The 288358-nt window shown below is 47.4% G+C and overlaps 1 protein-coding gene and 1 long non-coding RNA gene across 6 annotated transcripts; both read right to left on the bottom strand.

Annotated features, from left to right (window-relative positions):
• Positions 1 to 5775: 5775 nt before the first annotated feature.
• On the bottom strand, positions 5776 to 228983 carry LOC149992035 (uncharacterized). Of its 4 annotated transcripts, none has more exons than XR_016508447.1 (8): positions 228843 to 228983; positions 150758 to 150943; positions 150007 to 150082; positions 120599 to 120685; positions 111028 to 111123; positions 53647 to 53691; positions 39545 to 39619; positions 5776 to 5936 (listed from the first exon to the last, which is right to left on the bottom strand). It is a non-coding gene; the product is annotated as an uncharacterized LOC149992035 (long non-coding RNA). The 4 variants fall into 4 exon arrangements; XR_016508446.1 differs by having other exon boundaries at positions 150758 to 150949; XR_016508449.1 differs by lacking the exon at positions 5776 to 5936 and adding an exon at positions 37762 to 38078 and having other exon boundaries at positions 150758 to 150949.
• Positions 228984 to 244098: 15115 nt separating this feature from the next.
• NR2F2 (nuclear receptor subfamily 2 group F member 2) lies at positions 244099 to 257178 on the bottom strand. 2 transcript variants are annotated; one of them, XM_090263600.1, is made up of 3 exons: positions 250707 to 251189; positions 248561 to 249088; positions 244099 to 245885 (listed from the first exon to the last, which is right to left on the bottom strand). In XM_090263600.1, the coding sequence occupies exons 1-3, from the start codon at positions 251137 to 251139 to the stop codon at positions 245611 to 245613; spliced, it is 1236 nt and encodes a 411-aa protein (XP_090119726.1). In that variant the 5' UTR covers positions 251140 to 251189; the 3' UTR covers positions 244099 to 245610. The 2 variants fall into 2 exon arrangements, with proteins under 2 accessions (XP_090119726.1, XP_090119727.1); XM_090263601.1 differs by lacking the exon at positions 250707 to 251189 and adding an exon at positions 256867 to 257178 and having other exon boundaries at positions 244724 to 245885.
• Between the last annotated feature and the right edge of the window lie 31180 nt (positions 257179 to 288358).

Genomic DNA, 288358 nt, shown 5'->3' on the forward strand with positions numbered 1-288358 from the left:
CAAGCCATGAGTCTGCTGCTAGTGCCGGACCTGGGGCTCACTGGGGCCAGCTGTTGCCTGTTTGAGAGGATTAGGACGTTGGGAAGGAGGAGCCCAGACCAGCCAGTCATTGGGAAAAGCAGCGTGGGCGGGCCCAGAAGCTGGTGGGGCGGGGCCTGGGGCTCACTGGGGCCAGCTGTTGCCTGTTTGAGAGGATTAGGACGTTGGGAAGGAGGAGCCCAGACCAGCCAGTCATTGGGAAAAGCAGCGTGGGCCGGCCCGGAAGCTGGTGGGGCGGGGCCTGGGGATCTTTAAGGCAGATCAGTCAGTGCTAGCCAGGTGGATGGAATCTCAGACACTGAAGACGTTATGTGGCCAACGCCTTCATGCAATTTCTCTTCTGCTGCTGCTTACTTTCTTTTAAGCATACAGTCTTCCTTGCACCGGAGAGAGTCTACCAAGCTTCTCTTCTTGCCGTGGCCACTAGGAAGCTCACAGCAAAGTGTTGTGCTCAGTGGCTGCCATTTTCCTCAACGTTGATAAAATTTTCTCTTTTTCTCCCCCTTGGACTTAACTTCTTTCCCCTGATTTGTTGTTTATCGTTTATTGCTCTCCTATTACATTCCCTGTGGTCACTTCAAATCCTTTTGGGGAGTATTGAAAAATAAAAATATAAACCAAAGAGAAGTATGTGTGAACTAGTTGGGAAGGAAGAACGGCTTTGCTTTCTGGGGAAAGTGGAGTCACTTTGTAAAAGACGTCAGCCAAACATGCACTCCCGCCTGGCACGCTGGGCCGTACTGCGGGGTGGAGACATGTCCCCGTGATCGTGGCCACAGACAAAGCAGTGTGTGGGTCCAGATGCCTCGTGGAAGGTGCATCCCGTTCTGTGTTTGTACGTGACCCAAGTCTGGCCTCTCGGATGATCCCACATGACCCCTGCAGGGCAGGCCGAGAGGCAGGGGTGAGGGTTCTGTCCCCTGGGGACAGGGAAGCCACTGCTGCTGTGAAGGTCAGTGAGGAATTCCCTGCTGCCCACCCAGGTAGCCCAGGGGCACGGGTTTGCTGCGTCCTGGGATGTTTGGATAAACTCGGAGGGGAGGAGCAGAGTGGAGCCGGGCAGGGCGGGGGGCGGCGTTCATAACCTCAGGAGCCATCGCTGAGCTCTGTGCCAATGCCCCTCACTTGGAGCTACCCCCTTCTCACATCTGCGAAACCCGGGCCAGAGGGCCAGCAGCTAGAGCTGTACATAACCTGGCCTCCATGATGGTCCTGAGTGGAAACTCTGTGCCATGGAAGGTCATGGAAAACCTTCACCAGATGCTCCCCCCGGAAAACAACAGCACTCCGCAGTAGAGAGATCCTGAAATAGACGGAGGAGCCTCAGCTGCTCTCCCTTTCCATCCCTGCCTCTCACTGCCCTTAAAGGTCCGCAGATGAGCTACCCTGTGCTCAGCTCTTCGGGGTCATTAACTACGGTAGTGTCAGGTGTCTCCTGAAGAAAGCACAGGCACATGGGGGGGAAACGGTGGCTAAAAGTAACCACAGTAAATACATGTATGTACCAATACCAGTACGTACATGTGTGTATGTGTGATGTTCAACTCCTTAGCAAACAACCAGGTAGCTGCCGGATAGAACTTCTGATGTCTCCCAAGTACTTCCATTACATGGCTAGGACTGGAGGCCTGCATGGTGGCAGTGACTGGCTTTCCTTCTCAAAACACTACTTTTACGTAACAGAAGTTTTAGGGGTTCTAAAGACTCTCTTGGTTGGCTGCAAAGTACTCCCAAGTGGCCAGTAAGCCCCAGGGCCTATGAGGCAAGAAGCAGCCCCCTTATGTACCCTCAGGCTCCGTGAGAGCTGGCTGTGGTATCCGGGGTCCCCGTTAACCCATGATGACAGTTATCAGTGTATGTCACCCTGTAGGCGGTGCTTGCAACAACCAGGTGGAGGAAAATGTCAAGAATTTGCGTGAAATGCAGAGTCTCCAAAATATGTGGCAGAGAATGTTATCCCGTCTGCTTTGGTGGTTTTGATATGAGGCAGAGAGAGCAGCCACTGTTAAGCAAAGAGCCTGGATCACATTATCGTGAATAATTGTACAGTTTCTGTAAGGCTTTGAAAGTATGAATAATACAGCTTAAAAAAATTGTCTTTCCTGTTTGTATTTTGCACTGTCGAAGGGTCAGAGGCACGCAGGCCGAGCACCAGGAACCGATGCGGAGTTCTTCGTTATGATGTGCACCCTGTGCTGAGGGGAGTGACATCGACCGGAGGTTTTCGAAGGGACGATGCTGGCGGAGCGTGGTCAGGCACCGCGGTGACAGTGCAGCTCTAACGTGGCCTTCTGTTGTCAGGCTTGGCTGAGCCTCAGATCAAAAGAGCCATCCATCTTCCCCAGATCTATACAGATCTGTCCTGGGTCAGAAGAATAATCAATAAGCCTTAGTTCTCCCTTCACCCAAACAAAGGAGCCGTTGGTTTGTTTACCTCTCAGGCTGTGTCTTGATTAGGGGTCCTTAGTGGCCGCTGCAAAACAGAACTGTGTGTGTGCTGCTAACTCAGTCGGGTGTGCCGTTCAGGGCGGTGCACCGCGTTTGGAGAGAGCCAGGGGCCCTCGTGCCAGGGCCCAGAGGGCGGGGCACTATGGAAACACTGTGGAGGGAGAGAGATGAAGGGACATTATGTGTTTTACAGATAAAGAACTGGAGGCCTAGCAAGAGCGTCCATCTGCTAAAAGTCACTTACCTGGATAAAGTTATTATGAGTCAGAGATGATACAGCTGCTGTCTGCATATCCATCCATGCATCCATCCATCATCTATGTATCTGTCTATTTATCTATATATCTCTTGCCTGCTACAGACCTTAGTTAGGGTTGATTTCTCTGTGTTGGAGTTTTGTATCTCCCTGGTCATTTGCTTTGGAGTCAGACAGGCTGGAGTTCAAGCTGCGTAACTTTTCATGGTTACTTGCAAGAGCCCACTTCCTTGTTGTTATTCTGGAGATAATATACCTTCATCATAAGGTACATATACATATTTATAAATTATACATATATAAAAATTAGAAGTTTAAAGTTGTTGAGCGTGATATGTGGCACATAGCAGTGTTTGGCCAGCACTTGCTTCCCGCCCTCTCTTTCCCTCCCCCCACCCCTTTCCCTTCGCCCGGCTGCAGCACAAATTGGCACCAGCTCTTTGAAAAGAACTCGTCTCTGTATTCAGCCGGTACCCCTGAGATGGGGAGCACAGGAGATCTGTGTGGACTTCTGTGTAGATGACACATAGGTAGGAAGACAGATGTGCATATGTGTAGCATGGAATTGCTAGTGTCTGTATGTTATGTTTAATCAGCATATACACCTCCCACCTCCGACGGTGTCCCCAGGCTGTGCGCCCTCCCGCGGCCTCGCTCACCCACTGGAACCTGCTTGTCTGGGTCTCTTTCCCACCAAGTCCCAGCAGATTTGCAGGTCTCTGGCTGACCGCTGATCTGGACAGTCACCGTAGCTTTGATTTCATGTTCTCCCTAAAACACTGCCTTGGTACGGCCGTGGCCCGCAGCCCCAGAATGCCTCCCTTCCGTTTCCAGGCCAGGCCCAGGACACGCTGGGCAGAAACCGTCTCTCACTGAGTGTGCACCTAGAAGTGTGGAGACATGTGTATCTGTCACCCGTCCACCGTCCCTCCCTCACCAGGCAGCACTGTTCCCCACGTGCTAAATGTGAAGGTGAACATCGTCTTTCCAGCTGAGAGCACATGTGTGCTCTGTGTTTGCTGTTATTGCTGACACACCCGGAAGGTAAAGCGTGTCATGGTTCAGAAGGGATGGGGACGAGAATGTAGCCCTAGCCCAGCGGTTCTCAACCTGGGGGTCGAACAACCCTTTCACAGGGGAGCCTGAGACCATCAGAAAACACATATAGAATGACCTATTGTTTTTGGGATTCATCACTGTGCTTTAGTTATGGTTGGGGGTCACCACAGCATGAGGGACTGTGTTAAAGGGTTGCGGCATTGGGAAGGTTGAGAACCACTGTCCTAAAGGATGAGAAGCACGGGAGCTGGAAGAATGGCCCTCATGCATTCATGTCCTGCCACCCAATGTCACGGCAGAGCAGATGTCATCTGTCCCATGCAGACAGGCAGCACCATGCTCAGAAAGTGTGTGTCGCACAGCTAGGAAGTGGTGGGAGCGAGATTCGAACCCTGTTCTGACTGGCTGCAAGGCCTGGACCATCACCCCTCCACTCTCCAGGCTGTGTGGCCAACAGCAGCTACGTCTGCAGATCAAGTCTGCAGCCCCGGGGGAGGGGAAGCCAGGCCTGGCAGTTGTGCGTGGTGGCGGGCTGTAATCGGGGCAGTCCGAGGCGTCGGGAAGCCCGGGAGAGCGGCTTAGGGAAGAGAGGACGGAAGGGGCAAGGCCAAGAATAATGGCTGACGCGCTTTCATCTGCGTGTCTTGGGGATTCTGTCAGCCAGGTTCTCCGTGACAAGGACAGAATGAGGTGAAAGGGTGACAGAGGTCCAAAGCACGTAAGAATTCCAGGGGAGCTTTCTAACAAGTCCAGCTGTGCGGAGGGTTGCCCAGAGGAGCCAGCAAGCTCCTTGTCATGACATGTATTTTTTTTTTTTTATCCTCACCTGAGGACAAGTTTTTTGCATTGCTTTGAGAGGTGGGGGGAGGGGAGGAAAAGAGAAAATGGTAATATGAGATGGAAGACTGGTGGCCTTCCAGTATAGCATGTGCCCTCCCGGGGATCAAATCTACAGCCTGGGTAGGTGCCCTGCCTGGGAATGGAACGCGCGACCCTTAGGTCTACCGGACAGCAGTGCAGCCGAGTGAGGGACACTGGCCAGGGCATGAAACATATTGGAAGCCGAGGCTCTGAAAGTCATGTTGACACTATTAGAACACAAGCAGACAGCAAAATGCTAACGTAACGGGGTCCCCACTGTGTGCGCGGTCTTCTCCTGGAGACTTCCCACATAGTATCTCAGTTAGTCCTCCCAACGACACCCCAAGCTGGGGACCGCCCATTCTAAAGATGAGAAAATGAAGGGAGAGACTTGAGATTGCCCCCCTACCTTGGAGATTATAGAGAAACCTCGCCTTTCAAGGTGGGAAGTGAGAACGACCCCACCTCCCCGCACTCACACATACTGCCCACGTCTGTTCAGCCTGTGGCACCACGGTCTCCGTTCTTTACTGTGCCCACGCGTAGCATGTTGAAATGAACAATAACGGAGAACAATGGCGAGTGTCTGTTACGAGAGAACACATTAAAGGCAGGCGGCACATCGTTCCCAACAGCTCAGTAACGCATGTGACAGGTGTCGGCTACTTAAGGACATATTCAAAGAAGATGGCACTTTGAACTCTATAAATTTATGTGCACGGAAGTGGTGAGGCATCCTGTGACCCTGCGTCTGTCTCACAGGAGAACCCGGAGCCCGGCGGTGACAGCGAGTTCTCACAATAAAAAGGTTTTCAGTGTGAGGGAAAACAGCGTTCCAATCAGCGCCTGATCAGGGTTACGCTTTTCAAATTAGATCGTGCCTGCCTTCACCTGGTGCCTATTATCTGCAATAAAAACAGAAGTGCTCCCGAAAATCCTTGATCCGTGTCACAGCTATTTTGAATATTAAGATGTCAGGCCAGTGGCCATACGGGTGTTAGGGAAGTGACGGAATTCTCCCCCAGCTGGACACGTGTGTCGAGAAGGCAAGTCTGGGAGGCAAAGGTCACACGTGTGCAGATGGGACTGAGGCTGGTGTGGGCGCAGGTCACTATCCGCCCCGGTCGCGGCTCTGATGGCTCGCTCCGGTCTCTGCTATCTCTGTGGCAGCTGGTCCCCCGGCGTCGCGTGCAGTTTGGGCGGTCTGTCTCCCCGTTTTTTTTCTGCCCTTGACTCTGAGATCATTATCTGTGTCCAGATGTCAATGGGCTCTCTTGAAAAAGAAGAATAGGAGAGAAAAAGGCAGGGAGGAGGGGGAAAAGCATTTCATGAGTTCAGTTGGAGGAAACAGAAATGACAGCTCCCCCTGCCCTCTGTCCCTTCCTTCCCTCCCGCCCGAAATGTGGAGTAGCCACCTTATTTGGGGAGTGAGGAACGCTGCTCTCAAAAGGAAGGGCTGAGGCTTCATCGACTCAAGATTGTGACTGGCCGATGCACACGTCCTTACTGATCCGCTCAGCTGTAAAATGTGGCCGCATTCATTGGCCATTTCCCACCTACCCCTCGTTGCCTGCCATGTGATGGGCATACCAGCTGCCCGCCCTGCCCATACGGTGGGGTGGTACCTGCAGTCTGTGCCAGTCTGTTTCCCGAGTGACCTGCTTATTTATGACCCCTGAGGGAACGCAGAGTGTGGCTTTCAGTGGGGGTGGGGCCACGAGGGCCGCTGTCCTGAGAAACCAGTGAGCTGCAAAGTTCTTTAGGAAGGAGATAAGTTTGTGTAATCGCGCGGGTAACCTTTTTCAAGAATCTTACCTCACTATTTTTAAAACAAAGCCTTCTTTACGATAGAAATAGTCATTTGCATATGAAAAAGCCTTATTTACCGATGCTTTTGACGGGTATCCATTGTTTTTCATTTCAGAATTCTCTTTTCAACCCTTCGAATGTCTCCCTGTGAGCTCGAAGCCACGGCCCCCTAAAATATGTTCATGTCTGTTTGCGCGTATACAGTAGCCATTCGTGGGAAAGCTTTTGATCGGTGGTTTCTTTTAACAGTGTCTGGGCTGAAAATGTGGAACGCTTTGTGGGTCTGTAGCCCCTTGTAAGAAGTAACGACCCTGTCTCTTCTGTGTCTCCTTCATAAGCACAGACCTAAACTTGTTTTCTCCCGGGGGAGGAGAACTATTTGTGTGTAACTGCGACGAGGTGCAGCTAGATGTCTCAGGTGCTGACGACGGCAAGGGTAGGGAACCCGCGTCATTCCCAATGCAGTGGGTAAGTAGCCTGAGTCATTTTGGTAAGAAACACATTTGGGGAGAGGAGGATCCCCTCTGTAGCAGTTGGTCAGAGAGGTGCCCGTGAACATTTGCTCACGGAGACGAAGAGGACAGGGTGTCAGTGCAAGGGTTCTGAAGCGTCCTGGAGCACGTCTGGCCCCTCTGCAGGCTCTGGGGGTGGCGAGCCCGTCAGTGAGGAAGGAGTCACTGGGAGGAAGCATCACAGAGGTTTCCCACAGGTTTCAAGGGTACATTTCTATGATGCATGACCCATATATTGCACTGTGTCCACTGCCCAAATTCAAATCATGTTCTGTCACACATGTACTTAATGTTTTAATTAATAGTTCTATTAATAAAGAGATAAAAAGAGAAAGGAATCCCTCTTCCCTCCGCAGTGTTCCCTTGCTCAAGCCTCCAGTCATTTCCATGTCACTTCTGAGCGTGTCATTGGATTGGCAACTCGGGACCTGCTGGTGAAGCGTAATGAAAGGAAGTGAGCAGGTGGAGACTGTTCTTCCCAGAGGTCTGTTAAAACGTCTCAGAAAACGTATCGATGGTCACAGGCTTTTGAGTGCGCCCTCTAGGGACAGCCCCATGCGTTCTTTTTTTTAACGAAAGCACATGGTTGGCATGTGTCTTATGCATGAAGACCCACAGCCCGCAGACGAGTGCACTGTTGGCCAGGTCATTCAGAAGCAGACACATCCATAGAAACTTCTTTCCCCGGGTTGTGTGTGAGGACCTCAGCGCCAGGAGAGGAGGCCTGTGTGCGGCCAAAGGATGTGTCCACAATAAGATGAAGGTTTGGTATGTCCTCGGCTTTTGGGTCAAGGCATCCGTGATGTTTCATGAGAGGGAAGACGTTTAAGGAGCGAAATGTCTTCTATCGACCCAGACCCCCAAATAGTCAAAACGGAGACGTGTCCTGTGTGATGAGCTGTGGGTGAGGAAAACGCATTTGCAGAACTCAGGTGCACGTCCCTTGGTGTGCGATGTAGTCCTCCGGAGTGTGGACGTGGGCTGAGTGCCAGACGCAGTGCTAAGTGGAGGGCGGCTCAGGTGTCCGTGTCAGGGAGCTAGAGAAGGAGCTGGCATCTGCTCCGTGGAACGTACTGCAGTATCAGAGGAGCATTCGTGGCAGAGGGAGAAGGCAGTCGAATGGCCTCAACGGAGTCCTTGCTGGGGTTGTGAAGCAGTTGGCACAGTGGTCAGGAGAAAGGTTCTGAAGTCGGAGGGCGCGAGTTCAAAGCCTGGCTCTGCCTGTAGCCACCTGAGTGAGTTCTGTTTCAGTTTGTTGGGCTATGAAATGGAGATGCCAGTGGCCCTGCCTCGCCCCCTGTAGCCATTGAGTAGTGAGCGTTCATGAGAGTCGGGGGAGGGGCAGGGGGGAGGGCCTGAAGGTGGGGAGCTGGGGAGACCTGGCACGCCCTTCGAGGCTCTCAGTGTTCGCTCTGCCCATGCCAGGTATGCCCACGTTGAAGCCGAAACAACAGAACGTATATTTCATCCTGTGCTGAAGAAACCAGTGCCGGTGCTCATCCCCCGGGGAGAACAATGTCAGTGAGAGGTGCCGACTCGGAAGTGGGAGGACCCGTCTCGTTTAGAGTTGTCAGCGCTGCAGTGCCGGGGGCGCGGGCTCGCTCTGCGGCAGGGGGAGGTGTGCGTCATTCCCCACCCCACCCCCACCCCGGCCCGAGGCAGAGCCGGAGGCGGTGAAAGGTCTCTAAGGAAGTAAGTCAGTGATGGGTCCTAAACATCACGCATTTGTGAAGCACCGGGCTAAGCCATAGTGAGACCCTAAGTGTCTGGTTTCAGGTAATTTTTAAATGTATGTCATTGTATTTGGATTCCTAACGAGGAGTCGTAACAGTGTACCAGAGAGAAATGAAGACAAGTAAATAATCTGTTTTGTGAAAAACATGTTTCTCTTAATAATGGCATAAACCTTTGGTGTTTTTCTGTTTTGAGCACTCATGCCTGTGATTGTAGATTTGAGGACACTGTGTCCCGGGAGGTGTTGTGTTTACAAACTAGTGATGTGAGTGGAACAGCTCAGGAAAGCACAGCAGACTCGGCTGTTTCTTGGTTGCTGTTGTTTTTAATGTGTAAGGATCTCGAGTCCTTTTCAACGGAGCGCCCCTCCTTCCTTCCGTCGAAGCACGAAGCGTCTCTCGGCCCCCGTCACTGAGTGTATTTTCGTCTAATTGTGTCTACGACCCCTGGTACCTCCAGAAAACAGCAGCGCAGTTTGCATGGCTGTCACTGGTAAATGTGAGGTGCTGGAAAATCCGTCTGAGGCTCGGTCTCTGTCAGTGAGGGAACGCATGTCACGGCACTGTCGTCCACGTATGTGCAAAGACCAGGAGCCCTCGTGTGCGGGGTGACGGTTCACAAGCGCTCCGGTCCCCCCAGGTCACCTCGATTCCCCTGCAGACGGGCGGTCACAGGCTGTGCCGTGCGTACCCCCAGCTCTGCCTTTAGGTCGTTACTCTGGCTGCGCTTATTCGCAAGGAAGCGAGGTCTTTGACCACACGGCCAAAGCTCCGTGAGGGAGAGGTGAGGCCGGGGAGAGTGAGAAGAGAGGGGTCGTCGCACTCGCGGGGGGCGGAGGTGAGACCTGATCTTCCCGGGTCTGGACTGGTCGAACACGAAGGTCAGCCAGGAGTGATCCCGGCCGGAAGGAGGAGGAGATGGCAAGGATACATTGCCCCCGCCATCCCCCTGAGGCCCGTGAAGGCTGTGAACACTGGGAGCCGAGGCCACAGGCAGGAAGGAAAGGGCCCAGGGACATGGGTTTTATCCCCAAAGTGGTGCTTTGTACGGTCTAGTTTGCTGTCCGTATCACAGCCTCTGCCATCCTTTCTGGTGCAAGGGAGTGATGAAGGAAATAGCGTCTATCACGTGACAGGCAGAGCCATCCATGGGATTCAGGGTCTCGGGACACCCTTGACGAAGTCCCTCACATGTTCCAAAGAACCTATGTACATAGAATCTGAAGGAGAGAAACTCTGCCGTGTCTGGGGTTTCGCATGTCTAACTCGTGAGACCACGGGGCCTGGTCCCAGAGAGGCACATAGTCTCATAAAGAAAAGAAAGGGCAGGTATCTTAAATAAGAAAAGCAAATGCAGGAGCAGGATAGTCACTCACTGTCTCCTACCGTCACGTGCGACAACCCAGCCAGCCAAGCCACACGGGGAGTGGTGACGGAATTCTTTTTTTTTTTTTTTTTTGGTGGTGATAAAAAGGGCCGATGAGAAGGACAGATGTCCAGTCAGTAACCTGCGAAGGGGCCGTCACCCGTGTGGCCATGGCGGCGGGAGAGGTGATGGAATGAGGATGCTGGCGTGTTGACGGGAGCCAGCAGAGCGTAGTGTGTGTCCCTGCAGCTGACAGGAGCGGCATCCCCCCTTCTCTAAGGGACACCGTAATGACGTCAGCAGCACCAGCACTGCTGTGGCACGGCACCCCTCCGACAGCATTGCTTCGACCATGTCGGGGGCCCCAGGGTTCCACACCCTTCTCCAGCTGCACGGGTGGTGGCAGTGACCTCCCAGGCCCGAGTGCATGGGCAGGGTTTCCTTTCTCTTCCTCTCGTCATGACATCTTGTTTGCAGGGGACCTGGCGATGGAATGACAGACTTCCTTTTTTGCCTCGTAGGATTCCCAAAGCTGCTCTGGAGACCCAAGGTGGAGACATGTCTATCACGCAGGACACCCCCTGGCAAGCCCAGGTTTTTCAAGCATGAGACAGGCGGCACTCACGGAGAGATGTCCCTCTTCATGGGACCCACAGCTTGTTCGTGGGGTGCAGGTGAGCGAGTGTCCAGGGCGGTGTTCAAGCGTGACACTGTAAGAGTTGAGACGTCCTCTTGTGTGTACTGGGCTTCTGAAACACGGAATGGAGTGACCAGGCCACGGAGCAGGGAACCACTTCTCCCTGTGGGAACGACCCGGAGAGAAAGGCGAGGCACTGTCGCCTCGGCCTTGGGCCACGATGGAGTCCTGATGACGGTCAAGGTCAAATAGGTGAGCTGTACATCAGTGAATGGCAAAGCCACCCTGTCGATCCAAGTGCCTATTCACCAGACCCTCAGGTGGTCTCTGTATTTGGGTTCTTCTGCCTGTTTCTGTGTCCCGTGAATGTGACTCAGTAGTGAGCTAGTGATCTGTCTGAGTCCTAGCCCTGGTCCTGTGTGAGGAAATGGCCGCCCAAGCAGTACTTGTGGCCCTCAAGTCACGTGTACGGTGGTCCCGAAGGCCAGAGGCAGGCAGGGAGGTGTCCTCCTGGAGGTGAGAGCTTGGCCATGGGACAGCTTGCCGTTCCTGTCATTCAGGGAGACATGCCGTTTGCTGTCATTTCTGGTAGGACTCTTCCGGCCGGTCTCCCCGCAGAAATAGAGGCATGGAGAGATCAAGTCCCTCAGGGACAGCGACTCCTCTGTGGAAGCATCCGGCCAAGGGTGCCCCATGAAACCACACGGATGTGTGCGAGACCTGGCCCAGAGCCAAAAAGGTTCAGGGGACCATCCCCCCGCCCACTGTCAGCTCCAGTGACAAAGCAAGGTGGGGGGAGAAGAGCATCCCAGAGTATCGGATGAGGACGATGTGTGTGAACCCATGTGGTGCGGAGAGTCCGCGGGCCTTCCTGTCCCACCCTGAAATGTCAGGACTGGGAGCCCCAGACGTTGCAGATGTCACCCGTGTGCTGGGAGGTGCAGGAGCAGAGCCTTGTAAGAGAGGCCTCAGCGGGCACAGTCGCTCGTGTGTGTGTGTGTGTCCGTGGATGTGCGCGTCTCCTCATCCCAGGCGCGGCACGCACGGACCGCCGGGGTGCCCTGTGTCCTGAGAGGCGCGCAGGAAGCGATGGCCTCTCACAGAGCACGATCCGGGAGTCGCGGCCCGCGTGTCCCTGTAGGAGGGACACACCGTTGCAGCGCATTCCACCAGGTAATAGAATGACTTTGTCCCCAGTGCACGTCTCGCGTCGCCTTGCCACCCACACACACCACGGCGGTCGCCTCCCTGTGCACGGCAGCGGCTTGCATTCCCGTGCGCGCCTTCGCCGGCGTCCCTTTTGTGCCCGAGGCTGACACACGGCGTTCTGTGTCTCGGTCGCTGGCCCTCTGTCCATGGAGACGAGTCCCCATCCGCAGTCCATACACATGAACTCCAAGGAGGGCGCCTTCCCGTCGCCAACCGTGACATGGCAGCCGAGCGAGGCAGGCCCGGGTCAGAGCGTCCTCTCCGTTCCTGTGGAGGAACAGTAATGGTGCCGGCCACCAAGGAAGCTGGGGAGGTGGGGACTGTCTAGGCAGAGTTTGTCCTCAATAAGATGGCGCAGCTGCCTCTCTGTCCACGTGGCGTACTGCTGGGAGTGTGTGTGTGTCGACGACACAGCAGCCCAGGGGGTGTGCCTGCAGCGCGTCCCTGGAGGCAGATGGGGCACAGCAGTGAGACCCAGCCATGGAGGTGGGGGATCGTCGGAGCTGTGCATCCCCTTCCATGGGGGGCAGAGACGGTCTCGGGGGCTCCCAGGACCCAGAACGTGGCTCAGTGTCCCACTCCGCCTCCCCTTGCACACTGGACCGCATGCCACAGTCCCCGAGAGAGCGCTGGCAGAGGAAGGGCACTTCGAGGACACTGTCCTCCGGAGAGGAGTGCAGGGAGTCCTGGGGAGGCATTCTGGAAGCCAGGCAGGGCCTCTCGGCGGCGTAGGCAAGTGCAGTGGCACACGGGTCCCAGGCTGTGAGCCTCTCCGTCCCCATGGGAGGGAGAGAGGAGGCCTGCGGTCAGCAGAGATGCAGCAGCAAGCCCTCGGGGAGCAGATTGATGACTTGGAGGGCGGGGTGGGGGGGACAGTGCTTGGGCAGAGAACACCGAATAGGCCACGTTCGGGGGGCATGGGGGCCACTCCGAGCTCCAGGGAGCCAGTGGGAAAGCAGGCCCCTGCGCTAGAGCTCGCGTCTGTCCCAGCACAGTATGTATGACTAGTCACAGTTGGGGCTAAAAACACAGCTTCAGCCCCTGGTACTTACTTACAGAGGTCACCCACACGTCAGTGTTCCGTCTGTGGGCCTGGTACAGCTCCCCCAGTGTGAACATGATGGGGACCCCATCAGGGCTCCTCTGCTAAGGCAACTCTGAGTGTCCCGGGAACCGAGGATTGAGGCAAAGAATGGAAGTCACCTCTGCCTGTCCTGTGGGCCGAGCAGGCCTTGGTCGCTGGCCACCTGCCTCGCATCTGTGAGCGTCCCGAGGAGGATTGATGGCCAGGAGGGCAGGCGGGTAGACCCTGAGTGGGGAGCAACGGCACCGCTCCTGGTCTGCTCGGCCCACAGGCCTCCTGGCTGGGACCCGCCTACACAGGGCCGTGATTCCCAGAGTCAAGGCCAGGGCAGCGCCAGACCTTGCAGGCTGCGACTTGAGGGGCACTTTGCTGCAGGGAAGGGGGCGCCGGCTGGAGGCGGACCAGGGCCTTAATGCGATGGCTACACAGGGTCCCCGAAGACTGGGACCACCTCTGCCCTGAAAGAGAGAACAGTAAGGGGCACAGGCAGGTGGACAGGCAGCAGCAGCACACAGAGACCAGCCCAGACGGGTTGCAACAGCTCGGAGATGACAGACATGATGCGGCCCCTCATCAGCCAGACCCAGGGCGCACGCACAGGTGAGTCCCATCGCCGGCCATCCACAGGCCCTATGAGAGGCCAGCACGTGGAATCCACAGTCCCTCCCCGGATACCAGTGTTTCCATGACACTGACCAATGGGAGCCACTTCCGCTGCTGCCCTATATATTGCGGTGGGGTGACGAATGGCTGAGTTTATCTGCCGAGCGGTCAATCAAGAGCGCGTAGCGCTCGCTTTGACGACGCGGGCGGGTGCCGGAGGGCCAGCGCAGCTCAGGCCGGAGTCTCTAGGGGCCTTTCGGGCGCGGCGAGGCTCGGCAGCGGGCCCGGGCCGAGGGCGAGGGGTGCCGGAGGGCCAGCGCAGCTCAGGCCGGAGTCTAGGGGCCTTTCGGGCGCGGCGAGGCTCGGCAGCGGGCCCGGGCCGAGGGCGAGGGGTGCCGGAGGGCCAGCGCAGCTCAGGCCGGAGTCTAGGGGCCTTTCGGGCGCGGCGAGGCTCGGCAGCGGGCCCGGGCCGAGGGCGAGGGGTGCCGGAGGGCCAGCGCAGCTCAGGCCGGAGTCTAGGGGCCTTTCGGGCGCGGCGAGGCTCGGCAGCGGGCCCGGGCCGAGGGCGAGGGGTGCCGGAGGGCCAGCGCAGCTCAGGCCGGAGTCTAGGGGCCTTTCGGGCGCGGCGAGGCTCGGCAGCGGGCCCGGGCCGAGGGCGAGGGGTGCCGGAGGGCCAGCGCAGCTCAGGCCGGAGTCTAGGGGCCTTTCGGGCGCGGCGAGGCTCGGCAGCGGGCCCGGGCCGAGGGCGAGGGGTGCCGGAGGGCCAGCGCAGCTCAGGCCGGAGTCTAGGGGCCTTTCGGGCGCGGCGAGGCTCGGCAGCGGGCCCGGGCCGAGGGCGAGGGGTGCCGGAGGGCCAGCGCAGCTCAGGCCGGAGTCTAGGGGCCTTTCGGGCGCGGCGAGGCTCGGCAGCGGGCCCGGGCCGAGGGCGAGGGGTGCCGGAGGGCCAGCGCAGCTCAGGCCGGAGTCTAGGGGCCTTTCGGGCGCGGCGAGGCTCGGCAGCGGGCCCGGGCCGAGGGCGAGGGGTGCCGGAGGGCCAGCGCAGCTCAGGCCGGAGTCTAGGGGCCTTTCGGGCGCGGCGAGGCTCGGCAGCGGGCCCGGGCCGAGGGCGAGGGGTGCCGGAGGGCCAGCGCAGCTCAGGCCGGAGTCTAGGGGCCTTTCGGGCGCGGCGAGGCTCGGCAGCGGGCCCGGGCCGAGGGCGAGGGGTGCCGGAGGGCCAGCGCAGCTCAGGCCGGAGTCTAGGGGCCTTTCGGGCGCGGCGAGGCTCGGCAGCGGGCCCGGGCCGAGGGCGAGGGGTGCCGGAGGGCCAGCGCAGCTCAGGCCGGAGTCTAGGGGCCTTTCGGGCGCGGCGAGGCTCGGCAGCGGGCCCGGGCCGAGGGCGAGGGGTGCCGGAGGGCCAGCGCAGCTCAGGCCGGAGTCTAGGGGCCTTTCGGGCGCGGCGAGGCTCGGCAGCGGGCCCGGGCCGAGGGCGAGGGGTGCCGGAGGGCCAGCGCAGCTCAGGCCGGAGTCTAGGGGCCTTTCGGGCGCGGCGAGGCTCGGCAGCGGGCCCGGGCCGAGGGCGAGGGGTGCCGGAGGGCCAGCGCAGCTCAGGCCGGAGTCTAGGGGCCTTTCGGGCGCGGCGAGGCTCGGCAGCGGGCCCGGGCCGAGGGCGAGGGGTGCCGGAGGGCCAGCGCAGCTCAGGCCGGAGTCTAGGGGCCTTTCGGGCGCGGCGAGGCTCGGCAGCGGGCCCGGGCCGAGGGCGAGGGGTGCCGGAGGGCCAGCGCAGCTCAGGCCGGAGTCTAGGGGCCTTTCGGGCGCGGCGAGGCTCGGCAGCGGGCCCGGGCCGAGGGCGAGGGGTGCCGGAGGGCCAGCGCAGCTCAGGCCGGAGTCTAGGGGCCTTTCGGGCGCGGCGAGGCTCGGCAGCGGGCCCGGGCCGAGGGCGAGGGGTGCCGGAGGGCCAGCGCAGCTCAGGCCGGAGTCTAGGGGCCTTTCGGGCGCGGCGAGGCTCGGCAGCGGGCCCGGGCCGAGGGCGAGGGGTGCCGGAGGGCCAGCGCAGCTCAGGCCGGAGTCTAGGGGCCTTTCGGGCGCGGCGAGGCTCGGCAGCGGGCCCGGGCCGAGGGCGAGGGGTGCCGGAGGGCCAGCGCAGCTCAGGCCGGAGTCTAGGGGCCTTTCGGGCGCGGCGAGGCTCGGCAGCGGGCCCGGGCCGAGGGCGAGGGGTGCCGGAGGGCCAGCGCAGCTCAGGCCGGAGTCTAGGGGCCTTTCGGGCGCGGCGAGGCTCGGCAGCGGGCCCGGGCCGAGGGCGAGGGGTGCCGGAGGGCCAGCGCAGCTCAGGCCGGAGTCTAGGGGCCTTTCGGGCGCGGCGAGGCTCGGCAGCGGGCCCGGGCCGAGGGCGAGGGGTGCCGGAGGGCCAGCGCAGCTCAGGCCGGAGTCTAGGGGCCTTTCGGGCGCGGCGAGGCTCGGCAGCGGGCCCGGGCCGAGGGCGAGGGGTGCCGGAGGGCCAGCGCAGCTCAGGCCGGAGTCTAGGGGCCTTTCGGGCGCGGCGAGGCTCGGCAGCGGGCCCGGGCCGAGGGCGAGGGGTGCCGGAGGGCCAGCGCAGCTCAGGCCGGAGTCTAGGGGCCTTTCGGGCGCGGCGAGGCTCGGCAGCGGGCCCGGGCCGAGGGCGAGGGGTGCCGGAGGGCCAGCGCAGCTCAGGCCGGAGTCTAGGGGCCTTTCGGGCGCGGCGAGGCTCGGCAGCGGGCCCGGGCCGAGGGCGAGGGGTGCCGGAGGGCCAGCGCAGCTCAGGCCGGAGTCTAGGGGCCTTTCGGGCGCGGCGAGGCTCGGCAGCGGGCCCGGGCCGAGGGCGAGGGGTGCCGGAGGGCCAGCGCAGCTCAGGCCGGAGTCTAGGGGCCTTTCGGGCGCGGCGAGGCTCGGCAGCGGGCCCGGGCCGAGGGCGAGGGGTGCCGGAGGGCCAGCGCAGCTCAGGCCGGAGTCTAGGGGCCTTTCGGGCGCGGCGAGGCTCGGCAGCGGGCCCGGGCCGAGGGCGAGGGGTGCCGGAGGGCCAGCGCAGCTCAGGCCGGAGTCTAGGGGCCTTTCGGGCGCGGCGAGGCTCGGCAGCGGGCCCGGGCCGAGGGCGAGGGGTGCCGGAGGGCCAGCGCAGCTCAGGCCGGAGTCTAGGGGCCTTTCGGGCGCGGCGAGGCTCGGCAGCGGGCCCGGGCCGAGGGCGAGGGGTGCCGGAGGGCCAGCGCAGCTCAGGCCGGAGTCTAGGGGCCTTTCGGGCGCGGCGAGGCTCGGCAGCGGGCCCGGGCCGAGGGCGAGGGGTGCCGGAGGGCCAGCGCAGCTCAGGCCGGAGTCTAGGGGCCTTTCGGGCGCGGCGAGGCTCGGCAGCGGGCCCGGGCCGAGGGCGAGGGGTGCCGGAGGGCCAGCGCAGCTCAGGCCGGAGTCTAGGGGCCTTTCGGGCGCGGCGAGGCTCGGCAGCGGGCCCGGGCCGAGGGCGAGGGGTGCCGGAGGGCCAGCGCAGCTCAGGCCGGAGTCTAGGGGCCTTTCGGGCGCGGCGAGGCTCGGCAGCGGGCCCGGGCCGAGGGCGAGGGGTGCCGGAGGGCCAGCGCAGCTCAGGCCGGAGTCTAGGGGCCTTTCGGGCGCGGCGAGGCTCGGCAGCGGGCCCGGGCCGAGGGCGAGGGGTGCCGGAGGGCCAGCGCAGCTCAGGCCGGAGTCTAGGGGCCTTTCGGGCGCGGCGAGGCTCGGCAGCGGGCCCGGGCCGAGGGCGAGGGGTGCCGGAGGGCCAGCGCAGCTCAGGCCGGAGTCTAGGGGCCTTTCGGGCGCGGCGAGGCTCGGCAGCGGGCCCGGGCCGAGGGCGAGGGGTGCCGGAGGGCCAGCGCAGCTCAGGCCGGAGTCTAGGGGCCTTTCGGGCGCGGCGAGGCTCGGCAGCGGGCCCGGGCCGAGGGCGAGGGGTGCCGGAGGGCCAGCGCAGCTCAGGCCGGAGTCTAGGGGCCTTTCGGGCGCGGCGAGGCTCGGCAGCGGGCCCGGGCCGAGGGCGAGGGGTGCCGGAGGGCCAGCGCAGCTCAGGCCGGAGTCTAGGGGCCTTTCGGGCGCGGCGAGGCTCGGCAGCGGGCCCGGGCCGAGGGCGAGGGGTGCCGGAGGGCCAGCGCAGCTCAGGCCGGAGTCTAGGGGCCTTTCGGGCGCGGCGAGGCTCGGCAGCGGGCCCGGGCCGAGGGCGAGGGGTGCCGGAGGGCCAGCGCAGCTCAGGCCGGAGTCTAGGGGCCTTTCGGGCGCGGCGAGGCTCGGCAGCGGGCCCGGGCCGAGGGCGAGGGGTGCCGGAGGGCCAGCGCAGCTCAGGCCGGAGTCTAGGGGCCTTTCGGGCGCGGCGAGGCTCGGCAGCGGGCCCGGGCCGAGGGCGAGGGGTGCCGGAGGGCCAGCGCAGCTCAGGCCGGAGTCTAGGGGCCTTTCGGGCGCGGCGAGGCTCGGCAGCGGGCCCGGGCCGAGGGCGAGGGGTGCCGGAGGGCCAGCGCAGCTCAGGCCGGAGTCTAGGGGCCTTTCGGGCGCGGCGAGGCTCGGCAGCGGGCCCGGGCCGAGGGCGAGGGGTGCCGGAGGGCCAGCGCAGCTCAGGCCGGAGTCTAGGGGCCTTTCGGGCGCGGCGAGGCTCGGCAGCGGGCCCGGGCCGAGGGCGAGGGGTGCCGGAGGGCCAGCGCAGCTCAGGCCGGAGTCTAGGGGCCTTTCGGGCGCGGCGAGGCTCGGCAGCGGGCCCGGGCCGAGGGCGAGGGGTGCCGGAGGGCCAGCGCAGCTCAGGCCGGAGTCTAGGGGCCTTTCGGGCGCGGCGAGGCTCGGCAGCGGGCCCGGGCCGAGGGCGAGGGGTGCCGGAGGGCCAGCGCAGCTCAGGCCGGAGTCTAGGGGCCTTTCGGGCGCGGCGAGGCTCGGCAGCGGGCCCGGGCCGAGGGCGAGGGGTGCCGGAGGGCCAGCGCAGCTCAGGCCGGAGTCTAGGGGCCTTTCGGGCGCGGCGAGGCTCGGCAGCGGGCCCGGGCCGAGGGCGAGGGGTGCCGGAGGGCCAGCGCAGCTCAGGCCGGAGTCTAGGGGCCTTTCGGGCGCGGCGAGGCTCGGCAGCGGGCCCGGGCCGAGGGCGAGGGGTGCCGGAGGGCCAGCGCAGCTCAGGCCGGAGTCTAGGGGCCTTTCGGGCGCGGCGAGGCTCGGCAGCGGGCCCGGGCCGAGGGCGAGGGGTGCCGGAGGGCCAGCGCAGCTCAGGCCGGAGTCTAGGGGCCTTTCGGGCGCGGCGAGGCTCGGCAGCGGGCCCGGGCCGAGGGCGAGGGGTGCCGGAGGGCCAGCGCAGCTCAGGCCGGAGTCTAGGGGCCTTTCGGGCGCGGCGAGGCTCGGCAGCGGGCCCGGGCCGAGGGCGAGGGGTGCCGGAGGGCCAGCGCAGCTCAGGCCTCATACTTAGCAACAAACTTACTTTTGTTCTCTTTCTTTCTTTGCCACAGAACAACAAACTTACTTTTGTTCTCTTTCTTTCTTTGCCACAGAACTCGTTTCTCGGGACTTCCAGAGGTGCCTTAGGAGACATGCCCTGATGTTGTCACTCGTATTCACACTGGGGGGGTCTTGCCACGCACACCGAAGTGAGGATGAGCTCCGAGCTCCGTAAGTAACATCAGGGGGCCACACCTGTCTTTTTAGCCCCTACTCTCACAACTCATACATACTGTGCTGGGACACGTAGGAGCTGGAGCGACGTGTCCTGCTTTGTCCAGGAACCCCACAATCCCCCGGACCCACAACGCCCTACATGGCCCCGAAAAGCTATCCCAAAGGCAGCGGTGTTCATCCCTCCCGACATACCTCCCCCCACCTGCCTTGGCTCTGGGTGGAAGAAGTCTACTTACCTCCATAACACTCTAGTTTCATCTACCCTAGCCTAGTCTATCTTAGCCTAGCATAGTCTATCCTATCCTATACAGGAGCGACAGAGAAGAGAGCAGAGGAGGGACAGACGAAGGTAGAGAGACAGAGGACAGCAGAACAGACACAGAAATAGAGAAGGGACAGAGGAAGGAAGAGAGCAGAGAAAGGACAGCAGAACAGAAATAGAGGAGGGACAGAGGAAGGAAGAGAGTCAGGAGAGACAGGGGACAGGAGAGAGCAGGGACAGACGAAGGTAGAGAGACAGGGGACAGGAGAGGAGGGACAGAGAGGAGAGGAGGGACAGACGAAGGTAGAGAGACAGGAGAGCAGAGAAAGGACAGCAGAACAGAAATAGAGGAGGGACAGACGAAGGAAGAGAGTCAGGAGAGACAGGGGACAGGAGAGAGCAGGGACAGACGAAGGTAGAGAGACAGGAGAGCAGAGACAGGACAGCAGAACAGAAATAGAGGAGGGACAGAGGAAGGAAGAGAGACAGGAGAGGAGGGACAGAGGAAGGAAGAGAGACGGGACAGGAGAGACAGAGAGGAGAGGAGTGACAGACGAAGGTAGAGAGACAGGAGAGCAGAGAAAGGACAGCAGAACAGAAATAGAGGAGGGACAGAGGAAGGAAGAGAGTCAGGAGAGACAGGGGACAGGAGAGAGCAGGGACAGACGAAGGTAGAGAGACAGGGGACAGGAGAGGAAAGGAGGGACAGAGGAAGGAAGAGAGACAGGAGAGCATAGACAGGAGCGACAGAGAAGAGAGCAGAGGAGGGACAGAGGAAGGAAGGCGCGCCCGGGAATGCAAGCCGCTGCCGTGCACAGGGAGGCGACCGCCGTGGTGTGTGTGGGTGGCAAGGCGACGCCAGACGTGCACTGGGGACAAAGTCGTTCTATTACCTGGTGGAATGCGCTGCAACGGTGTGTCCCTCCTACAGGGACACGCGGGCCGTGACTCCCGGATCGTGCTCTGTGAGAGGCCATCGCTTCCTGCGCGCCTCTCGGGACACACACAAGCGACTGTGCCCGCTGAGGCCTCTCTTACAAGGCTCCGCTTCTGCACCTCCCAGCACACGGCTGACATCTGCGACGTCTGGGGTTCCCAGTCCTGAGATTCCAGGGTGGGACAGGAAGGCCCGCGGACTCTCCGCACCACATGGGTTCACACACATCGTCCTCATCCGATACTCTGGGATGCTCTTCTCCCCCCACCTTGCGTAATGACAAAATTCACATGCATATTTCAAAAAGGCTCACAGGGTGTGTGATCCTCCGTGTCTTGGTTTGGCTCCCCACCATCTTCCTTGCATCTAATCTGACACTTTTTCATCTATTTTCAGGCACTGTTGTGGAAACCATTCCAACGAAGGAGCCGTGATTCCTTTGCTCAGAAACAAAGGTGTTCTTACTGGGCTCCTTTCCTCCTGTACTGACTCTTCGGATTCCTGGGGTTCAGTCCTTCCCATTTCAGAGTACATATAACTCTCATCATCCGCTTCCATCTTGAACACACTTGCCAAGTATTTCACGTGTGTCCTTTCCTGTCACCAGTGGATGGGCCTTGGTATGTGGAGTTCGGCAAGAGCCAAACCTACCTAACATTATCACCATGTGAATGATCCAATAAAGAGCCAAAAAAACCCATCTGTTGTTTTTTGTTTTTTTTTTTGGAACAAATTCCTAAAAATGACAGTACTGGACTGGGACACAAAAGTGCTGCGCGTGACTTGTCACAAATACCCGCCGGGCAGAAGGCCACCCTCACCTGTTCGTTGTCCCACTGGCTGTAGCCTCTGGGGCCTCTGGGTGACACGGGGGTACTTGGCATCCACAGGAAACACTGCACACTTGCCACCTCAGCAGAGCGTGCAGGACAGAAAGGGTGCCTGTTAAGAGGACGGCTTGTCTAGGACGGCCTCTGGTTTCATCGTAGAGGCAGACCAAGTGTCCTCCCGTGGGGGACTGTGGTTTCAAGTCAGCCACGTCCTTGTCATCGCGGACGTGCTCGGAGGCACACCGAGCCACGTCTGTGGTGAGAAGAGGTCCCTGTACCACAGCGCTGTGACAGGGCCCATGGGCCAGGAGACTCACGTCTGCAGACTCTGTCAGGCCACATCGCCTCCGGCACGAGGTGAGTTCTTACACACCCGTTCTGACCATGACACGTGACCGTTCTGTTTCGGTGCGTTTTAAAACTGGTCTCGTATTTTCCTTTCTGTTCTGGGAGCTAAAGCTAAAAACACTTGTGTGTTTTTTTAAGGGAATTTCTCACCAAAATGCTCTTTCACAAAATCTGGGGGCTTCTCTGCTCTTCTAGTGGGAACTTACATTAAGAGAAAGATCCCACATGACGGAAGGCCTTGCCCAAAATGGCTTCCTTATCTAAGTAACGACCTCACCTGTGACAGTCCTGGTTTAATATTGCTACGTAAAGCATTGGGTAGAAACCGAAATGCCCCACTGAGATGAAATGCCCCATAGCCACACAAACTGTCAAGATGTCAGTAACACACAGTACTACTGCCTGGAAGAAAAGGGTAACAACTTACACATGACACCATCTTCACCCCACACACACACACACACACACACACACACTGTATAGACCACCCCTGAGTCTTCTGCAAACCCACGGGTCCTCCCGGGCCGGAGTCCCCAAATGGGATATAGCTTCAGCGTCCATGTGCCGAGCACTACACCCCACTTCCAGTTCCATAAGGTCTTGCGAGATTTTAAATGGGATTCAGAAATAGGCTTCTGTGTCTCTCAGAGGTGCCTTTCCCCATATGAACCCTTTTAACAAAGGTATTACACCAGGTACAAAAGCTGTCCCGTCTCTTCCAACCTTTGGATTCTGTCTAAAACGCAGTCATTTTGTTCGACACTGAAAATGTCTTGATTTCGTTGTCCTGCTATTTTGGGCCCGTCCGGCCCCCTGCGGTGGTAATGAGGAGGGGGTCCCCGCTGGGCCCAAAGAATACCATCTGACGGCCGCCGCGGCGCCGGCGTCTTTTATTTACGGAGCCGGGAAAATGAATGGGCATTAGTGTCCAAACACCTCACTGCACTCCCGCGGCCGCGCACAAAAGGGGCTGATTGGCAGCAAATTTCCATTTATTTTCCAAAACTATTTACCTTCCTGAGGCTTGGCTGATTGCTATAATGGCATAGCTGAGGGGGAAAGAAAGGGCCATTTCACACCCCGATATATATATATATATATCCCAACCATCCAAAGGCTCTGCTTCTTCTGAATAAAGATAATACCTTTGGCTGCCTGGCTTTTCTGGAGATGTGCGGACCTCTGAGGTGCCGGGGCCTGTATTTCCTACTGTTGTCTTAAACAAGAAAAGACCCCCACCCCGCAGAGCCCAAAGGAAGATACTTCACATCAGTAGATACAGACGACATATAAGAGAACACTCCCCGAGGGCCCGAGGCCACCTTTGGACCCTCCCAGAGAGCAAGGCCAGCACTTTCACGTCTGGAGTTCAGTCCAGCAATTGAGCATGTTCTTCAGAATGTTGACTGTTTGACCTCACGCTCCTTCATAGGCAGGCAATTCGGAGATGCTGTAAAATCACTGTATCTTTTCGCATTGTGTCATTCACTCACGATGTCAACAAATATTACCTGAGCACCTACTATGTGCCACAGATTTTGAGCCAACCACCTAGGAGACCGCTGCACTTCTCCACCCGTTCTCCAAGCTCTGTCTCTGAGCAGGGATGCTCTTTATTCTCTGAATATCATACGTTCTCCTCACCTCTGGACCTTGGTTCACTCTGCTTAGTACCCAGGGGATCTCTTTTGCTCCAGATCTACAAATCCGAGTTCCCACTCTTCACAAACTCTTCCAACGTGTTGCCCCAAACTCCAGGGAGTAGGCTGCGCTGAGCGGGGAAGGCACACAGTACCACTTTAAAAGGCAGCCACAGGGACGTTTGAATAGTGCGGTCAGAGCTCCTACTTTATTAACCTCACAAAAATCACAGCGTTCAAGCCCTTCCTCGTCTCTCATATAGATGAGGCCACCAACACACATCATGGCCCAGGGCTCCTGGGGGAGGGAACAGACTCGTGGAGGAGCTCAGGGCAGGAGGGCGACAATACCCAAGGAAAACACCCGCAGCCCAGATACACCAGCAACATCTTAGGGACGCGGTGGTCCTCGGAAGGCAGAGAGGCACACACCCAGCCACAGATGACACAAAGGCACTGACAGAGCGTGCCGGGGAAACCGGGGCACGCCGCTTCCTCTGACTCCTTTGAGACGACACCCCTAGGTCTATGTCTGCCGTCACCAGCAAGCCTCTGATTCCGCATGCAGGGAGCCCCAGAGCAGGCCTTCACGACTGAAGGCGTCTGTTCTTACCTGTCAGCGACTCGGGGCCCCTGGAAAGGGTTAGCCTGTCTGTCTGGACTCCAGGGACTGGCCCTTGGCCTCTCTGGACCAGAAGCAGCCAAGCTACCTTATTTAATTAAACCTGCTGCTTTCTGGACCGCACACCTCCCATGTGCCGCGAGCTAATGCTCTCATTTAGAAGCATTGCTACGGCTTCCTTCTAACGCACTAACAGTGACTGAGCCTCTTGCTGGTAACGCCCCAGCAACTGTAAGACCTGGGGGACACTCAGTCCTGAAGACGTGTCAGCAGTGATGCCAAACCAGAAGGCCCTGGCACGGAAGTGGTGCATCTACAGTAGGGACATCACCGCTCCAGGACAACCGCGTTTCCTCACAGAGGACACCCACCACGCATGGGTGGGCTTCTCGTGCAGAGGCAACCCTACGAACCCTAGCCGGACAGTGCAGCTGCTACGGGGCCCCTAGAATCACAGAGAGCGACCAAGGATCACACCTTATTCCTCGTCACGTACGAAGTTCGCACCGAGATCAGACATTCCACGGAACTTGCACGTGGCTTGTCACCCAACAGCTCGGGGAACACAGAAAGGTTTAACGGGCTGACAGAGAACTGAGGACGATCGAGAAGAAAACCACACTGTGAGAAACCCTACATGGGGCAGCATTCGATTTAAACCCAGGGGATAGGCCAGGAAGACCAGCGCCGCATGAGGGTTGGACAGAACCCCTGCTCAAGTTAGTTACAGGAAGAGCAGAGAAAGACCGCATCCCCGGTAAAGGAGCAGGTGGGGGTCGTACAGGAAACCTGTCTCCACAGGAAATGGCTGCCGGGTTCCTGGAGGGCCACTCCACCTACACGGCACGGCCCATGCCTCGCCCCGATGAGGAACTCCCCAGGATAGGCCCCACTGCCGTCTGCACTCCTGCTCGTAGCAACAACACGCTTGTGCTTAGGAATACTGTGTCTGCCAGTCCAGGCAGCCCTCCTGACGGCATCGGCAGCAGTGACAGCGTGCCCCGCAGGGGCGGCCACATCATACGCCCTGCCACAACGATGTGACCACGGAAGGAGACTTGAACCCATTCACATCTCCCGGGTTCCTTCGTGGGAAGCCCCTCTACAGGACATGAGGGAACACATGGTTCAATCTCAGGCCGACCAAAGGACCTACGGATTGTAGCTGTGAATGCCGCATGGTGCTCACCCGGATAGCAGACGGCCACAACCAAGAGCATTTACTTTGGGGCAACTTTGCAAGGACGTCGGGCTTGATAGAGCACATTTTATATTGCCCAATGCCAGGTTGTCTGAAACGACGTTGTAAGGGCAACACTCAGACTGTACGGACTGAATACAAGCTAGGAGTTGTGGTTCAACCAGGTCCGTACTGCTTAAAGGGGACTATGACGTGAAGTCCCTATGCTGGGCAGAACTGTTCACCCCTTCTGAACACTTAAACTCACGGTGTAAACACAGGGGAGAAACAGGCAACGTGCAGAGGCCCAAGAAGGGCAGGCCTTCCAAGGCAGGAATTGCTGACGTCCCAGAATACGAAAGGGGGGTCAGACAACCCAGGGAAGGGCTGCCTGCGCATCTACTCCAGGTGGAGGAACGGAGAGGAGGACTGATGGGGAGAACCAGACAAAGGAGAACGGAAACGGTCAGGAGACGCACTAACAGCTTCCCGGGAGAAGACATTGCACACACGGGATGAGCTCCATCGCGACCTCCCAGACACAGAACCGTGACCACCAAGGGTCACCACCACGCCTCTTTTGATCATCCTCTGCTGACTCTGTGTCTCTGCTGGAATTTTCTCAGCTGGACCTTATACTGTTTGTGAAAACCGAGGGTGCAACAGTCACAGCGCCGAAGCTGAACGTCACCTTGTCCCCAGTGACGCCCTTTGCCTGTTGGAACCTCTCCCTTCCCAAGGCAGAACCCAGTAGAGCCAGTGCAGTGCACCCCCAGACCTGACCTCGTGAGCACTGCATTACTCCCGAGTCCACACGCCGCATTTCCACACTACGTGACGGAACTCAGGCCCTCGCGGCATGAAGAGTTTCACACAGACTTTAGCCGGCTCTTAGCATGTGTACCTTTGTATGCACATAGACTAATGACAAAGGGACCTTATTTGAGGGAGGAAGGCATACCGCTAGCACCGTACGAACTGCCAATCCCCGACCCTGCAGCTCAGCAGCTACTGGCAGAGCTGGGCAACTCAGATGACATTACAGATGTACACTACTTGGACGTCCCTTTGGCACTCTGGTGTGTCGGCCGGAGAGTGTACGAGAACAGCCAGGCACGTACCGTCTGCATACCTAGAACCAGAGAGCCCACCAGACCACCAACACAAAATTTTACAAAACCACAAGTCCTGGGACTGTGGGGTAAAGACCTGCTTGGCAGAGTTACAATCATATAATGTGACAGATTCTGTGTTTAGAAATGCTACAGATGTGTGGAGAGAATTACGCAGATAGAGACCTTACTGTTCTTTAACTACCTGTCCCAAAACTTGTAGACAAGTCATTGAAACCAGATGGCAAACAGCCTAGGGGTGAAAACCATTTGCTGGGACACTGTGTACTAGCGTGACTGACGTGACGGGTTGCTGTGACACTTTGCTATGTCCACGGAATGAGGATCTCCAGATTATAGGAGGACAGTGGTCAGCCTACGTCCCAGCCTTCAGTAGAGGAGAGCAGGTTATACCGGCAATGCCGACGCGAAATGCAGCCTGACCTGAGCCCTGTACGGCACCAGAAAGCACGGCCCGCCCAGAGGCAGCCGTGCCGTCACAGAGGAGCTCCACAGAAGTCTGGTATGAGCCCGGGTATAATCCAGGGGAGGAGGGACCAGACGCTGGTGACTGTAATGAAGACAGTGACTAAGTATGACAAGAACCCTACTAGTGTGACCAACGGTACTAACACAACGATAAAACCACCCATCATGACATTTTGGGGTAAGCCCTTTTATTTTAGTCCATGACTTTCAGGCCCAAACATGCCTTGGGGATACCCAGGAAAATAAATTGTCATACCAAAGGAAAATAATATAACCTATTACACATACAGCTGGACAGGGTTTCCACACGTTCCTCACTTGGGTAATTTTGGCATCCTAAGCTGCCATAGGGACAAAGGAATTGACATAGACGATCTCACAAAACCTGTGTCTAAACATGACGGTACACACGTCGGCAGAAACAAATGCGCGGGATTAGGAAAGGGAACCAACACCACACTTAAACCGATACAAACGGACTGTATGATGGGTTGGCAAACAGGGGAACACGATGGCCAGGGCGAGGACATGAATGTAACTAACAGGACCCCATTCTGTATCAGTGACGCTGGAAGTGCCTACGGGTAAACTGTCAGAGACCCTAACGCCACTGCAGGGCGCAGTGTGCCCGTAACGTGTCCGCAGGGAGACGCCTGGGTGGCACAGAGTAACAAACGTGGGCACAGGACAATCGAGTAACTCGGGCACCACTATCGAATACAAATTTAGCAATCTACGCTTCACGCCATAATTTCACTACGTGCACAAACAGATGGCAGAAGTCCCCAAATAGCTTTCCAAAGGAGGAGCGGATTAAAGCTCCATTTGCTAAAAATCTCCATTTGCAGTGCTGAGCACCAGGCTAGAGACAGACTGGGCCTAACACACGGATGCCCATAGGCCTCATCGGGAAGGTCACGCCGCAGTCCGCATGTCCCCCTCGGTCAGTGGGCCACGGGCACCCCAAACCTCACAACTTAACATGTCAGATATATCCCACCGGCCCACAATTAAGTTACATTATGACGCTGACGGTGACACACCTAGAAGACACCCTAAGGACACATATAGTATGACAGGACACACACAGATCACAAACCGGACATCAGCAGCAATCACATACGAACGCTTAGGATGAACGTTCGCATTCTGCCCTCGGGAAGACGAGGGTGATGTGTTTTTGTCCTTCGAAAATGCGCCGCAAGCATCACAGCACAGAGAACGCCCACTGGTGGGTGGCAGACCCCAGGAGAAGACGCACGGGACTTCCATCAGGTAGACGTGTGACTAGAACCACACCGCCTTCCAATGCTACAGCCGCAGCGGGAGGTTGGGCCACGCTGGACTGAGGAGCACGACCCCCAGTGAGGGACCTCTCTGTAGCACCCACCTGTCCTTGCTCAGCCACCCTCCTTCCGCTCTTGCTATGCTCCCGATCACAGCCCGGGGCCATGCAGAATACACAGAGGGTGCCATGTCAGCCCCACACGTCCTAAAACAGAACACTGGCAGCCAGCTTGGCCCGGACGGCTCCTGAGACCAAAACCTGAAGTCTCTAAACTAGAAATGGTCTTTCATAAGGAACAATTTACGGCTACTAATCTCATACCACAACGTACGGCGATACAAGAACTGCAGTATCGGATCTCTCTGTTACGTGGAATACTGAATTTGAGCCAACCAGGAAGGAAGCTGTCGCAGCTAGGACTCGCACTAGGCCTACAGCAAGCTTTATCTGGCCAGGAATACAGCAAGAAGTAGCAGTATGAAGGTCACAACTGGTCTCAGCAGAAAAGAAAATGATCAACATTTTAGAGAAACTCAGGACAGAATAGGGATGCCATTGCCTGCAATGAGAGGCATCAGAAAAACGTGAGATCGCTTCCGGGACCCCCATAAAGTAATGAAACCAACGGTAGAAGGATTACTAAACAAAACTGGCATATTACCCACCAATCTCTTAACCTTAAGGGCAGAAGTACTGAACAATAAAATCCATTTACAGTGTGAAAGTTTACACTCGTCACCACAGTTGCTAGTAGAAGGCTTAAGAGAATCGATCACTTTTGGCAAATCACCAAATACACACAACAAAGGCCACGCTTATGTGATCCCAGACAGATCAGAGCCGCCGGGACGCCCTCCAGAAGGTGACCGCACACTACACGTGCTGAGCGTAGAAGACACTGGTTCATTAAGAGCTCGCCCAGTAATGCCAACACTGACAGCTACTGGAAATAAATTTTACACAATTTTAGGAGACATTCTATATCTAAATACATACATTAATGAAAAGCACCTTCCACAAATATCAGAAAACGTGTATTGCACATTCACACCAATCGAGCTTCTGGTTTTTTATTTAGATCTGGTAGAAACATGCAGACGCACTATTATACACAACAGTGGTGAAGGCGAATGGACCATCGGCTTAGACAACCATACACTAACTTATCTTCACAAAAACATGATGAACTTTGACATACTCAACTTCGGATGCTGTTTCCTACAAAATATTATTAATATTAGCCTAACTCATCCATCCTATCACAGGAGGAGCTGGAATGAAGTTACAGAGCTTTACCTCCAACGGTGAAAGACCACAGAGATACTATTACTGGCAGAGGGTCCTCCTCCATTACTCACGCCTCACATCCAAATGTGCACGTACTAGAAAGAAAAGGTACTGACATTCCCAAGCAGAGAGAGTCTCTAAAAACCCATGAAAAAACTTTAGACAGGGCTGTATCCACAGTCAATAAGGGACCGTCTCCACAAGGAACTGCCACAGCACGTAATAAAAAACACTCACCGGGGGACTCGTTAAGAGAGCCCTGCACTTAGAAGCGTGCTCAGGCTCAGGGGCTGGTTTTAATTCTTTTGCAGTAGTTGCAAACTCAATCTCCCACCTCTTAACCGATTTACAGAGTAGTACAGGGAAGTTATATTAAATATCTTAGTGTTTATAATAGCAATTATGTGTATTTACTATTTTCTAAAATGGCTCTGTACTGCTAAATGTAAAAGTGGAAAACAATGTTTTCCTGTGGATTGCAATTTACAAAATGTTGTGAAACTTATATTAAAACCTGTGACAAAAACCATTATTCAGCTTAAAATTTTTTGATTACACAATTATAAATGCACAAGGCTCCACGGTGTACTCACTGAGGCACAACTGTTGTACCTTTGGCGGGATTTGAATGTTAAAAGAAAAAATGTGTTACAAGATTGACCCAATGTGTTAGCAGTGCCTTCACAAGCACCTTGGGATGCCTTCTGCATAATCTAATCTTACTACAATCCCTCTATTAGTCTCCATCCTGTAACACATAGAACTTTAGCAATATCATATACACAAGAAATGTAAACACGTTATTATGTATTGATATTTGGTCTTAAAAACTGTGACCTACGATTAGTTTAAAACATGATAGCATCACAATTATTTTTCAGTGATTGCCACAACCCTTTTTCTCCCTTATCATTGTGGGAATCAAGGGGTGGAATGGGGAGAGCAGGACCAATAAAAGGACATTACTCCGATCAATGTCAGATAAAGTCTATAAAACAAAGTGGAGTCACTCATGTCAACTAAGATGGCTGTCAGCCAGCCATGACACTTTGGTTCAAGAGGAAAACTGCTGAAGTCACTCTAACACACATCTTAGACATATCTACCCACGTGGTCAGAACACACATGTCTGAAAAGGAGACACACCTGAGATACCTGCCATGCGATCAGAACGGCCATGGACCACCCAATGGCAGCTGGGAAAACTCCAGTCTTGGCATCAGGGGAGCCGAGACATTTATCGAAAGGACCCAGAAGGGTGGAGCACACCGCTTTCCAGGCGTAACTGAGGCAGGTCCTGACCACTGCTGAGACAGCCGAGCCCCGCCCACCAGAGCGCTGCTCCCCGCCACACTGACCGCCTTGGCGTGGGCCGCCGGAGGCTCCGCCCTGCTGGGCTGAGGACTTGGCCTGCCCTGCCGCCCACCGTGCTGCCTCCCGGACCTGCACACTGGGACTCAGGTTCGTTAAACCCCAGGGACTGCTGTGCGTGTGTGTTACAGTTCTCTTAGACTGTTAGAGCGTGAGTAGGATATTAATGCGTGTTGATGTCCTACTACGAGTGAACCTGCATCAATAGCAGCTGAGTGAACAGCACAGTCACTGTGTGTGACTCTTGTCTGGTCCTCGGTGCCGGGCTCTCAGGAGGCAGCGAGCTGAGCACCTGCCCGGCTGACTAACAGGAGAGACTGTATCACATACACACGCTCAGGACAGTGATTCTGTAACTATATATACGTATCGTTTGAATCTAGTACAGCAATAAAATAGGAGGAACTTCCTGGAAAAATTAGTCGTCTTCATTTAGAAAGCCACCGAAGTCCCATCAGTCCGTTCCCGTGAATTAAATGGACTTTTAAAGTGAAGAGCTTTCCTTTGTATTCTTTCTAAATAGTATATTAAGATTTGGCCAATGATTAAAAAATAACAGTCCAACCTGCTCCAGATTCCTTTTTCAATCCTCAGAAGTGAATCACATGTACACCTTACTGTCAGAAGGGTTTGATCTTGTCACATCAGCACAAAGGAAATTCTGCTTTTCCTTTAGGTTAGCAATTACTTTTTCTTACGTGGCAGTGGCCGCACATATGGTAAATTACAGTGCAGACAGGTGGGGTTACATTGCTTGACCACGGTGTCTAACCTGGCCAGACCCTGTTTAATGAACAGCTTTTCATTTCGGACTACAGAGCCTTTCAAATAAAAAATAAATAAAAAGCAGTCTCTTCCTCAGCCTATGGAGGAGGCCACCACCTCCCACTTGGCACTAGAGCTGCCTCAGACCCCTCGTGAAACCCAAGATTGTCAAAAAAGGGGACCAAGAAGTTCCTCTGGCCCCAGTCAGACCGACATGCCAAAATGAAGCAGAACTGGCGGAAACCCAGAGGCACTGGGTGCGCAGAAGATTCAAGGGCCAGAGCTGGACACCCAGCGTTGTTGTGGGAGCCACATGCTGCCCAGGGGCCTCCGGAAGTCCCCGGTCTGCGACACCCAGGAGCGGCAAGCGCTGCTGATGTGCAGCGAACCTCACTGTGCTGAGCGCTCCCAGCGCCTCCTCCCACGCCCGCAAAGCCACTGCGGACAGAGCTCAGGTGGCCCGGGGCCACCAACCCCAATGCCAGGCTGTGCAGCGAAGAAAATGAATGGACAGATTGTGTACACGTTGCATTTGTGTTCACAGAACCATACAATTCGGCCAAAAAGAAAAAGTAAAAATAAAATTTGTGTTCAGGGAGATCGAAAGACAGAGAAACTCAGTACAAAAAGATTTTGCTATTTATGACTTCATTCTGACTTCTTTGCCAAATATTTGCAGGACCTATACCCGATGCAAAGCGGCCACTTTGAAGCACCAACTCCAAATATCACACCCTCCTCCCAAGTGGGCGGAAAACTGTCATCAATCCTGAATGGGTCAGGTGACCGACGGACTGCCCATATGACCAAAGCCACCTTTGCAGAGTCATTTACCTACAACTAAGGATAAGGAGAGATGCTGAATTACCTGTTTACTCATGAAGTAATGCCTGGGGTTGTAATGTGTGCCCGGCAGGACAGCACACGTGGGGGACACAGGGATGTCGTGGGGGGGACCGCAGATGAGGGGGAACCCCAGACGGGGGAGGTGGTGAGACGGCATGGCTCACACCCCCGGAGAGGAGAACCCAGGAGCCCGGGGAAGCAGGCAGCTGAGCAGCGTCAGGGGAAACGCAGCAGGAGGGCTACGGGACTCCTGCTTCTCTCGGTGTGAACTCTTTCTTCCTCCCTTCCCTGTCCCGCGCACTTCCTGCTCCTGTGTCATCCGTGTACAACTGCGCGCTGGAACCTGCACAGCTTCTGATTATTACTTTCGAACTCAAGATTAAAAAAAGCAGAAGATGACCCATCCAAGCAACCACTGCTGAAAGACCTGGACTTCCTCTCCAACGCGTTGCCCATGTTGCTGATAATTGGATGCCGTTTTCTATCAGGTCCAGGACACGGAAGCTTGCTTTAATTACAGTTTTTCTCCACTCGTCTCATGACACCCTCCCTCCTCATCATCTCTGAACACATCCACGTCTTTGTTTATGAATGTCAACTTTTCTGGGAGATCTTCTCACTGCTACAGCGGTCCCTCTCTATATCGCGGTTCACTTATCGCAGCCTCCCTGTAGCGCGGGATTTTTAAAAATATTATATTTAATTACTGATCGCGGATTTTTCCCTATTATCGTGGGATTCTGCGATACTGTACACGTATGTTGTTAAAGTGACATAGGTTTAAGAGTGTAGAATATGTTTAAGAACATCAGAAGTGTTTATAAAAGTGTGGGAAAGGTTAATAAGGGACTGGGAACGGTTTATAAGTGTGCGGGAGGGTTTATACATGTGTGGGAAGGGTTTATAAAGCCTTAAAATATATACAAATACTAAAATAAACGTCAGGGTCCTACTTCACAGGTTTTCACCTGTCGCGGGGCGTCTGGAACGTAATACTCGCGATAAGGGAGGGAAGACTGTATACCCTTTTTCCTCATTTTAACTTCCCACAACGAAGGACAAAAGCGTTCTATCAGGGAGAACAGGCGAGCTACCTGCATGGAACCCTAACGCTGCCGCTCGCTGGAGGTGTGACCGTCAGCTCGCAGTTTCCCTGCGTTTCCGACGCCGCACCGAGCACAGAATGAGGAACAATACACGTGAACGACCGCAACAGTAGCGACGGCTGAGATAAAACGGTTCCACGCAGCAGGGCCGGCCGCAGCCCCTGCGGACACCTGTAAGTGCAGCGTCCTCGCGCAGGAGACAGTCCGCTGTCCTCACTCTTAATTCTGAGTTCTTTCTACCGCACTTAACGCCTACGCTGCTTTCCTCCTTGGCATAAAAAAAAAAAAAGATTGCTTGCCTGAGCCAACGGAATATTTCCTCTGGTGATAAAAAAGTGTGTAATACACAATACCTTTATATTTCAAAGAAGTACATATATGGTGGTAAAGAGTTAAACAGAGAAAGCATGAATTACGGAAAAAAAAAAAAATCCCGCCCACCCGTATAGGGCCCTCCCCTCGCTATAATGATATCAGCGGCAACAAGCCGAAGGCCCGACCTCATTACAAGGGTTTAATTGCATTGTTACACACCCTCACTTCCCCTCTCTGGCCTCTCTCTCTTTATGACAGCTTCAGAAAGGCATTTCAGCTCAAGGTCGAAGGAAATTAATTACTGCTTTCTTAATCTGGGCTCATCTACATTTAGAAAACTTTGGGCTTTCCACCAACATAGTCTTGTCTCCGATTCCTAGAGACCCCCAACTTATAAAAGTCACATCTCAGACCTTTGTAAAATAAAATTGCACAAAAGCCCTCGAACAGCACGTGTTTAGTGTGGATCAGATTCCAAGGAAGCACCGAGGGTAGAGAGAATTCCCTGCCATTTAGCAAAGGCGGCTATGCCTTCTTCAGCAGCGTGGACGAGGCAAGTTCCTTATCTACAAAACGGGTGTAATGATAGTGTTTACTTCATAGGGCAGGCATGAAGAGTCAATGAATGAATGGCTGGAAAGTGCTGGAAAGAGAGTGGGGGCACATAGTAGGGGCTGGAGAAGTGTGAGCTCATTATTATTGATCTCAACCATTCCATCCTTAAAGAACTGAAGAGGGCCAGGCATCTGGAAGGAGAGCAGGCAAGGAACAAGGGTGTTCCAGAGACAGAAAGGGGGAGCACCGGGTTCTCAGGAGAGGATCACAATCGAATAGTCATCAGTTTTCAAGGTGTGTCCTTTCAGGGTGGCGGTCTCTGCTGATTGGTCAGTGCCAGGGGGTCACTAGTCAGTGCAACTGGTCCTGACGACCGTCACGGCGTCTCCCGGCCAGGCCTTGCCACGTCCCTGGGCCTGGAGCTGAAACACAGCTCAGCCTAGGTGGGAGCCCTGGGCGTGAATGCCTACGGGTGCAGTCATGCCAGGGCCCGAGTGGGAGTCACAGGAGGCTCTTCTCCAGCCTCCCTGCTCCTCCCCTGAGAGGCTCCACCACAGGACTGGGGACAGGCCAGGGGCGAAGAGGTCAGGGGAGCATGCAAACAGGACCAGGGATACGTGAGGGGAGGAAAGGTCACCCGAGGGGCGAGCTCCCACCTTGCAACTGTCCCTTGCTACCTGCCCAGGACTTCCTGCCCAGCAGGCAAGTGTTCAGTCCCACACCACCTCGGTGTTACAACTGCCACTGTCCCACTGTCGCTGGGACCTGAACTTCAGACCTCAGAGCGAGCCCCAAAGCAGAAAGCGCTGGACCTCACATGGCCCAACTAAAGGGAGTGAGGAGGGCCTGCCTTGGATCCTGTGTCTCATCCCAGATTTTTGCACATTTAAGAGATCAAAAGTCAAGGAAATCTTGCTTCATCTAAGGCCAGGCCAGGGTTCTCCTCGCAGGCTGGCTATGAAGACTGAGTCTTGTCCCCATTCAAGACAACAGATTGCAAACATGAGAGTCATCGGCGATAGAGGGATCGCAGCTACAATGGACCCGAAAAAATTAAACAAAGCCTCCCAACAGCTTACTTTAGGTGCAGACAAAAACTCTCATCGCGAGGAAAAAAGTCTGCTTGCATGTCTTGACAGTTGCTAGTAAGAGAAGGAAATAAATGTGAGGTCGGGAGACTCCCTAATCCTGATACAACGGGGTCCTGTCTCTGCTCACACCCCGACGACAGAACAGCTCCCACCTCGGGGAAGAACACTGATCCACCTGCTATTACTCTACATTCCTGGGAGGAGACAGATGAGGGTGGGGTCTCCTCTCCTCTCCTTATTTAAGGGAAACACAAGGTACCACCCCCCCAGGCTGGCATTTATTATTTAATCCTTGCCGTCTGTCGCAGGTTTCTTTTACGTTGCAAACGCTTCTGGTGCCGCTTAGGCCTCTCCAGTTGACCCCGCGCCTTAAAACAAGGGATCGAGACTGAACACCCCGATTAGTATTCCGGGTGGCAGTGAATGGCACTGCAATGGAAATGGACAATAATTAACCACCCTAATAATTATTTCTGTAAAATAATTAACCAGCCTAACAATTATTTCTAGGACTCTCCTTGATTGATTGAGAAAGGGCAAAGAGAAGCTGAGAATTGTCTTTCAGATCCACATCCAAGGAGCAGCGCCCCCAAACAAGGTCGCCCCTTAAGTAGAAATGGCAATGATTCTATTTTTGATGCTGGGAGGTTAGTGACGTGCATTTATTCGCCCTGTGAGTCCCCCCACCCCCACTGGCAAAAAATCACAGCAATGAAGGCCAACGCAGGGCCTGTCTACTTCCAAGTTGTCATCTCAGGAGCCACTGTAACTGGATTTATTGTCAAGCCCCCCGGAGTCCTTGCACCCCTCCTGGGACCGCCCCTGCACACACAAAGTAAAGGATTTGGAGGCCGTGGGAAGAGGATGTTTTTAAAAATTAACGGAAGGTTTCTACACCTTCACATCTCGGTGGCCGAACAAAAGCAAAACGACACTGTGGACGTGGTGTTTCCCTGGGCCCAGACCGAGCATGTCCCAACTGTTTTTCCTCTGTCGTCTGTACTAAGTTTCTTTCCCTTTTGATTTCTTTAACAAACCAGAACCAATTTTTAGGAAATTAGAAGCATCCCTACAATTATGGAAGTAGTACAGTCGGTGTGGAGAAGTCAGTAACTGTGTTCAAATGTGTTATGAAACCTTTCATAATAGGACAGATTACTAAGGCCCTGGCCGGGTCGCTCAGCTGGTTAGAGCATCATCCCAGCACACCAAGGTTGTGGGTTCCCGTCCCCGGTCAGGGCACAGACAAGAAGCAACCAACGGATGCGTAAGAATTGCAACAACAAGCCGATACCCTCTCTCTCTCATAAAACAATAATTTTTTAAACAATTACTAATTGTTATCATCTCTCTCCTCGCCTGCTTTTCATCTGGGACCAGGCGGCCCACTCAGGGCTTGCACTTAAATGGTGGCTTTCTGAACACTTTCTAGCACCATGGCAACTGACACATTCTCCAAATGCCTCTCTCGTAGCCCCGCGTCGGCTGGCCACGAAGCCCTCCTTCTGAACCCCAAATGCTCTGCGTCCTGCTACTGCCACCGCTTCCGGACGCCCCCTTAGCCGGATCCTAGGCATTACATCACACCATGGCCCGCATTTCCTGTGCATCCACCGGGGCCAAAAAAGGCAGCAGGAATGAAGGAGAAAACAAAGAACCAGCCTGACGTGCTCTGTGTTCTCAAGAAGCTTATAATCTACTGGGGAAGCCGACCAAAAAAATAAAATAAACGAACACATCAAATAATTACCAACCAGCTCCAGCTGGTGTATGCTGCAGCGTGCTGGCCGATACCAACGGTAACTAACACGATATTAATGAACAAGCCCCTTTCTCCTTATACACAGTATGGAATGAACCCAGTGGTCAGATGCTGAAGACCTAGCTGCTGACAAGCTCTCAGCATTTCTGGGTTGTGCTATGTACCCCTGCCCGCGGGTTTCGGGGGTCTCAGCCTGTGTCCGGCTGGGAGCGGCTCTCCTAATGGAAGAGGGGCCTCTGACACAGCAGGGTGAGGGAACCCCCTCAGAAGGAGAGCCGTCGCCGTGTTACCTGATGGGTTTAACTCTTGCCCCCAATTCCTCGCTGTGCACCGTGCTGGAATCCATGCTCCTCGCGTCTCACTCGTCTGCATAGATGTCCCCGTGTTCATTTATTCGGATCCAGGACTTTCCATTTCATGTGCCATGGGTGTTTCCCTCCCCTTCCCACTGCCCACTGTTTTCCTTTATTCTTTTCAATATTCTCTATCCATCTAGGAATTTCATTTCCACCTCAGAATCTTTTTGACCTCGACTCTTAACGCTTCTTAGCGTTTCACCTCAGGTCCTTGTGCAAACGTTCTCTCATATAATTCAGGGATTTTTACATGGCATCTCAAAACTTCTCAGACTCCAAGTTCATAAGTGTTTGCGATGTATAATAGTCTCCAGTGAAGAAAATTAACTCATCGATGCATACAATAATACTGCATTGCATTAGGTATAAAATATACTTCCTCAATGTTACCCGAAGTTCAGTTTTAGAAGAGTAAGTGAGTGTTCTCACATGCATATAATTCATGTAAAGAGTCACCGGGGTGGTGTCCTGTCTGAGTTACTGTCAGCGTTTAGGTGTTACCGTAACTGGCTTCTCCTCGTCGTTCGAGCTTTGCATTCACTGTCTGGACAGTGATTCTCAGCTCGGGCCGCATAGTAGCGCCTCCTCATTTAAACCACAGCCCTTCTTCCCGGCTCCAGAGAAACCAAATATGAAGATCTATGCACGGCTCTCTGGCAGCGGGGTTTTATGAAGGTTTCCCAGGTGATCTCAATGTGCAAGCAGGGACGAACACTACAAAACACAACAAACTAACAAATAAAAAACCATGCACAGCTAACCTTGGAGAAGCACAGAAAAGTGCCAACGGTCTTGGGAAGCCAGGACCTGCCATCGGGGGGACTCAAAAGCTGCTACAAACCTTATAAAGTCTCCTTTTACATCACAGCCCCTCATTCCTCTCCCTGAAGATCACCCCAGAAATGTTTTCTCTGAAAGGGCAGGTCTCTTCTGCTCTTAAGGGACGTTAGGGGAACTCCAGAATTTTTACATTTCTTTACCACATCCGTTCCTGACACCAGGAGGCCAGCTTCATCGCCAGAGGCCAGCTCAAAGCAGTATTTGTCCCTTGGCGCCCGGCCTCTCCCAGTAACTGACTCTCCCAAGTCCTTGGCTATGAGCACTGTCACAGAATGTCACTTTGGCGACAGGCTCCGGGCTTACCCAGACAGGGTTTCAAAGCCACATCTCACATTCATGACCTCTGGGACCTTGCGCGATCCCTTAAAAATGGAAGGTCTCACTTTCCTCCTCTGTAAAATTAAAATAAAGTCTGTGCCCTATTGTGTTTTTTGAGGGGAAATGAAAGATTATAGGCAAAGGGCCAAGTTTTCTTCCTGACTGAGTGTTGACTGTGATTGATTATGGTTACGATCATTATAACTCAATGGTAACTGGTTTTTCATAGTAACCAAGTGAGCTTGCAATCCAGACAAATTTCACACAAAGGGTATCTAAGGGAACAGCAACTTTTAACTTTTTAAATGAGGTTCATTTCATTAAAAACATTTACAAAATTCTTAATAATCATATCATATTGCAGGTACCATAGAACCAAGGGAATCAACTAGACACTGCAAAGCAGGGATGCGCGCTAGACCTTACCTTCACTCCAGAGCCCATTATTTGGAGAAAAACAAGTTTTTTCCAATTGGGCAAATAATTCAATGAATTTCAGCAGTTTACTAAAATGAGAAATAAATTCAATATATAGAAATTTCCAAGATATTCCATCAGGACAAGGCAGAGAGCATTTGTGGAAAATGGACTCTAGGAACTGTAATCTCAAGTCAGATAAAGACACAAGGAAGGGCTGATGTGGAGGAGAGGGCGGCCGGGCCTGACTGGGCAGTCCTACCGCGTCACCAATACAGGGGACACGTGGTCCCTGTAGTATGTGTTCAAACCCGAAACACAATTAGAAACACCAGCCTTTCCCCCACTGATTACTTAAGGAAAATATATTTCTCACTCTGCAGCTCCATTAGAGCACTCTCTCCAATTTAACATTTTCATCAAAATTTTTGGATGTCCTTGTCTAATCTTAGGTTTCAGTCAATAGGCAAAGAGAAAAGATCTTAGGCAGGAAACTCTGTCACTCATTCTCCTGTCATTCTCTAAGTGATAGGCAGAGAAGGCATGGGGATTAGAAGAAACGATGGATTTTTTTTTTTTATTGCTTGCAATATTTTTCTGCTCACCTTTTTACACTCTCGGTTTTCAAAGTTATATCCTTCAGAAAGCAACATCAGACTGGACTGGCCCAAGCCGAGCACCTAGGTAACAATGAAATGACAGCTGTCACTCAAATGCTTTGCAAGTTACCATCAGTACAGACGTTAAATAATATATCAAAGGATGCTCTTTCTATGACTACAAAAACAGGAAAAAGTGACCCTCTCCGGATTCACAATATCGTGCATAAAAGCAACGCAGCTGTGCCATCCCAGCACACCCAGCCCTGCCCCCACCCCAACTTTTATTTTCTCCCATTTCCAATTCTACAGCGGTGTGCGGACACTTTGTAATTGGTGTTGGGGTTTTCTGTTTCCCTCCCCAACGTTTTCTTGCCAAGGATATCATTATGAGATTCTGCAGTAACAAGCATTCTTCTGTTCAAATTTATATCAATTAGTTTAGGACAGTAATTCAATTGGATGGCCCACTGGATTTTGAAAGACTCGCGACCATGTCAAAGCGACGACCTTTTTCCCTCTCTTTCAGCCAAAAGCAATTTTTTAACAAGGAGCCCTGGAAAGAATTGCTGCTTTAATAATTAGTTATTGATCACGGCCAATGCCATCATGAGACCCTTGGATCAGTCAGAGACCAGCACATCCAGACATGGGAGTTTCCTTTGTCAAGATTATGGGGTGGGGGGGAGAGAAGGAGGGGAGAACGCAAAGCATTGACAGAATAAAAGATCAAAAATAGCTTAATTAGGTATGTTTTCATCTTTGATAGGGATTCTTTTCATTTGCAGAAGTAGACATTGATCTGGAACCTGCCTAGATCTGACGTCAAATTATCTACAACCACTGAATTAATATAAAGCAACTTAATAGTACAGCTGCATTTAAAAACGCCACATAAGATCAGATATGAGTTAAGGAGACTCAGAGACCATGACCACTGCTTGTGAAACAACACCGCATAAACTTATTTTGATAAATTAACCCTACTCTAGCCAGCATTCTACCTCACTAAAGATACCATTAACCCTCGTGCCCTGGAATGCCCATTAGAAACCATTTGAACACACACATGGGGAGACCATAACAATTATAGACACTGGCTTTAAAAGTATAATTGACTTTTCTGAGTGCTAATTTAGGCATCACTTTAGGGCTGCATAAAATCTGCACATATAAGCCACTTAATGGAAGAAGAAACTTCAAAGAATGATTTTATTGTACTTTGGAGGGGGGAGGAGATGTTTCCATTAGTTGTACAATTTCTCTCTAGAATGAAGAAAAAATTAAAGTGCACAGAAAAGTGACAAGGAAGTCACAACTTCTGAAGTTTGAAGGTGGGTATGCCCAATCCTATGGCTGACAAAGACAGGGGTCCCCGATATGCTTTATATTTAGTAACAAATGTTTAAGTTGAGAGAGGATCCGGCCAAGATGGCAGCAGAGGCAGACCTGGCTCGCCTCCGCGCACAACCACATCAAAATTACAACTAAAATACAGAACAACCATCAGCCAGAACCATCAGAAATAAGAGCTGCACAGAAATCTGACAACTACGAAATTACAGAAACCACATCCAGAGAGACGATATGAGCGGCACAGACACAGAACGGGCTGGTCGCTCACCCACGAGTGGGGAGATAAAAATTGGGAGGGACGTTTTAGGAGTTTCAGCCCCACACCAGACCCCCACAGCCCAGAGTTCCAGCGCCAGGAAGATAAATCCCCTCAGCTTCTGGCTACATAACCAGCAGGATTGAGTCGGTGGAAGAAACTGCCGGAGCCCCAAGCAGTTCCCCTTAGAGAACCCGCACACAGACTCACCTGCTCAGATTCGCTCCCTCTGGGCTTCGGCACCAGGGTAGCAACTTGAAAGGCACCACTGGCGTACAGGGAGGAACTGAAGTGTCTGGTGTCAAGATGAGCAGAAGCCATTGTCCCTTTTCTAAAACCTCCCCCAGAGAGCCGGCAAGCTGGTGCCATACCTGAGACCCCACCAACCTGGCTAACACTGATTGGCATGCCCTAGAGATCCCCAGGCCCCGCCCCACCAACTTCCAGGCCGGCCCACGCTGCTTTTCCCAATGACTGGCTGGTCTCTGCTCCTCCTTCCCAACGTCCTAATCCTCTCAAACAGGCAACAGCTGGGCTCAGTGAGCCCCAGGCCCCGCCCCACCAGCTTCTGGGCCCCGCCCCACCAACTTCTGCGCCCGCCCACGCTGCTTTTCCCAATGACTGGCTGGTCTCGGCTCCTCCTTCCCAACTTCCTAATCCTCTCAAACAGGCAACAGCTGGGCTCGGTGAGCCCCAGGCCCCGCCCCACCAGCTTCTGGGCCCGCCCACGCTGCTTTTCCCAATGACTGGCTGGTCTGGGCTCCTCCTTCCCAACGTCCTAATCCTCTCAAACAGGCAACAGCTGGGCTCAGTGAGCCCCAGGCCCCGCCCCACCAACTTCCAGGCCGGCCCACGCTGCTTTTCCCAATGACTGGCTGGTCTGGGCTCCTCCTTCCCAACGTCCTAATCCTCTCAAACAGGCAACAGCTGGCCCCAGTGAGCCCCAGGCCCGGCACTAGCAGCATGCTCACGGCTTGGCTTCACCTGGGAATCTCCAAGCCCGGCACATGTAGCAGCCATCTCAGGTTGCTTCATAGCTCAGGCAGGGCGCCCCCAGGCAAAATACAGGTGGGGCTGACCTTGGCCTGCACCACCCCGGAAACCCCAGGGCCAGCGCACCCAGTGGACAGCTACAGGCCACGTCAGAGCACCACCACCCTGCCCCTGCAGGGCTGATCATCCACGGAGGGCAGACGGTGGTGGTCAGTGGTCACAGCCAGTCCCTCCCATCGATCTGCCGACAGCAATCAAGTTTCAACTACAAGAGGAGGGTGTGCTCACCCCACACAAAGGGCGCACCTCGGGCACCCAGCTTGGGTGATGGGGGGGGCGGCTGTGCCACTGGACCCGACAGGACACTTACGACACTCGGCCACACCACCAACACACAGAGTCAGAGCAGCTCCACCCTGTGCACAGAAACACACACAGGGAGGCTGCTAATTTGAGGAGGCAAAGAAATGTGGCCCAAGTGAAAGAACAGAACAAAACCCCAGGGAAAGTACTAAACGAAATGGAGACAGCCAACCTATCGGATGCAGAGTTCAAAACACTGGTGATCAGGATGCTCGGAGAAATGGTTGAGAACGGCCACAAAATAAAGGAAGAAGTGAAGGTTATACAAAGTGAAATACAGAAAAACATAGAGGAACCAACGGTGATGGGAAGGAAGCTGGGGTTCAAATCAATGATCTGGAACACACGAAATAAACATTTGCCTGGAACAGAAAGAAGAAACAAAAACTGAAAAAAACAAAACAAAACAAAACAAACAACAACAAAAAAAAAAAAAACAAGGAGAGGATTAGGAACTTCTGGGACAAATTTAAATGTACCAATATCTGAATCCCAGGGATGCCAGAAGGAGAAGAGGAAGAGCAAGACACTGAACACTTGTTTGACAAAATAATGTAAGAAAACTTTCCGAATTTGGCAAAGGAAATAGACACACACGTCCAGGAAGCACAGAGAATCACTGCCCTGACTCAGAATATCTCCTGGCTCCTGGCTGCTTTCTAGTTCTCTGACACAAGAACTCTCCATCCTACAATTATGACAGTCCCCTGGACTTCTTAGATGAAGCTGCCACAATGCTCAAATTTACCACCTCCTTTTTTTTTTAATGGGTGTTTTTTTTTTTTTTTAAGGTTTTATTTATTTTTAGACAGAGGGGAAGGGAGGGAGAAAGAAAGAGAAACATCAGTGTGTGGTTGCCTCTCGCACGCCCCCAGCTGGGGACATGGCGCGCAACCCAGGAATGTGCCCTGACTGGGAATCGAACCTGCAACCCTTTGGTTTGCAGGCTGGTGCTCAATTCACCGAGCCATACCAGCCAGGGTTCTTTTTTTTCATTTTATTTATATTTTTTATGTCAACCTGAGCTTAGAGGTTGAAAAGAAATTGGTGACCACTGAAAGACTGATATATATATATAATATAAAATTTTTATATATATAAATTATATGTTAAGAAAAACAGCTCAACACTTTCTGTTCATGTGTAAGAGATTAAAAAATAAACAAAAATAGCAATATATGAAAAGCCAAGAGCTTCAAATAAAAGTGAGCATTCTAGCCCTGTTTGGCCTTGACTGAGCAGCTACCCTTGGTCATGGTCTTCTCTCTCCTCCCCAGAATGAGCCCGGGGCCTCAGGCCTCGCTATGCACAGCGCGGCCGCACACCAGCAGCCCGGGCATCGCCTGAGAGCTTGTTAGAAACACAGAACCGGAGACCCCGCTTCAGGCCTACGCACTGAGGGTCTGCATTTTAACAAGATCCCCAGAGGGGACAGTGTGGTCTAAAGGACCTTTGCGATCCCTTCCAACCCTGTTCTGGGGGGCAAATGGGGGGAAAAAAACGCTTTCATTTACAAGGACAGCCCAAAACGTCTGCAGTGCGCGCGCGCGCGCGTGTGTGTGTACACTTCCAAATGTTTAGCTCCTGTGTGCCACACCAGTGGGCTCCACCTGAACCTGTAGGACCCACGCTTAGCTTCAAAGGCCCTGAGGGGCAGCAGAATGAGACGGGGCCCCTGGTCTCACTGAGAAGTCCCCTGGGTCAGGCTGCAAACCTCTTTGCCACTAGAGCGCATGGAAACTCACATCCAAATTACGGAAGTGCAAGAAAGAAATCATCTTATCTGCCTTCTTTTTCCCAGCATCACCTGACCTGTCAAGCCTGTCTTTAGTAGCCCTCTGCCCAGCTGACAGCTCCCCCTGATATCTGGATCGGCGGGGACACACGCCCCGCCCCCCGGAAGACTCGCTCGCAGGAACTGCCGACGTGCACACGGGGCAGGAACAATAGGAGGCTGTCAAGCCCGACAGTCAGCCTGGGATGTATGAGCGCCGAGATGACAGCCAAGGGCCTCGGAGGGTAAACTGCTTTGCTGGAACTAATTAAACAGATGAAATTATTACATGAATATGCAGATGTTGTTTACATTTTACCATATGGTATTATTTCAGGTAATAACTCGCAGGAGAATCCCTTCCTCTCATCAGGAGGAAATGGGTGGAAACGCAGGCCCCACGCGTCACCTCTCCGTTGCTAGGCAGACACGGGTAACACAGTGTTGCTCTGGGAGGCGTGGGGCGCGCTCAGCCGGGGTCCCTGGGGCACACACAGCAGGGTAACGCGCAGGCTCCTCTTGGGAAGCCATGGGAGGTGTGGGGGGCGAGGGGGCTGCTTTAGCGGAGCTGAAACGGGTGTGGCTGCTATAAAACCCACCCTGACATTGAGCCATGCACATGCCTGCTGTTGCAAGATGCACGAGGGAGCCCGCACCCGGGGCATCGCGCCGTGGCTGGTATCTCCTCCTAGACTCGGGAGCATGGCTTTAGAGCCCGCCAGCCCGTCTGTAAACTCACAAATCAGAGCCGAACCTTCCAAGTGAGTATCAAGTCCTCCGAAAACGCCACTTGCAGCGGACGCACTGAGGCCAAGGAGGCTGCGCATTTCCTGGGGAAACATTTGGAGAACTGGTTCTGCGCGCCCAAGCCCAAGTCCTTCTCCGCCTTGACCCTTGCGCGCCCCAGGTGACGCGGTAACATCGAGCCACGTGGCCAACGTAACTTCAGCTTCTTCTGGTCCCTCGTACCCATGTGCCACCCGGGCCTCCACTGCCAGAGCGTTTCTACCATTCACACCTGAGCGGGCCTCTCTCTGGCTCCGAAGCAGGCAACCTCGCATCAGTGGTTTAGTCCCAAACCAAATGCACGGAGCTGCTCCGTGTCTACAATTGTTCCATTCCAAACGCATCCCAGCGCGCTCTGGGCTGTCCTCTGACCTGGAACCACGCCCCGCTGTCTCTTCTTAGCTAACAGTCCCTCATTCTTTTATGTTTGAACTGTCAGTCATCGGGACGACTGCAGTTACTTTTAAAGGAAACGTACCCATATCATCTGCATCATGTACCCCCGGGAGGCAGTCGAGCCGAAGAGCCTTCTCTGAATTCATACACTCCGTTCTCCGTGTCCACATCCCACGCACACAGACCTATATGTACTCATAGGAAGTCCTTTTCTACAGACCTGGGATCCCGTTATTCATGCCACTCTGCAACTATGATAGTTCTTGTCCCTTACCAATGCCATGGGCATTGTCCAGATCGAAAGACAGAAAACGAACACACTCTCTTCCACGCTACTCATTACGTGATCATTGACTACCCGATTTTGCTATGACCAAATATTCAGGATTTTTTTTCTGTCTTGAGTTTCTTGTATTTGTCTTTCTTTACAAGTGAAAATAATGCAATTTCAGAGCTTCTTGTGTGCAGAAGTCCTTACACACCGATGCCTTTCTTTCCCAAGCATGAATTCCCTACAGCAAAACTGCGGGGTCTAAGGAACAACAGGCTTTTGAATTTAAAACAATTCCCACACTGTTCCCCTAAAAAAGGTGATACTGCGTACTCCCACCAACAACCTATAAGACTACCGTTTGCCCACATCCTTCATAATGTTCTACTTAAGTGCTTTTTATATTAATTTCGTTGGTGATTTCATTTTGCCAACGAGAAGGCTGAGGATGTCTTACTCTCGTTGGCAGTTTTTTCACTGTGAGCATCGCTTATTAAGATTATTATCTGGCGGGGTTTCCTCTTCCTTAAACTCAATGCTGCTATCTATTTCCTATTTTTCTACAAAGCTGTCTGTCTTTCTTATAAATGTGTAGGACTTTGTAGATTAAGACTCTGTTTCTCATACCTAATGTCAGTATCTCTTCCCAGGCTCTATCTGTTTTCCTTGAGAGCGTCTTCCTTTCTGCAATCTCTTCAAAAGGCCTTTCCCACGCTAAGGCTCTTCAAATAGCCGTTGAATGTTTAATTAGTTTATTTTTAAACTTCCTTCTTTCAGAAAATTTTCTTGGCTACTCTCAATATTTATTTTTTCCATGTGAACTTTAAATTTCTTCTGTCACGTTCCTTACCCTCTAAAACACTGATGGGCGTTCTACTTACAATTATATCAGATCAATACATTAACAATGTTATCAGATTAATAAATTAACTTGAAAACATTTGACATTCTATAATCTGGTACAATAAAAGTATTACTCTTTTTTCTAACTTGGTACATGTTTTTGACCTTCAGTAAGACTTTGAAATTTTCTTCCATTAAGTCCTATGACTTCTTGTTAAATATTTTTTCTTGGAATTTTACTTTCTATTGTATTATTGTGCAGCCATTTTTTTTCTATCCTTGCACTTTTCATTGAGAAGCTATAAAGATCCACATTACCTCATTAATTCTAATTATCTTATTCATTCTAATAGATATTTGTGGCTTCCTTAGGTTTACCAAGTATGCAATCATGTCTTCTGCCAATAAAGATTCTTTTAGCTCTTCTTTTTCAATAAGTAATGAAACTTATTTCATTTTCTTATTTTATTGCAAGGGCCTACGCATGCACATTCCCCAGGCCTCATTCCAGAGAGTCCATTTGATACATTTAAGGAATCTCTTAAAAGCACCCCAGATGCAATGAACTGAGGAGGAACCAAACACTGCCCTACGAGAAGAGAAGTAATGCATTACGGGAACAATTCAGGGACTCCCTTCTACACTGGTGACCCTACTTCAATAGTAAGAAATAACACTTGGCGGTTTATCTATAATAACAGTCACAAAACAACTTAGAGAGACCTAGTCGTCTTCTCTTCCGTGAGAAGTCGGGGTTGGACTTCCATGACAATTGCATTCCACGCCTTCAGTTCACTCTTCAACAAAATCTCAACATTTGCATAAAATGTCGGGATGGGAACATTTGCCCTGTGAGAGCCAGCTATCCATGGTGTTTATCCTGGGTGGTTATGCCAGGAAAGTCGCACACTGTTGCTTATCTGTCTTCACACACCGAAATTCATTTTCCGGAGAGCTGAAAACACTCACCAGGCCTTAAAGTAAAAATAAGGATGCAGCGTTTAAGCAGGATTTGAATTTAATCCCAAGTCTTCAGAGATGAGTGATTAAAATACATACTGTCGTCTATTTGCTACTTAAGATAAACAAGACACACCTACCAGGGGTCCGGGTGTTAGTGCACATGCAGAAGCCAGGCACCTGCCTCCGAGGGACTGTCACGTGGCCGGCAGTTACACACAGTGCTGTCTGCAACACCGCTAGGCAAACTGTCTCTCTACAATCTCCGAAACCCTCTGCTGTGCCTCCTGCCAGCGCCCCACCTTCACTGGCTTATGTGGGAGCTTATGGAATTAAAGGCCCCGAAGTCCTGCTAAAACGAGAGGTTTGGCTTCCTTGTGGAAACAGAAGTGTTGCAGGCGACTCCGCTGGGCAATCCACTGTATCTGGAGGGTGCTGTTTTCACCACGCTCTTGCACATGCTTAGACCCTGCAGGCTCGGAGCAGTCATCTGCGATAACGGGCCCTTTTCCAGTCCTCGTCGGCAGTGACTGGTACGTAAAAAGTGCCATTTTAAGTCATGGACATTGGCGGATAAGAGGAAGATGCCTTGCCCGTGTTTTCTGTTCTTGTAGAGAGCCCCGACCTAAGGCAAACTGGAATAACCTAGAGTGCTTCTGAAAAATGTTATTTGTTTCAGCTCCACCCCAGACCATAAAAACACATCCCCTGGGGAGGGCCAGATCACGTGATCATCCCCAGGGCAGCCATGGCTGTGAGCCACCAGCCAGCTGAGACATCCAAGGTCAGGCCGACAGGCTGTCTCAAAGGTGAGGCCGCACACAGGTTACTGATCCGCGCTACTTGGGCACCTGGGCAAGGCTCTCAGGAAACGCTGGCAGGCGCCCTTTCCCTCCCACGCAGGTAAGAGTTAAGATTTAAAGAAGACGATGATGGAAATAAAACAAGAAACTAAAATGCTACCTAGGAGGCTGCCTTGCCGTATTTATGAACCTTCTGGAGAACTAAGGCTACAAATACAAATAAACCGACTACTTGTATTCCAAGTCAGAACCGCCACGGGTTTCTGGTAGAATCCTGGTCTGAACAAGGGGTTCCTCTGACTTCATTATTTTCTCCCCCTGATTTGAATGTTCTTGAAATCATTCACTTTGCCTCAATGTCACCTGGACAGCATCAACTGTAAATTATCTGACCACCTCCAGGTGTTTGCAAACTAAAAGTCAAAGCAATGGTCAAAGCTTTTGTGGTTTTCCAGATCCCCAGCTAATTTTCTCAAAGTGGGTAGTCCGGCCAAGTGTGGGACCCTGGAGGGAGGCAGTTTTCCGTTGCAGCAAGGGTGGGCATCCTCGATTAGAGTCAACAATACTCTATTGTATACTTCAAAATTGCGAAGAGACTAGATCGTACATATTCCCATCACAACAAAGAAAGGAATGATAATTATGTGGCTTGGTACAGGCATTAGCTAAAGCTACAGTGACAATCATATCACAATAGCTGACTGTATCAACATACTGTACACCTTAAACACTTACCATTTTATTGGCCACGTCGATAGACGAGGTGAGGTTTTACACACGCCCATGAGGTAACAACATGAGTAAACAGGGAAACTGTCATGCATACACTTTGTGAATTGAGAAGTATGTAGTCTTGGGGAGACAGGGATAGTGTGTGCTGGACGCAGGTAGAGACAGGATTGTAAAGGACCTTGTATTTCATATTATGGAATTGCTGGGCAGTAGGTAGCCATGAATGTCTTTAAGCACAGCTCAGGGTTGGGGACATGACTGTCTCTCTCGTACCACTGTCTGAATTTTGAATTATCTTCAAAGGAAAGAACGGCGATATGCTTCTCTCTTGTGAGGGGTGCAGTTAGTTTCTATTCTATGACAAGGCTCCTAAAATAAAGTGGAGGGGAGGTCGTTATATTCTGTGGGTCACGGACATCTTTGCAAATGGAATAAAAGTTGAGACCAAAGCACATGATTTTGTTGGACTCTCTGAAAAGGAGTCCACGGTCACTGATAAAGCACCCTAGTCTTGAAATCAGAGGTTCTGTACATCATGGATCATGGGAGCAAACACAAGTCTTTTTTTTTTTTTTTTTTTTAATTTGGAGAAAGTATTTGGCAAGAAGAGAAAATCTTGTATCTCCAATCCCTCATAATGACTCAGATTTAATTAATGGCTGTATTTTTGAATTTTGAAAATAAATATATATATTTTTTAATGGGTACAGTTGTAATTATTTTAGGCTACTGATGAATATGAAATTTAGTTTTCAGGTCCCAAGTATTTTACTGCTTCCATGGTCCTGCACCAGCTTTGCTATGCAAATTAACACGCCAGTTGGCAGACAGGTGAAGATCTCCACAGTTTTTAAAACATACTTTATTTATTTATTTTAAAAAGAAGGGCGAGGAGGGAGAAGTAGAGAGATCGGAGGTCCCCAACCTGGGACTTGGCCCACAACCCAGGCATGTGCCCTGACTGGGAATTGAACCTGTGACCTTTCAATTCACAGGCCTGCACTCAATCCACTGAGCCACACCAGCCTGGGCTAAAGATCTCCATAGTTTACACAAGTTCATTGCCATTCTTGTCTCTCCTTGGGTCAGGTATACATTTTGGGGGAGTTACCCAAGTTAGTTTCAAGCATTTCCAGCTTCCTATGGTGAGTCCTCTGTTTGCTGGATTTCTAGCAACTAGATTCTGTTTTGATGGCTTAATCCTTTCGATTTTACAGTCCAGTGTTTTCTGGCGGGAGTCCCAAATCTCATTCTGAAAGTGATTTAACTTTACATTCAAAGGAAAGAGTTCAGAACTGCTCTGTTTCTGATATACCCAAGGTTCACTGAATGTGGGGAAGCCAGACCCCTAGAACCTAACCTTGTTCCAAATTACACAATGATGTCCCTGAGAGCAGAAGCGAGAAACTCGAGCCAGACCTGACCTCGCCCGGCAGAACTGCATGCTGGGAGCTCCAGCTGAGAAAGAGTCACGTCAGCTTTTCTGGCTTCTCAACAATCAGTCTCCCTATTAATACACTGCCTGTTTTAATATGCATGGAAAACAGATGCTACAATTTGCATTCCTGGCTTTTCGATGAGAAAAGGATCCAGTGAACTTTTTCTTCAACTGGAAACTTACTATTATTTTTTTTACAATACAGATTGAGCTCCTCCTGAAAGGGAACTCTATGTTACATGCATAAAATATGTAGTTCATGTCTGGAGTGAACAGGGGACTGTGCTATATCTTAAAAACTTCTCGTGTCTGTATTTCCATTGTAGCTGGGTCATGCTGCTGTGCTAGCAAATAAGGTACTTTCCCAGCTTCTGCAGCAGGAGGGTGTTTTTCATCGGGAAATGGTTCCTGTCACTTGGCACATGTTTACTACACACTCAAGCACCGATATGCAGAGGCCAACAGTTTACCTGGAAAGACAGACACCGGGAAGATGTAAAAACAGTATGGGACAATGAGTGTCATGCTTGGAAGGCATTTCTCACAGCAGGTATCTCCCTGCTGCACTCTCTCTCCAGCAAAGAGAAAACTTGAGCCCTGGCCAGTGTGCCTTGGTTGGGCTTCATCCTGTAAACCGAAAAGTCTCAGGTTCGATTCCCAGTCACAGCACATGCCTCAGTTACAGGTTCAGTCCCCAGTCTGGGAGCGTGCTGGAGGCAACCAATCGATGTGTCTCTCTCACATGAATGTTTCTCACCCTCTGTCTCTCCCTCTCCCTTCCCCTCTTTCTAAAATCAATAAGTATGCCCTCGGGTGAGGATAAAGAAAAAAAAGGAGGCTTGAGACAGCTCTACTATTTGTTTGGATTTTGTGTATCCAGACCCATCCTTGAGCGATTTAGACATAGGAGATAATATGGCACTCAAACGCTGGGTTCAAATCCTGGCTCTGCCACTTTCCTGCTGTGTGACTTTAGTTAAGTTACTTCACTTCTCTGTGACTCCATTTCTACACCTATAAAATGGCCTCATACAAGTACCTATGTCACAAGGGTGGTTGTAGGAATTAAGACATGTAAGGGGTCAAAAAGGGCACCAAGCACACACTACATGCTGTATTAGATAATGTTTCTACTCCATAAACGTCTGGTCAATGAATGAACAACTGCATCGGTGTCTAGTTCTTTCTTGTGATCCAAGTAGGGTGAGCTGTTATGAGTAATGTTTTATAAAGAGAGAGATGAGTCCAGGAGCTCTTTAGCGGGATCACTACTGATTTCCTTTCTTTTTTGAAGGTTAGAAATTATGACGTTTATTCCTCCTATACATGGAGACAGAAGCTGGGGTCCCTACTAGATACCATGCATGACTTCACTTATAAAATCCACCCCTGAGGAAGGAATTATGATCTCCGTTTTATGGGTTTATAGACGGGGAAACTGAGCCTGCAAGAGGCAGAGGCACTTACATGACGTCACAGAGCTAGTGAGCTGTGGAGCCCAGTTCCAGCTCAGGTCTCTCGCTCCACCCCGCCCCCAACCCCCACCCCACCCCACCCCCCGCAAAAGAAGACCTTGTTGCTTCTGTAGGGAAGGCCAGAGACATCAATCGGAGGCGCAGCCAGAACACAAAGCTCTGCAGTAACAGTAAGGTCGCAGCTTTGCGCTTTTACTCAGGCCAAGCACGACATTTTCCTACCCTAACTTCCCTCCTCTCCTTGTCGGCAGCTGTTTGCTGATCAAGCCGTCCTTTCTCTAGATGACTGAGCCGAAAGGACTTGGAATCGCTCATGAACTTGATTCACTTCTGGAAGTATACGGACACGAATACAGGACAGTCTCTCTAAGCCTCATGCATGCCTACCAGGCATGGCTTTTCAAAACAGGGGACATGATAGCTTTAAAATAATGCCTCGTGGTGGGCAGAAAATACGTAAATGCCTCCACTGTGGCTCTGAGGAAATATTTCTTAACATAATTCACGATGGAACCAGAACTACTACTACTACTACTTCTTTTTTCGGGGGGGGGGGTGCAGAAACTGCTGATATCTAAAGAGAGAAAAATGCAGCTATTTAAAAAATCGTATTATTACATAATTTTGGAGACAAATAAAAAACTTCTGAAATCTGATTGTGAATTTTTTTTTTTCTTGTTGTTGTCTGGGGATAGAGGTGTACATCTGTGTACATATTTTGGAAAGATACATTGAGAAAACTGTGTCATTCACTTTAATTCTGAGCCAAAAACTAAACTCTGATCCTAACTACATTTCTAGGCTGCCCAGAGCAGGATATAAATTTCAGGAAGTTGAGAAAGTTAAGGATCACCCATGGTGGCTTTCCTTCCAAGTCTGCACATCCAGAAAATACTAGAATATCTGAGGAATTCCAGAAACATATATTAATTGAATCTGTGAAGCAATGCTAGTTCACGGTCAAGAAATAAACACAGAAACTGAACAGTAACACTTTCATTATATGTTATGACCTGATCTTATTTCCGAACATGTTTTAAAGTATAGTGTAATTTAAAATATTAGTGAATTAGCCTCATAAAACAGAAAGAAAATGTGTATATTTAAACTTTCTTTAAGGCTCTATTTTTCTAATGCTCCCACTATTAACAGACCATATAAAGTAAATTAATTAGTTTTTTATTCAAGCATAAAAAACATTTATGAAACACAGTTTTGATGTTGATATCGTTTTGGCATCTCAGTTTTGGAATCTCTCTGGTTATTTTTCTGTCTAGGCGAGTGAATGGAAAAATCTCTATCTACTGGGCCAGCATTCTGAAAGAGAACCTTTTTGACGGCATGTGAGACTTTGCACCTGTAATTATTTTAGGGTACAGAATTGGCTACACCAATAATTGCTCCTATAAACAGCTAATTGTAGCTGCTGCTAGCCGCTTGTGGGTGTAATTAGCTGCCTGGCCTTCATCTTTATGGAATGCCCAATTCTCTCTGTAATTAGTCAATCGCAGATTCTGTTACTTTCACAAGAGAGGAAAGGCTGAATTATCTCCCTTAAAAATTTGAGATGAAATCTTTAAGTTTGGGTCTCAGTGTGTGAGCGGTGCGAAGAGGAAAGATTCCATGTGTAAAATAGTTTGGAAACGGCTTTACGTTCCCTACCTGTATCTTCGGAGACCACAAGGCAGACAGATGCTGCAGGCACATCTGTACAATAAGCATCTATTATTTTCATCTATGTATTGTTAACTGTCATTATTACTCTTTATTTTCAGACTTGTACTCTTCGGGGAATACAGTCAATAATATTGTAATAACTTTGCACAGTGACAGATGGTAACTATGCGTAGGTGGTGATTACACTGGAAGGTATATAAATGTTGAATCGCTGTGTTGTGCACCTGAAACGAATATACGAGTGTATGCCAACGATACTTTAATAAAAAAAATGTAAGTGCATTGCAAAAAAAAAATTATTCTCCTACTAGAAATGCGTATAAAATATTTAAGGTACTTACATAACAAAATCCTGCTAGAAAGGGCCTCAGCGCGTGGGAAGCACGTGCACGCAGTGGATTTATGAAGCTGCATAAAATGGGGGGCTGACATCGGAGGGTCTGAGTGACAACGTCGGCTCTCACCCATGCTAACTGTGTGGCTTCGGGCACGCTGCCAAGCGTCAACAACCTCCGTCTCCGCCTCCAGAAACGGGGACGAGGATCCCCCTACCGTCCCAGGTGGTAGGAAGAGGCGCACAAATGCGTGAACAGCCTGAACACCTGATGGGTGCTTCCTGGTCTCACTGCGGCTAGTAAAAGCCAGGCGTCTTTCCCGCCTGATGTGGAAATGTGATGCTGATGTTTGCTCTTCAAATGGAGGCTGCTATAAAAATCTTAAAAATTCTCCCTAGCAATCAGTTCTATCTTATGAATGTTCAGAATTTTAGTATTTTTAAAGCATATATTTTAATGGCACATTTTAGTGGAGTAGAATTAGTTTTAAGATACTATCCTGACACGGAAGTTTATACACACACACACACAACTGTAATAGTGTGTATAGATAAATGTGACCTTGTAGTACATGAGTAGCATCATCCCCTGAAAAGTTAGAGGATTCTTGGAATTCTCACCCTTGGAACAGCTCCATGCTGTTCCTGATTCTCATGCACGTCCTAATGAGAGAAGAAGAAAGGATGCAGCGAGCTGCCCAGGACCCCAGCAGTGGGGCTGACTGCAGAACCCTCACCTGCAGCCCGAGTGTAGCCCAGGGGTCTTCTCCTTTCAGCTTCTCCCCACTACTTAACAAGAGAAGACAAATGTTCAAGTGTTCTGGGATCATTTGAATTTTTACCTTTAAGCTAGAACATTTCCGGTTTGCACATAGATCTCATTCTCTGCCCCCAAACTATATATATATATTACATATATATTATATATGTAATATATAATATATACATGTATATATCGTGATCATATGAGCATTCGTCCGTCTGTGCAAGTACATGTGTGTACGTGTGTGTGTGTGTGAGTGTGTATCTGTGCGGATGTGTGAGTGAATAATGTTGTCATAAAATAGACAGGAGGCCTTGGGAGCTCAAAGCAATATCTTTCCCCACTAAACTGCTTTATTACAGCCATGCCCGCCCTCCTGGGCATGCAGTCAGCTGAGACTAGGCCAAATTGGCAGTCATTGTCAGAGAGCCCGGGCTCGCTGGGAGTTCCCAGCGGCCTCCCTCTCCCAACCAGCCCTGCCCAGGGTCGGCAGCAGCCCCGCTCTCGGCCTGCAGTGCGCCTGCACGGGGCCAGGAGTCGGGGCCAGTATAAACGTCTAGCTGAGAGTCACCCTGGGAAGGCATCCTCTCCCCACTCCGCAGCACTGACAGAGTGACAGGCCCCTTGTCAGACAGCCTCACTCTCTGACTTCACAGCACTCCATGCCCAAATCCTTCCGACTGGCTGAAAGGAAGGGGCCCCTTGGTCACCAAGGGGTTAAACCTGGTAACAGAGGTGTTCTAAAAAAATAATTTGGGGAGATGTGTTGACTGCCAGTAAGCAGACGTGAAATAATAAGCGGAGACTGCTTATCAGAAGCAGGCAATAGTCCTGTGACAATGTTCCAGCGGACGGAAAAAATGGGAACCAAAATCAATAGTGACAGAACTGGGGGAAACAAGCCATAAATTTGATACTAAGTCATAAAATACAGACTAACCCAATAAGCGCATGCTCCTGTTATTGTATTAATATTGTTAAAAATATCACAACACTTTAAAAATGGAATGAAGGTGGAGGAACACCTTTTCTAGCGGTCATTTTCACTCAGCGTGGCTCTGAGGCCGATGATCTTTTAAAAAAAAAACTAAAACCCTAACTTAGCACAGGGAGGAAGCAGACCTGCACACAGAGCAAATCCAAAGGTGATGACGTTTCCATTCTCTGCAGAGGGGATGCAGGGTGGAGCTCCCAATTATTAAAGGTGCTTGCTATGGTGCTTTTTTGTTTTTAATGAGCCAAGCATTTTACATGTGTCATGCCCACTCATTACGAAAACACCGGTTGAGGTAGGACTTACTCTTGACATCCTGGAACTGAGGACGTCAACAACAGTCAAGGGCGTCGTCTAACGCAACACGGCTCGTGGGGGGCAGGGCTAACGCCCGAAACCAAGGCTGCCTGCCTTCCGATTAGGACTGAGGCTGGCTGGTGTGTTTACCTCGGACGCTGCAGCGGCCGGACCCTAACTATAGCGAGCGGCAGCACTGGTGGCTGGCTGTGGCCCTTGCGCTGTGCGGGTCTGGCCTCAGAAGTCCCCTGCGACTCAGAGCCAGGTGCATGTGCCCATTTCCAGCACGGCTGACTTTTTTCCAAAGAGACCCCTATGAAATCTCACTTTTTAAACGTTAGCACAACGATGCAGGCCCGGGGCTGACATTCCCACACCTCCGACCTGTATTCTTGCTCTGACTCCATACTTTCCCTGCGAAGAAAACCAATCCAAAACAAAACTTTTGTCATTGTTTTTTGAGATTCTTTGATGAATACGTGTTTCGCTTTTGATATTTATCCCTCAAGAAATATTTTCATTCTAGATGCTCCTTGGCATGATATTATTATTTACATGTCTCCCCCGCCCCGAAATCCTTAATTGTGTCACGAGTATTAACTGCAGGTCAGTGAGGGCTGTATTGGAACACAGGAGAAAAACACTACTCGCTGAGAATGTTTGACATCTGGCAGTCAGCCTCGAAATCTCGTCCCCTTATTTAGAAGCTCACATCAATAGCATTGCTTGAATTTTCGAGTTTGAAGGACCAATGAAGCGCCACCCTTTTCCCCAGGAATAAGATGTCAACATCGCTATTTGTTCATTGGAGCGACAGACACAAAGATTCTTTACCTAGGTCAAGTCTGCACAACCTGCCAGACACACACAGCAAAGGCATCCTACACGCCTGCTTGCGGTTCCAGAGGTCAGAGGTGGCCCTGGAGTACCTGCACCCATGTGGACTACGTGAAATGCCTTTGGTGTCCCGGAACTCCTCTTTGATTTGCCTCGTTTAAACACAACCAGCAGGGTATAAAATTAAGTCATTTGAATAAGTTTCAGAAAATCACATGCGATTGACTAAGAATCATTTCCTAACACGTTTAACTTCCCCCGGGCCGGCCTTGGGCAGGACAGAAATGAACTCACCACCAGCCAGCGCGCTCCACGCCCCACTGCCATTTCTTTATTCCACTGCCATAGGCGTTCATTCCCGACAGGTCATCAGAACGGGACTCACTCGGCAACGGGGGGAAGATCGCCAGCTCTTTAGACGCCGGGAGCCCCGAGGCCTGTCCGAGCCTCGTTCTGAGATGTGATAACGTAATCTCAAGCCAGGCTGAGCCTGTCAGTTCAGGTCTAAAGGGATTTGATTCGGTGTCAGAACCTTTGGCTCACGAGGTCACTTTCTGTTCTTGCTTTTCTTATAACAAAAGGAGGGGGGTGGGGGACTATGGTTTGTGTGTGTGTGTGTGCGCACATGTGTGTGCGCACACACAGGTGTTTTTTGAAGCCTTGTCAATGCCTCAGCGGCTGTTTGGGGGGGCCCTCCTGAAACATTTTCATCAGCCAGAGGCCTGTGAAGTGTGCTCAACTAAAAATCTTAGGCCTCTCCAGAAGCCGCCGATAGAAATCAGCACTGTGTCGGGGCCTGTCATATCTCAGAAAAGACATAAAACACAAGGAAACATCAATAAGCAACAAGCTTCTGACAGCTCTGAGACATTCCAGCTGACAAGAAGAGAAAGGGGGTGAGGTGAGGGCTCAGGGGGGACATTTAAAATGCCTCGCAGTCAGCAGAAATGTTGGCAGGCTTCAGGGAGGCCGGGGGAAGACAAGATAAAGACTATCAGGTTATCACCTGGTTCGAGGTGGGTTCCTCCTCGCAAGGCGACCGATGGGAATGGGCCAGTGACAGGCCTGCCTGCTCCATCCCCCGTTCGCCCCCCTTTATTTTAACATGTTTCCCAGAATCAAGCTGCATTTATAGTGTTGCCCAGACAACGTTTGTGCAAGAAAAGATTTTTTAAATGTTAAAAAAAAAGGGAGGGAGGCAGAAATCTGTGAGTTAAAGAATTCTGCTTCTAGCTACAATGTACAAAAATCAAAAAGGATTAACAAGGTTTTTTTTTTTTTCATTTAATTTCCTGTACACCAGAAGCTTCTGTTAAGAGATCAGAGATACTGCTATTTATTGAATTTTTAATATGATCTTTATTAAAAGGCAGCACACAGGTTTGGTTTCCCTCTCTCTTTAAAAAAAAAAAAAAAAAAAAAAAGCATGGATATAAAAATCAAAGGCCAGGAACGAAGAATGATTGTCTAATTTCAGTGTTCGTAGAGTCTGTGGGAGGATTCAGTATGCATTCAGCTATGGTACCTATTTGAAATTTTAAGAAGAAAAGTGATAAAAGGCCCTCTACTCCTTTTAACAGTTCTGGGTCTTACAATGAAAGAATTGGTCCGTGCGTGTTAACCCTTCCAATAGTTTAGCCAATCAGGGGTCATTTGAAAAATGTCTTCTGGTCCCACATGATCAATTACAAGAAAGTAAATGAAATGAAAGGGCAAAGATTTGGGCTCTTATTTATGCCTCCTTGTGGGCCATGTAAGGACTCATGTTTTTCTACATGCGGAGCCCTGGCTGATTTGCAAAGGACACTCTCTTTATTAAAAAGGTTGAAATGCATCAGTGGGGGATGAAGATCGGTCAACATGGATTCGAGATTCACTGGTTCCAGATTCAAAGGGAGGGGGCTCCTACACCCTGTAAACTTAGGGGCTGAGTCCCGCTTTTAGATTCTAGAGACTACTCCTGTGGACCACCCCTAACTCTACGGGCCCGTTTTGCTTTTTCCAAACTCAGAGTTTACTCATGTGAAGCCAGTTCTCTCATGCTCACGGATGCTCCCACGTAAAACCAACCATCTCCCAAAAGCAGACAAGACAGGGATGCCGAAACAGTGACGTGTCCAACCCCACCGACGGAACTACCGCAGGCCATTTTCCCATTCACGCTCAGCTTCCCTTTCTCATCGATAAAATGAAAATAACGGAACCAGGCACTATCAGACTGATCTGAGGTCCTGTGGGCAACAGTCACAGGAAAAAGGAACTGCAGTATTCCCTCATTTATCATGGGCATTACGTTCTAGACAACCCCCCACCCACATGAAGTAGGAACGTTACATTTATTCTGCACTCTTAAACCTACATCACTTTAACAACATACGTACACAGCACCGCAAAATCCCGCGATGAGAGAAAAATCCGCGATCAATAATTAAATATATTTTTAAAAATCCCACAATACAGTGAGGCGATATAGAGAGGGACTACTGTATTTTTAGCCCCATTTGCCAGATAAAAGACCCAGATATGGAGAGTTTGAGTTGCTCCCCCAATGCCCCATGGCAAGAGTTCTGCATTACAAAAAGCACACCTTCTTTGCAACATCCCTTACTTTGTCACACAGGAACCTGGAAGGAAGCCATGCCCAAAGACAGAGGCAGGGAAGGACAGAGGACCCAACTCGGCCTGAGCCAAGCATCCCCAGACCTGGTCGTGGGCAGAGCCTTCAGTGCCGACCTGGCCTTGCTCTCCTGGCTCCGCATCGTTTGCTGATGAACCCACAGCCAGACTTGAGCCTGCAGCGTGAGAAACCAGGGTACGCACGGGGAACTGGGTCCTCCCACTTCTTTCCTCCTGCCTCCTGTCCCGGTTACATAGGAAACCCGAAGGAAAGCCCACAGCACCTGTGGAAGTCCGCGTGCTGGCCAATGTGAGAGCTGGAGCAGCTCTCTGCGAACTGGCTCGGGGCCGGCGGGGAACCGCTCCCAGCGGGGGTTCAACAGCGTCCAGAAAGCCTTCTAGCCACGCGGATCCACCGCTCCCGGACCCCGTTGTCTGATCATTTAACGAGTTGCCAGCGCAAAGGCCAACGCGAGCTGTTGAACGCCCTATCGGCCATGACTGCAGGTTCCTCCAGCAGGCCCTGCGGTCATTCATCCCTGAACCTGCAGCATCTGGACCGTCCAGCTCAAAGTCAAAGCCGCATCGTGCCAGCAGCGTTTGTTTTTGCAGCCCTTCTTGCTCTTTGAATATCCTAAAGCATCCCCCGGTAAGAAAGTTTTTTAAAGTTAATATGCGTGAGGCCCTGGCCGGGGCTCCTTTGTTCATAGCATCATCCCGGTACACCAGGGTTGCAGGTTCGATCCCCAGTCAGGGCACACACAAGAAGCAACCGAAGAATGCATCCATAAAGTGAAACAACAACTCAACGTTTCTCTCTCTTTTTCTAAAACCAATCAATAAAAAAAAAGGGTAAAATAATATGTATGACTCATTATACGTGTGATGATGTATACTTCAGGATTTTTCATATGTCTAGTATCCATTCTTTTACTAAAAACAAAAAGTAACTCTCTGGTGAGCACCCATCACGCATTAGGACCCATGCTGCATGCTGGGCTTTCCCGCGCGAGTCTCTTTGGGTGTTTGGCGTTTATGGAGACAGAATTCTCACTGCGGTAACCTGTGCGGCTGGTATGAAACCGTCTGGAAGCAGGAGGTTTTCTCACAATGATACCTACTGGATAATCCCCAAAGTTCACATTTTAGGCTCCTGGGCAAATAACCCCTCAGTTTCCTGATTCCATAAAAAGTCGTCTGCTAATGTTAGAGGAAAGGAGGACTTTATGGAGACATCGAGGTGTGGACGTTTGGTTTTTATTTGTGCAGACAATATCATTCTGGAAAAAACTTACAGTTGCCAGCACTTTTCAAAACCTGCTTTTCTGTATTAGCTGGGCGGTAATTTGAGAGACAAAAGATATTAAGTATGTCCCATGACTTTCCATTATCCTATAAAGTTTAATGCTAATTTTTCAAATCTTAAATGTTGATTATAACATTTAACACTCTTTTGCTGTGGTTTTGATAAATGCATAATTGCAGATAATCAGACTGGAGCAGTAAATGTGATTTCACAATATGACACCATATTCCTTCTGTGGCTGAGTAAGGAAATAAATCTAAGTATTACATAGGACAAACAGATATTAAAATCCTGTTAAATGAATCAGTCCATTAGCTTTAACACAGGCAGACGTTTAAAGGAACTCCAAATACCCAAGAGAATGTATACAAGCAAAGTAGGTTTGTTTGGTTTTTTTTGGTGGGGGAGGGGAGCCCATGGATCCTCCTATTCAGAGAATAAAATGCCCTAGGGAACTACATCTCCCCCAGGGTACACACAGACAACTTTTATAGGCAACTTCTCTGGAGGCCCCTTCTAAAACTGGCCCCTCTGGCAGGTCTAGCCCACGAGGTACCTTTCCACTTTAGCTCCTTCAACAAAGGTACATTTTTAAGTTGGCCTCCACCCCTATGCCAGCACATTTTACCTTTCCTGTGTTCTGTATCCAATATAAAACGAATACAATAATAGTGTCTGTACCTCAGGGGCTTCTGTAATGTGTAAATAACGCTCACAAGTACTTGTTCCGGGGCCTGAGCTATAGAGTAAGCACTCTGTACATTTTTCTATTTTTATTTTTTTAAGACTTTACTTATTTTTAGAGAGAGGAGAGAGGAGGGAGAAAGAGAGGGAGAGAAACATCGATGTGTGGTTGCCTCTCGTGTGCCCCTAACCGGGGACCTGACCCACAACCCAGGCCTGTGCCCTGACTGGGAATCGAACCGGCGACCCTTTGGTTCACAGGTTGCGCTCAACCCACTGAGCCACACCAGCCAGGGCGTTTTTCTCTTTTTTTAAATGCTACTGTTCTATTATAGTAAATCTCAGTGTCTGATTCCAGAGAGCAACAATGTATCTGTTCGATAAATACCTCACAGACAGCAAAATCAACACAGACTTCTTGCTAGTTTTTAAAAGAGTCCTTAATGTTTCAAAATACACTTAAAACATTTATCTGATTAAAATTGCATGCTCTGCTATTAATGTTGGTTTTTTTTTAAAGGCTTATGAAATTCTGCCCCAGGGAAAAGGAAGTCTGATTTTTCTCACAGACGTATACGAAAATCAGAGAGATTGAGAAAATCATTAATACCTGGATTAGGAACCTATGTTTTTCTTATTCTGTAATGATTATCAGATTTGTAATAAAGATAAGCAACTCATAACTTCCTACAGGAACGAGCCGGGGTCCTCAGGGGGCCCGGGATCTGCGTCTCGGCCGGGACAGGCCCAGGGACGCGCCCCCACGCCTTGAGCCGCCTCGGCCGTCCGCAGCCCCGAGAGCAGCCAGCGCCGCTTTGGGGCCCCAGCCCCTCCTCGCGGAACAGCACAGGCTCCCGATGCGTCAGTTACCCCCCCGCCCCCCCAGGGGGGGCCGCGTCACCGCCGGGCCGCCTGCAGCTGCGCGCCCCGCACACCCACCTCTGTCCCCGGCTCTCCCGTCAGCCGTGACCACGTGGCTCTGCAGGGCGTGGGCCGCGCGTCCCGAGAGTTGGCCGAGAAGCAGCGCGAGGGCGTCACGTGCCTCTTACGGTCGCAGTCCCTTCCAGGACACGCAGGGGCCGTCCCCAGATGAGCGCGGTGACACTGAGGGTGCGCGGGGCCCCTGTGGCCTCGGGGAAGAGCCTGGAGCAGGCCCTCGTGCACCTGCAGGCCCCTCAGCCCGTCACTTTCGGAGAGCCACTTCCGGAGAGCCACTTCCGGAGAGCCACTTCCGGGGAGCCACTTCCGGGGAGCCACTTCCGGGGAGCCACTTCCGGGAGGAGCAGAGGGAGCCCATCAAGGAGATGGGGGACAGCTGGCTCTCCTCCGCAGGCCGGGCTGGGCGACAGCCTCTCCGAAAGGCTCCCCCTCAAGCACGACTAGGAGCCTCCGGAGCCCAGAGGCCTTTGAGGGGCCCCTCTGCACCCCTGGTGTCTGCCTGAGCCTCTCCCTGAAACCACTAGACACCCCTTTTAACCCCCTGGAGCCTCGCCCATGCACTGGGCCACATGGAAACAATAAAGCTTTTTGCAGGGAAAAAAACCACCACCAACAACAACAAAAAAAAACTTCCTGCAGGAATGAGGACAACGGAAATAATCTCAAAATATCACAATATCGTCGTCGGCGGCGGCAGCCGTCCGTCTCGAGAGACGATGGTGTAGCTTCTTAAGAGTCTATCTGCACCGCCGAGAATGGCTGTGCAGTCCGACTCGGGAGTGACACGGTATCTGTCTCCTCCCGTGTTGAATCGACATCTTGCGATGACGCTGGAGTGTCCTCTCCAGTGAAGCTGAAGCTACAGAGCCTGGGCAGGGTGATATGGAGGGTCTGCTGTTGCCCATGCAGCAGACCCCCCCTCTCTTCGCAGCTGAAGGGTCCAAGGGAAAGACGGAGTCGATACAGCTTGGCTTCAGGTGCGCCGCAGGAGTTGCCGGTGTTGACTACAACGTCAAACCGCCTTAGGGACTCCGGCTCCGGATTTTCTGTCGGGGTTTACTCCCTTAGCCTTTCCCCTGAAGAGGTATGCCGCAAGGCAGCGGAGGTTTTTTGGAGTCAGAGTTTTCCTTCTCTGATGTGCCCTGACTGGAAGATCGAACCAGCGACACTTAGCTCGCAGGCCGACGCTCAATCCACTGAGCCAAACCAGCCAGGGTTATATCACAATATATTAGCATATATTCATGCTAATTATTAACCAGGAGTATTATTATTTGGAAACAAAGCAAACCACTAAGCATTGATTGAATCTTCAGTCTCATTTTTTTATGACAGGAATGTTAAGAAAAAGCCTTGCATTCATCCATACAGTATTGAACGCGAGAAAACAAGAAAAGAAATGTTGAAATACGCCTGCTTTTCTCTCCACCTGCCCACTTCTACAAGAAATCAATGATGCCACATTGCCGTGTTGATTCAGCTTTCTGACCACTTTATTTACTATCTAAATTTACCGAATGGAAACATGTAAACTACCAACTGGAAAAAGCAGATGGCAAAACAGCGTGTATAGTACAATCTAATTTTGCAGAAAAAGCTTTTGCACACAAAAAGATACCGAAAAATATGCCCAAATAGTAGTAAAGTCTATAATAATAATAAGAGGATTTTTTTTTTAAAAAAAGAATACTACTGTTTTTCTATTTATCCTGCTAAAAGAGCACTGAGAATTGCCTTTTTATGTTCTATAAATTAATGGACTCAAATATCAAGGGGGGAAAGTAGACACACCAAGGTAACATGTAATCATTCTCGCGCGTGCTGCTAAAGAACCTTTCGTATTTGCCAAAGTCAAGTTCACTGATCACTTCCTTTGATGTGTATCTGTCAATCAGTGCTGTTTTCTCTGCACTACAGGCAAGCAAACTGATTTCTCCTTTGCCTGTGATTTTTAGAAGATGCACTTAAAAACCCTGGATCTGAAACCGTCTAGGTCATAAGATCCTGAGTTGCTCCTGAGTGAATAAAAGCCTCTTTGGAGACATTTCATGTGCAGAATCTTCAACAGCACTGTGCTGAGATGTTCCACTGCAGCCCGTACCGTGGGCAGCCGATGAATGCTAAGTCTTAGTGAGCTCGGCCTCCTGCGTGTGACTTTACTTATAAAGATAATTACAGAAGCATCTACTTTTATAAACAGACTCAAATGATCTTGTGCCCCCTGTCTGCTACTGCTTAAGAAATATTTTTATAAAAGGTTATCAAATTCTAAGTCAAGTTCATTCTCATTTTTTTTATATCACATGTACTCATTTTTAATTAAAGCACCCTGCATTATGAGTCGACAATTTATTTGCATTCAATTAATGAGCTTTGGAAAAGAACCACACCACACAGCCTCCTCTACGGTGTCCCCTTTCTAATGATACAAAGATAATTATTTGGGAAATGGCAACTCCAGAATCAGGAGTTTCAAAACCATTTATATTGCTTTAAAAAAGAAAGAGCTGATGAATGAGTTCCCTTCTGGTGAGCCCATAAAGGTACCACCCAGATTACCACCAGAAATGGACACCATGTGACCTGTCAAAAATGAGACTACCATTGTCATTTGGGTATTAATTCTACGTCTTGGCACATGTCCTTTTTTAAAGGGCTACCTCGTTCAGTTTTTTTAAGCCCTGACGCATGTGGTTCAGTGGGTTGGGCATCGTCCCACAAAGTAAAAGGTCACCAGTTTGATTCCTGGTTAGGGCACATGGCTGGGTTACTGGTTCAGTCGATATTTCTCTCCCTCTCTTTCTCCTTCCTTTTCCCTCTCTCTCAAAAAAAAATTAATTAAAAATCACATTTCTTGATATTTGCATTGAATCAGGTCCAGTGAATTTTCTTACATTTTATCAGGGTACCTGGGATTTTAAATGGATCCTGACTGAGTGTTCTCTTTTACAAATTGGGAATATTCCACATTACCAAAGTTTTCTTTTTTTCTCTCTCTCTCTCATGAGAAGTGAAATCATCTCAGTATTCCATTTTCCACATCAATTCTTTGATGTAGCATTATCTTATTCCCTCCCTGATCAATGTTCTCTAAGGCAATCACCCCTTTTTCTCTGCAACAAAAGAATGTGGACTTTTTTCATTCAAGGCCAGTTGAACAAAATACAGCCATCTGTTTGACTCTGTCTTAAATGTCACGTTGCTTTGATGAGAGAACAGACGCCCAGCTGACCACTATGCAGAAATAATAGGATGGGTACCCAATGTCCAACCTCAGAGTCATTTCATAGGTAGATGTTTGGGCCTTGCCCAGTGTTATCCTTAATTGATGACAACATGGGGCGCGTTGGAGTCATTGCAGTATCTTTACTAAGGTTGTGTCTTCATTTGCTCTCTGGGGAGATGAATGCAGGTCTTTGTCTCTCTTGGAGCTGCCATTCGATCCGGATTTGAAAAATGTCTCCCACTGCATCCCTTCTGAAGACCCTTGCCCTCAGGGCCCCCTCTGTTCTCTCCCGCCTAACTTCCCCGTGTTTGATTTTCCCACTTCTGATTTTACACTTCCTCCGCACTGCTTCTGAGACCTGGAATGATGCCTTTGCTTTCAAGCCAGCCCCTCCCCTCCCTTTGAATCCCACCTCTTTCACAAAGCTTTCTTTATGTGTTGTGGTGCTGGGCAAGTGGGTAATGAATGTCTTCACATATGTAGTGGAGGGTGAGAAAATAGAATGGATAATTGGATTTTGAACAAACAGGCTCATTATCCCAACTCAAGACACCAAAACATGAAATTAAAGTAAATGGTCTATGTATCACTTAGTTCTGTAATATATTGCAAATTCGACAAAGGGGGGCGGTTAGGATATTTTGTTTCGTTTGTGTCTAACCTCTTTCACGGAGGACTCACCAGAGAACTCAGCATGTAGCCAGTATCTAGGACCTCTCCAGGAGAGAAACGCAAAGTGACAACATAGCATTTTTAGTTTGAAGTAAACCTTGGAGAAGCCCATTGGAAGGGCCTCTAGTTGGCTCACAGGAGGGTAACTGAGCAAGACCTGGAAAGGTCTCCAAACCCAGTCGGGATCAGAAGTCCATTTGTACCCGACTTCAGATCAGCTTGGGTCCTGAATGCAGTCAGGATCATTGCACTTGAACAAAAATAACTCGGTACGATTAGCTTTATCCTATGATTCATGCATCCGGGCCATCCTAGGGTCAACGCTAGCCTTCTGGTCAGTAGTTAAGCTTTCATTAAGTTCTACAGGAACCTAAAATGTGTGTTTGGGAGAAAATTGCATGCGGTATTTTATGGACTCTAGCGTGGTATAAATTACGAAAAAAGCCCATAGACAACCTGTAGGCATTTGACCGTATTTCTCTCCACCATATGTCCATACATAGGTAAGCAAAGGGCGAGGAAACCTTGGGTAAGAAGAGTATTTGTGCCTTCATGTAACACATGTGTCTTCCAAGCATGTTTCCCTAGACCTAACATGGACCACTGCTAGATGCAAGAACACTGTGATACTTTTGTGCCCCCACATACACACGTGTACTTGGGAAGAACAAGACCCACAAAGACGCAAAGCACTCTGTTGGCAACATTTCCCTCTGAGGAAGGTGGAGTTGCCAGACTTCTATTTGCAATGCATCGTTGTGCACTCACGTTGACTGGGAATCATTTCTCTCTTATAAACAAGAGAGAATTTTAAAGAGGGTTAGCAAAGAGGGCAGTGATACTGACGGCATTCTAACTCCTAATGCCTCCAGAGCAAACCTTTCCAAGCGGGCATCTCCAGAAACGACTCTTAAAATACTCTGCTCTTGAAAATGATGAATAACACTCTCCCTACCACCGAAGGAGCAAACCTGGAGGATAAAAGCCATCAAAGATTACCCACCAAGCAGCAGGCTGCATAATTCGCAGGCTCTGTGTGCCCGCCCTACCCTACCTCCGCTGCTTTGATTTAAGAGCATTAGGAAACTGTGTCTTTTTTTTTTTTTTTGGTCCTCTTTTTATTTCCATGGTAATTTATGTCTGTGGGTAAGCATTTTATTTTATCAGAGACATGGAGCTAGAGTTATTTTCCAAGGCGCTGGCGTTTTCCTTTGATGTCCTGGCATTAAAGGCAGTGGCGGCGAAGAGGATCCACACGGCTTGTCACAGAGTTCCTTCCTGTGACCGCTCTGTGCCCGTACTTCGTGGAGCGCTTCTCAGGGGGCAGTGCACTCTTATGAATATTGCAGGCCTCGACACATTTGTGAATGGGATGTAATTGACTTGTCAGGCACATTAACGATATCCCGTGTGGAATAGCATCCCCACAATGGCCAAGCAGAAGAGTCTGAGCTTATTTACTTCTGACTCTTTCTGTCGTAACCTCTTGAAAATGTCTGAAAATTTATTTTAGTTTGAATGCCTCGCTGAGATACAAATTTTATGTGTGATATGTAAGAAATTGATAGCAACGCTTATCTATCTTAAAACAAAGGACTGTTGTAATCAGTAACAAACCAACCATGTGAAAACACCATCCAAAATTTTAGATGATTTTTTAAAAAAGATTTAGGGTGCTCTAATGTTATAGGATTATGATACAAGTTTTCAAATGTTTAATTATTAACTTTTGGTTAGGGAAATAAAATAAATCCTTAAAACTTTAACCTAAGGCTTAAAGATTTTATAAACTAAAAAGACATAAAAATCCCAGGTTAAGTATATACTTTGAAGAAAAAATATGTAAAGAAAGCATTAGTTAAAATGTCAAATTTGAATGTGATTTAAAATTCTACCTTTCTATTAGCAGGTTAAAATTAATTTTATCTTGAAATGGATCCTGAGGCAGGAGCAATTCTCTAGCTAAAAATAAAATTTAAGGCCTCCACTGATTGCAATGTAAAATTAATAGGGGTTAGTAATATATATGTAAATACTTAAATATACAGACCACAGGAAAACTCAGAGGTATTATTAGAATGTCCATTTTTAAATGGTATATAACATTTGTTTTATAAGCAAATTGGCTATTTTAAATTAGAATTGCACTGATGTTTGAGGAAAGAGAGAAACCTTCAATAGACTTAAATTGTTATTTTTTTAAATTAATGTACCTGTAAATTTCTTTTACAGTGAGACATGCTGTTTTGTTATTCAAGTTTTATAGTTATAGCTAATAGGGAATTAATATCTAGCCATTTTATTTACATAACAGCCTTCTGCTCTTCATTTTGCCCATATTATCTGCCCAGCTCAGAAAAGATTCTCAGATCTCCTGGACTAAGTCCTTATATGCAGGTAAGTATAAAAATATTGCTTGAGGGAAAGATTTTACTGACATTAACAAACAAATTCTGCTCCAAAACATGTGTGGTTTTCCTGAAGCCTGCTTCCTCTTTTGCCTAACTTGATGTCATAGGTAAGATGAGTCGTTCAAAAACCTTTGAAAATGTGTTCCCCAAAACTGAGGTAGCAACATGAAGCTAAGATTAATTAGCTAGCTCACTTCTGAGGGCTCTTCATTCTGAACAGCCCACTGGTCTGAAGTCCGTAAAAATAAAACACTTGAATCATTTAACGGCTGCCTTCATTCCCCCAACAACAATTTATTGAGCACCTACTATGTGGCATAGGACAGGTGCTAAGGATGTGAAGGTAAGCGACACAGTTTGGAGTAAGCAATCCTGGTGGAGGAAAGAGGCGTTGGTGATATCACCAGGCAGATATATAATTACACCCCTTATGAAGACCATGAAGAAGAGAGAGATATGAGACTTTGTAAGGCTCTGTCCACTTTGGGCATCAGGAAAGTGATGTTTAAACCTTGGGAGTGTGATTGGGAGACATTCCTATTATCTACCCATCCCCCACGGGGTCCTCTTTTGGGCCCCTAACTCGCACTATGGCTTCTAACTACCCTTATAAATGGATCACACACACTGAGTCCATCGGGGGAAACTAGAATATTTGCATGGTGCTCAGCTCACCTTTTGACCGTGATGGCTACGGGACCATGCCTCTTGGGAGCGCCAGTGTCTGAACGTGGCCAAACCACGTTGTAAGATGACAACTCCTAATTTTTCAAGCAGCACCAAGAATCTAAGAACAACTGTTCCTACTGGAGACTAAGCCACATTGTCCTGCTGTTTCTCCAGTGTCAGGTTTTTCTCTCTGTAGAAAATTTAAGAATACTGATTTATTTTTTTTACACAAGTGTGATACACTACACCCAATCAGCCTGTCATAATAAAAGTGCTAATGGATACTTATTTAAAAATTGTGGAAAAACAAACAAACAACTTTTTCCCTTTAGCCTGGATTATTTCAAGTCGGAACAACATAAATTGGAAAAATAATAGGGGAGAGATAGACAAAAATCTAGGACATTTTACTTCCGAAATTTACTCATAATAAGACATGACTCCCTCAGAATTAAATATCTATATTCATATTTATATATATGTATGTAAATTACAAGGTCGCCAGTGTTAAATAAAACCTTTAAAATAACCTATGGTTGTTTGTTGACCATTTTTCATAAGTTGCAGGCTCATTATTTTTCCTTAGCAACTTTTTAAAAATCGTAATTAATATTCTGAATCTTCCAGTATTTTGGCTTATTTATTTAATGACCCCCGAAAAAATAAATCCCAGTAAGACTAAATGTGTGAAAACAGCTCCAAGATGGAAAATGTTAATTTTATGAAAGAACAGTTCCCAAAGTTTTAAGCTGTGATTTTTTTTTTTAACTTACTGATTTGAGAGAGAGAGAGCAATTCCCTGCATTTTACCTTACTTGGGAATAAATTGGTGATTTTTGAAATGTCTAGCATTGCTTTTAGAGTCTACATAATGTGTTGAAGAGAAAGTCAACTCTTCAGGCATTTCCAATCTCCTTGAGAGCCTGTATAATTTTTAAGAGCATACATCAAAATATATTTTACCAAAATAGCATTCTTCTAAGAAATGTCCAGGGTCCTAATCTTTGCAAGCACATAAAAGTTTCAGATAATCAAGTCACATTTTTATATCCGGGAGAGCTGGCCCCATTTATTTCAAAACCCCCTTTTCCTGCAAACAATCTCGGCCTGGGGAATTAAAAGAGAAAACCTGTTTCAAAGATCTGAAGCGTGGACAGAGGATGCTTTCTTCTCCACACCGGCAGTTTTAAGATTAAAATCCTCTGTAGGCTTCTTAGAGTTATCAACCTTGTCCAGCGGCTGAATATTCTCTGCAGAATTTGTTCTACAGAAACATTCTTGGGACAGACCTGCCTCCACTCGGGTTTCTATGGCTGTGGGCATTTTTGAAGCCGCCTGGAATTCTGATCGTTTTCTCCTTTTGGATAAACACCGGGAAAGGGTGGAGCTTGGCAAAGCGCTCCCTGTGCCTGAGATCACCACGCCAATCACAGGGCAGTGTTTCCGTGGATTTGAACCCTGGATGCTGCAGTCACTGAGTCTGTAGAGTTTGGGAACAAACAACAGCCTGTATTTTTTCATTTCATTTCATTAGGAACCAGAAGCAACAAACTTTCCTCTGTCCCTCTTCCTCTGTCCCTCCAACTTAAAGCAGACTCTAACCAGTCAAGCCAAATGGAATCTTTATGACGAGAAGTCTTTGATGCTTAAGGCTGACCCAGAGGGCTTCGCTTCCCTCGAGCCAAGCAGGAACCAATCAGTCCTGGCTCACCTGGGGAGCCCTCAGGGCAGGGAAAGGGCCCACGTGGAAATGGGATGTCACCAACAAAGGCTGCGAGGGTCTCTCAAGTGGCTGCCACCTTCCCGCAGGTCTCAGAAAGAAGTGAAGCCATTCCTGCCATCACCTGTTAAAATCCACCAAAGGGGACTTGTTTCTGCGAAACCTGATACGCACACACACCAAGTTACAAAATTACACCCAGCGGGGATGCCGATTTCCATAGCTCTGCACAGGGACCACTACCTGGACATCCTCCCACACAGGCACCAGATAGGTACTTGATGACCAGAAAAACAAGATCCTTTGTTTTTCAAAACGGTAAACCTCTTACATGTTTGCTGAAATACAGCCCTGGCTTCTGATTACGAACGTCTGAAAAATGTCAAATCTCGGCTTTTCCGTTGCTGGCTGCGTACGTGTGTACGTGCTGGGAGTGGTAGACGCAATGAGGGAGGTTAAACTGAACCTGTCTCATGGGTTTTCATTCCAGAGGTAACCCAGCCCCCAAGGAGAGGCTCACCTTCAGGGAGTAGTGATGGATAACACAAGAGATTCAGTCCTCAGCGCTGCAGGACCGAGAAAATGGATCTCACTATGCACTCACGGACTCACTGACTTACTCCAAGTGCAATCCACTTAGCAAAAAAAAAAAAAAAAAAAAAAAGCCACATATATAAACTTTTCAAAGAGACACTTATGCAAATATAAGATCTTAACCAAAAGAAAAACAAGCAAGAAAAATACACACCAGACCACAGTTGAATGGTATGGGTCCCGAGCGTACAGAACGCTCCAGGGTGTGTGCTTGCTTATCAAGTCTTCAGGTAACTGAAGATGTGTGATCTGACTTGGCTCAGAGAGGAAATGAAAGAAGTCGTATCAGAATATGCAGATGAGGCATTTTTCTGTCCTAGATTTCCTTTTTCAGGATGTCACTGAACCTTGTATCTCTTTTACATTGTTTGCCTATACAACTGGATATTAGTGATAACATGAAAATATATCATCTTATACATTCATACAGTCTTCAAAAGTAACGTGTAAAAAAAGATATGAAGTACTCAAAAACTAAAACTAAAAATAAAGAATTACTCTCTGCTCTCCAATATACAAAACTCCCATTCATTAGACGAATATGTTTAGAATAGCTTGATGCTCTGCATTGCTTGACATCTGTTAGGTGACATAATTTTTTAATATAAAGAAAAGATGACTGAGACACAGATGTTGGTTGGAAGCCTGGTTCCTTAACCTCTGTGAGTTTAACTGAATAATCTGTAAAATGAGCATTATAAGTACAGTATCTGTGTCTCAGGGTTACGGGGAGGATGAAGTAATATATCAAGTCAATGTAAAATGTCTTTAAAAATGCATGTAAGAGGTCCTGAATAAATATTATCCTTTTTTCCTTCTTTTTCTGTGAAGTGTACCTACTATCCATCATCTGCAGGGGCTCCCTCTGCGTGGTGAGCTGGAATGTGCACTTCTGTAATGGTAACCGCAGCCAGCGACTGGGAGCTTGCGAGGGGTCCGACACTACCCAGCCGCTGTGGGACAGGAAAACGGCCTCTCGAGGTCACACGCCTCGGAATCCCCATTCGCCAAGGAGAAAGGGAGGTGCGTGAAGGGGAGAGTGAAGGAGGTGGAGGATAGCCCCAAATTTTAGGTGAATGTCTTGTCATTGCTAAGAGCACCCAAAGCTCACCACTAGGAAAGGCTCGTGAATTCCTTCATGCTTCCGAGAGGGCGACTATTTTGAAGAATGTGAGAAAAACGCCAATTGTAGTATATGTCTCAATATTAGCAAAGCATTTTACAAGGTTAAGGACATAATCAACAAAGAGAATATGAATCAGAAAAGACAATGAATGTGAAGCATACATCCCAGCACATAGTAGGTGTTTAAGAAAACTGGTTGAGTCTAGAGCTGATGTTAAATCTACACACATGGGCACACGGGTTAGTGACAGCCGTATCCCTCCTTCCTGATCAATACCCAAGCCACCAGTACCAGATATTTTCAGTATCCCACTAGTTGCATAGGAGAATAGCTGGATAGCTATTTTCTTCTGTGCATGAACTTCAATGCAAATTTGAAAATTTTATTTTTATTTTTTTCAGAGTTTTCTTTTTAATTCTCTTTTGAGGTTTCTGATTACTTCAAGGTGAAAGCCTCCGTTTGACGTTGCCATTTTTAACTCTGTTCTTATGCATGTCAATCTTCATTTTATCTTTTTACTTTTTTGCAACGTAAGAATATTTTTTGGTTTAGAAAATTATGTTCATGTGGGTACAATTTTGTTATTGGAAAACTGACATAATTTTTAAATTATTTTCCAACTTCTGTTTTGTTTACGCAACATCTATTTTTCCCCATGTTAGTCTTTACAAATTTTTAAAATGTACAGAAAAGTCGAAAGAATAGAACATTCTATACTTTCAATTTTAGGAAATAAGATATTTTAATCATGTCATAGAATCTGAAGTCTGAGATTTAAATTCCCACCTTCAAGATAGGAAACCAACAGAAATCCATGATTTGTCTTTATACATTTCTCTAGACTTTTTTTTTTAATTATTAACCAGGAATTAAATGCAAACGATAGCACTGACTCTTACCTAGTTAATGCTAATTCTGAACTCAACCAGATAATGTGAATAAAAGGGTTTTGAATCCTTTATTGATAATAATGCAATTGATCACTCTGGATCTGGTGCTTTCCCTGCATGAAGTCTATTATAAATAAAGGTGGCATTTATCAAAGCATTTCTTGGACATTTGAGTAGGTGGGGGATGAAGGAAAATACTCAAGGAATGAAGATCTTGCATTTAGTTTGAGTTCAGCTTTGGGTTTTAGTGTTATTATTGATTTCAGAGGGAGAGGGAAAGAAAGAAAGGAAAGAAAGAAAGAAAGAAAGAAAGAAAGAAAGAAAGAAAGAAAGAAAGAAAGAAAGAAAGAAAGAAAGAAAGAAAGAAGGAAGGAAGGAAGGAAGGAAGGAAGGAAGGAAGGAAGGAAGGAAGGAAGGAAGGAAAGAAGAAGAAAGAAAGAAAGAAAGAAAGAAAGAAAGAAAGAAAGAAAGAAAGAAAGAAAGAAGAGAGAGAGAGAGAGAGAGAGAGGAAGGAAGGAAGGAAGGAAGGAAGGAAGGAAGGAAGGAAGGAAAGAAAGAAAGAAAGAAAGAAAGAGAAAGAAAGAAGGAAAGAGAGAGAGAAAGACAGAAAAGAAAGAAAGAAAGAAAGAAAGAAAGAAAGAAAGAAAGAAAGAAAGAAAGAAAGAAAAGAAAGAAAGAAAAAGAAAGAAAGAAAAAAGAAAGAAAGAAGCAGTGATCTGTTGTCCCACTTACTCATATATTTGTTGGTGGACTCCTGCATATGCCTTGAAAGGGGATCGAACCCACACCTAACTGAGCCACCCCGCCAGGGCCCAGCTTTGGTTTCGTCATCGTCCAGGGGGGCTGCTCATCTTGGGTGTGTTTCTACCCCTTAGCACCTTCAGCAGAAGGGGAGCAAAGTTAAAACAATGGGCGCAGAGTGATGGTCCCCACGACTATGCAGAAAGAGTTCTGCTTCAGTGCTCACTGGGGAGACCAGACCTGGGCCATTACTTAGAGTTCAGAAGAAACAAACGTGTGGTATCTTGGTGCCTTGTTGCAGTTTGATTCTCACAGGAAAAATGGAAGAAAAACAAAACAAAACAAAACTTCCAGCTTTTCTCTCCCTAAGGCTTTCTCCCAACGAGATTTCATCACAGAAGATAAACTTTTTGGACCTTGACCATGTCTTCTGCCACAGACAATGACAGCCACTTCAACCGCATTTACAAAATACCGAGTAGTGGATCCCAGTATTGAATGATGTTACTCATCTCGTCGGAGGCTGATTGACACTAAAAATAATAAATGAGAACAGAAAATGATTTTACGGGATCTCTGGGCTGACAGGCAGGCTAAGTGCAATACCTCCATTACACTTGACATTGGACGCTATATGACTCAGCTGTGAGCAAGGAAGACAGGGTTGTACCATGGTTTTATGATTTTTATCTTCAACCAACTATCCCTTAAACATGTAAAATTAATTTGCCTACTTCTAAATGCAATAAAAAGTGGAGGCCGAAAACACTTTCTCTGTGGTTGAACAAACATTATTGTGGGCAGCCTATTGCCCGGGCAGGAGTGAAATAATAAATTAAAAACAGTCATTTCTGGATTATCTAGGAGACCGCCTCTGAGACATCCATTTCCTGCATCTGATCTAGTAAATAAATTTATAAATTCAAAATCAATAGCCATACCTACTGTTATCACTGGGATTCATGTGGGAAATTATTTTAGAAGCGCTCTCCTTGAAAGCCTCACATTTTACACAGTGGAGTGGCCCGTTTGCAGTTAGCACGGTAAAATTAATTCATATAATTATTTACAGGATGGTTGCATGGTTAAATGTATGGCACAATTGTTCTTTTAATTTCAGTAAATCATGGAAGATTTTTTTTTTTTTTTTTGAGCTGTGTGGAAGACAAAAAAAAGTTTGGAAACGGAAGTCCAAAATATTGCTACTTTTTATGTTACGTAATGTCTGAATCATTGCGGATGATTTTTAATTTTGATTCTTTTCAATGGGCTCTCTTAATGCAATGATTTTCTCCCTGGAAGTCCTTAACCACAGTGGCCATTTGCAGCTGATGATTTTTTTATAAATAATTTATCAAGCCACTCTACATTCTCCCTTTTACACCAAAAGAGGGAACAGAATTGCATCTTAAACTCTATTTACAAATTTACCTTGGCAGGCCCTCTTACTGCCAATAGGAAGCGATGTTGCATATTTAATTTGCTCTTTTGTTACAACGGGGCTTAGGTTAGTTAATTTCAATTTTCGATTTCAAAAGCTATCAAATATGGCTCAGATGAGAAATCAATTTTTCTCAGCTGCCTCTGTTTTTGTGATGGGCAGCCTCTCATTGGCGGACAGGGGGCCATGTGACGTGGCAGGAGATCAGTTCACCGGACCCCGTGTTGCTACCACCTCAATTACTGCCTGCCTGTTGTAATTTAGCCTTATAACACCTAATTTCAAGACAGGACTCATATTTAATTCATGAAAGCTTCCACAAGAGTAATTGTGAAATAAATTGCCATCGAAGATATCCATTTGTGACTCGTTTTAATTGTGTATGCTATTTATTCAGCTTGTTTAACACTTTAGCACAAACATTTTTTTTTTAAAAAAAAACAGTGAATGTTAGGCACCCATACACTGCCCCCTTTGCACCATTTCCTCCCAGGACACCATCCCCTTCGCTGAGTATTTTCCTCTCACAAAATTTGCACCCAGGGGTATTTCCAAAGGTTGTTAAAAATCAAGAACTCCTAATCTCTTAATTATTGAATGTGTTGTTAGGATCTGCACAGAACTTTCAAAGTAGCAACTAACATCACAAATGATAGCAGATAAATGGCAGTTAGATGACAAGGATCATCCAAAGGGCCGAGAAATAAATAGAGTTTAATTTAAATAGCGTTTTAAACAAAGGCATTCATTACACATATTGACAGTCCCATTTCAGCGCTGGTCTATATTTTAAAATTCTTGAACCAAAACATATATATTTCCCGGGTATACACACTGTTTGGTCCTTTCCCTCCCTGTTGCTATGCCAACAAGGTGGGTGAGGCCGTCTCAACTGCCAAACTCAGCTGTCATCCCTTCACCCTAAAAGCCTTATAATTGCTTTTATTTGCATACGACAATTAGACAGGATGGCTCACAGCGAGAAAAACCAACCTTTCTCTCCCCAAGTGAACACAGCGCCCAGCCTGTAATTTATAAAAGATCCGCGCCATGTGGCGGGCCACTAAAATAGACTGATGAGTCCTTTCATCGGATTGTAAGCCATTAACAAAAGAAAACATCCCCTTTTCAGGCTATAAAAATTGCCTATCTGGTGTGAACCTGCAAAATCACAGAGTTCCCCCCAACCCCCCCGCCCCTGCCTGGACTCCCCCCTGCATAGACTCTTCACATTCATTATCACATGGAACTCAAAGGCAGTTCTAGTGAAAGAGTTACATTTGGGTGTTTATGAGTAATGGGGTACAAATAAAATCCACACGGGGCTGGGATTGCATCCAGAGCCCTTGATGTTTGGGGGGAGTTTTCTTTTCCTTTCTTTTTATTCTTCTTCTTCTTTTTTTTTTCCCACAACCTTGTTTGGCATGGTGTCGTCTGTTGAAATGTCATATTAATATAGTCATTATTACCCTTTTTCTTCAGGGAAACCATGACAGGATTTTCCAATCAGCATTCAGGTCTGTGAAAGCTTAAGTCAGGACTGTGGATGGTTTAAATCATCGTCTGTTTCGGTTTTCAAAAGGTCTCCCAAAATTAGTGTCTAGTGTAAAAGGTTACTACGTGCTTGGAAATCATTTTAGTGATTTATTGTCGCCATTTTTTTTTCTGGAGCCTTTCATTCAAATTATTGAGATATTTTAATTTTATTCTTACGTGCTGCATGGGAGCTCAGATAAAATTTTGAACAGATTCCTTTGTAAGCAATAGTTTCAGTAACCAATGAAGCTATAGGATTTTCTCAGCCTTGTATTAAAGTTTGGGCCACTTAGAAAGATTTACTTTACAGAATAAGCATCATGTTTGAACTTCATTTTCTCTAAATTGTCCCAGCCTTAAAATGATTACTCAGGACACTAAAATTGTAACCTATTTCTTTCTCTACGGATCCTCTAAAAGGAAGCTGGCACCCCCTTTTTGTTCACCATTTACTGAATCTCTATTGATCCTATAGGCAATTTGGGCCCGGGATAGAACTAATCGCAGATCGCACAGCCACGTGTCTGTCTCTACACTTCAGAGGGGACTGTAGTTACAATAACATCTTAAAATCGTTTTTCTAGATCAAATTCTGTAACTGAGTCTTAGTCGGACATCCATAAGTGAATTGCAATGAAGAACCGGCTAAAGCAACACATAAAAAATAAAGAGAACAAACACAGGATTCCCCCCGAAAAGCCGCCACGAAATGAAAACAAAAGCATTGATTGTGTGGTCAAGTTTTTCGTATTCCTTTCAAAAATTATGAAAACGAGTCCATGAGCACAAGCTACGCAATGAACTCACACAAAGGGGGCACAATACGTGAACGACAGTTCACACACAAAAAGGAAATTAAAACGCCAACAAGGATTCCCCCCCAAAATTCTGAGCCTCGTCACTCAGAATAGAAATGCACGTTGTAGAACACGTGTAATCCAAGTGTGACAGGTTAGAATGTAAAGGTTTTAACCATGACGACATCATTCTGGCAAAGGAGCCCCTCACCAGGAGGATTGCTGCCCCCTCTTTCCAGAGGACAAGATCAGTGCGCAGTGGAATTTTAAATGCCCGTGCCGTTGGACCCAGGAATTTCACTTCCCAAATTTGTTCCAGTGAAATCATGAGAGAAGAATGAGCAGAGGGCATTTTTACATGCTGCGTGCCATTTTATTAAGGCCAACATTTCGGAACAAGCTCAGTGTGCAATATCAGAATATCACAGAACCCTTAAAAAGTTTACATAGATATTTTCCAAGAATATCTATCTATTCCTCCATCTGTGCACATATGTCTATATATTATTTCATTCATGTAAATATATAGAATATATTCTACCACTTACATATGTGTGTATGTTATATATTCACACACACATGTACACACAAACACACAGACACACACAATGAAGCGTCTGAAAGGGTGGGCCACAGCTACTAGGGATGGGGTTGAAATGATATGGGTAGACCATAAAGGGATTCATAAATTTCTGTATGTTGTTTTAATTTACAAAAAGCATAATTTTCAGGGAAAAATGTAGTTAATAGATTTTGAATGAGCAGTGTTTTACTTTTTAGGACAAAACATATTGAAACTTTCCCAACACTGTTATTTCATTTCTCTGGTTCACCCCCCCCCCCAAAGAACACTATTTATACTGTCTTTTCCTCTTCCCAAACCCTGTCCCTAATTTGCTGTTCCCTCCTTACTTGTTAACGCTCCACTAACTACCAAAACACATTTGAATAGAACTTACCAACATCCGTATTAAGACTTCCTCCAGAAAGGGTAAAAAACACTACAGTGATTCAGAATCTAAGCCAGTACTTCCCTTCCAGAGTCGTTTTAGATAGGAATTGTGGAATAAGGAAAAATAAGAAATTGTCCTCTCCTAGGGAAAGGCTTTGCCATATGAAGAGAAAGCCAGCATGTCCAATGATGAATAAACTGTTATGCAAGTTGGCCTACCTCGTCTACTGAGCAACTATTGCCTACATGGTTCTAGTAGGTGCTCAATAAACTGCTGACGGAATGGCATGAAACTGAAAGCCTTCTGATCAAGCAAGAAACTTCCCAGCATGCATCATTCTATTCACATTAGCCTATGGCAGAGGTGCGGGTAATCTTAAGCACTAACCTACAAAGTAAAGGTGAGAATTCGCCTGGGTTTCTGGATAAGTCAGAATATAATTACTCAGTCTTTTATACAGAAATAGCCAGATATTTGAAACTAATCTATTTTGCAAACTATTTTGTCAGATGTCCTTAAATAATTTTTGCCACAAGAGTTTTAGAACCCCAATATAAGACAATCCAAGGAAAACTAATAACCAGAATTTCACCCTTCTTGGAAACATGGGATAAAAACTTCAACACTCATTAATGTTTGCAAAATATATTCTGCATTTTATTAACACACATATTATACACCAATGAAATTCCTTCAAATCAAAGGAATGTGAATTTGAGGGAATAAAAGTGTATGTGGCTTTTAAGATTCTCCTTTTCCTTTGAGAAGATGCATTTCTCTGTCCTCTTAATTTTATTAAGACCCACACAGTGATGGAAGGAAAACAGAAAACATAAGAACACTGTGTAAAAGAAAATATATAGGATAAAGTTTGCTGAGAGTATCCCTAACATACACTCTGGCAAATCAACAGATTTATGCTTCTCTAGGTTTCTGTGCTCCCTTAAAAAGTAATTACAACCTATACGCCTCTTAAGAGCAGTGCTGTGCTGTGCTGTGGTTTCAGGATGTGACTCAGAGGCAAAGGACGCATATATTTTTTTTGAAGTATAGGAAATATGACCAATGAATTTCGGATGCATTTGAAGACGGAAGTTCTTTATTTACATTCCACAGAAATTCTGACACTTTTTTTAAAAAAAGTTTTCAAAACTATGAGCATGATTTTAAGAAAGGAGGCATATATTTTGTCCTTTTTCCTCATCCCTAATAGCATTGTTCTTGAGATGAAAACTATGATACGGATGGTGAGTGTCATGAAGAAGATGCTGGGTGGTGTAGCTACATTTTGTCTACTGTCTGCCCCTTCTAAGCGGCCTTTCGTGAGTGGCGGGCGTCCTGGCGGCGGGAACAGCGACTCAGTGAATACTGACAGCCCTGCAAAACCACAGATCTGACCAACTTTCCGTCCACCGAGTGGTAGGTAACCACGTCACGTTATCAGCTGTCTTATTTCCAGAACAGATGAACCAAGTTCACCCCAGGATAGTGGATGCACAAGGACAAGGACCCCGTTTTACACATGATTATTTTTCTTTATTACAGTGGTTCGAATCAGATCCTATCAAAGGAGAAACAGCTTACAGTTTTTCAAAGATAGACTTCAGTGGGATTTCTGATGAGATTTCTAGTATTTGTTGGGGGAACGTCTTACTGAAATCACGACTCCGTTGGAGAAATTGCCCAGAGAGCGATACATTGGCATTAGTCTCCTTACAGAGCGTTCCCCCTCACCTCTCTTTTTATTTTCTGTAATGAAAAGGAACCCGTGGGTAAGAACTCTTACGTATTAAACGAAACCTCGAGTGGAGTGAATATCCGTGACGTTAATAATAAATTCAGAGATGCACCCGCAAAGGTCTGTTTCTGCCTCCTTTTATACCTTGGCCCCTGGTCCGTGAACCACAGACTTGACTCTGTCACTTGGGAGGAACAAAGTGTCCCCAGCACTCTCTCCCCCCCCTCGATGCAAACCTCATCTGAGGACTCCTGAAATGAAGCTGTCACTCAGGGCTGCCTGGGGACCTGTCAGCACAACGCTGAGCCTTTTCATTTTGATGGGTCAGGCTGCAATCCCTTGAAAGAGAAGTCTGTGCACTGTGGCCTCGCTTTCCACGGGAATTCTGAATTCTAATGAAACTCCAAATCACTCAATAAAAGCAAGGGCACGAGGAAGTAATCCAACGCAGAGCTGAGTGAAATTTGTATTTTATCTTTTTTTTTTTTCCCTCCCCAGCCATTATTCTAATCGCGGAGGTGGTTCACAAAGGGCCCGTTCGCAGTTCAGGCGTAAGAGAGATGAGGTATCCTTTGTCTCGTGGCTGCGCTGAGATTAGGTAGCAGTTCTCTGGAAATGAAAGGCCGTGGCTTGAATTTTCTCGAGTAAATATCCACCCAGCTATTGTAGTTTGCCCGTACGGTGCTGCCCAGACATTGCTGATGCACGCGCGGCCGATGGAGAAGGCAGACAGTCACGTGAACGTGAGTTTTAAAATTTCTTGCGTGCTTATGGAGCCGTCCTTCACAAAGCTCACGTGAACCTTTCGCCACGACATGAAGAAAATAACACCGTGACTCCCTAATTTACGATCAGAGAGCAGGCGCGCCTTGGGTATGTCCTCGGGAGAGAGTCACGCAGATTATTTTTCTTAAGCTCTTTCCACAGTATTTGCCTTTTTGAGATACTGGCGTTCAGCGCCAGGCCCTGTTCACCCACTCACTGTCTTTCCTGGGAAATAATTGATAAAACTTCCACCAAGCAGGCATTAGTGCGATTGCCCGATAAACTCTACTTCTTAGTAAATTTGTGTAGTATGTACAAGTGTGTGTTAATTCAAATGAAAAGGCAGTTTGCTCCAAAATTCACCAATGAGTTCGTTAACCCTTGTCAGTATTTACGTAGACCATCTATTGTGTTCCTAGGTATTTTAATAAAATAGGTAAATAGATAGATGTATGCTTTATAAATCTATAAGATGTACTTATAATAAAGTTCACCTCCTTGTTTTGTTAACAAGCTGAACCCCAGCTAACCTTTGTTTTATTATTTACCCTTCATGAAGAGCTAAGAAGTAATTTTTAAAACGTCACCATGTCCTTCCAGCCCTGTGACAATTCCACATTCTTATTTGTGTTAGTTACAACCTAAGATCTATCTTGTCTGCTCCCACTCTGACATGTCACCCTAAATATGTCAACCGCCTGTCCTGTAACTGTCCAAAGAACATCTGGTATAACTCCAGGTGCTGCAGGGTCCAGACGTTAGTTATAATTTTTTTTTTCCCCAGTTGATACAGAGAATGCCCCAGACCACTGCATATAAAACAATCCCTCCATGCTCAGGCTGGCTGTTTGGGGTGTGTATATAGTAAGAGGAAGAACTGAAAAAAAGTACCACCAATATTAAATTAAATCAAGGTTCTCTAGTTGCTGGTTTGATGACGCACTTTATTCTTTAAGGTAGAGAGAGAAAATTGTGAGTTCCGGCTTCTTTTTCTTCCCCTTTCTTTGTCAAATGTATGGAAATATTAGGAAGACCTCCAAATCCAAGGTGTTCTCAACTGTAAATCCTCATGTTGGATCAGATTGATTTAGACCATTGACTTCAGCTCTACTGTGTTCTTCTTAATTATTTTTCCTTTCTTCTCTTTTTTTCCCTATGAATGCCATAAATGGACAGATAGATAGATTTATATGTATGTATGTATATGCCTTTTGGCACACGCAAAATCTATCCCCTTTGTCTTGATTCAGACTGAATACAAGTCAACTGTACACACACACACACACACACACACACTCTCTCTCTCTCTCTTTCTCTCTCTCTCTCATACACACACACACACACTCTCTCTCTCTCACACACACACACACACACACACACACTTTCTCTCTCTCTCACACACACACACACACACTCTCTCTCTCTCTCACACACACACACACACACTTTCTCTCTCTCTCTCTCTCACACACACACACACACACACACACACACACACACACACACAAGTGGTGAGGCTTGGAGAGATCATTAAAATGACACTGTAGGGCTTTCCAAACTGTCTGGAACAATAGACAGTGTTCTTTCTAAAACTGCAGAAACCACTCTCACGGCCTGAGGCTTTATTTTGTTATTTGGTGGTATTGTCTAAAGATGAAGCATAAACTTCCCCAGTGGTGAAGTTTGGATTAGATTTCGGTTATTTACTTATTTATTATTTTTGTGGCTGAAGGATAGACTTCGGCTGTCCCCACCCCCCAATCCCCTCTCAATTCTACCTTCCTTATTCGAGAGAGAAATTATGGACTGTTTTCCTTCATTTTAGGGATAAATGCCTGAGTTTCAAAACTACCTAATCCTACGTGACGAGCGATGGTGACTTAGCTGTCACTCACAGCCTATTCAATTCTTTTCTCGGGTTGATACCTGTCTCCAGGGTTGAGGCGAATTAGAGTGTCCACTTTAATTCTGTTTCCCCAGAAATGTACTTGCCTTTTATTACAGTCAACATACTCTGATGTTTTCTATTTCATGTCACTTGTATTGAGATATAATTGACACCTAACATTATATTAGTCTCAAGTTTACAACACAATAATTTAATATTTGTATATATCTCTAAATGAGTGCCATAGGAAATCTAGTTACCATCTCTCACCTTAGATGGTTACGTTTTTTTTTTTTTCCTTGTGATGACAACATGGAAGATGTGCCCTCGTAGTAACTTTCAAATGCGCAGAACAGTATTATTAACCAGTCATCACGCCCTACATGGCTGCCTCGGGACTGACTTCTTTTACCGCTGGAAGTTTGTACGTTTTTAGCCCCCTCACCCATCCGACTCATTCTTATTCCCTGCAGGGGAGCTAGACAAGGGTCAAAAATCATCCCCTGACGCAAGCTGAAAATAAAGTTTATTTGAACCCCCACTTAACCTTTGTTTTATGATTGAACCCTCATGAAGAGCTAAGAAGTAATACGTAGAATACCTTATGCTGGCCAATTACGTCTGTGTTGACACAGACGGGTGGTAGCAACGCAAGTCTCGCCGCATGTTGAGAAGTGTCTGTCCCCCTCCTTGGAAGCCAATGCGGAAGCTTTAAAAACCTTTCAAAAGCAGAGAATCATTGCTACTTCCTGAGGCAAAATTATAGCAGTTCATAAAACAAATCTCACCTATATTCACCGTGCCAGATGTACAACTATACTTCTGTTCAGTTTGGGTCATTCTTCAATTCAATATTTTAATGGTCAAGACTTATACTCATGAAACACAGACAAGCCCAAATAAAGCCTTTAATGGAGAATAAACTTGGATTTTACAAATCTGCTTGATCCTGGATCTGTCTGTTGGATCATAAAATTGAAAGGACTTGTCTTCTCTTTCCGAATGGATGTTCTTGTGAGACCGGTGGAGTTGGGCTACCTGCTCAGGCTTTGGGCCGGTGAAAGCTCGACCTAAGGTGTGAATTCCATTCATCCTATTGGCCGAAGTCATCTTCTTCCACAGAGGCAACTTCTGGGTTTTGAAAAATGCCTCCCGCTACAAAGTCATTGCCCAGTTGTGCACCTGTGAATGGGAGCGCCTGCCGGGGCTGAGGGACATCTTCCTGTCGCTGAGGGACATCTTCCTGTCCCCATCTCTCTTTGGTCAGGCCGTCCAAATCCCTGCGTGTTTTGGCTTTGTTCCAAGTGAAGGCCAGAATTCCAGGCAACCATGCAATGAACTCCAACCCCAAATGACACATGCTCTACTGGGGCAGGGAGGTCTCAGAGGGATGCCCAACCCCGTGTGTCTGAAGGATTCAGGCTTCCTTGCTCCCAGAAGAAAAGAAACGAATCCCTCTCCCGCCCACTGTACCCCTGTAAGAAGACCCGAGCAGCAAGTGCTGGGGAGCGTCTTGAGGCTGGAGATGGAAGTAAACAGTAATTTCATTAATTGCCTCCAAATAGAGCATGTTGAGTGTAAATCAGCGCTACTTTCTTTAGAGTAAACACCAAATAGAGGAGCCAAAGCCACTCGGTTGAAATTAACTTGCCGTTGCTTTTCAAGCGGGTGGATACAATTAATCATGGGGGTGGGGGGGGCACCGCCGACTCTCATTTGTGGCTTTCTTCCTCCTAGCTATGTGTACGTTCGGGTCTCCATTGCACTTCTCAATGGCATCAGAGTCCCACCGCATCTGCTTATTCTTGATTTTTATCAATGGGGAAAAACTATTAAATTCCCATGAGGCATTAAGTACCATGGTACTACTTGCCAGGCCTGCCGTAAGCAAGTGAGAGCTCTGCTACCATCCTCCTTCCCTGTTCCCCCCCCCTCCCCTCCCTCTACTTCTGTGCGTGTGCGTGGGTGTGTGTGGGTGTGCGCGCGCCTGAGTTTCTTACTGTCTGGCTGTAGCGTGCAAAATGGCCGTTCCCGACACCTCACAGTGGGCCAAACGGCACCGCACGGGTTAACGGGCATTTTAAAGAAGTCACTGTAATGTGTAACCTGCGGGGTTGTCACCAGCATAGGGAGGGGGATGCAGGTCTCCCACCCACTGGAGACTCTCGCATCTCCAAGGGGAGGCTTGAGACAAAAGCTAGACCACTGCTGTTTCCTGGTGTCTCCCTTGCAGCCGGAACTGCTAACCCCCAACGCTCTCCTTTGAAATCACTCTCTCAAGCCAGTAGTTACCGAAGAGGAGTCTGTGCTCTGTCCCGACTCTACAATTACCTGAAGATGTGATTGTAAACATACGTATGCAGCAAGTCTTTGTATGTGTGGGTTGTTTTTTTAAATCACGCATAATGCATACACACAGGATTTATTTGGGAAAGAACCACAAAATGACTAGAACCGATGTATTTGAAGACCTTTCCATGACTCCTCGCATGGGATCTGAAATTTGTAAATGGGCTTCTAAACAGGTCATCAGAAAGCCGACATAAATGCCACTTACTTCCGGGCACAATGGCCACAGGCACCCAGCACAACTCCGTGGTTTCCCATCAGAAGGAAGTATTTCACTTGGTAGTTAGAACGCCGTCCATTACATGTGAGTAAAAGCAAAACAAGGCAAGAGAAATTATCGTGAAAGGGGATTTCTCAACAGTACAGTGGGGAAGGCGGCAGGTCACATTCTCCCTTCCATCAGGTCAAAGGCACAACGGTCTAAGTTCACACACTCCTACCCAAATACATGCCTACACACTCAACTGTGCACCTAGCAAAGGTGCATCTTCTTCATCCTCTTCTCCGTTGTAGTCCCCAGCATGGTGCTAGCACATAATAGGTGCTCAATAAACACTGTCGAATTCAATGTCTTCGTGAGAAGACATGGAATTAGAAAAGGATCATTTACTTAAAATAAAATAGGAAAGATTGTGAACTTTGGCCACACCAGAATAGGCCAGGATTCAGGTTGCCTGACTATTAAAAATAAAATACCACAGCCATTCCAGCTCTGGCGGGATAAAATTAAGTACACAGTAAGGACATATTTTCTTATGAGAACAGGTTTCTGTTGGAGGCTCTATTCTTCCGTGATGGGGTAGAAAGGATCATTGTAAAGATACATCAACTTCTCAAACACGTGGTGAGCCTGCTCTAAAAAGAAGAGATGGCATCAATCTAGGTCCCCAGGCCTGGCCCCTCACACAAACACACCCTGTCGGGTCCCGCAGCCCAACCGTAAGATTCTTGGCTTGAGAACAGCCCACCATCCTAGAAGCCTTGCGTGAGGAGGAGAGCCAGAAATTTGGCATAAATACGGCCACGGGGCCTGGCAGCCTGGGCAATGCCCCATGTACACAAGCACACACACACACACGCGTGCGTGCCATCCCACCAGGAGTCCCCGACTTGGCTCCCCCACCACAGCCACCTGCAGACAGCGCAGGAATCCATCCCAGCCCCAGCCTTCCCTCCCGCAGGCTGCTTCGCCTTCCGAGAAACCAAGTAGGGGGCGTGGCAAGGGATCAATACCTCTTCTGGTGCAGACAGAAGGGTGAACAGCACTGTATTCATTCTGGACTCGGAGAATTGCTCCTTTTTACCTCGCTGCCTTGCTATTTATAAAAGAAATCTCAATTAATACTCAATTAGGGTAATTAGCACCCATGGACTGTAACTATAAGAACTTGGAATAATTTCATTTAATCTCTTTCATACCCGTAGCGAATATGACAACAATAAAGAGTTCCTTTCTTTTTGGAACTTCTCTGCCCATGTCCCTTCATGGGAATTTATTTACGAGAACCGCCTTATGGTACGTGCCCCTAACAGGTATGCATTTAAATGGTTTCCAGCGGAATTCTACTCTCAGGACCCCGGAGCCCGTGGGCTGCTGTTTCCCCTTTTGCCTCCCGCATCGTTACTTCCTTGCGCCCAAGCCTAATGCAGCATAATTGAAACAATTTTATTGTCTGAAGCTATTCATTCTAATGTTTCAATGACAGAAAATACTGGTCAATTTGACAAGTTAATATGACTTCGGTAGTCATTTGAACTCCTTTAAGCCATTGGGGGCTAAAATTGCTTGTCACCTCTCTTCACCTGTGAACGGATTTCAAGCAGCCTGCGAGTTTGTTGGGGGGAGGGCGAGAAAGTTTCTCACTGAAGAGCAGCTCTGTCGGGAGTAATTGGAAGTTTTAATAATTTTTGCAGCGCTGGGATCCCTCGCAAGAGAAACGCTTGAGGCTCCTGTAGGCCACTTTTATAAAACGCCCCTTAAGTTTGTATCTGGTCTCATATGCCCAAGCCTAGATACGTCTTCTCTCTCCCTTTCCGAATATATGAAACGCTGCCCTAAAAAACACTGACTTTGTTGCTAAAAGGATCAAAGAAGGTGAGTGGTTATCCAGGACAGCACGTAAAGGTCATTCTCTAAAACTCGAACACCGCACATAACCCGCTCGCAGTGGATTCGAACTCCCCACGGTCCAAAATAATCTCATACAACAAGCTCTCAACGGTAACCGCTTTGCAGGTAAACTGTTCAAAAAGCATTGTAATTATCTTTTTTTGTGCATTTCTGAGCCATTCTTAAGAGCTTGCAATAGAGTTTTAAAGTAAATTTATACACAACAACCATAACAGCAGCCCACCTTTTAAACTAAATAGCTTATGGGTATATTTTATCTAAACAGAGTTGGGACTGCATCGTGGGACCTTGTGTATTTTCCAAAGCAAACCCTCGATTCTAATGCCGTAGTGAAGTTCCAACTGGTGTGTGTTGACTTCTCCTTACGGCAGCAAAAGCTTTCTGTACAAAGGGGCCGGGGTGGGTGGGTAGGATTCCTTTATGAGGAATAGCTTTTACAGTATCCCATTCTATCTTGGGGAGACTGATTTGAACTTTGTTTCCTTGGGCAGCTGGTCCCTGGCCCGCTGGGGTCACCCTGTGGCTCCTTCTTGGCCGGAGGAATGCACACATACCTGTCTGCTTCCATTTTCCACGTTTCACGGGCCGCCCGGCTGAGTTGGCCGCGGCAAAGCGCTTTGTTTGTGGAAGATTCACATTTGTGCACACGGGGCAAGTCCCTTGCTTTGCCTGAACGCTGGCCTTTTGCCCCCTTAGGACAAGAGCATGGAACTAAGTCATAAGAAGCATGGTATTCAACTTGAAAAAGTCAAAACGGCCCTTAGAACTCTGAAAAGGCCTTTTCTGCACGTCTGCTGTTGTTCTAAAGAGAGAGAAATCCCATTTCGATGCGCACAAAGAAATAAGTAGAATAGATTCATTATTGCCCCCCACCCCCCAAAAAAGTCTGTGATGGAGTCTGTGCGTGGGTGTTTGAGAATATACAGTTTAAGATGTTTCAATGAAAAGCCATTTCATGAGTGTCTTACTGGCCAGAACAAGATGGTATCTGGGCTTGGATGGAGGCTAATGTTCTCTTCTCTCCCTTCCTTCTGAATGCTCAGACCCTGAACGTGGACCATACACGGCAAAAAGGACTCCTCAGAGCAGGAGGTGGCCTGATTATTAAACGGAACCACCTTCCTGCCTGTGGTGACCGGTTTGTCTGTGTTTAAAGTCCTGCACCAGTGAAAGGTCTCATGAACTGCCGAAGGAAAAAGTGGGGGGTGGGGGGGAATCAAAGTGCTCATTCGGGATACATGAGGGAGATGACAGAGAAGAAAAGCGTAGTTTTCGAGCCCCCAGAATTCTTGACCAAAGAGGCAGTTAGTCCCAGGTCTACATCAAAAGCAAGCAGTGTCCCATGTCGCTGCCAGACTTTGCTGTGATGTTTCGCCCTTGGCCTTGGAATAAATCAGAAGTCACATTAAAAAAAAAAAAAAATGATCGGCTATCTCTTTAAAATTAGATCATCACTGCATTAATATGCAGAATGAGTTGTCAACAAATGTACTTCCTCATACCCTCATTTTCACTTCTATCTATGAATATTTTAAAACCCTGATGTGCGCTTGGCCATTTGGGTTTGAAGCAAAGACTGATCACAGTGTAAACCCTTCATTTTTATCCCTTTCGCTGAGGGCTTCTTTTTCCCTTTTCTAGGGTGTCATTAAAAATCTGATGCCAAAGAGCCAGGACTTGGCAAGGTTTGCAATATAATTTGCAATCTGCAGTGTTTGCTGGCTGGCCCCCACCTGCCCCCCCTCTTTTTTTTTCCCCTTACCAGCCTGCCTGCTAGAGTCAATAGGGGGCATCGCTCATCTGTCTAAAAGAAAAATAGCCACATACTAATTAGAATTCTATTTGCCAGAAGCCTTGGAGTTGCTGTGCTTATAGATTTCAAGCTTCTTTTGTTTGAATTAAATTGCCAACTTTTTTTTTCTTCCTCCTTTGCAGTAGCCTGAGAGCGGGTTCTCTATTTGATGGGAGGGAGGTGTATGTGTGTGTGTGTGTTGGGGTGGGGGGGTTCCCGTATATTGGGAGAGTTTTAGCCGTGGCATCGGTGAGGAAATAAAAATGCCTGGGATGCTTTGCAGGGGCTGGCTCCTGGCTTCCTTGGGGTTGTTTTGGGGGAATTGGTAGTGAGCTAGGGAAGGTCCAAGGGCAGAGCCTAGCTCTGGCAGAGGCCGCCAGCCTGCGCCCCGTGCTGGATGCTGAAATTCTGGGGCAGGGGGATGCACGTGCACCCCAGATGGTCCCTGCTCAGGCTAGGGTCACAAAGCTGGTTCGTGATGGAGCACAGGCCCCCGTGCTCTGTTAGAGATCCATCCTGCAGGACCTGGGCTCAAGAGCGGACCCCGTTTCTATGACCCTTATTCCCAAAGTTCCCACGGTGCCTTCATCAAAGGTCTGCATGCCTCATGAAGAATATGAAAATAATATCCAGGTTCCAGAATAGTACCCAAATGTTTTGATGAGGAATCCTACAATAATTCAGCATAATCTTTTTGTCAGGAGTGTATCCCTGGATCTTGCAAAGACCTGGAACCAACCAGGAAGGAGGCTCCACCCGTGAATCCAACCTCGCAGATACTCAGCAATTTGCCTCTGAACTAGGCTAATATAAAGGCTCACCACAGCTTATTATTAAGTTAATTGTCCTTTGAAGCACAAGACACGGGAAGCATAGACCCTGTTGGGGCTTAAGTACACGACAATGAAATTTACAGCCCCAGTACAATTGTCTACAAAATAATGAGATATTTTCTATATGACTGTGTAAAGGCAAAGTTGTATGAACTATAATAAAATTGCATTGACTGCTAAAACACAGAGATGGGACCTCCTGTTTCTGAAGTAATTTTATGAGGAGGAAAATACTTTGCTATAAAGCAAAATGGCTCATTTCTTGCATGTTTTACCCTAGACATTGGGATTGGATTTGGAGTGTTTTATTCACCACTACTTCCTAAGGAAATATGTCTCTTCCTCCATGTTTCTAGAATAGGGTAGCTTATAAAAGTGCTAAAAACCAAAAAGGACCTTCATGCATTTTTTTTTAAAGGAAGGAAAGGAACCGTAAGTTCTATTGTTAATGCTAACCTCATATCTGCTTAATGCCTTTGTTTCTTTATGATAAGACAGTCCAATTCAAGAGAAAAGAATAAGATTTTATTTTTTGAACCTATTATCTGAGAGTCAATTTAAAGGTAATTTCTCAGCGACATTTGCTAAACAGAGAATCTTACAGTCTCACAACTATCAGGAAGCATTCCTTGGAATGGACACATTTTCACTGAAATCTTGAGGGTCTGGGTCCTCACTGAGCAAGAACTTCATTAGGTTGCTGAAGAAGCACACATTTCAGGACGTCTAGAAATTATTCTTTCCTATACTTGGAATAGAAATGGGTGGGTATACAAGCATTTCTTTCTCCTCTTTGTGCCTTTAAATTTCTTAATAGTGCTCCACGCTGAAAAAGCAAAATATTTGATGCTTCCGGTATCTAATAAAGAAAGCCCAGAGCCCACTCAGCTCACATCTCTTTGAATTCCTTTTCCAAGTCCAAGCCTCCAAGAATCCAGTCCTCCTTTATCTGTTCTGGTTATAAAAAGTGGCAGGAGGCAGAGTGGCAGAATGACCCACAAGATGGCACCTGTCACCAGGGGATTTTTCTTACATTCTGAAGGCCACATTTTGTTTGAACTGCCCGCGGCCTCTGTCATCTCCTGAATTTCCCTCTGTTCTCGGCTCTCTGTCTGTCCCCCTTTGGCGTGCAGGCCATGGCCGTTTGTCTGGCTTCGGAAACCTTTTCCTTCCCGGAGCCAGAGTAAGATTTTCCTGGGAAACCTGGACCCAGAATTAAGCAGCAGTAGCAACAACAGGGTCCTGGAGGTGGACCAAGGTAGCAGCCTTCTTAAACTTGGATCAGTGGTGGAAATAAATGTTTGAAGACTGATTTTCCCTGGGGCCCCAACTCAAACCATGTCTAGGCCTAGAGGTGAGGATGCTGATGAAGCTGTGGGTTTTTTATTTTTATTTTTGGCCTCTTTTATTATTTATTTTTTGTTTTATTTATGGATGTGTAGAGAGCGAGGAAAGGAGAGGGAGGGAAAGGAACATCGATTTGTTTTTCCACTTATTTATGAATTATTGGTATGTGCCCTGACCGGGGATCAAACTTGCAACCTTGGCCTATGGGGATGACACTCTAATCAATTGAGCTACACAGCCAGGGCCTGGAAATTTTTTGTTTATTTGCTTTTTTTAAGGCAAATGCATGCCAAGTGGATGTGGTCTTAGCCCTGGGCCACTGCTTTGCCTCCCTGGCTTGAGTCAGACACGGATCTATGCGTGCTCCCCCAAGTTGTTACTTTGCAAAGGAGTCCAAAGTCCACTAAAGGAAACAGACATGATAATGTGTTTGAAGAACCAACAGGTTTGAAAATAAAGGACTCCTCCTTCAAGAGAATAAGAACACAGAGAAGTGGGCCATGTGTTTGGTGAGAAACAGAAAGACCTCCTCCAGCCACCAGACCTGTGTGGTCCGGAGGAGGATGAATACCCAGGAATTCGTTAAGGAAATGATTAGATTTCAGTGTGTTGAGTCAATTGATATGTGTGTGTGTGTGTGTGTGTGTGTGTGTGTGTGTGTGTGTGTGTGTGTGAGACAATTGTGTAACTGGGCCAGCCAAAGGTCAGTTTCATTATCAGAACTGTGGAACGTCTTTAAATGTTAAAGTCATTAACTTATTAATAAGAGGATGACGATGAATATTACTTTATCAATATTCTTGGAAATGAACTCAATTCAAACAACCGAGTAGAATTGTTTTTTTCTTCCCTTTTCTTGGTCTCGTATTAATTAACTATAGCATTTAAAATAATTAAAAGCCAGGCTGAAAAGGGGGTCATGCTGCAGGCAGGAGCTGGGGTGGGGAGGGAGGTGCCCACTCTAATCAAGCCGTGGTGACTTATCCAGCTAATGGCCCAGCACACTGACAACCGGGGACAGTCGCCTTGGCCTCCCTCTGCCTCTTCCTGCAGCCTTGGGGTCAGGGAAGGCGGCAAAGGGAGCTTACCATTGGCAAGGCACAGTGACCCACTGTGCGATCAGATGCGGTGACAGCCCCGCCCCCCCGCCCCTGCAGCCCCCTGGCGGGGAGGGGTCTGCAGCTGCCCATCACCTCACACCGGTCCACTGAGTTCTCAGCATCTCAGGAATGGTACCCTGTCATTAAACTCACCTGCAGCTGGGGTTGGAAAACAAATAAGAGAAATGCGTCGCATGTCAAGGGCAGCTAACATTGGGGGCCGTTTTATAATCCTTTTCTGTCCTTTAAGTACATTGCTGTTGTTTCCCTCAGTGTCTTGGGAGCATACCATTGCTTTGGCTTCCTTTAGCTCCCATCCCATTCACTTGGGAGTCGTTGTGAAGGTCAGCCAGACTACATTAATCCTGCCTCTAGTAAAAATTTACTCCTCGGGAAGAAATGGCAGGCCTGCACAATAATAACACGTGGGGGACCAAAAAAAAAAAAGCCACTCATTATTTATTTTTAAAAAGCAAGAGTAATGGTCTTTTTTGCCCATTGCAGAAGTGCTAGATGCAACGCCCTGAGTGCATGTGAGTGCATGTGTGTGCACGTGTGTGCATGTGTGTGTGTGCGTTATTACAGGCGTCCTGTCCCTGTGTTGTCTCCCTGCTTTGCTAATTAGCCTCGGCTTTCTGCACAGGAGGACAAAAAATAATAATAAATAGCATTTTCACAGCCCTCCGGTGGAATCCCACTGAAACCCTTCCTTCGAACTTGCCTCCTGCTTCCTCCTTGTGTTTGATGCTGATCAGCCCTCCCTAGATGGGCCTTTTCTTCTCTTCCCTGAGAGAGTGAACCACGCAAGGCAGGGGAGGGGCCGCAGCAGGCCCAGGGCCGGGCAGGAGAAGCCGAGGTCCTTACTGTGTGTGCATTTATCTGTCTGTGAGCAGGAACTTGAATACCATGCAGCGAGACCCTCCTCTCCCTTTTGAGCTGGGCACAAAAACAACCTCATGAAGTCAAACAAGAGGGCAAGAGCTTATCTCCCTGCCCCTCCCTCATCCCCGCCGCCACCCCCTCCACAAATTTATCAAGAGAGAACTTGGCTGCGGGCTTACGAAACTCTCACGGAGGGGACAAGGTGGAGATCAAATGCACCGTGGCGTAAGGAGACGAAGCACAAACTTGGCCCAGAGCTTGGGGACAATGATGCTCCAAGATTAACCCACCCTCTCAATTAGCACCTCACACGAAAATCCCCACAAGGTCATGGGATCCGGGCTCCAGTGTGGTCAATCAGCGCTGCCGCCTCCATGCGAACCGAGATCGAATGTGGAATTAACACCAGTCCCCGAGCCCTCGCTCACAGACTCACGTCAGATTAAGCCCTTGCCGGGAGAAGATATGAAAAGCATTTCTAATTAGGGTCTGAGGTTACTGGTTAAAATGCAGTGGAGCCGTCGCCCAGCCATTCTTCGTCTTTTTTATAATTTTAATTAAACTCAGATACTCTTTAATTCCTACCTGCATAGATTTAGTGCTCCTCGGATGCAAACCTGATAAAGAACATTTCTGATCCCCACTTAGCGGCCACGAGGACTTATTAAAGTGGGGGTGACTATCTCCAGGACTTCCAGGAGTCCCTCTGCAATAATTACTTTCCTATCAAACGCAAAGCATAGTATTTTTCTGTAAATAGGTCCCCCCCCCCCCCCGTGAAACTTTGATTTCCCTGCTCTCTTGAGAAAAGTGTAATTATATCTTCCCTGTGACTTCAGCAACCAAGGAGCTCAGTGAGAATGCTTTTTCTTGCACACCCCAGCCAGGGCTCACGTGGCTTACAGAAACTTCAGATGGACGCTGGAGAGTTGTGTTTCTTCCCAAAGGTGTCACTCGTGCGACGAGGGTGTGTTGCCCCTCGGAATTATTCAGAATTCCACAGTGTGTCAGAGTCCCGCCACTGTCTGATCCGAAGTCTTTGTCTTTGTACCAATTTTTAATATCTCCGCCTGCTGATCCTGGAAGACATCCACAGCCTCTTCAGCATATGAAAGCCTCGTGCCTCCGAAGTCCGGGTCTGAAGAATCCAGCGTCCGTCACAGCAGGCTGGCCCCAGCGGAACCATTGGAACAACTTCGGGATTCTAGAATGTGTCATCCTCTTTTCCTTTCCGGGGCCTTTCGGTAGTTCTCCCAAAGGTGGGTGCAAGGAGCCGTTGCTTCAAATATATCGTCCCCATGTCTTGTTGAAATCAATGCAGTCTCAACGTTATCCAAATAAGTTCCCATTTTAAGGACTTGCGGGGGAACTATCGCTTAACTCAGCAGCGCCTCGCAGGCATACGCCTCCCATTCGCTGGGTTGGAGCAAAAACAACATGAAGACCGAACGGGATCTCATCTGACGCTCTATTTTTCACTTAAGGAAAACGAGTTCGAAGAAACGACAGCAGAATGAAAGGAGCTTCTGGTTTTAACTCATTGGATAGCAATGTAAACACAAGATTTGGAAAAGTCTAGAACCGCAGAATTAAAAAGGAGCATTAGGGATCACGGAATTTAGAATTTTGAGTGACTAGACTAACGTTTTGGTTCTCTCTTCTCTTTTTAGCTCATCAGCCCCAGAACTCAGAGGTTCGTACCCAAAACTAACTAAATGCTCAAGTGGTCAGCTTATACCCTGGGACCACGGCGTTAACAGGGCCATTTACAGAAATGTTCTAGAAGGTGCTTTAGACTTGGCTACAAAGGACTAAGTCTTGCACGAAGCCTTTTGTCTGAGACGTTGGCCCTAAAGCTGTGGATCTGGTCATGTTTGGTACAACAATAGATTTTGCTCTCATCTGGACAACCTGCAGAACATCACTTCGTGGGGCAAGGAAAAGTGGTATTGGGGTAATACTCTGTCCTCCTCAATGTCTCCTTTCTTGCTCTGCTCCTTGTTGTCCCCACTGCCACCATGGACCCACCTGTCACCTCTCTTATTCGGGCCTCTTTTATTTTAACATCTTTCTCCTCCATGACATTCCACGTTAGCCCAATAATGTTGTCTCCCTAAGAGGGACACGTCATCTGTCCATAACCATCCCTGACTTCCCCTTCTTACAGGATAACTTCACATCTGTCCCCTAACCATACTTCTTATCAACCTACACAAAGCTGTCTTTCAACCCTGCTGGTCGATTATATGCACAGAAACTTGGAATATGCCCCGACGTTTTATATCTCAGGATTTTGAACGGCAAAGAAGCAATATGATCAAGACCATACTAAGAACAAGATGTTAACATCTCATTTCCCGATTTCCTAGCTGGGTGACCATGGGCAAGTCACTTAACCTCTCTGCGCGTTACGTTGCTCATTTGAAAAATGGAGATTGCTCCCGTACGTATTCACAGAGCTCATGTGAGAAATCAGTGGCTTATTACACGGCAAGACTGGAGAACCATGCCATCCCTATTGCTGTATTTTAGTATTACTCGGCCACTCTTCTCCTGCCTGGGAAGTTCTTCCCTCCAGTATCTGCCTGTTGAAGACCAAGCGGTCCTTTAAGTTCCATATCTTCCAAGAAATCACCCTTGGTAGCCTTGCGCAGAGTCGGAAACTCTACCACACATTCCTACCAGCATGTAAGATACTCTGGCACTTATTATAGTGGTCTCTACGGCTCAGTGGTTCTCTCTCTATATGCCATGAGCTCTTAACAATTTGTGGGTAAGTTGTTCTCAAGCGACGAGTGAAGATGCCTGCTCTTTCTGGAGGGTTGGGTTGGGGGTGTCAGGACTGGAGGGTGAGCTCCTGGAGTGCAGCCTCCCTATTTTATCTCCACTTCTCCCGTAGCTCTGAGCACAGCGCTGTGAGCAGATGCTTGGTAAATGTTTGTTAAATTAAATCTCAGGCAATTTGCTTCGATTTACTTAGAACTCCCTGGGTAAGTAATCAGTTCCTATACCATTCAATGAGTTTTTAATAGCATTTACATTGGACTCTCCATATAGGTTAATCAGAACCAGCTCTTCTAACTCCCTGGCCTTATACTCGGGGACTGAGACAGGCAGACTTGGGTCAATGCCTCTGCCCACCGTCACGGAGGCTGAAAATGAGTGGAGGACGCCCTGACTCGATGTGAATGCCTCTTCCATTTGCAAAGCAGCCGTTGTAGAAAAAGGCTCTCTGACGGGCCAATTGAGGCAAAGATTTTATTCTCATGGGACTATGTATTTCCAATGAAAGATCAGCGGCCTAAATTGTGAAGGTGGACTGATTGCTTTGCAGAATACTCCACGCCTTCAGAATTACACGGCAACAGTACAGGAGCTGTTGAAAATTTCCCAGGACCTCAAAATCTGGGGTAAAAAAAAAAAAAGTAAACCTGAAGATTAGCACGAATAGTTCTAACTACCTCTGCTCTATGTATGTTATATGTGGCCTAAACATGAGTGAGATTTCCTTGGAATTTTAATTTCTTTCCTGTTATTTCTTTTCCTTTGGCAATTTCTATTAAGTTCCACAGTAGTCAAATATGAGAAAGAACAAAATTAGATGTATAGGCCCAGGGGTAAACAGAAAAACAAAGAAAACTTAAATGGTGGTTAAACATATATAGACATAGATGTAGATATAGTTATGTAGACATGTATATACAGATATTGATATAGTTATATATATTTATATAGATATAGTTATAGATATATAGTTATAGGTACAGATATACTTACAGATATATAGTTATCAATATAGATGCAGTTATATAGTTATAGATACAGATGTAGATATAGTTATATAGTTATAGATACTGATGTATTATAGCTATAGATATATTTATAGATGTATTTTCAGAGAAATATTTTTTGAGGAGCAAAGGCTGTTTCTGGGATCCATCTATCATGCGACTGGCCGCCTATGGCATGTTTGTTACAAGACAGAAGAAACAAGTTTCGTGCAGCTCAATATCCAAGACACAAAAGAACACTTGCCACTTCCGTTGTCTGTATGATGCTCAGGGACACTTAGGGACACTGAGGGACACAGTGTCTCAGGGTTTCTGCGAGACTGCGCGGCAGGCATGATCACCCCTCCTTAGGCACTGTGAGCATAAAGGCAGGGAGGAATGAAGGCAGGGCCGGCCAAGGACAAGCTCTGGCTCCTCCCAGGCCAGGAGATTTGGGTCCTGGTGACAGGCTCCATTGTCACTCTGCTTCCCTGGCATCCAACCTCAAAGTCACAACAACTCGCCTGCGCTGCCTTTCACTAGATGAGCAGTGGGGTACGATCTTTACCGACCCAACCCCCATGTCCCACTACGACCTTCACTTTGGGCGGTACAGCTTCACACCCAGAGGAATGTGCCGGGGCAGAAAGAAGTTGGCCCCAGAAGTGAGTATCAGAGACAGGTGAAACCCAAGTCCGCAGGGCTTTTCACCTGTGTGTAAATGTTTAGCCAGGCTTAACTCCGCCAAGCACACGCCTACGAGGGGTCTTCCGCATACCTTCCATCCAGGCACCCATCCGTGGGCCCCAAGGACTCAGGCTCCCCTTTGCAGATTAATGACTAGAGGCCCACCCAGGTTAATATATTTCCTGCTTGCTGAATCTGATAGTCTCCATCTGATATATCATGCATTAATGTCCCAGGGAGCTTAACTTGCTGTAATAGAGTAAATATGAAAATCACAAAAGATTCTCTGTCTTGGAAGGGCTCTGTCAAGCAAAATCTGCATAAAGCAATATTCGGCAACACAACAATAATGATAATATAATAATGATAGGCAATGCTCTATTCGATGTGTAATTAATATTTTAATTATTGTTCTCTGTAGTATCTGCATCCCGCCGAGCAATGTAACTGGGTCTTGTGATTTTCAGAGATGACAAGATTACTGTTATGAGTGATCTAGGATACATGTATTTATTTCTTTTTTTTTAAATTTCTAATATACTTTCTTTCTTTTTTTTTTGAAATGTATTTATTTCTTAATGTTATTAATGCAACTAATGACACTGCCTTGCCCTGGCTGGTTTAGCTCAGTGGATTGAGCGTCGGCCTGCGAGCTAAGTGTCGCTGGTTCGATCTTCCAGTCAGGGTACATCAGAGAAGGAAAACTCTGACTCCAAAAAACCTCCGCTGCCTTGCGGCATACCTCTTCTGGGGAAAGGCTAAGGGAGTAAACCCCGACAGAAAATCCGGAGCCGGAGTCCCTAAGGCGGTTTGACGTTGTAGTCAACACCGGCAACTCCTGCGGCGCACCTGAAGCCAAGCTGTATCGACTCCGTCTTTCCCTTGGACCCTTCAGCTGCGAAGAGAGGGGGGGTCTGCTGCATGGGCAACAGCAGACCCTCCATATCACCCTGCCCAGGCTCTGTAGCTTCAGCTCCACTGGAGAGGACACTCCAGCGTCATCGCAAGATGTCGATTCAACACGGGAGGAGACAGATACCGTGTCACTCCCGAGTCGGACTGCACAGCCATTCTCGGCGGTGCAGATAGACACTTAAGAAGCTACACCATCGTCTCTCGAGACGGACGGCTGCCGACGAATGACACTGCCGGTGAGTGGCATTATAAGGTAAGGAGGTGGTTCATTCTGATGACTCCACTTGGGTCCCTGGAATTGAACATTTCACATTGATTAATAATTTATCTGTGGCTGAGGCTGACTTTTTGTGTAACCTAATTGTCTATCCATGTATATATTTTATGTCTGCTAAATTATTTTTAAAAGCTCTAAAAATAACTGCTCTATTATCCCACACAGGTAGTTCTGATTGAGATGGATAGAATTTTAGAAATTACCAACATTAGATTATTTGTTTTTAGGTGCTTTGAAAATTTTTTTTATTGATTTTAGAGAAAGGGAAAGAGAGAGACACATCCATTGGTCACTCCACTTAGTTATGCAGTCATTTTTTTAAATTCTTGTATCTGCTCTGACCAGGGATCGAACTTGAAACCTTGGTGCATCAGGAAAATGCAATGTTCTAACCAACTGAGCTACATGGCCAGGGCCCTTAGGTGTCATATACATATACATATACATATGTATATGTATATATATATATATATATATGTGTATATATATATATATATGTATATATATATATATATATATAGCCTTTACTGGCAGAGAAAATTATAAACATTCACCATCTCAATCTTAGCCCACACGGAGATTATCTGCTAACCTATGGAACATTTTCAAATACTTTTCAGTTCTAAGTTTCAGAGAGTTCAAAAGTTCTAAGCTGCCTATAAACACTATGATTTTTCTCGTGATGGAGAACTATACTGTTGAGTATGGTAGCTCCTAGCCAAGCATAGTTACCAGGTACTTGAACTGAGGCTATTCTGAATTGAGATGTGCCACAAATGTCAGATACTTTCTGGGTTTTGAAGTCTTAGTCCCCCTATAAAAATAAAAAATAAATTAAAAAAAACAGACCTCATTAGTAATGTCTTAGTGTTGATTACACATTGAAATGATAATATTTTGATACCAAGCTAAATAAAGCATTATTTAAACGTCACATTTTTTCCCTTTTTTACCCAAGGACATGCTTATAATGGACATAGTACTTCTCCTGAGCACCACTGCTCTGGAGTTTAGTCCCCGTAACAAGGTATCCACCCATTCCACACAGGAGAAAACCGAGGTCACCAAGACCGTGTTGCTCCAGATGCCAAGCCTGTTTCCTTGGAAACAAGCCTCGGAGTCCGGCGGTGGCAACTCTGTCCTGGCGCAGACCCTGAGCTCAGCCGCGGACGGAGAAGCCGAGGACCACAGCACCCCACCGCCTGAAGGAATGTCCCAAATAGGCCTAAACAACGGCAAGATGGGCCAGCAACACTCTTGGTCACGTACCAATACTCACAGCTGCCGTGTGGCACTGTCCCTGACTGGGGACAAGGGCCAACTCTGGCTGAGCTCGCTCTGCAGAGAAGGCAGACCTGCATCGCGCTCCTCGGCCCCCTATTTGCATCGGTGACTGGCACTCTATTAGGGTTGGTATCAAGGGGGCGGGATCTTGGTTTGCCTGGATTTGGGGCTTTCACGCCTCCTGATTGACAGCTCCTCGTTGTGAAGCGGTCACCCGCGCGCAGCTGCCTGCCTCTCCTGTCCGCCTTTCTGCAGCGGTTGATGCAATTCTGGTTTTATTCATCAGTCCCCTTGAATAACAACAACCTCCAGTTGGGGGGAAACCTGGTGTCACCGCGTGGGCCCCACAATTGGCATGCAGGCTCCGTCCGGACACGCGCTCCGCGGCACCTGTCTGCCAACTGCCAGGCGGCCGGCAGATCCCCCTCCCTGACAAGGTTTTATTTTCTCAAATTATCTGTGTTTTACTTCACTTTCATGCTCAAAGCAGGCCGCATGTCTTTGATATGCCTCTCTGTGCTGCGTAACGCCGGTGGCACCGACGTGGGGAAGCTGGTCTGCAGAACCTCCCTCGGCCCGCGGCTGTGACTCTCTGCTGCTTCGTGGTGCCTTTGATTGCAACACCAACTCTGATCATTAAACGCTGATCAAAGACGGCTTGAAATCAATGGCATTACGCTACGATGATATGGGTGGGATAGGTGTTCTGGATCCGCCCCTCCCCTCATAGGGGAAAAGCTACCAATGGCCTCAGCGTGTGTCTTTGAGGGTAATTTTAATGAAATGCATGGGGCTACTGTGTTCGTGCCTTATATTTCTTTCGAAACTTCAGCTCTTTATCTTAGGATTTGTATGGGGCTACTTCTGCCTTTTGGGAACATTGTACATATAGAAAATTAAACGTTTAAACATAAATAAATAGCTACACAGACAAGAAACTGACAAAGATGATAGCTAGCTTGCTAGATAGACAGCAAGTGAATTAAAGGTTTGAGGGATTTTTAAAATATCTTTAAAAAAAAAATTTCAGTTAAGCAAAGACATATCTTCAGGGAGAATTTTCTTTCCCACCAACAGTCAAGTTCTCTTCAAAATATGTTGCCTTTCCCCTGCCTGCTGTGGCTCAGTGGATTGAGCGTCAGCCTGTGAACCAAGTGTCGCTGGTTCGATTCCCAGTCAGGGCACAGGCCTGGGTTGCACGTCAGGTCCCCAGTTGGGGGCGCGAGTGAGAGGCAACCACACAGTGATGTTTCTCTCCCTCTCTTTCTCCTTTCCCCTCTCTCTAAAAATATAATAAAACAAACAAATAAATAAATAAATTATTTTTTTCTTAAATGCTGCCTTTTGTTCTCCCAGGAAAGTCTTCTCAATAGCAAATTTATTTGGATTATTTGCCTCTGAAATCAGAGTTTTCATTTGTAATATTGATAAATTCAATGGAGATGCTATATCATTAGCCAAGTCCCAGAGCAATGAAAAGATTAAAGACATGCTTCGGGATGGGGCATTACAATCATTTCCTGTTCAGCTCCTCTGATGTCAGAACAACTGAATCAATGCAAAAAGTTGCTTAGTATTGTCTTAGAACCAGGCTTCGTGAATGTGGAACAAGATGATGGCTAAATTCCTTTCTTCTGAGGGTTCTTCAACTCTACACTCTCAGATCGGATCACGTACCAAACACTGAGCATGCTCAATAGGCTTGTCTTACAAAATAAAGGCTGCACTTAAACATTTGAAGTGTTGAGAGAGAGAGAGAGAGACAGAGAAACAGAGAGAGAAAAAGATGTGCATATGCTATTCATTGGCCTCACGGGTTCGCCAGCGGATCCCACTTCACAATATCCATACCTTCGTGGGAAACTGAGCTGCCCTGTGACCGACGTGAACCAATAAAATATGGCACAAGTGAGGCTGCCTGATGTTTAATACCAACGTCCTGATATGTCCGAGAAGCTTCTGTTTTTCTGTTTCTAGAAACCAGCTGCCAGGTAAGAAGCTGACTGCCCTTAGATGACCGTGTTTTGAGGAAGCCCAAGTAGCTTGTGTATTTGCCTGGAGGAGGAATGAGGCCCCAGCCAACAGCCCACAGCTGGGACCCCAGCTAGAACTCACTGCCAGCCACGTGGGAAGGGCCATTTTGGAACTTGCAGGCCAAGAGACACCAGAAGAAACGCCCGGTCCACTCACAAAATTATGAGAAATAATCTAACATGGTATGAAGCCCCTAAGTTTTGGAATAGGTTGCTCTAGAGCCATAGAGAATGATATGTATTCACTGCTATGGGAATACACAATAGAATAAGATGTAATTGTTTTTCCTATTTGCATAATGACTGGCATATATTTGTACACATGAATATATGCGTGTGTGTGTGTATAAACACTACATTCTAACCACAACAGCAATAAAAAATCACTTGCTTGTATTTCACTCTTTCTGATTCGGCTTAAGAACAAAATCACATTCCTTGCACTCTTGAGCATTGCGACAGGTATGAAAGGCGTTACATTCTTGAATTAATAGGAGGTGTATTTGCATTATAGGGTTCCTAGGAGAGATTCAAATCAACAGACTCATGAAGACACTTTTTGCTCTAGGCCAAATGGCATTCCAGAGCAGACCAGTTAAACGGAGTGGGATTCATGCTCGCCAGGTTCCGGGACTCAGAACATATGCAATGACCATGTCTGATGGGACAGGCCCTGACTGATAGACAGACGCCAGCTTCTGCCGTGCAGGAAGACTCCGGGCTCCAGCCAGCCCCGGCCTGCATCTGAGCCGATGTGTCTCCCTTTGAGTACGACTTCCTCTGGGAGATGACAGGAGTCTGATCACGGAGCACCTCTCTCTACGTTTCTTCCTCATTCATTCCTTCCTCTCTCTTTTCCTCTCTCCCTCTCTCTCCTTCTCCCTACCTACCTCACCAAATGAGCAACACCACACAATTTCCTCAGCAGCAGCCACACACACAGAGGTGGCCCTGGCTGGTAGCTCCTGTTAGTTAGAGCATCGTCCCCATACGCCAGGGTTGTGGGTTTGATCCCCGGTCAGGGCACATACAGGAAGCAAATCAAAATAAATCACTAAGTGGAATGAAAAATCCATTTCTCTCTCTCTCTCTCCAAGCTTAATGTTTTTAAAAAGCTTTATTAAAAAAAAAAAAAAAACAGGAAGCTGTATTTCTTAATCTTTTCTCACATGCTAGCTGAGGAGAGGCTTCTTGGCAGAATTCGATGTGGCGCAAGGTTGCTGAGTGATCTGCATCTCAAAAGCGAACCCCAATTATGCATAATTAGAAACACTTCCTCTCCTGGTCAATGCAAAGGTTAATCTCACAGGTCTTCTTTCTCCGCTGTCCAGCTGTTTACTAGAAACTTCCATCCATAAAACCTCAGCGGCTGACATGTCATAGTTCCCCAAATAATAGCTCATCTGATATTATTGTCAAGCTGGGCAGCTTTCTAGAGATTCAGCTAAAAGCATCCATATTGAAACAGGGAGGAAGTCACAATGCAGGTGGGGTTCTGGTCCGCACATGTGAGTAGAAGGCTTTAGCCCCAGGTATGGAGTTGACTATATGCTTGGATGTGGGGACAGGAAATGGGGACTCCTTGCCCCTTTGAGAGCTGTTGCTTCCTCCCCCTCCTGCACAGATGCGCTTCGTACAGGGAATGCTGCTCCCTTGGCCTCACTAGGGTGTTTTGCTGAAGGCGCTCACCCTCTGCTTCACTCTGTTTTATTGCCTGGATGCATGCGCTTGGTCGCAAAGATGCCACAGCAGGTTTGGGCTATTGCTTCTCCTTAGACTCCACACATGGGCCGCGGAGCCTCCACGCATCTGGCCAGGCCAGAACAACTCTCCCAGCCAGCTCTTGCTCCCTCGTCCTCCAAGCCCAGAGGAATCTCCAAATGTCCCAACGTGGGAGCAAACCAAGGCGCTTATCCATGAGAGCCCAGAACGGAAATCCAGTGTCGGTCATCCAACGATTGGGTCTCTTTCTGCTTTTGGATCACTGCAGTAGTCCCTCACTGTATCGCGGTTGACTTACCGTGGCCTCAGTGTATCGCAGGAGTTTTAAAAATATTATATTCTATTATTTATCACAGATTTTTCTCTATATCGCCGGAGTTTGTGGCACTGTATATGTATGTTGTTAAAGTGACGTAGGTTTAAGAGTGTAGAATAAATGTAAGGTTCCTGCTTCCCGGGGTGTCTGGAACGTAATACCCACGATAAGTGAGGGAATACTGTATTTCAAAGGAGAGAGCTAGACAGCAAGGGGAGGAGGGTGAACCCGAGGAGAAAGAACGGGAATTAGCTGATGGAAAAACACAGACAGTGGGAGTGTGCTCAGTATTGAGATGGGAAAGCACACACACTTAGCCCAGTGGCTTTTGTGTATCAGTGATATGGTATTTCTGGGCAATTCCTTTCTGTCGTTGTTTTTATACATTGAGCTCTAAAATTGATTTACAAAAACATAAAATAAAACCCTACTGATTTAGGACTGAAGGAAATCTGGTTCATTTCCCTGCAGAACTTTGTGTGAACAAACCTCCTGTCTGTAGAACGGTCTGTGGGTGTGTATGTCTATAGGTGTTAAGCAGTTATTTCGAGAAGGAAGATTTTTTTTTTACCCTCGATTCTAGGGGACAGGCCATGCCTGTGTATGTTCCCAAGAGTCATCAATAAGCTGCTTTAAAATCCAATATTGAAAGGAACCCCAAGGCTAATGTTTCAGGTACAGTGGTTGCTGCCTCTCTTCCTGAGACTTCATTTTTTAAGTATCAGGAATTCTTAAGGTTTAAAACATTTGCATAACAGGATGTAAAAACATTTCTTTTTATCCTAAGTATTTATACACCTTGCCAAAGAAGGCCACTTTGATATCACGAAGCAGCTGTATTGAAATTTAAACATCACATAACTTCAGGATGTGTGTCTACTTTAAACATCGCTTTATAAACTTTGCTAGGCCCGCAGAGACCTCAGTAAAATGTTCATTCATATCTTATTAACATTAGTGATTCCTTTTAAAAATTAAAGTCGAATCTGAGTGGTTGAATAAAGGGCAAAATCTTGCTTGCAATGGATCAATAAACTTCAAGACTATCAGAATATTAAGATTGCCTCGGAATCCAAATATCTCGTTTGGAACACCGTAGGGGGTAGGGGGAGGGTTACACAGGCCCGTTATGGAGGGATAGATTACAGCAGCTTTGGGCACAGTATTTTGAGAGACACCTTAGCCATGAGCTGTGTGGTCCAAGGACTGACCATTTCTGCTGCCCCTGAGGAAATCTGCGGGATGGCGTCCACACAATTAAAGCTGACTGCCCCTGATAAGTAAAGGCATTGTTTAAAACTCAGCACTGCCTTGAATTTTTTCTTTTCTTTTCTTTTCTTTTCTTTTTTTTTTTTTTGCCTTTTGAGGATACACTCCGGACATTAGAATTATCCTAGTCAGTTCTTTTCCATTTACTTGTATCTGCAAGGCTTGGCTGGCAAGCTAAAAGGCACTCACATATTCTCCTCACTCCAAACACATTGAAGAAAGAATGTAAGGGTATTGCAAGTATATTTTCCCAAGCCTTTCTCTGTTTTTCCTTTGTTTGTTTTTTTTAAGCTGGCTATTTAATGGGGACGGCTACTATGTCATTCACAAATTATCCTTCATATTTTTTTTTAAAAGGAGGGAAATCCATCTGATGTTTTGTGAAGAGTAACTCTGCAACTTCGAAGGACTTTTAATTCAGACCCTTCATAGAAGCGATGCTCTAATTCCTGTTTTTAAGGCAGGAAGTCCATACCTGAACGTGCCACTGAGGCTCTGCTGGAAATGTTCTAACCTTATCAGTAGCCACCGCTAGTCACTCTTGGCCTTCACACCTTCCTCGGTGGGTGTGTGTCACCTATAAATGTGCCTGTCTGCGTTCTGGAGAACACTCTTATCTCCACAGACCACTTTTTGTCCAAGAAGCTCTCCTTCCATTCTTTTCTGAGGGCTGCCATTCCGCCCCTAGCAGAGTGACACCTTTGCTCACTGTCCCCCCCGGCTAACAGACGTCTCCTCTCTTCCCCGTAAACTTCTGGACACTTGACACTGTCCAACGGACGGTGACGAATGAGATGAGGAGGTTCTGGCTAGCTCGGGCCCACCTTGTTTGCTTCATGCCTCAGATACTTCGGAGATGAAGTCAACAGGACTTGGTTCTGGTTTAAATGTGAGAAAGTGAGTGGGGAGGGGTTGTCAAGGATGCCTTGCAGCTCTTCTGGATTGAGTAACTAATTGGCAGGGCGATGGGGTCACATTCTGTAGGAGGGCAGGTGTGGTTTAGATTTGTCATGTGTGGGAGATAGATTATAAGTTAGGTGTTGAGTTTGTCTTAGGAAACACCCAGGTGAAGACAGAGTCAGTCACAGCCAACCTGGAACACTAGACGCTGGTGGGGGCGGTGTGGTGTTTCTCATGGTCAAGTGTCAGATTGCTGCTTATCCCACAATGTACATACTCCTCTTATTCTTTTTTTTATCCTCACCCAAGGACATGCTTATTGATTTTACAGAGAAGGGGAGAGAGGGAGAGAGGGAGAGAAACATCAATGTGAGAGCATTGCCTCTTGTACGCGTCCGAACCGGGAATCAAACCCACAACTTAGGCATGCGCCCAGACCAGGGATCGAACCCCCAACCTTTTGGTTTATGAGACAACATTCCAACCAACTGAGCCACACCAGCCAGGGCGCTCCTCTTATTCTTTATGCAGCAGATAAAGATAAATAGCCACGGATCCTTCCCTTCCCATCCAGAGGTGGAATGCATTGCTCCGTTTTCTGAATCAGGGTGAGACAGGGCGGCCCATGATCAGCAGCTGTCCCTCCAGCAGAGGAATGAAGCTGCTTGCACACAAGGGCTTGCTGTACCCACAATGCTCCTGCTGCCACTGCCACGGACTAAGTCCCGGTTGCCTGCTACGCGGTGAGAGCCACGTGATGGTGCAAAAAGCCCACACCTGGCCGACTGCCACTTCTGTGTGCAAGGCGACTCAAGTCAGCCGCCCTGGGCTGGGGCCGAGGAGCCACTTGGCTAACCCAGAGAATTATGATGGAGGGCAGCAGAGTCTGCAAGCGCTTTAAGTGCCTGGGCAGTGGAGATCGGCCACAGGAAAGAAAGGGCTCTGCCCCACTCATGCGGAATCTGGTCGCGCTAAATGACCGCCGAAGGTCCTTGCTCAGAGCTCAGACACAGACACGTGACCACAGCTTTGGTCTACGTTAAGTACAGATGCATAGTCCTCAAGGCATTTTGTACATCTTCTAGACAGGGACGGAGGTTTAAAAGGCCCTGAGACTGTACCACTAATTCGGGATGAGGGAAAGATGACACAGTCTTCCCTCACTTATCGCGGGTATCACATTCTAGACCCCCCGCGATAGGTGAAAATCCGCGAAGTAGGAATCTTACATTTACTTTAGTATTTATATATATATTTTCAGGCTTTATAAACCCTTCCCACAGACTCATAAACCATTCCCAGTCCCTTATTAACCTTTTCCATACTTTTCTAAACACTACTTACATTCTTAAACATATTCTACACTCTTAAACCTACCTTACTTTAACAACATACACACACAGTACTGTAAAATCCCGCGATATGGCGAAAAATCCGCGATACATAATTAAATATAATATTTTTTAAAATCCCGCAATACAGTGAGGCCACAATAAGTGAATGGCGATATAGAGAGGGACTCTACTGTACCCAGTTTCTCCGACCCTTGGGACGTCGGGTCTCCGTAACCATTCAGCCAGTATTTGGACCTCACCTTTCCAAGTGCCTGACACAGTCACCAACTACGTTCACCTCCAAATGAGCCTTGAAAAGCAACCACACACATTTTTAATAAGGAAATAGATGTAAGGAACCTTTCGGATGCATGACCCTGTGATTCATTGATTTCTGTCTTCCGATTACACCGCAGAAGCTCTTTGGCTAAGACACAACTGTTTCTGATGTCTACATTTATGCCAGTTTCAGGCCATTTTCCCTTTTGAGTCTACTTTTGCTTCTAGAAGAATATCAATTTTCCCATCTCTTTGGTAATGTGATAGCAAAATAAGTGATAAGGCTTAATTGTCTCTGAAAGAAAAGCTTTCTTAAATGTATCCTGTGTATGATACGCAACATATTTAGAGTTTACAGTAAATAAGTTCTCTCAGGAGGAAGTTTTTAAAGGAAAAAAAAAGTGAATCTAAAAGTCATTTCAGCAGCAAAGTAGATGAAATTTTCATGGTAGTCACAGAGCATTAGATCGGATTGAAGTGACAGAGCAGAGGTCAAGGAGGGGCTGACATTTTTAGCCCCCAGAAGAGCAATAAAATCCAACCATACTTAAAATCATTCATTTTAAATGCTTTGATACGAGATCCAAACCCTCACGGCTCATAACAGGAACTTCCAAACACCAAGCCTGGTAAAACAATAAATTCCATCCAGAGCTCAACAGCTCATGAAAAATTATCAACGAAGTTCAAGGCAACAGAAGGAAACGGGGGTTTCCAGGTTCCTCTGAAGGCCTATTAAAGCCCACAAGCAAACTTCTGGTGTACCCTCCAAAACATCCCCAGGCAGATGTGGTCCCACAACTGAACACGCTGCGTCAGACGACCAAATGTTCATTTCTAGAAAGAGAGGCAAACCTCTCAGCTATGAACGTCCTCATTTTCACTCACTCATCTCAAAGACACAGATGGAACTTTTATTGCCATCCCCTTTTGAGGTCCTGAACTCCTACCCGAGGGGTGTTGGCTTCAGGGCCGTATAGGTTTGCTGTATTATTGTGTCTTGCATTTAATGACAAATGGAGGTACAGCCCGCCCAATGTCAGAAATTGAAGAGGGATAGAAATCCGTAGGGAAAATGACCACAGGTGGATTTACTGTGACCAAGGATGTGCATAGGCTTAATTTTGGTGTGGCTGCGTGCATAGGCTTAATTTTGGTGTGGCTGCCCAACTGTGTCCAAAAGGACACGTTCTGATGTGAATATACTTTGTCCCGTTCAAAGGTATTATTTTACATCAGTTTTCAAAAGGAGGACTCTGTTCACCATCCAGCATCACGTGACACAAAATGCCCTCTCTATATATATTTTTAAATTCCTTGCAATTATTTCCACTGTGTCATCCTCTCCTCCAAAGTTACAGAGCTAATTAAGTACATTTTGCTCAACCTGGGTATCTATGGCAGGTCATGTGTGTGTACACTTTACCCTGATCATGTTATAAAAATAGAATTGGGGACCTGGAAGTCGAGGTAGAAATTATTTTTCCAACCCTCACATTTGACAGATGAGGACACAAAGGATTTATCGTATGTGACAAGGGGAGGCCAGGAAAACTCCAGGGTCCCCATTCAGGGTCAGGCTTCTCTGCTCTCATGAGATCGCCTCTTCCCCAATTTTGGAACCTATTAGGCCCCAATCAGAGGATATGAAGCCAAGTTTAAACTTATGTAAGAGTCATTTTAAATGGCTTATAATGGGGAGGGGAAAGGTGAGAAAGACTGTGGTTTATGCATCTAACTGCCATAGTGACAAATCATAAGGTCCTCTATAAATTATGCTTAACAAGCATTTAGGGTATCAAAAGTTACAGCAATAATAACAATACGAATGGTTCTTCTCTGATGAGGTATATCAGAGTATCTTTTAAACTCTTAAATTTTTAGACGTAGAAAATATTTCATTTCTGGAGAGGCCGGACATGTAGTTTTCTGAGGAATAGAACACTTTTCTTGAGCAAAACTTATTGCAATGAATATAATAATGTTTTTACATAGTATTACAATGGTAAGTCAAATTATCTCCCCAAGTTGAGAAATTCTCCCTCAAAATGTAACTCCCTTCAGAGACTTCTGGCCAAGATGGAGGCATCTCCTCCCACAACCATTAAGAAGAAATACAACTACCTCAAAACTAAAAACAACAAGAACCACCGGAAAATCAAACTGCATGGAAGTCTAACAAACAAAGCTATAAAGAAGTAACACTCACCAAGACAGGCAGGAGGGCTGGAGCCAGGGCAGAGAAGATGCAGTGTGGTGGCTGTGGTGGCAGCGGTGGCAACAGCAAGGCAGTGGCTGTGGTGGGCTGGTGGAAAGAACAGTCACACATTATAAAAACTGGGAGGGACACCTGGGGATCATTCACAGTCCCAGGCCAGACAGCACAGCTCACAGTCCCAACACAAGGAAAAATAAAGGCTCATTGTTTCTCATTGTGAAAACAAGTGGGGGTTGGGGCGGTGGAAGAAACTGCCGGTCTCTCAGAAGAGTCTGTTTAGAGACTCCCATGGTCCTAGAAGGTTGACAAATGTCCTCACTCTGGGAACAACAACCAGGGCAACAGCTAGAGGGACGCCCATACAGAAAGTGAGAGAGGTGCCTGGAAATGGGGCGAGTGCTGAGCAAGCAGCATTGTTCCCTCTCTGACCCCCCATACGGCACCACAACATGGTAAAATGGGTCACCCCGCACTGAGAAATACCTAAGCCTCCGGCCCTTACAACGTAACAGTTGCAACAGCTCTACCTGAGACACAGAGGCAAACACAGGATGTGGTCAAGTTGAGGAGGCAGAAAAGTATGGCCCAAAAGAGGGAGCAGATCAAGGTTCCAGTGGGAGAACTAAGCTACGAGGAGGTAGCCAACCCAACAGATGAAGAGACAGCCAACCTAACAGACACAGAGTTCAAAACACTGGTGATCAAGATGCTCACAGACTTGACAGACATGCTTGAGTACGGCAAACACATAAGGGAAGAAGTGAAGGCTATACTAAGTGAAACAAAGGAAAATCTACACAAAACCAATGGGGAAGAGAAGGAAGCCAGGGTTTAAATCAATGATTTGGAACATAAGGAAGAAATAAACAGTCAACTGGTATAGAAGGAGGAAACAAGAATTGAAAAAAATGAGGAGAGACTCAGGAACCTCTGGGACAACTTTAAATGTACCAATATTCAAATCATAGGGGTGTCTGAAGGAGAAGAGGAAGAGCAAAAAAATGGAAAACTTCTGTGAAAAAATAATGAAGAAAAACTTCCCTAATTTGGCAAAGGAAATAGACATACAAGTCCAGGAAGCACAGAGCATCCCAAACAAGCTAGACCCAAAGATGACCACACCACAACACATCATAATTAAAATGCCAAAAGCTAAGGATAAAGAAATAATCTTAAAAGCAGCAAGAGAAAAGAAGAGAGTTACCTACAAAGGGGTGCCTATAAGACTATCGGTTGATTTCTTGAAAGAAACTTTGCAGGCAAGAAGGGGCAGGCAAGAAGGGACTGGCAAAAAGTATTCAAATTGATGAAAAGCAAGGACCTACAACCAAGATTACTCTAGCCAGCAAAGCTATCATTTAGAATGGAAAGGGCAGATGAAGTGCTCCCCAGACAAGGTAAAGTAAAGGAGTTCATCATCACAAAGTCATTATTGTACGAAACGTTAATGGGACTTACTTAAGAAAAAGAAGAAGATCAAAACTATGAACATTAAAATGACAACAAACACAACTATCAACAACTGAATCTAAAAATTAAAAACAAAAACAAACTAAGCAAACAACCAGCATCATAGCTATTGGGGATCATTTGGAGGTTTATCAGCTGGGAGGGGGAGGGGGAGAAATGGGGAAATGGTGCAGGGACTAAGAAGCATCATTGGTAGGTACAAAATAGGGGGAAGTTAAGAATAATATAGGAAAGGGTGAAGCCAAAGAACTTATATGCACGACCCATGGACATGAACTAAGGGGGGTGGGATTGCTGGAGGGAAGGGGGTACTGGGCAGAGGGGGGCAAAGGGAAAAGAACTGGGACAACTGTAACAGCATAATCAATAAAATATACCTAAAAATATAACTCTCTTCAGTATACAGTTTCCCACAAGGTAATCAGTCATTAATTGTCTGTATATCACTCATTTTAATGTCTTACATAAAAAACATACTTTGACTATTAATTGTAAATCAAGAAACGGATTTTTAGCACTACCATCATAAAATGTAGTAGTACCACTCTAAGTATTCTAAATAAACATTTTATTCTGAATTAGACTAGTTTGCATAACGTAAATTCATATCACATGTAAAGAAAAACAAATAATCCAGATACTTCACAGCATCCCTTATGAGAGACCTAAGAACCATGTTTAGTAAATACTACACGTGAATGACTCTAATGAGGAGGCATCATTCAGTTCCCTACCGTACAGAATTCTGCAGAGAATATCATTTATTTACCCCGTACACAAAACACCAAGGTTAGACGCGGACGTGACATGAGCCCTGCTCCAAACCCTAAACCCCGTACACGGAGTGACTAATTATTTCCCCATTTATTTGGCCGGTATCATTAGAGTACATCTCCTTGTACTGTTTTTGTATGTGCTTTTACACGTTTCTCCAATTTGATATTATCTGTTACAAACAGTCAGCTACTTACCGGCTGCTTCCAAAGTATTTTATAACAAGCCCAGGCGGGTGCTTAATGAGCCCATTACAAGGGCTTCGGAAAGAAGAGGCTTTTGTGATTCCCTCTTTCTGTCCCCTTTTGAGTTTAGGAGGTGGGAGAAAAGAGGTTGAGAGGGGTTCATTGAGACTTTGCTGGCTGATCCACCTGTGAATAGAACGGGCGTGTTGCAATTAGAAAGAGGGAGTGTCTCTGAGGGGTCTGAGAACGCCCCGGGGGGGGGGGGGGTGAGGGGCATCTTTGGTGGCCGCCTAGGCCTCCCGACTGGGATGGATTCTCCTTCACACCGGCATCAATTGGGCAAATCCTTTTTTTTTTTCCCAGTCTGTGAGGCTAGTGCTCTCCTTCCTGTTAAAGAACAGAATTTAGCCCTGTAAATATAGGCGGAGATGGATAATTAAGTGACAGTCACAGTGATGGTGAAAATTCCCAGGAAATGAGGTCAGACCAGCCAGCAGCTTGCCCCTGTGTGTGCCCCTTACCAGCTCTGTGACTTTGAGCAAGTTACTTACTCAGCCCGTTTGGGCCTCTGTTTTCCCGTCTATAAAATGGGCATGATACTCATGCCTCCCTCCGTGGTTCTGAGGATTAAGTGTTGCTTGTGAATCCCTCGTTTTACACAGGATTTTTCCATCCTTAGCTGTGACTGTTCCCAGTACCTACATAGCGTTCCCTGAGGATCATATACATATGTGCATGTCTCTTACTGCCACCCGGATACCAAGGTAAATAGCAGGCATCCACACGCGCGCCAGATAAAACTTCTAAGCAATGGCACCATAGTTGCTTAGGGGGAAAAGTAGCCCCAGAAGGTAGCTATTACTATTTTCATTGCTTCCTCATTTATTGAAATGTTATGTTGTGTATCTCCTCTTGAATTTCTACAACACCATGACCTCAGGCAGAGCAGGTAGCCCAGCCCTCTATAGGTAGTTTTCTATTTCTCTGCCTCGGGGAGTTGTGCAGAATTTGAAGTACATGTTTAAGAGTTCTTCCAACATTTTGCAAAAGATTAAATAAAAGGTTCCAAATTGGGAGTCTCACATGGAGCTGTGTGTGTGTGTGTGTGTGTGTGTGTGTGAGAGAGAGAGAGAGAGAGTGTGTGTGTGTGTGTGAGAGAGAGAGAGAGAGAGTGTGTGTGTGTGTGAGAGAGAGAGAGAGTGTGTGCGTGTGTGTGTGTGTGTGAGAAATTGAATTTGAGAGGCGTTAGACATTCAGGTACCCTGCAGTTCACGCACATCCCCACCCCTCCTTTTTGTTTGACACTAACCCACCTTGGCTATTTATTCTCCCCTTCTTGTGCCTGAAGGAGCTGGAGTCAGGAGCCCTGGAAGCTCATGAACACATCATTGTCCTGTGTGTCCCTGGAGAGGCAGGGGACAGAGGAGTGTGCTTTAAGGGAAGGGCGGGGCATTTCCCTGAGGCTAAACGAGACCCAGTGTTGGGGACAGTGCCTCTGCTGAGGGATTCTATGCTCCACCTGCCGACCCCAGGTGCTCTGGGTGGGAGAGTGGGGACTACCAGCTCCCCTACTCATCCACAATTCACCCATGGCCCACACCGCATCTAAAACCCACGGAGCATTCAAGTGTGGCCTGATGACTAGTGACAGATGGTTGAAGGAACATTCCCCGGGCTTTGCTGCTGGGTCACACACTCCAGGACCTCGGCCAGCCCTGGAGAACGGAGAGAGAGTTGGAGAGAGAACCCAGAGTTGCTGATACGGCCTGAGCCAACGGAACAGCTGCTGGGCTCAGACTAAATGAGCAGAGAAGGCAATAAGAGAACTAGAGGTATCAGTGCAGGGTGTGTGCTGGAAGGTGTAGCCCACTCCGTCACTCTTTCTAATGTGATCTACTTCAAGCCGAATGAAAGAGAAACACGTGCTGCCTTTGATTAGGAGGATACTGTCATTATGCTACTATTTAAGTGGGGGTTCGAGACATGATCCATGAAATTTTAAAGGTTCTTCCTGCCTATAAACACTGTCCTCTGGCCCAATTGTGCGAGCAGGGGCCTTACTTCATTTGAGTAGAAAAATGACAACAGATACTTATTTGTTTGTTTGTTTATTTCAGGCAGGACTTGCATGCTCCCAGTTGCCATGGGCCCAGCCACAAGCTCCATATTCTTTCACAACCTTCCAGCCATGAAGGCATTTGGGTTTCAGGTCATGGTGTGGAGGCCAACATGCCAATGCTTCCAAATATCCTAACTCCCTGTACGTAAGAACTCCACCTCCATTCCACCTCACCCAGTAAATGCAATGGGTGAGATGGTTTTTAGGAAAGAAAGATGGTCTTTTAAAACAGCGTAGCTCAAAATAAAATAATCAAATAAAACAACATAGCTCAAATCCACTCTTGGCCTCTCAAGCATTCTCCGTAGTAAATGTTGGTTGGTGACTAAAACACTTGACTCTACCTTTGTCCTCAAAGATATTTGTTTTCCCTTCCTCCCTTCCTTCTTTCCTTCCTTTCCTCCTCTTATTAGTTCTTTTCTTCCCCAAGGAAAGGAATGTCGCAAACACACGCATGCACGCACACACACACACACTCTTGCTAATCACCCAAGTGACGGACCACTGCAGGCCCGATTCTGCTGCGATGTACGCTGCTTGCTCCTGTGTGAACTGTTTGCCGTTAAGCTGCGTATTATCATGTGTCAGAAACCCCAAAGCTTGTCACTATGCGGAAAGAGTACAATTTCACATTTTCTGTTATTAAGTCCCGTCCCCGCCATTTTTAGGAGAAAGTGTGATCCTGTCGCCCCTTCCCGGCAGAGGAGACGTGGCCCCACACTCTGCCATGCGGGGTCACCTCCGGGAATGACCCCCTGAGGCAACAAGAGAAATGCGTTTCCGTGTTCATTCAGGTCTCTGGCCTGTCGCCTGAGAAGGCCTGCGAGGACGCAAACCATGCTAATTACATAAGTGATTTAATTTCGATAACGTAATAGCTCACTATTAGAGAGCAGCCTAGATTCAGCGGGATTTGCTTTGCTGTGGGATGTCCCCATTGTCCGCCATTTGGCTGGTTTATTTATTTATTTATTTTCCTAGCTGAAAATATTTGAAAATAATTTCAAAGGTACAGACCACCCAGACATCCTAACAGTGTGGTAAGTCTGCCATGGTTCTTAGGCTTAGATAAATACGCCACCTCAGAAGCCAGAGGGTTTGTACCAGGCCTTAAAATGGGATTGAGTTAGGTGCTGAGAGACCACGGACTTCATCAAAGAAAGTGTACATTTTTCTACCACGTGGGGTTTAGCTTGGAGAGCCCCCGGCTGATTTCAAGATACCTTGATCTGGCTAACGAGAGACGCCATTTCAAATGCGTGGCGCGATTCGTTAGAAAAACTAGCCAATACTGCAGTGGGTTCATCTTAAACGGTGGGACACTATCGTCTCGCTTGAAGCTTACTGTCTTCCAGGTACACTGTCCTGCACTGACTGTTTTCTCCGGTAGAAGCTATGAGGCCCAGAGGAATCTCCAGCAAACAGAAAGATCTGCTGTCTCAAGCCCAGGAAGTTCGAACCTTTCCCCAGCGTTTCTGCACACGGTGTTTATAGAAATGCAGAAACCATTCCAGAGTAGCCCGTCTGAACTTCCTCCGTGTGACACCGTGAATAGAAATCAATAGGAACGAGACATCCCGCTCTCTAATTGGGACACAGAGTTCTGTGTGGCGGGATTTTGGGGTGACACCAATTACCAAAGTACAGTGCCGAAATCGACTCCCATTCGCTCGCCTTTTGGCTTTCTCTTCCCACCTCTGTAATTCACTTCTGGGGCAAAATCACGGTCATTTCTAATTGCACGCACAGTTACTTAATTACCGGAGTAATTGGTCACTTGTGCGCTCACAATCAGAAGCAAATGCCTCCTGTCCACTGCCCATGGCAGATGTAGCGATTTGCTAGCAGAACTTCCCCCAGAAATCAGGAAGGACCACCAAAATTACAGGTGCGAAAAATAAGAGGTTACCCTTGGGGGCTGAATCAATTTCTCCTTCTGATAAAGGCCACCAGTAACTGAGAGAAAATAAATAATGAAGACTGTCTCTATGATTTTAAGACACCTCTGCAGGAAATAATAAGAGGGGATAGAGCATGAAAGGGGGTGAGGGGAGAGGGAGAAACTAACAAACAGTCTTGGAGAAAAATACTAGCGCCTCATGACAATATGCGTTGCTACCTAATCAAAGCAAGCCCGACTTTTTATCACCCAAATCAGAACCCCGGGAATAAGTCTCCAACGGCCATTTCTTTACCCGGAAACCTAAAGAGGAGAAAGCCTACCACCCCGGCCCATTTTTTTGTCCCTACGCACCAGTCCCTCTACGTCTGCAGGCTTTTCCCCCCGACTAAAGGAGCCGTGGGGCCTAGGGAACCACTTCAAGTTTCTTGCTCTGCTTGCCCAAGGAACACACAGCGTTGGCCGAGTATAAACACAGAGCGCTTTTTCTTTGACCCACTCGGCAGTGTGATGGGACAGGGTTGTTAGTTTATGGGAGAGAAAATAGCATAAGCTTTCTGAAAAAAAAAAGTGGAATTGGATTAAGGCCTTTGTGTGCTACTCAATGCTGAGGGGAATTAGCCGGAGTTGTAGACACTTAAAAGGGGCCCTCATGCTGAAGCTTATCCCAGATTTTGCACAATAAACATTTGAATATCAACAGTGTTTTGCAACCTGCAGCACTAATGCATAAACTTCTCTCTTTGGAAACTCCCAGATCCTTCCAAATGTCTGCCACAGTCTTTAGAGACACATAGAGGAGCTGGATTAGAAAACACCTACCCAGTGGTGTGAGTCTGTTTTCTAAAAAGATCTTCCTCCTTTTCGACCTCTAGGATCGAGAATGTTTTATAGCGGTTTCAGGACTTTAGATGCTCTATTTAATTGTAATCATTCAACGTTCTTTCAGGCTTTGCATTCTTAAGGGGGCAGAGGTGGGAGTGAGGGGGATGGGCAGAGATGCCTGGTTGTGTTTAGAACTGCTTTGCCCAAGATTTTTGTTGTTGGTTTTTTTTTCAGCACCAGAATCCCAAAGGGCGTTTTGTTTTGGAAGGACTCCTTACGGAGTTTTCAAAAAGCAACCCAGGACTGGAAGAAAAGGACTGTTTTGTCTAGTAAAGCGCACTGCCTAACTCATTGCAAAGCCACGAATGGTAGCTAGTTCCCAGCCGGGGCTCTAATCTGATACCCAGGCACCCTGTGTATCACGGGGCTGATTCTGTAGCGAGGGAGTCCCACACCAAACACTTATTTGATGTTCCTGGCAGTGAGCAGGTTCTATTTTTCTCCTGAAGAAGTCCCAGCTCCCGAAAGAGAAATCAAAGTGTTATAGAGCTCCGGGGGTAAAAAGCTTTCATTTCACTCTCTTTTGAAATCGATCGCCAGACAGACATCATATCTTGTTTTCCGAGGACACGATATTTGCTTTTGGTGGCTGGAAGAGCAGCATCTTCCTCTTCAGTTTTTTGAATCATCTGCGTGACGGCTGCTTTAGAGAGTTCGATGCTCTGAATTTTGTACCAGAGCAAACACTTGGGATTCAAGCACATTTTCCAGCAAAACCTTCCTCAGTCATTTATGGACCTCAATGAATAAATGAACCCTGTCTTTCCTCTCCAGCACGTATTGTCTAGGGATGATTCTAAGCAACTCAGCCTGGCGATAATGTATTCCAGCCAGTTGAAGAGTTTGCTAGCAAATTTATCTACGGAGACCCAACAGAGTTGTAAAACCCTTGTTTGAAATTATTATTATTATTATTATTGTTATTATTATTTTGCAAGTGGGTTCATTCCATGCCTGCAAAGATGGTGGTAAAAATCTCATTGCACCGGGGGCTGAGCAGGGTGGGGGGCGGGGTGTACAGGGAATGAAGACATAACTGTCTTGTCCAACTCTCAGGCCTGGGGAAGCAGTTTGCCTATTGAATTTGATACAATGATGTGTGGGTGAATAAAGTTATCTCCGGTGCTGAATAGGATGGTGTCAGTGGGAGGGTAAGAAGGGGGGAACTTGGAATCTGAAAAGAATTCTTTTTCTTCAAAAAAAAAAAAAAGAACTTGAAGGTCAGAGTCCAGCTGCTAAGCAAGAGACGCGCATAGCGAAAATGCTGGACAGGCCTAAATAAAGACACCCAGACACACAAATCGTCCAAGTTGCTTGCTCCAAGGGACTAATGCATGAGCATATATTTCTATAGGCAAAGAGCTGCTTTTTTCCCCTGTAGGCCGCCTTAGACACATAGGAACACCAAGAACGTCTATAAAAAAATCACAGCTTTAATGAAACAGATGAAACGGGCCATCAAAGGTAGGAGAAAAGCAAAAATTCTAATGATTATGGTTTAATTCTAATAGATGATAATTATTATGATTGGTATGAACCCATTTCTGACTGACAGTCCATTTTCCCCCATTTAAGCTTTCATTTGAAAGGGGGGAGGGGGAGAGGGGAAGAAAATCCAACAGCTACTAATTATGCTCATCGATTTGCTGCTTAACTCAATACAAGGCCTTTAATCAAATACAGTAAAGAGATAAAACCTTTCAATGCGAATCATCACACAGAGACACCCTGTTCCCCATCCTGTTCTTTTCACACAGTTTTGAAAAGTTAACAGTTTGGTTTTGAACAGCTCGAGTTCTGCCGTTCTGTGATAAAAAGCGATGATCTAAAGAACTCGCGGGGGGTCGGATGGATTATAACTAAAAGGTTGTGAAGTTTACGACAAATCAACTTGATCTAATAAAATGTCTCTTATCTGTGCTCCATGCTGGCGATGGCTTTCATGTGTTCATTCCCATGTGGTGGTATTTTCCATGAGGTATCCTGACTGTTCAACACTTCAGTTGGGTCAGGGGATGCTGGCCTGGACTTGGATACGTTTTTAGAAGACAGAAACCATGAGAAAAACAGAGACAGAAATAGGATCAAGTACAGTGTGCCCACAGGGTTTAAAAACAATGTCCCTTCCTGTCACCTCGCTGTTTTCTTTCTATGGAGATGTGCCTGCAAAAGTCCTGGCAAAAATCAAAGGGTTTGAGTACTTATATTCATGTATTCATTCTTACTTACATTTTAAGGTGCTTTTGAAAAAACTTCTCTCCTGCCAGGTTGATAGTCAGGTTGGTAACATGCTCTGTGAGAGTTTTCGTTTCTCTGCTGTTTGGACAAATGCAAAATAATGAATTTGTTGACTGTGATGATGTCAAATTATAAAAATTCTAAGTAAACAATAAGTTTATTTGTCTGTAATTTGGCCCCAGACTTTTCAGCCCAGAGTAGAAACATAGATTTTGAAAGGATATTTTCATAGAAATACAATTTTATTGGATATTTGCAATACACCCAAAAGTATCTTACAAATTGAAAAGTGCTTAACGTCAGTGAAAAACTATGCAAACTTTAATAATTATGTGTAATATGCTAAATTATCTCATCGGCTTACATAATAACCTTCTATCCGTCCACATTTTATCTAAGTCGCTTATCCTGGAGATTTTTTTTTGCATTTTGTAATAAGCAAAGCCTTGAATGCCTGTAGTAAACTATAGAGAGGCTCAGATTTTAATCATGTGTGGTTCTGTACTTCCACACATGAACGCGCACTCACGCACACACACACACACACACAGAATTGGATGAGTTTCTTCATCTCGCAAGTTCCCATTAGACTAGTGACACCCTATTGTGCGGTTGAGAGAGGTAAAGTCACCCAGGAGATTATTCAGAATGTGAGCCAGTGAGCGTGTCTTCAAGATGTCCCTAGGGAAAGCGCAGCGTCCCCCGTGGGGTGTCCCCCGTTGCAATGTTAAAGGTGGGCTCAGCGGCGTGCTGTGTTTAATGCGACTCTCAACTGCCACTTGCCGAGATTAGGAGCCCAGTGGAATGATGTCGACGTAGGTGTGTAAGGGCTCCGCTTTCTGAAGTTGTTCCGAGTTAATAAATAATGGATCCCTTTCCTTGATGGCTCTTTTCTAGCGAGAGGCAGCTGCCTGGAAATCAGCCACAAGAGAGATGTGGTTTTGTCAGGAAGTTGACTTTGCTTGACCAATGCTCGTGGGTGTCTGACTATGACAGCCTTCCTCTCTGGCCTCAGTTACACGGGAAGATGAAATCCTTATGAACAAAACTGCTGTTCCTTTTCAGAGGTTGCTGGTTGAGGGGATTTTTTTTTTTTTTTTAAGGGAGTTATGTCTTTCAGATGGGCTGACTCCAAGGAGCAGCTCAGTGGTGGGGTTCATTTTGATGCGGATGTTAATTTTGATGGACTAGTCTCGTGCCACGTAATAATTTCTTCTGAATTCCTTCAGCATATGACCATTCTGATATTCTCTTCCATGCTGTAGTTTTTTAAGGCAATAGGGAGAATGATAACGTAATTGCCCACAATAAGCAAATCCTAAATGTCTTTTCTAAACACGAGCTCTATCATGGAATATGCAACAACTTGACCAAAATGGGTATGGAGGACATCAACTGGGAAAAACAATTAAGACTTTGAAATATATCCAGCCTGGAGGATATTCAGAGAAGCTGTTGCCCAGGCTACCTACCTGTCTGTCAGTCACGAAAATTTTGATTTGTACCGAGTTCAGTCCGTCTCAAAGATCTCAGTACGGTCTTCAAAATAAAACAGCAGATTTAATGTTTATATCATTTGAATTGGATAGACTTTGGTGGAACCAGCCTTCAAGTCACTTCGAATGTCGTTTTGACACCGAAACAATTCCTGTTGACTTGTTTCCCATTTCTAAGTATATGAGTAATTCTATCCAAATCTCCCAGTTCCCCTACATGGGACCCATTTTCATTACTGCAACGGGTGCTTCCACCACTTAATAGACTGTCTTACTTCAGCAAATGACATCACATCTGCTGGCGGCATTTCCTGTCACTGAGTAAATGATTTTATTCACGAGAAGTCGTGTAAATTAGAGGGAAGGACAGACTACACCAATTTCCTCTCTTTCACTAGCAGGACAGTTTCCTTTCTCTCAAGAAATGTTCCCAAACCTGCAGAAAACGATTTGCCTTACCGGCATCCTGTAACAAGAACAGGAAATTAAACTTCGACTCTAGGAGAATAATATCAAATGAAGTTATTTTTGATCCAGGATCGTTCTTCATATTCGAACTGCTGAGCGTTCATTAGCTTGCTGAGACAGTGAAGGTCTTTCAGACTTGTTGGTACTGCTGCTGAGTTCTGCTCTGTTCTGTGCTGGTATCTAACTTAGATTGTAAAGGCTTTTAGTTCCTGAGTCTCTATGTGCTACAGAAAGGGGAACTCATCAACACTATTTTTCTTAGACTTTTTATTTATTTATTTTTTGCTTAGAAGCATTTAAAAGTCTTTTTCTCAGCCCCTACTAATAGCTTACGGATGTCATCTTTTAAAAAAAGAGAGAGAGAGAGAGAGTGAGTGAGTGAAAGCCTTTCCCTTCTAGCATGCTAGTGCTCTCCGCGAGCTCCTGTAATTGATAAGAGCATCTCTAGCTTGTCTGTCTGACAGGTGTCAGCCCGAAAGCCACAGACACATGGGGGTCACCATATATTTGTTCATGCCCCTACCTGTTTTCCCTGAGAAGGTTACCAAGAGAAATTGCTACTGTCTTCCTCGATGTGACATTACTTCTTGGGTTGGGCCTGACAATAAATCTGAATGGGCGCGTGAAAAAGATAGGAACGTGCTTAGGAACACCTCCAAACCCAACGGCTAAAAAGTGCACAGAAAGTATGTGAAGAATTCTTTTCATCAGTATAATCAATACCATTAAAAAAAAAAAAAAAAAAAAAAACCCTCCATTTAAAAAAGAGAAAGCAGAAGTTATAGATTTTTCTGGTGGAAATGTTGGATTTTCACGATCCGGCCCATGACATCAATCTTACATATTAAGCATGGAAATGCTTTTTAACACTTGTTGCAAACATTTACTTTTGATAACATCCCCACAATCACACGCTGAAAGATCCATTTTTGTCCTCAGAGGGGGTAATTACAAGACCAGTATTGCACAAATGATCATGAGCCTGTTTTAGGATTGGTTTCATGTTTCCATTATTAAAGATTTTCAGTACCCTATTTAGGAAAGGTGGAAAACGAAGTGGCATAATTTAGAGAGATTTTTATCATCCCTGATTTAATTCTGGAGTAGTTCCTCTTTTCGCTAAAAATGGAAATTGCCCTTCTCACTGTTTTTGTCAAGATAACATAATTTATTTCGCCCTCAGTTTCTGAATTGTCGTGCATTTTCCAAGGCTAGGAAAAAATTATTGCAAACCCATGTCTGACATTCAGAATCATTCAGAGGGAAAAAAGCACACACTTCACAATGTGTCTGTTCCTTTAAAAGATTATGCAGACACTTAACGAAGATAAAACAAAAGCATGACCAGGTTTTCATAATTTTTAGATCCTAAGAAATCTTACCATAACACTAAACATTATTCTTGCTGTTGATGATACTCACTTTACCTCAGATGTATAGGCAGGCACCTTTAAAACATGTTGCCTCTAAGTTCAAATCTGCATGGTCCTATCTGAAATCCTAAACACACTTTCCAAGGCATAGCTCCCAACCTGAGAATATGCCCCTCGTGAAAAAGGAAAGGCTGAGCCAAGTCATTAGCTTTAAGCTGTGGCAAGATTAAATATTGTTTTCCTTAAACTGATTGTATGCATTCCTGCTGTTTTTAACGGAATCCTTCGCTTTGTACTTGGTTCTGTTACCCTTTGCTCAAAAGAAGTCCACTCCAGCAATATCAGAAAACGGGAAGAAGAAAACGCATCCTTGTCCCCGCGTAATAGATATTGTTTCAGAATATTTGTCCTCGAGTGTAAAATAAAAGATATGGTAATGGGTGCCCTATTCAAAACTTTCACTCTCCTACACTAAGACGCTTGTTTTCATTTGATGAAAACTATTAATGCTAAAACAAAAATTGTTTTGAATTCATTTAGAAGGGAGACCCACCTACCTCTTTGGTTAAAATCAGTGATCCATTAAGGCTTTCTTGCTTTCTTCCAAGCGCTGAGCATACTGAGTATTTAAGTATGAATAAAAGTGAAGGTTGGGGGTAGGGTTAGCTGAATAAAAGATTGCTTGATATCTTGGGGTTCTTTGAAGAGTTTTATAGGCTTAGAGTTCACAGTTTGAATGAAGGACATTTTTAAAAACTTTTATCCAGAGAAGTTTGTTAACCTGCATTTCAATTATTGAATAATTAATTAATTCTACTAATTACCTTAGTAAAAAAAATATTTTTACCCTGTGAATCCCCTAAGCTTAATTTGTAAATTAAGAGATAGGCTTGATATTGAAATAATTAAAATTGTTTTCTTTTTCAACATAAAATGCTCATTTTACATGAAAAATATTCAGGCTATTTGTTCTGGAATATTAACTTAGTATTTATCAATGTCCTTAAATTTTAAACTGTCAAAATCTTTTAGGCAAAAAAACCAAACGGATATTTACATGTTGCAATTGTTTTGCTTTGAAGATTTGTAAATTGTGGCATACATACATTTTTGTAAGGGGATCTGAACCTTACAGGCCAAGAGATTAAAAATCAGAAAAAAATCAATGGCAAAATGCAACTTCATCTTGGGACATTTTTGCCTTTAAAAAATAAAATGTTTCACTATAATTCACACATACCAAAATGTCTATAAATTGAAGAAAGAAAAAAATGGTCATGCTTTACTGAATGTTTACTACCTATTTTTAAAAACCGTAATCCTCATTCACCAGAGAATAGTCCTCAGAAGCATGCAGCACATGAAATGCGTTGGATCTTGCAGACGTCCATAAAATACTTTTACGAATGAAAACAAATAGAAGCAAGGAGGACACTTGTACCAATATTGACACAAACCGATGAAAAACAGAAAATTCACTTCCCCTCCTGCTCAGAATGTTCTCTCTCCTAACAAAAGTGTGTCACAGTATTATTTTTTAAGAAGAGCCAAGATTAAGATGTCAGAATTTTCAGGGTTTCTCTCTATCTTTCTTTTTTTCCCTACACCAGGAGAGAGACCTGAATGGGTTCTTTCTTAACCATGATATTAACTTAGAATTATAATAGAATACTACCTTTGGCATCTCTTTCCTTCTTTTTTAACAACCACTGGTTCATATGGTTTGTATAAATTATCTAGAATATGAAAATTAGGCCAATAGAATGGACCCAGATAAACTTGTGTTACTTTGCCAGCTTTTGTTACTTCTAACAAACTATAGAAACTGAAATAGTAATATTTAATTATAATTTTGTATAATAGACACATGTAAATATTCTAAGTGACTTTTAAAATCATAAATTATAAAATCAAGCCTGGAAACCATTACTTTCGCTGAAATTCCTGATACTGCCTTTTAAAATCACTGCTACAATATATTAAAGATATAGAAACAAATCATTTCTCAAACATTACAAGTTACTTCCCCATTCTTACTGCCCTTAGAATAAAAACTGTAGTTGAATTTTATTACATAGAATTAAAATTAAGAAAGAGACTTCTAAATAAATTTTGATAGAACGAAAAACATATATTACTACTGAAAGTGTCTCTAATTTGGATAGTCCTTGTAAATATCTGCATGAACTTAGTTTTATTTTTATTGGACTACAGGCCACAATCAAATAGAGACAATCAGATGTGTCTAAAATTAATCCTCTTTGAATATCAAAATACTGACAATGCTAACAAGGAAAAATAAAGTTCTACTATATTAAAATAAATAAGCAATATTGCTAAGCTCTATTATAATTTAATACTATTCAAATAAATCTTAAATGTCTAATTGATTGCTTTGATGCAATTAATTTCCATAAAATTATTTGAATAACTCAGAAGAACTCAGCTTTTAAAAAACATTTAACAAAATATTCTGAATTGTTTCATTTTGGTAGGCAACTTAAAGCATTTCTAAAAAATAAATTTAAATAAATATTAGTGTGTAATAATTTGACTTAGTATGTGATTTTTAAAAAATATTATTCAACAAATTGCAATGCTAGTGACCGAAACAAAAAAAAAAATGTCAATTTCTTCTTGAAGTTTAAATGATTAAAGTAAGGGATACATTGCTTATATTGAAATAGTATTTATTTCTTTACTAGGCTTTTAAATATTTTAACTTTTTAAATTCCAGCTGACAGAGAATGGTATTTAGTTTCAGAAGTACACTCCCAAGATTAGACGTTTGTGTAACTTACAAAGTGATCCCCCCGATAAAGCTGGTACCCATCTGGCACCACACATAGTTATTGCAATATTAGTGACCCCATGGCGATTCTGTAACCACCAACTGTACCTCCTAACCCTCACCTTCTCCACCCAGCCCCCAGCCCTGCTCTCCTCCAGCAAGCCTCACACCGTCCTCGGCCTCTGAGGCCATTTCTGCCCTGCTTGCTCGCTTGTTTATTTGATTGTTTAGCTTCCACCCAGAGGTAAAATCATCTAGTGTGTGTTCGTTCCTCTCTGTCTGACCTGTTTCCGTTTTTAAATTTAAAAACTTTAGAAAATGGGGTTGAAATGTTGAATCAATGAAGCTTTTTTGATATGAAGTTATGAAACATATTTACTTGTGCCAAGTGCAAATACACACTGAGATAAACTACTTCATATTTAAAATGATCTAAGGCATGGACAGAGTACTGTAACTTGAAGAAAAATACAAATATATCTCCTTTTTAGTCTTAGTTTTGACTTATTTGGATATAAATTATACTGTCAGCTCTAGAGCTAAATCTTTAAAGAAACTTAACTCAATCTTTACATAAGTCTACTGTATTAAAATTTGAAACTGTTTTTCCTCATTTTGGCGGGTAGTGCTACACTGCTATTGACTTACAAACCTTCTGAAATCTTGGCAAACTATAACCAGCACCAGTGATAGGTGAAAGTATGGACCAGTCTTTTGTGTGTAGCAACTTAAAGAAGAAGGTGTAAAAAAACTAATGTTTAATGTAAGTCATGTTGCTTTTATTTTACTGTTTTTCTTATACGTGCATATTTCTCTGCAGGCTAAGGTCATTAAATGGCCTTTGAAACTCTCATTTCTAAGAATTGTCAGATATGTAAATTGTGGCTCATGAACCTTTTTAGATTGCTCTAAAGGTAGCATAAATTTTAACCAAAAATTATTGTCTCGTTTATTTGCAAAGTTTCCAGTTAAATAAAAATATTTGGTTAATGAACCCCAATTTTCTTAACTCTTTCTCACATTAGAAAGTTTTTGGTGTAAACTATCCTGTGTTATTATAATCAGGAATAGATTGTATAGTAATGAATGAGAAAATTCTAGAATAAAAAAGTGTCTTCCGGAAATACAAAAGGCATTTAAATGAAGAAGCCTTCTGAGGTAATGAAGGATACTATTGGGTTTTAATATAGTTAAAAAAAAAATTTACTAACATGCTTTTTAAAATGCCCAGGATTTTATGTGTGTATATATACTATATGTGTATACGTGTATTTATATTTATCTATAGTTATATGTCACATATTTAATATTACATATATTTACAATAGGAGTCATTAAAACTTTTAGCTTTTAAAGTGTGAAAATGTTCTACATTGAACAAAGTAAGGCTGGATGAAATAAATCTTTTCAGACATTTTGTTGAGCGCAGGTCAAGACCTCGCTTTCCCGGCACCTTCCTTTGGAGCACGTTATGAATAGACAGATTTGCAAAGTAAAAATTTGAATTGAAAACACATCATTACTTGAGTTAAAGACTTTCCTGATTACTTTCGTTTACTGATTTGGAGGTTATTAAACAAAAAAAAAAGTTGGCCGTTTTCAAAGTACTGAGTTGAAGATTATCATTATTTTGACGAGGGCAGTATAATCAGAACACTGAATTAAGTCAAGCTGTAGTCTGAAAAGAAGATACTGTATTCACCAATAAATGTGCTTAATGGAAATCCTGAAAATATTTCATTACCCATAATTTAATTAAACTTGAACAGTTAGTTAACTATGGGCCCACATTTATATTCTATAATACTTTATCAGGAAAACCATAAGAAACGATGCACTCTTTTTCCAAATAAAAAAATAGGCTTAATACCTTTCCTTTTTTTTCAAATGAAAAATAGAATACACTCATTTTGTATTTTTTAAATGAAAAATAGGTTTCTTAAATTCATAAGTGCTCATTTCGTTCGCAGCTCTGAAACTTCACAATGTCAGTGGAGACGCATGGCCAGTGGAAACCTCCTTAAACCAATGCGTTCATTAAACATTAATCTATAAATATTTGTACTGGGTTCACGCTAATAGGAAGTTCAATTATATTGGCCCTACTTATAGAAATAATGGACGGTGGGCCTATCAATAAGTGTGCTTCTGGAGTACTGTCTAACTAATCAGAAAATGTTCACAGACTAGCATTATTTTCACTGAGGTGCAGAATCATTGCACTGGAGGGCGAGAAACCCCGGGCTCCGGGTGTGCTCAGCAGTAGAGAGAATGTAATCAGGGATCTAGCACCGTCCCAGGCACCTAGCAAGCAGTCCGGAGATAGACGTTGTCTGCAGTGTCGCTGCAGGGTCCCATTCCCTAATGGCACCGGCGTGTCACCGGAGCCCAGAGGAAGTCGCCCACTCACGCACGTACAACTTCAAAGGAAGGCTCCTTTCAACCACAGATTTCATCAGGTATAAGATGCATTACCATCGAGGGCTCTACGTAGCATTGTGGGGGGCTGGGGGGGGGGCTGGCACAGGGTGACTGTACTTCAGATGAGATAGAAGAGAAGGCGCTTTGGGAGATGATTCTGTAGCACGATGCGCACAGCACCGTTGGTGAACATCGGCCACGCGAAGGAGTTGCTCCGAGTCTTTAAACTTCCCCCTGTTGCATTTCGGGGTTTGCTGAACTTCAATGTGATCTGCTCGTTCTGGCCCTAATAAACCGGGAAGGCGACTCCGGCAGCCGTGCAGGCAAAGGGTGTCGTCCGCACAATCCATTAGGTGCCCTCGCTGATACAATTGCTCCGAGGGGCGCGCGGGGGGGCAGGGGCGGAGCCTGTGTGTGAGCTGATGAGCCCCGCGCGACTGGGGGCCGCTCCTCCAGGCGGCTAAATTAAAAACCTCCTTGCAATTTTGATCTTAATCACCCCCTCCAAGGCTGTAATTGGGGGTGGTCACTTAACTCTTTCTCTGCCTCTAGATTCAAAGGCGCGATGCCTTCTTTGCGCGCTGCGTTGATTAGATTCTTCCAAGAGAATTCAAAGAGCATTGAGCGCCGAAGCCGGGGGGCCCAGGATGAAGGCAGAGGGGTTTCGGCTACATCATATCCCCCCAATCTAATGCCTTTTTTACCTTCCTATTTCGAGTAAAACAAGTGACACGTCTGAAGAATATACCATAGATTTTGACTTTTCCCAATGTTTACACTAAAAACCCATATTTATGAAATAACAAAGGATGATTTTGCATCCATTGGACCGATCGTCTGTCGAATGAATAAAGCTCTTTACGTTGAAAGGAACCGTAAAATGCCATTTTGGAAATGAGCTCCAGCGAGAGAAAAATCGAATCTTTAAAAAATTCTACTTGTTAAGAACATCTGATGATATTCTAAAAATACTCCACAGAACCAAAGCAAGTCTATGTGACAATGAAAAGTGCTTGTTACACAATCGTTTCTTTTCTCTCTCCCTCTTTTTGTGTTTCTTTTTTAACGTGGAGATATAAATTATTCAGAATTCTAGGCAAACTAGGGTGATTATAAAAGATGCTCAAATCCCAGTGCAATTTGGGAGATAATTGTAGGGGCGGATGGAAGACTAACTGAGTTTAATCAACACTGAGCTGGGGCCGGCCTGGCAGCTGACTCAAAGGAGGCTCTCTCCCTTCTTATAAGGCATTGACTGTTCCATAGGAAGGAGAGGAGACAGTCAACGGGACATGTCACTCAAATACTGATTGAAGCCGGCAGTCACAGAAACAAGAACCACAAGAGGGTCACAGACAGAGCCAAGAGGAAGGCCAGGAGTGACGGAAAAGTCCATATTTCTCCCCGTAAAGACACCTTAGAAATAAAACGTGGCCTCTCTCGCAAAGCTGGGCTTTAATTGATACCACTGAGACTTATAAAGGCGTCTCCATGGCCCGCAGCAGGACTAGGGCCAGAGAGTGGAGCGGGGTTGTGTGGGAGCCTTGTTTTTTTTTCTGGCTTGATACCAGTGACAGAGAGCCTCCAGGTGGCCAGGCGAGAGAGAAAGAGAAAAATGCTTTCGGGAGAGAGTTCAGTTCCCTGCCCAGGAAGAACGGTTTTTTCTGCCAGAGAAGGATCACATATTCTTCAAACAGCATATGGTGAATGGCAAACCTCAGCTGGCCCTCTTTGTGGGAGAGAAGAATGAGAACGTCCCTTTGCAATTCATTTGGAAGACAGTCCTCGGTCCCACGCAAGCGATGGCCAGCCAACCCAACTGGAGGGCGAGTTAGGAGCCAGGGTCAGCGCTGGGCTTTGGACTGGCACAGAGAGGGTCTGCACGGCTGGGAGCTCCCCGCCATGATTGCCTGTATCACCTCCTGACTTGGTGGAACAAAATTGTGACCCCGTACCTGCTCGTCAGGTCTACTGTGTGAATTAAAGTCAGTGACGCATCACTTCTTTCTCTGGTTTTGCAGACTAAGCACTGAGCGAGCCTGAGATACTCACACGAATTCACACCAGGCCCTGCAGGAAACCACCTCTGTCCCTTCATCTGCCGAATATCAGAGCTGAATAAAACCAGAGGAAACCAAGGCCTGAGGAGACGTGACATGCCCTAATCGGCAGCTCGTGACTGGTGAAGATGAGATCTGACCCCACGTGGTTGAGGTTCTTTTTACAACACAAGGAAAGACTGCATTGCCATTCTGGGATTGCTGTAAGCCGTTCATTTAGTTCCCTCAGACCCAGACGCTCTCGATAGATTCAAAAGTGAACCTGTTGTCATTCCAGCTCTCCAAGGCCTGGTAGCCTGGTGGGGAGACAGAGAAATAACTGGAAATGACACTGGCGTGTCTGGCAGGAGCCTGAGTAGGCAGAGGGTAAGGGCTGTGTTGTTACCATGTGTCGTTCCTGGTTTCCCCTCCTTCCCCCAACAGATATCTTGCAGAAAGATCTTTAATTGTCCCACATGGGCACTAGGAATTCCTTAGTGATGCAGATCGTAGAAGAACACGCATGTGACGTGCAGATACAACCCTTCCTTCAACATGGGAAGGGACCCAAGCGCAGAAGCCCCCTGTAATTGTTGCTCCCGTGAAACGGGTGAGTACTGGTGACGGCTTCACGTGGCCGGCCCATCATGGGACAAGCTGTGAAGACATCTGAGAGCCACGCGTGTGCGTTGGGTATACGGCGCGCACTGCTTTCCCTCTTTCTTCCCATCATGACCTCGCGTCTCCTGTTCCGCAGGACTGGGGAAAATGCAGGACCACAGCTGCGTGGCCACACAGAGCAGGAGCCCCGAGTAAAACAGCTCTTTGTCCTCTGTCCCACCGGGAAGCACACACTTGAGATTATTGATGCCAAGTGCTTTCCTTCAGGAACTGGCGACGTCCTCCCACTGAGCAGCAAATCGTGGCGCGTCCAGAGTGCCGAGGCGAGCAGCGTGAGTTCCTGGGGGCTTTGCAGGAGACATATGGCTGCGCTGTTGCTTCCTTTGTGCGTTGCCAGCCCCCCGGGCCCAGACTGGTTCTTCCTTAGAAGGGTATGCGTTTCTTTCCCAAAGGGTTTGCTTTAGGACGATGATCTTGCAGGGCATGGAGGCAAGTCAGTGAGTTGGCTGCAAGACATTATCCTGGGGAGCTGTCCAGGTGGGACGCCTCCCTTCCACCGTGGGTACACAGGCCACGTGACCCCAATGCCCCTTCCTCTGCCCTGGTGCAGGCCTTAACGGTGCTCTGGATCTGTGGTGCAAGACATACGCACAGTGCGATTCCCTGGAAGTAGACCTTAAGAACTGCATTTACATTTTATCTATTATTTGCATTTTTTTTTTTTTTTGGCTAACATTCCCATACCACTAATGGTCCCACCAACACTTAGAATAAACTAAAGATTCCAAGTCCTTTCTAATCGTTTCGCTGATGACTGACCTCTCCCTCCTGCTTTGATACATCGGTTGACATTTCTATTTTGGGTGTGAGCTCACAGTCAGACATTTTCCTTACAGAATATGGTCTTAGAAGATTCAGCCCATCATCCTGGCCTATGGGGATTAATTTTTATCTTGACTTGCTGGGCTTTGGAGCCTACTCACATTTGATAAGGTCCACAGATAGCCTCAGTGAGAAAATGAATAGTTTCTTTCTTTCTGTGACCTTAAGTAATGTTTTGTTTTTCAGTTATAGCTGACATACAATATTATATTAGTTTCAGGTGTACAACCCAGTGAATAGACATTATATGACTTACAAAATGATCACCCCGATACATCTAGCACCCATCTGACACTATGCATAGTTATTACATATTATTGACTATATTTTCTATGTTGATCTTTACATCTCCGTGAATATTCTGCAACAACCAAGTTGTATGTTTCAACCTCCCCCCCCCCCATCTGACAACTGCCAAAATGGTCTCTATGAGATTGTTTCTGTTCCTCTTGATGGTTGATTGTGGGTTTTTTTTCATCTGTTTTGTTTGGTGTCTATATCACTACCCCAGCTTTATTTTGTCTGTTTCCATTTCCATGAAATATCTTTTACCATCCCTTTACTTTTAATCTGTGTGTCTTTGAACCTGAAATGAGTCTCCTGTAGACAGCATATATTGAATATAAGGGTCTTGTTTTGTTATCCATTCAGCCTCCATATGTCTTTTGATTGAAACATTTAATCCATTTGCATGTAACATCATTGTTGACAGATATTTACCTACTGCCATTTTAGTATTCATGTTTTCGATTTTTTTCCTCTCCTTCTTCTCGAAGAAAACCTTTGAACTTTTCTGGTAATACTGGTTGAGTGATGATGAACTCCTTCTGGTATTTCCTGTCGGGGAAACTCTTTATCAGTCCTTTGATTCTAAATGATAGCTTTGCTGGGTTGTAGGTCCTTGCCTGCCATTCTAAAATGGACATTTTCATCAAAGACAGAGGCAGGTGGCCAGCCACCACTTAGGATCATCTTCCAACCCATCCCCATCACCCCTGGGCATTTTAGAAGCAACGGGTCTTTTTTAGGTTGTAAAGCAATGCATTTCTTTTATTTTTTTTCTTTTAAGTATATTTTATTGAATATTTTGTTACAAGGGCAATGCATTTCGAGGATCTTTACCTTCATCCTGTGCCTTGGGATTTAAATTATTATTTTTAAAATTCCATCTAAGTAAATGCTCCATCTATGTAAAATCCAGATACATGCTAAGCAAATGCATCTTTATAGCAGGTCCCCATGCCCTTTTTCCAGCCAGATTCTGCCCTCCAAATCCTCCTTGTATAGAAATTGGGCAACCACCACTCATCGGTGGGAAGTGTTTTTGAAATCAGAGAGACCCAAGTTCAAAAAATCATGCCTCTGCATTCAGCTCTGCACCTTTTGGAGCCCAACAGTTCCCTGCAAGTGAGGCAGAGAATGATCTGAGCTCCGGTACAACTTCAAATGAAATAACAAGATGCATTTTACTTTTCCAAACATGTAAGGAACTGGAAAAGTTTAATTGACCATATGAAAATTTTGAGACTTTCCTGCATTAATGGGCAGGGTCGATGAATGCCAGGAAAAGATTAGATCGCGGCCCAGTAAGGGATTTCAACACTTCTGAAGACAGGGATGATGAGTCAGAACTTTAAAACCGTTCCAGAACGGGGAAGCAAAGGTCCTACAGGGAGGGCTGAGCTGGTGAGGCTTTCACCATGATCTGTATCAAGTGAAGGAAGTTATTACGCCCACGATGTTTAACAGCTGTTTGCTATTTCCTGTAAAAGCAGCGGGAAATTGGCTTCGACCGCAAAGATTCGAGTTAGACCTCAGGAGAAAATCCCTAACGCTAGGGGTGGCTGAACAATGGAACACGTTAGCCACCAACAATCGTGGAACGGGGTTTCCCAGGGCCTTTTGGACGCTGAACCCCATCTCTCCAGGAGGTTTTGCTATAAACTGGCCTATCGGAGCCCTCCCCACTTCTCTCCTTCTTCATGAGCTCAGCATGCTTTTGCATTAACAGCTCTATAATCCCGGTCACAACCGATTCAAAGACAAAAATCAATTTCCCCTTCCAATCCCCCAAACAAGAAGGTGGGTTATTTTGCCCCTCCTGTGCCCAAGATATGGGATGGACTGCCCATTTTCATTCCTACGCTTTTCATTTCTTCAGGGAACTTTTAAAGGCGCTATTTGCATAAAGCGAAGAGGGGCTCAGCGATACCCCGCATTCTAAACTGGTGGAAATGCTGAATAGAGACGAATAATGGAAACATTACCGGAGCTTTAGCGATGATGGCATGTCACCACAATGCAAGGGAATCGCGTTCGAGTAACTGCTATTGGAGATAAGGGGTGCCGCTTTTAATAATGGATTTTTCATGCATTACGTCTACTCTTTCCACATTTTTTTTTCCATCATGAATAGTGACCTTGGAATAATGCTGAGAACCACATTCTGTGTTTAACCTAAATACCAAATTTAAAGACTTAAATAGATAATACAAAGGGCTTGCTTCCACGCTGCTGAAGATACTGCAAGGTCGTGGAATCCGTCTACACATTCCTATGTAATAGAAGTAAATCTTTGTTATTGAAAATATGCAACGCGTTAACTACTTCTTCCAACAGAGCCAGGAGTCGTTCATGGGAAGGGAAAGAAATTGGAATTCAGTTGACAGTAGAAACGGGTTCATCACCATCCCCTCCAAGCCCTTCTAAAAATGTTTAAAGCAAAAAGAGGGTACTGGCGCCCTGACCGGTGTGGCTCACTTGGTTCGGTGTCATCCCATAAACCGAAAGGTTGCAGGTTCGATCCCCAGTCGGGGCGCATACAAGAGGCAACTGACCAATGTTTCTCTCTCATATCAATGTCTCTCTTTCTCTCCATCCCCCACCTGCCCTGCCCCCAGTAAAAGCAATGAAAAAAAAAAGTCCTTGGGTGAGGATTCAGAAAGAAAGACTTTAGTTTCAGTTCCACTCCCTTCAAACTGTGTGGCTCTGGGCAAGTCTGTGGACCTCTATGAACTTCATTTTTCTCATTTGTAAAATAAAGACCATGTGATCTCTCAGGAGCTTCACAGAGTGCAGAGGAGACAATGTAAGTGAAAGGAGTGCCTATCAAAAAAAAATTATAGATAATGATATAATTTGGTATATTGCCATTTTTTGTTGAATTTTCTATTAAAGTTCTTATTTTCTCACATTTTTTTGTCTCAGGACAAGTTGTCTGTGACAAAAACTTAGTGTTCTTTTCCTGGCCTGCTTGTCTCTTCAATTTCCAGAAAATCTACTTTCTGTCTCAAAAACTGAGCATGGCGCACGCTTCTGTCTGCCCGGGGTTTAGGGTTAAGCAACCCCCATCTCTACATTTTCTTTCTCTCGCTGGCTTCTTCTCGGGAAGGACTATCTCTCGTCTCGGTACAACTCTTCATATGTCATTATTGATTTTGTTTAAGAAAAAAAACTTTATCTGCAGAGATGGCTAGGAAAACTTTTCACTTTCCTAATAAGATGCTACTTCCTCCTATCCAGTTAGCACAGGTGATCATATAAAAAAATAACTCACTTTTTTTTTTTTTTTTGCCCTGATTAGTGTGGCTCAATGGGTTGGGTGTCATCCCACAAACCAAAAGGTCAGCAGTTCGATTCCCAGTCAGGGCACAGGCCTGGGTTGCGGGCCAGGTCCCCAGCTGGCAACCGATTGATGTTTATCTAGCACGTCAATGTTTCTCTCCCTCCCCTTCTCCCTCCTTTCCCCTTTCCCTAAAAATAAATGAATAAAGTCTTTTAAAAAATAACTTGCACTTTTAAAAAATCACACTTAAAAAAATAAAGAAAGAAAGAATGATGCTAACCCAAAGCCTAAGTTTTTGTTTTTTTTTTTTTTAAAGTTTGCCTTGGTCTCCTTCTCACAGGACACACCATTTCACTTGCTAATTTAGTTCATGATGTTGAGACTGAATTAAAAAAGAGATTTGCTGTCTCCGCCCATGGCCAGCGCTTTCTGAATTCTGCATCTTCTCTGTGTCCAGGGTTGCTCCTCAGCCTCCAGTTCAGCCACTGCTTCTAGGCTCCCACACCAGCTCCTCAACGAAACACTCCTCCCTTGACCTCTTGACAGCTTGTCCCCAGGCCTAGGCTAGGATTTCCTGTCCCTTCACTACGTTACATCATCAGGATGCATCAGTTCAGTCATATGAGGTCGATGGGCCAGTCCACTACCAAAAATCTGGTGTCTGTTCCACCAGCTTTATTCTCCCCAATGTCACGGTCTCACCCCTAATCTTCTCTGCCCTACTTGAGTTATTTTCTCATGCTCCAGACTTGGATCCCTGCACCTCGGTCTTAATTTTCTTTGTATTTTCAGCACCCTCGGGCCCAGTAGATATTAATCCAGGGAGGACTGGAGGGTGACCACTTTGTCAGCTCCCTTGTCCCTTTCCCCATCTTCCTCCCTCCCGGCAATGTCGGTATTTGGCCTGCGGCAAACAAACGCAAGGCATCCCGGTGCCCTACATGTCCACAGATTCGCATACAAACTGGACACAGAGTAAAGGAAAACGAGGAGAGCCTGTATTTCCCATCGCATCTGCTCCCCGACCGTATTTCCATTCCACACATGTTTTCCATTGTTGTTTTTCTGGCTCAATTAGGTTACTGGAATTACAAGGTGAAGATTATGGCACACCGGGCCCGGGGCCCATGAGTTCATATGAGATTAGGATGCTAAACAGTGGGTCCCCAGGATTTGTCCTACCCACAGGACTGAAATGATTAACACGGAGGACCATTAGCTACGGATACAGAAACGGATCCCAGCAATTTATGTTCTTACTTGTTGCCTAAAAATATGACACAATTCGGAGAGTCACTTCAGTGGTTACTGAATCAGCAAAAACCATCACACGCAGGTATTACTTTTTGCCTAATTTACGTAATTGCCTCCCGCTTTTCCGGGGGCCTTTACTCTGCAGCAGGGGTGGGCGTTGAGAGGAGGAGAGGGTCAAGGCACAAAGCGACGGCAGGGTCTCGTAAATGCATTAGCTCGGTGGACCAAATAAGGGAAAATATTTTGATGGGAAAATGGCCTTTGGAAGCGTCGGTGCATTTAAAACCTTTTCTCGGCGTGGTCACATTAGCAGACCTCACCAGTCAAGGGCCAGGAGGCGATGTTGGGGGAGGGCGGCGAGCTTAAAAAGTGACCCCCGTTCTGTCACCTATTAATAACCACCTTTGGGAAATTATAAAGCACAATGCAAAGAGGATTGTCCATCTCTGGACCTGCAGATCTGTCATCAATGTGACTCAGGCAGATGAAAAAAAATCTACATAGTATGATGTTTATTCTCTGCCAGATAAGAGGCTTTGGCGGTTTAAAAAAAATCTATTGTGTGTAATTCTAGGTGCTGGTGGCACTTAGGACCTTTTCCCTGACATTTCCTAGTTAAGAAGCGGATTGGCGGAAAATGGACAACATTCATCGGCCAAAGAATTCAGAATGCATGATCTTGTTCTGGCTTTGATGGCATTGCCATTAAACCTCAGCCGGTGGGAAAGGAGGACTTTTTTCACCTTCAATATTTTGATTCAGTGGGCTCCTGCAGCAAGTTCCGGTAAGGCCTCCGTGAGCATGGCATGCTTGAGTATTTTGCTGGCGGAACAAGCTGACCATGGAGAAGGGAGTGAACCTCCGGGTGTGTTATATTTAGGGCTGGACAATCAAATGTCAGATGTCAGCTTGACGGAGAGTTACATTTACAGGCTAATGCTGCATGAGGAGAAGGTTTGCTTGCCCTCCCACGTCCACTGCTATTGCTAATTTGAGCACTTTGAACTCTCTTGCCACTAATGTTGAGGTTAAACCTTACTGGAGAAATCTTGATTTGTTCCTGAGGCAGAGAATTCCAAAGGTCAAGGACCGCCAACAGGAATTAGAGAGATAGTGGCTTTTGCTGTAGTCAGTTTCTAGAAAGGCAAACTGGAGTTCGCCCATCTGAAGTGTCTGTCCTCAAGGTAGAGACCTTGAAGACAGAGTTCAGTGTCTAACCAGGGGTCCTTGGACTTATGTCTGGCCATCTGTTGTTTAGGCCAAAAAAGAGATTCCCTGTACCCAGACCAGTAGGGGTGTAAGAAGCTAGTTGAAGTTTTAAGTCTTTCACAAAAACTTAAAAGGGATTATAGGAAAGTCAAGACCTCATGAAAGTTTAGCTCTGAGGCCAATGTTGACCATGGACACAAGTTCAATGTGACAAGGTAAGGCTACTTGCAGAGGGATGGTCACATGGCGGGGGACATTGGTTGGAGGTGTGGAAGTGTGAGAGCTACCTTGGTTTTACGGACTAGACAAGAGGTCCTTCCTTATTACGGAGAAGCAAACGAGGTACGCAATCATCCGTTCATGGAGGTTCCGCACTGGAGAGGATCTGGGAAGGTTGTGTTGTTCAGTTTCCTGCTTCTCTGGATGCTTCTTTGGGCTAGCCTGCTAGGGTGTGCGGGGATCCTGCAGTGCATCATGAAAAGGAGTCCTTCCCCTCCCTGCCTTTGTTGTATTCTTGAACGTGTGAAGCCCCGACCGAGGAAGGAAGACGCTTCGTGGCTCCCTCCCCTTTTGTGTCCTCTTTTCCCACACAGTGAGACCCTCTTCACTTCCCATCAAGCCATGCTCCTGGGCCTGGCCTCTAGAACAAGTCCTAATCCTTAGCTTTTCCTTTCCAGTGCTGACCATGTTCCTACCTGGTCCCCGCCACACCTCCGCCCCACGGAGATGAGCATTCTCTACCAGAACCACCAAGCACAAGGTGTCTTTACAGAAATTGGCCACCTTCTCTCTCCCCTTTATGTGCCTCTCCTGGGACGTTGCAACAGGGGACCGAGGGGGGAAGTGGGACCTTAGGTCTCTGTGCACAGTACAGTCCTAGATCTCAGTGAGGGTCAGTGATTCCCCCAACAATGAACATGAACTCGTCACTGCCATAATATTAGTATTCTCTCGGTTCACTTTTGAATTGAGCGCTATAGAGCGATTTCACTGGGAGGCCCTTGGAATTTGAATGTGAAGGAATCAAGGGGCTTAGGCTCACTTCTGTGCAAATGGCCCATTGGAACTAAGTAGGAATTCCCACTGTCCAGGGACCCGCTTCCCCCCCGCCCCCCGAAAATCTGCACCTTCTGACTTGGTGTAATTGGGCGGAGCTGTCTTCCTTTCAACTTCCTTTCCATTCTCTTATGTGAATATCTTCACCTTTAAGTATCAGCCCAACTCCCATCTCCTATTATAAAACCTCAGCTAACTCAGCATCAGACAATTAGAAAATCCACATTACACCACCTTTTAGAACTCAATTACATGAAATCAGGGGGCATTGGGCATATGCCTGGGCAAAATAGATTTCCAAATTGGTGCAAAGTGTACTTAATATTGATAGCTCTGTACTTTCCAGAAGAGTTCAGCATCCAGGTGATGTAATTAGGTCTTAGTTGAAGTTTTTCTTTCGATTTAAAAGGAAGGAGAGAGGAAAAATCAATATATTACCTTGCTATGAAGTAAAAGTAAGTGAATCACCCATCTGTCTTAATTTATTCCACAAATTGAAGAGAATAATATTCACCTCGCTAGATGATATTTTACATGATGAATAGATACTGTGCTAATTTTTAAAGACAAAATTTGCTCTTTCCACCAAACGGAATGACCGTTTTTCTCTCCTGGCTAACAATATAATTGAATGCAGAAATGACACATAAAATTGGTAGGTGACCTTTTGTACCAATCTATGCACTTAACATTCCCTTCGCTTTGTGTGGATCTCATGAGACGATATATACCTTATAAGAAATAAAAACAACAGCAACAAAGAACAAAAAAAGACCAAATGATACCATTTCTGCCTCTCTTCTTGAGGGAATGGGGCACAAAACTTGAAGGGGCTGAAACAACCTGAGCCACCTTTCAGGGCTGAGAGCTGAGGCAGGTCATTAGCCTCTCTGAGACTCGACTTCATCATGAATGGTAGTAACAACAAACACTCACTGTATTAGTCAGCCACTGCTGCAATAGTGGTCTGTAACAAATAGCTCCTGCATCTCCATGACTCCCAGCATGGTCATTTATTTCACACTCATGGGTCTCTATGTTAGCTGAGGCTCAGCTGGTCTCAGCTGGACCGCAGGTCACAGGTAAGGTGGAGATTTGCTCTTTGTGTTGTCATTATGGCACCTGGTCACACTCTTCTCATGGAAAAGGTCAGAAACTCATGTGGCATGAAGAGAAACACATGACACCTCTTACAAGCTTATTTCCTAAGGGGGGACATTAACACTTCTACTCACATTCCATTAACTAAAGCAAGTTTCTTCGCCAAGCCGAAGGGGGTAAGGAAGTCTAGTCCCCCCGCAATGAACACAACAAAGTTGTAACAGAAGAACATTATGATCAAATGGTTTATTCTACCCTACTCCACGTAACTATTATAAGGATCTTCAAATGAGCTGAGTTATATAAAGCACCGAACGTATAATAAGCAATCAAAATATATATTTCTCAACCCTGTCACGGGCCTTGAGACAGTGGGATCTTCATTACTTGTTTCTCAGCGATAAAGTGGGTGATTCTTTGCCAAAGAAGCCGCGTTGCCTATTTGAAGTCACACAGATCGATGCTCTGGGTCTGGCCAAGACATGCCCTGAGGGATGTGTCTGGAATTGGCATAGCTCGGTTCCAAGTGGAAGCAACTTATTTTCAATTTCTTACACTTACTTATCTGGACAGATAGGAAGAGGCAGCTGCCTTCTGTTGGTCAGCTGGCAAAACGGTTACAAGCTGTGTTACTGAGCAAAGGAGTCCATCCTGAGTGTCACGATTTTTGACGTAGCTGGCAAAGTGTCAACGAGGTGAAATATCACGAGATTCAGAACGTGCTTTTTGTGGGAGTGGGTGTTTGTTTGTTTTTGTTTGTTTGCTTTTGCCATGTTTTCAAAACCTAAATATTGTTTCCAGCTTGGGAACAAAGAATAGTTTGGGAAATACATCTTTATCATTCAAAAAAAAAAAAAATCCCCATAGACTATTCTAGGCAGGCAAAAGCAGCTCTGACGTCCAGTCCAATTCTGATTCATATTTTGTACAATTCTTAAATCTCTCTATTCCTCCCTCTCCTCCCTGTAAAGGGAGAGAGCTGGCTTAGAAAACCTCTGTGATCTTTTGGAGATCAAAAGTTCTAGGCTCCTTACTCAATTCCTGTTCAGGTTGGGAAGAGCCTCAGCAGAGATGTGGCCTGGATGCAGAGGTGACTATCAGTTTTCAGCTATACCCACAGGCTGAATCTGGGTGAAGCATTCAATCCAAGGGGTTTTGCTGAAGCTAAATACCTGTTTTCTTCATTGATTCCTGCCCCCCCCTTTTTTCACCAGTAACAACCCAGCTAAGTCTGCCCATGACTCTCCATTCCCACTGTGACCCCCTTGGGAACATGCTTTCCACCCCCGGCCCCCAAATTGTATGCTCTGTCTGTGTGGGGACCCAAGGAAAGAACACAGGACAGAATGGCAATACCCACTTCCCTTTGGGGTCCCGGTTTGAAAGGCTGGCGCAGGAGCAGCTGCAAGTCTGTCTTACCTCCCAGCCAAAGGCCCCTCCCATGGCTCCTCACTACTGCAGGTGGCTGACCATCACCCTTGGACGTCCTCTGAAGCAGGGAGGCGCTGCTCCCCGCCACCAGCAGAGCCACAGGGGTCCCCGCTGGCTGCCAGGAAGCCAAAAGTGGGGGCCCCCTGTCTGACCATTCTCTCCTTTCCTACCGGTAGACATTATTTTTTCTCCTAGGAGAGAGCTGGGGTGCCCCCAAGGCAGACACTGTGCATTGCCAGCTAACGTGGCGGTTATTTGGAAAAGTCAGGTGCTTGCTTTCCCAGGCCCCATGGTGGGGTCCCATCACAGGGAGCGGGGTTTGAAAGGGAAGTGTTGTGTTTGAGGGTGGGGGAGGGGCAGGCAGGAGGAGGGATGGGAGTGTTGAAAAGCTTCTGAGAAAGGTTTTTTTTTTTTTCCCCTTGACCAGTCAGGGTCCCAGCAGGAAACAGATGGCTCGCTCAGACAGCGTAATGAAGGAGAATTTAATAAAGTGACTATTTACAAAGGTCTGAGCAGGGTTAAGGGGAGGCTACAGGGATGGTTAAGGGGATCCACAGTGGGGTAGGCTCAGCGAGGAGCCATCACCATGCTGGGAGCGACAGGGCACGAGGCACAAGAGCCCAGAGAGCCCAGCCCACAGGGCTGTGGCCTTCCACCGAGTGTAGCTCCCTGGAGTGGGGAGGGGCCTGCGGGGGGAGGGGCAATACAATGGGAAGCCCCAGGCCAAGGTCAAGCTACCTGGGTCCAGGAGGGTCGCCCTTTGGGGCACAGAGAACATGCAGGATGGTGGAGAGTGAATAGATCCAAGCTGCTGCTAGAGGAAAAGAGACCTAAAAGGAGTCCCTTCCCCCTCCTTCAAACTTCAGCTCTGTCCTCAGAGGCCTGGCCACGGAAAGCACAGTGGTGAGGATGAAGAGAGTCTGAAGCAAGACTGTCTCACGTGGGGCCGCCGGGCCCTGGGACCCCCCTCTTTTGCCCTCATGTTGTAGGAAGAAAATGAACTTCCACATAAGGTAACAGCCATAAAACGCCAAGTCTTTGAAAATTGTTATATACTTTGCTTCCTTTGCATTCAGCAATATGCAGTCCCTACATATTTGCTGGACACCCATAGTATATCAAAAATAGTATGGTCAGTTTCCTTGACAATTTACCCCAAAACACTTAACTCTAGCCTCTGACGTAAACCACACTGAAAAAAACAAACAAACAAACAAACTTCACATTTCTTAGAGGACAACATGAGACTGTGGTTGAAGAAAAAGTAATTTTCAATCCATATTTAGATATATTTTTATCTGACAATTTCACTTAACAACGTTTGTAAAGAGGTTTCTCATCTGTTTGGATAAGAGTTTCCCAGAGAAAAACTCCAAGCCAGGTTGACTCCATCATCATACTTGACAACTATTTCCTCATTTTCTCAGAACATTCAGGGCAAGAGCCAAGGTCAAGGGTAGAAGACCAAAGATTCGCTCCATGGGCAATTTTAACAGCACAGGAAGCTTGACTTCTGCTTATTACTTCAGCTGGGACTGGCCTTCAACATACGAAGATTTCATTTTCACAAATAAAAGGTTGGGCTGATGTCTTTTATTAGACTCACAAACAGTAATCAGCACAGATGTCTTCAAGGTCACAATCTCCCTTTTAATTCAAACGTCAGATAGCAGAACGGAAGTCATGGGACGCACTAAAAGCTAAAGTAATCTTGGTGTCTTAAGAACGCATAGCTCTTCACTTAGGGATCTCACGCTGCTGCTCCCGAACATTATCAACAGTTATCATATTTATCCTGTTAATGGGACGGATTTATTGCTTTTGTATAATAATTTGGGCCCAGGCTGCACTGATGTGTTTTATGGCGTGGGGTCAGTGCCGATATATTGCGGGTCTATAACCGTGCCATAAACTACGATGCCATCATTGAAATGAATCGGCCCAAGTATCTGCTGAGCTGGTTTTAATTATATGTTTATCTTTCCTCATGCCTTGGACTTACGTTTTATTTATACCACATGTGGTTGCATGTGGTATTGAAGCAATTTTAGGGGGTTTTGGGAAACCCTAAGCAATCATCTGATTTTACTCAATAAAGCCACATTATTTATGTTGACAGCAATTCTGTCTCCATATAATATAACATTCATACGATGTCTGGTCCCTTCCAACCCTGCTATTTCCACTTGACGTCTCCTGAAGACAGAAGACTTTGGAACAAAGTTCACTTGCTGGTCTTGAAATTTGTAATGATTCTCTGGATTGTGTTGATCATTGTCACCATGATATAATACAAAAAAAATGCACTTAAAAATTCACAAACATTCACTGAACAGTTTAAATCATCCTGGGAATTAATTACCTATAGATCCAATTTGAACAGCTATTTTGATTCCTGGAGTTTACCCATCCACAAAGCACCTTTGCTTTGACAAATATGCACATGAAAATTATCGTGGTACCCAGAGCCAAGGGTTCCCATGAGCCAGATGGGGGTCACTTCTCAGCTGGCCGCCTCTCTTTCCAACCTTACCCCACTCGGGTCGCAGCGATATGTGACTAACCTCTGGCCTTGGTTTCTTTGACTTGCCCTTAGCTGTCCCTGGAATGCCAGCCCATCAGTCCCCCAGTGTCCTCCTAGAAGCTGGGGCCCCGACTCCAAGCCTGGCTTGGCCTGACCTCTGCCCCAAAGGCCAGGGCTCTAAACATGGACTGCCACTCATTCCCTGTCACCAGCATGACAACAATGCTGCGCCTTTTCTTCTGCTCCCTCCCAGCCTCCTCTATGTGGAAACCTGCCTACCCGCATCTGCGTGTGCAGTGGCCTATAGACATTTGGCATGGATGCTCAGTCCCTCACGATGTGGTCCAAACCTCCTGCCTTTCTCAGAGTCCCTCACGCTCAAGCCCACCCAAATGATGACAGTGGCTTTGAAATGTCCTGCTGCCCTGTATTTCCATTTTTCCATGTACAGGGAATCTCTACATATAAATAATTACTATTTCATCTAGGTTTTCCTGGGCTCGTTCTGCTGCTTAGTATCACGAATACAAATATCACTGGATGTCTTCATTAAGGACAGAAGGGATGCTGCCTAGCTCTGAGTCAGCGTCATCTAACCGGTCACAATATCCGGTTTCAGAGACGTTTGGGACTGGGAGTCTTATCATCGGCATTGGGCTCTTGGAAAATGCCAACGGGTTATCTGGAGATAGTGGAGACGAGGAAAAAGCATCAAGGCCTTCAGAATAATGACCGTTACAAACGCACTTACACACTTAGCACTCCGGACAGGAGAAGGGTCAAGGGCTGACCCAACGACTGTGTCCAGTGCTCCCGGAGAGCTGAACCGCGCCAGGCTCCCAAGCCCCATTTAGCCTCCGTTAGACCGACTGCCATTTGGGCTCAACACCAGCTCAAGATCTGTCCCCTTTCAGCCGACTGGCTACAAACCAGACACGTGCAACCGGCGTAGCGCACGGCCGGCGGGCTCCCAGAGGGAGGTGTTGTGTCACCCAACGGAAACCATGGGTGCCTCCTGATAAACAATCTTGACTCTCCCAAGAAGGAATCTCAAAAGGCCAATGGTTCCTTTCAGAGCAGGGGAAGCCACCGGCTGAAAGCCTTCGTTTTCTTCGGTTTTTGAAGAATTCCCTTCGTGCCTGAACCTCAATGCATTATTCCAGAGCGTGGGTTTTAGGATTTAGGAATAGGGGTAGAGGCTTTCATTGTCTGAAGCATTCCTGAGAATTTAGTTTCACCAGAGAAAAGACTGAAGCATTGAAGCGTGGAAGTGCTTTCATTTAGTCACTTGCCTGTTTAGTGAACACCTATTTACTGCTGCAGAGTCTGTGCCAGACACTGTCCTGGGTGTTGGAGATACTGCAGGAGGTACAATTAAAAAAAAAAAAAAAAAAAAAAAGAACAAATAAAATGCTGTCTTCCAGGAGGACAGAAACTAGCCATAAAACAAGGAATTAATATATGACAGAATGCCAAGCAATAACAGGTATTATAAAGCAATAAAAAGAGAGTACAGGCTACAGACCAAAAGGTGGGGGATGATTTTATAGCCAGGAAGGGCCTGTCTGAGGAGCTGACAAGTGAACAGAGACGTACGTGCCTGAGGAGGGCAGCCCAGAAAAATGTCAGGGGAAGAATCTTCCAGCAGAAGGAATGGAAGATGCAAATGTCCCGGAGGCAGAGAAAAATAGGCCTTGTCTGTTCAAGAGGCAGCAGAAGGCCAACGCGCCTGGAGCTAAGGAAGCTAAGGAGACAGGTTAATACCGTCTAGCACGGTCATTTCATATCCATGTTCAATATTTTTTTTTTCCCCTAGCAGGCTGAGGAAATGCTGCTTCAAATCAAGACTTTTTCCCCTGACCCCCAACCTGACTCAGAAGCCACCTTTGTTTGAATTAATTATTTAATCACTTTCATCACACACGGCTTCAAGAACCGCCTTGTGTTTAATTCGACACAGTTGGCTTTCTCTTTGAAGGCAGATTAAAAATGGAGTGGCGGAACAGAGAGGCCCGGGTCTGACGCTTCAGCGGAGAGCAGGGAGCGGGTGTGTCCATGACGCTTTCCTTTGATTCACGAGAGCTGTTTCACTTCTGGCAGACCAAGCTCCAAATTTACCCAAGTGACAATGTTCACGTCACAGAACAGGGCGCGGGAGCTAGTGTAATAAATAAATAAACCCAGTGTGGGAGTCACACCAGTCTGACTCCCATCGCTACTGCGAGCAGGGTCATTCCGGAGGTGAGAGAATGGAGTTAGGCTGGGTTAGAAAGAGGGCGAAACCCCATCCCATCAAGGCCCCTTGGCAGGCCAGTGTGGCATCTCCCAGTTGCAACACTGCCTGCTTCATCTGATTTTTATTTTTTAATTAGACAGCTGTGCTCTTCTCCCTTCAAACCCTTGTCACCGCCTTTCACACACGTGTAAGTGATATGATTAGAGAACATGGCATCTTGTGTAATCGGTTAGGATCACCATGAGAGGTTTCAGGAACATGACGCATGCCTGGAGGGCTGCCTGAGAGCGGCGGCGCAGGATGACGTGCCACCTCCCCATGCCCGCACATCCGGTCTCGGCCAATGTTTGGAAATCCTCACCCTCTAACTGAGCAGTCCCGGGCTTCAGGGCAAGGCTCCCCAAACCACTCCTCTCTGAAGGAACCCATGCCTCGGGGAACCCTTTTTCTTTTTTTCTTGGTTGGGTGAAAAAATGTGCCCTTCCCCTGCAAGAGGGAATTTTCTGGATAACTGAGCTCAGAGGCCCAATGAGGTCTAGAGCTGGGAAGAAGCCTGGAGAGACTGCTCTAATGCTATCATTTAATCGAGGAGGAAATAGCTTAATTGAATACTTCCTGGCCTTGCAGGACAAGCGCAGAGACGGGGTCTCCTGCCTCCTGCCATCTTTCATTGCTTACTCAGCTCACAGTTCTTGCACAAACCAGGCCCATGGATCGCCCCACCTGTCTGCACCACCTAACTTGCCTGCATTTTCATCTTTTCTTACCCAGATCCCAGCCCTCCCTCCAAAGCCATCTAGACTTTCACGTCCCAAACCCATTGAGTTCCACCAGGTCTTCCTGGATTTGGTCTCTAATGGTCCCGCTCATTCTTCATCACGTTCCCTCTAGTTCTGTTCCCTGGTTGAGAGAACATGAGGCCCTGTCTCCCTAGTGAGATTTTTCAGACTTTCTGCAGACATGATCTGATTCTTTTGGAGGTTCCCTCCAACATGAGTAAAAACTTCAGAGGCCCTGTGAGGGCCGAGGTGGGTGCTCACTAAATACATGTTAAATTCAGTTAAGTGTCCGTAATACTAACAAACAGCCCCTGATCAACAATAGCAGATCCTCCAACTTCCTGCCCTTATTTTTTTGAATGGCATTTACATGTAGGCATTTCTCAGCAAATTCAATGAACAGAAGACGAAGGTTAATTTAAGACTTTTTGTTCCCCACAGGGTTGGGTGACCAGAAGGCTGGGGCAAGCTGACAGGTCTGTTTTCTTAAGTCCTCTTCTTCCAATTGCCTTAAAGTATAACTGATGTTTTATTTGCAGATATAAGTGAGCCAATGTTTTTGCATCGATTCCAAGAGGACGGTTTCAAATGCCCTTCCCTGAATTGGGTTGATTCGGGTGAAGGCTCAGAAGAAAAATGCAGGGATGGATAAGGAGTGAGAGACTAAATCTGTCACCAGTCCTCCAAGATTTGCTAATGCTCTTTGTCTGCCTTGGTTTTCTCTTTTGCAACAAAATAACTTGAAGAATGCGTTGACCTCTAAATATATAAATGCCACCTATAAAATTGAATTAATTGAAAGGTGTGTTTTTGCCTAACAATTATGGTAAGAGTCAACAGATAAAAACATAAGGGAGAAGACTCAAAATGCAAAGCAAAATTCTACCAATTTCACGTTTATATTTTTCTGTTGTCGAAGCTCCATGTGGCTCTCCGTATTTAGACAACAACTTGTGTTTTCTCCCTGTGTGTGTCTCTAGTTCATCACGAAATGCATTAACTACCTGCCTCAAGCTTGTGGTAGGACATTAACAGAAGATATTTTCCTTGGACCGTGATCCCATGAAACTCTCTCTAATCTCATCTGGCACATTACCCATCCGATTTATGGAAATTCTCAACGCACTCTGACACTGATGTGTATAAACTCTACGTGAGATGAGGCTCTGGTGCTCACAAGGTATGCCCTTGACCTTGGCCACCGGCTGAGTCTTCACCAAGGTCTACCGGTCACCCTGGCATCCGAAATAAAATATGCAATAAACACAGCTTCCATTTGGAATGTCATGGGGGGTGGCACTGATGAGACCAAGAAGGGTCAAAGGAATTACTAATGAGGGGAGCGAATATAGCCAGAAACTGCACACAGCAGGGATCCCACTTGTAGAGAACTTGAAAATAAATGAACAATAGAAAGGACAGTCATCTAATGAAATAATAATTTTTTTCCTCTTTCATGGTGTCCTTGTTATTTAATGCCTCGACTTCTTCAATCATTTGGATCATAATTTCAACATAATTCTCAAAAGGAAAATTGTCAAACTTTTAACAAGCTCATGATCTGACCATGATACGTAATATGTCACAGATGGGGGGAAAACTTTTTATTTTGAAGCCATTTAGCAACAACTCATGTTGGTAAACTTCAAACCGATTCCCACAGCACTGGGGTATCAGAGAGGAGGCGGGGAGAGAAGAAATTACAGACAAAATAATTATATATTTCCTCCAAAATAAGCAGTATTATCATCTGAAAGGAGCAGTGGGCAGTGTCTGCAGTAATTTACTGAATCCAGTTTACATTGCCAAATGTATGTATTTCTGATGCTGAAAAATAATGCTATTGAAGACACAAGCCGGCCCTCTTGGTTTGAATTCCCACTTTGATACTCATTAGGATGTATCCTAGGAACGGAGCTAACCTGGCTTTAGGTTTTCTGGTTTTATAGAAGAGACCCAACCTCTTCAGATTTGTGCGAGGATAAGAATTAGTACTATAGACTTCCGCCCAGATGGAGGCGTAGGTACACAGGCTCCCCCTCCTTCCACAACCAGAAACATTATATGTATCTCAAAACTAAAAGCAACCAGAATCACCAAAATCAAACTGCGTGGAAGTCCAGCAAACAAAGCTATAAAGAAGCAACACTCACCCAGACAGGCAGGAGAGGTGGAGCCGGGGCCGGGGCCCAGAGGACGAGCTGTGGTGGCAGCAGCAGCGGCGGCAGGCTGGCAGAAAGAGTGGTCACACATTTAAAAAGTCAGGAGGGACACCTGGGGCGCGCTCCCACCCCCAGATCAGACCTCGCAGCTCACCATCCCAGCACCAGGGACAATCAAGCCTCATTGCTTCTGACGGTGCAGACCCGTGGGGGTGGGGGCGGAGGCAGAGACTGTCGGTCTCTCAGCCGAGTCCGCTTGTTTAGGGGCCCCCACAGCCCTAGAACATCCACAAACCCACCCACTCTGGGAACCACAACCAGGGCAACCGCTAGAGAGATGCCCACACAGGGAGTGAGAAACGTGCCTGGTAAAGGGGTGAGCGCTGAGCAAGTGGAATTGTTCCCTCCCCGACATATAGAATACAATCAGAACAGGAATAGAATCACAGGTACGGGGATCATTTGGAGGGTGATCAGCTGGGAGGGGGGCGGGGGAGAAATGGGGAAACGGTGCAGGGACTAAGAAGCATAATCGGTTGGTACAAAATAGACGGGGGGACGTTAAGAATAATATAGGGAAGGGTGAAGCCAAAGAACTTATGTGCACCACCCATGAACTAAGGGGGTGGGACTGCTGGAGGGAAGGGGGGTCCTGGGTGGAGGGGAGCAAAGGGAGAAGAACTGGGACTACTGTAACAACATAATCAATAAAATAGACTTAAAAACAGAATTAGTACTGTACCCGGCACTCTTCTTGAGGCATCTTATCTTCGAAATAGGAACGTCTGTCTCCATCCCAACAGTTGCCTGAGTAAAGGCAGTCACTTATTTGCATTTCCCCGTCACTTAAAATTATGTTGATTGTAGATTCCTAGCATCATTGCTGGTTGGCGTCAGAAGATCAACTTCTTCCCGACTGATGAGGAAGCTGGGGCTCAAAAAAAGAATGGCACACTCAACCACTTAAATAATAAACTAAAATATATACAATAAAATATAGAATATATTTTATATTACATATAACATATAAATATATACAAAATATAATATATAAAATATGTATAAGTATTTTACATTATATGTAATATGTAAATATATCTATAATATAGACAAAAATAATAACACAACATAACTCAAGCCATTCCCACCAAGATATTATAAAAAGAGTACTTTCACTGGTCACTAGAAAGTACTACTCTGCTGTTTTGAGAATCTTCTCAAGCAGATTTTCTAAGCTACTGAAGTCCTTTGTTAAACAAACATAACTATTATTTTTCTTATTGACCTACGTGTCTTGGATTCTTTTTTTGTTTTAAATATTTAATGGCAAGTGAAAAGGCCTAGAAATGTTGAACCTAACTTGCACATCAAAAACAACGTTGTTAGAGCTTTCTAAAAAATACCTACTACCTGGTCTCGTTTGATCTACTGAGTCAAGATTTCTAAGACGCGCAGTGCCTGTGACTCTGAATCTTGGGAACAGCCCAGTCCTCGGCACTCTTTGGGAAAAACTGCTATGATAAAACATCATCTTCTAAGCACGGTATTAGGCCAATGGAATGAGTGAGATTTTATAGGCTGGTTTGGCTCAGTGGATTGAGCGTCGGCCTGCGAGCTAAGTGTCGCTGGTTCGATCTTCCAGTCAGGGCACATCAGAGAAGGAAAACTCTGACTCCAAAAAACCTCCGCTGCCTTGCGGATTACCTCTTCAGGGGAAAGGCTAAGGGAGTAAACCCCGACAGAAAATCCGGAGCCGGAGTCCCTAAGGCGGTTTGACATTGTAGTCAACACCGGCAACTCCTGCGGCGCACCTGAAGCCAAGCTGTATTGACTCCGTCTTTCCCTTGGACCCTTCAGCTGCGAAGAGAGGGGGGGTCTGCTGCATGGGCAACAGCAGACCCTGCATATCACCCTGCCCAGGCTCTGTAGCTTCAGCTTCACTGGAGAGGACACTCCAGCGTCATCGCAAGATGTCTATTCAACACGGGAGGAGACAGATACCGTGTCTCTCCCGAGTCGGACTGCACAGCCATTCTCGGCGGTGCAGATAGACTCTTAAGAAGCTACACCATCGTCTCTCGAGACGGACGGCTGCCGACGACGACGAAATAAAGATATACCTTTTCTTCATACCGATACATGCATATATGTTGAAGGAGCGGTTTCCACACATAGTATTTTTATTTCCACAATTACACTTCTGCAGCCACAGGACAAGGGAAACCTGTAATTACCTCCTGCAATCCTGGTTCTAGCCCCATTTCCACAATCTCTGTCTATTCAGATTACCTGGGACCCAACCTTTAAAATGCAGCCACAGTTTCGTAGCCTCGGGTGGCTTTAAACAAATTTCTAGAATATCACTGAGTCCAGATGGACAGCTACACATTACTTATGCAATTAATTAAAGGTAACTTGAAATTAAGAATTTCACAGCCACCCTCGCAATGAACACACCCCACTGAGGATGGAACAGAGCCAGGGTCTCTGAACCAGAAATTACAGATGTTTAAGGAAATAATTGTGACTATTTCCAAAAGTGCACTTTTATCGACACGTTTAGAGAATGAAAGACTGAAAACACACTTCCTGTGGCCCCTGTAAACCTGGTTTTCCGCTTTAATCTCGATAACAACTTCTTCCCTAAGTCTCCATATAACTGAAGAAAATACTTCCACCCTTTTATTCTTATCAAATGATAATTATGTTTCAAATACTTAGCCAAACTAAGAAGTGGAACTATACATACTTATTACTAGTGATTATTATATATAACGAGACTAAATGGAACTGATTCTTCTATCTCCTGCTTTTTTCTTATTCTTTTCCCTGCTTTTTTCTTATTTTCTAAAATGAGCACATATTGATTTTATACTAAAACATAAATTTTATTATTTTCTCATAAAATAACTAGTATTTATTAGGCATCTACTGTGTACTAGGCATTGTTCTTATGAACTGTGTATTATTATGACACCAAGTTTATAGAAGAAAAATTGACGTGCACAGAGCTTCAGTAATTTTGCCAAGTTCAAAGGCTACTGAGTCAAGATCAAAACTCAGGTAGTCAAAATACAGAACCCACACTTTAAACCTCTAAATTACAATATTTGAATTTTATTTTTTAAATACAAGTCAAAAAAGACACCAAGTCAATCTAATTGAATGCATTGTCTTGATTTTTTAATCAAAATATTGATATTTATAATCAAAACATATTTTAATGCTTATGGACAGAGTTTTAGAGTATAAACAAATAAATAATACAGTCTCTGATAGGTTTCGAGCAAGAATGTGCCCCAGTATGCGCTAATAAGGAAAAATGGAGTCCTCAGCCTTATAAACGGACTCCTCAGCATGACCACAGAGACATGCATTAAGGCCAACCCTGGGACCCTACGAGGGCAGGAAAGATGGGAGAGTCTTCTCATGTTTCTCCAACTCGATGGCAGTGGGCTCCATCCACGCAATACAAGTCCAACCACAAGGAAATGTGAGAGCCAGGCAGGAAGACGCCCACCGTAACTAACCCTAACAAGGCTGAATTGCTCTCCTGGGCTGGAGTGAGGCAACCTGACCTGTTCAGTTTCCAGAGCGGGTCTGCCCATTGGACCAGGCAGAACGGAGAAGCAGGTGCAGAGCGTCACGTATGCAAGAGGGTTTGAAGTGGACGGGGCACAAGGCCGAGCCTGAGTGGTCCCCAAGGTATGCGGAGCCACAGCTGCCGTGCCAAGGGCTTCAGGACACACCAGGTAGGTCTGCACTAAGTTTCCCCACAGTGCCAACACGTCAGGGAAAGTCTCAGCCTTGGTGTCTGTTAATTTCTTCCTTGCTCCTTGGCGGTCATCCAGTTATTCATTTAACCTATATTTATGTAACACATACGATGTGCCAGACACTATTCTAGGTGCTTGAGTTATAAAAGTAAACAAAATGAAATGTAGTGATAAATATCAGGAAAAGGAAATGTGCTAAATGGTCTGGCCTGCATTGCTGGTGGGAGTGTAAATTGGTGTGGCTGCTACAGAAGACAGTAGGGAGGTTCCTCGAAATATTAAAAAAAGAACTACTCTATGATCCAGTCATTCCACTGCCGGGTATTTATCTGGAGGAAATGAAAACAAGATCCCAAAGAGTACCTACCCTCTCGTGGTCAATGCAGCATTATTCACAACAGCCGAGCTATGGAAGCTCCCCTAGGTGTCCGTCAGCAGATGAATGGGTAAAGATGTGATATACACACATGTACAGAAAATGGAATATTATTTGGCCATGAGAAAGAAGGAAATCATGCCGTTGTGACAACGTGAATTGAGCTCATATGAAGTGAAATAAGTGAGACCGAGAAAGACAAATACTGTGTGATGTGACTTATAGGTGCAATCCAAAGAAGTCGAACTCAGAGAAACAGAGCGGTGGTCACCGAGGGGCCGGGGGAGGGCGGGGGGAGGGGAATGGGGGGAGGTTGGACAAAGAGTTCAAACTCCCAACTGTCAGATGAAATGGGAATCATACTCCGTGGTGATTGTAACTATTAATAATGTTTTATATATTTGAAAGTTGCAAAGACAGTAGATCTGAATCGAATGTTCTCACCACAAAAAGAATTGGCAATTATGTGATGACATTGGAGGTCTTAGCTAACTCTGTGATTATAACCAATTTGCAGTATATAAATCTATCAAAGCGACAGGTTGTCCACCTGAAACTTACACAATGTCAGACGTCAACTGTATTTCAATCAAGTTGGGTAAAAAGGAGGAAAGGGCCTGGGGACTCTCCAGGGAAGTGAGCAGACATACGAACGGTGGGACAGGGTGAGCAAGGACAGCTGAAAGGTTCGCCCGGACAGAGAGAGTCTGGAAACACTTGGTTTCTCCCTGAAATGCGTATCATGATATGATCATGTGCTTTCTTCCATCAGATGTTAAAGACCAAATCAAACCATAATTTTACATTTTCTAGTATAAACCTTGTTCTTGTGTTTAATTATTTATTTGTCTGTTTATTTAATTCACTTTCCATCGCATTTGACATACAATATTATTCTGTATTAGTGGCAGGTGCATGGCATAGTGGTTAGACAATCTTGAACTTTATAGAATGCCCCCCCTGCCCCAATGTTTCAGGTACCCACTTGGCATCATACATAGTTATTGACTCTATTTTTCTAAGCTGTAATAATAATTTTACATTTTTATCAAAATATTTTTTGGGGGGGGGGGGAAGAAAAAACAAACCCGTCTAGACAAACCAAGTTTACCTATCCATTTAAAATGACATAAAATTAATGTATAGTTGGCACTCTGTAAGCTTCAGGTTTTTCCATTTTTGATGTTCATAGATCATTATAAATTTAGATATCCCAAATCTTTCTCTTTCCGGAACCTATTTATTGACTAGTGTTAGTTCTTTTCCATTTATTTTAATAAAATGAAAGATGAATTAATGAGGCTTACAATACGACTCCTGATTAGTTACTTGTAGGTTATCCTGAACACAGGCTTCTGCTCGGAATGCATTCTTTTTCCAAAGGCACACAGGTAGCAGTAGGTCATGCAGTGAACATGAACTTCACAATCAGTGTGAAGTCTGAGTGATCTCGGGCCCTTCACCTGAACGCCGAGCCTTTGAGCATACAGTGGTGATGCTTACATTCCTGCCTTCACGGGGCTGCTGGCAGGTTAATGGCACGAGGTGTCTGAAGTGCGTTCCACGTGACAGGCACCCAGTAATGAATGCGCTCCTATGACGCTCATCTATGTGAACACAGACGTGTTTGTGTTGTGACTAACTCTGTGAAGCTCTCTATAAAATAGAGCCCAAGTTTCAAAACAGTTTCTGGACTTCATTAACATAGGAAACCTTTCGTGAAATCTACTCTAGGTAATATTAACTTTTAATTAATTAAAAACCTGGCTGCATATTAAAATGCCTTACTGTTTGATTAATGGAACTAGATTAGAAGGCAATGTTTTTGTCATACGAAAGGTACACTGGATTGCACAACCAGAGAGAGCAGATGACAGGGGACACCGTCTAAACAAAAATCAGCAGCTACTAATGAGGCTTGTTAGTGATGCTAATCTATGTAAATGTTATTAATTGAGAACATCTATCTTTTATCTCCAACATTTGGTAATCAGGCAATTAAAAAACAATGACATTCCCAGTGGTTGTTCCTACTGGTATATTTTTTTTCCTTAAATGATCAAAGAGTTCAGAATAAGAAAAAAGAAGTCCCTTATCAAGAGGTAGACCTTGCCTTGGGCTACTAGGCCTCATTAAAGGCAGAAAAAGCTCTCTTGATCACCAATTAACCTGATTTGTGGGAACTCTGATAAAGACCTATAAGAACAGGAGTTTTCTGACTATGGTAAATGACACAGTTTGTTGACAAAAATAAAAGCAATGTATTGAAAAGAATAAAAGGAATCGGGACTATCAAGGAGTCATTGGATTTGGAAGTCATTCTACCCAGGGGCCGGGGATGGGAGAGAGAGGAGGTTTTGTCTCTCTGGTGGCCTCATAGCCACCCCAAGGGACTGAGTCCCACCTTTAGTCAGGTAGAAGCAGAACACAAAGATGCCTTTTCCTTCCCTCCATCTTGTAAAATCTCTGCTCCTCCAGTTCTACCAGACACCGGATGTTATGAGTTATGTGGATGCAGCCAGGCCTTGTAGAATGTGCCGTATTTATTGCAGAATGAGACTCAAATCGAGGCTTGACTTGGGTGCCAATTGGTGAGGTTTGCAAGTATTCTTCTTTGAAATCTAGCATGATTTTAAATCACACTGGACAATTTATGTTACACATTATTATTTCCAGAAGGTAGTTATTAGAAGAAATGGTGATAAAGCTAGCAATAATAAGAATAGGTATCTGTTGGCACTTACTAAGGAACCCTTGGCAACGGACCATCCCTACTGATATTCATAATAATCCCATAACATGCATATCATTCCAGAGATGATAGACAGACAGACAGATAGATAGATATCAAGTATTTGGCACCTCACTCAAAAAGTTCAGAATTTATCAAATACTCTTAAAACCACTTATTGTAAGCATCACTCTTCGGTTCTGCCTTTTTCCTTTCTCCAGGGTCTTAAAGGTCTTTGACAAACTCTTACCTACAGAGTTAGACTCCACCAGTGAACTGGGAATTTCCGAGATGGTTGGTCAGCGTACAATGTAAACTCCCAGCAAGAGCATCAGCCCACCAGAAATTCAGGGGAAGAGAGCCATCGGGTAGCTGCAGGCTATCGAACTCTCGAAGGGGTGTAAACATTTCAGTGAAATCACTGATATTAAAAATAAATGCCTGTGAATGTGGTGTCCCTGGTTCTTTTCCTTTCCCCGTTGCTTTAGTGGTCCCACCGGGGTGCAACACTCGCTGGAAGGCCAACAGCAGGAACACTGCCCCCTATGGGAATAAGCTGGTACATTACCATGATGCACTGGAGGACCGATGTAAAAAGCGATACTTTAGTAGGACAATCGGAATCTCTATTCTCATTCTTTTTAGCATGAATTCTTATTGTGTTATAGTTGGTGGTGGTGGTGAGCTTCAGATCAGTGTAAAGTTGAGTCTATTGCCCTTTTCATGTATTGTCTTTAAAATTTTAAGTTTCCATCAGCCTGCGAGCCAAGTGTCGCTGGTTCGATTCCCAGTCAGGGCACATGACTAGGTTGCATGTCAGGTCCCCAGTTGGGGGCATGTGAGAGGCAACCACACATTGATGTTTCTCTCCCTCTCTTTCTCCTTTCCCCTCGCTCTAAAAACAAATAAATAAAATAAAGTAATTTTAAAATATATTTTAAAAAATTTTTTAAGTTTCTGTGAATTAAAAAAGCTTAAAATCCTTGGTATAGTACACTGGTTTATTTCTTCCATTGGGTGGTCAAGGATAAAATATTAACACTAAAAGAGAGCTAAGGATACAGGCTAGCTCATCAGCAGGTTGGGTCCCACCGGCTCTGATTTTATTTATATAGTGTAATGAATGGTGCACACACAAGATTTCGGTTCAAGATTGGCTTCTCAGAGTCAGTAACTACATACTGCAGGCTGTGGGTGAGGGTATAGGATAAAGGAAAATGCCTTCATTGGCTGTTTCTTTTATCTGAGCTGATATATTCTGAATAACATTTATAGCAGAGCACATCTAAATATCACAATAAGGCAGTGGTTTTCGCAGGCAAGTGTGCATAAAAATGTCCTTAGTTCTTGTTGAAATTCAGTAAATGTGCTGTGAAACCCCAGAATATGAGCTTTAACAAGCACTGTACACACACACACACACACACATACACACACCACCAAGACAAGAAAAAACAAACAAATGAAACCCCCTAACCAGTGATTCTGTTACTAGTACACCAAGAAATAAAATAGCTTTGAGGATGGTTTCGCCTCACCACCACCCCCCCAAAAAAAATCTGTACTGAATGCTTACTATGTGTAAGGGAAGATTTCCAGAGCCTGCAAGACATAGTGATGAGTTTTTTTTCTTCCCCTTTTATCTAAAGAAGAGTGGAAAAGTAAACTCAAAACAGAAGACGTGGTGACTCATGGCCAACTGCATTGGGAAGCTAGAAAATCCAGCTCAGAAAATTGGAATTCATGGTACGATAACACTTGGGTTTTTGTATTCCTTCTGGACATGCTTCACAACAAGAAATTAATCACATTAGCCCCCAAATCTGAGGTATTGGATTTCACTTCCATTTTAAGGACGTACTGAGTAGTAGTAAGGAAACATACTGGAGAGGAGAGAGAGGACAATTGACTTATTGATTAATGATTTGGGGGAACCACAAAGTGACCTGGGTGGTGTGCAGAGAATACCAATGATACCATCTGTGTTTTTTGGTTTTGTTTTCCCACTACCTTCCTCTGTGCGGTCATCTCTGCGTGTGTGAGTCAGACAGGCCCCTGAAATGGGGAATTGGAGTTACAACACCCCAGTAGGTGGCTGAGGTTTGTGGGAAGGGTTAAACTCTAAGACGATGGGAAGGATGGCTTAAGTCGGGTGTGCATTATTTAGAAAGTGTTCCCCGTAGGCTGAAGCAAGCAGTGCGCAGAAGAAGACAAAGAAAAAGAGAGAGAGAGACAGAGAGAAAGAGAGAGGGAGAGAGAGAGAGAGCACAAGCGGGACTGCTTCGTGAAGATGATCCTGACAGCCACCAAGGAGCAGGAAAGGGAGAGATTGAAAGTGACAGGAGAAGTGATTGCCTGATGAAAGGTCTGGAAACCCATAGGTAATAATTTGCATATGACCCAGAAGCTAATGGGAAGTCATTGGAGGGTCTTGAGAAAGAGAGAATGGAAACAGCAGGCAGAAAAGATGATATGATCATCAGCCAATGGGGCGAGAAGCGGGAGGGACTGAGGGAGGCTAGGGGGACCCCCAGACCACCATGAGGGGAGACCTTGGCAATTCCAATGATGAAGCAAAGCCCGGGCAGGTTAAGTGCCTTGTCCAAGAGACCCCTTGCTGGTTCCTCTGCTTGCTTATCTGCATTCTGTATAGACTTACGCATACCCTGTCTTATTCTTAACATAAGATCTAATATAGTTTGCTTATTGTGTCTGTCTACTTCACCAATATCTAAAAGGTCTTCCCAATGAGCTATGAGCCAAAACTAATTACATCAGAGTTTCTGGGGCTGGATCTCAGGCTTCAATATATATTTTTAAAACCTCTCAGAAAAGGCTAATGTGCAGCTAAGATGGATAACCACTTTTCCAAAGGCAGCAAAGGGAACAGATGCTCTGGTGTCCCCGAGGTGCTGGGTCTTGATGACAGATCAGGGACACTTTCTAGGTAGCTGAGGTCCAACAGGACAGGCACTGGGCAGACGCTTTTCCTTATTTTTATTGACTTATTGATTAAGAGGGATGAGAGGAGGGAGAAAGAGAGGGAGAGAAACACTGATGTGCCCCAACTGGGTACTGAACCTGAAACCCAGGCATGTGCCATGACCTGAAATCAAACTGGTGACCTTGTGCTTTGCAGGATGACACCCAACCTACTAAGCCACACCGGTCAGAGTGGGTTTTCCTTTTCTGCTCCAAGAAAGGAAAACTGTCCATTTACAGCAACAAAACTTCTCCTAGAAACGTAACTCCGATCAGAAAGTAGTTCCTGGTCTTTTTATAAGTTTCTTGTGAAAAGAAGTTTCTGATGTCTACTATGGTTTTAGAAAATCAGGACACCCACTTTGTCCCAGGGGAGGGACAGGGCTCACAGCCTCGTAAGCCATTCAGGGAAGCCCCTCGCTCCAGGGAGCTGGGCAGAATGGTCACACACACACACAAAAGCACTAACGTTCTACAGGAATATGAGGTGTTTGAACAAACCTCTAGCAGATGCTGAATTGCGAACATCTCATGAAATAATTCTCTAACAAGAACCTCGAGTGAAGATATTTTACGATCTGATTTAAGCTGATAACCGTATGCTTTCAACACCAGACACCAAGACAGAAGAGGTTATTAATTGGTGGCTTGTGTTTGAAGAGTGAGATTTTTTTCTTAAGCTCTGCAGGAGGCCAGTGCTACTCAAACAAAAACCTTTCTCTTCCGGGAGGCCCAATATTTTCACCTGGATGTGGGTCTAGCTCTTTTCCGGAAATGCAGATACCTGGTGGAAACCCAAAGGTGCATGTTTTTACGGCATAGAAAAACAGCCGCCTAGCAATGCAGTCAGAACGACCGCTCGGCTCAGACCTTACTCCCAAAATGTAGCTCCCACAGCGCCCCTCCCGCCTGACACCCCCTGTTTTCATATCAGATGCTAGGACTGGGAAGACAACATGATTGGGAAAGCAAAAGGCAAGAAAAACCAAGAGACTATGAGATCTGATAACAGCGTGGAGGAAAAACTGAAGCAAACCAACACACAAACAAGGAGTGGGAGTTGGAAATGGTGTGTGTTTGCCACAACACCCAGGTAAGAATCTTTTTTTTTTTTTTTTAAAGGTGTTGATCTGGATGCTTTACCCACGTGGGACCAACATCTGGCCCCCCGGGGACATCTAGAACTTTGTCAAAATTCTTCATTTTCCATCTGAATGCTCGGTGGCACTTGGCCACCAACCACGGGGGCTTACATTTATGGAGGACATGGCTGAGATGTCTAGGAAAGGGGACAAGAGCATGGCTTCCTCTGTGAATGTCCAATGAATCTTATTAATAAGGTAGAAAAGTTGAAATCCAAACAGGGGTCTCTCTGGTTAAATCTGGATCAACGGGAGACGTGCCACAAACAGACCTAAACAAAGCGCAGCGGTAATTATGCCCACATGAAAGAAGAGGCCAGGAATTAACATCGCGGCAGCAGACCAGAGAGCAGGCCTCGCAAAATGGCAAGATCGCTGTAGTTGTATTAAGACGTCTTAATTATATGATTGATGTGGGCTTCAAAAGAAAACTCAGAAGCCGCAGCGGCTCCGAGGGCATGAGTATTATCGAAAGGATAAAGACAGCTTCCCCAGAAGAAAACCACTCTGGGAGGAAGCCTGGGAGGTTTGCATGGCAGAACTAATCAATAATGTCTTGGTCTTATCTATATTAAGTTTAATAAAATTTGATGACACCCATGATTGAAGATCACACGCACAATTATGGCAACATCAAAGGGACTCGGCAGCATATGATCAGCCTGAGAAGTAGAGCAAATCAGGGTCTGAATGTAGGAACTCCACACCACGGGCCCACGGAGGGGACAGGGACTCCTGGACTCGCTTCTCGTTCCATCTTTACAAAAAGCAGAGTGAGCTGTCTTTCCTTTCTTCTCATATTGCCAGCTTTCTGCTCTCATGAATTTGGGGGGGGGGGGGGAAGGTCAAAGAGCTTCCACTAAAGGAAGTTCCAAAAGCCACCAAGTAAATAAAGTCTCTTCTGATGCGTCTACCATCATCTCCTTTCGTGAAGCCAGAGGAACTCGAAAAAGACACAGCAAAGAAGAAAAGGGGGGATCCCGCTGAAATTCCACCTAGTCCCTTGCATAAAAAAAATTTTTTTTAATTAAAAAAAAAAAAGGCCAGAAGGGGACTTTCTTGTCAAATTTCAAATGCAGCTTTGCCGAACAAAAGGAGGAAATGACACTGTCAATTACCTCGGCTTTAGGAGCTCAGTGCAAATCACTTTAATCCCCCAGACTTTGTATTACTGTCATATTTTATTTTTTCTTCAACAGGTGTACAAATTGTTTGGACTGGAGCTGGGAAACACCGTTCAGACCCTAGGGGCCAAATTCAAAGATCCTGGCATTAGCTGCATTGTACATGATCCCCTGGTACGGTCTCCGAGAAAGAGGACTTTGGTGTCATTGAGATCTGTCATCGGTTGGGCAGCGAAAAAAAATATTACAGCTTTCCTCACCAAAGTGATTCAAAAGGGGACCGTTCTTGAGTTTTGATCAGACAGGTAAAGAATGCAATTGTCGCTAGCTTTCATTAACTTCAATAAATCAGAGGAAGAACATCATGAGTTTCAGTACCGTCTTTCTTCGATGCTGCTTGTGGGCATTTTATACTTGAGGGTCTCTTGTAAGCCTAACTAACATGATTTGACATGACATGTTATAGAAGTGGAGTTCTGTTTTTTCACTTTGCTTTACAAAAAAAGTATTAAGTGGCAGACAAAGAAAAAAAAAACAGGTAATAAAGTCACAATAAGTTATTAACACATCAAACAGTAACTACGCTTCTGGATGGAATTCTTTTCCTGAAACTATGATTAGGTCCCATTCTCATCTCAGAAATGAAAGCTGATGAGTATTTTCTAAGCAGAAGTGAAGTCTTCTGTTTTGATCAATCACAGCATCTTCATTGGAGCAAGCAGAAGTTCCAGAACTCTGAAAGAAGGGCTTTTCGACCCAAGAGGCACACCCTTTCTGTCCGACCATGCTACATTTAATGATGAAGTCCACACAGTAGCATGTTTGGAATACCTCCATTTATCTAGGTTTATCTTATGGTATTTCACAAAAACTTTCTAGGGTCATTAAGACACTGAGGGTAAGGGGACCCTCGCCTAGGACCCCAGGCCATTCCTACACTGAGAGCCAACAGTCACAGTGGTGAAAATAAATAAATAAAAATAAAAACATAAACTAAAGCAAGCTTGGGCTCTGCCTCAGTTCCAGTCCTCCAAGAAGCAGCAGCTAAGACGGGAGTAGCCAGGCAGCAGACAGGAAGAGTCAAATGTGTAAAAGCAGGAGCCACTTTGGTAGAAGCAGGTCCGGGAAAGGTGGCTACCAGGCTGAGCATTGCAGCGCCAAGAAGTCACATCGCTCTGTCCCCAGAAGAAGCCAGCCGCACGTTGCATTTCTTCGCCGTGTGTGGAGGACACTCTATTTCTGAACTCGCGGGAGCCACCGTCCCCAGTGAAGAGTGATATTATTAGCTCTGATTGACCAGGTCTGACGGGAAGGGAGAGAAAGTCGGCGCTCCACGAATTACCCAGAGTGCTATCAAGATGAAAATAAAAGCGGCCATGTGCCGACAGGAGGGGTGAAAGGCCCCTGGAAAATCAGAGAGATTAGGAACTCATCACATTATTTGTGGGTTATCAGGAGACAGAGGTAATGAAAGTGAGACCTATATCCTTGATCAATAAGAGTTTGACTGCATTTGGAGTTCATTTTCTCCTGCCGAGAGAGAGACAGCAGGCTTTGCTATTGATCAGCGTGTTAATCCATAACCAGACTGGGCCTCAGCCTGGCGGAGCAAGCAGGAAAAATAAGATAATAAGCAGGAACTCTTGATCTTTTATTATGGTGTGCTAGATAAAGAGAGCGTGGGGGTTCATGGTGGCATGCTTCTTAGTTAACCCTTACGTTGCCTCTTAAAGGGGAATGCATGAGAAGAATACAGCCCACCTGGTTCTGACTTTTATTTGACCTTATCTTGCGCTCTTCTGCGCTCAGATGTACTAAGGACCCTCTGTAAAGATTCGAGGCAGGCAGTTACTGGGGCGAAAAACAGCGGCGACAACAAGAGGGCCCTCAGGACCAGGAAGCCCCCACGCGCGGAAGTCAGCTGAGATGCAGTGTTCGTGGTCCCTGTTTACATCCTGGTTTATTTTTTCTGTGTCCAGCCTGATAGTTCCGAGCCGCTACATCTCAGAAGGTTGATGCACATGCATCTCAGAAGGTTGATGCACGCGCATGGTCGATAAGAGGTTAGACTCTACTATCTCAATAGGGAGCGCCGTTTAATTTTAAGAAAACGAGAGAAACGAAGACATTTGGAGATCTGTCCCCATGTCGCCAGTCCCATAGAAGTCTGCTGGGCAAGTAAAGCTGGTGTTAGCCCCGATCTTGGAAAGACAGCAGTCCGCCTTTTCTTGAAAATCCTCCAGGAGCGTCTCCTTGATCGAACCTAAACCCTGACTGCAACGTCACTATTTCCAAGCCTGCCTTATCCGCAGAAAGGCGACTCTTCGTCAGTGACTCCATATTTCCTACAGTGGTTTTTGCCGAAATGTAGGCTAGTTCCACCAGTAATCCGTCTGGCATGTGTACACATTAGGAAAGCGTGACCCACTCAGCATAGTTAGTACGTACGGGAACCAGCCCGAACATTGGACGTCCAGTATGCTTCCAATGAGAAACAATGCTACATGGCTCTGTGCGTGCGCGCGGGTGTGGGGTCTTGTGCATTTGGGAGGGCTTTCCCCCCACTTTAGATGGGATCCAACAAATGCAACAGCAGGATTAAAAAGAAACACCCCCTTTTAAGGCTGTTGGTATCACTTAACGGAACTCCCTCCAGGAAGGTTGTACCAACTTAGAATTCCCCAGCAGTGTCTTGGGGAATGAAGCTCTCTCGCCCTGGGTATTGGAAATGTCTTACCTACATCACAGGAAAATGATCCGCTAGACAATTTCGTTTCCGTTATGCATCATAGACATAGAGTAAGGATCAAAAGTGAGAACCTGGTAGGGAAGTGTCAAGCTCAGTAATGAGTAGTAATTCATTGCTAATCATTGAATGGAACATTCTGTAACAGGTGTAGGAGAAGGGATGCTACACGGAGACCCAGAGTCACTGTGCTTGTGGCTGTTTCTGACTGTAATAAATCACTCAGCCTCTCTGAGCTTCTATTTCTTTGTCCTTACAAAGTAAGGGACAGAGATAAATGTCTTAATTTCTTGTAATGATAATAAATGTTATAATTTTCCTTTGAGTTAAAGATACCAACGACTGAGCCATGCACAATCAAAAGCAAAAAGCTCAAAGGAGGAGGTTTTATTTCGCACAGTTGCCAAAATAACGGTGGTAGAAACCTCACTAGTAACGACGACTCCCCTGTGCAGGGTAGCAACTGCCGGCTTAAGTTCAGATGGATGGCTATAGCTAATGTAAAATTTTCAGCACCATTTCACTTAAACTCAAAATTCAAATTCAACAAACATTTATTGTGCCCAGAGCTATTCCACTGGAAGTCTATCAGACAGTGACCCTTTCCAAAAGTAGCTGACAATATAGTTAAGTCATTTTCTCACAGTGGGTTTTCCATCTAGAATCGTTCCTACTTAACTCATAGGAGAGAATACTAAGACCAGGCCATGCAAAATTTAAATAACAACATTTCCACACTGGTCTCAAAATGGAGTCTCACTTTTAGAAGTTACTTGCAGATTTTTCTTAATGTCTAATATATTTTGCATATATTATAAATAACTGGCTTGAGAGACTTGAGCTGTGTGTGTTTTATGTATAAGTATATAATCTTACTAATAACTTATACTAAATTTAGTATTAAATTAACTAATTACACATAACAATGCTTGAGTCAAAGTTTCAACATTAATGGAGAAATATGATTGACATTAGAACAGACACATGTTATACAATTACTTAATTTTTAAAATTAACTCCCTATAATTAACTAATACACCAATTAAGCAATATGTAATTAAGTTATAGGCCCTGCCACTAGTCATTTAATCATAGAAGCGAAGAGTATTTTTATAAACAAATGAAATAAATATAAAATCTATTAATTAAATGTGTGGTTGGAACTAATAAACATTAATAATAAAAATTATCTATTTCCACAATCTGTGTAACCAGAAAACAGGTCTTACAATGTGGTGTATAATTATTGTATTAGCATAGAGCGCTTGGCCCAGAATGTGGCTAGGTACCTTAGGTTGCGTGTTAGCTCTGCCAGGTACCAGCAACTTAACCTCAAAGTTTATTTCTTCATCAGTAAAATGAGGATAATAATAGTGCCTACATCACCCTGTTGTTTTCAGAATTAAATGAGATGATGCATGGATACTGCTTACCATGACCTTTGACACCTGCAAGAGCGGAGGCGTGACTATTATGCAACCGCTCTGGGAAATGGTCAGCTTTGTGCATAATTTGATATGAAATCAGAATAATGCGATAGCCTTTATACACACAACCAAGTTCATCTCTTTGATTAGTCAGGAAACCATACAAATGGAAGCAGAAGTAGTATTATTTGGGGGAAGTCCTAAAGGGTTCTCTTATCCAGTAAATTATCCCCTTTCTGCTCAAAGCAATTGGGGTATGGTTACCCCAAGTTTCCCTCGGGCCAACTTGCAAACAACTTCAGGAAACTAGGCCTGATGAGTGTAGGTGCATGTTTCCAAAAGAGAAAATACAGATATGGGTCCCTGGAGGGCAGATGACAAAAAAATCACTCTGGCTAATGTCAAGTGAAGAAAGAAAATGTGTTGGGAGGAGATTAGAGACACAGGGACATTGTCAGGCCGGCAGGAATCACCTGGCCAGAGGCAGCCTCTGGGGACCGGGCTTGGGACAGAGAAAAGAAAGATCTGGCCTATCCCTTTGGACTTTCCTGGCAGGATACCAGGCCTGGAACGCAACACAGGGTGGGCGCTCTGACAAGCGGGAATGAATTCTGGACAAGCTCAGCACGTGGGTGGTCACAGTCAAATGGAAGAAGAATCTACAGGACTTGATGACGTTTCAGTAGGATTGCGTTAATGTTACAGTATAAGCTCCCTCTTGGGGAACTTGAGCGATTATCACAACACGGTTGTTAGGATTAGGATTTTTAAGATTGAGTGATACCATGTCTGTGAAAGTCCTTCATAAAACACAGCCAGGATGTGACTGCAAAATGATAGTCTCCATAGATACACATGTTAGAAAAAGACAAGATTCTGTATTTCTATGCAATCAGTGAGTGACAAGATGCTCTCCTTCCCTGCCCATTGTTCCCCTAGGGACCAGTCTCTTCCCTTTTAAAAACAACATTTCCACACTATTTTCAAAATTGAGGATCACTTTTAGAAAAGAGATTTTTCTTAATATCAGAGATGCAGGTTTTTCTGCGGATCTAATATATTTTGCATATATTGTAAGTAAATGGTTTGAAGAGCTTTGAGCTGTGTCTTGTGAGTATATGTATATAATCTTATTAACCTATACTAATTTAGTATTAAATTAACTAAGCATATATTTAACAATGCTTGAGCCCAAGTTTCAAAGTGAACAGAGAAATATGATTGCTAGTACAGCAGAAGTAGAATTTTAAGAAAGTTTAAGAATCTGTTAAAATAACATTAAGAAATTGTATTCAGAAAGAATACATATCTTCAGAGCGTGGTAAACACACACACACATACACACACACACTGGCCCCGTTTCATAAAGCTTTTCCTTGGTGTTACAAAGAGAAAAACGAAAAATGGCCAACACCTTCCAGTGAGGCCCGTCTCAGAAGGAGCAATGAAATCGGAATTCAGCGGATGTGCTGACGTTATATTAGGAGGACTGGTTTACATTTGCAGTTGCTTAACTTTTCAATGTCGAGACTGTCAAGTTTCCGGGAAATGTTTTATTCTCTCGGTTTCCTTTGTCTGCAAAATGAAGCTATCACTGAAATATTTCCAAGGAAATCCCAGTGGAGGTCTTCATAGACAGAGAGGTAATTGCATAGATGGAATGAATCAGCTGTAACTCTTCGTACGCGCAGAAAGGCAAATAATACTGATGTTAGCAAATCTGGGACTTGGAGGCAAAACCCACAGAGACAAAGAAAGAAAGAAAGTTTTAGGGAGAGAAAGGAAGTTAAACCGTACCTTTTTGAAGCAATCGTTAAAGAACTCATACATCTTGCTAAATAGTAAAGACTCCAAATGATACCAAACTTTTTAAGATTAGAGACAAAAACAAATCCAATACGTTTTCTGAATAATGTCTTTTGTTATATAGGACTTACATTTTGATGAAGTCATTTACCTGTTTTACATTTAATTTTTTATCTTTCCAATAAATGCCTTTATATTATGAGAAATATTTGCCTACCCCATATCCTTAAAGACAGTTCTTTTTGTTTTTTTCTGGAAGCTTTTAATTTTTGCTTTTGCCTTGGGTCCATAATCCACTGGGAGTTATATAGTATAACAAACAGCTACCATATTTTTTACTTGAATATCCCATTGTTCCAGAACCACCTCTAGCAAACATTTCCCTTGTTTTTGCCAAACTGTTATTGAAAATTAACTAACTATATGCACCGAACTCTTTCCAGACTTTATTTTCTTCCATTGCTCCATTTGTCTTCCCTTAGAGCTCACAACACTGCTTCATTATTGTAATGTTCTGGTAAGTCTGAAACACAAGTACGGAAGTCCTCCAACTTTATTCTCTGTCTACAAAATGTTCTTGGTTATTCCAGGCTCTTCGCATTTTTATGTAAAGTTTTGAAACAGCATGTCAATTTATTTATTTATTTTAAGGTGTTGAACAAAGCTAGCAGATCAGCCCTAAACAGTTACCTCTGGGTTTTTTTGTTTTTTCACGAGAATAAAATAAAATGGACCTTGTTTAAGCCACTCTCATTTTGGGTGTCTTTTGCTGAAAACCAAACAATACCAACTGATACAAGTTTTGATTTGTTCTGATAGAGCCTACGCCAAGCTCTGGACCAATTGCCATGGCCAGGAAGTAGGATGGAACCAAGATAACGCCTCGGGAAAATCAGGGGTGGCGGGGGGCGGTGCTTAAGAACTAGAAGGAGCAGGAAGGGAGGAAGGAGGGGGGTCAGATAATACAGTCCTGTGCACCATCCACCGACCGCCCAAGCTTGAATAGGCTGGAGGATTCAAGTGCCAGGATTTGTTTTGTGTTTGTGTTTGACACTATCTTCTTTTTCTTTCTTAAAGCTCATTGGGTTTACAGTGAGTGTTTCTAGGTGCTGCTGACACACTCTGAAGCACAGACAATAGCACCTAGAAGAAGCATGAGAAAGGGACACAGGAGATCCTGGCAGACAATCTGCGGAAGAACCGGACACGCCAGCCCAGCCACCAGAGAAGCCAGAAACTAATCCGTGGGGTACAGCATTGCACCTACCAAATGAAGATGCCCTGGGAGGGGCTTTGCTTGTTTGTTTCCTTGCTTCTTTTTATTTGATTTCCACTAAATGAACAAGTTTACACCGACAAAAAAGAAGGGACATGTTTTCAGATTGGGAAGTCACTACTGAACACATCATTTAAAAACCAGTAGCCAACCTATGGAAATGGTCCAAGTGCTCATCAGTAGATGAGTGGATAAAAAGGCTGCGAGACATATATACAATAAAATATGACTCAGCCATTAAAAGAAAAACACACACACAAAATCTTACCATTTGCAACAGCATGGATGGACCTAGAAGGTATTGTGCTAAGTGAAATAAGTCAGTCAGAGAAAACAAATACCATGTGATTGCACTTATGTGTGGAATCTAAAGAGCACTATAAGCAAAACAGAAACAGAAAGAGACTCATAGACACTGAGAGCAGACTGATGGTTGCCAGATGGGAGGGTGGGAAAGGGGGAGGGGTTAAGAAATACAATTGGTAGTTATAAAATATAACGGGGATGTAAATACAGCACAGGGAATATAGTTAATAATATTGTAATAACTATGTACAAGGCCAGGTGGATGCTGGGAATACCAGGCAGAACACTCTGTAGAGCATATGAGTGTCCAATCACCATGTTGTACACCTGAAACGAATACAGAAAAATATTGAATGTCAACAGAAATTGAAAAAGAAATAAAATTAATTAATAAAAAAATGGGGACCAAAAAAAATGCAGGTGCTGAGGGGGTGGCCTCTGCCCAGTCCTTTGCGAACACCTTGATGAAAGGGATGGAGCAGACGTACAAAGCCCAAAGCAAAAGCCAGGCCAGCATCCCCGTTAACGCCTGCCCAGCCCGTAGGAGTACTCAATGCAATGCTAAGAGAAGACTCAATGGATCCAGTTGGCAGAAGATCTCAATTCCTTGGAAATGCCTTCCAGCCTGGGTTGAACTCTGAGCGTGCTGGCTGATCTTCCAGGTGACCAGCTGTCGAGGAGGGAACGAGAGCTGTCTCCATGCTGTGAGGTGCCAGGCTGCTTTGGAAGCTTGGTGGCTATGTCACCAATGGATGCTCAACAATAGGGCCCTGAGGACTACTCCCTCTTCTTTCTCCTTTGCCCGTCTCTGATTCCATCAAATCATAGCCCAAATAATGTCTTCCCAAGTGTCAGAGCCAGAAAGAAACTTTGAGACTGGGAGAAGGCCAACACCCTCCTTTTCAGATGAGGAAACTTGCAAAGAAGCACTCACATGTGAGAAAACTTCCTAGCTCTTGAATAAGAAATCTTCTTGTGCTGTGTTTCTCATGCTCTTTTTCTTTCTTCTGCTGCTGAAATCACCTAACCGAAAGCCCTCCCAGATTTATTGAACTTTCAAAGGAATGAAATGAAAGACCAACAGAGGACTTTCAGTGTTTAAGTAGATAAAGAACAGGATAGTCCATTTAATTTGAAGCAATTCATCTAGAGCATTATCATCGGCCTGATAGTATTGTTTTAACTAAAAACCTGTCTGTCTATGGTACACCTTGTAAGACAATAATTTTGTTGGAAATGCATTTGTAAGATGTGACTTTTTGCTATTTAGAGAAGGGAACCAAACAGGTTAAACATTTACCTGTCACTGTAGACATTGTCTCAAATTCTGTGGAATGGTTGTTTCAAAAGAAAATTAACTGTGAACTCCAATTTATGTTTTTATCTTTAAATAGATTACACAAATTGATTTCTTTTTAATTGAAAATTACTTGGTTTGATTAGGCAACCTCAATAATAATAACAAAGTCAGTGTGCAGTCCCTTGATTTAGCTCATGTTTTGCCACTCTGCCATTAAGTTAATTCACCTTCTAATAAAAATAATTCCTAATGTTGAGAAAATACAGATAAGTAGAGAGAAGCTTTATTAAGATCATCAGTATTAAAACTAAATCCTTTTTTCTCATTAAAGAAGATACAGTCAATTTAATTAATTCACATTAATCCCTAGTTGACATTAAATTCATCTAAAAGTCTTCACTCATAGATTATTAACACCAAGGCATAAAAATATTTAAAATGATTAATATAGAGAAGAAACACATTCTTAGAGATTCCAGTGATTATATATTTTTAAATGTTCTATATATAAACTAATCTTTTGCGGCCATTTCTTCATTTTCTCAAAAACTTTTGATTTAGAAGAATAAGGAATCAGGAAAATATGTTTTTCTAAGGAGAAAAAAAATAGAAAAATTTCCTAGGATATTAATTTTGAGTTGATATTTCCCTTTAAATTAACTTAAAGTGATCACGGTATAAACAATGAGCCCCAAATTTTATATATATAAAATTTTATATATATATATGTCATTTAAATTCTTACTTTGTGAAATTTTCTGATATTTTTTCCATTACTTTTTCTAGAAATGAGAAATTCTTATAAAGCAATCAATAGTTCACTTTCAGCATTTTAAAATCACTCTAGCTGATAAAGCTATTTTATTTCAAAACATCTTTACGTCAAAAATTATTTTAACTGGCTTTTAGAACTAACCTCTAATTATAAGTAGACACCAAACAGCATATGTTTAGTCTGGCCTTATCAGTCTGTTTTTCAGCCATAGATCACTCAACAAAGAATGTCCTCACGTATGCTAACACTAATTTCCAACTGAGTTCTCATCTCACGTCCAAGCAGATCAGCCTTATAAAAGTTTTACTCCACACACAACTCCGATCTGCATCAAGGCAAGCCAAACCAAACAACTGTCTTTTCTAAACCCCTCAAGACCTTACCTTTCCCATCAAATAACAACCAGAAATAGGCTTCTATTTTCTCCAGCTTTTCAGCTGGATGATAAACGCCAGAACTAATTAATCGAATAGACTAAAAGATGCCCGTTGGCTTTATTTACCTTTTCTATTTTTTGGTCTTGATAAACATTACTGGGCTTGAGTGGACACTTGTCTTTCCCTTAGCGTTTTAAAGCTTCCTTTCATGTGTGTGAAAAATGGGTACATGTGTCAGGGTTTATCACACAGAGCCTGACTTTTTCGGCTGGCCCCTTTCGCCTTATCTAGCAAACACATTACGCTCTCCATCAAAATGTGGCAGAGCAAACAGCACTGTGGGCCCGCACACATAACCGGAGGTACCTTTAAACGGCTTCTGGACTCTTTAAACTCAGCGAGAAAGCTGATTAGGTTCCAGATCTCGGACATTATCTTATTTTTGATAGCCGGGCTATGACATGGTAATCGAGAAAATGCTGTCGAATAGGACGGCGAGGGAAAGCGTCTGCTTGCTTAAGGGTTGTACTTAAAAGGTAGGGAAAAAGAAAAGAAGGGTGTAAACGAGGTGAACTATGTGCAAATCTCAAACGGAGCCATGTTTTACAAAAGAATTTACAGGTGAGTGAGAGGCGAACCGCGATAGATCTCCGCTTTCACACACAGGGCACGACAGGTCTCCGTGAGGATATTCTAATGCCTTTGTTCAGGATTTTAAGGCAACTTTGAAGCTATTATGAGTACAATTGTGTGAAAGCAAAAGGTCCATTCCGGGCCTGTGGATCAAGGACGAAAAGACATATGGGAAGTTATGGATATTTTACTGAAGTTATCTTCCCCGGATCTGAAGGAATATATGCATCAAGTCAGACATAACACCCTAACAGGAAAGCTCCGTTGAAGCATCTGAGGTTCACTTTTCTTTCCAAACAGCGCAGTGACAGATGCTATGTAGATGGAAATTTCTTAGCAGATGAGCTAATACATGCCTGTTTTTTTGACATCTGAACCTCACACAAAGTCCAGCTTCTCAGAACCTCACGGATTTTTGGCTCATGAGTGGAAACAGACTGTCTTAGCCCGGGGAGCAGAATGCAGAGGAAAGACGTAAGGACGTGGAAGGCTGACTTGAAGAGATTGGGGGGGGGGGGGGCGGGACGTGGGTCCAAGTGGCAAAGGTCAGTGTTAACACGGGTAAGAAAACATCAGCTCCTGTCCGAGCTGGTTTGCATGATTTAGTTCTGTGATCAGCTGGAACCAATGCAAGTCATATACTCTACCTGTGTCGCGGGGAGGGGCCCGGAAAGAGGGGGCGGCCGCTGTCAGCTGCCTTTCAAGCACTCTGGTTTTGCTTTAGCTCTCATCTCAAGTTGCTCTCTGAAGTGGCAATAAGTCATCTCAAAACCAAAAGAAAGGTGTCCCCTAGATGAGATCGCGCCGATACTATTACCAATAGAAATTGGTTTTGCCTTCAGTGGAAAAGTCAACCTGTGGAGAATCAACTGCGAAAAATGCTATTATTTAATTCCATCCATCTGCACAATAAGATTCTCATTTTTTAAATTAATTTAATTTACTTATTTTTTAGAGAGATGGGAAAGGAGGGAGAAGGAGACGGAGAGAAAGATCACTGTGTAGTTGCCCTTTGTTGCCCCCGAGCTGGGGACCAGGCCTGCAACCCAGGCATGTGCCCTGACTGGGAATCGAACCAGCGACCCTTTGGTTCACAAGCTGGTGCTCAATCCACTGAGCCACACCAGCCAGGGCAGATTCTCATTTTTTAATCAGTATGCTAACATAACATCAAGGAACATCTCTTTCTTTTAAAACTAAATGTAAACTTGAGTAGCCTGTTAGGAAACAGGGACTCTCTATGATCAGTGTATCATAAACCCCAAAGAAGGTGAAAATAATGACATGAAGACTTCGGGTACAGGAGACAAAACGAGGAAGGAGCCCACTCACTTCCTTATGAAACAGCGTGGACAGCGAGCCACAGAGCCGTGGGCCTCTTTAAAGGCTCTTGGTGGAGGCTGGCTGCTGGTCAGTGCACCTGCATTTCAGTGCTGTCCCCACCATGCCCGGGGCAGCATGTGAGTTTACCATGGACACAGAAGCCTGCTTCATGCCTGTGGGCCTAGGGAGACAGCAAGAAACACAGTAGTGCAGAAGGAAGCACATGCCTTGATCGAACTGCTTCAAATTTAGCTCAAGTTTTGGAATCTGGTCACAACGTTCAGGGTGAACGTAACTAAAAAGATTGTTGTCAACAATAACAGCGTTAACGAGCCCCTAATTCACACTATGGGCGATGATCATAGCAGATGGGAACAGAGCTTCGTGTGATTTAGGTGCCCTTATAACTTCACATGATGAGGAAGCTGGGGCACAGAGAACTCAAGTAACTAACCCAGGGCCACACAGCCAGGAAGAGCCAAATTTCAAAGATGTTCATGTGTATATATGTCTGTGTGTGAGCATTTATTAAGTATGGTAAAAGGGCCCCCTCAAAAAGAAATAAGACCCGACCCAATTTATTTTTCTCTCCAGGAGACAATCTATAAAAGTATTTTCTTCATGATTAAGTATAGTGTAAACTGTATTCATTTTTTTTAAATAGTGGCCATTAGCTTTTGAAAATTTATTTTTCATGCAAATGAATGATTTCTAAAACATTTTGGAAAGTGGCTGCAAATCAAATTCACATGATATCTTGAAATTCCTTAGCTCGGTGAGTAAACTGTGTGATTTTGCTCACAAGCAAGTTGACCTTTCTTTCACCTGGCTTGGTCTGCCTCCTGGCCCCTGCCCACCACTGAGTCAGAGGTAAATATTTCCTTTGTCAGCCTGCATCTCCCTCTCTCCCTTCCTCCTCTCTCCCTCTCTCTCTCTCTGTTTCTCTCTCTCTCTCTCTGCATTTGTGTATGCACTTAATTCTGATAGCAGCTGCTTTCTCAGCAGAAAGATGTATCTCCTGGAGTTTTGCAAATATTTTGGTTTCTGTCATTGAACACCCTCTAAGGGTAAATAGCAACATCGAGGGATAAAATTAAAGTCGCTGACTATGGTACTGTCAGCCAAGAAGGCAGACCACGAGGGTTTTCCCAACCTGCCCCAAATCAAAGGCAATATTAACTGACGTGGAGGTGTGAACTACACTTGGCCAGTTTTATTACCACCGTTATAAAGTGCCCAGCCAAGATAAGAGATGTACTTTGTGCACACTAATATTAAAGGGGATGAATGAAGAAATGGAGAAGAAAAGTTTAATTATAAATGTTGCCGTTATTGCCGGCACTGGCCATGTAAGAACTTCCCCCCAGATTTTAACAACCGAAGAGCTGAAGGGGAGAAAAGCTGCTTTAGGTGTGTTGACTCATTTGGGGGATCATTATGCATTTAATATCCTTTTTACATCGTCACCTTCCAGTGCAGCATTATATACATATCTAATAAACCACCTTGATAATGACCTTCCCATCTGACCTAAAACGGCCCCATGAAACTCGACTGGACAAAGAGACCCATAACAATGCTAAGATTGCCTTTCCAGGGTGCAAGAGCCATCCCAAGAGTTTTTGGAGGACAAATGTAGAAATAACCAGCACAACAAATAGCATTTCTATTACTGGAAAAGAGCCACCTTTAAAATTTCCCTTTTACATACATACACACAATCAGAATCAGAATAATGCAGAAAGATACACCAAAAAGTCCCATTTTCATTATAGCAAAAAAAAAAAAAAAAAAAAAAAAGTACCAGGTATTTGTTAGTTAGTACACATACATGTAAAATAATAATAATAATAATAATAATAATAATAATAATAATAATAATAACAAGCCCTGGCTGGTTTAGCTCAGTGGATTGAGCGTCGGCCTGCGAGCTAAGTGTCGCTGGTTCGATCTTCCAGTCAGGGCACATCAGAGAAGGAAAACTCTGACTCCAAAAAACCTCCGCTGCCTTGCGGCATACCTCTTCAGGGGAAAGGCTAAGGGAGTAAACCCCGACAGAAAATCCGGAGCCGGAGTCCCTAAGGCGGTTTGACGTTGTAGTCAACACCGGCAACTCCTGCGGCGCACCTGAAGCCAAGCTGTATTGACTCCGTCTTTCCCTTGGACCCTTCAGCTGCGAAGAGAGGGGGGGTCTGCTGCATGGGCAACAGCAGACCCTCCATATCACCCTGCCCAGGCTCTGTAGCTTCAGCGTCATCACAAGATGTCGATTCAACACGGGAGGAGACAGATACCATGTCACTCCCGAGTCGGACTGCACAGCCATTCTCGGCGGTGCAGAGACTCTTAAGAAGCTACACCATCGTCTCTCGAGACGGATGGCTGCCGACGACGACGAATAATAACAAGTGCCAAGGAGGAAGTTTCTTCCTCGCAGAAATCTCCTAGGAAGTATTATTCCGTATTCCCTCAGCAGCTAATGCTAATTACAAACCACAGATTTCAGAACCTCTATGGGATGAGCCTAGATGACTGGGATAATTTATTTTAAAAGAAGCAAATAGTACAAAGTTTGTTCCCCACATCAGACAGTTTGTCACTCGTAAAAAATTGTTTCCTCGCCCATGGGGTGGATGGTAAGACCCAGGGGGCTGTCAGAGCACCTGGTAAACCAATCCCCAGTGCAGCCTCTGGAGGCTGTGAAGGAGAGAGCAAAAGAGGGGAGAAGCGGAAGCCCACCCCGGGTGACGTTTTAGTTCAGGCAACGTTCGTCCAACCACAAATTAAAATGAATAATCTGACCACACTCTGGGGAATGGGGGGAGGGCCAATAAAGGTGCTGTGCCCTGTCATGATACGAACTGAACCATCTGGGGGGGGGCGGCTATTAAAAATAGTTGGGGGGCGGCAGGTGGAGAAAGGAGGTCGTCGTTCATTGAAACGTCTTAGAGGATTTTTTTTCTCTCTCTCCTGCAAAACCTAGCGTGTGCTGTAAAACCTGCTGTGTTAAATTACGAACCCCAGGCAAGGGGTGGGCACAATCAATGGGGATACCTGGGGCAGCGGGTAATGCGTCTGCTCCTGCCAGCGTGAGCGCGCGCCCTCCACCCCGTCCCCCAGCGGGTCCAATAAACATGATACTACAGACCCACCGAGCGGATCGCGCCGCCTCGCCAATGCGCTCGTGATGAAATGCAATCTTCCTTCCAGACATGCTGAGAAAGTTATTTAACACTTAGAAACCCTATATCCATTCCTTGTCCTCTTGCTTGTTTTATTTTATTTTATTTTTTTTTTTTGAAGATGTCTTGGAAAGTGTCCCTCTTCAAAGGGGCAGGGGCGGAGGGGGCGGGGTTGGGGGGGTTTCAGCTAGGGGTGCCTGGGTGCAGCCTTGGGGGCGGGGAAGATTCAAAGGACCCCTGAAGCTTGGAGCCGACACCCTGTGGGACCTGCTCCCGCTGTCACCCCGGCCATAAAAGCATATGCACCTTAGCTCACCCCGCTTCGCTCAGCCCAGGGTCGTGCCTGCGCCTGGGCCAGAGGACGGAACTATTCTCAATTAATTGGGGGGAAAGAATAACTGGACAGGAAAATCGTTTAAAAGGGGGGTCCCACGGTGCACTTAAGAGAAAAGGGACCCCATGGGGTGATCAAGGAGAGATGGGGTGACTTCACACCGGGGAAGCCTGGGAGTCAGTAACAGGGACGAAGGCAATCGTCTTCAATTCGCAGCGAGGGTATTAGCGTCTCTGTGCTTGGCAGCTTAAACCACCACCAAGAAAAAGGCTCTCGCTGTGATTTGTACCCCCGTCGCCCCACTTGCAATCAGGCAGAAATGACGGGGTGAGCGGCAGGCCCAGGCTGGGCTGCCATTGGAGCCCATTTGGGCTTTAACCTCCGGCACGCTGGTGGCGTCTCCGACGCGCTCACCTCGCCCCCGGTTTAATGCCCAGTCCCTCCCTCCTCCTGGGCGCCTAGACTTGCGACACTGCGCCCCGCGTCAGGACCCGGTGGGGAGTGCCGGAGCGCGGGGAGCACAGCCCACGGGCGGCCCAGCAGGAAGGTGAACGTCCCGTCTGAAACTGAGCTCTCCGAAAGGCCGTGGGTACAGCACACAAACTGGGAACGAGAAAGGGCGTCGCCTGCCACTCAAAATACTGATCTTTGCAGCCTGTTGAAATAACGCGCGGCAGCTCGAGGTGTTGAGGGCCACGTTTGTCAGCGCGGAGTGCCTCCCGGGACCTTCCCGGGCGGCGACGGGGGCTCGGGACTGAGCCAATCTGGGTGGCCGTGCGCGCGGGGCCACGGTCAGCTTCTCCTGCCAGGCTCCCCGCGCTCCCTCCCCTGCGGTTTCGAAAATCCACACCAGGGCAGAGGCTGCGCCCACAACGCACAGGCCTGAGGTCCCAGAGAGCTGCCACGTCCACTCCCTAGCAAGTCCCACTTCCCGTAGGAGGCTCGCCTTGTGGCCCGTGCCACGTTGACGCACGTGGGGACAAATCGAGACTGGACTGCGCTGGGACTGGGACAAAACGGCCTGACCTGCCCTTCCTCGTCCCCTCCCAGGAGCCCTACCCAGCGCCCAGGTCCCATTGTGAGGCGGGTCCTCTGGACAGGGAGGCAGAAGGGTGGGGGTGAATGTATGCGACGCGGGGATCGGGCTGGCCTAATGTCTCAAGAGTTTGCATCCCAGAAACTCTCTTGGGGCTCCTTCCTTCTCCAGGTGAGGACGCCTCCTGCGTGGCGTGGCGTGGCTGCGACCCTGGCTGCAGGAACCTGAGGCTCTGGGACCCTTGGAAGCTTGAGGGGGACTGCGCTGTTCCAAGAACTCTGTACCTGAAACTGACGCACGCAAGCACTCTCCGGGGGCCTCTTGGGCAGATGGAGTGGCAGGGCCAGGCGGGGCCTGTTGCTGAGACACGGAGACATTTGTCACGGGTGACCCGACGCCTCGGCTTCTGAGCCCACGCCGGCGCGGGGCGGCCCGAGCTAATGTAATAAAGCGAGGACGACAAGAAGAAAGGCCTCTTCCTGCCCCGGGGCCGCCCCACGCTCCCTGGGTTTCCCTGTCAGGGCCGGTGGAAGCTGGAGCTTCATTTCATATTCCATTAATATTTACAGCAGCGATTGAATTTCCCATTACAAAGTTCACCATACACACGGCTAATATGAAATTTTAATAGTATCCGTGCGCATTATGAAAAGTCCCACCGTTAAGTGGGGACATGGGGAAAGTTGCCCTGGAAGTTATCCGCCACCGACAGCTTAAAACGCATACCCCGCCCCCCTCACTGCCCCCCCACACCCCCCAAGCTGTTAAGTGTATTCATTTGCAACAATTACCATAAGGATGTGAACGGGTGGGCATTTTATCGATATTGAAATCAGAAGTGGGGGAGGGAATGCGGTGAGTAAGCTCACTGGTTAAATGGAGTTTGCAAAGTGGTGCTGGCTGCAGCCGGCCTCCCAGGGCTTGGAGACTGGCAGGTGTGTGAAGGGCCCCTCTCCTTCCGGATTCCCCTCATCCCCAGCCCCAAGCCCCAGAAGTCCCCAAAGCTGCCCTCCTTGGGGCGCCCCCCTCGACGGCAAAAGAAACTCCTCCAGGAACCATGAGAATCACCTGCTTTGCCACTTTTCAGGATGCGCACTCTATGGTGCTTTTCCTGGGAAATGAGGTTCCTTTTTCATGTCCCAGAGGGACAAGCGCTCAATTGGAGTGGAAAGGGGGAGGGGGAAGGGGAGAAAGAGAGAAGGGGAGGATTTGGCTCGGACACTTGGAAGTGGTGGCGTACAAACACGCCCTGAAGTCACATTGCCTCTAGAGTGTCCTGGAAGGTGGCAAATCCAGACTCCAGGCGCGGCCACACTGGGTAGGGGGGTGGGGTTTGTCCCACCTGCCTCTCAAGGACCAAGCAGGGGAGAAGAAAGCGGGCTCAGGCTTGTGACAGCAGCTGGAGACGTGCCTCGGACACAGAGGGGTCCCAGCCAGGGCCGCACCCACCTCCTGTCCACAACCTGCCCTCAGCCAAGGTGCCGGGATGTGGCAGGGGCAGCCTTTCCCTCTTTACACAGCTCTAAGGACAGCCAGCTTCCTGGGAGATGGAGCTGGCCCCCAAGCCTCTCTCCTTCCTCACTTAACCTGGTCCTAGCGCAGACAGTTAAAATAGAAGGAAAGTCAGCCTTCCGGGAATCTGCCAGGGGCGGGACACGCAATGTCATTTCTCTAGTCGGCACCAGGCTTTCACACCCCCACCCACCCACCCACCATCCCCTCTCACACTCCTGGGGTGTAAATTAATGACAGTACTTCCAGTGCCACTGTGGTATCTTAATAAGCTTTTAGGAGAAGGCAATTTCTGGATCTTTCTGTGACTTTCCTGCTAGGGGGAAATGATGCCAGAAGGCAAAGGCAGGTAACATTTCCACAGAAAGATCTGCTGTTGTTGTTTTTTCCTGGATTTTAAAACTTATGGCTATTACTATTATCCACCCCCACCCCCACCCCCACCCCATTTTACATGTGTGTGTTTTTTCTTCACAGCCCCTAAATATGTCATGCTTGGTCAGATCCTCTGTGTGTGTTTTTAGAGGACATTTGAATAAAAGGCTTGATGCCAGGTATTGGGACACAGGGGGTGGAATTTTCAGCCGCACCACAAAGAGTTGGTCGCCTTGATTTGCATAAGGTCAGAGGGGTGCTTCTGATAGAACTTTAGCAGCATCCTTGTCTCTTAGCAACACTCCTGCACTCTTGGTCCCTGCATTAAATTGACTGGTCCCTTCCTTTTCTTCCTTTCATTGGGAGGCTTACAATAAAATGTCACCCTTCCAACCTGTGCCTGTCACCCAGTAGGTCATCTGGATCTCCTCCTCTCCCCCCTCCTCCTCTCCTCCCTCTCCCCTCCCCCTCCTCTTTCTCTCCAGTTCCAATTAGATGAGGAGGTGATTCACTTGGTGGATCCCCCCAAACTGTTTCATTTTATTATGTTAATTAATATTAACACCATTTCTCCCTTTGTTGCTCAGAAAAGCCCTCGTCCACACAAGCATGATGCAGAGCAAATTGCTAGCACCTGCTGACAATGGGCCTGGAGAGGGGGAATAACGTGAGTGGGGACCCAGAGCGTGGTTTGGGTCGGCCTCCCCATGCATTTAGTAGGTGCGGGGGGCTTAGCTCTGCCCGGAAGCTCTGAAAGCTCTTGGAACACGCCAGGCAGCCCTCTTGGCTCTGGGATGGGGCATGGTGACAGGTTCCAGATGCCGATAGGTGGTGTTAATGGAGGGTCATGTTTCGACAATAGTATCCATCACTTGCTTCCTGGCACTTCTGTCCTATGGAGTCATCTCTGATGAGAGCTTCACTCAGATGTGGAATAGAGTCAATGATCGGCACCTTGGCAACAAGACAGTCAAATCTATGCCCAAAGGACAAAATAATAATAGCAATAATAATAATAGTAATAATAATTATTATTATATATCTCCTCTTGTTCATTTTAAAAGAAGACAGAAGACACACACACACACACACACCTGAGTGTTGAAATATTCCTTGTTTGCTAGCTGCCAAGTCACTCAACGGCTGCTAAATTAATACAAAGAAACTTTGGTTTAGATGCCTGGATGACTATTGCTGATTTTTACACTCTTATCAGTGGCCCAAATTCAACAGTCTCTCTGGATGGTTTCTGAAGTTTTGGAAGAACCCCACTTGCAAAGAGTTGGTGGGTGACCTTTCAAAGTACCCAATGTTTCTCCCCTTTGGGGAATCGTTCGCCACGCGGTGACAACAGGAGCTGCATCCGAAAGGAAAGGGGGCTGGTTGAGAAAGCTAAGGATTCACTGAACATCAGGTTCCAGACAAAACTTAAAACCCTCCCAAGCTCTGCCCGGAGGGAGCAGTAATTAGAGATGTAAAGGGTGACATGGAAGATTCTTTCAATCCTGCCTCCGCTTCCTTGGACTGAGAAACTGACCCACCCCCCTTCCGGGAGGACTTGCTTTCTGAAACAAAGCCTTCCTCCCCCGGAGTGGAGCAAATGGGGTGCTAAACCGCCGGCTCTCCCCTGGTATTTTCACAGAACCCTGGCTTGGCTATCCCCCCTCTCCTCCCTAGCTCGCACGCCCTGCAATTCTGGCAGGCAGTCTACGGCCAGATACGTGTGCAGGTAATGGGGTCTGAGCAAAGCGGCCGGGGTTAGAAGTCAGCTAGCTGCTCTTTAATAATGCACGTGTCATTTTTCTTGCACTGTGTCAAGTTTGCTAAAGAAGATGGACAGGGGCTGACGGGCGGCCACTTGAGTTTATTATCCCAAGCCTCAGAAGGGGGGAAAACGTGCAGAGAGATGCCCTGCTCTTCTTACAGAGGGGCTGCAGCAGCCCGACCTTCTGCAGAGCTCCTGGGCTCCTCTTCCTTGCCTTCCTCTCCAGCTGCCCGGAAGATTTATAAAGCTAGGGGTATAAAAAGTAGCCCTAGGGGGTCTGCTTGTTTTCTCTCCCCTCTCTTGACAATGTTGTCCCCTTTTCTCTTCACCAGTACCTTCATTATTATGCATTTCCGAGTGGTGGTTTTGTTAATTATTTATTATTATTTTATTATTATTATTATTATTATTAGCCACAATATAGGACCTCTGTGCTGGGGCAATTTCCCTTACAGATGATAGCTCTTGTTTTAACTCTCTTAGAGATGACTGACCTTTCTTATTTCTGCAGCTGATTTTTCTGTGGCGTTGATGGTGATGAGCTTCATATACGTTCCACTCAAATCTCTCTGTTATTTCTTTAGGGCAGGGTGGAGGGAAAAGTTAGGGGTGTTTGCTTTTCTTTGCTCTCAGTAATGTGCTGTGTCCAGAAAGCGGGCAGGGTACACAGCATGTAGAAAGGACAAGAACATGGGAGGTCAATAATGTTCTAAGCATATTGGAGTCTGAGTCTGGAGGATGAATGGAGATATAACCAGATTCCAGAAAGGAAGAGAGAAGGAGAAGAGAAACAGAGATGGAGACCTACCCGCCCACACTTTGCCTCAATGCAGAAAATGAGCCTCGTGCTCAGTATACTTTTTATTTTCCTATTGTTGCTTGTTGGCCCAGCAGATTTAAAAGCATTTCAATTTCCACAGACCAAGCCAGGGGACTGGTTTCGTTTACAATTTTTGTCTCCCAATCTTTTCAAAAAGCAAAACGTTATGGGGAGGTTTTCCATCAATGGGGCTAAAAACGTCTTCATTTTGGGGGGTCATTCATGTAATCAAAAGAATTCTACAGCCCTGCAAACCTTTGAGCTCATAAGTTGCCAATGGACCCTCATCCAAAAAACAACCATTTGCATTTTTTTTTGTTCTGATGAGTTTTCAAACAAAAATAACAGACAAATGGGTTGCTCTTGGAGGAAGCACTGTTGTACCTTTAAGGCATAGTTATTAATAATGGTGCACCGTGGCAGAAGAATAGTCTGTCTCACTCCATTTATTGTGTGACTTCAATGTTATAAAAGTGATCTATTCTCCAGATCCTTTTTCATTCGCTGAGTTCTGTGGTTCTTCACATTTCACAGAAGCTCTTGCCCAGTTACTCTGCGCTCGGTGGCCATTCAGAGCTGTTTTCAGGCTCAATTCCTTTCACAGGAACTTCCCCAACTTCCACCACAAATTTGGGGGGGGGGTCTGTTTCTATGTCTGACATAAGTGTGGGAGACAGGGGGAAAGTTAACTGAGCGTTCCAGAAAGACAGCGAATAATTTAGGTTTATAAAAACCAGGCACACTTTTGACATGAGGAGAATAAATAGTTCTGAAAGAAAAGAGTGAAGGATTGGGAGCAGTTTGGGAAAACAACGTTGGGTGTTTGAAGGACTGCTGGGGGCGGAGGAGTGTGTCCAAGATCATCGCCCCCAGAAAGTGCCTATTGGAAACAACTAAAACTTTGGGGGTTCTTGTAACTGCGCCCATTCAACTGGCGAGCAAGCACTTCAGAGCCACGTGCAAGCCAACCTTCTTTCAGAGAATGAGAAACCCTGGTGTATCCTAGCTGCATATTCGTGATTTATCTACTGTCTGTCCCTCCTCAAGGATGCTCATATTTGCATAGATTTAAAGGAAAGCACACACAGGAGAGAGGGAGGGAGAAAAGAGAGAGAGAGAGAGAGAGAGAGAGAGAGAGAGAGAGAGAGAGAGAGAGTGTGTGTGTGTGTGTGTGTGTGTCTGTAGCAGTTTGCCAGAGTGTGCTAAGTGTTGCTGGTAGAAAGTTTCTGGTCCCTTCCAAGAAATGCACATCGTAGAAAGACTTGCTTTGGGAACTGCTAGGTACCTCCTCTCTCAATTTCCCAGATGGAATGGAATTTGGGTCAACAAAGCACCCTTTCTGGAACGCAACGCTGCCCCCCACTCCTTTCCTCCAGCCCCTCTCCAAACGACGGCCCCTCTAGCTCAGCTGGCATCCTCAGACCAGCCCAAATCTTGCAGGCTCTGCTTCCAGTTGGGGGCCTTTTGGTAGCCCTTTTGGGGGTCCCCCACCCCACTCGGGGTTTAAGGCAGGACAAGGCTCTGCAGGTCTGAGAGCTCCCAGAGACAGAACTATTTTCCACTGGCAAAGGGTGATGAAAAGCACTTGAAAAGCTGCAGGGGGGAGGCGGAGGAGGAGGGTCCCCTCACCCGCAAACTCAGTGTGTCCCGGGGCCCCCAGCAGCTGCTAAGTAAGACTGCAGCCCTGACTTAGCAAAAGCCTCCAAGACGCACCCCCAACTGGCACAAAACAGAAAACCTCCGGCTTGATTTCACTTCCTTCTAACCACGTGAGAGGAAGAAAACGCAGAGGAAAAACCCCAACAACTCTAAGAAAGTATCAAGGAAGTTTGTGCGGAGCGGGGGGTACACAACTGAGATTATGGGGGGACCCCCACACCCCATTCCCAAAGATCCAGAAAGAAACAGGCCGGGAAGGAGGGAAGCGGCATTCTCCTGCACAGAACCTGGAATACGAAGCGCCGAATTTGGGGGGAAGGGGATGGCATGAAATTTATGGGACGATCGATGGGGTTGCTGGCGGGCTGACCCTCCCTCCGAGGCGGCGGCGGGGGCGGGGAGCCGCGCGGGCGCCTCGGCCCGGGGGTCCCCGCCTGCGCCCCCGCCTGCGCGCGGCTCCCGCCCGGAGATCCCGGCCGCAGCGCTACCTCCTGTCATCTGCATGCCTTCCCGCGCACTGTCCCCAAACCTCCCGAGCGCCGCCGATGGCCCTCGCCGCTGCCCCTTACTGAGTTCCCCGCCTCTCTGGCAACTGGTCACGACGCGTAAACAAGTGCCCTCTCCGGCGGGAGTCAAAGTGACAGCCGGGTCCAGGGCGCGCGGTCTCCCCTTTGTCTGCCTCTGGGGGTAACTCCTGCCGGCGGGCGGGGAGACGCGGCTCCGAGGTCCGCTTGGGGGACCCGCGGCCCCAAAGCAAGTGCAGTCACCTCCCCAGTTCCTGCCTGGGCCCCGCGGGGACCTCTGCCGACAAAGTCCTGGGCCCCGGGGCCGCGCGCGCACATGTGTTCCTCAAAATCAGAAGAGCTTGTTTGCACCTTTTTTTTTTTTTTTTTAATTAGAGGGGCGCTTGACCAAGAGGAACAAGGGAATGGGGACAAACAGAAAAACGTCGCAGAAGCCACTTGGGCCAGCATCTTGGGAGCTGCCTCCCCCCTGCCCCCCACGAGATATTTAACTGATTCAAACCATTTGCTTAGTTCGTCAGACTCACCCTATGATTATTCCCAGGATAATCAAAACGGGAAGATTTATTCGAGTTTTTCTTCCCTACATGTGAACGTTAAGGGTCCTCAGGGTCTGAGATTTAATCTCACTGGAGGTGGGGGAGAGTCCCCGGAGTTGGGGTGTCCCGTAGGCCGTGTGGTCAGGTGGGGGGGATCCCCACAGCACCAGGGAGCATTCCAGAATGTGACCTCTGGCTTCGCCTCCTCCTAACCCAGAGGTGCCCACCCCAGTTTTCTGGGACACCCCCCTCCCACCCCCATGATGGGTTTAGAAAGAACCTGCCTCCATTTCTTCCTACCTGGCTGCCCCTAGAGACATCACCTGAGAACACCCTAAGGGCCCCTGACATTCTTGTCTTCTAATGTTGGTGACAAAGGGGAATGGATGGCTCTGACGCCACCCGCCTGGGGAGGGGGATTAGGAAGGCAGGTAGGAGGGGATGGTAACTGAGAAAGAGGAACCAAACCAGAACCCCACAGCTGCCTTCCTGGGCCCTCCTTTCTCATCGGTGTGTTTGTTTAAAGACGGAGGCGGAAAGGCCCCTGGTGGGTTTGGTATCTCAGTGTCTCCCCTTGATCCCTGGGGTCACATTCCCCGGGACCCCTCCTCCAGGTCCCCAGATGAGGGAGGACCATGAGCTTATTGTCATCCAGCTGTGACGCAGAGGCAGCCCACCTCTCCCTCGCCCCTAGTCCTGCCACCCTGCCGCCCTGCCTTCTCAGAGGCATCCCAAGAGAGATGCTGTCGGACTCTGGCCTGGGGGACGGTCTCCAGACTCCCTGTACCCCCTCCTCTTCCAAGTCACACACTTGCGGCTGATTTCTTTCTGCACCGAGAAGCTAGGGAAACCTTAAAAACAACACTTTCAAAACCCAAACCCCATTTCGTTCCCTACAGGACACCTGCAGAACCTGGCCAGCTGAACTGTGCAGGTGGTCCCCTTTTTTTTTCTGGGGGGGGGGGAATGGTTTGTGTTATAACCGCAATAAGAGAGGAGGAAGTAGAAAGAGTTGGTTTGAGAGGAGGTGTTATTTGATATTCCTCCACATAAAAGTCCATTCTGTTCAGTTAAGGAGGAAAAAAATGCATTTCCGTCCTCCGCCATCTGAAGGCCCAGGTGAGGTCCACTGGGAAGAAAGAAGCTGAATATGTCTAGAAAAACTTAAGTGGGAGAGGGTTTCGATCCCCCAAAGGGGAAAAAAAATAGCGAGAACATAGCAAAAGGCACTTGTGCCTGAGTAATTATTTTAGGAATATTTGATTACATTGTTGACTGTAAGTTTCCATCTGTCTTTTTGCTTTGTTTCTCAAGGCTGATGGGAGGCTCTCTGTCTGGCCCTCGATGTGAACATCTTAAAGTGGTGCTTAGCCTTCAGTCGTGCAGGTGTTGCTGCCTTGACAGAGGTGGTTATTACAGTCCCTTTTAATCTCTGGACAAAGCCAGAACCCTTTTTTCCTGTGTGTCCTACTTTTGTAGAAACTAGGAGGCTGTAGATCCCAGCAACAGTTTTCGTTTAAAACACTGTCCCAAAATAATCAGGACACATTTGAGGGTCCTGAAAATTATTGCCCCATTCTCCCCAGGCTCTACTCAAAAGGAAGCTATTTGGGCATATAACAAGTCAGTGAATTTCCTGATGCATATTAAAAAAAGAAAAAAAAAAAAGGTGCTTTCTGCCTATTCTGTATTTCCACTCCAAAGTGAATAATGCCCCAGTTACCACCAGGCCTGGCTTGATTTATCTTGGTTAATAGGATTAACATGTCAGCCCCTCTCAAGAATTTCCAAATGCAGATCCAGGGTGTCACTGAGTTGCTGGTGTCTTTTTTCATCTCTGATGGGCATAATGACACACCTACAAGCAGAGGGCCTTTGTCCTCCGGGAGCAGGCAGATGATCTGTCTCCAGTGAAATAAGGCGTGTGTTGCAGCCACCTTTGCCAAGACTCAAAGCCAGAACCCAGTCACTATAAAATAATCGCGTCCCTACCTCCCTGGTACACGGTTCGTGTTCCATTTATCTTTTGACGGTAATTGAACGGTTGAAAAGCAAAAATGGAGACAAATTCCAGCTGTATTGAGATCTGTCTCTTCCTCCTCTGCCCTGGCCCATCATTAGGTACTTTCCCTCTTTGCACAGGAGGTCAGAGTGTATAAATATAAATTGCATTTGGCATTACTTCTAGATGAGTGAAGCTGTCAAAGCAATAATACAAGCTTTCAGTCCCACATTCGACCACTTCTTTCCCATATTTTGGCCAGGAGGTCATGTGCAAATTGAACGTGACAACCCAGAAGACATGTCCAACAGACGCGTATTGTTGCTGCGTTCAGCGACCTAGCTCATAACAACGTTAAACCCACGTTAATCTCCAGCGTCCGCCAGGCAGGACCCAGGCTTCTCAGAAAGTTCACTTCTGTGGCAGCAAGTCATAGGCAGCACTGACTGAAAATATTTTTCACCTAAGATTCATGAGGACGAGATGTTTAGAAAGACTCAGCCAGTGAGAACAACGTGAAGAGCTCAGAGTCCTTTAACACACACACACACACACACACACACGGGAATATACAAGCTTCTATTTGAAATCATGCAACATTTTCAGGTCCCAATAGCAATGTGGTTGAAAGTCATTTGCACTGTTGTTTGAACAATGAAGATGTCACTCAGGAAGCCACCTTAAAATATGGACTGACCTTGGGCTTTTATTAGCCTTGCATAACAAAAATTAGAGGTAAAGCAATTTATTAGCATCCCCATGAAAAGATAACCCTCCTGAAACCACAGGAGTCAGAAACTTCTATCCATCTGAAAAGACCTGAACGCCTCAGAGGATTGGTAATTGGCTATCAATGTGACCCATCCATGTCTTGCCCAGATTGCTGAGAACAGAGAGCTGTTGTTCGCTGACAGGGTGTTTGATGATTTCCAGGAAGTGAGTGGCTGTTTCCATTCCTGTTCCAAATGGACAGGTGTCTACATCAGAATTGGCAACCTGGTTGGAACAGTCAGAGTGGCCAGAGAGCGCATTGTTTACGGGGAATAAACTTCCCTCCCGTCTGCGACGCTGGCATGGGGAGAGGGCAGACACGGGGATGCCGGGGGTAGAGATGTTGACGCCGGTCCGTGCAGTGGAGGCAGGCTGAAGCCCTTTGGTTCCGAGCGGCTCCCTAGGCAACCACATCTGTCCTACAGCTGTCCGTGCTTTTACTGGGTTGTACTCCAAGGGCGCCGACAGAAGTCCATGGAAGTCACTTCGTCTTCCCTAGGATGATCATGTCTGTCCCAACCAGTCAAAGAAAACAAACCAAGCGCTCTTTTTATTCATCTTCTTTCTCAAAGGAAGTGCCCATATTTCCATCTCCTCTGTAGGTGAGATGAACTCTCCATGCTTGAGACTAAATGTAAGGAGACAGTAACTGCCATGAGCATACCTGGGAAGACCTGGTCCATAGCAGGGAACACCCCCTTGTCCTCAATGGGAAATGTCACATTTTATTACACTGTACCTAAGTGGTGACCATCAGATCTATAACTGTATTTCTTTCACTTTTACTCATAATCCTCACAAACCCAAGTTATTATTCATTCAAATGACTTTTATTTCCCAAGTGTTACAATAAAGCAATGTATGAGTCACATTCTTAAGAGAAAAAAAAACATTTTAGTACCCCAGGATCTGAACTCCATTTATTGTCTAACATCTACTTTTACAAGTATTAAAATTGTCTTAAGCTTTGGGAAAAGTTTCAAAGAAAGAAAGGAAGGAAGAAAGAGGAAAACGAATGAGCTCTGACTATAAACTGAAGCAAAATTAAATTAAAAATACACTTAAAACATCTATAATTTTATTAGCCAATGTCACTCCAACAAACTTATTTTAAAAGTTTTGATGTGGAAGAGATTTGCATTTAGTTTGGGCTAACTTTTCCAGGATGTCTGTGGTTCTTAAAAATATTTACTTTTTCAAAATTTAAAAATGTTAAGCTTCCAGTCACAAGATATTTTACTTTTCCTTCCTTGTCCTAGCTTTTCCTTTCTCTTCTTAATAAAATACTTGTATAACCCTGACATTAATTTTTAGTTCACTTTTACTCCACTAATGGTCAGAAATTGTAACAATGAAGATCAAGGCTTTGCAGTGAGGCTAACTCCTCCCTTCTCTGTGATGCATTTCATGATTTCAGGCCCATCGGTTATTTCTGCACCTCAGTGTCTTCATCTGTAATATGGGGATATTAACAGTCCCTAACTGACAAATTTGTTTAAGGATTCATGAAATAACATGCTTTCTGTGTTCCTGGAAAAAGAGTTAGTACTCAGTCAAACACCATGAGTTCCGATGATCATGATGATGATGATGATGATGATATAAGCTCTGTAAGCGTGCAGCAGAAATAGTCATACCCATAAGGCCATGTAAAGCATTTGGCACAGTGGGTGAATGGAGCAGGCCTTCAGTAAATGGGAGGTGGGTAGTTGCTGTTTTATTCAGAAAACCAGTGGAAATGGGGGAAATATTCACTTTGAGAAGGAAATCCATTTAAAAAAATGTTTTTTTTCTTTTACTAATTCTAGAGAGAGGGTAAGGGAAGGAGAAAGAGAAGAAGAGAAACTTTGATGTGAGAGAGAAACATCGATCAGTTGTCTTCCAAATGTGACCTGCAACCCAGGCATGTGCCATGACCAGGAATCGAACCAGTGACCTTTCGGTTTGCAGAATGACACCCAACCAACTGAGCCATACCAGCCAGGGTGGGGAACCCATTCTTCAAGAGTTCCAGTTGGCGGTTCTCTGTTTCTGAATGTAGAGGCTTAGTTGGCATGAATGAAACCAAGGCTGAGAATGAGGCCCAGAATCACCCTTTGACTATAACTCATACCTTCTCTTTCACGAACCGATTGCATCAGGTAGAGGTGAGCATCCCCAGCAGGAGAGGGTGAAGGTGGACAGCCCAACTCTATTCCTACCGCTGCAGAAAACAGACGAAATAAACTCAGACAACTGTGTTCCACTGATCCAAAAATGGGTCTTGCGAACCAAATGAGAATGTAGAAAGTTGGAATATATGGTTTACGTCCTGACGTTATTAATTCACTTCTAAGAAGAGGACCAAAGCCTTCCACAGTTTGCAATCAAGGATAAAGCCTGGTGCCATTTAAAGATTCATTCTGAAAATAACAAATAAACACACAACAACAAAAGAGGAACCAGTAGAAATAGCCAGGCACTCTTTGGAAAACTTAACTCTCCCTGGGAAGGAAACCATGCGCCCTGGTCCTCTGGGACCTTTACATTGGGCCTATAATTACATTCGACTGGGGCCTTTGGATGGGGGGGCCCGTATGTCATGAATAACATTTCACGTTGAAAACAATATTCATTCTACACCTTGGGAAAGTTCCTTGTATCAGAGTTCATGCATATAATCTCCCTGGGAGATGAGGGGGTGAGTAAGAATTAGAAGTTTGCATTTTATTATTTACTTATCTATTTATATTGTTTTTTTTTCTATTACTGTTTATCTCCCTTATACCCTCTCCCACGCTCACCCCCGCCCCCTCCAGACTATGGATGTGTCCTGGCTGATTCTGCACATAACACCCAAGCATCCCCGGAGTGATTAGGTGGAAACCAGTTGGTTCCTGGAAGCGTTGTTCCTAGTTCACTGGATCCAATGCGGTGTGTGCGTGTGTGTATCCAGCGATATTTCAAACCTCTGATGTCCCCACTTTGGCCAGAAAGCCACTCTCCATTCTCTCTAAACATAACTGCCTTGTTCTGAAAGAGGAAACTGGATTTTGTGGAAATTAAAACGCAGACCAGGAGAAGGAACTTCTCTCCCCAGTTGTCACCAAAGACGCACAGAGCCAAGCCCTCGCTGTCTGCCAGTCGCCTGCTTCTCCGACCACGGGGAGCGGCTCAGGTGACAAGCGCACAGATGGACGCACGGCGTGATTAATGGCGGCTACCAGCCCTGGTGGTGGGGGTGCAGGAAGCCGCGACAGACGTGAGCGAGCCCCCTTTCTGGTTTCATGCTCCTTCCAAGGTGTGGCGTAGAAAGGGATCAGGAAAAAGGCCAGCCCCATTCTTGGCGGGCCAAAGCAAAGGCACCCTTTTCCTTGCTTCGGCGTTACTAGCCGGCACGGGACCTTTCGTGGGAGGCCATACCAAGCTCCTGGTTGGCTCATCTACATTATATTCTCCCTCCCTCCTTTCCGTCCTTCCTTCCTTCCTTCTTCCCTTCCCTTCCCTTCCCTCCCTCCCTTTCTCTCTCCTTCTCTCTCTCTCTCTTTCTCTCTCTCTCACTTTTCCTAGACTTCACCATGATCCATGCTTTCCCGGACTATTATATGCAGGATGAAGACAATGTACCCCCGATCCTGAAGGAGAGAGCTGACAGATAAGGGATGGGGAACTTCTGGGAATGTTTTGGCTTACAGCCTTTTGGGGAGCAAGGGAAGTGCTGGGTCCTGTGGGAGAACAGGGCTCTGAGCTGAGGTGCTCCCAGCACCCCCAAGGTTGGAATACTGTAAATAAAGACCTGTTTTTCTCAACACGTATTGTTGGGTCTCACCCCAAGGCGCCAGGAAGAGTATATTTGTTACAATTGATGAGTCAGTAGCGGGACATCATTACCAGCTAAAGTTCACAGTTTACAACAGGGTTTGGCCTTGGCAATGTGTTTGGGCAAAAGCGTAATGATATGTATGTGTTCCGTTAGGGTTCACTGCCCTAAAAACCCTCCGGTGCCTCCTCTTCATCGCCCCTCTGCACAGAGTCTCTGGCAACAGCTCATCTCTGTGCTGTGTCCATCGTTTTGCCTTTCCTAGAATATCATGTAGTTGGGGTCCCGCAGTGCGCAGCCGTGACAGACTAGCTTCTTTCACTGAGCAACGTGCAGGTAAGCTTCCTCCACGTCTTCACGGCTGACAACTCATTTCTTTTCACTGCGCCTCATATTTTACTGTCCGCGTGGATCACAGGCTGCTTCTCCGTTCACTACTGAGGGATATCTTGGTTGTGCTGCATTTTGGCAAAGGATGAATACAGCTGCTCTAAACACGTGGACAGGTCTTTGTGTGGACATAAACCTTCCACTCAAACGGGTCAGCGCCAAAGAGCATGAGGGGCTAGCTCACACGGGAAGAGGAGGCCTGGTTTTGTAAGAAGCTTCCAACCTGTTTACCAACCCCAAGCGTTTTGGGGGGCGGAGAGTATATGTTAGTCAGCACAACAGGCAGTTAGCGAAGACGGAGGCCCTGGTGGAAATTAAGGCAAAAGCTGCGCTTCAGAGCATGGCCTTTAAACACAAAGACACAGACAACAGTGTGGTGACAGCCGGAGGGAAAGGGCCCTGGGGCTGGGGGGGGTGGGTGGGGGTGGGGTGGGGACGGAAAGAGACTTTGCTTGGGGCGGTGGGTGCACAGAGCACAGTGCAGATGATGTTTTATTGCGTTGTCTGCTTGAAACCTGTATGGTTTTGCAAACGGATATCACCCCAATAAAGTCAATATTTTAAAACACAGAGCATGACCTTGACCCAGCTACAGGGCTTCACATCTTGCCTTTGCAACTTGCTTGCTCTGTGACCTCAGGCAAGTTATTTAGCATGTCAGTGCTTGGTTTCCTCAGGCTCAGGAGTGATACCCAGATACTGGGGTTCTGAGACTCCCCTAAAATATTCTCTGCACATCTTAGCACACCCCTTGGTGCAAATAAGCGCTCCATAAATATCATCTCTTTTCATATCGTCCTGCAAAACCCAGCATCTTCCCCCCAAAATGGCCAGCACATTTTTCGGTGATGAATTTCTATAACAGGGCACGCAAGAATACCAAGGAGAGAAAAATTGGATACATTGTGAAATCTGGTGAGAAAATAAAAAAAACCAACAACAATAAGAAAACACACAGCAGCTAAAATAAAAGGAAACCCGAATTAGAAAGAAACTGTGTTTTAGTGCAGAGGTTTTCTGGTCCGTGGATTAAACTCCCTCGCTCTCTTCCCTCTCCTGGGTGCTGGCTGGAAATCCCCTGGGGCAAATCCGGGATTAGGAAATGTCCTCTCTCTGGTGGGTGGCCTGCCAAAGCCTGTTCTGCAGACGCCCAGGCTCCCCTGCCACTGCCTGGTGCTGAGACACCTCCTTCCCCCCCAAGGGCCTGACTCATCCTTGTCTTCTTGCTCAGTCACCTCCACAGGTGCAGGCACGAGGAGGGCCATTAAGCAATCCAAGAGGTAATTGTTTTCCATTTCTTTGGGCAATTCTTGTCTGATGACAAGTGACAGGTGCTAACCATGAAAGCACTATGCACTGTATCTCTTGGTACTGTATTGGCTTTATTTTGGAAACGAACAAACCACCAAAAAGAAATTCTCTTGGGTACACTCCTTATTAGTAATCTGTGGGTCCCCACAATGAGCACAGGCCCACAGCCGTGGAAACATGCGCACGTGTCTACCAGCTGATTTACCTTCGCGGTAGCAGGTAACTAGTCTTCCTGGTTTCACTACAGCGACAGGGCAGGGGTGGCATGAGGTCAGAGCAAAAGGTATTATTTTTAAAACTAAAGGGTAAACGATGACCTTCTTCCGGGCATGCGGCTCAAAAGCAGGCACTCGCCACTAAAAGTCTTACCGCTGAGATTCAGCCCCGGGCACAATACTCAGGCACGCAAGTGCTCACTAAGCTTTCCTAAAACTGACAGAGACAGAGAAGTCAGGCCAAGAGAGAGGACTGGAGGGAGGGAAGGAGGAACACAAGATGGTGATAGGAAGTACAATCAAAGTTATCAACGTAGAGATGTTTCTAATTTATCACACTGCCCATGGGTCCTCTCCTTCTGCTTTCCTCTAGCTTCTCCTTTTCATAGAAACACCAAAAAGAAAACAAAGGTAAAATCATCCTTGCCTCAGTGCATACCACAATTTGATCTGTCTGGGTTTTGTTTCTTTGTTTTTTTTTTGGGGGGGGGGGGGGCGATGGGGGGCTACTGTCACAATTCAAATATATTTCCAAGCCAATGTATTCACATACATCTCAATAAATGAAGGACATAATGTGTTTCATTAAAATACAACTTTTTAGGACGGGACCGTGCCTAAGTAATCAGATAATTTCATCTCAACAGTGATCGCGCAAAACTCAGACAAGAAAGGCACTAGAGCTTCCGGCCAAGCTGGAGGCAGACACGCTTTGCCGCCCTCCACAGCAATGAGAAGAAATACAACCAACTCAAAACTAGAAACAGCCAGAACTGCCATAAAATTGAACTGCGTGAAAGTCCAACAAACAAAGAAATAAGGAAGTAACACTCACCCGGATAAAGATGCTCACAGATCTGACAGACATGCTTGAATATGGCAAACGCATAAGGGAAGAAGTGAAGGCTAAGCTAAGTGAAATAAAGGGAGATCCACACAAAACCAATGGTGACAGGAAGGAAGCTGGGGTTCAAATCAACAATTTGGAACATGAGGAAGAAATAAACAGTCAATCCATACAGCTTTAAGAACCAAGAATTGAAAAAAACAAGGGGAGGCTTAGGAACCTCTGGAACAACTTTAAACGTGCCAACATCTGAATCATAGGGGTGCCAGAAAGATAACAGAGAGAACGAGAAATTGAAAACTTACATGAAACAATAATGAAGGAAAACTTCCCTAATTTGGTGAAGGAAATCGACATACAAGTCTAGGAAGCACAGAGAATCTCAAACAAGCTAGACCCACAGAGGACCACATCAAGACACATCATAATTAATATGCCAAAGGTTAAAGATAGAGAATCTTAAAAGCAGTAAGAGAAAAAAAGAGTTATTTACAAAGGGGTTCCTATAAGACTATCAGCTGATTTCTCAAAAGAAACTTTGCAGGCAAGGAGGGACTAGCAAGAAGTATTCAATGTGATGTATACAGGAAAGGGTGAAGCCAAAGAACTTATATGCACGACCCATTAACATAACTAAGGGGAGTGTAATTGCTGAAGGGAAGGGGGGTACTGGGCAGAGGGGAGCAAAGGGGAAAAACTGGGACAGTTTTCATAACAGCATAATCAACAAAATATACTTTTAAAAAAAGGCACTAGAAATTAGATTATTTGAGGGTACATGTGGAGATGCACATTTTAGTAAAAATCTAGAGAAAATGTGGTCTTAGGCATTCTATTGATAATTTCATTTTATTAGTAACTCAACGCTTGAGGTGTCCATTTATTCAATAAAATATCTGTCCATTCTATTTAATAAAAAGAAGTCTTCATCCCACCCAGGGGATGTAGAAATTGGAACAAAGAAAGATTGCTCAAAGCCCCTTTAAGCCATTCCCCAGAGGTTATAAAATTCCAAGCCATACAGAGCTATAAGAGGGTGTATGTGAGTATGAATTATATAAAAATCTTTTTTAAAAAAGTGCTCTATTGCTTTTGATGAATTTCCCTTTCTATGTGCAAAAAAAAAATCAAGAAGGTAATAAATAAATAAATAAATAAGAAAGGACACTGCACAACAGCATTATAGGAGAGAATATAGGAGAGAATAATACATGGCTATCTAATCTATTGTCTTCATCTTCCATTTGCTCACCTTCAGGAATATAGTTTGGGGACAGCAGAACTCCAGAGCCGGGCAAGAAATTGAGTGCAATGTAGATTCATTCACTCACGACGAGAGATTACAAAAGTGGGAACTACGAGATCTGGGCTGGAAAATAATAAGAGAGATTCCCTTAGGCATTAAAGATACGTGTTGGGCTGTAAAGCTGATAGATCCTTATTCCATTGTCCCGTAAGAGACTGGGCCAGTTAGAGACGTTCATGTGGAGGACATTTAAAGCCCGTTATAGGAAATACCCTTCGCCTGGTAGAATTCATTCTGAGGCACTTGAGCCAGGGGCAGTCATAAAATCAAGTCACTGAGCTGGAGTTTTCAGGGGGGCAGGATAATGTAAGGCCTGCTCTTCTGGCCAGTTGAGCGGGGCAGGAACCATCCATTCGTCAGCTTTTAGGGGGTCACAGTTGATGACAAGTGGGGTCAGCAAAAAAACGTCCCCTCACACTTGATCAGGAAAATTAAAGTGTGTGCCCCTGCTCACGTGTCCTAGAAACGGGAAGTAAGATATAAAATATCAAATGACCTGATTCAAGATCACAACTGATTTTGGAGAGGGACCAAAAAAATTAAGGCAAAAACCAATTCCAGAATTGAATTAAAGATAGTCCTAAAATATCTTTAAGATTTTTATTTATTTTTTAGAGAGGGGAAAGGGAGGGCGAAAGAGAGACAGAGAAACGTTGATCGGTTGCCTCTTGCAAGTTCCCAACTGGGGACCTGGCCCACAACCCAGGCATGTGCCCTGACTGGGAATCAAACTGGTGACCTTTCTGTCTGTAGGCTGGTGCTCAACCCAATGAGCCACACCAGCCAGGGCCTGAATTTTTTTTTTTTTTTTTTTTTTAATAGAAGCCTTTCGCTTCTGGTCATATAAATATTTTACCTGATTCTCTAACAAGCATTCTTAAGGGTACATCCGCCAAACTTGAAAACGGTTAACATGCATGACTTTCTTTTTCTCAGAAGAAGCAGAGTTTAGTCAAAAGTGGTGAATATACAGTAAATATTAATAAGGCAATGTTAACTCTGAGGTTGTCAGGTTGGATGTCGGTAATGAAGTCTTTTGATAAAAGGTCATCGCAGTTTAAATTCAGCTTCATTTCTTCCCCCTCTCCTACCTCTGTAACATATTTTTCTAGAAAATGTGGGGTAGTCTCTAGGACTACACTTTATGCCACTAGAAGCGTCAAAAGCAATATTGTACCTTGGACATTCTAATTTAGGAGTTTCTGAAAGAGGAACCGGAAAAGGATTTTGTATGGTTGGAGCCTACATTTCCATTTGGGGACAAAAGAAAAGAATGTCACACCATCTACCAACAAAAGGGTGAGAGAAATATTGCTTTTAAAAATTACAAAGCAAATTAAAATTCGAAATAAGTCATCCTGAAACCTAGTCTTTGCATTTCAATGCAGAATAGCAGGGCTGAAGACCACCGCTGTCCCCTCCTGGGGACCAGGACGTGTTACTGACTCTAAAGGACGATGACATGTCTAGTCTCATTACTTGCATTAAGGAAAATGCTGGAGTAAAGATAAAAAGTACCCAGAAGTTCTTCCACAGTAAACTGCCATCATCGGCAATAGTCGTGACAATTTGGAGCTTAAGGATATATTTCAATATGCTTTTTCATTTTTCTTTTCTTTTTATTGTTGACACTATTATAAATGTCCCCTCCTTATCTCCCCTCTATCCAGCCCCTCCTTCCCTCTGGCCATCACCACACCGTGGTCCGTGTCCATGGGTCACGCATATATGTACTTTAGGTAATCCCTTCCCCTTCTTTCACCCACCCTCCTCCCCCTCCCCTCTGACAGCTGTCCGTCTGTCCCATGTATCCGTGCCTCTGGTTCTATTTCGTTCATCAGTTTACTTTGTTCATTAGAGTCCACATATGAGTGAGAGCACATGGTATTTGCCTTTCTCTGACTGGCTTATTTCACTCAGCGTAATAATCTCCAGGTCCATCCATGTTGTCACAAAGGGTAACAATTCCTTCCTTTAGACAGCCGCAGAGCATTCCATTGCATAAGCATATTTTATTAAAACATCGTCCTGTCCTCAAAGTAAAAAGGATAAGCCGTGGCTGGTGTGACTCGGTGGATTGAGCGCCAGCCTGCGAACCGAAAGGTCGCCAGTTCGATTCCCAGTCAGGGCACAGGCCTGGGTTGCGGGCCAGATCCCCAGTTGGGGGCGTGGGAGAGGCAACTGCCCATTGATGTTCCTCTCCCTCTCTTTCCCTTCTCTCTCTGAAAACAAATAAATGAAATCTTTAAAAAAATAAAAACATAAGAGTAGATAGCTCAAAATTCATGTCCATGGAGTTAGTTCTCCATAGTTGCCTGACTACGGGGCACGGCTGAGACGGAGCCTGGGTCCCCCTGCTATGAGCATCCCTTGTGGCCGGAGCCCATCTCCGGAGCCAGGGTGCCTGGGGCTCAGGCCCGGCTCTTCCCCTCAACAGCTGGGTGACCCCGGGAAAATCACCCCACTTCCCTTGCTTCGACATCCTCATTTTTCAAAATAGGTCAACAGTCTCTACCTCATAGGATTGTGGTAAATTGAAGTCAATAAAAAATAACGAAAACTGTGCTGGGCACAGGTGTTCAGACATTGTCATTTTTCCATCTCCCAAAAGCCTGGGCTTTAAGGGAAATTGTTGGAAGGAAAAGGGACAGTGGAGGGACTCTCCTCACTCATGGAAGCTGGTCCCTACATTTCTTCTTTTTTAAAAAAATATTTATTCATTTATTTATTTTTAGAGAGAGCGGAAAGCAGAGAGGGAGAGAAACATCACTGTGCGGTTGCCTCTCACTCACGTGCCCCCAACTGGGGACCTGACCCGCAACCGAGTCATGTGCCCTGACTGGGAATCGAACCAGCGACACTTGGCTCGCAGGCTGACGCTCCATCCACTGAGCCACAGCAGCCAGGGCTCTGGGCCCTCCACTTCCAATGCCCCTCTCCTGCCAGGTTTGTCCTTAAAGTCTGAGAAGAATGCCCCAAATCGGAGTCAGGGGGTCCTCAGACCCGTTCTCACGGCCCCCGTACTTGCCCGGCTGCCTTTCATTATGTTACTTTTCTGTACTCCCCGTTAGACAGCGGACTACGCGGCGGGGGCTTGGTCCTGCTCATTCACGCTGGCCGGCCGTCACTGAGTTCCATTTCTGCCGCCGTTCAGTGGTTGCCAATGGATGAAAGAAACCACCAGACCCAACAGGTCGGCCTGCCCCTGCTCAGGAACAAGCCTGCCTTGTCTCCACGGACCCCCTGCGGAGGACGGTCTGCTCCCAGTAAATGCACGTTCTGACCATTGTGTGTGACTCAAACCCACAGCACGGAAGAAGCCATACTGGGGCTGCCTAGAAATAATTGCTTTATCCTTTATAAAACTAATAATGGGAAAATCTATTACAATACAGTCTGAATGAGGAGAAGTTTGGAACAGAGTAAAATGGGAGCCATCCATTCTTTGGGGCTACTTGAGTCTAAGAAGAAAGCCTCAGAGGGCTGGTGGTGTTTTTACATAAGTTTCCACTTTATTGTCAAATCATTTTGTAGTTTACACTTTACCTCCTGGGATATGTAAAATAGTATTAACCTTATAATCTTTCGAACGCATACAGCATGTTCACTGGGCTTTGTGGTGGGCGTTTAGATTGGGGGAAAAAAAACCAATCGGTCACGCCATGAGAAGGTAAGGAGAGTGAGGCAGAGAACCGACCGGCCAAGTCGCCGTTCCATTTGACCCGCACCCGGAGGATGTAGTTCGCAGAGGCATTCCAGGTGAAGGACTCGGGTCTTTCTTCTCTTGGCGAGTGCAGGCTGCGTCTCCACTTAGAAACACGTGACAACAGCTCTAACAGTCACTAGCTAGGCAGGCAGAGGTTAAACACAGAGCCTCTGCTACCTGTTCTCCGAGTATTTATGTCATTTAAACATTGCGGGAAACCTGTGAGGTGTGCCATGATTCTAACAATACAAATGAGGAATTTGAGGCTGCGTCATCAAGAATCTTGCCCCAGGGGAAAAAGTGGGACAATTGTAATAGAAAAACAATAAAAACAAAATTAAAAAAAGAAAAAGAAAAAAGAAAAGAAACTTGCCCAAAGTCACGCAGATAACAATCAGCAGAGCAGGGGCTTCAAAGCCCTGCACGTCAGGCCCCAGGGATTTTCCTCTTAGCTTCTAGCCAACACTGTGGCCCTCACCCAACCCCAGATACGGAGACAGAGTGGGAAAAATTTGAGGTCTGGAATCTGAAGGTTTGCATTTATTATCAGCATGAGTAGGCCGCCCCATCCGTTTCGTCATTTATGACAGGAGAACGATAATATTATTATCTGCCCTGCCTGCCTCCCAGAGCCCCACGGCACGCAAGAACTCAGGACATAGGAATGGGCTAAACAAATATCAGTCGGGAGAGTTTGTTTACCAGCCTGGTCTGCTGATGGATTTGTAGGAACTCAGTTGGTATTTGGGGAGCATTTTATGTGCAACAGTTGAAGCTGATGAAATAAAAATGATGGACTCTTCCCACGCAGATAAGTGGGTGTTATTTGCAGGAGGCAGGGGCTGCTCCATCACCATGAACTCCAGGCTTGGGAACAGTAATTGCCACCTACAGACAAGCAGGCTATCAAAGACAAGGTTCCCCTAGTGCACACAGCCGTGCTTCGGACCAGCACTGCTTACAGATGAAGCAAAGGTAAACCTATTTGAATGACAGGGATTTCCTGGGGATTAAAAAACTACGATCTTATCTAAAGAATGCACCAGTATCTTCATATTTACTTGTTTGTAAAAGACAGATCACTTACAAGGTTCTAGACATTTATTTTAGAGCCTATACCTCACCTCCCCCTCATATATTTTTCTATTAAAAAATGAAAATGTAAAAGATGTTATCTCTGGCTATTCCATGTACCGAGCTCTGGGAAAACACAGTGTTAAAGAGAGGAAGGTGACTTGAGATTCAATTTCATCTATCAGATCTCTCCACCCATTTTTAATATCATAACTCCCTTTGCTTTCCACATCAAATGACACCCTTAACCATAATAATTTATTTTCTCTCCTGCATCTGTTGAGTTCTCAAGCACAGAGCTGAGGACCAGAAGAGCTCTCTGTAATTTTTCTCTGTCCAGCATCCAGTCCCCCTTTAGGTAACAGCACCTCAAGTTTCCTTTGAAACACCGCCCCTCTCTCATTTCCAAGTCCTCAGATTTCAATGGGGCTGACTGCACCCACTATTCCCAGTGGCTGGCAGGAGACCCAGGCCCGACCAATCAAAATGATGGTGATTATTTTTCCAAGGCTGGGCATGTCGCCCAATCAAGACCTCTGGGCATGTCTGCTAGAACTATTGAGCAAGAAGCCTACCGAGTAAGACATAATTTTTTGAGGTACGAGTAGCCATTTTTGCTGCGTTCAAGAGTCTGCTTGAAAATGAAGCCGGCACAATGGAAAGGAGAACCCCAAAATAAATAAGTTTGTTAGGGGGATTATTTGTGCATCGACCGATCCTGAGTTGCTTTTCATTATGTGAGCTAGTACATTTTTTTTTTTAATTAAGCCAGTTTCTAGCGAGGTGTTATCATTTGCAACTAAAAGCAGCCTTACCGTCCCAAGGAGGTTTTCCAGTTGTGCAAAGTTCCTATGGATTACAGATAATTGTCAGGACTCTGGGAAGCTGCTCAGGAATAGAGAGGAGAAATAAAAAGAGACTTTGTTGAGCTGGATTTACTCCTTTTATTTCATTTTTTTCTCTTTGGCCTGATCTTTTCAGACTCTTACATGTGTTTTATTGATTCACCTAAGCTCTAGACTTCTATCTGAAATATAACTGGATCCACACGCACAAAAAACATACTTGTTTGCTTGGAAAACTCCAATGTGCCTTTGCAATAAAAGTACATAACATAAACAAGGAGAAAGGAAGACAGCAACCAGAATGACTGCAGTCCTATTCCTGCTTTTCTTCCCCCAAATCTCACCATGAAGGGGAGGTAGATAGAAGGCAAAGAGGGAAGGGAAGTGAGGGGGAAACTGGCAAAGTGGGAAGAGTTCACGAGATGAAGAGAAAAGAGGAGAGAATAGGCAGGAAGCTCATTCAATGTCAAGCATGGTCAGTCGAGGTGAAGCAACTGAGTGATAAACAGGAGAAGCACTTCTTGAGGCTCCGGAGGATGCAGTGAGTTATTTCTGCTCTTACTGCTGGTAGCTGGAAGAGGGGGGATGCTGAGCTGGGCTATCTGAGCCAAAAGCCAGCTCCAGCCATGTCTGTCCCAAATTGTTCCCATTAACCGTTGGATGTCTTGGGTTATTCATACGCCTCCGTCCAGGGAATGGTCTTGTTCTCACCTATGGACGGCCTGAGTGTAGCGATAGCTTCTGTCCCGCATGGTTCCTTCACTTTCCTTAGACACTTGTGTCTACCTACCCCCACATCTGGGTTTTAACGTCTGAAAGCAAAGAGACTGGCAATGAGAGTGTCAATAAATATCTCTTTATAAAAGCTTGGCAGACACTCAGGGGGGCTCCTAGTTTGAAAGGCGTTCATTGACAAATAGTACCAGCCATAAATATTTGTTGAATGACTGATCTTTTAATAATTAAAGAGATGGTTTCTCAGAAACACTGTTCCATGAAGCTACTTTAAAAGTGGCAATAAAAATAGAGAGAGATGTGGAAGAAGATCAATTGAACTTTTCATGTATTTCCTTTCATTAATTTACTTAGCAAATATTTATCAGTTTTCCAGTCGATACCAGACACTGTGCAGGTTACTTCTTAAGGACATACTAGTGATCTATATAGTTATGTGACAAATTAACCCCAATCTTGGCAAGATAAGACAATAAGCAGTTATGACCTCAGTTTCTCTGTGTCAGGAATCTGAGACAGCTTAACTTTCAGGGTCTCTGGTGAGGGTGCGGTCATGCTATCCGCCGGAGCTGAGGTCATCTTAAGACTGACTTCAGGCTGAAGAATCCAGTTCCAAGTTCACCCCATAGCCGTTGCTGGGCCTCAGTCCCTCGCTGGCTCTCAGCAGAGACTTCAGTTTCTGGCCACGTGGTGGACCTTTCTGTAAGGCTTCCCAAAGCCAGAGATCTGAGAGCCAGAGAGAGAGAGAGAGAGAGAGAGAGAGAGAGAGAAAGAGAGAGAGAGAGAGAGAGAGCACACCCCAAGCAGGAGACATAGTTGGCCGTTTATTTTTAAGATTTATTTAATTTTAGAGAGAGGGGAAGGAGAGAGAAAGAGGGAGAGAAACATCAATGTATGGTTGCCTCTCATGCGCCCCCAACCGAGGACCTGAGATGCAACCCAGGCACGTGCCCAGACTGGGAATCAAACCGGCGACCCTTTGCCTCGCAGGCCAGTGCTCAATCCACTGAGCCACAGCAGCCAGGGCACAGGTGGCCTTTATTACCTAGTCTCCAAAGTAGTTCTCTGTCACTTCTCGTCAGTATTCTCCACCTTTCCAAAGAGATCATTAGAACATTTGCGGATATAATTTTGAAACCGTAAAGGTGGTTGATTAGAAAGAAAATCGGTAGAAAAAGGTCATAACATCGTTTTTATTTTTTGATCCATCACAATGATCATGCGCTATTTTGTAACTTTGTTGTCTATGAATAGGGATATATAGCCATGTGCTGGGCTTGGGGGGACAAGAGTCCAAGGGATCAGCTCCCCCACCTTCTCGCCCACTCCGCAGGAGACCCAGAAGGTGATGATTCCTCATGGAGATATTTGGTTTTGTTAGATGAGGGATATCATTTTCCATTCACATGCTAAGGCACTGCATAGACCCCAAATGCTAGTTGGGCACCTCAGTGCGCAGAGAGAACGGGGTAAGCTGCAGAGGACACTGAGAAAAGGCTGTCAGAGAGGATCATCCGGGACCCCAGAAACCGCCCCAGGGGTGCATTTCCCAATGATTTTCCAACGCCACAGTTCATTTAACTTCTAAGGGCCTGGCTGCGTTCTGACCCGTTGAAGTGTTCAGCGGACTCCCATTGCTGGCCGCTGTCCTTCCCGTCGTCGGTTCAGAGAGTGTCCCATCTCATCTCCGCATCAAAATCAAGTCCCCCTCACCTTTCAGCACCACTTCCCAGCCACGTGCAGGCCGCCATCAATTAAACTTGCCTTGCGTGGCTGAGTGCCCGTGAATTGCACTTACAAGGGCGTAGGGATTCTTAAGGAAGTCACGCGCAGAAGGAAAGGGCACGTTTGGGGACCACGCCACCTTTCCTCTTTGTCCTGTCTGTGACTCCAACACACTTCTTCGGTCTGCCCCCTCCCTCGGGCCCGCTGCCACGCGAACGTTGCAACGTCTCCCTGCTGTTTGATGTCAATCTAAAACCACACGCAGGTTGCCAAAGAGCCTGCGGCTACCCCAGCCAGGGGTTGGAGCATACCAAGGCAGCAAGAAAACAGCTCTGGAGAGATCCAAACACCACCCTGTGCCCCTTGGAGCTAAATTTTGCCTGGCGTTCCAGCCTCAAAATTGCCATTGGCTGCACATCTGACAAGACTTAAGAAAACAACGTACGCCCAGTCATTTACGTTCACAAAATTGCCAACGTAGGAAGACTTGTTTCATGGGCGACCAGGGGAGGTTATTAACAGCCATCGCATGAAATGTTACCAATATCCCGCGTTGTAAAGTCAAATTCTTTTTTTTACCTGTTTAATGCATAAATTTATAATTTCAGGTTTCAGACAATCGCTTCTTCACACACAAAAAGCCTTGTCTAGATAGTTCGACTCCAGAACATACTTTATAAGTCTCTCTTCTTCAAACCAGGTAAATTCAAGAGAAAAAAAAGAAAACTATTTCTATAACTCTACTTCCTTATTTTCTTTTCCAGTTGCAGATTTATACCAAGATAAGAGCTTGTGGCTCTGAAAGACCTGCTTTCTTGACAGGTAATTATTAACTGTTTGCTCTCGGCTTTACCTTTCTTGGCAAGAGACAGAATTTAACATCAGCCCCCCTCTTCGATTTGTCCTTGGATGCAAAACAGTGAATCTGTGTCCACAAAGCCAAACCTGTGGTTGCAAAACAGGAAACGTGTTCCATAATTTCTATAAAAATTCCCCAGCCTCTAGATATTTAATATTTATTCAATGATTAATGAATTTTTCATTTTCCTCCCAATCTTCTTTGCATCCAATAAATGCACTCATGGGTTGAAGAATGTTATCTGTAATTATTCCATAACGATGTGATAGATCTTTCTTGCTTACAATTTCTTGGGAATGTTTGCATGGAGAATGTTATTGATTCATTTATTATAATAAATGTTTAGACTCCTAGGTGTAGGCACGTATACCTAAACATAAATCTCCAAGGCAGCAAGGGTCCTATAGTAGCTTCCTATCAGAATGTAAAAGTGGAGTCTCCACTGTTTTAAGACTTCACAGAGTCACCATGACTATTGACCTAAAAATGGACTTTCCATGGTTATTTTACATTTGGGTCATCCAATCCCATCTGAATTTCTGGTCATAAGCTCTCTGGAATCATATTTAAATATTGCTAATGAGAGAACTTGAATCTAGCAATTCCACTTCCGAGTATTTATCTGAAAAACACAAAAACACTAATGCAAAAGGATACATGAACTCTCATCTTCGCTGCAGCTTTATAATAGCCTAAACATGAAAAATGTGATACAGATGTAGAGACACAGATAATGTAATATTAGTCATAAAAAAAAAAGAAAATCTTGCCATTTGTGACTTGGATGAAACTTGAGGGAATTATGCTAAGTGAAATAGGTCAAAGAAAGACAAATAACTTAAAATCTCACTGATATGTGGAATCAAAAAAATTAATAAATTCATAGATGCAAACACAGACTGTCTTGTGTTGCCAGAGGCAGTTGGGGGGTGGGTGAGGGAAATGGATAGAGGTGCCAAAGGTAAAAACTTCAGTTATACAATGAAGCCATAATGCAGAGCCCAGTGACTATACTTAATGAATTAACTATAGTTAATAAAATTAGATTGCAGCTTTGAACGTTGCTATTAGAATAAATTTTAAAGTCCTCATCACAAGGGAAAATTGTGACTGAATGGTGACAGGCAGTAACTAGACTTATTGTGGTAAACGTTTGGCAATATATAAATAACTCAAGTCATTATGTTATAATATAACATTATATATCCATCACACTGGAATTAAAATATTCTTTTAAAACATCAAGAAATAGAGTGTGGCTTTATCCTTGTCGCTGCAGGCCCTGCAGTGTCAAAGTTTTTCCTTTCTTTGAGTCGCGAGCTGCAGATGGGTGGTATTTGGGCAGTATCTCAGCTGTCAGGGTACCAAGACCAGGATCTCTAACATGATTATCAAGGTTAGCATGGCCTCCTCAACTCAAGGCAAATAAAATCTCTTAACTTCTTTACTGAAACTGCCTACTGTTCCCTAGAGCAATTTAAATTCTAAAAAGAGAATTCACGGGAGAGATGAGATAGTGAGGAGGAGGATTTTTACTTGAAGGGAGAATGTGTTTAGCCACGAAGAAGACGTCTGGCCACCAAGCCAGGGGGAGAAGTCTGGCTAAAGTGTAAGATAGAATTAAAAAAGGAGTTGAAGATTTTTTTTTTCCTTTTTTAAAAGATTTTATTTATTTTTATTTTATTTTAATTTTATTTATTTATTTTTAGAGAGATGGGAAGGGAGGGAGAAAGAGAGCGAGAGAAACATCACTGTGTGGTTGCCTCTCACTTGCGCCCCCAACTGGGGACCTGGCCCACAACCCAGGCATGTGCCCTGACTGTGAATCGAACCGGTGACTCTTTAGTTTGCAGGCCGGCACTCAATCCACTGACCCACAGCAGCCAGGGCTGATCATGTTTTTATCTTATTTTATGCTTTTGTTTATGTTTGCTCCCAAGATTTCACTGGTGCCTGTGTTGGAAAATGTTAATGAAGAACAGTGGGGCAAAAATGGGGCATCAAATCATCCTAGATTAATCCCTCTTTCTCCATAGACGTGGCCGTCTCCCTAGGCAAGTGGCCATAAGATGCTAACTTTCAAGAATCCAGAGTATTCCCATGTGAGCCATCCAGAAGTATGTGGGAGCCATAGAAAGAAGACACAGCCTTCTTAACCACCCTTTAGGCTGATTAACTACCTTGACTTCAGACTCTACATAAAAGGATAACAACAGAATATATGCACAGAGGTAAGCGTGGGTTGAATGATACTTTACAATGTCTGTGAGTCATAAAAAGACCAAGGTAGGGAGCATGGGTGAGGTTTAGCATCATGCTAAGGAGTAATTACAGCAACCAATTGGACAACGTTGATCTGAAACCTCTAAACAGTGGTTTTCAAACTTGGGGCTCTTGAGTTTCTTGGAGGTGACTGTCCAAGGTCAAGGCAAAGGACACAGTTTAATGACTATTGAGCTCACGGCCTGCACTTCAATCAGCTGATCCCACCATAAATAAGAACTAAGTTGACAATCACTGCTCTATGCAATCACAATGAAAAAAGAAAACAAAATGACTACCATCAAAGATAGTGAGATGCTCCCACTCTCATTCACAGAAATGAAACACCCATGTTCTTAAACGGGCATCAGTCATTCATTCAGAGAGTCTCATTCTGTGCCTGGCATTGGTCCAGGGCTGGGAACATGAGTGAATCTCCCAGCCTCCGAGGAGATTCCAGCCCCAAGGGAGAGAGACACACAGAACTAACCAAAACAGCATGTTTCATCTGTTCTGATAGAAGCATACAGTGAACAGGAAGCCAGTGGTACCAGACTTTGGCATATGTGCAAAATTAGAAATACATTCTGGCAGAATTTTTTTTCCACGATACTCCTTGTATGAATCCCTTCTGATAGCTCCACACCCTTGTCTTTTTTACGTGTCTACTCTGTCTTAAACCTTCAGGTAAATGCCCAGGACACAAGATGATGAATTTATTCATTCTAGAAGGAAACCTATATGCAGTTCATCAACTGGACTGAAAACAAAACAAAAAAAAACCCTCCACTTTTTGGAAACAATTTCAAATCCACTCTTCCCATAAAAATGACAGGGAGACAGAAGACACACTGTAATTAAGAACTTGTGAAGCAACCAATAGCTTCTTTACACAAAACTCCAATAGTCCAAGGAACAATGACCCCCTTTTTCTTTTTCCTAAAGATTTTATTTACTTATTTTCACAGAGAGGGGAAGGGAGAAAAAGAGGGAGAGAAATGTGAATGTGTGTAGGAAATATCAGTTTGTCACCTCTTGCACACCCCCAACTGGGGACCTGGCCCACAACCCAGGCACGTGCCCTGATAGGGAATCGAACCGGTGACCTTTGGTTCACAGGCCGGTGCTCAATCCACTGAACCACACCAGCCAGGGTAATAATGACCTCGCTTTACGCCCAAGAGAAATGAGAAGCTGATCTGACCTTCTCTGTCTTTGCTCTGTGCTCCCCTTCAGCTGGAGCTTCCATTTCTCTCTTTGATCCCCATTCTTGCCCTGCCCCACCGCCCACATCTTCTGAGTCCAAGGTCAAAATCACCCCCACTGTGAAGTCTTTCCCAGGCAGGACGGAACACTCTCTCTTTCAAGTTTCCAAAGCTCTTTATACAGTGATCAGAGTGTATTATGTCATGTTTCCTTGCCTTTCCCCTACAAACTTCAAAATCTCCTACGACCAAGTTCCATGACTTATTTATCTTTGTCTCTACAGGTGCCTTGTACCATGCTAGGAACATCCTACCCACTCAACCCATGGATGTTAAATACATGCATAAATGAGAATGTTTTCATGGAAGGTAGGAAAATAATCACCCTTACCTTCCTACCAGATTTCTATAGTCTCTGTGTTACAAACTCAAACACAGGGTCTCGCTCACACACACTTCCACTTCTTCCCAATACCCAGGGCCCATTATCCAAGGCAGAAAGATCTAAATGTGACCAGCCAGGCACTGCAAATCTTGACTTACAACATCCCCCTAGGGCGCGATGACCTAAGCTGACCACCTCCCACTGGGTAACATGGCGAGGGGTTCTTCCTACAATCGGAAGATATAAATACTCTCTGTCACTGTTTGCAACCAACAAAGTAGTGAGTAAGTCAGTATATTATATGCATAGCCTCCGGGAGATGCCTTAGCGTCTTGGACAGGGAACTTCACCGTATACTTGGCCACCAAATCTGAATCTGAATCACACCAGTTCACTTTGCTTAAGATTTTTCCATTCCATTGGGCTGAATGTGTATTCCTTTTTTTTCTTTTTTCTTTTTCTTTCTTTTTTTAGGCGTATTTATTTATTCTTAGAGAGAGGGGAAAGGAGGGAGCGGTTTCCTCTCGCGCGCCCCCAACTGGGGCCCAAGCAGCCGACAACTCAGGCATGTGCCCTGACTGGGAATCAAACCAGTGATGCTTTGGATCACGGGCCAGCACTCAATCCACTGAGCCACACCAGCCAGGGCTGAAAGTGTATTTTTGATTGGCTGCCAGTGCCCCAGTGCTCAGCCAAAGGGGACAAGCGGGAAAGCTGTGCCTGTCCTACCTCTGTGAACCAAGGCTGGTGATTCCGAATCAGAAAGCACTGGGAGAACCAGCCGGAGCTTTGGCTCCTCGGCATCCACGTCTCTCCCGTTCATCAAAGCCCCTTTCCTGGTGTGGTTTGTATGCTCAATCACCCTCCGCCCCTGAAGAACAAGATCCTTCTCACAGAGCGAAAAATGATCCCAGGCACGCAGAGAAACGAGGGAAAAGTCCAGGCAACCTTCTGAATGTTTGTGGAAACCTACCCCCGTGGCCCTGCGTGGGAGACAGCGGAGAACATCTGGCTCTCTGGAGGAGGGGATCATTTTGAAAACAATTCTAAAATGGGAAATTGAGACAATGCAGGGGAGGAGGAATAAGTTACATTTCCATTCCTCACCCTTTGATCCAGCCACCCCCCCCACCAAATAAAGATTCTTTAGTTCAGATATCCTTCTGCATATAGCAAAAATGGAAACCTGTCATCGATTTTATGGGCAAAAACTCTGGGTGAGATGGTCTGCATTCAAACCTTGCCCCTGCCACCAACCAGCGATGTACAACCTTGGATAACCTCTCTGTGCTTCTGTGTCCATACCCATTATAGGGGGACGATACAGCGAATTGTCTCCTGTGATCATTGCAAGAACTAAGGTAAATGACATCAATAAGTAAGGGAGAAACATGTCTGGATCACACAGCTAAGAGCTTCTGTAGAGACAAGTGAACAACAGATGCTACAGGTCTTAATATTAGAAGTGACAGGATACGGAGAGAATCGTCCTCACAGGGGCCACTTGCTCTGACTTGCTTTGCTTGAGTGAACATGGTTAATGTCAGGACAACCACGGCTTTTGTTTGCTATTCTTCTTGCTTGCTATGAATATATTAGATATTCATATATCTCTCTCTATATATGTGTGTATATATGTATATCTATATAGATGTAGATATAGATATAGATATATAAAAGGAAAGAGTTTCTTAAAATCACCGACCATGGACTTATTTAACTTAAGAAATCACCCTCCTGAGAAAACTGAAAAAAGTTAAAGAAAAACCATAAAAGAAAGAGAGAGAAGGGGGAAGTTACACACCACGCACACCAACTTAGGCTAGTTCATGGGTCTCCCCTGTTGCTACTACATGGGTTGCACCTGCCCAAAGGCATCATCCACTTTCCTACTGGAAAGAGAAGATCCGTTTTAAAGTCTTTGCTTCTTCGTGAAACTTGTGACAACAACATGGACGCCGAGGAAAAGGGAAACCTGGGGAGATGCCCTCCTCGCCCTTTGTGCCTCCAGTGACATAAGTGGGCAGATCTCTGCCCCACCCTGAGAACACGTCACGTTCCCTGGCATCCCATGGGAAACTGGGACATCTCAGGAGAGGCGGGTCTGAAATGCAACTGGTGGCTCTGATGTTGCGAACTGCACTGGAAGCCATGTGCCAACCTGCGCTCCTCTCCCAGGATAAACCCGCCCAAGGGTGTTCACTTCCGGCCAAGATGGCGGCGCAGGTGGACCCGCTTCATCTCCCTCCACAACTGTAAGGATGACATCGACGTCAAAACTAAAAACAACGAGAACTACCAGAAAATGGAACTGCATGGAAGTCCAGCAAAGATACAAAGAAGCAACACTCACCCAGGCAGGTAGGAGGGGCAGAGCCGGGGAGCTGGGCGGAGAGGAGGCGGCGTGAAGGCCTGCCGGGGTGGCCACGGCCGCTGCGTCCCGCCGGCGGAAGGCGCAGTCACACATGACAAAAGTCGGGAGGGGCACCTGGGGAGCGCTCCCAGCCCCAGACCGGACTGCGCAGTTCAGGGTCCCAGGTCCCAGCGCCGGGGACAATCAAGCCTCATTGCTTCTGACTGTGCAAACCAGTGGCGGTTGGGGTAGCGGAAGAAACTTCCGGTCTCTCAGCAGAGTCCGCTTGTTTAGGGGCCCCCATGGCCCTAGAGTGTTCGCAAACGTTCCCACTCTGGGAACAACGGCCAGGGCAGCAGCTAGAGGGGCGCCAGTCCCATATGGGAAGTGGGATAAGTGCCTGGAAAAGGGGCGAGAGCTGAGCAAGTGGCGTTGTTCCCTCTCAGACCCCTTCTCCCACACACAGCGCCACAACGCGGTGAAATGGGTCGCCCTGTACTGACGTAGCCCCGCACTGATGCAGCGGCGCATTGACGCAGCCGCGCATTGACGTAGCGGCGCACTGACGCAGCGGCGCACTGACGTAGCCGCGCACTGATGTAGCCGCGCACTGACAATCCCTAAGGCCCCGCCCCTTACAACGTAACAGGTGCAGCTGTACGGAAGATACACAGGCACACACAGGAGCCTGTCACGTTGAGGAGGCAGAGAAGTGTGGCCCAAAAGAGGGGGCAGATCGAGGTTCGCGGGAGAGCTAGGAAACGAGGAGACAGCCAACCTAACAGACGCAGAGGTCAAAACACTGGGATAAAGATGCTCACAGGCTTGACAGACACGCTTGAGTACGGCAGACGCATAAGGGAAGAAGTGAAGGCTACGCTAAATGAAACGAAGAAAAATCCACATGAAACCAATGGGGAAGGGAAGGAAGCCAGGGTTCAAATCAACAGTTTGGAGAAGGAAGAAATAGTTAACCAAAAAATAATAAATAAATAAATAAATAAATAAATAATAAATAGTTAACCAGTACAGAGTGAAGAAACAAGAAGTGAAAAAAACAAGGAGAGGATTAGGAATCTCTCGGACAACTTTAAATGTGCCAACATCCAAATCATAGGCATGCCAGAAGAATAAGAGGACGAGCAAGAAATTGAAAACTTATTTGAAAAAATAATGAAGGAAAACTTCCCAAATTTGACAAAGGAAATAGACATACAAGTCCAGGAAGCAGAGAGAGTCCCAAACGAGCTAGACCCAAAGAGGACCACACCAAGACACATCATCATTAAAATGCCAAAGATGAAAGATAAAGAGGGAATCCTAAAAACAGCAAGAGAAAAGCAGAGAGTTACCTAAAAGGGGTTTCTCTAAGACTAGCAGCTGATTTCTCAGAAGAAACTCTGCAGGCAAGAAGGGACTGGCAAGAAATATTCAAAGTGATGAAAAGCAAGGACCTACAACCAAGATCACTATCCAGAGAAGCTATCATTTAGAATGGAAGGGCAGATGAAGTGTTTCCCAGACAAGGTGAAGCTAAAGAAGCTCATCATCACCAAGCCATTATTACACGAAATGTTAAAGGGACTTATTTAAGAAAAAGAAGATCAAAGCTATGAACATTAAAATGACGACAAACTCACAACTATCTACAACAGAATCTAAAAATAAAAACAAAAACAAATTACGCAAAGCAGCGTCATAGGTATGGGGAACATTTGGAGGGTTATCCGCTAGGAGGGGGAAAGGGAAGAAAATGGGGAAATGGTGCAGGGACTAAGAAGCATAATCGGTTGGTACAAAATAGACGGGGGGAAGTTAAGAATAATACAGGAAAGGGTGAAGCCAAAGAACTTATATGCATGACCCATGGACATGAACTAAGGGGGTGGGATTGCTGGAGGGAAGTGGGTTACTAGGTGGAGGGGAGCAAAGGGAAAAAAATGGGACAACTGTAATAGCATAATCAATAACACATACTGTTTTTAAAAACTAAGAAAAAAAATGCCCAAGTGCGGCCCCATATTCTAGGTGCTTTCTTTTCTGCTTCCCTCACATCATGCTACCCCTTAAAAATGCAAGTGTTCTTTTACTGGGCTCTCCAGAAGGAATGGCCATCTTGCACTCCTGTTGTGGTCACAGCAAGCACCCCTGGTCCTCCGGTTCGTCTCTAAAATAGAAAGATCGGGGTTATGCTGAGTGCCAGCCCTGGCCAGGCACTGCGCTCCGCTAGGAATTCCTTTCCTGGCGCCCTGCGGGCTGAGACAGATCTCTAGGGAAGGCCGACGCTCTGCCCTAGACAGAGGCTGCATTTAGTGCTCCAAGTGCTGGTTTCTGACCTGAGTCCAGTCTGGGACCTAAGCTGGCTGCCAGGCCAGCGCACCCTGTTCCTTTCAGGTCACGCTTGTTCCTAGCTGGCTATGCTTGACCAGGGCTCTTAACTTCCTTCAACCTCACTTTCTCCAGCAGCAAAAAGAGGGCCATAGTAGGTCCTTTGTCTTGGGGGTGTTGTGTGAGGAGCCCTGTGGGACTCATGGGGCATTTCAGCTCTCCCGATTTCTCTTCTTCTCCGTGTCTTTTGCAAAAGAATATTTCTAGCTGCTGGCAATCAACTTTGTTTTCGTGAAGGTTAATACCGGGCGGGGCAAAAAAAAATGAGTGCTGAGCAAAGATTAGAGACAGGAAGGGCAAAAATGCAAGGACTCGGATTTCGTGGGGACTTGAGGGCGGGGGCAGAGGGGACACACAAGCTGTAGAAGCAGAGAGAACGGAGCAGGGGAGCTGGAGACCTGCCTGCCTCACAGCCCAGCCTCGGCTGCGGTCCCAGGCAAAGAGGGACTCACCTCACCCAGGTGCACCCAGGCCTTGCTACTAACCGAACATGAGCAGAACCAACAAGGTCTTACCCTTGGCTCCTGTAGGTACTCTGAAGCCCTTTCTCCCGTCTCAGGAAGGCTGGGGTGCCAATCAAAGACCCAGAGAGAAATCTGGGCCCAGATGCCCGCAGGTGGACCTGCTTTTCTCCTGTATTCAGCTGAGCCTTGATGTAAATTGCTCCCAACACAGCCCGTGGTGTGTTACCATGTAACCCGGGCCCAATCTGAGGCCAGGACCTGGCAGCAGGAAATTTTCTGGCCATGCAGGAAAGGAGCTTGATTTCGCAGAAAAGTAGATGCGGGCCTAGGGGTTAGGGGAGCGCGCCCAGCTCTCAGGAACACGGAGCACACACTGGCTCAGGTGCCTGGATCCCTCCAAGGGCGACCACCTTTTTGGTTCTGAAGACAACGTTATGTCTAGGCTTCCCAGGAGGAAGCTGACGCTCTCCCAGGGAAAGAGAGGACACACAGAAGCCACACTGATGTGCGTGGCGGGTGCCTAGCCCACCTGGCGCGCCTCCCCCACCCTGACCCACCCCTGAAACACACAGCCTAGGTGCACCCCAAACAACAGCTATAAGGCTTCACCACCCGGTGGCGGCGGCCGAGAGCCGCAGTCCGGGGTGGTTCCCTGTCCCCAGGAGGTTGGCGCCGTCCAGTCTGTTTTGCCCTCCGACTTAAGCCTCTCAACCCCACGGGGCAGTTCTGTGGAGCCTCACAGATTTGTGCCCCTAGACACAGGACAGAACAAGCCCCTGTGCCTGAGAAAATCTCAGCCTTCTGGGGTTCCCCCATTCTCTACACCCTCCCAGGGCCGGTGAAGCAGCCTCCCGTAGTGGCCTTTTCCCTGGGGCCCCTTTGAACTCGCCACGGGGATCTTATTCCGGCAGTGGCGCCTGGAGGCCCCTTTGCCTTTCCCCGCCACCACCGCCGCTTCTCTCAATCTGCTGCGCTCCTGGCGACCCCGCCCAAGCCTGTGCTGAAGAGACCCTGGCGGGCTTGGGGGCGGCGCACGAGTCTAAAGTTTGCTCTCTGCTGAAAAACTTGTGTGGAGTCCGGGACAGAGACGCGTATGGAGGGAGGAGCGGCAGAGAGTGGAGCTGGCCCTTGGGCCAAAGCGAGGAGTCTGCTGGGGAATAGGGAGACGTGGCCACGAGCGAAAACGGGAAGCAAACTTCCAGGGACCCAAGCAGGATGCCAGAGGCTGTGGCTGATGGCTCCTGCCGGCTTGGAGGCTCTGCCGGGGCTGCAGGGCCGAAACACGGAGCTGGGAGGTTGGTCAGAGCGTGAGCAGCGGGGTGGCGGGGAGCGCGCAATGAGGCATTTCAGCACCCGACCCCAAAGTCGGGCTACCCACCATGGCGCAGGGAACTCGTATTTCCTCGGGGCGAGTCGGTGCCCAGAGAGGCAGGGCCAATGCGTGGGTGGGGGAGAGTTGGGGGGTGAGGGGGGCAGAATAAGAGGGAAGAGGAAGGTGGCGCTATCGCGCCACCGAGGCACAGGGCAGCACGCAACACTGCAAATCTTACAGAAACGGAGGGCCTAGGCCCTGATGGAGTTTACCCCCGACAGCTTATTGATTTTTTGAGTTCCTGCATTCCAGGTCCCATGCTCATCGCCTGTGCAGTCCCAGCCTAGATTTCAGCCCACTGGGTCCCCCGGCTTCCCCAGAGCATTAGAATCGTCCACTGCCCGTGGGTTCTCCACGAGCCAGGTTCCTGCTGCTCCGCCCGGCGTCGGGTGGAATCCTGGGTCCCGGTGCCCTCGGAGCTGCTCTGCCTGCCAGGCAGGTGGTGAGGCCTGCGGGGAAGGACAGGCAGCCGCGGGCCTCGCGGGTAACTTTTTTTTGTAAGGCGTTGCTGTCCCCTGAAAGATGTTGTAACAGCAATTCGATTACAGTAAATGGCGCACAACGTCCTCGCAGCTGGAAAGTGGGTCACTAACTGGGACCGACCGGGTGTGAAGGCATGTGGCTGAACGCAGGTGGTTACGCTTCCACTTCCCCCTCTTCGGTCTAATTCCCCTTCTTCCCCTCTCTGTATTAATCGTGGCTGGAAGGCAGGTTAATTAACTCCAAACTGCTCCGTCTATCTGGACAGAAACACGCTGAGAAATGGTCAAGAAAGCCCGAAAGCTGAACGTGGCCTCAAAAAGATTGCCCGAAGTCCTTCGCGTTTCTTTCCAAGGCTCCAGCCCCTGCCTGCAAGGGACAGAGTTTGGGTCCCTCATGGCCAAGCCGCCTGGGAATGTGGTCACCGCGGCAGGCAACAAGCTGACATGCCCACGCCTGGGGAGCCTCGAACCAGGAGTGGAAGCCCCCTAAATTCCATATGGCCATACAGCCTGGCCTGCAGGCACCCTAGGAAAGGTCGGGTGTCCGCCTGGCGTTTCGCCACTTCGAGTTCACTGGAAATAACCGACCCACTGGCCGTTTGTGTCCTAGCACGTGCATTTCAAGTTAGACTTTCAACAGCGTCCCCAAGATTAACAGTATCAATTAAAACGAGGCAAGGTGGGTGGGGGGCCACTTGCGCTCCAGAGGGGTGCTAAATCATTACTGTGCTCCGTATGTTAAAATCCACCGAAGGAGGGCTGAAGGAGGGGGGAGGACCTCACAAGGCAGCCCGGGCATTCATTTAAATGAAGGTAAAATTAACAGCGCGCCTTTGAAGTTAGGGTGCAGATGACTTAAAAGAGGGTTGTGTTTAGTTAATGTCATATCAAAATGGGAAGAAAGGCGTTGCCCCGCCTGGAGTTTTTAGTTTCATGAGTGGAGGAAAAAAAAAAGCCATTTTAGAAAAGGCCACGATGGGTATACATGGGAGTTTCCGTGCGTTCTCGCCGCCCGCAGAGCGGGCTTCCGCCGTCAGCCACGGGAGGTTTCCCACGCTGCAAACGCTCCGTTTTCCGCGCCGGTGGGAACGCAGCGGGGAAAAGCCTCTGGCCGCCCCGCTTCTCCCTCTGAAGCTCTCGGCCAGGCCCCGAGCCGGGAGGCCCGGAGCGTTTGGGTTCAGGAGAGGCAGGACGCGCGGTACTGGGGTAGGGGTGGGGGTCTGGCAGTGGCTGCACAGCCTCCGGCCCCTGAGCTCTCCCTCTGAGCCCCGCGCCCTTCCCGCTCTGGTGGGCGCTCTCCACAGGGTCCTGCAGATGCAAAGAGGGGTGCACGCAGGGTCTCCTGACTCGAGGCCGGCCAGGAGGGGCGCGTGGGGGTCTAGTCCAGGGTTTGGCTCCGGATTACCCCGGAGCGGAGCGCTCGGCTTCCGCGCCGCCCTAGACGCACGAGCTCGGCCGGGCCCAGGCACCGCCAGAGGCGTTTGGGTCGTTCCCGGCTTTCTTCGCTTGGAAAACCTGGAGGTTCGAAATTCTGCCAAGCTTTGTGAGGCCTCTGGCTCAGTTTACAATTTTGTTAGCTTGTTTATTTGTTTAATTATTATTTATTTACAAGGCGAGACTGGGTCGGCGAGAGAAAGGTTCCTCGCCTGTCCTCAGCTCCTGGGGCTGACGACGGTAGGAAAGGAGGACCCTTCAATATAAGCGGAAGTCACTGGCAGCCTGTGATGTGGAATTGTCCCTCTGGTCCCCCGCCCGCCCCCGGGGTCCCTGGCTAAGAGGCTGCAGGGTGGGCATTCCGCGCCCGTCCCTGTCCGGTCCGAGCTGCATGGGGTTCACCTCCCCTTCTGGCCCCAGAAACCCTCTGTTGTGGGCAAAGCGGGCGGCGCGCTAGACGGCTTCTTTCTGGTGTTTTCACGGAGCCTCGGGCCAGCTCTGCATTCTGCAGGGAGGATTCCCCCAAGGATCCCCACATCCCACTCGAGGAGCCTCCGATCGCTCTCCGGCCTGGATCGGGGGCTGTCCCCGGCCCTCGGCGCGCCCGCGGCGGCCCCGCTGTGCCGCCTCCAGCTGGGGCCCGAGCATGCCTCTGGCTCCGAGGCGACACAGTCCCCATTGACCAAGGGTCCCCTTCTGCCTGTCCCCGCTTTTTCTCACCAGCCCCGTTTCACTCCGAACACTTCTCAGGGAAGCCAGGACAGGCCCTTTCGTATTCAACGCACAAAACCCTGCTTTTAAAGCTCAGTTGGGGGCCTTGCTCCTGCTTAGGAGCCCGAGATAGATTGAGAGCTGGTGGGGGGCCCCTTGGTCCGCATCTCTGCTCAGGTTTTTAACAAGTTATACTTAGGACCAGCTCTGTACCCCTTAACTGCGGATTTGGAAAAAGTATATATATTTGGAATAATCGACCTGGGGGTAGCGGCTGCCCGCTAGACACAGGACTGCTCTCTTTAAACCCCCCAGGGCTGGTGGCCGAACTTCTTCGGCCCAGATTGGCAACTTGGGTGTCTGCAAAGGCTCTAGACATTCGGCTTGCAGGGCCCGCCCAACGCATTTTCCCCACCCTCCTCCCAGAATCACCAAACCCAGGGCGCCAGGGGCCTAGTTAGTTCCCCTCTGCCCGGTGCACCAAAGCCTGGGCAGTTGGGGCCTGTGGGGTTCAGTCGGGGCACCCCAAGTCCCAGGCAACTGCACCAACCGACAGACGCTACGCGAGCCAAGGATTTGAACTTGTAAAACCAGTTGGATCAACCCCACACATTCCCCTTTCTGTCCACCTGTTAAAGAGCGCACATGTATTCACGTCTGAGCTGATAATTCAGGAAACAGGACATATTCTTGATACCGCTCAAGAGAGATCTCCTGATATGTGGGCACTTCAGGCATGTCCTCAGGAACCTAACGTGTGCCCTTCATCTCAGAGTTAATGAGACCCAGCTATAATTCAGAATATCCCACCCCGACCATACGTTGTTGTTTGTAACAGTTAAAACTGGCCAAGTGACGATAAGTTTGTTCTTTTCCCCCTGCTTTTCCTAAAGTTCTCCAAACTAGATGAAATTAATGTTAGAGGATTCCTGTTTGGGGCATAATTGGCTTGACTTCTGGCTGTTTCAAAAAGTGTTCTCCAGCCCTGGCTGTTCCAACCAGTTCTTTTTTTTTCCTCCTTCCTCATCAGCTCAGCCTAGTCCTTGGTTTGATCTGTTTTCACAGAACCCCCTCTCTTCAGTTCCTTTTATTTTCTCTCCCTCGGTGGATCAATCGCAGTGACAATTGATTTTTCTGTGTCCCTTTTGAACCAGAAAATGCTGACATCCCGGCGGTGGTGGGCGGAATATGCGTGAGCGTTAACGCCCAGGAAATGAGGCTGCCAGGCGGATCTCCCGGTTTAGTGATTAACATTGTGTGTGTGTGTGTGTGTGTGTGTGTGTGCACATATATGTGAGTGTAGACTCACATGTATACACCTGAACGTGCATACAGTTGACAGTGGTAAGAAATTTCAGGGTCAGGCAAAACCACACACTAAATGAGAAATCATCTTCATACTCTGGATACATACAGAGGAGCAGGGAACCCTAAATGTCTAGGACGGGGTCATTAATTATGAAATCAGAAACTCTTTTGAGCTATGGTCCCAGGCATGTTAGAGAAGATTCACCCCCACCCCCACCTCTTTCATTGGCAACAAGACCCTAAGTTCCTTTTAACTGAAAGGAAGTTATGAGACAAGACGCAATTTTCTCTTTCTTTTCAGACGACTCTGTCATCAGGAGGATTACAACCATGTCAGAGTTTCTGTCTTGGAAAGGGGTGGGGGGGAGTCTGAGCTACTGAGAGAAACCCTGCAGCCGTGGCCATCTCTGCATCAAAATTTTCCAGACCTCTATTTTTGACTGTGATCCCACTGATCTGAGTTTGAAATGCGAACACAGTGAAGCCCCTAAGCCTTCAATCGTGTGAAATTTTCAAAAGATCTCTACCAGCCATCTCAGGCTGCCTGACCCCTGACAGACTCCACTCTCTATTCCTCCCCTGCCAGTACTTCGTTTGTTCGAATATCTTTCAGACTGGCACCTCCAGATGACAGACCCGAGTGTGTGTTATGTGGACATGAATCGGAGATCTTCAAGCCCACGCACACACGCACAAAAGCACCATCTTAAACATAATATTTAATTTCGCAGCCTGAGTGCCTGCTTCTCTATTTGCTTTTCATTAGCTTCGATATTTTTTTCCCAGGTCTCCCCATGTGTCACTTTGATATTTAGATGATTCTCTCTTTTAATCAGCGTTTCCCCCTTGAAAAATCCCCGGTCGCCAGCGTCTGCGGACTCCCACTGCCACGTCACTGTGCAGCAGGCGGTGAGGCCACAGAGCCGGGCATAGCTCCAGGAGGGGCAGCAGCCCGTGGGTGATGCTGAAACGCTTGCTTTTAGCCATCAGCCCAGGCTGGATGGGGACCAGTGGCGAATCTCCATCGCATTCCACCTCTGCTCCTGCAGGCCTTTAAATTTTTTCTCATGTTATTTTGTTTAAACAAAACATCGGGTGCTGGGAGGCTGCCTTAGGCATTTCCCAGCACCCCCTCCCATGGCCTTTCTGGGGACCCCCAAATCCTGGGGATTTGAGAGCACTGGAGCAAAAGGGGATGGAGGGGTCTTCTCAGGAGAGGTCTGTTTTGTTAAAATGCCCTCTGCCAAATAATTTCATAGACAAGATGTGGGGAAGTGGAGACTTTGTCCGCCCCTCCCCCAATCGCAATCAGATGCCAGTGGGGTGCCCAGGTGGACCGGGTTGAGACAGGGGGGGACCCAGACCTGCGTACATGGGAGGTGACTTGCCACTCTCTTAGCCCAGTCCCGCGTTCGGAGGTGGTAGGCTGCAGCCTGAACCCCACCCCCCGTGCTTTTGGATGGGCCGTGTTGCTATGATTAACTTATTAAACCCCCTCGTAATTATTTTAATTTGACTCCAAAAAATAGTTTGGGCAGCGTTGCGACGTGTTTGTATTTATCCATTCCCCACCCCCCACCCCCATAAAACCTGTGTTAAAACAAATGTTACTTTTCTCTCTTGTACATAGACCCTCCCTTTTTGAAATAGACCGCAGGGACTGCCATTAGATCGAATGGCAAGTCTTTATGGAAAGTGTTTTGCATAATTACATACCAAAGCCAGAACAGTCACCTCCACATTTTATGGGTCACAAACCATCAACAATTGCCACATTATTGTCCACGAAACCCTAGTCTCTTCATTGATGGAGCAGACTGCACGGCCTAATCTAGAACCGGAGAGGATGGAAATTTCTTCTAATAGGAACCCAAGGAGATTATGTCCCCAATAACAACGTGTTTACATATAGTTATAAAGTTCAGAGGACCGTTGCAGAGAGGCAAGGGAATCGGACTAGGCGTGATTAAGGGCCGTGATGGTCTAATATAGATTGCGCTTCAAAGGGGGCGCTCAATGCCTCTCCCCTTTGGAGATCCGACCCCTTTCCTACCTTTGTCACGCAGTAATTAAGATATTCTTATTTAGACAGACAGCTTCTCTGGTAACTGAATAATATTAGCTCCTTTGATGTCAAACTTTTGACAGTTATCACACCAGCACTGGGCAATTTAGCACAAATGCCCTCCTTGAAAAAAAGAAAAAAAAAGATAGAAAACCCCCATCGGCTTTAAAGAAATCTAATAAGTGTGATCCTTATCACCCAATGATGTAAATCGCCTCCGACAGGCCGCCGGGCTATACATTATATTCAGTGTTACAGAACGAGGGCGAATTTGGGGCTGAGCTCAATGAGGCGCATGGGTGGCCGTCATTCCAGTGCCCTCATCCCGCCGAGAGTGCGAGGAAACCGGCCCCCACTCCAAGTCTAGCGGGTCAGGCAGGGATGGAGGGCCTCGGCCAAGGTGCAGGCAGGGGCCCTGAGCCCTGAGCCCCAGCCGTGGAGAGCCGGGCAGGACCAGCCACCCACACCCGGGATGACACGGTGCCGTTGGTTTTGGAGCTCAGTCGCCAAATTTGGGATTTGCCAGATGGCAGGATTATCTTCGCGTCTGTTACGTTCTGTGTGTGTGGTGGGGGCAGGGGGATGGGGAGAGAAGGCAGGGAAGTCCAGAGACAGCGCTGATTCCTTTAAAACACGCGCCCCGGTTCCCTTGGTCCCGACCCTTCCCGGAGCTCTGGGCGCCCCGAGCGGCCCCGGTGCCCAAATGCCGGCGGCCCAGGGAGGGAGACGAGCGCTCCGCACTCAGAGGACGGAAGGGGCAGTAGGAGAGTTGCGAGGGGAGGGATGAGGCTGCGAGGGTGCCACCTGGAAGGCACTGTCCCTGAGAGCGACACCTGCCAATCTCCGCGCTGGGGTCCCGGGCCGGGGGCGGGGAGGCCGCGGGTCTCCGCGGTGATGTCACCGCAGGGCGGGAGGACAGGGAGGGGCGCGAGCCCGCGACTGGGAGCCGGTGGGGAAGGAAAAGAAGGAAAATAAACGGTGGTCGCAGCGCCCTGGGCTCCGGATTTGCAGGGCGATCGATAACCCAACTTCAGGGCTATTCCTAATCTGGGAAGAGCCGTCTCGCCTCTAAGCGCACACGAGCCGCCTCCCTGGGGGGAGCCCGCCACCCCCAAAGCCTTAGGTGTCTGGCCCTGCGTCCAGACCCAGTGCCCGATTTTCCTGGCGGTTTTTCCAGGCGCGGGCTTCAGGCTTAGGAGGCGACACTCAGGGAGGAGGTTTGAAAGTCCCGCGATGGTCCAGGGGGCCGGGGGCGCAGGGCCTCGGCGTGGGTGGGCGCGCCAGGTCCAAGGCGGGGTGCGCTTGGCGCGCTGGGAGTACGATCTGGAGGCCCCGGCTTGGAGGCCGAGACCGGTGGAGGGGCGGGGGGGGGGACAAAGGGGCCTGGGGAGGGGGGCGCTGCTGTGGCGTCCCCAGGAGTCTCTGGTTGGTACCCGGGAAATTCTGCTCTCCCACCTACCGAGTTCCCACCCCCACCCCCCCTGCGCACTACTGGACTCCCCTTCTTTCTATTCTTTTCCGTCTAAGCTAATTAGCAGCCTGCCAGCGGCCTGATTTATGGAAACGCTCGGGCGGGCGGAGGCGCGTCGCCAGCCGAGTCCGGGCAGCCTCGGGGCGGAGTGGAGGAGGGGTCTCCCCCGACCCCCTCCGGCGGGATTCCCTGCGCCGGCCGGGAAATGGAAGTTGCTGTCCTCTCTGCCTACCTCCCCTGGCTGTCCCCGTGCCCTCGATGCCCCAGCCTGAGACGTTGGAAACCCTGGCGCCAGAGGGGTGGGCTAGGAGCGGTGGCTGAGCGGCCCACCTTGGCGTCCTGGGCGGGCAGGTCCCAGCTCCTGCTGACCAGGAGGGCCAAAGGGGCTCCATAGAGTAGGAGCCTGGTGCATCAGAGGTGGGCGCCTCCTTTCCCAAGTCCCGGTTTCCAAAGCAGGGAGGGAACCTTACACCAGGTCGGAGTCCGGCCCTCAGGCCAGGGTGGGGCAGAATGGAGCCGCCAGCTCCACCATCCCAGGGGAGGGCTTAGTGCCCCCCACCCTATCCGCTTTCTCTGGAGGCCCATCTTCAGAGGGGTCCTCCGAGTCTGAGCGTCCAGCCAAGCGAGACTCTGGGAATTTCCAGCTACATGAACTCCCGGCCACAGACGGTCTGTAGAACTTCCCAGCCAGGCGCTGGCCCCCAAACCGGCCTGGTCACCTTGGCCTCGGTGGGCTTCTCTCTACGGTCAAAGGGGGAGGGGAGTGGGAGGGAAGAGGTGCTCCCCTCGTTCCTGCTGACCCCAGAAACGAAGACGGAAAGGGAAGGGGTGGAGGAATCAGAGGAGGATGAGCAGCGACAGCGGTAGGACCTGTTGCAGGTGAGCCTGCTGTCTCTTGCCTCCCAGGGACAGGGCGTCATAGGCACGGGGAAGAGGACTATCCAACCCCAACCCCATGACTGGCTGTCACCTAACCTGCAGTTGAGGGGGAGCTGAGATCTCCAAAAACATGTGTAAAGTTTATTTTTAAAATACCCTCCAGTTCACCTTCCTCGGAAGCTATATCTGTGCTCCGCCTGCGGGGCAGGTGCCAGATAGAAACCTTTCACCCGCATCACAAGACCTCTGGGTGCTGTCCCCCCAGCCCAGTCCTCCCTTGGGTCCCCTAGCAGACTTGGGCCTTTTGATGTCACTGACAACCCAAACCCACTGGCCTCCCAGGGCCCCTGGAAATTTTAATTTCTCACTTTTCTCCCTCACCTTCCTCCCCTCTGCCTCGGCTGCCACCATTTCCACATGGGTTAGTAAGATTCAGGTGTCCTGCAGGTCCTGGCCTTGTCCCACCCAACTGCAGAAGGGACATGACACCCTCAGCCCGCTGGGGACCTGGGCTGAGCCCCATCTATATTGTGGCCCGGGTGTCAGCCCCTCTGAATTTCCAGCTGTGTGAGGGCTGAGGCCACCTGCCCAGACACACGGAGGTGGCCCCAGTCCAAAGCTATAGGCTGCATGAAGACCTGTTCCCATCAAAATGTCACCTACAGGCAGTGCAGGTCCCAGGCTGCCTGGGTCACCCTCAGCAAATGCTGGGTCTTAGGCACCCAAACACTATTCTTCCTCCTTTTCAAAGTGGATTTACAGCAATCGACAGGTGAAAGCCTCATCATCTGACTTCACTGCTTTTAAAAGCTGTCTACCGCAGAACCGTCACTTTTCATGACTTAACTCAAATAAATAACTGAAGAAATAAATTGGAAGAGACTTAAATCATGTTTGTAATTCTTGGTCACCACGCTAACACGTCTAATGGCCCAGCCCTCTGACTTCCCTTAGGCTCCTAAATGGGGCCAAAAATACTGGCATTTATATTAGAAACTTCAAGGCAGGTGAGGCGGCAGGGACTGCAGGCGAAAGGAAGTGCAGCTGGCACTATTCTGTGGCCAGGTGCAGACTCAGCAAACCTTCCCAGAAGCCAGGGCCCAGGCCCAGTGACCGAGGCCACTAGGTAGGAGGACAGCCCAGGGGTCAGGGGAACAGAGGGCCCGGCCTAACAGCCACGTCTCTGCCCCCAGGGAACCGGCTACAAACACACAAGGAAATTCATGCAGGGTGGCAATGCTGTCCTTTGTGACTATTAGTGGTATTATTTCTAGCACTGTTTCAAAAAACGGTTTTAGGGCCCGCCCCCCACCACCCCCACAGGTGGAGACAGGCAAGGAAAAGCATTCCCCTCCCCCTTCTTGGACTTGGAGCTTGTGAAGGTCCAAGGAAACCGTAAGTGCAGAAATGAAATCGCATATGGAAGTGTGTCCAATAAATTGAAATAGTTTCAATTTTGCTGCCATTTGCCCAACGCTGGGTCTTCTGGGGCTGGTGTTAATTTCTTTCTCTCTTTCTCTTTCTCTTTCTCTGTCTTGCGAATGCTCATCCACCCACACAGAACTAGCTCTCCCAAGTTGGCCAAAAAGAAAAGAAAAGAAAAGCAGAAACGAAAAAAGGGAAGGGAGGCGGGGAGAACGAAAAGAGAAGAACTAAAACTACAGGGAAGGCCAGGAAAAGAAATACCTATCACATAGGGAACATTCCTAGTTTGGGGGAACAGCAATACGGAGGGCGTAAGATGTTCTATCCTTTTTACAATTTTTCGTTAAAAAGGAGAATAAAAAGGAAGGGAAGTGTCCCCAGAAGAGGTTGCAAGAGCTGGGGACTCCCTCGGTGTGTTTGGGCCCGGCCTCCCACGCTTGGGCTGAGCCTGATCGCCTAACCCCCGAGCGCTGGCGCCAGAGCCTCGCAGCCTCGTGGGGGGGGGGGGTGCACACCCCGGGTCCGCGCCGCCCCGGTCCCACCGCGAACCCAAACTGCCCCCGGAGCCACGCTGCCCCACCGCGTGCCCCGCCTCCGCCAGCCTTCCTTCGCCCACCCGCCCGCCGACAGGCCGATCCTGCGGGTCCGAGCGCTCCCAGCGTTCCGCGCCCAGGCGCGGGGAAGCCGGCGGTCACTTGGCTCCGTGGCCGCGGCCTCGCTGCGGGGACTCGGCCGGCAGCCGGGCGCGCTGCGGTGCCCTGGAGCGCCACCTCGCCGCGGAAAGCGGAATGACACAGCCGAGCCTCCCAGGCTTCTGCAGCCTAACCTGCCCGTCTCCGGGCTTCCCCCCCAAACCCTAAGAGAAGCTGACACCCACAGGCCTCCTTCCCCGCGGCTACACCCCACGATCTGTGGCCGACATACCGCGCGGCGTCTGCATGGGGGTGAAAGAAACATAACCGGAGAAAGATAAAATTAGAGAGATAATTTTACCAAGTCTAAGTGGTGATGCTATGTTTGTAGAAAACACAAAATAAACAAGAGATGTCTTTAAGAGGCCGCAGGTTTACGCCGCCGCCCCGTTCGGCCCACCCAGCGTGGCCAATGCACGTATCTCCCATAAGGCGGTGCCTATGAAGTCATCCCTTTCCAATTACGATTTCCACCGAAATCCACTCATTCCGGTCTGTCAGGTAACCAAGGTGCCCTGCCGTGCAGTGGCCAACCTCGTCCCTGCCGCCTTTGGCTCAGATGACAAAATGACCACACAACTCAGCCCCTAAACCTGCACATACATCGGCCAGTGAAAGCAATGAGGAGAGCGACAAAGTACATAGAGTTTCTCTGCAAAGTGCCACTGGACCTTGACCCTATTTTATTCAGGGATAACTCAAGAGGCTCGCCCCACTCTGATTATCTTCATGACTACAAAAATATAAAGAAAGTTTAATTCACGTTTATGATGATTCTCTGCTTCAAGTTATTTCAAAACATGCCATCCCCGAGACTGGTGTTGTAATAAAAACAAATTTCAGAAAACAAGATTTTTCCCTGCAAAGTTGCCAAACGTGGTGTGAAAACTAGAGTATCTATCTTGTGGTCCTGTAAGGACTTGTATGGTATTTTGTTTGTTTTTTTTGTTTGTTTGTTTGTTGGGAGGAGGGTGCTCAGAATTTTTTCTAATGTAGTTTTGATGACAGTTGTTTGTGTTTAAAGGAGCTCAGTGGATCCCATATAGAATGCTGGCCGAACTGGAAACTGCATGGTGTGGATGTGGCCATGTGGATGCCCTTGCAGTGCCCTGCCTGGACAGATCAGCATAGAGACCCGTCCTCGGAACTCTGCCCTTCCTGAGGTGGCAGGTTGAACTCCCAAAGGGCAGGCAGGCGATGGAGGGAGTGCCTTCTCCTCCTAACCAACACTCACTGCAGATTAGGAGGCTCTTGGAGAGCCTCTGCTCAGAAATTACAGGGCTGAGCCAAGAAAATAGCCAGGTTGGCTTTCTGGGTGGTTTGTCTCTTCTCCATCAGGCTGGGGAAGATTCCCCGAGAGACCATACAGGAAAGAGGCCCCAATTTCCTCACAGGGACTGAACGAGGAGGACCCTTCACCCCAGCCAGCTGAGGAGGGGGTGGGCCCTGGGAGTGCTGGGGCTTAGTTGCCCCCAGGGATGCTATGCTGGGGAGCAGGGTGCTACTGAGAGATCCTGGGAGCTGGAAGGCCCTGGGGTCCACTGAGTGACACATGTGAGGAGCAGAGACAGAAAGAGAAGAGAGAAGAACACAATTATAAGCTTGAATCTAGATGTCTCCAGGTTTGAGACACTGAAAAAGTTTCCTCTCTCTCTCTGTCTCTCCCCCCGACTTTATTTTATTTTTATCTCCTCCACCCCCTCCTGTTCTCACATTCAGATTTTCTGGGTGTCCACCCCCACCACCAAATAATGCCTGGAGATGAAAAATGATTTTTTATTGCTATTACACTTCCTACCGCAAGATGCAGTGCAAGGCGGCGGAGTTTGTATTACAACTATGTCACAATGTTCCATTGATGCAAAACATGTGGCCAGAGGGTGTTGCTAATGACTCCTGGATTAGAGGGAGATACAGCCTGGGAGAAGGAGAGAGTGGGAGAAGGGGAGGCGAGGAAGGCAGAAGAGAGGAATTTCATTAGAGAAGGCGGGGGTATCGCCACCATAGAATCAGGCCTAATAATCTCATCAGGATATTTCCAGATTTCAAGGTGGTTGGTTTTTTTTTTCCTCGCTTGAGTGTGAGCTAGAGAGAAACCAATCTATTTTAAAACGCCACAAAAGGTTGTTTTGCTTTCTTTCTTTCTTTTTCTTTTTTGCACGTTAATAACTATTAATTATGTTTACAACCAGTTAACTGACGAACTCTCCTTTGGAAAGAATCAAACTTCAGAAAACGCTTAATACAGATTAAAGGCTTTTGCAGGAGCCCAGGCCGTCTGGAAGGAGGTGGGGACCCGGCCATCACGCCCCCGCCGCGGGCCTGCGCACGTGCGCACTTGCCGGTGACCGCCTGCTGGGGCCCAGGGTGCCTGCCGGGCGCGCGGCGCGGGCCGGCCTCCTCTCGATCTGGGCGCAAAGGTCCCGGCGAGGTCCGAACTCCCCGGCCCTCCCCCGGGACGAGCGCTACTTAGGGAATCGGGAGATTTCGCGGTTCCTACCGTGGCCCAGGCCGGTCCCACCGCCCTGCAGTCCGCTTCTGCCCCCCGGGGGCACAGAGAGGAGCGCATTCCCTGGGGGCTGCGGCCCTTTGAACCCCAGAGCGCTAGGCTCCCGCCCGGACGCGCGGAGCTCGAGCAGGGCCGGCTGCGGAGGGGAGTGTGGGCGGCGGGTGGGGGTGAAGGGGAGCGGGGAGCGGGAGGGGGCGGAGGGGGCGGAGGCGGGAGTCGGGCGTTAAGCCTGGAAGCTTGGCTGTTTACCCAAACGATTTTCCTTTCAGGCCCAGACGCCAATGAGACAAGATCAAACTCCCCTCTTGGGTGTGTGTGAGTGTGTGTGTGTGTGTGTGTGTGAGTGTGTGTGTGGCCTCTTCCAAGTAGGGCTTTGTGACTGGGTGCTCCGGGGCGACAGCGGGGAGGGACCAGAGGCCGACCCGGGCACCAGCGCCTCCTCCCGGGGGCCGCAGAAGCCAGCGGAGGGCGCAGGGTCTGAGCGCAGGGGAGGGCGCCCCAGGCGCGCAGGGGCCCGGAGCCAGAGCAGCCGGCCGCCACCGCGCGACACCGGCCGAGAGCTAAGGGCTGCGTCTCCCAAGACCGAGGGGGGGGGGAAGGGAAAGGAATCACATCTTCCTTCCAGTGCCTCCATTTCCGAGCCCTGCAAAGTTTAAATCTCGCTCCTGAGGCCACAGATTTCTTCCCGACTCCCTCGCTCGAAATCTGCTGGCTTCGCATCAGGCCAAGGCTTTGGCCACCGCGGTACAATGGGGGCCGCGTACCAGGCACCGCTAGGGCTGTGCTAGGGTCGCTCGCTCCGAAAACGGATTGGAAAGAAAGAGGGAACGGATGGTCTGCATCGACAAGGCATTTGCCATTTTTAAAGGGGCCCATAACCAAGAATATCCATCCACCTGGTGGTGGGGGAGGGACAAGGAGGAAGGGGACAAGTCCTAGAGGCAGCGGCAGCAGGTGGTCGCCGCCCTGGGCGTGGCTCCTGCTTCTGCTTCTAGGAGAGTCTGGGACTGAAATGTCCTTTGCATAAAATAAAATAATAATAACCAACCCCTCCAAAAAAAAAGACAAAAAAAACCCCCCAAAAACAATAGCACTAGGATTATTGATAAGAAGGAGAATCAGGAAGGCGGAGTTATATTTATTTAAGATCGTAGGATAAAATCGGCTACCTGGCTTTGGACGGGTATTTAAAGACACTGTCTCCCTACTCATCACTCTTGGCCCAGGCTGATGAAAGGCTTACCCAAAGAATTGTTTCTGGGGGACAATGGTGTCGTTCCCATGTTTCTGACTTGGCTGCTACCGCTCCTCCTGCCTCGGTCTGCCTCTGGTCCCCCACCCCCTCCGAGACACAAGCCTTTTCTCACTAAAGATTCCCTTTTCTGTAGTTGGTTTTTAAAGCAACGAATCACTGGCCACTTTTGGAGGGTGCCCTTTGACGGAAATGCCCCTGCTGGGGTGCAGGCCTGGGCAGAGCAGATAAGGGACCTGCTAACACCTGCTTCAGGCCTGGGTGTCTTGGCTCAGGCCCCGACGGCCACCCTGCAGGAGGAATGGCAGGGGCCTCGGGTTTGCCCCAGTGCATCATGGTGGAGGGCTCCGGCTCCTGCCTCTTATGGGGCAGAGGCAGCTGGTGGGTCCCTAGGCACAGATGGTGGGGACCACTGCTTCAGTCACTCTGGAATACCTGAGCGAGGCAGGAGGTGCTGGCAGAGGAAACCAGATGTGCCTAAGAATGATACCAACAGCTAGCATTTATTGAGTGCTTACTGTGTGCTGGTCCATTGTGTCCCGACCCCTGGGAGCTTCCAAACCCAAGGACAGAGACTCATGGCCCAGGGTAGGCTGGGCTGGGGCAGGCAGGTGGCCAGGAAGCTGGGACAGCATGTCTGGGGGTAAAGGTTTCTGCCTGGAAATGCGTCCTCCCGGCCGGGAGAGGTTTGGCACTGGAGACAGCCAGGAGCCAGTCCAATCATGCTCCCTCCGAGCCAGTGGTCACCTTCCTGCCCAGCGTGGCCATGCGTGATGTGGGCCCAGGACCCCGGACGGGAAACAGGAGGCAAACAGGTTCCAGTGACATTCCTGCTTCTCGGAGCGGGGACTCTGGACTGAGCCGTGAAGGCCGCGAGGGCCAGGCCCCAGGCGGGTGGCCAGGCCAGAGGCCCCGCATCCTGCGCCCCGTCCCGCCCAGGTCAGGGCTGCGATGCTCCGGGCCGGGCGCACCTCCCTCGCGGTGCCAGCGGGCGCTTGATCGACCCCTGCGCCACCTCGGCAGCTGAGGCGGGAGACTTGGGCCCAGGCGGCCCTGTGCGCCCCGGGGGGACCAGGGCAGGACACAGGCCAGGCTGCGCCCCATGCCCCAGCCCCACCCGGCGCTCCAGCCTCCGGCCCAGGCGGCAGTTGGGCTCCATTCACCGCCCCTCCTTCCCTCCCATCCCCCTAAAGCGGGGGGCTGAGACTCGCCTCGCCGGTGACCTGTGCTCTGCCCCGCAAGGGTGGAAAGAAAGCAAAGCTGCGGTGCTCCATCTGGAGACAAAAGACCTCGGCGCCCAGGCTTCTCCAGGCTTAGCCGCTGTGCGGTTCGCACCGGCCTCCACCTCCGCGGAGGAGGCCGGAGCAGGTGAAAGCCTCCTCGTAGGGGTGGCTCCGAGTAGGGCGCCTTGATTGATCCCAGAAATCGGACACCTCCAAGTGGAAGGGCAGAGGCACAGCCTGGACATCTGCTCCAAACACAAGCAGCCCCCCCACCTCACCCCCAGCCATCCACTCCCTGCCAGGCCGCATCCAGCCGCCCTCCTATAAAGAGGTCCCCTTCGAGTCCCATGCACAGCGCCTGGAAGCTAGGAAATGCTCCCCCCAAAATCGACCTGCAGAGGTTACCTCTTTCCCTAAAAAACAAAAACAAAACAAATCATGACTGGTTTTCCTTCTCCTAGATCAGAAGGAGAATTCACAGCTTTAAATATCTTTTTTAAAAAAATCTTTAAATTCTGGGTGTGAGGTGTGGTTGGAACCCCCCACGGGCTCCCTTCATGCTGCACCTGGAAAACTAGGCCTGCGAAGAAGAAATAGTGTTTTCCTGCAGTCTGTCATTTCGGTATTACCAACAGCCACCATGGAGAGAGAACTACCCCCGGCCGAAGAATATTGATAGATGATAGTAGCGATATTCACAATCGATCCTTTAATAGGCAGACGTCATAAATCATGTTCAATGCCCCGACAGCACAGTACTTCACTTAATAATATAATTAAGATGAAGACTCGAGAGGTGTCGCAGGCAGCAGGTATTGATAGCATCAAAAATTGAGTTCTGGATATGATGGTAGAAGGAAAAGGGACCTTTAGAGTAAGTGTATAAGACCCTTGCCTAAAGGTGGGGACTTCAGGATGCTCCTGTCCACTAGAGCCCTTTGGGGCCTGTTTCCCTGTCCCCACAGCCACACAACTTCCCTCCCTACCCACCATCAGTAACCCCATCTCTGATGAGTGAGCAGACAGTAAGCCGGCCCCTTAGAAATGGTATCCAGGACAATAAGGAGAAATAGGGCCTGGCTTGGTTGAGTTTTCTAGGTTTAGAAATCTCTCTCTTTTTTTAATCCATTCCTTTGGCCTTGGGTCTGGAGGAAAAAAAAAATGTTCAGGAGACCTAGGAACTGATGTCGTTGGGTTCTTTCAATACAATTAATTTGCTTGCCCCTGTTTCAACATTACATATAAACCACCGAGCACGCGCAGGCGTGCTAGTCCGCTCCTTCCGTGGGGGTGAGCTGCCCCGTGAACCTTCCCAGCACTGCGTCCCAGGCCCAGTCACCCGCCCCAGGATGAAAACCAGAAGTTCACGTGAAGCCTGAAACCAGAGGGGCAGGGCCGGGCAGCGCAGGGGTGCTGGTCTGCTCTTTGCCTTGTGGGCAGAGCTGATTGTCAGAGCGGCGAAAATGATTTCAAAGAGCGGACTATGAATCAAATCAATCAGAGCTGACAAGTGGGAAATATCTGAAAGTCAGTGGTAATTTACAACTTTGTTATTAGTTAAGAATTGTTACTAGTGAAGAACCGGCTGCCTTGTAACAGTAATTAATAATACGAAGAGGGGGACTATTTGGAAACCCCTATCTCTTTCTTTTCTTTTCTTTTCTCCTCTCTGTCTCTTAAGGAAGGAAGGAGGGAAAGCAAATGGGTGATCAGGAGAAACAGGAAAAGCACAGAGTCGTCTGTGGGGAGAACAAAACTGGGAAATATAAAAGAAAGGGGGGGAACAGATTAGGCCCATGGGAGGCCATCAGGAAGTACAGAAAATATAGGAAGAGGGGTAGTAAATCAGAAGATGAATTCTGTAACCATACGCCATGAGCAGGCTGGCTAAAGGTTGAATTTCAAATGGCCCAGGAACCCCATCAAAATGAACAGTGCTACTAAAAAATCTTGAAAGTAGCTCAGCTCTGAATCAAGGCAGAGCTCCGGGCATTGTCTGTTTTATTGTTGTTAACAATGTATTTCTTTACAGCCCCGGAGCAGACGTGTGCGGGCTCTTTCCCAAATTCCATCCCCGGAGACCCAACTGGCTTTCATGTTCTGGTGTTAAGTCTCTTCTTGGTCACAGACAATCCCCTCCTCCCCAGCCTCACATTGATTATTAGATTGTCTCAGCCCCACCTAAACAACACGCCGCAATAATGACTTGTTGAAAAACTATAAATCATTTCAGGGTCTGAGCTTGGGAAACCACTTCAGTCAACAGGCTGGCCGTGAAAAGGTACAGAAATTCCCAACCATCTGCTCGTGGAGGAAAAGCTGAACTTGTATTTGTTGGATGGGGGAATTCTGCAGATTGGCGGAAAAAAAGGAGGGAGGGAAAAAATTAATAACTTTGGCAAACTTTACCTGGTCTTTATTATAAGCCCCAGTCTTGTCTCCTTGAGACCAGGCGGGGTCTACTAAAGGTGGCTAGATGTGGAGATTTATTGGTCTCAATTAAAAGATTCATTTGATATAAGAGGTTAACTCCCAGTCCCTATACCGTGACGGGCTTCGGCGAAAGCCTCTGTTGAAGACTGCACAAAGGCTGTTCAAAGAATTCTTAAAAACGCACACTCAGATACAGACAAACACACTGGCCGACTTAAGCCCCAAATGCGATTCTCTTTTCTTTGTTTCTCCGGTGACAAACCTCCAGTTTCTTTCTAGGTAGCTGGGGTTGGCTGGCTCCCCCCACGCACATCCAACTGAACTTTGCCGTTTTGTATCTTTTGCTTTTACTAGCAGTGAATGAGAGGATAAGGAGGGGGCAGTCAGAGGGAAGAGGTGAGCTAATTCAAATAAAGCAGAATACTCCATGAGGGGCGCGGGAGAGAGAGGCGTGGACGGAAGAGGGGGGGATAGGCAAACTGGAAATGGATCGGATGAATTTCGGGGCTCCGCCTGAGGATCCACTGGGACGCTGGCAGAATGTGGGTTGTGGAGAGGAGACCCTGAGAGCGAGCGAGTATTCCAGAGGGGAGCTGGGAGGAGACAGCGAGGACCCCAGATCCCGAGCAGGGAGCAAACTATGGAGATGCTAATGAGGGGAAGTTAACCTCTGGGTCGGGTCTGTGACTTGGGCCCTCAGCGAGGAAGGCCCGACCCGCTTCGCTCCGCACCGGCGGAATGAGGTCATCGCTCTGAAACCACTGGCCTCGGTGCAGAAGGCTCCCGAACGCTGCTGCTGCTGCGGAGCGAGGCAGCTCCTCCAGAGAGAAGAAAGACAAAGGGAGAGCGCCCAGAACCAGGATCGGGAGCCCAGGGCGAGCCTGTGGGTGTTGGCTGCCTGGGCTTGAACTCTGGAGCTCCTCCAGGCTGGCACCTTCAAGCACAGGGGAGCAGGGCCTGGGGCCCGAGGAACAGCCTCGTCTCTGTCGCTCCAGTCTGTCACCAAAGGCCCCGGGGAACTGGGCCTCTCTCTGCAAGGCCGCACAGGGGATCCGTGGGTTTTATCTCCGGGAACCTGGTCACTGGGCCAGCGGATTATTGCTTAGCCAGAGAAAATGTATGGGGGCGGGGATGGGGGGGATGAAGAACAGAGAGGAGGTGAAGAGGAGAGACGCTGGAAACAAATTGAAAGGGACATTTTAAAAGTGGAGTGGCTGCAGTTACACATCACAAACACCGAGGCATTAAAAAAAAAAAAAAAAAACACTCAGGGATTTTATTAAACAAGCCAACAACCAAAGGCACATCCCAAATACATCGGCTTCTGCTGTCACAGGGAAAGGGGGTTTGAAATGATGGGAGGGGTCCTTCTGGCCTTTCTTCCTGGGGTTTCCCTCTGTCTCTCTGTCTGCCTGTCTGTCTGTCTGTCTCTCAGCTTGTCCACACAAACCCTGACACCCCCGATGGAGAAGGGGCCTCCCAGGGGCCGAACGGGGAGGACCCCCTGTTGGAGGCAAAGGGGTCGTATTTCCAAGTAGAGACGTCAACAAACCGCAGTCTGAGCGACAGTGACAGCACTAAATTATGTGTAATGTTGCCGGGGGGAGAGGGGAAACATAAAATTAGTGCAGAGAAAATGTTTCCCAGACCTGCCTCACCACGAGGGCACAGCAGCACCGGCGTGGGCACGCGGCGGCCGGAAGCCCGCAGGCCTGGGCCGGGAGGGGCCCCAGCGCTGGGTGCAGGCCAAGGCTCCTCCTGCCCACCCCCAGGGGTCCTCACTCCCTAGGAGGCAAAGGAAGCTTCTGGAAAGAGGCTAAGGACACTCTGACCAACCGCATCACTTGGTTCAGAATCTTTTGGGGAGGAGAGAGACTGTGGAGATGCCCATTCTGGCGGAGCCGACAGGTGAATGAATGTGCCCTGCCCAGTTCCAAAGCCACAGGGTTTTTTAAATAGTGAGGAGGGTGATGAAGGGGTGGCTGGGTCTAGAAAGAAAAGAAGGAAGTGGCGAGGGGGTGTGTATGTGCAACCGCAGGCCCCTCTTCTCTCTTTTTGGGAACCCAGTGGCTATAGGGAGAAGATGCTAAGGGGAGCTAAGAATTGTGGAATAAATGAGCAAACCCCTCTTTGGATCTTGCTGTCAGACCTGGTCACTGCCCCGTCTAGGTGGGCAGGTCCCCACAGCCTGCTCAAGAGCCCCTGTCTCCACAGGTGCACCTGCCCCCAAGCCGCCCAGGGCCAAGGGCAGCCACAAGCTGCCAGGCAGCCGAAGGAACTGGCTCAAACAGAGCCAGGGCGGTGGGGACGGTGGCATGTTCAAGGCGGAAGCCGTTTCTGTTCAGTGCAAGAGATTATTTCCTAAGATGCTTATTTAAAGAGACAGAAATGAGAGAAGGGGGGGGCTGTATCCCCTCTCCTTGCCCTGTTGTGATGATAAAGAGCATAATTTTGCCTTTGCCTGGACACTGTATAGTTGTGGTTATTAAATGATACAGTTTCTCTTCTTAGTCTCAGGCAAGGGGAGGAGGGATGAAAGGGAGGGTGGATGGGAAATTCATTGTCGAATCATACAAATGAAAAATAAATGTATTTTTAAAAAAACAATCTGGCTGGTGAAGGGACGGGGAGGAGAGACTGCAGTGGAGGGAGAAAAGGGGGGAAAACAGAAAATAGTCTGATTCCTTAAAGACGAATTTGTGCAGAATAAGCAAGAAAAACAACTCGGGGGGGGGGGAAGCAACAGTCATGTTCTGTGGGGTCATTCAACAACTTTAGGGAAAAAAAACGGGGAACCTGCTTTGGGTTGGGGCTCCACTTCCAGTTTGATTTTAGCAACAAGTATCAAAAGATCCGAACTAATTGATTGTAACTCCCTTGGCCTTTCTCCAAAGAGCAATATAGATTTAATTGTATGTTGCTTAAAACTCCATTTCTCGAACAGTGTGAGACGTGTAATAAAAGTCATAAACCCTATCGGGGAATTTTCTTCCTCCCCACAAGCATAAATACCCAGCTGACACTGGGAAATCTTAGCTAATACTCCTAATGGGTTAAAAAAAACAAAAAGGCATCAGGGAGGGGTAGCCACATAATAAAATCTAAACTGTTAATCCATTTTAACTCATTCAAAGAGGACCTGCGGTTGCGGGTGGGATGCTTGGCAGAGGAGGGGCGGGGGCGAGGGAGACCCCACATCAGACAGCCGACTCGTCCCAGCGCGGTTCAGCTAAGGCGCACGCCCTTACGAGGGAAGCAAACCCTGGCTTTCTCAAACGCACCAGAAACGTCTCCACCGGGGCACACGGAGCTGAAAGTTGCAGCTGACCTGCCCGGCCGGAGCGGCCCTCTCTCTCCCGGGAAGACTGGGAGGCCCCCCGGAGGCCGCCGAGGCGCTCAGCCCGGCTTCCCCCAGGGAGACAGAGGGGACCGGCGGCGGCAGGCAGGAGCGCTCCAAACCGGCTTGACGAATCCCCCGCCGCGGCCCCTCCCGGGCAGCCACCCTCCCCCTATTGTCCTGCGTTCTCCGCGACCCCCCCAGTGGCTGGTGGCTCTAAAACTAGCCCCCCCTTCCCCTCTTCCCCTGGCCTGGGGCATCTGCGAATAGGGACGAGCCCCAGCCCCGCCTGCGATTTGGTCCCTGATCGCTGCCGTCGCCAAGTTCGCAGCCACGCTGGCCGGCTGCAGGCGGAGATCTGAAAAAAAAAAAATCCACGTGAGCCGCCCCCTCCTCCTGCTGCCCGCGCCCCTGACATAACAGCATTGAAGCCGCCCGGAGGTCCCCGAGGTCTCCGAGTGCGACAGTACTCAGCATAGCGGGTAGATGGCACAATTTTCTAACATTTAGAGAGAGGAACCCACGCTGGGAGCAATAAGTCCATTTAAAAGCCCTTTATTTAAAAGGAACAAAGATAACTGACAAGCGAAGTACAGAGACATCTCAATGAAATTTCCAAAGAAGAAAGAGAAATCGGAGGCCAAAGCAAACGCGGACGGGGCTTGATGGACCGGGCCAGCTCTTTCTCCCCCCTCCAAAAGAAGGATAAAAGACAAAAAGCAAGAGGCGGCGGGCAGGAGGCTGCGGCCGTTCTCCATCACAGTCCAGCACAAATTCTAAAAATCCACAACCACGCAAACTTTGGAAAGCCTGGGTGGACTCTGCCGGGGCAGGTGGCAGGGCAGCTGGGCCTGCTTAGGGTCACAGACTTGGAAGTTTTGCCCCTACCTCCAGGCTGCACCCTAAGCCGAGTGTAGAGCAGCCAGCTCTGCCTTAGCTGGGCCGGTCCAGCCAACCCCAGGAGGGAGAGAGCCTCAGCGCCCGCTCTGGGCACACTTGGGCCCCTCCTAGGGCCTGGGGACCACAGGCCTCAGTCCTGCAGCCTCCTCCCCTAGGATGGTGCCCAGGGCCGGGCTTCAGGCGCAGAGAGGATCCCACCACCCAGATTCGGCCAAAGCCAGGCCCTGGAGCCCGCTCGCAGGCTCAGGGACAACTACTACCCCTTCGACACCAAGAGGGGCACGATGGGGCCACTGATAGCCCCTGGCAAAGCCAAGACAGCCCAGGCTTCAGCTTCCGCTCTAGCTCCGCCACCAGCCGCTCACTACCTCCAAGCCCACAGATCAGGTCCCCTACGCCCGCCAAGAGGAGACCCGAAGGCCGACAGAAGGGACAGGGCAGGGGGCGAGAGGCCAGGAGAGAGACGGCCTCGCGCCTGCGGTCCTCCAGCCCGTCCCAGGCCCTCCAGGCCGGCGACGGAGGGGAGAGGCGGCCAGCACACGCAGGGGACCAAATGATTGTATTGGGTGGGTGCTCGCCGACATATTTGCTGAGTAAACCTCCCTCGCTGTGCTGAAGGCGAATCCCCGTTGATAAATCCATCATTACCGTTTGGATTCAGGGAGGCAGCCGCGCCACTAAATTCATCTTACATTTGTAGCGCTTTAATAGACATTTATTAAATGCTTTTAGAGAGAGGCATGGGGCGCGTGATTACATCCTAGTTATAGACAGAACATAAAGACCCGCGTTAACACCCATTTGCAGGAAGGAAGGAAGAGGTGGGAGGGGGTGGGGTGGCAGAGGGATGCAGGGAGGAGAGGCCGGGCGGGGCACGGAGCCTGGGCGTTATTAGCCAGCAGCCAGGGCTGCCTGGCGGGGAGCGAGGCGACAGCCATGGGAAGTCGCCAGTCAGCCAGGGATCGAAGAAGTCCCCACGCCTCGTAGTTCCCTGGGCTTCCCCTTCCCTTGCGATCCCCGCCCCCACTCCGAGTGGGGGACTTCTGTTCTCTACGCCGGGGCGCAAAGGACGTTCGCACTGCCTCAGATGGCCCCTTTTTGTCCCCTCTCCTCCTTTACTTTATTCCAGGCCTCTCCAAATGACACTCCATGGACCAGCCAAACTAGAGAGAGACCCACATGAGTTTTTTTTAAAAAGCATCCTATCTGTTCACGCACCCCCAAACCGGTTAGCCAGAGAGGTGACCCAGGCCTCTCTCGGCACAAAGCAGCCAGCCAGCCCTGGCCATGGGGCGGAAGTAGCCTCCCGAGCTCCAAGGGTTCCTTGGCCTGACATGCTCTCCTCTGGGTCCCTCCTCCGCCCCGCGCTGCAGGGATCCACACCTCTGCACCTCTGACCATGTCCTGCCTTGGGGATCCACCCTGGGCTTGCCCATGCCCCTGGACCTCAACCTCAGGGAGTAGGGCCTGCAGGAGTGTCTGAGCCTCCAAAAGGCCTAACGCCGTCCCGACCGCCCCAGGGCCTTCCTGCAAGGCCCAGTCCCTGGGCTCTGTCAGTTCTTCGCGTGCGCTCGCTCCCCCAGGACGCAGCCAACAACCCCGGGGGGCGGACAGTCACGATCAGGACTCCAGGCCCTCCCTGGATCTCAGTAAGGAACACTTCTCCTCTCTCAAAGTTGCCATAAGAAAATAAATACAAGTGACACCGTGCTGGGCCAAAGCTCATTAGTTCGTTGTCCAGGCCTAATAAAGGAACAGAAGCGCAAATTATAGAGTTCAGCTTCAACACACGCTCTGTCATCCGGGATCAGGTACCTCGAGCCTGATTCCAATTGCTCTGAACTCGCTGCGCAGTTCGCCCCCACCCCCTCCTCATGAACAGGAGGTTGGGTGGAAAAATATAGTTCCAATGGGGGTAATGATCAAGCTTTTCCTCTCGGAAGCCTGCGCCACCTCATTTCCCATCAGTAATCCCAATAAAATTAACGTCGTGGCTGCGATTGAAAAGAGGAGGGCCCGCGACACTCCTGAAATAACACACTCTCCCCCAGCAAAAGGTAAAAACCAAAACGGCCCTTTGTTCAGCTAATTAACGCAGGCCCAACTCCGAAAGCAGATGTGTTTTCTTAGCTAATCACAAGCATGTTTCTTTCAAGGAACGTCATTTCGAGGGGGCCGCTTGGGGGATGGGGAAGGGGACACAGCACACCCACCTCTAGGCCCTCTCTGCCTCAGGGGTGTCTCACCCCAGGCTAAGGCCCAGAGGTTGAACCCAGACAGCTTATCTCTCACACCTTTCTCCCCCTTGACCCCGGCCCAGAGGCCCAATAGGCACCTCTGCACTGGCCCCAGTGCCAGGCCTGCGGGATGTGAGGGGAACCAAAAACAAAAAGCAAAACAAAAAAAACTTTTAATGACACAGATGCCGTATTAAATGAGGCAGTTTTACAATTCACTTTGAATAGGATGTTAACTTATTACAAGTGTGTTATCAGAAGGACGATAAGATTTATAACTGCAAGAGTCAGCTTTTCGCCTTAATGACAATGGATGTTAACCGGAGGAAATCTGTTCTCTATTAGAGATGAGCGTCCCTTCCCTGTTTTGGGAGCATCTACAGATACATCCAGAAGGGCAGATACCAAGCCCCTTTGTGTCTCCTAAGGAAAAGAATTCTCCCTTTCCCCTTTGGTTAGGAAATCGGGTCTCCTTGCTGGGTAAGCACCTGGCTCAGTTTTTGAGTGTGAGCTGGAAGAAAAAAGAAGAGAGAAAAGGAAAAGGGGATAGACTGGGGATGGAAATAAGAGGTGAGGGGGGCACGTCTCAGCCCTGGAGTTCACGCAGCAGGACTATCTCCCCGCTCTCTTTGCCATACAAAACGATGACTTTCCCCTAAACCAGCACAGTAAGCAAACTTTAAAAAACTGGGGTCCTATTACAAACCAACGCCCAGCACTAACTGCTTTAAAATTACTGCATAATTAGATTTAGCTGAATTTCACCATTAATTAGGCAGCCTCACTGCAGGGAGCCTTTGAAATCTGAGAAAATGGGAAAAAATCATCTGAAGCACGTTTTTAAAACCCAGCTTCAATAAATCTTGACGAGGCCCGGAATTCAGAGAGGACCTCGCTCCCCTCCCAGGCGGCTGAGGGTCGCGTCTCCAGGCTCGGGCTGCGGCTGGAATTGGACGGAAGGGGCAATCGGGCCCATCCGCTGTCTCTGCAGAGGCCCTCGGAAGACCCTCTCTGGGAGGCCAGGTCCGACCCACGGCCCGCCTCGCCCGCTCTCCAACCGGTTACAGAGAGGGAAGGCCCGCTGCAGAGGCGCTTCTGCCAGGGGTGCTGTCCACGCGGGTCCACACATTCCTAGGGCCGACGACCACCCGCTCGGAACCGGCCCCTCCGCCCCCGCGCGCCCCCAGCCAGCCCCGGGCCCGGAAAAGCACCTTACCTAGAACTCCGACCCGCAACGCAGCAAGTTCTGCCCCAGTGCGGCGGGGCCCGCGGCCGCCCCCACCCCCAGCGCGGCCCGCGCGCAGCCCGGCGCAGCCCCTGCGCTAATGAGCACGAGAACCGACCGAGGTCTGCACACACACACCCCTCCCCCTATACCATTAAAACCTTTAAGATCGTTTGAGGATCCAGACTTTTGCTTCCCCTCAACTGATGCTCAAAGGGAGGGAAGACATGGAATAAACTCTCCTGATTACTGGGGGGTGGGGGGCGCGCGAGAGAAAGGGGTCCTGTGTTACCACTATTTGCCCTTCGAATCCTGCTGCTTTAATTACAGATCACCGAGGGCCGGGCGCACTCGCCGGCCAGGCCGAGTTTAAAAGAGGGTTTTCTGCCTGCAGATGGGATGGCCTTTGGCCGCCCGCTGCCCCCCCCGCCTTTTTTTCTCTTTTTGGGAACCAATGTGTTTCCCATTACCCGGCCCTGCCGCGCCTGGCAGCCCGGCGCGCGCGGAGCAATGGGAGACGCCATGTTGGCTCGGCTCAGAGGACCAAGTCAAAAGCAAGCCGCGAGGCAGAGTTTCACACGCTCCGGCGCCCCCAGACCGCCCCCGCCCCCGCCCCCCGCCCGCCGCCGCCCGGCGCTCAGCCCCGGAGTGCAGCTCCGCGCGCCCGGCACCCCGGACTTCCCCGGGGCGCGGGCGGAATCCCGCCGTGCGTAAGTGGGGGGCGGGGGCCGCGGGGCAGGCGCTTCCCCGCGGCTGCTGCCAACTCCAGGCCCCCGTCCCCGCCGCCGCCGCCGGATGCTACCCCGGCCGGCTCCGCGGAAGCAGCCGCGGACGCCGCCCGCTAACTTTGAGCCCCAGCCCCTGGCGGCCCAGGGGACAGCTGAGGCCCAGGCCGGGCGACCGAGCGCCGAGCGGCCGGGCCAGAATCCCCCCGGCTCCGTCCTCTCCCAGGTTCGTTGGAAAGTGGCGAGAAGCGGCGGTCGCCCCCCACCCTCCCTCTCTCCTCGGACTATTGTTGCATTTCGCGTCTAACTGGGTTCTCTCACACCCCCGAGCGCCAAGAGGAGGAGGGGGAGCACGGCTGGGAGAAGAAATAAAGCGAGCTCAGATCAGATGGAAAAAAAAAAAAAAAAACCAGCAAGGAAAAAGAGACACTTAAAGGGAAAGAGTCGCCATGTTTAGCAGCTTTTTTAAAGATCTCGTCAATTTCACACAGAACACACTCTCTGGGTCCCAGCCCTCGTCTTTTGTCCAATTCAGTCGCAGCAAAGATCTTTTGTTCTAACTCAGCGTGAAAAGAAAAACTTTCTTTAAATGCAATAAACTTAAACCAAGCTCAAGACTCTAAACAGATCCTCCTCCGGCCACTCTAAACACAGACAAGAGGTTTTGTTTTAACCGTTTGAAAAATTCTGGGTCCTGTTTTTCTGCCTCTCAGACCCCAAGCTGCTTGCTGAAACTTACAGAGAGTGGGTGAGTGAGATTCCCAACGTCTGGAACGCATGCTTAAGGCATAATAAAACAGGGACTGTCTTTTGCTTTGAAAATCATAAATTATAATTTAATGCCAATAATAATTTACAACAAATGGCTGTTTACAATAAACTAACACAAGACAAATAAGGAAAAGGGCCTGCGTTTTACTTATTAGAGAAACTTCACACACTCACACATGGGTAGCACTGGCAAGAGGAGAAAATAAACACCAATCTACAAAACCTCGATCTAAATAAAGGTCAGGAATATTCTGCCGCGAGAACATACTTATATTCATACATGTATTTATCTACAGAAAGAAGCTGAGGGTCAGAGATGGCGAACTCTGTTCAAGTGCACAGATCAGACAGATATTTCTGGTCGACATGTATGGACTGGAACTGAGTATCAAAGTTTAATACACTTTACAGAATGACCCTTCCCCTTTCACCTCTCCTGCCCACCTCATTTTAAAATTAAACCACAACATAGGGAAATATGGGGGGGGAGGGGCTGAATAAGAACAAAATTGCAAGCTTCCAAGAACTGAGCTTTCTCCACGCCAGGAAAAGAGTGGGGGGCAGGGAAGACCCCAAAACAAAATAGTTCTACTTCCAAATCAGCACACCCCTGTCAAGTTTCCTTTTCTCTCTCTCTCTCTCTCTTCTTTTTCTTAATTTGGCTTCTAAGGACAAAAGATCCCACGAGCAGTCCAGATTGTATCTGCACAATCTGAAACGTCAGAATGTCCATGTGTTTTTATGTACAGAACTCCAATGGAAATGATTCCCTTAACCTGCGGTCATGCCCTCACAGAAAGAACAGAAAGTGGGGGGAGGGGACAGGCAGGCCAACTGCAAGTTAGCATATATAGCCCTATCACTGAATCTGAAATCCTCTTAACAACCACGCTAGATGAGAACCACAGAATCTTTTTCTTAAAAAAATCACACCTACTTCAGGAAAAATCGCATTGCAAACAACTGCCCTCTATTTACAGTGCTGTGATGAGCTTGCCTGAACAGTCTTCTGCAGAACAGTCAGACATGTACAAAACACTATTTTTCTTTTCTGATCATAAAATAGATACGGATCTCAAGATTTCTAATACTTCTCACAATACCTTCCCTAAGCAGGCACTTAAGTGTGACAAATATAAGGGCCTTTTTTTTTTTCCTGGAAAATCCATTTTTAATTAAAAAGAGGATTAAGTGAATGGGGTGGTTTACTATATCAGTATGGTACTTCCTAAACCATAGATAAACCATTAACTTCAGCTCCCCCCACCAACACATCCAAATTAAGCAGGCAAATAACACTAGTCCACTTTTGAACAAACTGACTGAGGATCATAAACAAACGGACCTCCCAGCCCCACTCAGGCGGAGCTCCCAGGGGCTCTCTTCCATGGAAAGACAGTGAGTGGGGACAGGCAAACAGGGTTCAGATATCAAATAATATTTTAATTTCTGAATACTTTCAAATTTTCCTTGGAATATAACACACAAAGACTCGACCAAACAGTTCAGTTATTATAACTTTTACAGTATACAGAAATGTTGCACTTAAAAAAAAAAACCTTCAGTTTTTTTTAAAACACAAACTGTAAACTCTAAGATACTGAATCAATCACATTACCTATAAGTGCCAACAGTGTTATTTTGTCATGCTGATTTCAATGGTATTTTTTTTTAAAAAGGGAATATCAACAATTATAATACAAAGGGTTTGCAAATATACAAACAGATATAGGATTTTCATAACAATTCAAGAACTAAGCGGGACCCAATTCAAATTACAAAAGTTCACTTTTTATTCAAAACCTCAGCATGTGTCTCGGACACACTCCTTGGCTGCCAATAAATCCCACAGTTCATTCTCTCTCTTAAAATATTTTTAAAAAGCTAGGTTTGTCTTGGTGTCTTTTTTTGGGGGGGGGGCAAGGTAGGGGGAGTTAAGTGTTGGATGTGGTTCCTCCAGTTCTCAAATTAGAGTGCTCAATGTCACCTAAAATTTTGGATCACCTATAAGTGCGTTTCCGTCATCTTTGAGTTGCCCTTTAAAGTTTTATGTCTTCCTAGGATATTTTCATGGACTCGGTTTTAATTCTTGCAGAACATATAGTTTAAGGATACACAGTTTTTAAGAAGCCAAGATTATATCAAAACTTATTATAGAACCACAGAATAAACTGGTTTGGAACCAGGAAAGTACAAAAAAGAACAGCTAGAGGCACACAGACACAGGACAATTAATAATTTGGAAAAAAAAAAAAAGACTTACTTTCTCCATTCTGCTAATTTTCTCCCAATCTCCTTAAATGCACTTTTAGCAATATTTTTCAAAAATTTACCAAAAAAAAAAAAAATGAAAGAGACTAATTTCCTTTTTTATACAAAAAAAATAATAAGTAGCAAGTTGTTCTGACCGACACAGGAGTTTTTTTTTTTGTTTTGTTTTTTTTTAATGCATTCTGTAAAAGTTCCTTGGACAGTCTTTTTTAATTTTTGGAAATTCACAGTCCATTAAATTCTTCCCCTCTCTTCTTTTAGCAAACTTGTAACATCCTTTTATATCCTTTCTTAACAGAAGGAATTTAAGCAAACAAACCAGTCTTTTGCCTTTTCTTTCTCTCTGTTTCACTCCCCCTTCTTATTTTGATTTTTTTTTTTTTCCTTATTGAATTGCCATATACGGCCAGTTAAAGCTGCTGCCGGACAGTAACATATCCCGGATGAGGGTTTCGATGGGAGTTTTACCTACCAAACGGACGAAAAACAACTGCTCTATGACTGAGGAGGACACCGTGCGCAGGGAGGGGAGGCGAAGCAAGAGCTTCCCGAATCGCGTTGGTTGGTTGGGGTACTGGCTCCTAACGTATTCTTCCAAAGCACACTGGGACTTTTCCTGCAAGCTTTCCACATGGGCTACATCAGAGAGACCACAGGCATCTGGAAGAAAGTTAAAAAAAAAAAAAAAAAAAAAAAAGAAGTAGAAGAATTCAGTCATCAGATTAAGAGGTTTGAAATGGGTCACAGGAGGTGTGTGTACAGTGCTCAGTCAAACTGCCCCAACCAGAGCTGGAGGAACTGCCGAGGACTAAAAACTTGGGGGGCGGGGTGGGCAGTGAGGGTGGGAGAGCAGAAGGGAGGGTCCTGGGCTATTTGCTTAAAAATTAAAACAGAGCCCTGTGCTGGGACAGGCTTTCGCTGTCCCCGTCCCCAGGCTGGGTCACTGGGAGGCCCAAGCAAAGTGCATTGGGTGAAATCTAACTCAAGTCAGTAAACAGAAAGACAAACAGATGAAAACCAAAAGTGCCAATGCTCCTCCCCCTCCTCCTCTGTAAATAATAGCTAGGCTTATAATTATAGCGTGGGGAGGGGGGCAACAACCTGGCCCAGCCCCGAGGAATGGCATCCGCGACCCAGCCTCAGATTGTCCCCAAAGAGGGCGACTCATTTTTCTCCAGTCTTTGAAACTGATTTAAGTGGCCCTTTAAAACTGATCTTGTCAGTTTAGCCTATTGAAGGGCAGCCATGCAAACTGTGATCTCTCTGTTCATTTGAGCTGTTTCTTTCCCTCCTTTCTTCTCTCTCCCCTTTTCTCCTACCCCCCACCCCCTTATTTTTTTCTAAAACCCGGGTCCCTCTAAGAAGAACCCCCCCTCCCCGTTATCTTCAGGAAAACACTTTTCTTTTTCTGATGGGTAAAAATACAATAAGTGCCTTTGAAATGAGAGGCTTCTCAGTGAAGGCGGTGCGTGGGGGTTGTGACCTGACCTCTGGGGACTCCCCAGACAAGACTGGGGCTAACATGTACACTCTGTGCATCTTAAAACAGGTCTTCCAAAACCGCCACCACCACCTCCAGCCCAACAAGCAGAACACACATGCCACCCTGTCATGGGTGTCTCTAGGACTTCGCCTGTCCACAGACTGCATGGGTGTCTCTGGACAGGAATGAAAAGATCTGTTTGCATAAGAATCCTCGCCCCACTGCATCAGATAACAGGAACCTTTATCTCTTGGTGGGGTGATTTGCATTCCCCACGCAGGCCTCTACATTTTACAAATAGTAATAAATTAAACTGCTACGACAGTATCAGGCACTTCTTTCCTTGAAAGACCCAGGGTAAGCCTATGAGCGAACAATGATATCAAGAAATTAACAGCACACCCATGGTCTGGGAACGTAGGTTGGGTGTGGGGTTGGGGGATCCTGGCTGAAGGTGGCTGTGAGGTAGGGGACCATCCTGCTTGTATGTTTGCGTCAGGCAAATGGTCCAGTTATGACAGGTCCCCCGAGAAAAATAATCCAGATTCAAGCCTCCGCATACAGCTCTTCCTTGCCCAGCCAGGGCCCTAGAGTTGATCACCCAAGGACTTCGGGAGACAAGAGCTGAGGGGGATGGTGAGGGGGTCTGATGCAAAAAGCAGCAACATATAAAAGACTCAGAATCTGCAAGAGATTCAGCTGATGGCTTAGGTCCCCCAGATTGCCTTCAAACAATAAGGAAGAGACGTGGATCTTTTTTGTCTGTCACATGAGCCACAAAGCTCTCTCCTAGTGCCCTGGTTTCAGGCTGAAAAAAGAGTGGGTGACTAGGTTCCAAGCCCTCCCCACGTCCACATGGTTGGTATGCTGAGTTGGGACCCCCTTTTCCTCCTCGGCCTTGACAAAGGGATCAGCTGACAACTTAGAACAAGAAGGTGTAGGGGCGACTTCCACCCACCTGGGCCAGGCTACACTCAGCCTGGAGGCAGCCAAGAGGCTCAGGTGTGGCCCAAAGGGGAACGCCAGCTACTTTCAAAAATCATTTGGCCTCAAGAGTTAATTCATATTAGATCTATTACTCACACAGGTTCAACTACATGCAAACTAATTAGGTTTCATAATGCAGTCGGTGATAGTTTTATATCTCCGGCAACATTCATATCCAGCCCAAGTTGGCAGACACTTTGGGTTGTTTGAAAACTGCCTTAAGTGTTTGCCTGGCCCAGAGTCTTCAACCCCCTGCACACAGTCTGAAGAGTTATGATGGCCCCTCTCTTCCTCTTGCCCCCTTCCCAGGGGGCTCTCTCCCTTCTCCTGGCAGTCTGCATTGTTTTAATAAGAATAGGATTTTCAACAGCAGTGCCCTCTGGTCGGATTTGCCTGGAGCTCCAACGCCTACTGAGTTAACAGGCAAACTTCCCCCCGCGAGTTGATGCCAGGACCGCCCCGGTGCCCAGTGGCATCTCCTAGAGGCTAAGCCAGGGTGCCGGGGACAGCCAAGGGTTAGACAGGGTTCCACAGGCTCGGCTGGCCCAGAGGGCCAGGGCGAAGGGAGGTGAGCAGAAGCGCACATCCCAGCCTGGCAGGAGGGCAGCAGGCCCTGCTGAGAGGCTTCCCCTTGGCCCCCTTTGGGAGCCTGTGTCTGAAGCATCCTTCCTGCAGCTCAGCCTTTCCCTCCTCTCCCAGCCAGGCCTGGTGCAGCCCAGCAGCTACTCAGAGTTCTCATCCAAGTTGCACTCAACAGTTTGGCCTCGCCAGGGGGAGGCTGGGCAGGCTCTGGGGTCTCCTGACGTGTCTGGGCCCTAACTCGGGGCTCGACCCCTGGGCGTGGGAAGGCCAGGCTCCTTCCTACCTGAGGTGAACAGGACTATGGCCTTGAGACAGCTGTACTCAGCGGAGTCAACGTGCAGGGCCTTGAGCTTCTCCACTTGCTCTTGGAAGATCCGTATGTGGTCCATAAAGGCGACCACCCGGTCGGCGGACATGGGCGAGGCGTGTAGGCCGGCGGCGGCCAGGAGCGGGGCGACGTGGAGGGGCATGGAGCACTGCGCTGCGTTCAGCACGAACAGCTCGCTCCAGGTGAGGCGAAGCAGGGCCACCTGGTCGGTGATCTGCAGGTCAGGGAAGAAGGGGATGTTCCGGGCCCACTCGACGGCGCTGAAGAGCATCCGCGCGGCCAGTTCGCAAATGTTCTCGATGCCCATGATGTTGTTGGGCTGCATGCACTGGCTGCCGAAGCGCGACGTGGGATAGGGCTCGGCGCGCAGCAACAGGGAAATATATCCGGACAGGTACGAGTGGCAGTTGAGGGGGTCCCCGTTGGTCAGCGCAAACTGCCCGTGGGTCGGCTGGGTGGGCGGCATCCTGCCTCTCTGTACCGCTGTGGGGAGGAAAGAAGACACTCCTTGGTTAATGACCAGCCTCGGTCCCCAGCGCCCCCCGGGAGGCCTGCCCCAGCCCGACCCCCACCTGACCCAGAGCCCGCAGCGCGCAAGAACGGACGGGCCTGCCCTCCAACGCGGCCGCCTGGGCCACAGCCCTGGGAGTCGCCGCCAGCCGGGCAGCAGTCCTCTGCAGCCACCACCCGGGCCAGCTCTGGCGGCCACAGCGGCACACTTGCCTCCGAGGCCCGCTCGGGGCTGGGCCGCCGAGCACCCAGAATTGGCCACTTTGCCTCGGGGTCCCCGGCGCGGTGGGCGGGATGGAGCATTCTGGGGGCATCGTTCTTCTTTACTGCTAAACAGCTGATATTTCTTATTGATTGGAGGAGAGGGAGCGGGAGGGGCGAGTCTGGGGGGTGGGGAGGGAGAGACGCTTTTGCAAAAGACACCAGGCTTCACCCCAGACGGCCTGTGGCCGCCCCGGAACGCCTCTCCCCCAGATCCTGCAGCCCCAGCCCCTGCAGCCCCAGCCCCTGCAGCCCCAGGCCCAGGCCGGCGGGGGACTCTCGGGGAGAAACGAGCGGACTGCTGAGGTCTGGCGGCAGCCTGATCAGTGGTGCTCGGAGGAAGGAAGACGGAGGGAGAGGGCGGAGAGAGAGAGGCGGGCCGCGGCGAGAGGAAGCCGGGGAGACGCGGGGAGCAAGCGGCCGGCGCAGCTCCCGTAGGGCCCGGGAGGGCCGGGGAGGGCCGGCGAGGCTCGGGCCGGGGCTGTTATCTGACGCGGGACGGGGACATCCGCTCTCCCAGAAACACAAAGAAACCCCGGCGATCGCTCGCCCAAACCCGGAGCCCGCGCCCGGCGCGCCATTGGCCGAGCCCGGCCTGCGGCGCTCGGCGCTCGGCGAATTTTCTATCACAAAGACCCAACTCGCGCAGAGCGAAAGCAGCCGCCGCCGAGGGCCCTAACCCACCCTTCCGCTACTCCCTATCGCGCTCTCCTCCTTTCAAAAGTGAAAGGAAAAAGGAAAACACAGGATTTTTTTTTTTTTTTTAGCAGAATGTTAATCCACGGAGGGTCACATGAGCGCAGCCCGGGCGGTAGCGTTAATACGGCGAAGTGCATAAAATTGCCATTTGTAATTTGAACCTCCTGTACAAAAGTACAATCTCAGGTTGTTTTTTTTTTTTCTTGAGGGGGTGGGGGCTGGGGAGAGGTGGGGAGGAGGGACATATGTTGAACATGCAGGGAAAACCAGGAGAGAGAGAGAGAAACTGAGAGGGGAGAGAGAGAGAGGGAGAAGTAAACCAGGCTGAAAACAACGGCAGAGGCAAACGCCACCCCAGCCCTGGCAGAAAGGCGCACTCGAATGAACTCCCAATCCACGCAAAGAGCAGGAGACCGGCCCCAAGACAGAGTGGGGGGCACCAGGCGGCCCAAACATGCGCGTCTGCGGGGGGTCTGGGTTCCAGTGCAGAGCTTGTTCTAGCATCGCCCCCCTCGGAGGCTGCGGTGGAGGAGCAGAGCGTGGGGCGCCAGGGTCCTTCCCCAGAGCAGGCTAGGCAAACGCACCCAGGGCCCCGGGACCCCGGGCGGGGGGAGAAAGGAGAGGCCGGTACCTTCCCGTCTCATGCCCACTTTGAGGCACTTTTTGAGGCGACAGTACTGGCACTGGTTGCGGTGGTGCTGGTCGATGGGACAGTTCCGGTTGGCGCGACACGTGTAGCTCAGGTTCCTCCGCACGCTGCGCTTGAAGAAGCTCTTGCAGCCCTCGCACGTGAACTGGCCGTAGTGCTTGCCGCTCGACTTGTCCCCGCACACCACGCACTCGATGTGCTGCTGCTGCTGCTGCTTGTCGCCGCCCGGGCCGCCCTGGCCGCCGGCCGCCGTCTGGGCCGGTGTGCTGGCGGGGCCCCCTTGGCCCGGCGTCTGGGGCGTGTGCGGGGCGCCGGGCGGTGGGCCGGGCACCGGCGGCGCCTGCGAGGCCTGGCTGCCCTGCGAGCCGGGCACCTCGTCCTGGGGGTCGCGCCACGTGCTGACTACCATTGCCATATCTATGGGGGCCGCGTCCGGACTTCCTGCTCCCCTGGCTGCGGGCGGCTCCCGGGTCGCGAGCTCCGGTGCGCCGCCTTTTGTGTGTGCGAGGGTGCGGGAGGGCGCGCGGGAGGGCGCCCCGGGTGGCTCGGGGGCTGGCTGGTTGAGGTCGGTTAGTTTTTCCTTTTTTGTTTCTGCTTTTGCAAAGTTTTGGCGATGGCTCGTCTGGCCCGGTGTGTTTGTTTTGTGTGTGTCCCTCGGCTCAGCTTTGTTGGTTTCGGGGGGCTTTCCGCTGGGAGGGGAGGGGAGAGGCCGGGGGAGAGCGAGTGGGAGCAGAACGTGGAGAGAGAGGGAGGGGAGGGAGAGCTGGAAGTCGATTGTCTGGCTTCAAGACAGAAGTAGGAGGCAAAAAAAAAAAAAAAAAAAAAAAGAATCTCTCCAAAGATCTCGCTCGCTCTCACTCTCCCTCCCTCTCTCGTTCACTCTCTCGCTCTCAGAGCTGGTGCGCCGAGGAGTTGGAGGAGGAGGAGGAAAAGGAGGAGGAAGAGAAGGAGGAGAGGCGACTGTCCGGGGGCCAAGTCCAGGGCAGCCCACAGTCAGCCATTCAGGAAAGCCATCGAAATCAGGAGGACTGGGAGAGCCGAGGCGCCGGTCGCGGGCGCGCCCAGAGAGCCAGGCAGGCCGGGGCGGAGGCCGGCGGCCCGCGGAGTGGCCGGAGCGCTGCCCGGGTCCGGGGGAATCAGCATGAAAGTGGTCCGCGTCGGGCGCTGCGCGGCGTCGTCCTGGCGCTGGGCCGCCGCCGCCGCCTGTCCTGGGCGCCCGGCGCGCGCCTCGCTCGCTCCGGCCGCCGCCGCCGCCCGCTTGCGCCGGATGGAGGCCGCTCGACGATCCCTGCGGGCCGCCCGGGCCGCCGCCGCAGCCGGAGCCGGAGCCGCCGCCGCCGAAGCCGCCGGGTCGGGCCCGGAGCCGCCGGGTCTAGCGCCGCCGCCGCCGCTGAAGCCGCTGCTGCCGCCGCCGGAGCCGCTGCTGCTGCTGCCGCCGCCGCCTCACACACATAGGGAAAGAGTCAACTCGCCGGCGGCGGGGGAGAAATGATAAAAGAGGGAGAGGAGGGCAGATCACCACCTAGAAGCACATCCTTCGTGCGCGGAGCGGAGAGAAAAAGACGGAGAGAAAGAATGAAAGAGGGGGAAAAAGGCAGCCCGGCACCCGCGGAAAGGAGGCAACTCGGGGAGAGGAGGAGGAGGAGAGGAAAACACACACGCGCGCACGCACACACACACCGCGGAGAGAAAAGAACAGAGAATCAAAGTGATCAAATATGCTAAAAAGGGGGGCGCGGGAGGGAATGCGATTTATAGGCGCCGGGGCTGGCAGAAGTGGCTTCTCCGCGATCAGCTCACTGAGCTCTCTATATAGTGAACTTTGACACGACTGCTGCAACTTAGCGCACGTTGCCATGGCGACGGCGCGCCTTATAAGGCAGCAGCCGGGGTTGGCCTGGGCAGGCGCGCGCGCACCGCCCCCTCGCCGTCATTGGCCGGAGCGCGGCGGCCCCGCCATGGCGGCCGCGGGCTCAGCTCGGTCCTAGCGCGAGCGTCGTCGCGACCGCGGCTCGGGGCGCGCGGGGGGCGCGGGGGGCCGGGGCGGGGGCGGTCGTGTCCCCGCGGCCGCCGAGCGGGGGATCGGTCCGGGGCGGCCCCGGGCGCGCGGCTCCCGCGCCCTGCGCATCCCGCACCCCGCAGCCGAGGTTTCCGCCCCAGCGGGGAGAGGAGCGCGGCGCGCACACAAAACGCCTCTTAAAGGCTCCGCGAGAGGCTTTGGATGGAATCGAGGACTTTGCCTCTCGCAACTTGGCGAAGCCACGAAACCCGCCGCTAGCGCACCACCCGGGACTCCCGGCGCATCTTTGTGCCCGCGGTGCCAGAGAAAGGGAAAAGTTCCCCGGTTTCTTTGCAGAGGGGTAGTGGGTAGCGTGTGGGGAGGTGCCGCAAACCGACCTCGTGGGCAATTTCTAAACGAACGATTTGGCCAAATCCGGGTGATAGTAGACCCTTCCCTTAATCAACTCTGATCACCTTCTTGGTTTGGTGGCTTTCTTTTTTTTTTTTAAATTAAGAGGGAAAAATCCGTTCAGAGTCTGTCTTTTCCTTGTAGGGTTAACATTTCACAGGTATGTGGCCTGACATTTTAATTGCTCAAATAAAGCATCTCGGATGTTCAGAAGCAGAAATAGACTTCATCTCATTGTCATGACGCAATTAAAATAAATTTCCCTCAACTTTATCCTCTCTCCTTGGTTTTGGCTAACTCAAAAGCCAACATCCTGCCACGCACCCAGTCATGGTGAGAGAGGGGAAGACCAATCTGCCCTGAAGGGCAAGCAGAGGCAGCCTCCCCGCCGCCCCTGTGCATACCCCCTACACACACATGTAAACGCACATGTATGAGATGCACATTTGTCAATGTGCACAAAGACTTCAGCGACTATGCTTCTAGGTCACAGAACAGTTGAGTATGAACCTCATTGTTCCCCAAATTTCCTTAAAGCATTCTTATGGTCGTTAAAACACACCCAGAGATTGTGCCCCAAATTGGAAATAATACCTCCAGGTCAACTCACAGGAACCACACGCCAGCCATATTCTAGGTCGAGAGGAAATCCACCACAATAAGGCCAACTTCATAGTCCCTGCCATTCTGTTCAATGGGCTGAAATCCTCCAGACGGTTAAGGTTGTGTCTCTAAATTCCAGGACGTTAGGTTTTAAACACCAAATATCTAGAATTGCCCCCCCCCGCATACCAGAACACACTATTCCAACGCAGTAACCTTTCTGTTTGATTAGAATAAGTCAGTGAATTGTGATTATTGCACATCCATAGAAGAACATTGTGATTCCATCATACACACTTTGTACCCAAAAAGCCCTGTAAATTGGTAAGCCAACCAGGTTTATGAACAATTAAAATATTTTACACAAAACATGCCGAAATGCAGGAACCATGAACGCACATAAATAGTAATGAACATCCACAAGAAAGCATCCTTAATAGTTCAAAAAATCAAGGAGATGAAGAGGCTTTTTTTAAGAAACATAAACCACACATAAAATTGACATGTGTAGATTGCACTTTGCCTTCAATACCCTGTACAGGCAGATATAGGCAGATATAGGCAGATAGGGGTTAGTTTTCAGGGAAGAAAAAAATAATCCTCTTTGCGCTTCATTTCTGAACCCTTCTTAGCTCTCACCCTTTCTCCGCTGAAATCACATATTTCACGAACACTGCAGGTGCTGGGATTATTTAAGTTGTAGAAAAAAACCTATAGTGGACACTGAACTATTATAAACCTGGTGTGTAATGAGATTGCCACAGAGCAAAGCCAGGCTGAGAATTTCAGGTTGATTAGAAGCACAATATAACTTTCTCCTAAAGAGAACAAGAAACATGGAAAAGAAATTATTCCAGGGAAGGATTTTTTTCCCCCCCTTTCATCCTCTATGATTCGAGAAATTGTCCAATGCTATGAATGTCAGTAGATTAGGGGCCAATTCAGCAGAGATGTGGTGGGGCTGGGGTTCAAATAGGAAATCTGATGGGCTTTTCCACCTCCATTTAATAGAAGCTAAAATAGTGATTTTAAGTAAATCTTAATTTTGCCTCTTGAACAGACCTTTTCATAGCGAGATCACCTTTTACAAAATATGCAGTGGGGAAATTTTGAGAAGGAAGAGCTAGCTTCCCCAGTCCACTTAGAGCTGTTTGGGATTTGAAGTCTACTCTGATAGCCTCAGATTTAAAATGAAGAAATTTCCAACAAGCTTCAACAGAACTGGAGCCTGCTAGGCACACGACCACAGGGCTGCCATGGAGTCAGAGTGTTTCACTCTGTATTTTGGGACTCATTCATAGTTATGCAGATGCTATTAAAAAGCAAAAAAAAAAAAAAGTATTAATTGCAGTTCATTTTACTATATAGGAGGACTGCAGACCAAGAAGGAAAAAAAAAATTTTTTAATCTCTTATTTAGAGATGTTTGGAGATGCTCATTTCCCTTAACTAAAACAGCTGTAAGACTAACAGATACATATTCAATATATTGTTACCATAAAAATAAAAATTCAGCCCAGTCTTTTATGGCAGATGTAAAATTTATTTTAATGAGAGGAATGGCAAGCTTTGATTTGGCCGGAGAAAGTTGGAAAAACATTTGTCTTACTCTGGGAATCAAAAGAAAAGAAAACCCACCCAGGAATATGGTTTCATGACAGAACGTGGCCTGATGGCCGTGATTCTTCCCAGATTAAATCACGATAGGAATAGAGACCCCAGCAAATGCCGAGTTCAACTCTGAACTCAGCAGAAACCAGCTCTGTCCACCAGGATTCATTGAATTCCTCCTTTCCCCCAATCTAGTCCGTGTGTGTTTTTCTCTTCCACCACACTGGAGCTCCATGAATAGGAAAAGGGGCTTCCATTGTATGCCTCTGAACTTCCAAGTCAATGCAATTTTTAACCACTGGCTTGTGGTACTTTGAAAATCACCAGGGGCTGTCAGAGTTGGGTCCTCTGAAAAATTTACAGTGCTAAATCAGAGCATATGCTGGGAGGGAAAAAATTGCTTAAGATTGGAGCAAGTACAGTATCTGTCTGCCCCCTAGTGTAAGAGTCCTCGCTGCCTAAAATTCAACTTTAAAAGAAAAGGAGCTCTTAAAGGGAAACGACTTTAGGTTCACGTAGGCACAGCAGAATGAAACTTCTGTACATTTTAATCTGAATAATTTTCCGGGATTTAACATTAATTGGCTCTGGCTTGGCTGGACCGGACCGGATCTCGCCACCTCTTGCGTTTCCCCGAGTCACTGGCGGAGAGGTGATGATTTTTTTTTTTTTTTTTCCCTCTGAACTGGGTTTATGTGCGTCCCTCTCACCCCCTCCTCTCTCTTTCTTTCTCTGTCTCTGTCGTCTCTCTCGCTGGCTTTTTAAAAATGAGGACCCGTTCCTTGAACGTTCTGGACAGAGCCCAGAATTGCTTCTTAAGTCAGCCCGCCGAGGTTGCAATAGACAGCAAAAAGGTACACGTTTGCCTGAAACCCGCACGCCAGCTCCACCACCCCGCCGGATGGTGAGTACCCTCCTTCGTCCCGATTGTCCTCCTAGCTTAACCGCGCGAGCGCTCGCCTCCCGATCCGCGGCCGGCCGAGGCGCCGGGCACAGCTCGCCGGCCTCCCTCCCTGCCGGGCTGGCTGTCATCTGCACAAGGTTGCAAAACGCAGCTCAGCGGCCAATCGAACAGTCAATTCTGATACTTAGTGCGAGCCTAGCAGCTCCTTCGCTAGGAAACCGAGACATCCATCGCCCGGAAAAAAAAAAAGAAAAACACGCGTAGAGGACTGGGTTGCAGTTTGCTCTACCGGAGGCGATGAGTTTGAGCAGACAAGACGAGGAGAGGGGAGGCAGTCTTTCCGCTTCGGTTTAATCATATTTTGGCAGCCTCGCAATTCTATTTTCCGCCTCTCCCCCCCCCCACCACACACATGAAATAAAATATGGCAATGCATTGAATTGACTCTCCCCCCTTCCATGAACCCCTTAAACCGCAGCGCTAGGCATTTCATACACGTTAGCAACCCGATTTTTTAAAAAAACCCAAGTCATCCCCGACCCCACACAGCACAAGGAGAAAAGTGAGAAAGGAGAGAGAAGAGAGAGGAAAAAAAAATACTGTAAGCAAACATACCAAAACCATATTTGCCTTGTTCAAGGTCCCAAATCGCTTGCATCTTCCTTCTAAAACTGGAAGAACTCTCCTTTAGTTTGGCGGGTGAAATGACCGCTTTGTTGGACCCCTGAAAAGATGTGTCTTTGATAATGAGAGAGACTCTCTTCCTCGGTGTTTATCTAAGCGATTGTGCAAACTGATAAAAAGTAGGCTCTAGCCTGCAGGGAACCGGAGGAAAGGTGAAGGGAGAGATCTTCCACCTCAAGGAAGTGCTTCCCCATGTAACTGGCGCGCTCAGCCTTGGGAAACCCTGCGCACTAACTTTAGAGAGAGGAGGTTTCAGGGAGCTTGAACAGAGCTGCTGAGGAATGCAAGCCTCGCCTTTAAGAAAAAAAAACCCCAAACCGTAGGTAGGAGATGTCTGGGGTGATCCTTGTCTCTCAGCTCATTCCTTAGAAGGAAGAGTGCGTTGTTACACCTTGTTTGGGGCTGGAAAGACGAGACTTTAAAAACACCCGTCCAATTGAAGAAAAAAAAAAGAAAATCTCCCAACTTAATGAGTTTAGTCGGAGGCTGGAGCAAAGCGGCTCAGCCTCAGCCAGAGGACCGCCAACAACTCGAGGCGATCCTGCGAGGCAAGACCACCCGAGGCACAGCCGGATTCCACTGTTTGGGGTCGGGAGGGATGGAGGCTAATCCTAAAGCAAGTTGGGAAAAAACAGAGGTGGGAGAGGAGGTGGAAAACGCAGCAGCCTGGCAGCCAGGCTCTCCCTCACCCTGGATCAGAGATAGAACCTGAAATGGAAGGACAACGTTTTTCCTAGGAATCCGCTGGACCCCTCATTTTTCTACTTTTAACTCAAGTTCCCCCAAGTGATTTCTTCCTTCTCCCCTGCAGGCTTGTGGGCCCCCACCCACCCACCCCACAACCCACTCCCAGTCTCCATTCTAGAACTTTCCTAAAGAGGAGGAAACCTGTGCCTTTTGGGGGGAGGGGGATCCCCATTTCCTGTCATCAGATAATGAATGCTTAATTTACCTTCTCCCTTCCCCCACCTCCCAAAAATGAATAAAGGAAGCAGGACGACAGTAACTAGAGAAAATGACAATAAAGTGTGCTGTGCCCCTCGCAGTTTAACACAGTTTTAACTAATGGATTTTTTGTTTTGTCTTAAGAGAAGAATAATGGGGAAACACGGATCTTTTATTTTAGGAAACTGTATGGTAAGATGTATGTCAGACTTGACAAATGGCACGAAAGCTCTTCGGCTGCTTCTTGTCCTTGTCTTAAACAGGAATTAAGTTAAACACAGTGCTGAATGTTAATTACATGTTTACTGGCTAATGAAAATTACAAATGGTTTTGCCACCTCAAAAACAATGATGAAAACTCTGAAGACACTGTAATTATATACTTTGAGGGAAATAACTCAGAATATTGATCATAAGAAGTGTAAATCTTTTTTTAACTATTCATTAATACCATAAATATGGGCTACAGAAGTTTTTCCTTGCGGTTTCTAACCGAGTGGATGGATGGCGAGACTCCTCGGGGAGGTGGTGAACTCATTCTCTCGGAGAAGGAGGCCACTTGTGTAACTGGGGGGTGCCCCCCTCCTTTTCGCCCACGCCCCCTTTAACCCCAGCAGAAGGTGGGGGGGGGGCAGGCTCAGGGCAGGTGAAGGTGATCACAGCCCAGCCTCTCGCCTCCCCTCCCCTCCCCTCTGCTCTGCTCTGCTCCCTCCTCCCTTCCCAGCCAGGTCTGATCGATGACCCGCCTTCCCCCCGCCTGGGCGCCTCTCGGATAACCTGGCATTCGAGTTCCTAATGGAGGACAACTCACTGCAACCCAGCGACTTGCAGCCCTGACAACGCCAGTTCCCTCCTTCCCAGGCGGTTAGGGCAGTTCATGGCAAAGAGAAGAAAATAAAAGTTGAGGGCGGAGGTAGTTCCTGGGTAAGGTGGTTGGGGCGGGCGGCACCAGAACTGCTTTCCCTGGGCTTGGGAGCAGAGGAATGGAGATCCATTTGCTTTGTTTTCTTTTACCTTCGGCCTGAGTGGTGGCTCTGCTCCCTCTGGCAGCCACTGCGATCGTGGGGGTCAAAGGTGAGGGCTGCACTAACCCTAAAAGGCTGGTCTGGCCGGAAGGCCGCGCCGCGCAGGGAGGAGTAGGGGGGTCGCCAGCCACACAGCCTGGCGCTTCGGAGGGGGTGCCTGCAAAACCTGCACTGGGGGGCAGAGCACCGAGAGCGGTTTTGAGTGCGATATTGAGGATTTTTAAAAAGTGCCCTAGGCTTGTGGGACTGGAGTCCTCTTTTCCCCTGAGAATTCCCAAAGCGCTGGTCTTTGTCTTAGAAGGAATGGAGTTTCTGAATGGTGTGAAAGGGACAGAGAGGGTCGCTTCAAATCGATTTTACTTGTCCTTTCTGTCTTTTCGGATCAACGCCCTTCAATGGGCACCGAGGTGCTCTTTCAACCAAAAACTTGTGCTACATTTTCTGCCTGTATTGGTGCTAACTACAATGAGCACTGGGCAGATTTTTTTTTTCCCCCTTTGCTCTCCAAAGCAAGAAAGCACCCTAATTAAATTGTTTTATCTGGACAGTCAAGACGGACCAATTAAGTATGCATTAGTATAAAGATATAGTCTGCAGATAAGGCGGTTTAGAAAATCATGTGTCAGACAAAGGAGAGGGCGCCAGCCTCGGGGAGGGGTGAGTGGACCCAGGAAGGTCGCTCACCTTCTCCCCTGGGCCCCAGGGAATCGCAGAGGCTCGGGCCTCAGGTGAGAGGGGAGCAGGCCGGCTAACAGGTGGGTGGCAGTGTCGGAGCCCTTGAGGCCCGCGTCTCTGGCTGAAGAAGAGCGGCGGAGCCCAGGCAGTTAGCAGCGCTCCCATCCTCCTGCTCGGACCATGTGGCGGTCCCAGGTGGCGTGTCCCGCAGGAGGTGGCGCGTGCGTGCTGTGCCCCACTCCGGCTCCGGCCCTTTGCTTGGTGTCTAGGGACAGGGCGCGGAGGACCGCCATGAGGACAGAGCGCGCGCCCGGGAGGAGGCCGAGAGGGCCAGAGGGGCGCAGACGCTGCCACCATCGCGGCCGCGGCCCTCTGGAAACCAGGACCGGGGTAGGAGGGTCCCTTCCAACGCCTCCAAGCCAAGAGCTTTTTTGCTCCTAAGGAAGCGGAAGGTTTTCGGCGAGGAAAGTGAAGTTCCCACCCGACGCCATCGGCCCGAGGGGCGTCGAGGCCCAGCCGCAAAAGTGGGGGAAATGACGAGGGCCAGGAGAAAGACAGCGAAGACCGTAGCGCCGGGGTCGGCGAGGGCGGCCCGGGCCTTCTCCATCCCCTCTGGGGTGTGGGCGGGCGGAGTGCATCTGGCCCGAGGGCGGCGACCCCCGGAGCGGGGGCCCGGGCCTCCTCGCGTCTTGCCGCAGGGCTGTGAGAGGTGGTCCCCGGGCCGCGGGGGCGAGAGTGCGGCGCGCTGCGGCCCCAAGGGCGCGCGGGGCGCGCAGGACGCCCTGGGTCAGGGGAGGTGGGAGTAGGGGCGAGAATTAGAGCCCGGGGAGGTGGCTGAATGGCAAAAGTAAAAAGGTTGAAAAGCCAATTTTCCAGGCGCGCTTTGCCCACCCTATCCCCCCCCACCCCACCGCCCAGCACTCTTTGCTGGTTGCGGAGGCCGTAAATCAGTGGCCGGCGGCCAGGGCGGGAGGAACCCCCTCGGCGGGCCCATCGCGGCCCCGCCCGGGCCGTGCGCACCTCCCGGTGGGCCTCGAATCGATCCGAAGCCTAGCTGAGGATGTCACCGCACTAAATATTTACTGATCACACACAAATAGCCGGGGCTCGAACGATTTTCCTCTGTGCGGAGAGCGCAGAGAGAAGGGTAAATCATTTTATTAGTGTGGATAAAGCCCAGAGCACACTCCGGGCTGGAGTGTTTTAAGATGTGTCTTCAACTGGATGAAAAGAGTTAGGGAAATCGATACTGGGTGATTAGAAGCCCCCGGGGTGACGAAGTGGGCCGGGGCTTTCAGGGATTTGGCGAGGCTGAGAGGGGGGAGTGAGCCTCGGAGGGGGCGGCCCCACCGCCGCCAGAGCGCTCTCAGGCGCAGGCCTGAGTCCCTCTCGCCTCGACGGGCGACTTTGGGGCTCACCGAGGGGCAGAGCGCCCGCACCAGCCGGCGGGGACCTGTGCGGGCCGAGGGCTTGGCAGCCAAAGGCCCCACGCCGTGAGTGGCAGCGCCCGGGGACACTGGAAGGTTCTTCCACCTCGCCGTCTTTCCGGGCAGCCTTCAGGAGTAAAACTGCGGCCCAAACGCGTGTATTGCCCCCAACCCCCACCGAGACCCTCCGCATCCTCGAACTTTGATACATCCCAGTCGCTCATCTCCTGGAATATTGCTGAAAAGGACGAAGCGGCCCAGCATGGCTAGCTGCTTCTGCCTGCCACCCACCCAGTGTCCAGAGCGGCCGCCGGGTGGCGGAACCTGCTGGGGACCGCAGGGCCAGTGGATTCCAGGTTCGGGGCTCCAGGGCAGGTGGAAGCACATTGAGGCCGAGGAGGCAGGTGGGGGCAGAGTGACGCCCACCAACAAAGCCTCCAGGACGTCTTGAGGGTGGGGGTTAGCAAAGCTACCCTCCAGCGCTGGCCATTGGTCTGGGGCCCCAGAGCTGGCTGCAGGAGCCTGGAAAGGCTGCAGGGTTTGCTGAAGTTAGCAAGGCTTTGAGGGGAGTTTGCTCCCCAAACTCAAGCAGCCAAGCCCCTGGCACGAAACTGGTTTTGCATTTCTGGAAGCAGGAGTCTCGCTCCTGTGGATAAACCTTGAGGTTCAAAACAGCTGCCAGGAATCAAGAGGGCACTAGTTTTGAGGGGTGAGGAGGGGCGCCAAGTGAAGCAAGAGGAGAATCTTTTTTTGTTTCCTCCCGCTCCTGACTTTTCCCTAAAAACCTGCTCTTCCTGGAGAAACTGATAACTTGATTACCTATCTATCTCTCTAGCCTCCCCACTCCTCCAAGTCGCTCGATTTTCTTGGCAGCTGGAGGAATTCAGTTCAGGCTGCCCTGCTTGGCTCCTCGGTGCAACAGGAAATGACTGCAGAGCCAATTAATCGTTTTCCAGAAGGGAGAATTAAAAAAAAAAAAAAAAAAAAAAAGGAATCCCAGTGGATTGGCGCGGTATGCTCAGGTGTGAGGCGGTTGGTGCCGAGGTCCTTCCTCAGTGCGTTTCTCATTCCTGCCCTGGAAGCCCCAGAGCTGGCGTCCCTGCTGACCCTGGAGGCTGGCAGGGCCCGTCTCCATTGACCCTTGTCCTCCTTGGCCAGTGAAGGTTAACTGCACTAATACACCAAAGGGGTTGGAGGAGAAAAGGAAGGAGAAGAGGAAGGAAGGAAGGAAGGAAGGAAGGAAGGAAGGAAGGAAGGAAGGAAGGAGAGAGAATGGGAGGCAGATTCACTATGGCTGAAGGATTTTAGAGCTCCCTGCCCTTCCACTGGCTCTCTCCCACCCCCCACCTTCCTAGGAAAGCAGGTCTGCATTTAGAAAGACCACAGTCTCATCCATCAAGGCAACTCACTTCTTGGAGATGGGCTTTGGGGAAGAAGAGAACATGATGTCATGAAATATTTTCTGCCATTTAACTGGCCACCCCTTTTGCTTTAACAATATTTCTAACATGGATGCCCCAAACCCAATATATATTTTACCTTCTTTCATTTCAGCTGATTAAGAATCTTCTCAGTACCAAATTATAGCCACAAAATCTAGGTGAACTTAGGAAAATATATTCAGACCTGGTGGCTTTATAATTGGTAGTTATATAATGGGCACTTGGGCGTGTGTATATTCTTACGGTGTTAGAAGTTCCATGATGGATTAAAGGTTCATATCTACTCCAGCACTAGATAGAAGCTGTCACTCAACGGTGCGTGTTGGGGGTCTGGCAGAAAGCAGTGCAAAAAAAAGAGTTTTGAATGAGCTCCTTGGAATCACTGTTGTTGAAATACAAGCTGAAGCAACTTAGTAATGGGAAAGCTATTGTGCCTTGCAGAGTTAGAGACACGTGAGAGTAAAAATGTCCAGTTTTGCTTTGGTAGCTTTGGCAGGGCATTTAAACAAAAGGTGAGCATCTTTTGCCTAATATATTTATTTAGAAATTCAACAGTATGCTACTCTGCTTATTTTACTTGTCAGTGAATTGAAGACTATAAAGGGAATAGGCTTTAGCTACAGATGATAGCATAAAGGGCTTGTTGACCATTTAATCAAGTCAGATGGGGGCTACCCAGGCTTTTAATATTATATGGCAAGGCAACTCCTGCTGAGAAACTTCTAAAGACATCTAAAGCCATGTGGACATCAGTTCTTATTTAGAAGTAGACAGAGTGAGGAAAGATGGTCTGATTCTATGTGTTTTCTCTTTCTCAAGAGCCTGGTAATGAAATCTTTACAATGACAGTTCACTTTTGGCATGTCAAAAACAGCATTAATCAAATGGTATCAGGTGCTAGCCATTTAAATGTGAAGGTGTTCATAAGGCAAATATCCAGATAAATTAATATTGTTAATTAGCTGTATCCAGTGTGCTTAAAGGAAATACAAACAGAACAACAAAGGGGATTTACCTGATTTAATTTCCTTTAACCACAGACTCAAGGTGAATTTCAGGAGAAAAATAATCTAAAGATAATTGGTTTTCAGAAGGCTAATAAAAACCCCAGTTTCACTATAAAGCGTATGATTACAGAAGTAAGCAGATAGACAAAGACAGACACACGGCCATAATAGAGAAGCATTATGCTTGAATTTAGAAAATATAACATTATTTAATTACCAATTGCATTGCTCCTCTTAAAAGGCTAATTGCTTGCGATGTTGAAGGTACAGAAAAAATAAAGGACTTATATGAAAAATTAAGAAGAAGGTGCTGAACATAATATTCAACTACTTGACCAAAGAAGTATCTGTTTGAGAGTTTACAACTTATGACATTTAAATAAAATCTACACTATTAAAAAAACAAAAAACACTCTTTTTGAATACAGGATAGAGATACCTTTCCTCTTTGTCCATTATAATTTTTAATAAATTAATCAGCCTCGTTTAAGAGATTATGATGTGCCTGGCTTAGGTAAATGAATCGAGATGATATCACTTAAAACAGTTGAAAGCAAAAGTGCAAATACAGAAGGCAGGAAATACTGACTTCAGTGAAAAATACCACACTGGGTATTTCTTGACAGGACCCCATCACAATCACATGTCAGGGAGAAGAAGTAAAAAAAAAAAAAAAAAATTAGGCAAGCTTATTTCTTTGCAGAATGTCTAGTGATACCTTATTCACCTATTCCCAAAGTTATGTTGCAAATTTTCCTTTTGCATATATGTTTGCTGCCATAGAGAGAATGCTTTAAAAAAGATGTTTTTCTTTCTAATCTCCTCTGAGTGATTAGGGCTTATACTTATTTTTTTCTTTGATTTTAAATATGATTTCGGTTAATTTAATGCCTTTTAAAATGATACACTGTTTTGCTGAAGTCTGCATTGTTTATATCTTGAAAACAAATTCAAAGGCATCAGCTCTTGTTCAGAAAGTGTAATTGTCCAGTTATTGAAGAACTACTAGTTAAATATCCCAGGTTCTGTTAAAAACAAACACACTCATAAACACCTAAACCTATTATTTTTTCCTAACAACTCCTACAGTTGCAAATGGCTGGCTGTAGATGAATATTTTATATAAGAGTCTTTCACTCGCTTCCTAGTTATCCTGCAAATGCCTTTAATTTGTCTTTTATGCTTAGGAACTTTAAAAAGCATGAGCCAAGATGCAAGAATTATTCACCCCCTTTTAAAAGCCAGTGAATAAACATTCTAATTATAGAAAAGAGGTGTGATGTTTACTCTAAAGTTACAGGAACATATAAAGTTTTCTTAATAAACCAGAAGAAACTCTATCCTAGATAAACTGAAAGAGGGCAGCTGTTGGGTAGGGTTTACATACGTATCCTCTGCCTTCTTTACTTTGGCACTAAGGCGTCTGGATTTCTGTCGTCACGCACTACCTATTGTTAACAGAGTGAATTTTTGAGATTAAAAATGATTTTCAAATGGTCTTGCCTTTAATGCTTAGTGCCTTATTAAACTGAAATATAATACTTCTGTGTTTAAATTTGCATGTCCAGGCAATAATGAAGAGGTGAGGTTCTCCATCCTCCCCCAGAAAAACAAAAATATCATTATATATATAAGTTAAAGAAGAAGAAAAAATGAAAAACACCCTTCGATTCAGTCTGTTGGAAATACAGGCACATTGTTTTCACAGTCGAGCTCTTAATAAGGGTTTTTCCATCTTAACTATCTACCAAGACGGATGCTTCAGTTTCATATAGAATTTTTGAATCCCAAGCAAGTTTTAACAACATATCATTGCAGGCTCTTTGAAGTGAAGGAAGATTTGAAAAAATAAGCCTCCAAAATAAAAGACCCAGCAAAGTGACAGAGCATAATGGCGTGCCTCAGCTCTTAGAGGTGTTACACAAGTTTTACTTTAAAAATTACAAGAACATGCTCTTGCATCAAGTCCAAGATGAAATTATTATAGGAGCAAAAAACAAGAAGAACAAGATTTGGTCCTGTTTTCCCCCCACCAAAACCCCAAACCCCATCTTAAAGCCCTTACTACTCTGGGGAAAGTTTCTGTTTAAGTGTCTGGGAAAGCGTCTGCCAAAGCTCCCAGTGGGTCTAGTTTTCAAAGGCGGCAGGCAGTGAGGGGTTCAGCCCTAGCCAGCAGCCTGGGAGCCTCAAGAAAGAGGCAGACTTTCAGAGGTCTACTGCAGACAACCTACCACTTAGAGAGAGACTTTGAAAATCAACTGTGGAAAGTTCCCCTCTCTTTTCCAAAGGACGTTTGCAGAGGCCGGACAGCGAGAGCTGATATGACCAATTGTATTCTTTTTCGGAGGCGTTCCTAACTTTTATGTCATCTCCTCCTTTCTTTACTATCTGTCTTTGTGCCTCCAGGGCCAGTGAAGGAGCAGGGCAGATTCTAGATTGCTTTCAGAGTTTGTCTTCTCTGATGATGGATTACCATGTCAATTTAAACGGCATAGGATTAATTTGTTTCAATGATTTCTCTTTAGGCTGAATGCCAGCCGTTTTTCTCTCTCTCTCCCCTTGCTCTTCAGAACCACCACCACCAAAGGGGGGTGGGGGGGAGCCTTCTTTCCATATCCTAAGTTAGGAGACAATAATAGAACTAGACAAGTTAGGTGTAATGTTGCAAGGCAGTTATAGGTCTGAGTGTTTTTTATCTCTGCCTAAGAGGCTGGAACATACAGTCAGTCACATTAAAATGAAATTGGACTCAACATTTATTCAATAAATACTTGTCTTGTAGATAATCCAGTGCCGAGTGCTTTTGACACATAAGGACTTAATTTGTCTTGGATAACAAGTTATTAATATGGCACATTTAAACCTGCCACCTACAATAAGGTTATTGAGATCTATAACAAACTCAAATGATTGTTGTGAAAAATAATTTGTATGAGGGAGGCAGACATTTTTTGAGGATGTCTATCTTTTTCACATGTGTACATACACACATATATTAGTAACACATATATATTTCATATCACATGTGGGCAAAAAAGCTCAATGAAGTTGAAAAATTCCATTCATTGTACAGATGTAGCTAACCTTTCCGAAAACAAGAATGTGTCAGAGTTTTCTCATTGGGAAGATTTCTAAAGTGCACGGGAAAAATGCTGCATAAATCCCATTTCTTTGCAAGACCAAACCCATTATGAGATTGAAAATGGCACAAAAGAAGCACACCCACCTCCACATTTTCCACCTAGACTAACCTGGCAGCCAGAGAGAACGCGCTGCTTCTTGAAAAAAAGGCGATGTGAGTAAAATAATCTGTCCCTAAATCTATTATTGTATTTACTTCTCTAACGAGAGGTCCTCCATCAGATGCAAAGTTTCATCCCATGGACCAAATAGGTTGAGTGCGTTTGGATAGTTAAACATGGGGATTTCTTTTCCACGTCCCTCTCCTCCTAAATGCCCCTATTTTACCAGCCTCTCCTTGCACTGAAATTAACATCATAGCGGAAGATAAGACATTGTATTGAGTGTGAACTTTTCCCAAAGCCCAGGCGGCTTTATTTGGGCAGGTTTTACTGTCTACGGACATGTCAGAGGCCAGCAACTGTCCGGGCTGGAATCTAAGCAATTTTAATTTGTCGAGAAGTTGGTGGTGGTTAACCTTGGGGGAGACTGTGCATCTCTCAGAAACCAAATGTGTGAGAGCCCTCCCTCGGAAGTGATGTTACGCATGAGCAGAAAATCCAGGCAAGAAAGGCTAATTGAATGAAGAGAGAGAATTAGGTTAAAAAATAGAGTACAATCTAGTATCACATTTTCACTAGTGTAACTTGAAATGAAGGTGTCTTCAAGTCGCCGGTGATGCCAGAGTGTTTAGATGTTGGCCACAGATGGGGACACCTATTGAAATGTGTCTGAAGAAGATTAATAGGGCTTGTCGCTGCTGGGAAAGCACTGCTTTGCTGTAAATTTCTACCAGCACAAGATGAATTACCGATGAATGCTCACTTATCAACCCCATCACTATCGTTCGACACTAAATCAAATTGAGAAGTTATCTGCAATCAGAAAATTTCTTTTTAAAATAGACACACACCTTTAGGCCCCAACTCTTTAATAATCCTGCTCCGAAAACAATTCCCCACCCCCCTGGATGCTTCTTTAGCTTAAGCAAAATGATAACTCAATAATGAATATGTTTTCATGGCCACAGCCCGTGGACAGCTAGCTGGTTAATAGCATAGTTTAATAGTATTTTAGCCAGGGTAGGAAGTCTTCTTAGGGGCCATCATTTGATATGGCATAGAATGTGTTTTCTTAACTCCGAGACATTTCTTTCCTTTATTGGAAGGCAAAGAAGAGAGCGGGTTTGCATTTCCCTGTTCTAAACCCTGTCCCTGTGATCTAATTGTCATCTAATTCCCTGGCAAGAGAAAGCGATGAGAGAACAGCAAGTTCAGGCAGAGAACAGTGGAATGGGATTAAATGAATGACAACAATCACCAAGGAGGTGCTTCTATTCTTTTATGACTTAACGGTGTTGTGTGTATCTCATTTCTAAGGTGGTTTTTTTGGAGAAACAAAACATGGCATTATCTCTTCTGTTTTCTGTTGACTCGACGGCTCTCGGGCTCTCGGAGACTTTTCAATGGAGGAAGAATTACGTTCCATTAGGCCATCAGCCCTCAAATTTGTATAGGGCTCGTACCTGTTCAAAAAAGTTGTCTCACACGCCTCACTCAGTTGATTTTTACTGGAACGCTGCGCAGGCCAATATTTGGAATGCCCATTCTGCTGTAAACTGAGGCTCAGGGAATTATCTGAGGCCGTGGAGGTAATAGGAACACAGAATTTGTATCTAGTCTCCCAGGCTCCTTTCAGGATGTTTTCACTCCAGGTCATTATGTAAATGAAGATGCTGCTGCTGCTGCTGCTGATAATAACAGTAACTAACATTTACTATGTATCAGAACGATGGCAAACATATACATATGTATCTTATTTTATTTACTCTGTATATAACTGTCTGGGGTAGATACTGTTATTATTTCCATTATTCAAGAGAAAAAGAAAACAATTAGGCTCCTGGACTTCCGGACGGGCCTGAAGCTGACATCGCTACTAAGTTGCAGGCCTGTTATTCAAATCCAGGAAGTCTGAAATCTAAGCCCCCAACGCCCTGTATGTATCTGTTTGCAACTGTGCTGAGCGGTCACAAGGACTCCCTCCGATTTGTGGAATATCAAGAGACTGAGGCGGCACCACAGCAGAATAGCCCCTGGTTTAAGGACCCGGGTTTAAATTCTAGCTTTACGGGTTTCTGAGTCTGTGAGCTCAAGTCCTTCGGCTTTTATTTGCCTTATCTCTACAATGGATGGAGTGAAACTATGGACGTTGCTTTGGGGTGCTGCCCTCTGTCGTGGTTTCTAAAAGGAGAGAAGAGGGGCACAGAGAAGCAGCGGCCCTCTCCGAGAGGCAGCGGGGACGAGTGATGTGGGTCACTTGGAGGAGGTGTGGCTTCCATGTCAGAGACTGGTCTGGGCACACTCAGCACTGGGTGAGGCCTTTGTTTTCTTCCTCTCTGTCTCCAGAGCCCACTGAATACTTAGGTCAGTGACGGCTCCTTAGGAAAACCACAGAATTTAAAAGTTACAGTCACAACAACAAAAATCACCTCCCTTACTCCCCAGGTAACATGCAAGAGGAACAACCCCGAGGCCTGGAGAGGTCAGGTGACTGAGGGAAGGTCACTCACCCAGCTGTTTGGTGACAGCGTTGAAACTGACCCCTTTACTCTTGGCCCCCAAACCAAGAATCTGCCCCTTCTGCCCCCAAGCGCTCCCCCCACATACTATTCTCCCTTAGATCATGTGGTCATGCCTGTATTATAACTATTTCTCTGTTTATGATCTGTTACCTTGTACGGGTTATTATTGGTTGTAATATGAAATCTCCCTAAATCTCCCCCACCAGAGTTTTTCATAAAATCTATTAAGCTAACCGGCCAGAGTCGGAGCCGCAGTGACTAATCACACAATACCAAGAATACTCTGTAATCTCCATTAGGCCACGCTAATATTCCAATCTGTATTTATTACAGCCCTCCTCTGATGCTTACATAACCAAAATGGCTAGATTTATATTGTCTAATGGTTCCCCAATGGGAAAAATCTGTGTTTTTTATCTTCCCCTTCCTGTCCTAAATCACCCCTTCTACATACATTGCCGGCTATGGGAACCCCCGTCTGGGTTTAATCAGAAGTTGCAAGACAAAATGTGCATTATTAAGAAATATAAATATTTTCAGAAGCAATCAAAGGGATGAAAGATTGATTCAGCATGTAGATTGGACCTAATGCAAAGCAGCTTTTTTTTTTCTAACGAGGGCTACTGGGATACCAAGTCCGGTGCCATAGTAGCCACCAGTTGGAAATTCAGGATCGTTACAATAACGTCAGGGTTTCTCTTGGTAGGTGCGCAGAAATAATTTTTGCAAGGTGTACTCTCGTCGCTGGGGTGAACCGCCTTTCTTGCCATCCTTAGGGACTTGTAGTGGTTCTCTTTGAGAAATTATGACTAATTCCTTCTTCTCTTTCGAATTGAGTTCCGCCAGTACCTCCCTTTTCACAGCTCGGGAAGTTGGCTTAGCACTGACTTGCATAAGAACATTTTGGCCCGGAGGCATCTGTATTACAATTTCTTTCTTGGCTTAATGAAAGGTATCACATTATCTACCTGGTCAATCTCTATTGGCTTTCAAAATAGAGACATGGAAAAACCTAATAAGCCTCATTAGGATATCTGCTTTAAAAACAACAGGCTGCCTCATTTAGTATGTTGCTTTGAAAAGTCCCAGCAGAGCTGGGTGGTCATTGCTCCAATATAGGTATTGCTAATTTGGGATCTTTGTTGGTGTGATAGCTGGGGGTGGGGTGGGGGAGCGGAAAGGGGGCGCACTGTGTAGGTGAAATTTTAATACACAAGGGAGCAAACCTGATTGCTGTTTTTTTTTTTTCTTTCTTTCTTTGCTTTAATCTCATTTTTTGTCCACATGGGCTGTGTGAGAGATGGCTCGATTTCCTTGATACGGTTCACCCATCCCCGGCCGAAATTCCAAAGAGGACAGAAAATGTCTTTAAAATCAACACAGCTCGGGGAGCCTGAGGGAGCAAGTTTCCCTTTGTTGTAGGGTATAGTATTATTTGCTGTAGGTTTTTTGATATACATTCTAAATTAGGCCTGCAAAGGCAGGCTTCATCTTTAATTCATCACTCTCAGCTGAAAGAGATTAGCAATGTCTAGCACGCACCCCTCGTACGGTGCTGACCTCACCAAGTATGGCCTGAAATTAATTAGCCTCATTCATTCCAAATGGAAAAGGATAATGGAGCAGCGTTTTAAAGATGACCATCGCAAATTGTATGCAGCATATTTAAAAGGCCCCTATTTTCAAACCCTGTAGATTAAAATTCCTCCCAGGGTTTGCAATATGCCAGAATGATCAGGCACCCAGAGCAAAGCCTGGGCGGGTTTCCTGTGGCTCCGTTTGCGCGCGCGCGCGTGGGCGTGGGCGGGCAAGCTGAGAGTCTGGCTGCGTGGCGTCAGAGCCCGGGTGCTGCTGTGGCCCTGGCTTGCTGTCCAGGATGACACCTGGGACCCGTGAGCAGAAAAACTCAGACGCGCAGGGGACTTTGTTGCTCTTGTTGCCACGAAGTGGGCGTGCCAGCACCAACTGCTATTTTCCAGGGAGACATTTTCCATCCTTTAATTTAGAAACAGAATAGCCTCCTAAAATAAATGCTCGATGTTTCTATTTGGAGTTATTTTGGAAACTTTCTTTTCTTTTTTTCCCCTCAGTCCCTACTGTTTGATCATATTTTAATACGCGATGGAGAACTAACTTGGATTACAGAATCAATTAAAATCACCATCTAAGATTAGCTGATTTTCCTCTTCTGGGGATTGACCAGGGGAGGCCAAAGTTTTGAATATCAAAACTGCTTTCTTTTCCAGCCAAAAAAAATCTTGACCGGGGTTCTTTGAGATTCTTAAAGATGTTGTAAAGTTTATTTTTGTGAACAGTTGTTTGGGGACTGCAGATTGGAAAGAGAAAGAAAAAAAAACATTAAAAAAAAAAAACAATACCCTGACTTTTCTGTGTTTTCAGATTTCACTTTTTAAAACTAATTTCCAATGTGGTCCGTTTATGAAAAGCTATCAGGATTGTTTGGGGGGAAGTTTATTTACTGCAACTTTCTTAAGAAAAAATTACCCCGGAATAACTTTGTGTAGTTAAATTAAAAAGTAGATATTCGAAGTAACATAGTTACAAAGCTCTCGCTTAACTGTTAGGGTAGGAAATCTTTTTAGAGCTCATTGACATATTAATCCCACTATGTAAGTTGTTTAAGATTATTTTGTCTTATCATTAAGCACGTTGCCCATGTCTCTGCAAGTGTAGAATTTAGAAATGTTTCTAAGCTCACTTTTCCCTAATCTCATCCCAGAAGGCCCATTTATTTAATGGGCATATATGGCTTATATATACACAATCATCAATCACAAACCGGGAACCTATCATTTTGACATAGAAGATCTAGCCTAAAATCTCCCTCAACCTCTAGCATATAATTTGAGAAAATTAGCTAGCTTAAAGTCTGGGCTGCTGACTTCTGGGGAGAAACGCAAAAGCAGAGAAAGCTTAAAGTATACAAATTTGATTTTCAAGTCACAGTGTAACTGAGCCAGAATTCAAAGATGATGCTCTGTGGATCTTTGAATGTTGACAGAAAGACATAGTTTCTTTCATTATCATATGCTCAATGACTAATACACATGGTATGAAATAAAGGCGAATATTTGCAAAAATAGTTTGACTCATTAAAGCACATGTCACCGAAAGTATGTTTTCCTTCTTTGCTCCTGGGACAAAAATGTATACATTCTATAATATTGTTATTTGCTCAAATCCTAAACAGCAAGTCTCAATTTTTATTTAATTTTATTTTTTAATCCACTGAGGTGAAGATGGCAGAAAAACCATAAATACGAGGATTAAGGTAGCATAAAATTTGACTTCATTCAAATGACAAGCCCAAAGTAAAACTCAGGAACTTACCAAATTTCACGTGGTATCTACCTGAGACCATAAATTCTCTTTGGGTTCTTGAGAGTTGAAGGAGGTTCACCTAAAATTCAAACCAGGTTTCCCCAGACCTAACCCAGACTCACTAAGCTAGGGGTAAACTACAGTTGTGTTTGGGGTTCATAATAAAACCGTCATCTCACTTTAGCTAATGACAGAAGGGTGAAGGGCTGGGGCTAGAGAACTACAAGACGTGTTCGAAATAGCTGTTTGGCCCATTTTACTTTGTATTTCTTGAAATTCTCTGAAGCATAGAAAAAACAATATATGAAGCAACTTTCCAGTGATGTCTGTGAAGAGATGATCACACGGGGCAGACCAGAGGGGATGTCGACAGTGAAACATATGAGATGAAATATTAACTAGCACGTCTTGAGTGCTTGCTATAATCTGGCGTCGTTTTAAGCGGTTTTAACTCAGTTTAGGTGACCATCAGAGAGCCAAGCGAACACTCTTATTTCCATGCTGAGGGTGAGAAAGGCTAGGCCCAGGGAAATGACATAACTTGTCCCGAGTTACGCTGCTCGTAAAAGGGATTTGAAGGTCCGGATGTCTTGTTCTGGAACCTCTGCCAATGCCATCCTGCCTCCCAGAGAAAATGAAGTTACCATGTCACTTGGAAAACAAACTGCTACAGACTAGGAACGAGGGTGATAGTTCCCAATTTTTTTTTTTTTTTTAAACTCTTGAGAACAGTAAGTAGTAAATGTAGTGAAAAAGGCAAAGGAAAGAAAGCTCGTTATTGTCTAATCTTCTTATTCCAGGAGAAGGGAGTTGACTTTGTCTGGCGTCCATGTGGAATGCTAGAGGGCAGAGATAAACTGAGTGGAATTCGAAGGAAAAAAAGGACAAAGAATGACAGGGCAAGAGAGTGACTTGGGAGGAAAGGTCAGAAGAACTAACCAGGTAGAATACAGAGCAGCAATAGCTCATGAAGAACTCAGTGCCATTCTAGACATACCATAAGAACAACGAAGGCCTAAAAATGTTCCCAGAAAGACGTAAAGAGGAAGGTCTAAAGCAAGAAATTATGGAAACTCAGATTTTATCATGACTATATTTCTTGGAATACTAAAGCCCAAACAAGAACTTTCCTAGGGGGAAAAAAAAATTGTTCCCTGCCTTGTGTAGGTTGAGGCAGAAAGATAGGCTTTAAAATTATGGCTTTAAAAAAAAAAATGCATTCATCAGAATGATATGTGGGATACCCTCATAACCTTTCTATGCATTTTTCCTATTTAATCCTTATGGTGAGTTCACAAGGTATGTATTATTATTACTTAAAAATGTTTTTATCCTCATTGCTTTTAGAGAGAGAGGTAGGGAGAGAGAGAGAGAGAGAGAAAGAGAGAGAGAAAGATTGATTGGTTGCCTTCTCACACAGGGCCTGACCAGGGATGGAACCTGAAACCTGGGTATGTGCCCTGACAGGGAATTGAACCCACAACCTTTCAGTCTATGGGATGATGCTCTAACCAACTGAGCCACACCCGTGTATGAGATGTATTATGATGTCCACTTTACAGACGTGAAAAGTGAGGCTCAGGAAGGCTGTTGCCTGCCCAGGGTCACAGAGCCTGGAGTCCCTCCGACTCTTCCCCAAGCCAAGACCCTGCCCAGCCTACCACCCTGTCTCTTCTTGTACAAGATCCCCAAGACTTTGCCCAGCAGAGGATGTCCCCGAACAACTGGTTTTCAGCCCAATTTCACTGTGATGCATTACCCTCAAGGAATGTACCGGTAAGAACGCATTACACTGGAATGAGACATAGCCCTGCTTTGGAAATCTAGCTGGCACCCTGTAAGAGGTGGCTCAGTCTGCTAAGCTCTTGAAGAAGCTGCACATGCTAAGTAAACATCCCATAGGCGGCTCGGAGGTGGGAGCGAACGATGGATGGGTGAACACACAAAAAAGCAGAATGAAATTCTCTCCAAGTAGGCCCCCAGTCTCCTGTGTTTACAGGCCCCCAAATGAAATCACCTGGCTGTTTATAGGAGTCTTAGTGCTGATGAAAAGACTGAGTTATGCTCCAAACTGTTCTCTGCCAAAGGAGACAAGTTCCAGGTTCTTTAAAAGTATGTAAAGCATCTGATCTGAAAAGTGGCAACAGCATTTGGGACCAATTACCCAGATTAAGAGGCAACAATGCTCTGTTTACAATGTGTAGCCAAGAGCTCTTTGGCTCCGGTCCACATGCTGGAGATTGTAAATTACAGAAATTTCAGCCTAACACTGACTCCTCTTTTGACCCGTGCATCTGAGAAAAGCAGGTAGAAAAGCCCTGTTCTTACTTGCCCTGAAATTTCAGTGAATGGAGAACTGAATAATATCTTCCAAGTAAGACATCGGCACATAGGTCCCCTGCCAGGAAGGCCTGGATTCCTCACTCACGGGAGAGTCTGATAGTATATGACGTGTCAGGATGTGGTTTTTCTGTTTGCCACGCCTCAAAAACGATTTTTGCAAAAATAGTTAGAAGATAAAGGCTTCTGATCTCTTTTGCTTAATGACCATTGCATCGCAATATAACTCCAATTTCCAATACTGTGGATTAATCAGTAGCAATTGACAGATAGTGAAGTCAGTACCAGAGAGCTGAGAATGTTTAGACTGACTGTGGCAAATACAGCCATTGTGGGCACCCCCTCCCCCCGTAATTTGGCCCAAACTTGGGAGCTGATGGGGGTTTGAAACATTTGGGCCTGGTATTTGGGGTTCTCCCTTTAACAAAGGAAGACCAGTCCCCACTGTGTGCAGTGCTGACCGTTCCAGAAGTTCTGGGAAAATATTCATCTTAAGCCTTTGAACCTAATCCTGATGTTAAGGCCTTGACCTTGGTGGGGGAAAGCAACCACAGAGGTCAAACAGCGGAGGGAGAAAAGGGAGGCGTGTGTTCCTGAAGCAGAGGCCTGCCAAATGCAGCTGCGTGGGGAAGACAAGTCACTATCTTCCGATGGCCATCATGCATGTGCCCTGACCGGGAATTGAACCCACAACCCTGGTGTATCAGGACGATACTCTAACCAACTGAACTACTTGGCCAGGGCCTCCAGGGTCCACCTAATGGAGGGCTCTCCTCCATTAAGTGATATCATTCTGGTCGCTTCCCATGTCAGCATATTTTCTTGATAAAAACTGATCAAAAAACCAACTTTATTTAATTCTGGAATTTTCCGGCCCTGGTTTATCTCAATAATCGACATTTTTCTGCAGTGTCAGAGCTTCCTGGCATATACAATTAACTCACAAATTGACTTAGAAATGATAGTAAGCTCTCAGCTAAATGATATAGTGGCCACTGGGGACCAAACCAATTTTCTAGAATAAGGTTAGGACTAAGCCGCTCTGTAGCAACGTGAAGGGTGCTTGTGTAGAGGTAGCCCTTCAAGGGGAAGAAGGAATCTAGGTGTGAGGGGGAGATAGGATCTGCCTTTAATTCTGCCGGTTACTCAGCTCTCTGATATTTCTTCAGCTACAGAGCAGGAATAACCGGTTTTCAAACTGTTTTGGAATTCAAGGCTCCAGAATGGAATCCAGAAGTCACGGGATCTTCTCCTTGGAAGGAAGCTTGGAGAACATTGGGCCAGCTTCCCAACGAACCCGGAGGTCTGGAGGCGGGCAGGTGGTCAGGGAGACACCGAGTCCGAAATTTCCAGCAGTCGTAAATTCAAGGCAGGTCATGTGAATGTCTGAAGATCTAGGCGAAGGCCTCTAGTTTGGCCCGGGCTAGCCACCCAGGGCGACGCACGGGCCAGTGCTCACTCTCCCCGCGGTCACCACTGCTGGGGAGCTTTGCTTCAAGAAAGTTTTGTTCCTTCAGTGAAAGCAAAAGTCTGTGTGTCTAGAGCATCTTCCGCTGGGTTGGATTCTGTCCTCAGAAGCAATACACCTGAACCTCATTCCTCACCAGACGACAGGCTTGCAAACACTTGAAGATAACTATTACTGTCCCCCACCCCCCAAGCCACCGCTTTTGTTTTACTGGCTAAGCCCCCCCAGTTTCCCACATGCCACGGACATGGAGGTTTTGTTTTCCTGAGTTGCCTGTGTTCACCAGAGTCTCCTAAGAATGTCCAGAAACAAATCAAAGACTCAGAAGTTGAGTGGCCAGCACTGGCCGCCACGCCATGTGGCTGGCTATACACAGAGCCCCTCATCAGCAAGGAGCGCCCCCCCTGTGGAGTCAGAGCTCGGCCATCTAGGTCTCGTGCGTACAAGGGGATTTATGGCACTTAAGAAGGTCTCATGCTTATTTCCATTAAATTGCATTTTGTTTTGGCTTTTTGATAGCTTTTAGAGTTTGTCTCATCTATTTTTTAAAAAAAATAAACCCACTAGTCTGTCTTTTACAGTTTTGTCCCATCTTTGATCTAAATATTGCAGAAGCCACGCTTTCTGGAGTTTTAGGGTCTCTGGTGTCACTATGATGATGTTGAACATTGTTACAGGTTTATTTCTTCAATTAGCTCATAAGCAGTGGTTAATTGTAGGGTCTCTGGAGCTGGATTAAATCCTGGGTCTGCTAATATACCAGATGTGTGGCCTTGAGCTTGTGGGCTTATCTGTGTCTCTTTTTCCTCATCTGTAAAATGGGGACAACAATACAACTCTAACATACATGGTTGTTTTGATGAGTACACGAGTTAATGCAGTCAAGACAGATAGCATGCACTATTTATTATACAAAGAAAATAAATCAAGACAAGGTCCCTAAAGACAAGGGAAATATCTTGTTCATATTTGTATCTCTAGAGACTAGCACTGTGGCTAGAATGTATTTGGGGCTAATACATTGGGTATATGAATGGGTGAGTTTCCACAGTCTTCTGGACACTAGATTCAGAGAGAGAATACCATCTATATTATAATCTATAGTGCTCTAGTTTCTAATGAGAACAGACTTTCAATAGTATTATAAAAAAAGATCTTGACCATGGAGAGTTGTGCATGTTCAATCTCAGACCATCATCATGATGGTTATTTTGCTGCTCATCTTTCTGTGAATGCTCATCAGTGTCTTTATTGATGTCTTTATTGGTGTTAATTTCTCATGTCTCCCTGTAGCATGCAAGGCAAGAGAAATCACTCACTTCAGCCGACTCTGAAAGATAGACAAGAGTCTACCTAGTGTGCTGGCACCATCTCAGAGGGGACACTGTCTATTTTCGGCATGAAAAGGAGCTTAACTGAAGAGTGCTAGCTAGTGTTCCTTAGTCAGATCTCCACGGTGTCTAAACTTCATGTAGATTTCTGGCCACAGGCAGACGCATTCAAAAAGATATGCAAAAAAAAAAAAAGAAAGGAAAGAAAGGAAGAAAGAAAGAAGGAAAGAAAGAAAGGGAGGAAGGGAAGAAGGAAGGAAGGAAGAAAGGAAGAACGAAAGGAAGGAAGAAAGAAAAGAAGGAAGGAAGGAAGGAAGGAAGAAAAGGAAGGAAGGAAGGAAGGAAGAAAAGGAAGGAAGGAAGGAAGGAAGGAAGGAAGGAAGGAAGGAAGGAAAGGAAGGAAGGAAGGAAGGAAGGAAGAGAAAAGGGCCCTGGCTGCTGTGGCTCAGTGGATTGAGCACCAGCCTGCAAACCAAAGGGTCGCTGGTTCAATTCCCAGTCAGGCCACATGTTTGGGTTGTGGGCCTGGTCCCCTCTCTTTCTCCCTGTCTTCCACTTGCTCTAAAAATATAAAAATCTTCACACACACACAAAAATGTTTTAAGCATCATCCACAGCATGGAAGTTCTGCATCTCCCTACCTCCCGCTAACCCACCAGCATCGGGGGAGGGCTGGACCGAGGTGCGCAGCCACCTGACGCTCCCCTGGCCGCAGTTTTGGTCACGTGCTCGTCGGGTTGCGAATATAAACCCTTCTGAGCGATCCTTTCCCGGGCATCCCCTTTGAACTTCCGTCCATGCGCATTTAAACAGCAGTGCTGTCTCCTTCTGGTGCGCGCAGGGATTACCAGTCTGGGGGCGGGGGCCCCGGTAACGCGAGCTGTGGCCGATGCGTGTGTAAAGGGCTAACACTTTTGACAGCAACCACCCGAAAGGGGTGTAGCCAGTCATGCGAAGTTTGTACACAGACGGCCCTATCCATTACGCATCGCCCGTATCGAGCCCGTAATCTCCCAAGGCAGATATGCTGTTACACTCGGCGGGCCAAGGTCTGCCCAGGCTTCCGGACGCACGACCTCCCCACACCCCCCGCCCCCCGACTCCGGGCCACGGCGACGCTTCCATGGGAGGTGTCGGTAGCATACATTTAGCCCGGTCCAGTCGCAGCCACAGCGGGCGCGGCCAAACACGGAGACCCGGCTGCGTGTTAAAAGGGCTGAGGAAGAACAAAAAAGCTGCCAGTTTCCAGAAGAAATCTTATCCCTGGAGCATTAAGAACGGTAGCCTGACACTGCCCGCAACCCGCCGATCTCGGGCTGGGGCGGGGAAGCAGCTGAAATGAGGGGCATGGGGAAAAGACGGTGTGCTGCAGGTGTGCTGTGCCCCAAGCCTGTCACGTGGGGGGGGGGGACCCCCTAGATGAGCCTCAGAACATTTCTTTAGCAAACCTGAAAGGGACATCTTGCAACCAGTGACCCTCTTTAGACAGAGAATACTGAAAGTGGATGAAATAAGGGCACAAAGATGTCACACTTTTGAAAGTCACCGGTCTGCATTTTGAGTCACAGCGTGTCATGGCTGTTATAATATATAACATGTATACGGTCATGCAATTATGGGAAGTGCTATATTAGTCCTTTCTTAATGCTTCCTGCTGCGTTATCCAATGGGGTTCTTTGGGAGGAATTTCTTGCCCTTTGACACATCCCCAAATCGTCCCTCATAAGTGAGCAGGTGTCGCTGATGTCTAGCCCAACGCAGAGTAAACTCCGGGATGTCACCTCTACTCCAGGCCCTCACCATTGAAAACAAAACAAAACAAAATCAAGTCTATTGATAACCATCCAAAGGGCTGTCGTGGAGGGCAGAGCCTGGGTTTGAATCCCGCCTCTAAATGCCTGTCTTGGGCACGTTGCCAACATCTCTGAGCCCCGGTTTTCCCAGGTGTACCCCGAGGTTGGTGATGTCTTCCGCACTGTGGTGTTGCGCAATCGCCAGCAGAACGGATGCGCGAAGCACCCAGCACAACATGCCAGTTCCGCTCAGTAAATGGAGGCAAATGTCATCCCATGTGGTACACAGTAGGCACCCAGTAAAAGCTTTCCCCTCCTTCTCGTCCTCTTCTTCCTCCCCGCCATAACTAATAAGTCAACGCTCATGCATATAAGAAAAATACTGCCTTTAAAGAAAGTGACTTAATTAAATACCGTCCCACGAATGACAAGTGATCAGACACTTAACAGGACACACTTAAAGGTATAGCAGTCCCTTGATTGTTGTTATAGAAGAGATAAAGACAGGCTCTTCAAAATGAAAAGGGAAAAAAGAAAAGGTAAGCAAGGAACCAAATTAAACATTTGTCAACTCTGATTAATGGCTACTTGCAATGGAGACCTTAGCAGAGTTTAGGGTGCCTGCCCCTCTGCCTGTTAGTGTTCGGCAAAGGGGGTGCCCATTTTAACAAGTCAAATGCATAGTTCATTCAAAGTTCACACAGCTTTTCTTTCTTAGTTTGGGAAAGGCTAAAAGTCGGGCATAATTCTGTTAATGCTATAAAACTACTATGTTTCATGACGATGAATTCAGATATAGAAAACTATCTTTCTCCTGAATAAATTAAATTTCTTCTCATTTCTCCCTTTTTAAAAATCCCTTCAAGATGAGTGCTCTAGTTCAGAGTAGAATTAATCCTGTTTTTAAAAAATGACATCACTCTAAATGACTTCCACTCATACTAAAAAAGGTAGTCTAGGTCCCGTTAAAAAAATAATGTGTTCTTAAACAGGAAAAAGTGTAGTAGGTTAATTTGAAAAGTATGAATAATTCAACACAGAATCATGCATTTCTTTTTACTTATTTTCCCATATTAAAAAAATGCTGCTTTATCACGATGAAGTAAACACCCTTTGGTACTTGTAACTCCCTGAGAGCTCAGAAAGGAGAGGCCACTTTGCGTTTATTAGAAGGCAGTAAGAACCGAAGTCTCACAAATTTGGAAGAAGTACATGCCTATTTATGCGTGTAGAAATGGACTTTTCTTTGTTCAGAAAGTAATCTCTGGTTTGGACGTGCAGTTAGAAAAATAACTGAACAGGATCTGCACCAAGTTCAGGGGCTTTAGGATTCGGGAGTGACGACAGCAAAGTGGCCACTCCTGTTGGTGTCATAAAATCAACAAAAATTAAGAAAGCAAAAACAAAAACAAGATTTACTCTAAACAGAAGTTTAGGACGCAAGTCAAGCTCTAAACGGGAAATAAAACTAAGATACACACATCCGAACATGCATGATCCACTTTTTCAGTTCTTTTCATCTTATCGGAGACAACAGAAAAAGAATAAAATTCGAAGCTGCCTCCTGCTTCCCAGCCTCGCTTCCTTTCCTGCGGGGCTGCTACAGCCACCTCCCAAGTCTGGCTCATTTTGTGGTCAGTGAGTTTTGTTGAACAGCAGCTCTTTTCCAAAAGCACGGTACCCACCCCGGCTCGTCCACGTTTTGTCTCCATTCTGCTGATTCCCTCCACCCTCCAGCGCACGTCAGATCGCAGTATCATATCAGCCTGCATCGAATCGATTTAGGACACTCGGCATAGTCCCCACATTTAAATTCCCCATGAAAACTCAACGGGACCAACAACAACATGAGAAAAGCATTGTGGGAAAAGGGCCAGGCGTTGGGTTAAAAGGAAGGCAGAATTTTCGTATCAGGAAGAAGGGGAAAAGGGTCAGGCAGAACGAGAAGCGAAAGAAAAAGCAGGGCAGGAGGAGAGACGGGACCTAAATTAGAACAAGAGGCTATGTTTATTAATAACCTTGCTGACCCACGGGCCCCTGACACAAAATACATTAAGTATTGTTGGGACACGCTGCTCTGTCACTCAAAGGAGGAGCCAATAAAATGGTGTTGGAAGCTGCAAAATGTTCGAGAACAGACTTTCCGAGAAAAAAAAAAAAAAACAAAAAAACAGCCAGAATAAGGAGAAGGCATAGACTCACAGGTTTGAGCGGCCCTCTGGTCTGGGGTCCCTCTTTATTCCCCTTCATCGTCCTGGAGCATTCTCTGCACACAGCCTTCTAGACACACTCCCAGCAAGCTACGATTTAAAACACAGAGGGAAAAATTTTTTTTGTGAATTGCAAAAATAATACAGGCCCACGGAGGACATTTGGGAGTTATGGAAAAGCACAAAGAAGTCCATGAAAATGGCCTCTAGTTCCATGGCGTGAGTAGGATCGTTATCGAGACTGTGATATCTGTTTTCTAATCTTTTTCCTCCATCTTTCTTACCCCCACGGATCTGTCTGAAAAGTACAGTGGGGGTCCTACTGGAATTCACTGTTTTGTAACCTGGGTCTCCCACCTGACGAGTCACAGAACGTATCTTTTCATGTTGTTAAAACTCTTGCAAAACAAGATTTTTAGTGCCGGCGTCATATTCCCTTATCGTAGGCATAACCGTGCATTTGACCTCTAGTGAGCTAGGTATGTGGTTTGTAACTTTTTGTTTTCATAAAATCTTCAGGTGCATCTCCACTTCCTCTGGAAATTTCTATGAGCGAAAGTCCCAGGTCAAAGGCATTTTTAAGGGGCTCTGTTTTGCAGAGGTGCCCTCCGAAGCGTTAAGGCCGACATATATTCCCACCTGCAGGAAACGTGAAGGCAGAATTCACAAGCCATCATCAGCTCTTCTCAAACTGAGATGAGAAACGTGGGATCGTATTAGGGTTTGTGATGCTATTTCTTTTTTGCCTCCCTTTGTCTTGCGTTAAGTGTATGTGATGTGCATGTTATTTTTATTTATTTAAAAACTTTTGAAAAAGCTGATTTTCTATTAAATTGTAATTGCATATTCAGTTCATTAATGCACTCACCATAATGTACTGCAAACATTCTCTTCATTTTGTCATTTGATTTTTAATTGTTAATGGATTTTTGTGTATGTTAATGCACTTAAGCACATAAATATTTGTTTTTATTCTTTCTTCCTCTGCTTTTGTGGTTAGAAAGGCCTCATACATCCCAGAGTCAGACACCTATTAACCTATATTTTCTACTAGCGGCTCTTTTTATCTTTAAAGACATTTAAGTTCCTCATTTATTTAAAATTTATTCTGGCCCATGTGGTAAGAATCTATTTACTAAAATCCCTTTATCCTGCTGATCAAAATATCGTATGATATTGGGCCTGTTCCCTTGTTTTTAAATTTTATTTTAATATCTTTTTGTCTCCATCACTTCTTTTGCCCAAACCCTCTCTTTTTGTTATTATAACTTAAGACGATGCTTTTGTATGTAGTAATGCAAGTCCTTCCTCATCACAATTAATTTTCTGAATTATGCTCCCTATTTGTTATTCCATAAGAGCCCATCAAGTTCAAAATGTAACAGAATGAAATTAATACATTAAGATGGGGGCATTTGAGGTCGTTTAATGTTGAGTTTTCTCATGTAGAAATAAAGTATGTCTTTTTATTTATCTTTCCATGTAAACTTCTGTTAACTTGTAGTTTCTCCATGGAGTTTCCCAATATAGCCTCAAATTTATTCATTGCTATTGTGAACAGGATTTCTCTATTAAATTTTAGAACTGTTTGCTGAGGGAAGTTATTTACTTAGGCATTTTTATTTTATATGTGCCACTTTCCTGGGTTCTTAGTCAAAGAGTTTGAGCCATCTAAGTAAATATTGTTATCTGCAAGTAATGATGAATTTGTCCTCCTCCTCCAAATTAAAGAAGTCCTTCATCTTTTCCCTGTCTTATTGCAAAAGATTAGAACTTGCAAATTGTTTTAAAATATGCTTTATTCTAGATGCCTCCAAGGTTTCTCTACTAAGTATCATGGCCTGAATACAATATAATTCTGAAAAGTTCTGGTTTTTTAAAAAAGATTTATTATTAAAAATTTTTTTTTATTGACTGGAGAGAGGGAGAGAGAGAGAGAGAGAGAGAGAGAGAGAGAGAGACATTGGCTTATTGTTTCACTTATTTATATATTCATCGGTTGCTTCTTGTATGTGCCCTGACCAGGGATTGAACCTGCAACCTTGGTGCATCAGGATGGTGCTCTAACTAACTGAGCTACTCGGCCAGGGCCTGAAAAGTTCTGGTTTTTAGAATATGTTTTTGGCCTCGGATTTTAATCAGCCTCCCTGAATCTTCTGTTCACTGGTCCCTGTCTGTCTCCCAGCACGTCTGCCCAGTGCTGACATGTTTGACCCTTTTAGTATATGAGTGTTTGCTCTGTACAGAGACACCCCATCACATACCTGTGGATGGTTTGCTAGTTGAAACACCAATGTTTTACTAAAGTAGGGCTCTCCTCCAATTCTCAGATCAACACATTACAAATCTGAACCACAATGGTTTTATTTGCATATCACATGAAACTCCAAGGCTATCTTGTACCAACTTAAAACTTAGATTTTCTTTTATATTTGCATTTTAAGAAAATGCCAAAAATCATAGCAGCACTATTTACAATAGCCATGTGCCCATCTGTAGATGAGTGGATCAGAAACCTGCGGTACCTATACACAGTGAAATACTATGCAGCAGAGAGAAAGAAGGAACCCCTGCCATCCGTGACAACATGGATGGAACTGGAGAGCATTATGCTGAGTGAAATAAGCCAGGCAGCGAAAGACAAATACCATATGATATCACCTGATACAGGACACTAATGAACAACACAAACAACCGAGCAAAATAGAACCAGAGGCACGTAAACATGGAACAGAGTAACAGTTATCAGGGGGAAGGGGGTGAAGGAGAAGCGGGGTACGTAGGGGAAGGGTTTAGTAAAAGAATGAGTATAAATGACCCACAAACACGGACAACAGGGTGGGGATTGAGTGTGGGAGAAGGAGTGGGCTGGAGTAGGGGAGCAACGGGGAAAAAAGTAGAACAACTCTAATAGAAAAACAATAAATTAAAAAAAAGAAAAAGAAAATGCCAAACTATGTTCTCACACAGCAATTATCATTTCATTTGAATGTGCTGACTCTTTGCCAGCACGAAAGAAAAATAACCTGTGATTTTGCCTGTGGCGTGCAAACAGGACTGATGGGGTCTGTGGGCTGGACTGGTTAGAACAATATGTGGGAACAGACGACCGAGCAGAGGAATCCAGGAGACAGTCAGCAATAGAGCCAGGTTACCGGCGGGGAGGGGGCAGGGGGGATGTGGGGGTGCCTTTGCCGTGGGCCAGACCTGATCAGGTGGCGACGCAGACGCAGCTCTGTGTCACCCCAGCCTCACTTCCTCATCCCTGCGGGGAGGATCGTCACCAGTCTGGCAATGAGCGACAGGTGCGTTGTCGTTTGTCGGGGCAATGGGCACCCAGCTGGCAGTTGCTAGGAGGGACTGTGGGCTGCCGGCTGGGTTTGAAGGCAGGGACACGGGCCATATTGTAGGTAACAGAATGGAAGGAAAAGGGCCTTCTCTACTATACATTTCTATGGAGACTTAACCCCAAATATGCTCAAGGATTTTAGGATTTAGTCAACAAGCACTGCTGTACCTGAGGTGTACTTAAAAAAAAAAAAAAGATTTCATTTATTTATTTTTAGAGAGAGGGGAAGGGAGGGAGAAAGAGTGGGAGAGAAACATCAGTGGGTAGCCTCTCGTATGTGACCGATCGGGGACCAAACCCACAACCCAGGCATGGGCTCTGGCCTGACCGGGAATCGAACCGGTGACCCTTTGCTTGGCAGGATGACAGCCAGCCCACTGAGCCACACTGGCCTGGCCTGAAATGCACGTCTAAAGGGCCACCTCCCACCCCACCTCTGCCCTGCCTCCCCTCTGCTTTTCCCTCTGGCTTGGCCTTTGTCATAAATACAAAGTGTCACTGAACCCCGCTTTCTGTCACACCCTGATGGGCCATGGCTTTGTCATCCTTTGAGTGGGACCAGAAAGAGTCCTCTTTGTAGTTATATAGTAAAATTGTCCTCATGGCCGTGTGCCTGGCCTTTAAAAACTACCTTGTCAGCACGCCTTAATTTTTCCAATTTGTTAACCTGAAAAACACCCTTTTTAGCATCGCACTAAGGCCTTGACAAAGCAGAATAAAAGTTTTCTTCCGCCTTTCCCAGAGTGAAGATACAGATCTGGATTTTCTGTTTTTCCTTGGTGGGAGGTTTCTGTATTATTGTTTAAAATCAATTATCCTTTACTCCATATTTTTTTCTGTTGTTTCTTTTATCGGTCCCTTTGTCCCAGAGGGGCAGCATTAAGACTCCCATTTGGTTTTTATTAGTGTAATCAGTTAATTGCTGTTCTATAATGCTTTACTTATTGTGTTAATTTTCTGGAGTTATGTCCAGAGGCAGCTTTCTGGGATACCACATTAAAAAAAAAAAAAAAAAAAAAAAAAAAAAGAGATCTAACTTATTTCTTCTTTAATGGGTCCAGTTATCATTTATAGCTTCAGCTAAGATCATCGAACACTATTGATTTACAAGGTCATGGATAACACACACACACACACACATATATAAACTGAAGCTATTATTTTAAATAAATCTGTGGTAAGCCTACCAATTCCATTCGTATGGCAAAGATACAGACATTAACTCGCGTGTCCTGGTTGGCCTTCGCCTATCACACCTGTCCTTTGGATGTGCCTTGAATATGTCAAAAGCAGGAGTGTATGTTGTCCCATGTATACTTTGTCAGTCACTGTCGTCTGTTGCAGAGGTGGCTAAATTCTGGGTCCCAGGGACCGTTATCCAATTGTGGCTGAAGATTTTAACGATAATGCAGGTACCTTAGGCGAACTTCAGTGTTCCTGTGAGTGGCCCTCAGATTACACTGGAGCTTCAAAGCAGGGCATAGGGGTGAACCAACTTCCCCAAACAGCAACAAAGGCGATGTCTGTGAACAGTGTGATAAGTTGGGCTCTACGTTTGGGATTAGATGAATGTCCTGAAGCGAAGTGAACATGAGTTCTAGACCTGCCCCTAACATGAACTAGCTCTAGGCCTCCGGAGGCCTCAGCTTCCTCCTCCTCTGGCGAGTGAGAAGATGGGGCGCAAATCCTCCGGCTGCTCCCAGCTCTGCCCCCTTGGGCAATGCGCTGCTCAGCCAATGAGTGCTCAGTGTCAGTAAGGAGGAACTGCTAGGAGGTGAGGAATCAGGGTTGGACCGCTTCCCATTCATTGGGGAGTCTCTGCAGGCGGGCACGGCCCCCGGGGCCCCTGGTGCAGACCAGTAGCCTGTCAATGCTTTTGCCACAAGCTCTCGTTATGCAGCCTGAGTGCAACCCTATTTTGAGAACTTTTCTTCGTGCAGAGCCACGGCTGGGAGGGGAAGCGAGGAGAGCCCTCGACTTAGTGTCCCCAGGGGCCAGCTGCGTGACCTTGGCCGAGTCACTTCCCTCTCTTTGCCTTTTCTCCTTCATTGGTCAAATAAGGCACTGGAGGAGAATTGCCAAAGCAGCTTCTAACGCAGGAAGTTGGTGACCTTGTAAGAAGCACCTGCCACGCACAGCGAATGAGAAGATTCAGAGGTTCCCCAAGGCCCAGGGCCCAGAGCAGTGAGAGCGCGTTAGCTGTGGTTTGATGGCCCCCAAGGAGGACACATGCCTGCAATGGGGGTGGGGTGCAAGGAGGGGACGTGAAGGGGGTCTGTGTGCTAAGGGTTGGCTGGGAGTTCTGTGCAAGGAAGGAAAGGGACGCCTCGCGTAACTGCCTGTTTTGAGCTGCGGAATACATCAAATGCTGCGTTTAAACCCACATGACGCCAAGTTCGGAGCGTGGCGCACCCCCTGCTTCGTCTGTGCCTGCACCTGGTGGTGGAGGTGACGTTGGGGAGCTTTCCCTCCAAGCCTGTGCCCTCAGAGGGCAATGGAAGGTGACGCAGCAAAGTCAAAGCATATTGGAAAGAAAGACAGAACAAGCCCATCAACATTCCAATGGGAGTACTTTTAAGGCATTTCAGGGAGGAGCCTGTGAAATAATTACAAAGCTTAACCAGAAAAAAAATCTTAACTTTGACCTGATTTTCTCCTATAAAGCAATGAGGTACATCACCTTGCAAGCGCTGAGGTGAGAATTCTCACGGCTGGACCCACATGCTTTCATTTGCGTCTTGGGGCTTCTATAACCCACCCCACCCCCCAAAAGAAAAGTTTTAAAAATCAGTGAGGTGAGTTTCCTGGGAGATTAATGCATAACTCATTTGCTGGTCAGCTTCCATAAAAATGACAGCAGCAAAGAATAGATACGTTTAAGTCACGTGACCATCCAGTTACTTGAACTAAGGCATCAGGAAAGTTGATTCCATGGAGCAAGATGGTCAAGATGCGAGTGGACTTCCCCTTCCGATTGCTGTGCCCTGTGCGGACACTCACGGGAGTGTCCGCGAGGGAAAACACAGCACCAATGCAGAACATCGGGACAAACTAACTTCCCGGAAGAGTAACAAAGGAGACACTAAAAAATCAATGCGCTAGATCGAGCCCCAGTGTTAGCTTGTGTTTCTCTAAGTTTTTCAACCTGAAATCCTTTATAGTTCATATAGATGAAGGCTAGATTGTCAGTTTCTGGGAGGCAGATAATGGATCTTGGTCTTTATTTTGCATTCCCAATGCCTAGCACAGGGTTCTTAGCATATAATAGACTTCGATTAAGTGTTTATGAAATGGAATAAAAATAG

Source organism: Furipterus horrens, unplaced genomic scaffold, assembly GCF_987537825.1.
Source record: "Furipterus horrens unplaced genomic scaffold, mFurHor1.1.pri manual_scaffold_16, whole genome shotgun sequence".
NCBI classification, from domain to species: Eukaryota; Metazoa; Chordata; class Mammalia; order Chiroptera; family Furipteridae; genus Furipterus; species Furipterus horrens.

Coding starts and splice junctions, on each gene's coding strand:
- NR2F2 (XM_090263600.1), bottom strand. CDS start 251,139: ATGGCAATGGTAGTCAGCACGTGGCGCGACCCCCAGGACGAGGTGCCC. Junction 249,089..250,706: donor AGTGGGCATGAGACGGGAAG/GTACCGGCCTCT, acceptor TCCTCCCCACAG/CGGTACAGAGAGGCAGGATG. Junction 245,886..248,560: donor CATAGTCCTGTTCACCTCAG/GTAGGAAGGAGC, acceptor ACTTTCTTCCAG/ATGCCTGTGGTCTCTCTGAT.